A 288,358-nucleotide genomic window follows, 5' to 3' on the forward strand; every position below is an offset into this window, starting at 1 on the left:
CCTAAAATAAGACTCTCCCTTTATGGTGAATAACTATGAGTTTTGAAAAATGCATATAGTACAGTATCTAACAATGTGGTCATGATTTTCTGTCTGGATGATCTGACCAATGATGAAGGTAGGGTCCCTTACTGTTAATGTATTATTGTCAATTTCTCCCTTTATGTCTGTTAATATTTGCTTTAGATATTTAGTTGCTTTAACTATTTTTCATCTTTCAATCTTTGTACTGGCTTATTTAGGTGGTTGATTCTCAGTCCTTACTATATATTTGCCTTTCCAAGTTGGATTTTTCCCTTTCCTATGAATTCTTTCTTCTTTTCCATTTAGAGAATACCCTTTGTCATTTCTTTTAGGTTAGGTTAAGTATTGATGAACTCTTCTAGCTTTTGTTTGTCCTAGAAGTTCTTTATATTTCCTTTGATTCTAAATAGAATCTTGCTGGGTAGAGTATCCCAGGTTATAGGCTTTTTCCTTTCAGCACGTTGAATGTGTCATGCCACTCCCTTCTGGCCTGCAAAATTTCTGCGGAAAAATAAGCTGAGTTCCTTACAGGTATAACTTGTATATGACTATTTATTTATCTTTTGTTGCCTTTAGATCATTCTCTCTTTGTCTTTACATTTTGCCATTTTAATCGTGTTATGTCTTGGTGTGGGTTTGTTTGGGTCCAACTTGTTTGGTACCCTCTGTGCTTCCTGTACTTGAATATCTGTTTCTTTCTTCAGAGTTGGGAAGTTTTCAGCTATAATTTCAACAAATATATTTTCAATCCCCTTCTCTCACTTTTCTCCTTCTGGGACCCCTATAATGTGAGTGTTCTCATGGTTAATGTTATCCACAGACCTCTTAAACTGTTTTTATTAATTTCTTTCTTCTTTTTGCTGTCCTGTTGGGTGTTTTCCATTGTTCTGCCTTCCAGATCACTTATGCGTTCTGCTATATAACTTAGTCTGCTGTTCATTCCTTCAACTGTGTTTTTATTTTTTTTAACATCTTTATTGGAGTATGATTGCTTTACAATGGTGTGTTAGTTTCTGCTTTATAACAGAGTGAATCAGCTATACATATACATATATCCCCATATCTCCTGCCTCTTGTGTCTCCCTCCCTCCCACCCTCCCTATGCCACCCCTCTAGGTGATCACAAAGCACCGAGCTGATCTCCCTGTGCTATGCGACTGCTTCCCACTAGCCATCTGTTTTACGTTTGGTAGTGTATATATGTCCATGCCACTCTCTCCCTTTGTCCCAGCTGACCCTTCCCCCTCCGCATATCCTCAAGTCCGTTCTCTACGTCTGCCTCTTTATTCCTGTCCTGCCCCTAGGTTCTTCAGAACCATTTTTTTTTAGATTCCATATATATGTGTTAGCATATGGTATTTACTTTTCTCTTTCTGACTTGCTTCACCATATAACAGACTCTAGGTCCATCTACCTCACTACAAATCACTCAATTTTGTTTCTTTTTATGGCTGAGTAATATTCCATTGTATATATGTGCCACAACTGCTTTATCCATTCATCTGTTGATGGACACTTAGGTTGCTTCCATGTCCTGGCTATTGTAAATAGAGCTGCAGTGAACATTGTGGTACATGACTCTTTTTGAATTAAGGTATTCTCAGGGTATATGCCCAGTACTGGGATTGCTGGGTCGTAAGGTAGTTCTGTTTTTAGTTTTTTAAGGAACCTCCATGCTGTTCTCCATAGTGGATGTATCAGTTTACATTCCCACCAACAGTGCAAGAGGGTTCCCTTTTCTCCACACCCTCAACAGCATTCATTGTTTGTAGATTTTTTGATAATGGCCAATATGACTGGTGTGAGGTGATACCTCATTGTAGTTTTGATTTGCATTTCTCTAATGATTAGTGATGTTGAGTATCCTTTCATGTGTTTGTTGGCAATCTGTATATCTTCTTTGGAGAAATGTCTATTTAGGTCTTCTGCCCATTTCTGGATTGGGTTGTTTGTTTTTTTGATATTGACCTATATGAGTTGCTTGTAAATTTTGGAGATTAATCCTTTGTCAGTTGCTTCATTTGCAAATATTTTCTCCCATTTGGAGGGTTGTCCTTTCTTCTTGTTTATGGTTTTCTTTGCTGTGCAAAAGCTTTTAAGTTTTATTAGGTCCCATTTCTTTATTTTTGTTTATATTTCCATTTCTCTATGAGGTGGGTCAAAAAGGATCTTGCTGTGATTTATGTCATAGAGTGTTCTGCCTATGTTTTCTGCTAAGAGTTTTATAGTGTCTGGCCTTACATTTAGGTCTTTAATCCATTTTGAGTTTATTTTTGTGTATGGTGTTAGGGAGTGTTCTAATTTCATTCTTTTACATGTAGCTGTCCAGTTTTCCCAGCACCACTTATTGAAGAGGCTGTCTTTTCTCCATTGTATATTCTTGCCTCCTTTATCAAAAATAGGGTGAGCATATGTGTGTGGGTTTATCTCTGGGATTTCTATCCTGTTCCATTGATCTGTATTTCTATTTTTGTGCCAGTACCATACTGTCGTGATTACTGTAGCTTCGTAGTATATTCTGAAGTCTGGGAGTCTGATTACTCCAGCTGCGTTTCTCTTTGTCAAGATTGCTTTTCCTATTTGGGGTCTCGTATTTCATATAAATTGTGAAATTTTTTGTTTTAGTTCTATGAAAAATGCCATTGGTAGTTTGATAGAGATTGCATTGAATCTGTAAGTTGCTTTGGGTAGTATATTCATTTTCACAATGTTGATCTTCCAATCCAAGAACATGGTATATCTCTCCATCTGTTTGTATCATCTTTAATTTCTTTCATCAGTGTCTTATAATTTTCTGAATACTGGTCTTTTGTCTCCTTAGGTAGGTTTATTCCTAGATATTTTATTCTTTTTGTTGCAGTGGTAAATGGGAGTGTTTCCTTAGTTTCTCTTTCAGATTTTTCGCCATTAGTGTTTAGGAATGCAAGAGATTTCTGTGCATTAATTTTATATCCTGCTACTTTACCAAGTTCATTGATTAGCTCTAGTAGTTTTCTGGTAGCATCTTTAGGATTCCCTATGTATAGTATCGTGTCATCTGCAAACAGTGACAGCTTTACTTCTTCTTTTCTGATCTGAATTCATTTTATTTCTTTTTCTTCTCTGACTGCTGTGGCTAAAACTTCCATAACTATGTTGAATACTAGTGGTGAGAGTGGACAACCTTGTCTTGTTCCTGATCTTAGAGGAAATGGTTTCAGTTTTTCACCATTGAGAACGATGTTGGCTGTGGGTTTGTCATATATGGCCTTTATTTTGTTGTGGTAAATTCCTTCTATGCCTATTTTCTGGAGGGTTTTTATAAAAAAATGGGTTTTGAATTTTGTCGAAAGCTTTTTCCGCATCAATGAGATGATCATATGGTTTTTCTCCTTCAGTTTGTTAATAGGGTTTACCACACTGTTTGATTTACATATATTAAAGAATCCTTGCATTCCTGGGATAAGCCCAACTTGATCATGGTGTATGATCCTTTTAATGTGCTGTTGGATTCTGTTTGCTAGTATTTTGTTGAGGATTTTTGCATCTATGTTCATCAGTGATATTGGCCTGTAGTTTTCTTTCCTTGAAACATTTTGTCTTGTTTTGGTATCAGGGTGATGGTGGTCTTGTAGAATGAGTTTGCAGGTGTTTCACCCTCTGCTGCATTTTGGAAGAGTTTGAGAAGGATAGGTGTTAGGTTGTCTCTAAATGTTTGATAGAATTCACCTGTGAAGCCATCTGGTCCTGGGCTTTTGTTTTTGGAAGATTTTTAATCACAGTCTCAATTTCAGTGCTTGTGATTAGTCTGTTTATATTTTCTCTTTCTTCCTGGTTCAGTCTTGGCAGGTTGTGCTTTTCTAAGAGTTTGTCCATTTCTTCCAGCTTGTCCATTTTATTGGCATAGAGTTGCTTGTAGTAATCTCTCATGATCCTGTGTATTTCTGCAGTGTCAGTTGTTACTTCTCCTTTTTCATTTCTAATTCTATTGATATGCATCTTCTCCCTTTTTATCATGATGAGTCTGGCTAATGGTTTATCAATTTTGTTTATCTTTCAAAAAACCAGCTTTTAGTTTTATTGATCTTTGCTATCATTTCCTTCATTTCTTTTTCATTTATTTCTGATCTTATCTTTATGATTTCTTTCCCTCTGCTAACTTTGGGGGGTTTTTGTTCTTCTTTCTCTAATTGCTTTAGGTGTAAGGTTAGGTTGTTTATTTGAGATTTTTCTTGTTTCTTGAGGTAGGATGGTTTTGCTATAATCTTCCCTCTTAGAACTTCTTTTGCTGCATCCCATAGGTTTTGGGTCGTCGTGTTTTTGTTGCCATGTGTGTCTGGGTATTTTCTGATATCCTCTTTGATTTCTTCAATGATCTCTTGGTTATTAAGTAGTGTATTGTTTAGCCTTCATGTGTTTGTATTTTTTACAGATTTTTTCCTGTAATTGATATCTAGTCTCATAGCATTGTGGTTGGAAAAGATTCTTGATACGATTTCAAGTTTCTTAAATTTACTAAAGCTTGATTTGTGACCCAAGATATGATCTATCCTAGAGAATGTTCCATGAGCACGTGAGAAGAAAGTGTATTCTGTTGTTTTTGGATGGAATGTCCTATAAATATCAATTAAGTTCATCTTGTTTAATGTATCATTTGTAGCTTGTGTTTCCTTATTTATTTTCATTTTGGTTTATCTGTCCATTGGTGAAAGTGGGGTGTTGAAGTCCCCTACTGTGATTGTGTTACTGTCAATTTCCCCTTTTATGGCTGTTAGTATTTGCCTTATGTATTGAGGTGCTCCTATGTTGGGTGCATAAATATTTACAATTGTTCTATCTTCTTGTTGGATTGATCCCTTGATCATTAAGTGGTGTCCTTCTTTGTCTCTTTTAACAGTCTTTATTTTAAGGTCTATATTGTCTGATATGAAATTGCTACTCCAGCTTTCTTTTGGTTTCCATTTGCATGGAATATCTTTTTCCATCCCCTCACTTTCAGTCTGTATGTGTCCCTAGGTCTGAAGTGGGTCTCTTGTAGACAGCATATGTATCGGTCTTGTTTTTGTATCCATTCAGCCAGTCTATGTCTTTTGGTTGGAGCATTTAATCCATTTACATTTATGGTAATTATCGATATGTATGTTCCTATTACCATTTTCTTAATTGGTTTGGGTTTGTTTTTGTAGGTCTTTTCCCTCTCTTGTGTTTCATGCCTAGAGAAGTTCCTTTAGCGTTTCTTGTAAAGCTGGTTTGGTGTTTGAATTCTCTTAGCTTTTGCTTGTCTGTAAAGGTTTTATATTCTCCATCGAATCTGAATGAGATCCTTGCTGGATAGAGTAGTCTTGGTTGCAGGTTTCTCTCCTTCATCACTTTAAATATGTTTTGCCACTCCCTTCTGGCTTGCAGAGTTTCTGCTGAAAGATCAGCTGTTAACCTTATGGGGAGTCCCTTGTGTGTTATTTGTTGTTTTTCCCTTGCTGCTTTTTATAATTTTTCTTTGAATTTAATTTTTGATAGTTTGATTAATGTGTGTCTTGGCATGTTTGTCCTTGAATTTATCTTGTATGGGACTCTCTGCACTTCTTGGACTTGATTGACTATTTCCTTTCCCATATTAGGGAAGTTTTCATCTATAATGTCTTCAAATATTTTTTCCATCCCTTTCTTTTTCCCTTGTTCTGATACCCCTATAATTTGAATGTTGGTGTGTTTAATGTTGTCCCAGAGGTCTCTGAGACTGTCCTCAATTCTTTTCATTCTTTTTTTTTTATTCTGCTCTGCAGTATTTACGTCTACTATTTTATCTTCCAGGTCACTTATCCGTTCTTCTGCCTCAGTTATTCTGCTATTGATTCCTTCTAGAGAGTTTTTAATTTCATTTATTGTGTTGTTCATCCTTGTTTGTTTGCTCTTTAGTTCTTCTAGGTCCTCGTTAAACATTTGTTGTATTTTCTCCATTCTATTTCCAAGATTTTGGATCATCTTTATTATCATTACTCTGAATTCTTTTTCAGGTAAACTGCCTATTTCCTCTTTATTTGTTTGGTCTGGTGGGTTTTTTCCTTGCTCTTTCATCTGCGTGTGTCTCTGTCTTCCCATTTTGCTTAACTTACTGTGTTTGGGGTCTCCTTTTCACAGCCTGCAGCTTTGTAGTTCCTGTTGTTTTTGGTGTCTGACCTCAGTGGCTAAGGTTGTTTCAGCGGGTTGTGTAGACTTCCTGGTAGAGGGTAGTAGTGCCTGTGTTCTGGTGGATGAGGCTGGATCTTGTCTTTCTGGTGGGCAGGACCACATCCAGTTGTGTGTTTTGGGGTGTCTGTGACCTTATTATGATTTGAGGCAGCCTCTCTGATAATGGGTGGGTTTGTGTTCCTGTCTTTCTAGTTGTTTTAAAGTAAAGCATATTCTTTACTTTAAAAATATTTTTTGCCAATTTTTAGTATGCATGTTTGAAGAGATATACCTTTGTATATATGTCATCATAACTTCCTTTGCTTCTCAAATAATGGTTTATTTCTTTCTTTGAAAATATAATGTTTACTTTAAGGTCTTTATTAGTATGATATTTGGAACCTGTCACAGGAATTTTCTGTTGTCTGTTTTTCTCCTGTGTATAGAATATATTTTCTTTTCCTTTCCTTTCATAAGTTCAGTTGAAAGATGATTAATTGAAGCAACTCCGGATAATGTTTCCCCATCCCTGGGATTGTTTTGTTGTTTTTGTTATTTTCTGCTTCTTTATTTGTTTATTGACTTGGCAATACTATATCGGTGAAGTTTTGTCTACAGCATGAAGCATTCTGTGTTTTTCTGATTAGTGCACAGGCTTTGTTATACACACAGGCATTCTGAGAAGACAGTGGTTTTAGTGGAGTTCTCTTTGACTTTTTCTCTTCCTGATCTCTCTGTCAAGCTGTCTGCCTTCATGTGTATCACACCCAGCCCTTAGACTTCCTAATTGCAGGCAGATCTTTATGTAGTTTTCAAAATGCTACAGGCAAAAGTGGTCCAGAGTTTGATCTAAATAATTCAGACCCTTTTGCACGGGTAGTTTTGAGGCAAATCTATGAGGTTTGTTTGGATACCATGAGGGCTCTTACTAGCTATGTCTACCCCTGTTTCTCTGTGGTAAACAAGCTGGACTATTTTTCAGATTATTACTCTCAGATTGCTGTAAACTCATTTTATTTACCGACCACCAAAATCTATATTGGTTTTGAGAATGTGGTTAGGTTTGACATCCCCTTCACTCTGTTACAAATAAAGTCTTGTTCTTTAGGGAGAGCCTTAATATTCTGTTATTCAGGGTAACCTCTCACACTGGGCAAGAATAACAGAATCACTGATCTGGAGCTGGCACTAAAGGCAGGCCTGCTTCTCTCAGAGTGATGTTTCTGCTTTGTAAGTAGGGTGCTTATCAGTGGCAGTTCTTCTCTGTTTGCCTCACCTGATGTGGAACCTAAACTCAATGATCAATCTAGAGCAAAGTATATTAGAGATCCAGTATTCTTAGATGCTGTACCTGCAGTAGAGCCTCCACTCTATGATAGGAGGCTGAGTGGTGGAATAGTGTCCCTGAACTCTCACCACATGTTCCTCATATTTAGCCTCTGAAACAATAATCTGGTTTTGAGAATGGATGAGAAATGCTGGAGGGTTGCGACTTCACTAGTACACTGTAGCTCTTGATTGGGAGCTAGAGGTAGGGAGAACCCATTTTGTAGGCCATAGTCACCTTAAATACTAAAACTCCAGCGTCTGGCATCCATTCACCATATCTGTGTACCTATATTGTGGTACCTTGGGAACAAGACAGGGAAATGCAGGCACCTTATAATATATCTCAGAATGGAAATAGTGCAATAACATGTTCTAAACAATCTTGTTTCAGATAATGACCCAGAAAACCCAAGAGCTGAAGGAATATCATGGCATCCTCAGATGTCAGGTATATTTTACATCTTGTAGATCAGTCCTATTAAGTGAAATGGGCTTTTTACACCCTGGGGTCTGAGGCAGGAAAGGGATTTCTATTTTCTCCATTCCACCACCTACTGTGTATTCTCTTTTTCTTTACATCTAGGATCATGTATGCTTTCCCTGATTTTTCTGTTTCACTGGAGTTGAGATAGGTAACTCAGGTAGAGGGACTCACATCAGGTGATTCAAGTATGGGTTGGTGACGTGAAGTATATTTACTGCTTAATTAATGGGCCTGGGGAATGCAAACTTCTTGTTAATGCTTTATATACAACAGTGAGAAAAGGAATAGGATAAGGCATGCAAGGGTATTTCTTCCATAAGCAACAGAACCTAACAGTAAGAATTAATATTTATCAATTCTGAAAACTGCCATATCAAAGCGGCAGCATGTGAGTGGATACCACCAAAGAGGCAAGTATGAGGAAGGGCAGTGGAGTCAGTGCTATAGAGGTCCTGAGTACAAATTCCACTGATCACTCACAACCTGACAACACTAAGGGGTTGCTTCAAAAGTGAATTAGTGGGTGTTTAGGCAGGGCTGCCATCCCTATACATGCTGTGTGTACCACCCTACTGCAGCAGTGGCTATCATGTATAATTAAAAATAATTGATGCCTCTGCTAGTGGAGTAACACATGACATGTGCGACATATGTGATGACACTGTGGGTGCATTGGGAGTGCTTAGTTACTTGCAGGGGGATGATTTCCCTAGAGTGCAACTATGCCACTCTTATGCACCTTCCATACTTGTGCTAGACTACTTCAGAGAACTCTTTTAGGAGCCTTCTCAGAGGCAAGGACCTAAAAGCATCCCACTGAGTTCTTCTGAGACTCACATCCATTTTTCTAAAATTACTTTACTGAAACAGGAACAAGGCCTTCTGTGCTATTATATTGTACCATGCTGCCTGTAAAGTATTATTCATTTTGCAGAACCTATTCCTGACCCCAACCAACGAATCTGTTAAACTATTCTCATGTATTAGCTTCCTCCCCCATTTTAAGGCTTCTCCTTAACCTTCTGAGGCTCAAAATCTTTTCTCTCTTGAGTATAGAGATACGTTTTTTCCATTCTTTCTCTCTTTCTCTCTTCCTTCCTCCCTCCCTCTTTCTTTTTTTCTTTGTTTCTTTCTTCCTTCCTCCTTTCCTCCCTCTCTCTCTTCCTTCCTCTCTCTTTCTTTCTTTCTTTCTCTCTCCCTCTCTTTCTTTCTCTTTATCTCTTTCTTTCTCCCTTCCTTCCTTCCTTTCTTCCTTCCTTCCTACATGTGTCTAAAACATGATCATTCTTTTGAAAGACTGTTTGAATCCTATGTAAGTCACCAATTTATTAGGGTTTGTGCATCATACTGAGAAACATACTCTTTGATAGTATTTTTTTGTTGTCACTCTTAAAAAGTTCACATATTCTTAGTTTTTCTCTTACTTTCCTTTTGGTGTCCCTTCCTAATGCAATGAGGAGAGAGGAAATGAGAAGGGAGGAAAGGGAAAGAGAAGGAGATAGAGAATCATTAGATCAATACTCTGTTTCTTTTTCTTATTGTGCAGGGTACCTGTCACAGGTGAAGGACATCTGGGTTTTTTCTAGTGTTAAGCAATTATGAATAAGGCTACTCTTATTTGCAAACAGATGTGCATGTGAATACAAGATTCATTTTACTGTCAGTTTCTAATTCTGGAGGTAAAAAGCATAAAAATTGCCACTTCATCCTTGCAACAAGTAATCTGAACAGAGTGAAAAATAAACTCTTCTTGGATTTGCATGAGAGGGGAAGACACAGAGCAAACAACTACCCCCAAGATTGGTGAGACAAAAAAGCAAATAAAGGGGGTCTCAGCTTACAGAATCAGAGACTCAAGAGCAGACTGCTATAGGAAAACAACTGTAGTTGATGAGTTGCTACAAGCTCAGTGTAGACAACTCTTGAGAGTTAAAAACTCCAGGGGGACCCAGTCATACAGGACCCCACAATTTTGTTAGATTTACCTCTGGGAGATTTACAAGATTCCCACAGTAATTATCAGAGAAATATTTCCTTGGTCTTCTGGCACAGGGAAGGGAAAAGGAACCATTTTGAAATACACTAGAGCACTCCGCTCTTCTTTTCTTTAATTTTTATTTTATATTGGAGTATAGTTGGTTTACAATATTGTGTTAGTTTTAGGTGTACAGCAAAGTGATTCAGGTATATATATATATACACACACACACACATATATATCTGAATATGTATATATTCTTTTAAAGATTATTTTCCATTGTACATTATTACAAAATATTGAGTATAGTTTGCTGTGCTATAGAGTAGGTCCTTGTTGATTGTCTATTTTATATATAGTAGTGTGTATCTGTTAATCCCAAGCTCCTAATTTATCCCTTCCCCCCTTTCCCCTTTGGTCACCATAAGTTTGTTTTCTATGTCTGTGGGTATATTTCTCTTTTGTAAATAAGTTTATTTGTATCAGTTTTTTTTGGATTCCACATATAAGTGATATCATACGATATTTGTCCTTCTCTGTCTGACTTACTTCACTTAATATGATAATATCTAGGTCCATCCATGTTGCTGCAGTTGGTATTATTTTATTCTTTTTTATGGCTAAGTAGTATTCCATTGTATATAGGTACCACATCTTCTTTATCCATTCATTCATCAGTGGACATTTAGGTTGCTTCCATGTCTTAGTTATTATAAACAGTGCTGCAGTGAACATAGGGTTGCATATATCTTTTCGAATTAGAGTTTTTGTCTGTTCTGGATATATGCCCAGTGGTAGGATTGCTGGATCATATGGTAGCTCTATTTTTAGTTTCTAAAGGAACCTCCATACTGTTCTCCATAGTGACTGCACTTATTTACATTCCCACCAACAATATACGCTTTAGATTAGACAGCGTCATCATAACTTCTTTGCTTCTCAAACATGGCTTTTATTTCATTGGAAAATTCTATAATGGTTGCTTCAAAGACTTTGTATATTAGTATAACTTCTGGGCACTCTCATGGGCAGTTTCTGTCATCTGTTTTTGTCCTGTGTAAGGGTTATATTATCTTTGCACATTTCATAATTTCCTCTAAAACAGCACATTTGCTACTCTGGATACTGATACCATACAGTGATTGTATTGTTACTGTCTGCTTTTTTATTTGGTTTTTTAATGGGCTGGGGTATGTTAGTAAAGTCTATTTTGGCTGCTATGAGTTTTCTTATGTTGTTCCTCAGAGGGCACAGCCTTGTGCAGGCCCACAGTCACTCTGATATGGTAGTAATTTTCATGGGTACTCTTACTTTCTTTTCTTGATCTCTCTGTCAAGGTGTCTGTCTCTGTGTGTATCATACCCAGCTATTAGGTTTCCTAACTGAAGGCTGATTTTTCTATAGTTTTCAAAAATGCCATGGGAAAAAAAATTCCTCAGAGTTAAATAAAAATAATTTGAACCACTTTGAACAAGTAGTTGTTGAATTAAGTCTTTCAGATTTGTTGTGGTATTAGAAGAGCTCTTACTTGCTTTCTCTTTATCTGGTGCTCTCTGGTAGACAAGCTGGCCTTTGGTTTAGTTTGTTATTCTCATATAGCTACCAGCCTCATCTTTTACTTATCACCCAAGTCTGCATTATTTTCTTTTTCTTTTTTATAAATTTATTTATTTATGGCTACATTGGGTCTTCATTGCTGCATGCGGGCTTTCATTAGTTGCAGTGAGCGGGGACTACTCTTCGTTGCAGTGCAGGGGCTTCTCATTGCAGTGGCTTCTCTTGTTGCGGAGCATGGGCTCTAGGCATGTGGACTTCAGTAGTTGTGGTGTGCGGGCTCAGTAGTTGTGGCTCGCGGGCTCTAGAGTGCAGGCTTAGTAGCTGTGGAGCACAGGCCTAGTTGCTCCGCAGCATGTAGGATCTTCCTGGACCGGGGATTGAACCCATGTCCCCTGCATTGGCAGGTGGATTCTTAACCACTGAGCCACCAGGGAAGTCCCTGCATTATTTTCCTGAGTGCCATTAGGTTTGACTTTACCCACACTCTGTTACAAATGAATTCATATTTTTATGAGAGCTTTAATACCCTATGTTATTTAGACCAGCCTCTCACACTTGGCAAAAAATCTCTGATTCACTGCTCTGGAGCTTGGACTACAGGCAGTGAGGAGGAGGAGGAGAGAAGAAAGGATCATTCTGTCTCAGCCTGAAAACCTGCAAATCGAGCATGCAGCAGGTGAGAGGATACTAATGCAGGGAGAGGTGGAAGAGAGAAGGCATTGGAGTGGGTGTTTTATATACGTTTTGTATAAATCCTGGGGGCCACACATGGAAGCATCAGGTGACTATGAAAGTAACATGGCTGGGGAGCATTTGGGCAGAGTCAGCACACTTAACCATACTTTGTGCAGTGTCCCACTCCAAAGAGTGCCGTTCAGGTACACTAAAATATGATTGGCACTTTTTTGAGTGAGATAATTCACAACATGTACAATCACATGTGGTGGCCCTGTGGGGAAGTGGTGTGGTTGTCTCTACACAGCTGTATTCACTTTGGCCAAATCACCGTCCTCTCAGAAGACCCTTAAGTGCCTCCGGAAAGATGAGACCTAGGATCTGAGGGCTCTTGGGAAAACTTCCCATCCAGGTTCTTCAAAGATTCACATACCTTTATCCAAAAAGGACCTGAGACCCCGGAAAAAGACTTGGGTTGGGTCCATTGTTCTCCCTTTCTTTCACCCTTTCCCTCTTGTGCACTAATGCCACTTCTCTTCTAAGGAACCTAGAAGCTTCTTCTTCTTTAATATCCTCTACGATATCACTATATCAGGAGCAGTTCAGATGGTGACCAGAACTTTTCATTCAGTTAGTCTCTTTGCACACTTTAAGTATTTTTTTGTGTTTTATGTGCAACATTTGTTGAAGTGAGTGATGAGGGGTTTCACTTATCAGACCTTTAGAACTAAAGACACATCGCACAAACTTTTCTTTCTGTTCTTAAAGGGTCCTGTCTTAACCCAGCTCCTTCAAAGAGAGACTAGAAGAGAGAGACAAACAGAGAAAGGTAAAAGATGGCAAGCATCACAGTCCTGGAGACCAGTTCAGCACTGCAGCAATTATTGGGAAATACTTTGTATATTGTACATTCCTATGTTGAAAAATTAGTATATCCTGATCCCCCAGCCTTTGAATGACAACAGAGCATTGAGTTGACAGCTGATGTTTGTCAATATTGCTCTTTCCAAACAGCCACTTGTCTCGCTTCACCCCATATCATGTATATTAATAAACTTTTACAAATATGTTCAGTAGTGTAACTAACACCCAAACATTTCTGTCAGCCCCAGATTCCTTCATGTCTGTTTAGAGTCAATCCCTTTTCTCACCCTTGGACTCTGGAAACAACAGATCTGCATTCTGTCACTGTAGTTTTGTTTTTTCGTAATTTCAGATAAGTGACATCATGCAGAATATAGTCTTTATGTTAGGCTACTTTCACTTAGCATAATGCATTTGATATTCATGAAGTTGTTGTGTATGCTCCTTTTTATTGCTAAGTAATATTCCATGGTATGGACATACCATAGTGTTTTTATCCATTCAACTATTGAAGGATATTTGGGTTGTTTCCAATTATTTGGGGCAATTAAGAATAGAACTGCTATAAACATTTGAGTACAGCTTTTTGTGTGAACACAAGTTTTCATTTCTCTAGAGTAAATATCTAGGAGTGGGATCACTGAGCCATATGTGAATATTTAACTTACAGGAAGCTGCCGAACATTCAAAGTGGATGTACCACTTTGCACTACAGCCAGAAATGTGTGATATCTCTAGTTGATCCACATCCTACTTTTTAATTTTATTTATAAGGACCTATGTCTGGGCTCTCTATTCTGTTCCATTGATCTATTTTCTCACCAATACCACACTCTCTTGATTACTGTACCTTTATAGTAAGTGTTGAAATCAGTGTTAGTCTTACAACTTTGTACCTATTTTTAAAATTGGTGTAGCTATTCTGGTTCTTTTGTATTTCCTTATAAATTTTAGAATCAAATTGTTGATATTTATGCAAATTCCTCATGAGATTTTTGATTAGGATGAAATTAAATTTATGGATGCATGTGGAAAGATTTGACATCTTACCATACTGACTCTTCCAATCCATGAGCACAATATATGTCTCCATTTATTTGTGGCTACATATGTAAGTTTTATTCTAGCTTAAATGGTACCATTTAAAAATGTTTAACTCATAATTGTTCATTCCTAGTAATAGAAATATTATGTATGGTTTGCTGCCCATGTCTCAGGGGTGGATCACTAGCCTTCCCTGCCTGATTTCTGGTGTCTTATAATCTGTTGTTTCCTATATTTTGACAGTTTTTTTCATTGTTTCAGGTGGGAGGATAAATTAGTTCCCTGTAACATCATATTGGCAAAGCATACACAAATAAGTGGTGGCCCTAAAACTGGCAGGTGTTTTTCAGCATTAAGAGAGCTGCTTTCTTTTGAGCTTAGGTACTCTTCTCCACTTCAATACTGAGCTACCTCAGGAAACTTTAAGTGCCTCCTAAGGTGTAAAACCTACAGGCTAAGATCCCATGGGAGAAGCCTCCCTCGCATATAGGTTATTCAGTGATTTAAAATCCTTTGTCTGAAAGTGGCCTGACCAAATGGAAACAAGACTTGCTAGAAGAACAAAGCCTTCCTTTCTGTCTTATCCCTCCTTTTCCACTCTGTAGAACCCAATTTTCTTCCTTTCTCCCCAAACTCTTAACCTTTTCCACCTATCACTTTCCTTCACTTTTTCCAAAATGTTTTCTTTCTTACTCCCCAGATTCTCTCCTGCTTCTCAGTTTCCCCCACCACTGGACCAAAACTTTATTGAATCTCAGGGATTGAAGCCACGACTTTCTTCAGGGACCTAAAATATTCCCATTCTTTTGGATATACTTTTGGATCTTATATGACGTTACCAAATGACCCCAAATTTCCCAAAACTTTTACACTCTTTAGACTCTTGCCATTTTTTCCCTTCAAATGTATATGTGAAGGGAGAGAAAGGGCAAGGAGGAACCAGTGCTCAGACAGCCTTCTATGATGAAATATTGTTGGTTTTTATATCCCACTCTTGATGTCCCTTCTTAACCTAGTTGGGGAGAAAGAGCGAAAGACAGCGACAGTGCTATAAGCCTTGGGACTGGAGCAACGTATGGGGAGCAAGTTGTACATTTTACATTTCTATGTAGGGAAATGGGGACTTCCTGATTCTACTCTCCTTTAATCCGCACTAGGGGTTTACTTGACAACTTCTTTTTGAGGAAATTTGCTACCTAGCTTTAACAGGGGAATTTGGGTTAAAGAGGAAAGAGGAGGAAAAAATCCTCGACTTTGTCTACTAGCATTGTTAACACAGAACACCGTGTGTGTACTTAGAGTGGTTTTATTTTATATTGAGGTTGAGTGATTTTTTATTTATTACTTCTTATTTTAGTTTTGGTATTTTTTGGCAAGGTGCTTATGTTCTTCTTGGTGTTATATATTTGGAATTTTAAAAAATTGTGGTTAAATATATATAATGAATTTTAACCCTTTTAAAGTGTACAATTCATTGACATTAAGTCCATTCACATCGCCATGTAACCATCACCACTACCCATATCCAGAACTTTTTTGTCTTCCCAAACCAAAACTGTGTTCCTGTTAAACAATAACTCTCCATTAGCCCCTCGGCACTAGCCCTTGGTCATCTCTATTCTACTTTCTGCCTCTATGAATTTGCCTATTCTAGGTACCTCATATAACTGGAATAATACAGTATCTCTTTGTGATTGACTTATTTTGCTTGGCATAATGTCTTCAAGGCTTATCCATGTTACAGCATGTGGAATTTATCAACACTTCCTTTTTAAGGCTGAATAATATTTCAGTGTATTGTATACCGCATTTTGTATATCCATTCATCAGCCAATGGACCTTTGGGTTGTTTCCATCTTTTGGCTATTGTGAATAATAATGCTGCTATAAGGGACTTCCCTGGTGGCGCAGTGGTTAAGAATCCACCTGCCAATGCAGGGGACACGGGTTCGAGCCCTGGTCCGGGAAGATCCCACATGCCACAGAGCAACTAAACCTGTGCGCCACAACTACTGAGCCTGTGCTCTAGAGCCTGTGAGCCACAACTACTGAACCCGTGTGCCACAACTACTGAAGCTCACGTCCCTAGAGCCCGTGCTCCACAACAAGAGAAGCCACTGCAATGAGAAGCCCATGCACCGCAACAAAGCGTATAGCCCCCGCTCGCCACAACTAGAGAAAGCACGCACGCAGCAATTAAGAGCCAATACAGCCAAAAATAAATAAATAAATAAATTTTAAAAAATTATAAAAAAAATTAATAATGCTGCTATGAACATTGGTGTACAAATATCTGTTCCAGTCTCTGTTTTTTTTTTCCCAGTCTCTGTTTTTAATTGTTTTGGGTATATACCCAGAAGTGGAATTGCTGGATCATATGGTAATTTTATTTTTATTTTCTTGAAAAACTGCCATATTGTTTTCTATGGTGGCTGTACCATTTTACATCCCCACCAGCAATGGACAAAGGTTCTGATTTCCCCACGTCCTCACCAATAGTTGTAATCTTCTAGTTTGTTTTTGTTTCTTATAATAGCTATCCTAATGGTTGTGAAATGGTATCTCATTGTGGTTTTGATTTCATTTTCCTAATGATGAGTGATGTGGAGAATTGTTTCATGTCCTTATTGACTGGGAATTTTAAAATATATATATATTCTGTTTATTTTAGTTTTTACTTGTTGTATAGATGTGGATTTGAGATCTAGACTTGAGTCATTTTAGTCTATTGACAGCAATGTAGGTGCCTGAGTGCTGGGGGACTTGGGGACCTCCAGTTTAAATGTCTCTTACTTCATTCTCCCTGTCTCTCCATGACAAGTGATTTAGCCAATTGTGTATTTTACTAAATATACCTACCTCCCTCTATGCAGGCTCTTGTTTAACTCATCTCCCTAGCTCTTAAAATAAAACTGGTTCTGAGTGTGTGAATTTCTCTCACCTACTTGCTTCCACCTTCCCTCAGCTTCGGTTTTAAAAGCAAAAGACAGACTCTTGGAGGCCTGTGCCTCCAAATGAAAAGATTGGAGGATATTCTCTCAATAATGGGAACTCTAGGAAAAGTTGAAAAAATCCAGGACTCTGAAGGTAGAATCAGACACTCCCAGGAATGGTGGAGAAAGTGGAATTTCTGCCCTGTGAATCCTGGCACCATCTAAATAATCTCCCCTGGTCTCTTGAGTTTCCTGCATGTTTACCTTGCTGCTTCTAGGGTTTGGGAGTTAAGTTATAGAACTCTGAACAAAAGACTGGGAAGGTCAGGGCAGAGAAGGATGTGATGGGTGTGTTGGGCAAACCTTTAGCTTTGGTGGAAAGCAAACTATTTCTCACAACTTGAAAATCAATAGGAAAATGTTGATGAGGTTATCTCTTACCTGAGGAAAAGAAAAAAGGAGGTGGCTTGTTATCTCTCAGGCCTCAAACCCAGCGTGTTAAATATGTAGCAAGTAAGGGGATACTCACTCAGAAAGGATAAGAGAAGGACAGTGGGGTGGTCGCTCCCATGCTGGAAATTCAATGTTGAATGAAAATTACATGTATGTATTTGGGCAGGGCCATCAACTTCAGCTGAGTGTAGTGCCCTACTCTAGATGGTGTCATTCACATCCACTAAAGCATGATTATCACCTTTTTGAGTAGAGTAATGCACATCATATGCGTCCTATGTGGTGGCTTTGGGGGTGACTGTATATAGCTGCATACACAGAGCTGCTCTTCCTTGAGTCCAAGCACCTTTCTCCCGTTGCTGGGCTACCTCAATTGACTCTTATAAGCAGGTCTTGAAGAATAAGACCTAGGGACTGAGGGCTTCTGGGAAAAGTCACCCATGGAGTTTTTCCAGGGATTTGTAGATTTTTATACCCTTGTCCAAAGGAGGTGTGCCCACAGGGGTATCACATTTGTAGTGAGGATGTGGCTTTCCCTCTTTGTGAATTCAAAGCTTCTACTGTTTGCAGAACCTAGTACTTTTTTATAAATTTATTTATTTATTTATTTTTGGCTGTGTTGGGTCTTCGTTTCTGTGCGAGGGCTTTCTCTAGTTGCGGCGAGCGGGGGCCACTCTTCATCGCGGTGCGCGGGCCTCTCACTGTCGCGGCCTTCTCTTGTTGCAGAGCACAGGCTCCAGTCGCGCAGGCTCAGTAGCTGTGGCGCACGGGCTTAGTTGCTCCGCGGCATGTGGGATCTTCCTGGACCGGGGCACGAACCCGTGTCCCCTGCATTGGCAGGCAGATTCTCAACCACTGCGCCACCAGGGAAGCCCAGAACCTAGTACTTTTTATGCCCCTCCAAACCTCTGACCTGTTCTTTCCTAGCAGTATTCTTTATAGTTCCCAAGCCTTTCCCTTTTCCTTTGGGACTTTTCAAATTCCCTCCTGCTTTCACTTTATACCCAAAAGCTCTTTACTCTCTCAAGATCGAAGATGAGTTGTTCCTCAGGAGTTTGGATGCACTTTCTTACTTGAAAACATATGCATGTTTCCTTTCAAAGTATATGTAAATATTTATTTAAAATATATGGTTTTGTATATATATAGCAATTCTTTTTTTTAAATTGTAGTTGATTTACAATGTTTCAGGTGTACAGCAAAGTGATTCAGTTACACATATATATATTCTTTTTAAGATTCTCTTCCATTATAAGGTATTGAATATAGTCCCCTGTGCTTTACAGTAGGTCCTTGTTGTTAAATGTTCTAGGCAGCTTCATAACCCCTATGGTTATGGTGAATTCAAAAATAATTTATATATATATATATATATATATATATATATATAAATGTATGTATGTAGCCTTTTTGTCTACTTTATTTTCCTCAGCATAATTATTTTGAACTTCATCCATATTGTTATGTGAATCAATAATTCACTTATTTTTATAGCTGAATAGTATTTTATTGTGTAGATATACCACAGATTTTTTTTTTCCTTAATGCATTCACTTGTTGATTAGCATTTGTCTCCAGTTTGGAGTGATTTGGGCTTTAACTATTAGAAATACAGTAGCTATGGTCCTTGTATAAATATCCGTATGGAAATGTACTTTAATTCTCTTTGAAAGTCTGGATCATATAATATAGTAGTCATATATCTACAAATCTCTGTATGGAAATAAAAATATCCTTGTACAAGTATCCGTATGGAAATGTACTTTAATTCTCTTTGAAAGTCTGGATCATATAATATAGTAGTCATATATCTACAAATCTCTGTATGGAAATAAAAATATCCTTGTACAAGTATCCGTATGGAAATATACTTTAATTCTCTTTGAAAGTCTGGATCATATAATATAGTAGTCATATATCTACCTTTCCAAGAAGCTAACAAGCTGTTTTCCAGAGTGGTTGTGCTGTTTTTCATTCCCAGTACCAGTTTATAAGAGTTACTCTACATCCTTGCCAGTATTTCTTATTGCCTATCATTTTAATTTTAGCTATTCAAATAAATGTATTCTGGTGTTTCGTTGTGGTATTAATTTGCATTTCCCTGTTTACTAAAGATGTAGAGCACCTCTTCATGTGGTTAGTCCCCATCCCTCTATCTCTCTTGGTGAAGTGCCTATTTAAATCCTTTGTCCATTTTTAATTGTGTTTGACTTGTTAATGAGTATTGAGGGTTCTTTATAATTTCTGGGTACAAGTTCCTTATCAGATATGTGATTTGCAAATATTGTCTCCCATTCTCTACTATGTGGTCTTTTCATTCTTTAACAATATCTTTCAAAGAGCAGAACTTACTTTGGATGAGGTCCAGTTTTTCAGTTTGTTCTTTTATGGATCATGCTTTTGATCTAAGAGGTATTTCCCTAACCAGAATTGGCAGAATTGAAGAGGACCTTCATCAAAACTCAATTATGCTGGCATCCTGGTCCCAGACCTCCAACCTCCAGAACTATCAGCAATATATTTCTGTTTACAAGCTACCCAGTCTATGGTACTTTTATAGCAGCCTGAGTGGACTAAGACAAAAGGGATGAGTGAGAACTCTGTCACCTCTGTCTTTAGGTGTCCAGTGAGAGGGTCTGGGCTGAGATGAGAGTGGGAGTTGTGTAGGATGGTGGTGGTGGATAAAGGCAGATATGGGTATATCTGATTTTCTGTATTCTCCTGTTTCCCATTTCTATGTTTGCAATAGCTGCTTTTGACTAAATAGTCATGAATATCCTACCATTTACCACTTCCTTTTCTCTATCCTAAAACATTCCCCAGGAATGCATGTGGCAGGGAGATGATATTAGCTCTCTCATCACCAGAACTATCTCAGTAGTTGCCATGGGCTTAAAACCAGAATTTGCAAAAAAAACATTGCACTGAAAAATCATTGCAAATCCAAATCTTGCAAGTAAATTGGGAGATTTCAGGTTCAGACAAAGTGGCATAGCCCAAACCCTGCACATCTCAGCTAAATACAACTATAAAACTGGAAATAACACAAAAGGCAACTAAAGGAAAACTCAGAAAGTTGGAAAGAAGGAGGTGAACTGGTTAGGAACTTCAAGAGTGGAGATTATCTTATGCTCCCTCACCCAGCAGAAGAAGTCAATACAGGCATGGTGTTTCCCAATCCACTACCTAGCAACAGGAAGGGGTCTAGGTAGGCTCCTTATTCCTCTCCTTTGATCATTAAAATAAAAGCCTCAGAACTGCAGTGTCCTCATGCGATTTGTCTCATTCATTCTAAGATTCCTATTATCAGTGATGGGTATTAAGTAGAAGAGGCCAAGGAGTTGGAGTCATCTGGATCTATTTACTTCACCCCAGTTTTCCTTTTTCTTTCAATGAAAAGTATTACAGCCAGGTATGGATTTCCCCAAATCTCCCCACCTCTCTATCTGTAAGAACTTCCAATTCCGGTTGCTAATCTCTCAGAGTCCCATTTATTTTTGGAAATTCTTTACCCTGAACTTCATTCTGAATTTACGCAGTTGCATGTTGTCATGAGAGTTGAAAACACCTAGAGAGACAGAACGGAAAGGTGAAGAAAATGCACTTAGCAAACAGTTCTCACATGAAAGCCTCAGAAATTCTGTTTTGTAAACCATTTTTGTTTGTTTATACAGGCCATTTTTTTTTCCTCCAGCATCTGTGGAAGAAGTGGGCTTTTGATCTCACTGTCCTGGCACCTAAATTCCCACTCTTCTCTCCAAGGGCGTTCTTGATGCTCTTGACTGGCTTTTCTGTGGGTTGGAGTTTAGATAAAGAACACTTAAAAAAAGATCAGGAATTTTGCAGCGCAGGAGCCTGGGGAATGAGGTGTTTGACTTTTCTACTTAAAGGATTACTTTGGGGGGGGTGGGAAAATGGTTTTTAATGAACTAACACTAATATCATTAATACTTTGAAAATCAAAAGGATAATGCAGGTATGGATTATTATTCCTAAGTAAGAAGAGATAGAGGGAGATTTATTCTACCTTGCTCCTGAAACCTGGCTCATTAAAGATGCAGTAGGTGAGGGGACTCTCAGAGAAAGATGGAAGAGGAAGAGCAGTGATGTAGAGGTTGCAGAGGCACTTTAGATAAATGTTGGTGTCTATTCAAAGGCTTAAAGGTGTGAGAGGTGGCATGAAAGCTGTGTGAGATGTCTTTGAGCGGGGCTGCCACATTCAGCCACATTGTATGCAGTGCCCTACTCAAGATAGTGTGATTCACACAAACTAAACCGTGAAGTTTGCTTTTGAAGTAGAGTCATGTACAACATGTACATCAACATGTGGTAGTCCTGGGAGTGGAGGTGGAGCTTCAGACATAGAGCTGCCCTCCTGTGAGTAAGGTACCACCCTTCAGTGCTGAGCTATTACAGAGGACCCTCAGAAGAGCATCTCAAGAGGCCAGGCCCTGATGCTCCAGTGGGTAGGACTAGGTGCTTTCACCACTGCCCTGGTTGGAGAACTAAGACCCCACAAGCTGTGCATTGAGGCCAAAAAAAAAAAAAAAAAAGAGGCCAGACACAGCATATGAGGGTCCCTGGAAAAAGCTTCTCATACATATTCTTCAGAGATTTGCAGCCCACTGTTCTGAAAAGGCCTGACCAAACTGGAAAGAATTTTGGTGGAGATGTGGTCTGTTGATGGTTTTTATTGTGAAATGATGTTAGATTTTGTTAAATGTTTGTTCTCTATTGGAATGATCATGTGTTTTTTCCTTTCTTCTATTAAAATGATGTGTTACATTGATTCACATATGTTGAACAACTTTGCATACTTCGGATGAATCCCACTTGCTTGGTATATAATCCTTTTTCTATGTTGCTGTATTCAGTTTGCTAGTATTTTTGTTGAGGGTTTTTATATTCTATAATACCACCTAGGTGATATTGGCCTGTATGTATTTTTCTGGCTTTGGTATCAGGATAATACTGGCCATATAGAATGAGTTGGAAACTATTCCCTCCTTTTCTATATTTTGGAAAAGGACTGGTGTTTATTCTTGTATTAACATTTGGTAGAATTCAGCAGTGAAGCTATTTTGTCTTGGGGTTTCCTCTGTGGAAACCCTCTGATTACTAATTCAATCTCTTTACTTATAGGTATGTTCAGATTTTCTATTTCTTCTTGAGTTAGTTTCAGTAGTTTGTGTCTTCCTAGGAATTTTTGTTAATATATAATGTTTCATAGTATCTCCTTATAATCCTTATTTCTGTAAAGTTGATAGTAATGTCCATTCTTTCATTCCTGATTTTAGTCATTTGAATCTTATTTTATTGGTCAGTTTAGCTGAAGTTTTGTCAATTTTCTTGAACTATTCTAAGAACCAACTTGGTTTCATTGATATTGTCTATTGTTTTTCTATTCTATAATTCATTTATTTCTAATCTAATCTTTATTAGCTCCTTTCTTCTGCTTGCTTTGAGTTTAGTTTCTCTTCTGTTTCTAGTTTATTATATTGGAAAGTTAGGTTATTGATTTGAGATCTATGGGATCTCAAAATTTAAAGGGATAAATTTAAAGGCATTTGTAGAATGTCTCTAATGTGCAGATTTTTGGTATGAGGTGATACGTAGTTGAACAAGAACTGGACCTGCCTTCAAGAAACTTGTACTCATGTCAGAGAGGAAGAGGCATATAAATGAAAAAGTAAAATAAACAGAGGACAGTTGCCTCTCCCTTGGTAGAGGTGAAAGTTAGTATTCCAACAGTGTTCATGTTGACCAGATCTCAGGACTTGAGATCCTCCAGTTCCTTATCTCATGCAAAGCTCACTAGGTTACTAGCATTTAGTCTCTCAGATACTGCAGAATTAGGCTCTGTGTCACAGAATTGGGGGAGTTCCTTTCTCCTCGATGTATTTGGGTGAAAAAGACTTGTGCTCAGTGCTGTAAAGCTATGGCAAATTCTGAGTTGAGGACTTCATACCCTTTTTCTTAGGTTCTAATTATGCACAGTCCCGGGGTAGCTCTTTCCCCCAGAAAGCAGGTTAGTCACATATAAATAAATGGTACGTGCTTTCCCCAAACTCACTTTGTAGTTATGGTTCTGGAAGCTACATATAATATATAAACAATATTCTCAATGCACATATAATGGTACCAGGTAAGGAAACTGCCTTGTTATTAGAAGATCAATTTTATTTATAGTATTCAGGTCTCCTATGGAATTGCTCAAATTCTTTCCTTATACAGAAAACTTTCTATCTGAACACCAAATCCCTTTACCCTGTAACTCATTTATTCTACTCTTCTTCTCAGAGCCTAGAGCTTTGCCAGTGGTTAGAAACTCCTCTCTGATGTCACCATATATTTAGAGATTAAGATGGTACCACTGACGAAGCAAAAAGACAACCTACGGAATGGGAGAAAATATTTGCAAATGATGCAACCAACAAGGGCTTAATATCCAAAATATTTAAACAGCTCATACAACTCTGTATCAAAAAAACAACCCAGTCAAGGTATGGGCAGAAGACCTGAATAGACATTTTTCCAAATAAGACATACAGATGGCCAACAGGCACATGAAAAGATGCTCAGCATCACCAATTATTAGAGAAATGCAGATGAAAACCTCACACGTGTCAGAATGGCTATCATCAAAAAGTGTACAAATAACAAATGTTGACAAGGATATCGGGAAAAGGGAACCCTTGTGCACTGTTGGTAGGAATGTAAATTAGTGCAGCCACTATGGAAAACAGTATGAAGATTCCTCAAAAAACTAAAAATAGAACTGCCACACAATCCAGCAATTCCACTCTTGGGTATATATCTGGAAAAAATGAAAATGCTAATTTGAAGAGATACGTGCACCCCAGTGTTCATAGTAGCACTACTTACAACAGCCAAGATATGGAAGCAACCCAAGTGTCCATCGACAGATAAATGGATAAAGAAGAGGTGATATACATATACAATGGAATGTTACTCAGCCATAAAGAAGAATGAAATTCTACCATTTGCAGCAATGTGGATGGACCTAGAGAATATTATGCTTAGTAAAATAAGTCAGACAGAGAAAAACAAATACTGTATATCACTTATATGTAGAATCCAAAAAATAATACAAATGTATGTACAAAACAGAAATAGATTCACAGATACAGAAAACAAACTTGTGATTACCAAAGGGGAGAGAGAATGGGGAAGGGACAAATTAGGGGTATGGGATTAAGAGATACAAACTACTATATATAAAATACATAAGCAACAAGGATATATTGTACAGCACAGGGAATTATAGCCATTATCTTGTAATAACTTTTAATTAAATATAATCTGTAAAAATTCTGAATCACTATGCTGTACACTTGAAAGTAATATAATATTGTAAATCAACTATACGTCAATTAAAAGAAATAAAATCATTGGGCACAAAACATCTATAATTGACAAAAAACTTTAAACTATCACAAAATTTTATTTGTATATAATCAATTTTAAACATTGATTATTAGAACATAGTAAATGACTTGAATTATTAAGAGAAAGGAAAAGATGGTACCTGAACTTTTTATTCAGTTCATCTCATTACAATTATAATGTTAACTTTTAAAAATACTACATGTGAAGGGATGAAGTGACAAAAGGATTGTTTGAGTCTGAATAAATATTACAACCCTCTTAAATGTGAATAAATAATGCATTGGCTTTTTTCCCTAATTTTTCTACAGTTGTTCCTTCTTAATACAAGGCTAAGTGAGAGAGAAAGAGAAAAGAGAGAGGGTGACAAGAGCCACACTTTTGGACATGATCACAGGACTCGAGTAGTGCCTGAAAGGTAAATTGTAAATTTCACATTGTTCTGTTGGGAAATGGGGTAGAAACTGGTGTCACCTCCAATATATGCTTGTTCAAACCATTACACAGTTGAATTGACAATTGTGTTTGTGATTTTTTTGTGCCTAAATCTAATAACCCCATAGCTTACCCCACTCCAAACTGTGGAGGGAAATTTTAGTTTGAATTACAAAGTACACAAATTGTTCTTTGTCACCTAATATTGTAGGAAGGGTACCTCACGTGACTACTGTTACCACTAACTTACATGCTCCTTTTTGAACTCCCAGCATATTCTATGTGCTTGTCTGTGGTAGTGACCACTCTGAGTGAGTTTTTCCTCATTTTTGCATGTTTACATGCCATTGGAAAGAGTAATATGTATGTGTGTTTGGTTTGCGGTTGTAATTTTATGTGGGTGTGCTTATGTTGTGTGGATATTTTCATTGCGTTGGTTTTGATATTTAGTTTATGGGTTTTACTCTTTACATGTTCTTACATTATTGTTCTATATTTAAGTTAGGTTCTAATATGCTATTGGATTCAGTTTGCTAGTATTTTGTTGAGTATTTGATTAGAACTCTTGAGAATGAGGAGATTTTTACATTGGCTTCATTTACTCTTTTATGTGTATCCCTATGCATATCAGGGCCCTGGAAGGCAGAAATTGAGAAGCAGGTTATCTATTTTGTATACCTGTGTTAGGAAATGTAGTATGTCCTGTTGCTCCCTCCCTCCAGGGTGATCTCCCTTAAACCACACCAATGTGTTGCCTTGGCAACTGCTATTTGTTATTGCTTTTCCTTTCAGAAAAAGTTGTATAACTCTTTTTGCCTAGTACCTTTCATCAGCATAATTATTTAGAAATTCATCCAAGTTTTTGTGTGTATCAATGATTCAGATATGTTTATGCGTGAGTGGTATTGCAGTGCATGTATAGAACATATTTTGCTCATCTCCACACCTATGGATGAACATTTGGGTTGTTTCAAGTTTTGGGCTATTATGAGTAATGCTGTAATGAACATTGATGTACAATTTTTTGTGTGAACGTTTGTTTTGGAATGGCAAGGTCATATAGCAGATTTATGTTTATCTTTTTCAGAAATTGATAATCTGCTTTCCAAATTGGTTGTAGTGTTTTACGTTTTCAAATTTCTGGTGCCTTTATATCCTTAACAACATTTAGCATAGTTAATCTTTTTAATTTTAGCACTCCTAGCAGGAGTCAAGTGTTACCTCATTATAGTCTTATTTTGCGTTTCTTGAATAACTAATGATGCTGAGCATTTTTATGTGCTTATTTGTATATTTTTTTAGAGAACTTTACTTGTAAAAGTAAAACACTAGAATACAATTCAGAAATAATAAGGAATGTACCACTGACATATACAAGTGGGTTGAATCTCAAAGGCGTTTTGCTGATTAAAAGAAGCCAAAAAAAAAAAAAGCTTACATACTGCATGATTCCATTTATATGATGTTCTTTTTTTTTTTTTTTTTTTTTTTTTTCCGATACGCGGGCCTCTCACTGCTGTGGCCTCTCACTGCTGTGGCCTCTCCGGTTGCGGAGCACAGGCTCTGGACGCACAGGCCCAGCGGCCATGGCTCACGGGCCCAGCCGCTCCGCGGCACGTGGGATCCTCCCGGACCGGGGCACGAACCCGTGTCCCCTGCATCGGCAGGCGGACTCTCAACCACTGCGCCACCAGGGAAGCCCTATATGATGTTCTTGAAAAGATAAACATATATTAATGAAAAGTAGGTTAATCATTTCGTGGGTTTAGGAGTGGAAGTTGGTGTAACTATAAAACAATAACACAAGGAAAGTATCTTAGGTGATGCAGCTATTCTTTATCTTGATAGTGGTGATGTTTACTCAAATCTATACATATGTTAAAATCATAGGTCTATGTACATACAAAAAAATGCAATTTTACTGCACATTATTTTTTTATCTATATGCTCTTACTATATGCAGTTTTACTTTTTAAAATTAGTTTGTTTTTAACTTTTAAAGACTTTTTTTAGAGCAGTTTTTAGGTTCACAGAAAAATTGAGAGGAAGGTACAGAGATTTCCGATATAGCTCCTGGCCCCCCATTATCAGTATCACTCACCACTCACAATTGTACATTTCTTACAATTGATGAGCCTACATTGACATAATTGTCACACAAAGTCTACCTTAGTACATTATTTTTTTCTTGGTCTCAGCTTTTTTGTGTATGAGTACGCTTTCCTCACTTCTTTTATAATTACAATGCATAGTAAGTAATTCATAGTAAGAAAACTTTATCTATTGATCAACTGATGGTATTCGTAGAAAATTTAAATGTGTTATCCCTAGATTATAAATTTATCAACAATGGGAACTTCACCAAATGGCTACTTAATTCACTATTCCATAGACTTCTCTACCTGCTAGGTTCTGGTTTCTCGTGGGCTATAACTTTAGCTCTCCTATGGAACATTCTGGTCCCTCTTATTTTATGACATTTTTCTATTCATTCTTTTCACCTCAGCAGCCCAATACTAGCTCAACCCATATCTTTATGGGCAGGATGTTACTCTTGTTGTTTTTAGTTTGTGCCAGTCCACTTGATAAGGCCATTGGATGACTCATGTACTGATTGTCCTTGAGCCTTTCTTGGACAAAAAGCCACTGATAGTATGAGAGGTGGGGTCTTAACACATTTTTAATTGAAGCATAATTGACATATAATATTATATTAGATTCAGGTGTGCAACATAGTGGTTTGATATTTATATACATTATATTAGCACTATAAGCCTAGTTACGTACTGTCACCACTTGAATGTGGGCTGGGGTTAGCGACTCACTTCCAAAGAGTAGTGTAGGCAAGGTGAAAAGTGGTAACTTTACATTATGGAAATCTGGCAGACAGATCCTATCGTAACTAAGAATTTAAGGTTAATACTACCAGTGATAAGTTATGTGGATACACCTCCTGATAAAATGCAAGGAGGAAGGGCACTTCATCTCTGTGGTATTCCCTCAAATTGCGACCCCCAGTCTAATCAAAAGAAAGCATCAGAAAAACTCAAGTTGAGGGAAATTCTAGAAAATGCCTGGCCAGTACTCTTCAAAGATGTCAATGGCACAAAACACAAAAAGGGACTGGGAAATTTTACTCATCAGAGGAACAGAAAAGCGTGTTACTGGGAAAAGTGGTGAAATACAAATAATGCCTGTAGTTTTGTTAATATTACTGTGCTACTGTTAATTTCTGAGTTTTTACTAATGTACCGTGGTTACATAAGATGGGAAGCTTACGGGAAGCTGGGTGATGGGTGCATGAGAACTCACTGTACTTTATTTATATACAACTTTTCCATAAATCTAAAATTATTCCAAAATGAAGGTAAGAGAAACTAAGAAACAACTAAAAAGCGCACATCTAATTCTGCTTCTGCCTGGTATATAGAACAATGAAAGGTGTGGATTTCAACCTAACAACATGAGCAAGTCAGATGAACACCCAAATCATAATTTTTCTTGAACCACTTGGAGATCTTAGGTTCTAGATCTATTAAGCAGCTTGATTTTAAGGAAAGATAGCTCCTCCCAGGAGAAGTGGGATGCAGAGACTGGCTTACCAGTGACAGAGAAAGTGAAGTAATTGTACTTGCCTAGCAAGCACCCATGGCACGAGCAAGAACACCACTGGGAAGGGGGTAGGGACCTGGAGAGAGATCAGTGTGTGGTTTAGGTGTGATGGATGTCAGAGATCAAGGAGTAAAGCAGAAGCACTGAGAAAAATCCTCTGGAAACCTGACATTACCCTAAGCACAAAACAATGCTAGAAGAATTAAAACCCTGTCTTGCATTTAAGCTAACTACCACAAGGATAAATCCCAATCCCAAATTAATAACTGACAAGATTGACTCAACTGCCCTATCACATAAGAAAAGCCTGCAAGAAGAAGCGGTGTGTTCATTTCCAGGTGCAAATACTATTTACCTCGTTTTCTACTGTTCTACATGATGTTCAGCATCAACTGAAAGTTTTAAAATACACACTCAAAAGAAAGAGAAGGAAACCTACTATCAAGGGACAAACAAAACAATAAAACCAGATTCCAAGATCATCCAGATATCAGAACTATCAGACAGGGACTTTACCATAACTATGATTAATATATTTAAGTATCTAATAGAAAAAGTAGACATACTGCATGAGCAGATGGGGAATTTTAGCACAGAGGTAGAAACTACAAGAAAGAGTTAAATGGAAATGCTACAAATATAGAAAAACAACAAACTTCTTTCAGAGATGAAGATTTACTTTAATGTGCCCATAATTATTTCAGTGCCATGCAAAGGCAGAAGAAACCTGTGAAGGCTTGAATGAAAGCATTTCCATTTAACTCTTTCTTATAGTTTCTATCTCTGTGCTGAAATTCCCCATCTGCTCTTACAAGATGTCTGCTTTTTCCACTAGGTAGTAAATATATTAATCATATTTGGATGGGGCTGCCACACTGAGCCATTCAGTGTGCAGTTCCTTTCACAAGAAGGTGTCATTAATGTGGACTAAAATATGAACGGCACCTTTCTGAGAAGAGTAATGTACAACATGTAGGGCATAGGTGGTGGCCCTGGGGTGGGGTTGTAGCTAGGAGCACAGATGCCTTTTTTGGAGACCAGGCACCCACTCTTCAGTGTTGGGCTACCTCAAGAAACTTTTTGTGCCTTCTAAGAGAATATACATGGGAACTATGGGCTCCTGGGAAAACACTTCCACTTAAGTCCTTAAGAATTTATATATTCATACTTTTGCCAAATGAGGCTTGATTAAAATTGGAAAAACATTGTATTGAGAAAATAATACTCCTACTTTGCCAGCTGAGCGTTTTTCCCCTATATTGCCAAATTCCCCAACCTTTTATCACATATGAACTTCTCATTTGCCAAGCTTGTCTTTTAGAGCTCCCCAAATACTCTCCTGCCTCAGATTTCTCCACTGCTGAACCCCAAAGCCCATTTTCCTCTTAGAGACTGAAACATTTTCTTATATTTTCTAAGCTTTATTGAGGTATGATTGGCAAATAAAATATGTATATATTTAGGTTGGACAATGGGAGTTTTTTAAGGTGTACAATATGATGGTTTGAAATACATATACAATTGTGAAACGATTAGCACAATCAAGTTAATTAACACATCTCCATTACCTCACGTAGTTACCTTTTGTGTGTGTGTGATAAGAACACTTAATATCTACTCCCTTGGCAAATTTCAAGTATATGATACAGTGTTATTAACTATAACCACAATGCTGTACATTAGATCCCCAGGACTTACTCATCTTATAACTGAAACTTTGTACCCTTTGACTAACATCTCTTCATTTCCCCCATCCTCCAGCCCTTGACAACCACCATTCTATTTTCTGGTTCTATGAATCTGACAATTTAGGTTCCACATATAAGTGTGAAATCATAGAGTATTTTTCTTTCTGTGTCTCACTTATTTCACTCTTTGGGTGGCTACCTCAGTTGTTTCCAAGTTTATGAATTTCCTTTGTTATATTCCTATTAGTTGACTTTGAAAATACCCTTTAAACATTTGTTACCAATTATTATACATTTATTAGGGGTTAACCATAGTTTCTCAAGAAGCTTTTACTTTTTAAATGTTTTTTTAAAAAATATTTTAAAGTTATATTTGAAGGATAGGAGATATTGCCTAGGTTTTTCTCCCCATGTTCTTACGGTGGAACTTCTTAACTCTTAACCCTATGCTGACAAGAAAGAGAAAGAGAAAAAGAGAGACAGACAGACGGACAGAGACAGCAAGCAGCAGACTGTTGGAGACCATCTACGGCATCCGAGCAATATGTGCATCTGGGAAGTAGGTTATCAGTGTTGCATCCTCGTGTTGGGAAATAGGGGAAGATCTTTTACCCACTCATAGGTGATCTTCCTTTAATCACATCAGGGTTTTTCATGAGTAAAAACCGGCATATTTGTGCAGTTTTGTGACTGATCTCAAAACAGTCACATGCCACACTGTACCCCAATACTTGGAAGAATTTAGGTTTTTGATGATGATGGTAGAAATAATTCATTTTTCCTTCCTAACATGCTTGCTGGTGGACAACCTCTCTTCCTCACAGTGTCTACTTTCGTTCTTTCTGCACTCTGAGGGTTTTCTAAGGCACTGAATCTTAACTACCCATAATACATACTACATTGTGATGAGACTCATTGGAAGTTTTCCCTCATAATTTTGTTTGTGCCGTTTGAGGGAGATAAACAAAATTGATAAACCTTTAGCCTGGCCCGCCAAGAAGAAAAGAGAGAGGACCCCCAAAAAGCAAAATACGAAATAATAAAAAATGAGAGGAGAAATAACCACTGATACCACAGGGGTACAAAAAAAATTATAAGAGGATACTGTGAAGAGCAGTATTCCAACAAAATGGCCAACATTGAAGAAGTGGACATATTTGTAGAAACATACAACCTGACAAGACTGACTCAAGAAGAAACAGACAATTAGAACAGACCAATCAGTAGTAGTGAAATTGGATTTATAATTTTAAAACTCCCAGCAAACAAAAATCTACGAATGGACATGGACAAGGAACTCATACCTATCCTTCCTAAAGTATTCCAAAAAATTGAAGAGGATGAAACACTCCTAAATTCATTCTATGAGGCCACCATTTACCTGATGCCAAAACCAGACAGACATTGCAAAAAAAAAAAAAGAAACTTAAATGCCAATAACTTTGGTGAACATAGATGCAAAAATGCTCAACAAAATATTAGCAAACCGAATGCAGCAATATATAAAAAGGATCATATATCATGATCCTTTTAATTTATTCCAGGGACATGAGAATGATTTAACATTTGTAAATCAATCAACGTGATATACCATATTAACAAAAGGAAGAATAAAAATCACATGATCATCTCGATAGATGCAGAAAAAGCATTTGACAAAATGCAATTTCCATTCATGATAAAAGGTCCCCAGGGCAGGAGTATCCTTGCTTGATGACTTTCACAGGAGGGTGAGATGCCCACTTAAGTGGGGCTTGCCTATGTCCTAATTCAATTGGAATTAAGTCTGCTTGAAAGAGAAAGACACTCCAAGCAGCGTCCTGTTCCAGAATCACTTACCTGAACTCCACACCATAGAATAGCAATGCCAGCGCCTCTTAGGAACCAGGAGGCAGGGAACAGAGAGGATGCAGGGTTTTCTGGGATGGAGTGGTGGGGAATCCTGTTCCTGCTCAGCCCCTGAACAGAAAAGAGCACTGCCCACCCCGCCCCACACAAGTTTACCCCACCCCTGCAGTGATCAGCCTGGGAGTAGCCACAAACCTTCCGGTAAGGACCTGGCTTCACTCTCCCTTCTATTCTCCCTCCTCCATCCCTGCCTGAGTGAGTGCCCCTTCCACTGCGGCAGGATAACACAGGGGTTTTCAGGCCTGATAGGGAGCAGGGACCCTCAGTCGCCCACCACAGCCCTCTATGCCCCACAACTCCCAACCCCTCTCCTAGAAGTACCTGCCTCACTCCAGGCCCAGGGACTAATCTGTGAGTATGTGCAGGAACCAGGAGTATGTACAGAACCATTCTGGAGGTGTCGGATCCTCTCAAGGACACTCACAGAGAAAACGGCCCAAGGAAGTAACCATCAGAGGCTCAGGAGAGGTACGAGTCTACACTGTAGCTTCCCCAAGGCGTGCACACCAAACCTCTTAGTATCCAGAAGGAACTTCATGTTCGCTTAGGTGGCATGGGTCTGAGGGTGTCCTGCAGCCAAGGAGCCTCTCTTGTCCCTCTGATGCTGGATTTTCCAGACGGTCCTCAGAGGTCCATTCATTAAGAGGGCCTTTTGGGAATTCCCTAGAGGTCCAGTGGTTAGGACTCCGTGCTTTCACTGCCGGGGCCCGGGTTCAGTCCCTGGTCAGGGAACTAAGATCCTGCAAGCTGCGAAGCAGCAGTTGCCATTGTCACCTCCACCCCTGACGGGGCACGTCCAGGCTCCCCATTTGCCCCCCGTGCAGTGCACTCGTTTCCTTCTTCCCCAGCTCCTTGTCCTTCATTGTGGAGAGGACGGCTCTCCTCTGGGCACATCTTCCCTCTCGGCCCTCCTTCTCCAACCTCAGGCTCCTCATCCTTCCTCGGATTGGGCATCACGAAGCCAGAGCACTGATGGAACTTTGTGGATGGTGATGGGAAGTTGAAAGCCTTAAAAAGGCAAAGCCGGGATGCTGGGGTCATTTAACACATGTGGAATGAGTGCCCATTTCTCCAGGACAGGGGCTGTGCTACGTTCTGGGAGTACACACAAATTCACTCTCAGGGACGCTTCGCTGCCCTTAGGGGTAGTCAGAAAATAAGCCAGGAAAGGAAGAGCAAGATTATTTGTTAGGGTCATCAATACTATGCAAAAATAAAACTAGTTAAGATGAAATGAGGGACTGGCTGGGAATGGGTGGATCCCGAAAGACCTTCTTTTAAGAAGAATGCAAAAGGAAGATATGTGGGTAATTATAAGTTAAAATTGGCTGTTCAAAAAACTAAAACAATAATGTCTTTTTTGTTTGTTTTTTTGTTTTTTAAATTTATTTTTTATTGAAGTATAGTGAGTTACAATGTGTCAATTACTGCTGTACAGCAAAGTGACTCAGTTATGCACATATATATATTCTTTTTAATATTCTTTTCCATTATGGTTTATCACAGGATATTGAATATAGTTCCCTGTGCTATACAGTAGGACCTTGTTGTTTATCCATCCTATATATACCAGTTTGCATCTGCTAATCCCAAACTCCCAGTCCAACCCTCTCCCACCCCCCACCCCCTTGGCAACCACTAGTCAATTCTCTATGTCCCTGATTCTGTTTCTGTTTCATGGATAGGTTCAATTGTGTCATATAATAGATTCCACACATAAGTGATATTGTATGGTATTTGTCTTTCTGACTTACTTCACTTAGTATGATAATCTCTGGTTGCACCCATGTTGCTGCAAATGACATTATTTCATTCTTTTTTATGGCTGTGTAGTATTCCATTGTATATATGTACCATATCTTTATCCATTCATCTGTTGATGGGCATTTAGGTTGTTTCCATGTCTTGGCTATTGTGAATAGTGCTGCTATGAACATAGGGGTGCATGTATCTTTTTTAATTATACTTTTGTCTGGATATATGCCCAGGAATGGGATTGCTGGATCATATGGTAATTCAATTTTTATTTTACTGAGGAACCTCCATACTGTTTTCCACAGTGGCTGTACTAACTTACATTCCCACCAACACTGTAGGAGGATCCCCTTTTCTCCACACCCTCTCCAGCATTTGTTATTTGTAGACTTTTTGATGATGGCCATTCTGACCGGCGTGAGGTGGTACCACATTGTAGTTTTGATTTGCATTTCTCTAATAATTAGCCATGTTGAGCATCTTTTCATGTGCCTATTGGTCATCTGTATTTCTTCTTAATAATGTTTTAAAAGATCTATGGTATATATGGAAGTAAAGTATAGGATAAAAATGGAAGAAAAAAGAAGAAGGAATAAATGAAGATAAGCTCTTTTTAGGCACTTTCCTGTTATGGTAAAAGTATTAACTTAAGTTAGACTGTAATAAGTCACTGTTACGTATTTTAACCACTAGGGAAACCATAAAAGAGTGGTTTTTATGATGAACCACACAAGATCATGAAAATTTAAAGCAAATAGAGAGAAAATGGAATAATGAAAAAAATAGTTGATTAGTCCAAAAACAGACAAGATAGGAGGAATCAATTGACAAATATCAGGTGGGACAAACAGAAACCATAACAACTTGATAGGCTTAAACCTAATTATCCTAGAATCATATTAAGGAAATTAGAATAAAAGCTCCAATTGAAAGAAAAAAAATTTTAGACTAATTAAAATAAGAGAAGTCAACTGTATACTAAATACAAGGCACTTTACATACAATGATACACGTCGATTGAAAGAAATATGATAGAAAACAGCTCTATCTTCAATATTTTATTTTTACTGAGGTATTAATGTACAGTTTGATAAGTTTTGAAAAATGCATAAACTCAACTAATTCACCACCCAAATGAAGATATAAAACACTTACATCATCCCAGAAAGTTGCTTTGTCTGTATCCCTCAAAAAGGAAAACAATGCTCTGATTTCTCTAGTCAGGGATTACTTTTGCCTTTTGTTGATTTTACTAAAAAGTCTAACCATCTATTACATATTCAGAGATACATACAGTCAATCCTTATTATTGACAGATTCATATTTGTGAATTCCCCCACTCACTAAAATTTATTTGTAACTCCATAATCAATACTTGTTGCGCTTTCTCAGTCATTCGCAGACATGCACAAAGTGTTGAAAAATCTGAGTCACCTGACACCCACGTTCCTAGTTGAGGGCAAAGAAGGGGATTCTCTGCTTTCTTATTTCAGCTCTAATACTGTAAACAAGTTTTATTTGTAGTCTAGTGCCACATTTTTCACCTTTTTGTGTTTATAATGGCCTCCGAGTGTAGTGCTAAAGTGCTGTCTTGTGTTCTTGAGTGAAATAAGTCTGCGATGTACCTTAAGGAGAAAATATGTGTGTTAAATAACCTCCGTTCAGGCATGAGTTATAGTGCTGTTGGCTGTGAGCTCAATGTTAATTAATCAACACTATATATTAAATGAAATGTCTTTGTATAGAAACACATATAAAACAATGTTATTTATTGATCTGTTGATAAAAATGTTTTGATCAGAGGATCACATGAAACCCTGTATTTTCCCTAGGATCAATAGCTCAATATTTGCTAATTCAGTGTTCATGGTGAGTTTATAGAACATACTTACTACACATAACAAAAATTGACTATATGATAAATATTTTCTCTCAGTCTATGGCTAGACTGTTTATTACTTTAACTGCATTTTTTGATGAGAAGAATTTTTAAATTTTGATGAAACCCAATTCATCAGTTTTCTTTTACAGCTAGTCCCTTTTTGTATCTTTTATAAGGAAAATTTTGCTTCCTTCAGATTACAAAATTATATTTTGTTTTCTTCAAAAGCTGTATGGTTTCTAGATTTTATGTTTATGTCCATGATTCATATAAAAAGAATCGGGGACAATTCTTTGAATTCAGGGCTGTGGTTCATTTTACCATTCAGATATCCAGTTATTCCAGTACCGTCTGTTGAAAAGGCTTTCCATCCCACATTTAATTTCATTAGAACTTATCTCAACAATCAAAGATATACCTCAGTTTGGTTCTATATATGGAGTCCCTATTCTACTCCATTGATCTATTTGTCTATATTCATGCTAATAATACTGAAATGTCTTTGACAAAAATCAATCTCCATTCTTTAAAACCTCTTGAGAAATTAGAAATGGATGTATATTTCCTATTCCTTAAAAATGTAAGTATGTATACACAGTTGACCCTTGAACAACATGGGGACTAGAGGTGGCAACCTTCTGCACAGTCAAAAATCTGGGTGTAATTTATAGTAGGCCCTCTGTATCCATGGTTCCCCTCTATCTGTGGTTCAGCATCTGTGGATTAAACTAACTGCACATTGTGTAGTACTGTAGTATTTATTATTGAAAAACAGTACACAAATAAGTGGACCTGTGCAGATCAAACCTATGTTATTCAAGTGTCAACTGTGTACACACACACATTTAATAGGGAACAATTAGAGACAGACATTCCCATAAGGCAATGATGCCCATCATATCCAGTGTAATTTTAACATTGTTCTGGAAGTGTTAGTCAATGCAATTAGATAAGCAAGAAATAGAAGCATAAGACTTGGAAAAAAGAAGAAATATAACTATATTTATTATGAAATGACAAAGAGTACACCTGGAAAATCCTAGAAAATCAATAACAAGATAACTCAGTTATAAAATAGTTTTGCATGATGGGAATGTACAAAATTACCATGCAAAAATCAAAACCATTGTGTTCCCAAATTATAACTAACTAGAAGATATAATGGAAGAGAAAAATTCTATTTATGATGGCAACAATAAGATAAAATATCTAAGAATAAATTTAATAAGAAATTTTGAAACCATATATAATGAAAGCTATAAAACATTCTTTAAAGAAAAAAAATAGGGTTGAACAAATGTAAACACATCACATTCTTAGTTAGGATGTCTCGGTGTCATCACAATGTCAGTTCTACCTAAATTACTTTTAAAATATAATGTAATCCTAATGAAAATACTATTAAATTTCTTTAGGGCGCTAGACAAGTTGATATTACAGTGTATGTGAAAAAATAAATGTTCATACATAGCTATAAAACACTGAATGAAGGGACATGATGGGGTATAGCACGACTAGATATAAAAACATAATATGAAGCCTGTATAGTTAAAACGGTGTGTTACCAGCATATGAGTGGACAAACAGATCAAAGGAATAGAATGGCAAGTCCAGAAATAGACCCAAGTACACACAGAAATTTAGTATATAATGAACATAGTATCTTAAATCACTTCATCAAAAATAGATTTTAAATAAATGATGTTGGGAACATGAGTAGTCATTCGGAAAAAGAATACAGTTCCTTGTATTCCTCCCATTGAACACAAGAATAAATTCCAAATGAATAAGGAATATAAATAAGAAAAAAGCAATATGCAATGAATAGGATGAAACATAACAGACAAGAGCAATAATTACAGTAAATGTAAAAACAACTAAGCTATGTAACAGGAAGAGATTTTCAGACTAGATAAGACAGACTACTTGACAAGAAACACATTATAAATAAAAACACAGTTTGAATGTAAAGTATAGAAAATTTCATTATGTACATTTTTCGTAATGGATTCTTACTCATTTAGATACCCAGGTGAAAGATCCTTTTTTCCACAGAGCCTTCCTTGGGTTGCCTTAGTTGGCCTAATTATTATCCTCTGCTCCCATATTCTTTTCTATATTCCTTTTCTCTATTTTTCTGTCTCCCATACCAGATAATGAGCTCATCGGAAGCAGGATGTTTGCCTGATTTGTACCTTCACTATTTCGCTCTCTCTCACTGTCTTGACACATAGTAGGTACTTAGTGTATTTGTTGAAAGAATCTGTATATGCTGTCAGGATCAGGAAGAGAAGCCTATTTCTTATCTCTTCTTTGCCCTTTGTAGTATCTTTCTCCATGTTCTGTATGTGAGAGAAACATTTCACTGGCTGGCTGGAAAGAGATAATTGTGTTTGCTCTATTTCAATTACACTTCGTTGTTAGAAAATAGATGTAACATAAATGGAGTTGTCTCTCTTCTGCAAATGGGTGACATAACAGTGTTTACATCCCATTAAGCTTTATAAAATCTTGTCACATCATATAATGTGACAAGCAAGAATAGTTTACAGCTTAACCAATGGAATTGTTTGAATTGTCTTTTTCATGGGATTATAGCATTTTTCTTACAAGATCACGGGAGACAAGTGACCCTTTACTTCCGGGTCACTGAAATGTGTTCCCCACTGTGCAGATGTGTGGTTGAAGGACAGTATCTTTACATTTGCATGTAATTGTGAAATAAGATCTTCCATGTGCCTACCTTTCAAAACACAGTTTTCTGCAAAATGTAATATGCTTCTTTTCAAGAGAAATTTGCATCGGTTTTCTGTAATGATCCAGAATTTCTAGTTCTAGGCTCAGTACGGTTTACATAACTATATGTAGGTTTCTCTACAAGCTGCTAATGTGGAAAAATGGACCATGTTCTCAAGAACATATCCTGCCTTAACCAGAGGTTCAAAAAATCACTAAATTTTTACTTGTTAAGGAGTTAAAGAAGTAATTCAACACTTGTAAAAGTTATCCTGAGCATGAATGAATGCTAACAGATAAATTGTACCATATCACTTGGCCCAGAGGATAATAATCTATTTGTTAAAATATGAATACCCCAGTATAACACCATAACAGTCCACATAAGATACTAGATAATCTTTTAAAACAGAAAGACTGACATTAATATGAATAACATAGAATTTCTTCCATCATGACTGATATATTCTAGAGGACCTACGTGGAACAATCCCACCTCCCCACCTAGTTTTCATGCCTACTTAAATTTGACCCTCTCTCATTATTTCTAATATGTCACCAGGTGACCACAAAATCATAAACTATCTTTAATAAACAACTGTACCTCAGAAAAAGATACTAACATTCTGAAAACCATTCTCAATTACAATTCCCATTCCAAGTATAATATTTGAATGTGTTGTTACATCCAGAAGCCTTACCAAAAGAATAATATCTTCACTTAAAAGATTGCCAGGGGCTTCCCTGGTGGCGCAGTGGTTGAGAGTCCGCCTGCCGATGCAGGGGACACGGGTTCGTGCCCCGGTCCGGGAAGATCCCACATGCCACGGAGCGGCTGGGCCAGTGAGCCATGGCCGCTGAGCCTGCGCGTCCGGAGCCTGTGCTCCGCAATGGGAGAGGCCACAACAGTGAGAGACCCGCGTAACGCAAAAAAAAAAAAAAAAAAAAAAAAAAGATTGGCAGGTGGTGATGCAGGTACTTTTGGACATTCTAGTCCAATGCTCTCTTGCCCCTAAAGAAATTATGCCTGCATCTGCAAAGTGAGCAGAGTGGTCAGTGTGAAAATAATGAAAATAGATATAGCTGCAATTAAGACTTAGATGGTTAATTATACTGTATCTTTTTAAAGACAAAATATAGCTGCAAATAGAAGATTTTCCTCAGATGATGTGATATTGGCGGTATCATGGATAACAGACAATTTTGACCAAAATCACCTAAGTTCTCTGAAGCTTTCTGAAATGTAACAGAAGCCATAGTAATTTCATAGCTCTCCCCCTTTGTGAAGCACAAGATAGTGATTCTATCCCTATTTCATGTACCTAGGAATGCCTTGAAGAATTTGGTAAATGTAAATTCCGTGACCTTCCAGTGACCACAGAAAATTTTTATTTTTAACAAGCTCCCTGGGTATCCACATGTAGGTGGTCCTGGAACACACTTTGACAAAAATCATGACTCTCCAAGAGGTCAATTCAATCAAAATCACAACTGAGCCTAAACTACCCTGAAAATCTGGGAGCTTTTTGGATTTCCTGCTTCATACATCTCAGAACTTACCTTGAAATTAGCTATGAAAGAGGCACCCAGAGGAGCCATTGAGAGGGCTGTTGGAGTAATAATTAAGAGTCTGGTAGAGGCTCGCCCTTTTCAAACTAAGCCAAACAGTTACAAAATGTTTTCCATGGTCTACAGGGAAGGGTCCAGTGGCTACATACTTTTGGTAAATAGGCCTAAATATATTTTTGTCCCCACAAAGGGAAATCAATTGTTCCTCCACTGGACAGAATTCATTTGCATGTCTATGGACAAGAGCCATTTACATGGCTATCAATTATCTCCAAAGTATAGAATTGTAAAAAGCTTAAAGGCAAAGCTCATAGAATCAGAAAATCCAGATTTAGGCAACATCTAGATTTCCTAGATACAGAATTTTTTTTTGGTCCATTTCAAAGTTTTTCACAATCTTTCTTAACATTGCCACCCATTTGATATTCATAATCTCATAGGAAGATTATTCTTAGTCACAAAATAAGACTGGTTTCAGTAGATTTTTCCTGATTATTTATGTAGGTACAGCATTAGTGTTAATTTACCATATAGTCTTCCTTGAGTTTGCTTTGCAAATCTAGAGCCATACCATATTGAAAAAATTACTAAGGCCACAAAATTAACTTCTGTCTTGATATTTATATAATTAATCTCAGATTGGACTTTTAAAAGGCTCTGGGATTTCTGGGTCTCTATATTTTGCTGTTTCAAGTGTAGGGAACAAGTCTCAAAAACCCCCTTCACCAGATTGTACCTATACTTCCTATGGATTTGAGTGAATTTCTGTTTTTTCCAGGGTCCTCAGCATGTCTTAAGATTCCTGGTCTAACAGAAAGATTTTCTTTAAAACCTGTAAGTCTGGCACCCTTAAAGTCAGGTAGCAGGCCAGTTTTCCTAGGAAGGTTTTATAAGCATTGACTTCAGAGGTAAAGCCAACCTATTTCATTAAAAGTGGTTTGTCCTATGTGAATTAAAGAGCATTGTTCTCCTATATGACACGTCAGGTAGTGCCTTGGTTGTATAATCAATTTGTTAATAATATCCTGGTAAAAAGGAAGGCAGATTCTTATTGAACCAATATAAGTAGCAATATTGCAATGAGAAGTAAGGAGGTTTGGTAAGCTTTTGAATTCTGAAAGTGAGTGAAAATCAGATTCATTTTAAAATATTTCCTTTCACAGTACAAAAACAAAGTTTAGGAAATTATTGTGGATTAGAGATAGCTTAAGAAGAAAGAGAAAGAGCTACATTATATATTTAGAATATAAAGCATTATAACAGTATCAACAATATTTCAAGCAAATAACTGCAATAAAACTCTCTTCAGTCAACATAATCAATTCTTATTCTTCTGGATCTTGGATTACCATGAAGCTGTTTGCTTCTTTACTAAAAAGTGTACTGGATGTCCTGACTCAGTCTCCTGGTACAATACGAAAGTTGTCTAACTGATGTCAGTTTGAAAGTTGAGAGTTTTTCAAGTGTCAATAGTTTGAAGTATTTGGTACAGTCCTTTTTTTTTTATAAGCCTTTGAGACTGTCCTTTGTTGAAGATACAAACTCTGGCCTCTAATTTATAGAAGAGCCTTCATACAAGCATCAAAGTAAAGCAAAAATTATCTGTAGAAAGCAGACACTTAAAATTGCTGTGGTTAATGTGTTACTGACAGTTTTTCAAGTGTGAAAGTTCTTATGAAGTTCATAATAAGAATAATGCGACTGACAGGGAAATTTGCCCATTTTGGTGGCATATAAGACAAAGGTAATAAAGTCATTCAAGAAATTAGATAAGTTGTATCCAAGAAAAATGATTAAGCCTAATTTCAAAGAGGACAGTGACTGTTACAAGTACTTTATAAAAATGAATGGATGTACTATTTAGAGGGAAAAAATCTTAAGTTGTAACATCGAATAATTTTATACCAATTTCAATATGAAGAGATTCAGTAATTCTGGAGTAAGGCCTATGCATCTGCATTTTTATAAAACTCCATGGTTAAGTCTGATGTATATCTACAGCTGGAAACTACTGCCCTTGAAAATGCTAGATTCAAATTAAAGGGGTAAAATTGTAACCAATCAACATTTTAGATAATAACTAAAATTATGAGGGATAATCTAATACTGTTGCTATAGGATATCACGAGACAAAATACCACCAGGACTCTGATATACAGTACAGCAAAACTTGACAGAACTATTGCCTAAGAATTTTAATCACTGTTTCTCCTGAGAGTGCAACGTATTGTAGAAGGCAAAGGCACTGACAAATCTTCAGGGACTTCCTATAAAGCATAAAATTTCTAAAATATTTATAAAAGTACTGTTTTACTTATACAAATTTAACATAGGGAAGACTGAATTTATCTTCTGACTTGACAGCTCTTCTCAAGTAACACTTGAAAGAGTGACATATTAAGCAGACTAATTATTTCTAAGTATCTGATTATAAAGCAAAGGAACAAATCTTTCCCTCTGTGAAATTTCAAATACAGTTTTATGTATAAAGATATCCTGAAAGCTTATATTATTTGTTTTTCCATCTAGGATCAAAGTAATGGAAATTTAAAAAATTTAAGTTGTTAAGAGGAGATTTGGACACTAGATTAAGACAGGACCATGAATGCCTCAGAAATTGCCTGTGTTAAAGAACAAAAATTCAACTGAGTAAATTTGAAGACCTAAATGGGTTTATTAAATGGTTCATGAATCAGGCAGCATCCCATCATGCAATAGAAAGTAGCTCCACAGAGCTGTAGGAAAGTAAAGGCTTTAAAGGTGCAGAAGGGGGTGGAAAAAGTAAATTATTAGCAAAAAAATTATTAGCATTGTTTCAGGCAAGGTCACACTCCTCAAGGACCTATAGGGTAGAATATCTCATTAGTGCTGACCAGATAATTCCAGGTTGACTGGTTAAAAGTTACAGTCCTCAGGGGTGGTTGTAACTGCTCTTAGGTTCATAAGTGATTCCATTGTGGGCCTGTTATGATACCTGGTTGCATATTTAACCAAAGTGACAAAACATTTAAAAATGAATATAGAACCAGTAGGTAAGACACTAGTTAGTAAACCAAAGAAACAAACCCATCCAAATTGAGTGAACTTTGCTAAGATTTTAATAGCTTCTTTTCAGTGACAGTTAATATCAATATAAACAATGGTAAATATTCTTTCCAGGATTTGACATTCATTATGCTCTTTCATAACCTGGAACAAAGTGATACCTTACTTTAGGACATATCTCTGGGGTCCATGATGTCAAAATTAATTTTGCAATAATTCTAAGATGTTACTTATGTTAACGTTCGAAACATTCATCATTGCTATTTTCACTTGAATCAATAAATATTTTTTTAAATTCTCAGTTTTAAATGTCTAATGCAGTAAGCATTTACTTTTATAATCTATGGGAACAGAGGCTCTTTGGAATATACAGTAAGTCCCAGGAGTATAGTGGATCAAGAGACCCAAAAAGGCTGAGAATTTCTGCTTCAGGACAGAATGTCTTCTTTTTGAAAAGCACAATGAAATCTAGGAACAACTGTAAAATTAGAGAAAACAGTCCTCACTTTGGACATCATCTGCAAATTTGAGGCTTTTCCAGAATCAGCCTGAAGTTTTATAGTTCACTGAAAGGAAATCGCAGAACTCACCACAACTATTATACTCATCATTATGGTTTATTGCAGGGACAGGATACAGATTAAAATTAGGCAAGGGAAAAAGTGCATAGAGCAGAGTCCAGGAGAAGTACCAAGGGCAGAGCTTCCATTTTCCTTTCCCTATGAAGTCAGGACACATTACTCTCTTGGAATTGATTTGTGATAATATGCATGGAATATTGCCAACCAGGGAAACACACGTGAGCTTTGGTGTCCAGAGATTTTATTGGGGCATCATAATGTAGGCATGACTGATTGACTGATTGCCTATGTAGTTAATCTCAGCATCCAGGTAGACTGATACCATGTGACCCAGAGCCCCCCACTCTAAGTCACAGTGTTGATCTTTTTGGTGTGGCCAGCCTCCACCTTAAGACTATATGGATATGGCTAGCTCCCAAAGTTACATTGTTAGACTATCCAGTACAACGCAAGGCCCCCAGGCAAACAAAAACAGATGTTCCTAGGATTTTCCAAGACCCGAGAGATTACTTCCCAGATGCCAAGAACAAAGGCCAAGACCTTCTCTTTGGGCAAGTCCAAATTCTTTCCTACACACACAAATACATACACAATTGTATTTTTCTATAACCTTTACTCCAAAATATAGTGTCAACTATTCATATTAATTGTACTCTTGCACTAATGTACCAAAATACTATTTCACAGGGAAAATTGGGGGGTAATACTTGAGAACTGTATTATAGAAGCATGTTAGCCAATTACCAAAGTTCATGAGCACACACAGCACTGTTTTTTTATAGCCACACATATCTTTTACACAGATTCTTAAGTTACAGAAATCAGCACATTAACATGGTTCATGTTTTAAACCCTCTGTTACATATGAAAATAAGAGGCAAAAGCATGTAGGCTTAAATTATGCTTAATAATCAATGTTTCAATATTCTTGTTACTTAGAAATTATGTAGATATTCAACAGTATTCATATTTTTCCTCAATTTAATAACAGTCCAAGGTTTTAAGTTACCTAACCGTCACCTTGGCAATTATCCTCAAGCTGACATATTGACACACTACAAAATATAATTACTGTTGACATAAAGTCTGTCAGAATAATTATTCAATATAGTTGAGCACAGGTTGCAGTTTTAATAATGTTAATTATTGAGGAGTGATGTTACCTTACTTGATCAAAAGACAAATCTAAGTCGAGTAGGATAAAATATATGCCTGCAATATACTTAATGCTGGTAAGTCAGAAAAGACATAGATGTTTTATTTAAAGTTATTAAACTACTCTTGTTTACCAAAGATTTACTTTCATTATATGAAATTGGATTTCCTAAAAGGTTTCTGAGTTAGTTTCCGTAAGAATAATTATTTTTTAAGGATAGCATATTTTAATGCATTAGAAGTTCAATTTCTCTGTTTTCTGGGAATTTAAGGTATATTTGATTTCAGATGTGCTTATTTATCTGTATAAACAAATAAGAACAGATCTCTTTTTTTTTTTTTTTTCCGGTACGCGGGCCTCTCACTGTTGTGGCCTCTTCTGTTGCGGAGCACAGGCTCCGGACGTGCAGGCTCAGCGGCCATGTCTCACGGGCCCAGCTGCTCCGCGGCATGTGGGATCTTCCCAGACCGGGGCACGAACCCGCGTCCCCCGCATCGGCAGGCGGACTCTCAACCACTGCGCCACCAGGGAAGCCCAGATCTCTTTTAATTTAAGAGACCTTATAATCTAATTTTTTAGTTCTCTCTGGAGATAAGAAAACATTGCACAGTCAACACGAGACATAGTAGCCTTTCTGAATTATCATACAGAGACAGAAAGAACTTGCTACTAAAATTCTCTAATTTTATCTCAACATCAAGAAACACAAGAGACTTAGAAACACAATAAACTCACAGTCCAGATACCAAAGAGTCCAATTCCTTCCTAGTGGGTACAAAATTCTTAATTTATTTGACCTCAGAATAATAGAAAACACACAAAAGTTAACAAGCCAAATTCTTTGATGTCTTTCACCCACCAGAGACAACAACTTTATAATCCATTAATCCATTTACAGAGATCACCAAGTGGTCAGACCATAAAACCAAATTCCCAGCCATTGCTGCCATCAATGGGGAATAACTAATTATCCATAAAAGAAGCAAAAACAAAATGTTAAATCATCAGAGAGGTGGGAAAAAAGAGTAAAGAGAGAAGACAAATACCATATGATATCACTTATATGTGGAATCTAAAATATGACACAAATGAACCTATCTACGAAATAGAGACTCTCACAGACATAGAGAACAGACTCGTGGTTGCCAAGGGGGAGAGGGGTGGGGGAGGGAATGATGGGGAGTTTGGGATTAGCAGATGCAAACTGGTATATATACGATGGATAAACAACAAGGTCCTACTGTATAGCACAGGGAACTATATTCAATATCCTGTGATAAACCATAATGGAAAAGAACATGAAAAAGGTATACTTATTTCTCCAGAAACACCATCCACTGGGAGTATTGAAGGATGACCTTTGAAACTGTTAAAGGATATTGAAAAGTAAAAGGTAAAATCATGACTCTCACACAAATATAAAAATTTGCAAAGTTTTCAAATTTAATTCTTTAATTAATTAGCAAAGGATCTAGTAAGATGTTACAGCTGATTCAAAGGAGAAATCTAAGTACCACACTTATGGAATTTACAAATACAGTAGATGCAAAACTGGTTTTATCCACCGGATAGGGAGAGAAGTGATTCGTTTCTCCCCCAGAAGGAAGGAAGTCTTCAGACAGGAGTTAAAGTTGTCCTTCCGTATCCACTGGGGATTGGTTCTAGGACCCAAGTGGATACCAAAATCAGCAGATGCTCAAGTCCCTTATATAAAATGGGGGAGTACAGTTGGCCCTCCTTATCCACGGGCTTACCTAATGCAAATGGAATTTCGGTTGGACCGTGTTTGCATTTCTATCAGTTACCTACAATATACAGAGTTGTAAGTACTACAAAAGATAATGAGAGAGGCAAACCTCAGAAAATCAGAATTAGATAATGACTAGTTTTCCTGAATAAGCTTCTTTTGGTCCATTTCGGAGTCTTTCACATTTTCCTGATGAGATGCAGGTATAGTTCTACATCTTGAGGTTACGTTTCCCTGCAAAAAGAAGCTTGTTAGGCATGAATAAGCATATTTTGTATTTCTTATTAGGTAGATTCTCCAAAGAGCAATCTGGTGCTCAAGTCTGGACCTGTAGCTGTTACTTTCTTTCCGATGTGATAGAGTCACAAGTAGAACCAGAGCACCAGGGCAATTGTTTGCCTACTCATTCCCTTGTATTTATCTGAAACCAGCTGTGTAGAATAAACCCAATGATCAACTGCAGACTATTATAAATACCACTGAATTGTAACACTTGAGATGTAAAGAGAATAAATTTTATCTTACATGTATTTTACCACAATAGAAAAGGAGGAATAAGAAAAGCCAGTCAGAAAAATTGACCCCATTCATAGAAATGCAAACAAGATCTATACATGTATTGTTAACCTATATGAGGACATGTGTAAGTCATTTGTGATTTAAAGATTCTTTTTGTGGATTAATTTTTTAAAAAAAGAATTCTATAAGAGGAAAATAACTCCAGGAAGGAGTGCTTAACTTTGTAGAATGCTATTAAGGACTTTTTAGAAGGAAAATAGAAACGTTTTCATAGGTTTAGCAACATGGACGTCATTGGTAACTCTGACAATAGCATTTTTAGTGTAGAATCATAAACCAGACTGAAATGGATCGAAGGGAAATTGTGATTTTTTAAAAATTCCCTATATGCTTTATTAAAAAAAAATCAGTGTTTTCTAAAAGTAACACAAATAACTTTTGTTATTAGAAGTACATACATAAAATACATATAAGTAATTTAAAATATAATAACTATGTATTATAGATTTACTTTAAAATATAATGTGTGCATTGGGTTACTATGCAATAACAGACACTTTTAGGAAGTCAGTGAGTGTGAAAATTTTTACAACATATTAAATAAATATTATACTTTCAAAGTTTCTTGCACTTTACTAACTTTCAGTTTTCTTACCCCCGGCCTCACATTTTAATATATTTTGTTGACTGTTTCAACTAGTGAAAACTAATGTTGGTCTTTAAAAAAATTAAAGCTACGAATATAAAAATAATGCATTATCACTATAAAGTGTTTTTTTAAAATAAGTGAGAAATGTGGAAAAAGAAACAATCACCTGAAATCCCATCACCTAGAGAAAATCAATGTAGAATTCTTAGTATAATCTACAGTCTATGTGGCCAAGTCTCTGCAGGGAGTTGCATTACAGAATCAGTGTAGTTGCTAAAAGAAAATTTTAAAGAGCTCCACATTGATTTTCATCACCTTGAAAACCATTATAAAGTATTCACTCCATACACCATAACAACAGTTCTCAGAATTATCTTTCCTTTCCATAACAACTCTCTCATTCTTAGAAACTACTTCATAGTTTCTCATTCACCAAACCACAGACTGTCTCTCTGATAAACAGTCAGCACTTCTGTTCATGCTTGCTTCTTCTTTTCAGGTCTTAATGAAATCGATTAAATTAGGTCATCTGCGTTCTTTTCTAGTTTTTTCCCTCATTGATACTGCTTCACTAAAGTTTCATGTGTCAGTTTGGCAAATACCAACCCATACTTAGGGTGGTTGGGAAGGGAAAGAGCTGAGCTAGCAAATGCAATATGTGTTTGGGGAGAGAGCAAACACTCATGTTAATGCACTTTTCCCTACCAAATATTCAAGTTAGCCAACCTTTATTACACCTGTAAGGAAATGCATGTATTTTAATTGTGCTATCAATATTCTCTAATATTAATTCAAGCCTACCCCCATCTACTTTTTTCTACAGAGTGAGTGAATCAAGTTCCTCTTGGATACTTTTGAAAGTATTACCACTCTCTACTGGTTTAGGCTCTTCTTGCAAATCTGTGTTTGAATTGTGAGCTTCCAGGTGGGCAACCAAGCTACTGCTCTTCTCTCCCATATACACACCTCTACCTAGGTCTATGTCTCTAGCTAAGTGAAGAATATGCTGAATTTTAAAATTATTTTCTTTTTGAAAGCAGTTATCCACTAAATGGCTCTTACCTCTAAAACCAAAGGACATTCATTCCTCCCACCAGCCCCCGACAACCACTAATCTGCTCTCTGTCTCTGTGGACTTACCTATTATGGATATTTCATGTAAATGGAATCATGCAACACGTGACATTTTGTGTGTGACTTTCACTTAGCATGGTATTTTCAAGGGTTGATTTATGTTGTAGCATATATCAGTACAATTGACCCTTGAACAAACAGGTTTGAACTGTGCAGGTCCACTTTTATGTGGATTTTTTTCAGTACGTACATACTACAGTAGTGCACGATCCACAGTTGGTCTGATCTGTGGTTATGGAAATGTGGATATGGAAGACTGAAAAACATTTGGATTGCTTCTACTTTGGGGCTGTTGTGAATCGTGCTAGTATGAACATTATATGAACAACTGTTTTCAATTATTTGAGATATACAACTAGGATAGAATTGCTGGGTCATACTCTGTTTAACTTTTGAGGAACTGCCAAAATTGTATACCATAGCAGCTACACTGTATTATAATCCCATCAGCAGTATATGAGGGTTCCAATTTCTCTATATCCTTTCCATTAAATGTTATTTTCATTTTTTAAATTGTACCCCTCCTACGGGCTATGAAGTGATATTTCAGTGTGGTTTTGATTTGCATTTTTCTACTAATTACTGATGTTGAGCATCTTTTCATGTGCTTGTTGGCCACTTGTATGTTTTCTTTGGATAAATGTTTATTCAAGCCCTTTGCCCATTTTTATTGGGTTGTTTTCTTGTTGAGTTGTAGGAGATTTTTATATATGCTGGATACTAAATCCTGATCAGATATATGTGTTGTCTTTTTTACTCTTTTCCTGGTGTCCTTTGATGCACAAATTTTAAAATTTTGATGAAGTTCAATTTATCTAAATTTTTCTTAAGTTGCCTGTGCATTTGTTGTCATATTTAAGAAAGCACTACCAAAACCAAGATTTTCTTAGGTGTTTCTGGTGCTTCTCCAGGCTTATAGCATTCTCTCCAGCCCATTACTCACCATATGTTTACTTCTATAAGTTTTGTGATTTTAGTTCTTATATCTACATCTTTGATTCATTTTAAGTTAAATTCTGTAGTTAGTGTGCAGTAAAGTCCAATTTCATTGCTTTCCACGTGAATATCCACTTATAGCAAAACCATTTATTGAAGAGACTATTCTTTCCCCATTGAAAGATCTTGGAACCCTGGTCAAAAATCATTTGACTGTAGATATATGGGTGTATTTCTGAAATCTGAATTCTAATCCATTTGTTTACGTGTCTATTTTTGTGCCATTAATACACTGGTTTTTTTTCTTTTCTTTTTTTCTTTTTTAATTTTTTAACATCCTTATTGGAGTATAATTGCTTTACAATGGTGTGTTAGTTTCTGCTTTATAACAAAGTGAATCAGCTATAAATATACATATATCCCCATATCTCCTCCCTATCCCACCGCTCTAGGTGGTCACAAAGCACTGAGCTGATCTCCCTGTGAGATGCGGCTGCTTCCCACTAGCTATCTATTTTGTATTTGGTAGCATATATAAGTCCATGCCAGTCTCTCACTTCGTCCCAGCTTACCCTTCCCCCCATCCCGTGTCCTCAAGTCCATTCTGTACAACTGCGTCGTTATTTCTATCCTGCCTGTAGGTTCTTCATAACCTTTTTTTTGTTTTTTTAGATTTCATATATATGTGTTAGCATTCGATATTTGTTTTTCTCTTTCTGACTTACTTCACTCTGTATGACAGACTCTAGGTCCATACACCTCACTACAAATAACTCAATTTCATTTCTTTTAATGGCTGAGTAATATTCCATTGTATATATGTGCCACATCTTCTTTATACATTCATCTGTCAGTGGACACTTAGGTTTCTTCCATGTCCTGGCTGTTGTAAATAGAGCTGCAATGAACATTGTGGTACATGACTCTTTTTGAATTATGGTTTTCTCAGGGTATATGCCCAGTAGTGGGATTGCTGGGTTGTATGGTAGTTTTATTTTTAGATTTTTAAGGAACCTCCATACTGCTCTCCATAGTGGCTGTATCAGTTTACATTCCCATGAACAGTGCAAGAGGGTTCTCTTTTCTCCACACCCTCTCCAGCATTTATTGTTTGTAGATAATTGGATGATGGCCATTCTGACTGGTGTGAGGTGATACCTCATTGTAGTTTAGATTTGCATTTCTCTGATGATTAATGATGTTGAGCATTCTTTCATATGTTTGTTGGCAATCTGTATATCTTCTTTGGAGAAATGTCTGTTTAGGTCTGCCCATTTTTGGATTGGGTTGTTTGTTTTTTTGATATTGAGCTGCATGAGCTGCTTGTAAATTTTGGAGATTAATCCTTGGTCAGTTGCTTCCTTTGCAAATATTTTCTCCCATTTGGAGGGTTGTCCTTTTGTCTTGTTTATGGTTTCCTTTGCTGTGCAAAAGCTTTTAAGTTTCATTAGGTCCCATTTGTTTATTTTTGGTTTTATTTCCATTTCTCTCAGAAGTGGGTCAAAAAGGGTCTTGCTGTGATTTATGTCATAGAGTGCTCTGCCTACATTTTCCTCTAAGAGTTTGATAGTGTCTGGCCTTCCATTTAGGTCTTTAATCCATTTTGAGTTTATTTTTCTGTATGGTGTTAGGGAGTGTTCTAATTTCATTCTTTTACCTGTAGCTGTCCAGTTTTCCCAGCACCACTTATTGAAGAGGCTATCCTTTCTCCATTGTATATTCTTGCCTCCTTTATCAAAAATAAGGTGACCATACGTGTGTGGGTTTATCTCTGGGATTTCTATCCTGTACCATTGATCTATATTTATGTTTTTGTGCCAGTACCATACTGTCGTGATTACTGTAGCTTTGTAGTATAGTCTGATGTCAGGGAGTCTGATTCCTCCAGCTCTGTTTTTATTTCTCAAGATTGCTTTGGCTATTCAGTGTCTTTTGTGTTTCCATACAAATTGTGAAGTTTTTTGTTCTAGTTCTGTGAAGACTGCCATTGGTAGTTTGATAGGCATTGCATTGAATCTGTAGTTTGCTTTGGGTAGTATAGTGTTTTTCACAATGTTAACTCTTCCAATCCACGAACATAGTATATCTCTCCATCTATTTGTATCATCTTTAATTTCTTTCATCAGTGTCTTATAGTTTGCTGCATACAGGTCTTTTGTCTCCTTTGGTAGGTTTATTCCTAGGTATTTTATTCTTTTTGTTGCAATAGTAAATGGGAGTGTTTCCTTAATTTCTCTTTCAGATTTTTCATCATTAGTGTATAGGAATGCAAGAGATTTCTGTGCATTAATTTTGTATCCTGCAACTTTACCAGATTCATTGATTAGCTCTAGTAGTTTTCTGGTAGAGTCTTTAGGATTCTCTATGTGTAGTATCATGTCATCTGCAAACAGTGACAGCTTTACTTCTTCTTTTCTGATTTGGATTCCTTTTATTTATTTTTCCTCTCCGGTTTCTGTGGCTAAAACTTCCAAAAGAATGTTGAATAATAGTGGTGAGAGTGGGCAACCCTTGTCTTGTTCCTGATCTTAGTAGAAATGGTTTCAATTTTTCACCATTGAGGACGACGTTGGCTGTGTGTTTGTCATATATGGCCTTTATTATGTTGAGATAAGTTCCCTCTATGCCTACTTTCTGGAGGGTTTTTATCATAAATGGATGTTGAATTTTGTCAAAAGCTTTTTCTGCATCTATTGAGATGATCATATGGTTTTTCTCCATCAATTTGTTAATATGGTGTATCACATTGACTGATCTGTGTATATTGTGGAATCTTTGCATTCCTGGGATAAATCCCACTTGATCATGGTGTATGATCCTTTTAATGTGCCGTTGGATTCTGTTTGCTAGCATTTTGTTGAGGATTTTTGCATTTATGTTCATCAGTGATATTGGCCTGTAGTTTTCTTCCCTTGAGACATGTTTGTCTTGTTTTGGTATCAGGGTGATGGTGGTCTCGTAGAATGAGTTTGTGGGTGTTCCACCCTCTGCTGTATTTTGGAAGAGTTTGAGAAGGATAGGTGTTAGCTCGTCTGTAAATGTTTGATAGAATTCGCCTGTGAAGCCATCTGGTCCTGGGCTTTTGTTTTTGGAAGATTTTTAATCACAGTATCAATTTCAGTGCTTGTGATTGGTCTGTTTATATTTTCTGTTTCTTCCTGGTTCTGTCTCGGAAGGTTGTGCTTTTCTAAGAATTTGTCCAACCACCATTTAAAGTGGTTGTCCATTTTATTGGCATACAGTTGCTTGTAGTAATATCTCATGATTCTTTGTATTTCTGCAGTGTCAGTTGTGACTTCTCCTTTTTCATTTCTAATTCTGTTGATTTGCATCTTCTCCCTTTTTATCTTGATGAGTCTGGCTAATGGTTTATCAATTTTGTTTATCTTCTCAAAGAACCAACTTTTAGTTTTACTGATGTTTTCTGTTGTTTTCTTCATTTCTTTTTCATTTATTTCTGATCTGATCTTTATGATTTCTTTCCTTCTGCTAATTTTGGGGGGTTTTTTTCTTCTTTTACTAATTGCTTTAGGTATAAGGTTAGGTTGTTTATTTGAGATGTTTCTTGTTTCTTGAGGTAGGATTGTGTTCCTATAAACTTCCCTCTTAGAAGTGCTTTTGCTGCATCCCATAGGTTTTGGAGTGTCGTGTTTTCATTGTCATTTGTTTCTAGGTAATTTTTGATTTCTTCTTTGATTTCTTCAGTGATCCTTTGGTTATTAAGGTGTGTATTGTTTAGCCTCCATTTGTTTGTATTTTTTACAGATTTTTTCTGTAATTGATATCTAGTCTCATAGCATTGTTGTTGGAAAAGATACTTGATACGATTTCAATTTTCTTAAATTTACCAAGGCTTGATTTGTGACCCAGGATATCATCTGTCCTAGAGAATGTTCCATGAGCACTTGAGTAGAAAGTGTATTCTGTTGTTTTTGGATGGAATGTCTAATACACTGTTTTGATTACTGAAGCTTTGTAGCAAGTTTTGGAATTGGGAGTTTTGAGTTCCATCAGTTTTGTTCTTTAATTTCAAGACTGTCTATTCAATCCTCAGAATAAATCAAGCTTGCCAATAATTGGTCTCAGACTACTAGCTTCCACCTCGGGCAAAATATTACAGTTGGGCGAAGCCATAGACATACTAAAAGCCTAGGATGAAAAGCTGTAGAGAGGGTGTTGATTAGGTGAATTAAGGACTTTGAAAAACACCTATATGACTGTATGATATTATAATATTTATAATTTAGTCTGTTGATGTGGTAGATTTCATTGCTTGATTTCCTAGTGTTGAGCCAGCCTTGCATACCTTAAATAAATACCACTTGATAATGTTGTATAATTCTTTTTATACATTGTTGAATGGATTTTCTAATAAATTGTTGAGGATTTTATATCTGTGTGCCTGAAATTGTGAGAAGTTAGATAAAATTTAAAGAAAATGTTAAAAAATGGAGAGGTATATCATTCTCATTGGTGGCAAGGCTCATTATTTCAAATATCACAATTCTTTTCATACTAGCCTATAGATTTATAGCAGTTTCAATCAAAATTCCAAGCAGGTTTTTAGAGACATTGGAAAATTGATTCCAAAATTTTAATTGAATTGTGAGGGACCTAGAATAGCCTAAACAGTCTTGAGAAGGAACAAAAAAATTTGGAAGACTTCAGCAACTAGGAGTAGCTCTAACAAAAGATGTTAAAGGACCTCTATAATTAAACATTGTTGAGAAAAATTATATAGATCACTTAAGTAAAATGAACAGCATTCTATATTTATAGAAGGGAAGACTCAATATTGTAAAATATCATTTAATTGATAATCTATAGATTCAACGAGATCCCAATCAAAAGCCAAACATGTTTATTTTTGTGAAAATTGATGAGCTGACTTTAAAAATTTAATGGAAATTCAAAGGGCCAAATATAAGCAGTGCAATTTTGAAGCAGAAGAACCAAGTTGGAGGATTTAGTATTGTAGATATAAAGACCATTATTAAGTCATAATAGTTAAAATTGTATGATATTGCTAAAAGGATAGACAAACTGACAAATGCAAGAGAATAAAGACTTCAGAAGCAGACCTACCCATATATGTTCACTTGATTTGTGACTCAAGGCACACTGAATTGCAATGAGGAGAGTTGAACCTATGTACACCTCTTAACTTTGAATCTCATTCCTAGCTATATGCCCAATATGCCCATGAAATATTTTCGTAAAATCCCTATTCATAAATGTTAATCAATAGTAGAATGGATAATTCAATTGTGGTGTAGTCACACAATGGAATTCTATAATATTATATAACAATGAGAATGAACAATCTATAATGACGTGCAAAAACATGGATAAGTCTTACAGACATAAAGTTGGGTGAAATACCAGACACAAAATAACATATACTTTATGATTCCATTTATATCAAGACTGAAAACTGGTAAAAGTTCTCTACAGTATTGGAAATCAGAAGAGTGGTTATTCTTGGGGAAAATACTATGTGGGAATGAGCACAATAAATTCTTCTGGGATGTTGGTGATGTTCTATTTCTTGATCTGGGTGATAATTTCATGAGTTTGTTCAGTTTTGAAAATAATTTGAGCTGAACACTTGTGAGTACTTTTATATATGTATATTATATTCATATGAAAAGAAAAAAACAAAAACTTGATATATAAAGAAAATATGGGAGTAAGTTAGGCTCTACATTCTCTTAAAATGAGTTTCTACGACACTTCTAATTGATGCCACTTTTGTATGGAGGTAGCTAAAGAATGTTCATTGGCAGGACCATGATGGCATATACAAAATACTTTTGAGACAGCTGTAATATATGCACAAATTGGATAAAGATCCTGATATATTATTCCATAGAATGGTGTTTATCATACAGTGTAAATTTTAAGCCATAAACCTCTAATTATAAGTGGTGTAACTTCCTGGAAATTTTATATCGGATATATCACTTACTGTGCAAAAGATGATTTTTCTGAGTTGCACCTGCTCAATACCTAATATCTCATCCATTCTATCAGAAATATCATGCAAATTGTGAAAAAAAATATATGCAGTCTGTGTGTTTTTTCACTGTTCAATTCAGTGTTGATACACATTTAGGCATATTTAAAGTTTTTGCAGAGATGAAATATAACAATAGAGTAGAGATTACTATGCAGACACCTGCAGTGCTGCCATTATCTAGGGAAAATTAGATCCATTTATTTTGTAGTTCTGTTGGTTACTCACACTCTGCATTCTAATTCCTCTGCTCTGCTGCCCATTATATTGTGTTGGAAAACACTCTTGCTGAGAGAGTTCGGGCTCAAAACCTGATAGCACTGTGTAAGATGCACTCCACAATTCATTAAGTTAAGAATAAACTGTTGCATCAAATGCATGTTTTTCATTTATTATTTTCCTTATTCCACTGTATAATGTTTATTTGAGGAATTTCATCAAGCCCTACCTTTATGGCAGAAAAGTGGTACTGTGCTGATCCCCCACCACCAAAAAAAATGATGCCTGGAAGTTAAGAGGTATCGTTTCCTTGGTGATAATTATGTCTTTTCTAGTTTTAAGCTGCTATAATTCTAGGCTATTTCAACAGCAAAATCAATTGAGGATTATCCCCCATTCAACTGTGTTTGCTGAAATAGTAGAAAGGGATGTGGACACATATGGTTGGCAAATAAAGTTTAAATAAATATAAGCATGCATTTTATTGGAGAGCTTTCCATGCAAATGCTATTCAGTTGCATTTACTGAAATAATAGGGAGTGTTATGTGGACACATATTTAGGAAATAAAGTTTAAATAAATATAAGCAGGCTTTTTTACAGGAGAGCTTTCATGCAAATGCTAATGTATACTGTCAATCTCCAAGAGAAAAATAGACTTTGAAACTTCCCCAAATTATTTGTCCAGATAAATATTTCCTGAGAAACACATTTCTAGGAACATAGTTTGGAAGATTCTAACCTGGATGAAATCTTCTGTCCGTTCTCACGGTGATTATCTGTTATTTCTATAGGATCTATCAATACTTGATGCCACTTGCATTTGCCCTTCCTTTCCAACTTTACTAACAGTACTCTTGTTAAAGTCCAGATTACATTTTACTACGACTACTGCTATGGCTTTCTAATGCCGAGATTCATCAGATGTCCTCAGGGAGCAATGGTTGTGTAGAACACTACTTCTGAGTAGTGGAGTCCACGTATTGTTCCTGTGAGACTTCATATTCATTCTCCTGTATACCAAGTTCTCATCTCCAGGAAACCTGTCTCTTTCTTTTTTTTTCTTTTCTTTTTTTTTTGTGGTACGCAGGCCTCTCACTGTTGTGGTCTCTCCCGTTGCGGAGCACAGACTCCGGACGCGCAGGTTCAGCGGCCATGGCTCACGTGCCCAGCCGCTCCGCGGCATGTGGGATCTTCCCAGACCGGGGCACGAACCCGTGTCCCCTGCATCGGCAGGCGGACTCTCAACCACTGCGCCACCAGGGAAGCCCCTTGTCTCTTTCTTTATGCAACTATATTTCTAACACCTAGTAGAGTGCCCAGTACACATTATAGCTTTAGAAATTTCAGTTGAATGCTTCTTAGGGAATAATGGATGAATACAATTAGATTTGCCTTCATTATAGGATTTCTCAGAACTTTTTCTATGCCAGTATGCAGAGTAAATATCCAAAAAGGACATAGAATGTATATTTTTACCAAAATTTGGGGGCATAGAAAAGTTTTGTTTTGCTTTTACAGAAAATTCATCAGCATATTACAGTACATACTTCAGCTGACACTCCTCGATATTGTTTCTCTCCAGCTGTTGTCCAGGAATGAACTCTGTCCTTTCAAATTCTGCTAGTCTCAGTTCCAAAGCAAGATTTTAGGCTTTTCATTTGTTATGAAGAGAGGAACAAAATAGAGGAGGAAAAGTCAATCATACTTACGTATTAATACTCTTCAAAATCATAGCTGCTTGTCTTCATTCACATTCTGGAGAATGCACTATATACTCTGACGGAATAAACAAAAGATAAAATTAATTTTAAATGGTATTAGGCTGGGAAAAATCAGCCAACTGGATTTTGAGGGACAGCTCCTTGTCATAAAGAATATTAAGAGGAGGATGGAAGACAGTATTTGGGGCCTTTTCTAAAACTGAGATCAAGTTTGTCTTACAGAGTACTATGCAAAAGCAAGATATTTCTGTTTAATTGGATTTATAAAATTCTAATTGCTTTTCTTATGGGATGTGCAATATCCTTCTGAATAGGATTGTTGTCAGCATCAATAACTTCTTACCACATATTTGGAGAACTGCAGAAAGAAACTCTATATTAACTAATTCTGATGAGCAGTTGATATGCAGAGAAAGATTGCTAGAAGTTTTGAATCAGCTTGTACTCCCCACACACCCCACATTTTCTTAAACTAATCATTTATAATTCCAGAGATGAGGAAAATATTTATCATTCATCTCAGAAAGTCATGCTTAATCTAAATCACTTCATAATCCCTTCCACATGAGACCAGCACAATAAACAACCCTTGCATCCCTCTTTTGTGTTTCTAGCTTCCTATTTGGCTCTCTGATAGGATGCATGTTGATTAAAATACAGTTTCTGGAGCCAGGCCGATTGAATTTGAGCCCTGCTTACTGTTGAACTTGGGCAGGGTGTTTGACCTATTCGTGCATCAGTTTCCTTGTTGTAGGGTAGGGCTAGTAACAGTAGTTCCTCAGAATCGCTATTGGGTTTAAACAAGTTAATACTAATAAAACACATGATAGTGCCTGGCCCATGACAGGCATATATAAATGTTTGATATATGAAACAGAGACAGTTTTAAAAACAAGGAAAGAAAGGGGTGAACAAGAGTCAAGTATGTTTGGGGAAGCACATTGCTCACTTTATGAATAATATAGACTACTGTTTAAATCTTCTGGAGAGTTAGACAACACTGCTCTATTTTCACACCACATTGAAAATTCAAAGATAGAAGCACAAACCAGTTGACAGATAGTGAAGCAGAGAAAAGGCAGTGACTCTGGGTGCCCCTGGGACTTGGAGTCAAACCTAACCTGGTCTGTGCTCTGTCATCCAAAGAAGTAGCACCCCTTAATACATGTATAACTGAATCTCTTTGCTGTGCAGTAGAAATTAACACGACATTGTAAATCAACTATACTTCAGTAGAATAAATTTTAAACAAAAGAGAGCAAGAATCGGGACAAATTTGCAGACTATGTGCAAAGCATAGTTGTTTTTTTAAAGATTTTTTTTTTTGATGTGGACCATTTTTAAAGTCTTTATTGAATTTGTTACAATATTGCTTCTGTTTTGTGTTTTGGTTTTTTCGGCCCTGGGGCATGTGGGATCTTAGCTCCCTGAAAAGGGATCGAACCTGCACCCCCTGCATTGGAAGGTGAAGTCTCAACCACTGGACCACCAGGGAAGTACCCAAAGCATATTTTTGAAGTAGATACATTTCCTAAAATCTTCTTAGCGGCCTTCAATATAGGGCAATTGCTATGAGTAGGGACTAGGATGAATGAGAGCATCTTTACTCCTGACTGGTGAGCAGAAATGATTAGAGATGATAAACCTGAGGCATATGATATTCAAAGATGGACTCATTTTCTTGCTTTCAGGTCATATAGGAGTTGGAAAAATATCTCATAGTTGACTGACCGTTATGTTTCTTAACAAAGCCTGCATTGCACTGCTTCACTTAAACTTTGGGTATCAAATTGAGAGAAACTCACTTATGAGGTTGCAAAACTTGCCCACTGCAATTAGAAAACCTTCCTTCTTGAATGCTTTGGCGCTTCCCAGCCCCATTCATGTGTTCTCAGTTAAAATTTGTCAGATCCCAGTTAATACTGAATACCTCATCGGAGTCTTGATCTTTTTTCAGAGTAATCCTCACTGCTTTTTTTTTTATCAATTCCCTTATCATATAGGCATTACCTTTAGTTAAAGTAACAGATGAATTTCTGATCTCTCCATTTTGTTAATAATGCTTTGAGAATCAGAGGAAATGATATATCCAAGCTTGCCATTCATAGGTATAACAACCATGGTTTTTTTTCTCACCTTTTGAGTGTATTCAAATTCTGTTCTCTTGGCTTTTAATTACCTGAAAAAAGTCATCTGGGATTTAGAACAAAGCAGGCTTCTGTTCTTTTGAAATTAATTATAATTTTCAAAGACTGTAAGTTACTTTACACAAAGTTATTCCTTTCTTATTCTGGAGAAACAGGAGTAAGTGTTAAAAAAGAGGAAATTATCAATGGGTAGGTAAAGTAGTAATATATTACTTGATTAATAGCCTAAATGAGTTAACATTAATTAATATTAATGAATCCAAAAAGAAAGAAATACAATGGTTATAAAGACAAGTTTTGTTTGAGGCTTATGTTGAAAAGGACTTCACATGTAATTGGAGGAGCTGTGTTGAACTGGCTCATGAATCTGTAGTGAGATATGATTTGGTTAATTATTTTTCCTTTTGTTCTGCAGTGTTAATAATTTTTACAACTCTACAAGATCCCATATATATTTATTAATTTAACTCAGGGAAACCTGATAATAACCTGTAGATCCTTTTCTTTTAGAATCCATTACTTGTGTGTGGGAATTATGTAATTTTTAAATTGCCTGGTGCATAGATGATTAGTATACACTTAGTATCAAGTGATATGCTTAACATCAAAATGTCAAGTGAAGCTAGATTCAATGTTTGATGCCCATGAATGGGTTCCATAATGTTCGAGTTATCTACTGCTGCATAGCAAGCCATCTGTTTTTTTGTGAGTCTTCCTTCGTAAAGTATCAGCTCTCTGTGGGATTCACCTCTATATCAACAGTGCCTGTTAAAATGCCTAGTGCCACGTGACTCAATGAATAAGGCTGATACAGTCCACTCATTCATTTATGCACTCATTTGTCTACACATTCATCAAGAGAACTTGTCCAGTTAGTGGCAGTGTTAGGACTCAAACACATCTTCTCATTCTATATTTAGTGTTATTTCTATTACACATTACACGGTATCTTACAATGCTATAGGGTGTCACATTTCATAAAGCACTTAAATACACAATATTATCTCACTTAATTATCACAAATGCTCTGGTAAATTGGCAATATTGTTCTCATTTCACAGATGTGGTTCAGAGAGGTTAAATACTTTGCCCCAAATAACGAAGTTAATGAGTAGCATTACTGATAGAGCTCGATCTCGATCAGATTTCTCACACCACCTGTTGAGTTTTTCCCCCACTTAACCAGAGGGTGAATTAATTGATTAGCTCTTTTTATTGGTTTAAAAATGAATATCAATAACTTTAAGTAGGCACTGCTTATTTACAAAGACCTTCTAAGATGTTGATATGAACAATTTTAGAGTTGTGCATTTTTTTTCTCTCCCATTATATAAGCAGTGAAAAGAGGCATCTCTTTTGAAAGATGAACGTGTTGAAAACTATTCATTTTCAAATGACCTTCTTTTGGTATTGAATTTCACGTTGGCAGTGCTATATCATGCAAAAGTCACAGACCTCAGTGGTGGAGTATGTAATTAACATAGACTTCTTTAGGAATATTTATCAGTTAGTTTGTTGTTTGACCAACATTTTAGAGTTAGTGTGTGCGGATGTGTGTATGTGTGTCCCCTGAAATTTGTTAGAAATACTTCATCAAATAATATACAAAGTCAAAGGTTTGAGTCACACATACCTCTTTACTTTGCTCCTCATATATCTGCTAAAAAGACTTTTTTTTAAAACATCTTTATTGGAGTATAATTGCTTCACAGTGGTGTGTTAGTTTCTGCTTTATAACAAAGTGAATCAGCTATACATATACATATATCCCCATAGCTCCTCCCTCTTGCATCTCCCTCCCCCTCTCCTTCTCACCCCTCTAGGTGGTCACAAAACCCTGAGCTGATTTCCCTGTGCTATGTGGCTGCTTCCCACTAGCTGTCTATTTTACATTTGGTAGTGTATATATGTCCATGCCACTCTCTCACTTCATCCCAGCTTACCATTCCCCCTCCCCGTGTCCACAAGTCCATTCTCTACAACTGCGTCATTATTCCTGTCCTGTCCCTAAGTTCTTCATAACGATTTTCTTTCTTTAGATTCCATATATATGTGTTAGCATACGCTATTTGTTTTTCTCTTTCTGACTTACTTCACTCTGTATGACAGACTCTAGGTCCATACACCTCACTACAAATAACTCAGTTTCATTTATTTTAATGGCTGAGTAATATTCCATTGTATATATGTGCCACATCTTCTTTATCCATTTACCTGTCGATGGACACTTAGGTTGCTTCCATGTCCTGGCTATTGTAAATAGAGCTGCAATGAACATTGTGGTACATGACTCTTTTTGAATTACGGTTTTCTCAGGGTATATGCCCAGTAGTGGGATTCCTGGATCGTATGGTAGTTCTATTTTTAGATTTTTATGGAACCTCCATACTGCTCTCCATAGTGGCTGTATCAGTTTACATTCCCACTAACAGTGCAAGAGGGTTCCCTTTTCTCCACACCCTCTCCAGCATTTATTGTTTCTAGATTTTTGGATGATGGCCATTCTGACTGGTGTGAGGTGATACCTCATTGTAGTTTTGATTTGCATTTCTCTGATGATTAGTGATGTTGAGCATTCTTTCATGTGTTTGTTGGCAATCTGTATATCTTCTTTGGAGAAATGTCTATTTAGGTCTTCTGCCCATTTTTGGATTGGGTTGTTTGTTTTTTTCATACTGAGCTGCATGAGCTGCTTGTATATTTTGGAGATGAATCCTTTCTCAGTTGCTTCGTTTGCAAATATTTTCTCCCATTCAGCGGGTTGTCCATTGTCTTGTTTATGGTTTCCTTTGCTGTGCAAAAGCTTTTAAGTTTCATTAGGTCCCATTTGTTTATTTTTGGTTTTATTTCCATTTCTCTCGGAGGTGGGTCAAAAAGGGTCTTGCTGTGATTTATGTCATAGTGTGCTCTGCCTACTCTTTTCTCTAAGAGTTTGATAGTGTCTGGCCTTCCATTTAGGTCTTTAATCCATTTTGAGTTTATTTTTGTGTATGGTGTTAGAGAGTGTTCTAATTTCATTCTTTTACATGTAGCTGTCCAATTTTCCCAGCACCACTTATTGAAGAGGCTGTCTTTTCTCCATTGTATATTCTTGCCTCCTTTATCAAAAATAAGGTGACCATATGTGTGTGGGTTTTTCTCTGCGCTTTTTATCCTGTACCATTGATCTATATTTCTGTTTTTGTGCCAATACCATACTGCGTTGATTACTGTAGCTTTGTAGTATAGTCTGAAGTCAGGGAGCCTGATTCCTCCAGCTCTGTTTGTCTTTCTCAAGATTGCTTTGGCTATTCAGGGTCTTGTGTGTTTCCATACAAATTGTGAAATTTTTTGAAACACAGACTCTTTTGACATGAGAATGTTTAATCCCAGCTGGTTTGTTTGAATAGTGATTTAATGAGAACTAGCCCAGTGTGTAAGTTGGCTATATTTTGTGAATATGAAGTATGAAGTCCTCTACATGATCATATGCATACATCTTCAGGTCATGTGAGTGAGTGATGGTGGTAGAAATGCTGAAGGATGACCAGTGGCTTCTGCTTTTTAGATGGAGACTTTAGATAAACACAAATATGCATTTATGCAAATGAACTTGGTGGAACACCAATGTCATTAAAAAGACCCTAGCACTTGAGAAGACAAACTTCATTTTTCTATAATTGCTCCTGACCTGATTCTTTTTTTTCTTGGTTATAATAAGAGATATATTAGATATAGTATATTGGACACCAAGTTAGGCTCAACTTCCAAGGGCAGTTTTCCATTCTTAAGGTATAATTATCTATAGACAATTAGCTGCAGGTGGTGAAATAATAGACACAGTTCATTACACATGAAATTAGCCAACTGTTGGCTTTTGGGGCTAGTTTCTGGAGCAATTGACCACTTAAACCTTATTTAGGGAGTTCAAGCAGCCGATTGCACATAACAATTATTTGAGGATCTAATTTTTCCACATGCACTTAATTTGGAACTGACGATTGTATGTGATTAATAGAATGGCTGTGTAAGCTCATTTATTATAAAGGTGTCTTGTAAGCTTGCCTAGGACACTGAGGGTAGAATGCAAGAGGCTCAGAATAGATTCAGCCTATACAGGAGGTATCATGCAGCTGTCACAGATCCCTACAGGCAGGCAAGAAAGTTTAGGAAGTTAGATTCAGTCAATAAACATGTACCAAGTGCCTCCTCTGTACCAGGCACCATTCTTGGCACTGGGAATACAAAGATACAATCTTTGCTTTCAAGTAACTTGCAATCCACATTTGTATATAATATATCACGCATTATGTGGCAATAGGTGTAAAACCAAAGTGCTATAGACGTTCTGATGAAAATGATAAATTACCTTAAATCTATGTACTCTTATCTCTAGTCTTAGTCTAAGCCACCATAATTGCATGTCTGAATTTCTACATGGCCAGCCACTTCTTAGTTATTTGGTTCTCTGCTCATGTATTATCTCCTCAGACAAGCCCTTCTCATCACCTCCCTCAAAACGAGCTCACCCTTCTAACCCTCAGTCACTTGTTTATTTTTCTTTGTAGGTCTCATCGCTACCAACCTTATATTAGATTGGCCAAAAAGTTCGTTTGGGTTTTTGTAAGCTGTTATGGGAAAATCCGAACGAACTTTTTGGCCAACCCAATATTACGTATTTATTTTTTGGTTAACTGTATCTGAAGCAGAATACAAGTTTTCTGAGAGCAAGATCATTACATATACTGTTCATTGTTCTATGAGTTGCTAGAACAATGTGTTTCATAGACAAGCTTTTCAATATATTTTTTTAAAGCGTAGGACTTACAGACTGGGTCATCATGGAGGATTTCAGGAAGAAAATGTATTTTAACTTGGGTATTTCCAGATCGTTACCACTGATTAAGCACTGCTGTGTTCCAGGCAATGCAAATATTTGGCCTTGAAGAATGAGCTTTCATTTCATGGGACAGAGAAGATGAGTGAGGGATCTTCTAGCAAGTTGAGCTAAGAGAACTTTTTGTACAAGGAAGGGATGTGTTCAGAGCTGCATTTAGAACAATACAGGCAGTAGGACTCTGCAGCATGCCCTCACAGTGGCAAATATTAGAGTATAGAAAGTGTGCAATATAATGATTGCAACAGTCTGAAGTAACAAAGGTTTACTAAAGAGAATACAATATTCTAGCATTCAAATGCTATAACATATGTCTCCAATTGAATTTTTGGAGGGAGGCACATGGCATTGTAATCTTTAGACGAAACAGATTGCTTGACTGTGGGTTGAAGTATAGGATATACATTATGATTAATACCTCTCCCCCCCAACCCCCAATTAAAAAGCTTCCAGAGGGTCTCAAGCTCTCCTGTCAGTAATATTGACAAAGAAGGTAGAACCTCATAGTTGGAAACAGGAAGTTGCAAAAGTTATTCACGTCTACCTCTCTGCAGGTTCCAGCTTCTGGTGTTTTTGAAAGGTCAAGTCTCTGGCACTGGTCAGAGACTGGAGATTAGATGGCGCTAAATAGAGCTCTATCATGTGGCTCATTCCGTTTTCATTTGTGCCCACATAGGCAAACATTTTGAGGCCTTCTGACCTCAAGGGATCTCACTAGAAGCAACTTCCCCCCACTAGTTTGTCGCTTAGGGTGAGGACTGAAAATCCTACCTTTTGGGTAAACTGCTTCAGCCACATGCTGAAGTATAGTGGTTCTCTCTCTCTTTTTTTTTTTTTTTTTTTTTGCTGTACGCGGGCCTCTCACTGTTGTGGCCTCTCCTGTTGCGGAGCACAGGCTCCGGACGCACAGGCTCAGCGGCCATGGCTCACGGGCCCAGCCGCTCTGCAGCATGTGGGATCTTCCTGGACTGGGGCACGAACCCGCATCCCCTGCATCGGCAGGCGGACTCTCAACCACTGCACCACCAGGAAAGCCCTATGGTTCTCTTTTTTTCTATTTTTTTTTAAACATCTTTATTGGAGTATAATTGCTTTACAATGTTGTGTTACTTTCTGCTGTACAACAAAGGGAATCAGCTATACGTATAAAGATATCCCCTCCCTCTTGAACCTCCTTCCCACCCTCCCTATCCCATCCCTCTAGGTCGTCACAAAGCATCAAGTTGATATCCTTGTGCTATGCAGCAGCTTCCCACTGCCATCCATTTGACATCTGGTAGTGTATATATGCCAATGCTCCTCTCTCACTTCATCCCAGCTTCCACTCCACCCCCGTTCCCTCAAGTGCATTCTCTACGTGAGTGTCTTTATTCCTGCCCTGCCACTAGGCTCATAAGTACTGCTTTTTAAAATTCTCTATATATGCATTAGCATATGGTATTTGTTTTTCTCTTTCTGACTTACTTAACTCTGTATGACAGATTCTAGGTCCATCCACCGCACTACAAATAACTCAATTTCGTTTCTTTTTATGGCTGAGTAATATTCCATTGTATATATGTGCCACATCTTCTTTATCCATTCATCTGTTGATGGACATTTAGGTTGCTTCCGTGACCTGGCTATTGTAAATAGTGCTGCAGTGGACATTGTGGTACATGTCTCTTTTTGAGTAATGGTTTTCTCAGGGTATATGCCCAGTAGTGGGGTTGCTGGGTCGTATGGTAGTTCTATTTTTAGTTTTTTAAGGAACCTCCATGCTGTTTTCCATAGTAGCTATATCAATTTACATTCCCACCAGCAGTGCAGGAGGGTTCCCTTTTCTCCACACCCTCTCCAGCATTTATTGTTTGTAGATTTTTGATGATGGCCATTCTGACCGGTATGAGGTGATACCTCATTGTAGTTTTGATTTGCATTTCTCTAATGACTAGTGATGTTGAGCATCTTTTCAAGTATTTGTTGGACATCTGTATATCTTCTTTGGAGAAATATCTATTTAGGTCTTCTGCCCATTTTTGGATTTGGCTGTTTTTTTTTATATTGAGCTGCACGAGCTGCTTCTAAATTTTGGAGATGAATCCTTTGTCCATTGATTCGTTTGCAAATATTTTCTCCCATTCTGAGGGTTGTCTTTACGTCTTTTTTATTTTTTCCTTTGCTGTGTAAAAGCTTTTAAGTTTCTTTACTTCCCATTTGTTTATTTTTGTTTTTATTTCCCTTACTCTAGGAGGTGGGTCAAAAAGGATCTTGCTGTGATTTATGTCATAGAGTGTTCTGCCTATGTTTCCCTCTAAGAGTTTGATAGTGTCTGGCCTTACATTTAGGTCTTTAATCCATTTGGAGTTTATTTTTGTGTATGGTGTTAGAGAGTGTTCTAATTTCATTCTTTTACATGTAGCTGTCCAATTTTCCCAGCACCACTTATTGAAGAGGCTGTCTTTTCTCCATTGTATATTCTTGCCTCCTTTATCAAAGATAAGGTGACAATATATGTGTGGGTTTATCTCTGGGCTTTCTCTCCTGTTCCATTGAACTGTATTTCTGTTTTTGTGCCAGTACCATACTGTCTTCATTACCATAGCTTTTAGTATAGTCTGAAGTCAGGGAACCTAATTCCTCCAGCTCCGTTTTTCTTTCTCAAGATTGCTTTGGTTATTTGGGATCTTTTTTGTTTCCATACAAATTGTAAAATTTCTTGTTCTAGTTCTGTAAAAAATGCCATTGGTAATTTGATAGGGATTGCATTGAACCTGTAGATTGCTTTGGGTAATGTAGTCATTTTCATAATTTTGATTCTTCCTATCCAAGAGCATGGCATATCTCTCCATCTGTTTATGTTATCTTTGATTTCTTTCTTCAGTGTTTTATAGTTTTCTGAATACAGGTGTTTTGCCTCCTTAGGTAGGTTTATTCCTAGGTATTTTATTCTTTTTGTTGCAATGGTAAATGGGATTGTTTCCTTAATTTCTCTTTCTGATCTTTTGTTGTTAGTGTATAGGAATGAAAGAGATTTCTGTGCATTAATTTTGTATCCTGCAACTTTACCAAATTCATTGATTAATTCTAGTAGTTTTCTGGTGGCATCTTTAGGATTCTCTATGTATAGTATCATGTCATCCTCAAACAGTGACAGTTTTATTTCTTCCTTTCCTATTTGCATTCCTTTTATTTCTTTTTCTTCTCTGATTGCTCTGCCTAGCCCTTCCAATAGTATGTTGAGTAAGAGTAGTGAGTGTGGACATCTTTGTCTTGTTCCTGATTTTAGAGGAAATGCTTTCAGTTTTTCACCATTGAGAATGATGTTTGCTCTGGGTTTGTCATATATGACCTTTATTATGTTAAGGTAGTTTCCCTCTATGCCCAGTTTCTGGAGAGTTTTTATCATAAGTGGCTGTTGAATTTTGTCAAAAGCTTTTTCTGCATCTTTTGAGATGATCATATGGTTTTTATCCATCAATTTGTTAATGTGGTGTATCACATTGATAGATTTGCGTATATTGAAGAATCCTTGCTTTCCTGGGATAAACCCCACTTGATCATGGTGTATGATCCTTTCAATGTGCTGTTGGATTCTGTTTGCTAGTATTTTGTTGAGGATTTTTGCATCAATGTTCATCAGTGATGTTGGCTTGTAGTTTTCTTTCTTTGTGACATCTTTGTCTGGTTTTGGTATCAGGATGATGGTGGCCTCATGGAATGAGTTTGGGAGTGTTCCTCCCTCTGCTATATTTGGAAGAGTTTGAGGAGAATAGGTGTTAGCTCTTCTTTAAATGTTTGATAGAATTTGCCTGTGAGGCCATCTGGCCCTGGGCCTTTGTTTATTGGAAGATTTTTAGTCACAGTCTCAATTTCAGTGCTTGTGATTGGTCTGTTTTTATTTTCTGTTTCTTCCTGGTTCAGTCTTGGAAGGTTTTGCTTTTCTAAGAATTTGTCCATTTCTTCCAGGTTGTTCATTTTATTGGCATATAGTTGCTTGTAGTAATCTCTCATGATCCTTTGTATTTCTGCAGGGCCAGTTGTTACTTCTCCTTTTTCATTTCTAATTCTATTGATTTGAGTCTTCTCTCTTTTTTTCTTGATGAGACTGGCTAATGGTTTATCGATTTTGTTTATATTCTCAAAGAACCAGCTTTTAGTTTTATTGATCTTTGCTATTGTTTCCTTCATTTCTTTTTCATTTATTTCTCATGTGGTCTTTATGATTCCTTTCCTTCTGCTAACTTTGGGTTTTCTTTGTTCTTTTTCTAGTTGCTTTAGGTGTAAGGTTAGTTGGTTTATTTGAGATTTTTCTTGTTTCTTGAGGTGAGCTTGAATTGCTATGAACTTCTCTCTTAGAACTGCTTTTCCTGTGTCCCATACGTTTTAGATTGTTTTGTTTTCATTGTCATTTGTTTCTAGCTATTTTTAAATTTCTTCTTTGATCTCTTCAGTGATCTCTTGGTTATTTAGCAGCACGCTCTTTAGCTTCCATGTATTTGTGTTTTTCACTGTTTTTTCCTGTAATTGATTTCTAATCTCATAGAGTTGTGGTCAGAAAAGGTGCTTGATACGATTTCAATTTTCTTAAATTTTCCAGCGCTTTATTTGTGACCCAAGATGTGATCTTTTCTGGAGAACATTCCACGTGCACTTGAGAAGAAGGTGTATTCTTTCGCTTTCAGGTGGAATATCCTAAAAATATCAGTTAAGTCTGTCTGATCTATTGTGTCATTTAAAGTTTGTGTTTCTTATTTATTTTCTGTCTATTGGTGTAAATGGGGTGTTAAAGTCCCCCACTATTATTGTGTTACTGTCTATTTCTCCTTTTATGCTTGTTAGCATTTGCCTTATGTATTGAGGTGCTCCTATGTTGGGTGCATAAATATTTACAGTTGTTATGTTTTCTTCTTGGATTGATCCCTTGATCATTATGTAATGTCCTTCCTTATCTCTTGTAACAGTCTTTATTTTAAAGTCTGTTTTATCTGATATGAGTATTGCTACTCCAGCTTTCTTGTGATTTCCATTTGCATGGAATATCTTCTTCCATCCCCTCACTTTCAGTCTGTATTTGTCCCTAGGTCTGAAGTGGGTTTCTTGTAGATAGCATATATCAGGGTGTTGTTTTTGTATCCATTCAGCCAGTCTGTGTCTTTTGGCTGGAGCATTTAATCCATTTACATTCAAGGTGATTTTCAATATATATGTTCCTGTTACCATTTTCTTAATTGGTTTGGGTTTGTTTTTGTGGGTCTTTTTCTTCTCTTGTGTCTCCCGCTTAGAGAAGTTCCTTAAGCATTTGTTGTAAAGCTGGTTTGGTGATGCTGAATTCTCTTAGCTTTTGATTGTGTGTAAAGCTTTTGATTTCTCTGTTGATTCCGAATGAGATCCTTGCCAGGTAGAGTAATCTTGGTTGTAGGTTTTTCCCTTTCATCTCTTTAAATATGCCCTTCCACTTCCTTCTGGCTTGCAGAGTTTCTGCTGAAAGATCAGCTGTTAACCTTATGGGGATTCCCTTGTATGTTCTTTGATGCTTTTCCCTTGCTGCTTTTAATATTTTATCTTTGTATTTAGTTTTTATATTTTGATTAATATGTGTCTCAGCATGTTTCTCTTTTGGTTTATCCTGTATGGGACTCTCTGTGCTTCCTGGACTTGATTGACTATTTCCTTTCCCATGTTAGGGAAGTTTTCAACTATAATCTCTTCAAATATTTTCTCAGACCCTTTCTTTATCTCTTCTTCTTCTGGGACTCCTATAATTCAAATGTTGTTACATTTAATATTGTCCCAGACGTCTCTGAGACCTTCCTCAATTCTTTTCATTCTTTTTTCTTTATTCTGCTCCCCGGCAATTATTTCCACCATTTTATCTTCCAGCTCACTTATCTGTTCTTCTGACTCAGTTATTCTGCTATTGATTCCTTCTAGAGTATTTCTAATTTCAGTTGTTTTGTTGTTCGTCACTGTTTGTTAGCTCTTTAGTTCTTCTAGGTCCTTGTTAAATGTTTCTTTTATTTTCTCCATTCTGTTTCCGAGATTTTGGATCATCTTTACTATCATTACTCTGAGTTCTTTTTCAGGTATGTTGCCCATTTTGTCTTCATTTACTTGGTCTTGTAGGTTTATTACCTTGCTCCTTCGTCTGTAACATATATTTTTGTCGTTTCAGTTTTTTTTTTTTTGATGGGTAGGGCTGTATTCCTATCTTACTGGTTGTTTGGCCTGAGGCCTACAGCACTGCAGTTTGCAGGCAGTTGGGTAGAGCCAGGTCTTGGTGCCGAGGGGCGGACCTCCAGGAGGCTTCACTCCAGTTAATATTCCCTGGGGTCTGAGGTTCTCTGTTAGTCCAGTTGTTGCAGTCAGCAGTCCCACCACAGGAGCTTGGATCCTACCTCCGGCCTGGGAACCAAGATCTCGCAAGCCATGTGGTGGGGTGAAAAACAAGAAAAAAAAGAAAGAAAAAAAGGAGCAGTATAATAACAAGGAATAAAAAATAAAATAAAATTGAAAAGATAAAAAATACATTAGGAAAGATAAAAATATAATTGAAACAACATGACAAGGTAAAACAAAACCACAACAGAAAAAAAGGGGGGTGGGAACAAGCCAAAAAGAGCAGAAAAATAACAAAGTATAAAGAATAAAATAAAATTAGAAAAATAAAAGATTTATTAGAAAAAATAAAAATATAAACGAATCAACAACAGCAAGGTAAAACAGAACCCCAACCATAAAGAACAAAAAAGAAAAAAAAAAAGGCCATGGCTATTGGGGGTGGAGTTTAGGCGGGGGTGGAACTTATGCAGGGCGGGATTTAGGGTGAGGTGGGGCCTAGGTGGGGGGTTTTGAGCATGGGGCAGGGCCTAGGGTCTGGATCCACGCAGCTGGAAAAGGCCTTGTGGGCAGGGCCACCTTCAAGCATGGGGCGGTGTCTCTGCTTCGGACCTGTGTGGAATTGGAGACTCAGCACATCCAATGGGGGGCCTCCAGAGTGTGGATTTCCAGAGTTTGGAGGTTAGGCCCTGAGTGAGGGTGTGTGGGTGGGGTTTAGGCCCAGCATGTTGGAGGGGGTCTCAGAGGGGGTCTCCAAGTGTAGAGTTAGGGCCCTGGGTGGGGGTGTAGGGCCAGGGTTTAGGCTCTGCATGGCAGGAGGGAGGCTCCGAGGGCAGAGGATCAGTCCCAGGAGCCCAACAGGCTCCCTGGTGCCTAAGTGGACAGGGAAAGTGCTGGCCGTGTTCCCTTCTGTTCCTTCGTACCCCTCTCCCACCATCTCCCCCAGGGTCTCCCCTGTCCCCACTGGACCCCTAACCGTGGGTGGGTCCTGCTGGGTGTAGGAAGTCCTCCCTTCCCCAAGCCACCCCTCAGGGGTGCTGGTCCTGGAGGTCCGGCCTTTACTTCTGCTCCCCCTTCCCTCCCTCCCATTCCCTCAGGACCCACACGGGTGGAGGGGGCCTTGGTGGGCAGAGGATCAGGCCTCGTATCTCAGCAGGCTCCCGTGGGCCCAAGTGGGCAGGGGAAACCTGGCCACGCTCCCTTTTGATCCTCTGCCCTCCCAGTGGTCCCCCAATTTCCCCCTTTGGGCGTGGGATCCCTTCCCCTCCCCCAGCATGGGCACCAGTCCCATCCTGCCTCCACTTCTCCTCCCCCTTCACTCCCCTCACACCCCACGTCCTACCCAGTCTCTGGGGGTTCCTCCCGTCCCCTCAGGTGTCCATGGTCCCCCACCAGTGCCTGGTAGGTGCCCTAGTTGTGTGGAAGTGCGAGTTCCATATCCTCCTAGTCTGCCATCTTGACTCCACCGGCTCATGGTTGTCTTTTAACAGAAAGGACTTGTGTGACTGAGTTGAGAGTCAAACTGTCTGCTTTCTTTTATGGAATTTTATTGTTTCTAGAAAGAACAACTGACAGACAAACCATGGCTATTCAGACTCCAGTATTTGACAAGCATTTTGTCAAAAATGATATAAATGAGCTTATAACATCAAGGAAATTAACTGACAGCATTTGTTCCCAATAGTAAAATTCAAGCTTTCAAAGTCTTAAAGTATATAATTTTGGAAAATGTGTGTCTGTCGCTGTAAGCTTCCCAATACATGAAGTATTTTCTGATCAGACTGGTGGTAATATTAAGGAATGTGATTTTTGATACCATATAATGAAATATGTCAATATTTGGAGGATCTACATAACTCTATGAACATTTTCCAGATGACCCATGCAGGATGTTAGAAATCACATATGCAAAAAAGACCCACTCAACATTCAGGATAGATCAATGGATTTTAGTGTAATCATGAATGAAAATGTTATCCATATGGCTTCAGAGCTCACAATGCCACTAACCTTCGCTATATTAAGGGTTAAAAAGTAAGTCTCTCTCAACTGACAGCCTTACTTTCTTACTATTTCCAGTATGACAGGTATTCTAAAGCAATTTAATTTATGGAACTTATAAATTTTTATTTTGATGCCAAAGCCACAATTCAAAAATCCAATCAACAGCTGAGGGAAATGGCTTCAAAATGTGTTGAAAAAGGTGACCTCTCATTTTTTGTGAAGATTAATTCATGTGCACTCTTCCATGAGGATTATCTTGCTGCTGAGTGTAAACCTTTAAAAGACTCTCAATTTCAGGGCTTAATCTTGGGAATGTGACCAGAGAGCTCAGAGATGGCTGATGTGATGCACAACTACCTGAAAAGCAGGGCGTGTCTTGTCTTAGCCACATGGCCAAGAGTTAGGAGGACAAAGGTTTGACTCAGTCAGCCTCTCTTTATACTGAGATGACTTCAAACTTGCCAGGAATCAGTCCAAGCAATCCATCTCTTTATTTTTGAGCAAACAAAATGAGGGTACTATTCAATCAAGACAGAATTGTTTTAAAAGAGGTAGTTAATAAAATAAGTTTTTGGCTTCCTAAGAAATGGTATCAGATCATTTACTGTTTTCTTGGAATATGATGACAGACTGTTCCGTCTGTAGATACAGAAAGTTACAAAGCACTTTGCTTTGCTCATTTGCTTTACTAAAGTTGTGTAAGGTTTTCAGGGTAAGGATTATCATATAAGTTTTAGATGACTTATTCCCAATTCCTTCAAAAACAGGAGACAAAAATGTCTGTAAACTTCAGCAGTGGGATTTAAAATTTCACATAATGTAAAATTCACTGAGCCTGAGAATCCATGGGACAGTTTACCACAGGTGCTGGTCATGTAAATCTCCCCAAAACCCTTCAATTATTCCTTCTTCCTGTCTCAGTTCATGTATCATGGCTAGAGGCAGGGATTTTTAAGGCTTAAACCCTGCGAGGATATTGTAATTGCTAAAACTAGAGAATTCTCCTACATCAGCTGTCATTGGGTTATTGAATTCATTGTATTTACAAAAAAAAAAAACCATTTAGAGAGTTTGGCTTGTTTCTTTCTTATACTTTTTGGAAAATTTATTTTATTGAAGTATAGTTCATTTACAATGTTTTGTCAATTTCTGCTCTATAGCAAACTGATTCAGTTATACATATATGTATTCTTTTTCATATTCTTTTCCATTATGGTCTATCACAGGATACTGAATATAGTTCCATGTGCTATACAGTAGGACCTTGTTATCCATTCTATATACAGTATAATAGTTTCCATCTGCTAATCCCCAACTCCCAATCCATCCCTCCCCCATTCTCCCTCCCCCTCGGCAACCACAAGTCTGTTTTCAATGTCTATGAGTCTGTTTCTGTTTCATAAATAAGTTCATTTGTGTCATATTTTAGATTCCACATACTTCTTACACTTTTTTTACTGTAAAAATCCCTGCTGGCTGTTGGGGATTTTGAGTTGAAAATCCACTTTTGATGCCAGTAATTAACTGTAATATTAGACAAGTTGCCCGTAGACTTTACATATTTGAACGTTCACTGTTCTAAAGGGGTAAGGGTAACTTACTGTACCCAACCACCAAGTACCTGGTTGTCGCAATAAAAGAAGAAAATAGAGGTGAGAGTTATTTTACTCAATCTAAAATTGCGGGTAGCCTTCAAGTGTTTCAAGACCTAGTTCACCCAGCTGATGCCTGTGGTAGCATGAGTAAGTTACTTTAAATACCTCAGTTTGTTAATATGTAAAACAGTGATGAAAATAAGGTTTATCACATAGGTCTAAAGAAAAAAACTAGGTAAAACTATCTGTCAGTGATGAACACGTATAATAAATGTTCAACACAACTTAGCTGTAGCATCATAGGATTTATAGGATTATGGGATTTTAGTTCAATAATGGGCATTAAATATATCTAATTTTGTTCTTAAAAATAAGTACAACCTACAGCATCCTTTAAAAGGATGTTTGAATTTTTCTAGTTACAGACAATTGAATGTTTCTAGTTATATGCCTGAGTTCTTAGGAATGTCTTCCTTTTGGTTTACAATTCTTATAATTTTTAATTATTTGTTTGAATCCTGTTGACATATACAAACAAATATCTTTCACATAACAAGATAAAAGCTGTCAATCAACTATAAATTTTCTATTTTTCAGGACAATAATTACTAAGTTTCAACTATTCTTCATCTTGTATGATTTTAATATCTTTACTGTTCTGGTTTGGGCCATGTAGAGGATATGCATATATATACATATATATGTATGTGTGTGTGTGTGTGTGTGTGTGTGTGTATACACACACACACGTTTTTGAGATTCATCCCTATGTCAGAACCTATGCTTGGAACTTGGGAAAAGACTATGATATAGACATGGACTTGAACTTGATGGAGCACATCTATTGCAGCTCTCATTCTAGAAGCAGTCAATCAAAACAGATTTCACAAAACAAGAAAAATAAACAACAGGTTCATATCTGAGCACAAACTTTTAGTTTCAAAATGAACAAAGCATATAACCTTCATTACTTATAAAATTCTATAGATCTCACCCTAGTTATCAGAAAAGATGTTTTAAGATTTGCTGTTGGTTTTTAAACCAAAAAATTTAAATGTAATATAATTCTTTTTGACCCTTGAATAATCTATATGAAGCAAGCCCAATCAGAATAGTGAGCTTGAATTTGTTTCTGTTAGGCCAAATTCCACCGTCTAGTAATTAACACATCCATCACCTCACATATTTATGCTTTTTTTTTTAGTGAGAACCTTTAAGTTCTACCCTCTTAGTAAATTTCAGTTATACAATATAGTGTTATAACAAACTGTAGTCACCATGTTTTATATTAGATCCTCAGACCTTATTCATCTTTCAGCTGAAAGTTTGTACCGTTTTATCAACCCCCCTATTTCTCCCACCCCCTGCCCTGGCCCCTGGCAACCACTTTTCTACTCTTTGTTCCTAAGAGTTTGACTTCTTTTTTTAATTCCACGTATAAGTAATACTATGTGGTTTTGTCTTTCTCTGTCTGACTTATTTCACTTAGCATAATGTCCTCAAGTTCCATCCATGCTGTCGCAAATAGCAAGATTTCCTTTTTTTCTCAAGGTTGAATAATATTTTGTTGTATGTACATACATACACTGTAAACAAACACACACACACACACACACCTTCTTTATCCATTGATTTGTCTGTGGACACTTATGTTGTTTCCATAGCTTGGCTCTTGTGCATAATGCTGCAATGAACATGGTAGTGAGATATCTTTTTGAGATCCTATTTTTAATGCCTTTGGATATATACCCAGAAGTGCAATTGCTGGATTATATCGTAGCTCTATTTAATAATTTTTAGGAACTTCCATATTGTTTTTCAGTGGCTGCACCAATTTACATTCCCATCCACAATGCACAAGGGCTCCCTTTTCTCCACATCCCCACCAACACTTGTTATTTCTTGTGTTTTGGATGATAGCCATTTTAACAGGTGTGAGGTGATATCTCATTGTTTTGTTTTGCATTTCCCTGATGAGTAATGATGTTGAGCACCTTTTCATGTACCTGTTGGCCATTTGTATACCTTTTTTAAAAAAATGTCTATTCAGTTCCTCTGCCCATTTTTCAATCAGATGGTTGGCTTGTTTTGCTATTCGGTGGTGTGAGTTTTTAAAAACATATTTTTTAGATATTAACCCCTTATCAGATACATGACTTGCAAATATTTTCTCCCATTCTGTAGGATGCCTTTTCATTTTGTTGATGGTTTCCTTTGCTGTGCAGAACCTTTTAATTTGATGTAGTCCCACTTATTTATTTTTACTTTTGTTGCTTTTGCTTTTGTTGTCAAATCTAAATATCATCACCAAGATCAATGGGAGCGTATCCCCTATGTTTTCTTCTAGGACTTTTATGGTTTCAGGTCCTATGTTCAAGTCTTTAATCCATTTTGATTTGATTTTTGTGTATGGAGTAAGATAGAAATCTAGTTTCATTTTTTTCTTTTTCTTTTTTTTTTTTTGCATGTGGCTATCCAGTTTTCCCACCACCATTTATTGAAGAGACTATCTTTCCTCATTGTATATTCTTGACTCCTTTGTCATAAATTAGTTAACCATATGTGCATTAGTTTATTTCTGATCTCTATTCTGTTCCATTGATCTATGTGTCTGTTTTCATGCCAATACCATACTGTTTTGATTACTGTGGCTTTGTGGTATAGTTTGAAATCAGGAAGAATGATGACTTCAGCTTTGTTCTTTCTCAAGACAGCTTTAACTATTTAGGGTCTTTTGTGGTTCCATACAAATTTTAGGATTGCTTGTTCTATTTCTGTGAAAAATGCCATTGGAATTTTGATAGGAGTTGTTTTGAATCTGTAGATTGCCTTGGGTAGTATAGTCATTTTAACAGTATTGATTCTTCCAGTGTATGAATGTAGTATATCTTTCCATCTGTTTGTGTTGTCTTCAGTTTCTTTCATCACTGTCTTATTGTTTTCAACATACAGTTCTTTCACAGCCTTGGTTAAATTTATTCCTGTTTTTTTTTAATTCTTTTTGATGCTATTGTTGTTAGGCCAATTCGTTCACTATAGAGCACATTATGATCACAGCCAAGAGCAGTATACTCTGACTAGAAATAGCAGTGAGTTTAAGTCATTGAATTTCCCTTTGTCTTCATTTTTCTAATAAGTATGGGAGCTATAAAAGTCTTTCCAAAGTTTGGATTTCTAAGAAAACTTAATTGAATTGAGGCATATCACCAAACTTTCCTTCCCTTAAACGCAAAAAAGAAGAAGAAAAAGTATGTGTGAAATCCAGGAGAAAAAGACAAAACTAAATGGCACTAAATTATGTGAAAGGTTCAACTTGGCAAGTGGAAAATTGTGAAAGAGTAAAAAAAAGATTCTAAAAGTCGATATACTGCTCTTTCTTCAACATGCTGAGAACCAGTACCAGGGGAATACAGAAAACTTTATTCATTTATCATCAAATATTTATTGAGTGTCTACTATGTGTCAGGTATTGTTGTAGGCTAAAATAAAACAGTGAACCAAAGAAAATAAAGACCCCTGCCTTTATGGAATATGTGTGCTCGTAACTATTCTGAAAATTTTTAAATGGGTCCTAGTTACATGTATTCCTCCCTTACTTATAGGAACCTTTATATACTTGGAAAGCTTTGAGGAATTAAAATATTGTTAATTTCAACCCACTTTTGAAAATAAAAGATGTTTTATATAAAATGATTCATCTTATCATGAGTTTTAAATATATTTTTTTCAAAATTGTGGGGATGCAGATTTAGCTTATTAAAAATTTGGCAATCAACTTGTCAAATAAACTAATTATCAACGGCAGTCTTCATTATGAAACCAATCAGACTGTCAGAAAAAGTCTGACTTCATTTTTTTCCAATTTAAATAAGTGTATTAATATACTCTTCATGACTGCATCTGACTTCTGAATTCTAAATCTAAGATGGGTAAGGCACAAAGCGTTACCTTGAGTTTGTCACCTATCTGAAAGTACCATCACCATCCATATTTCTTAACAATGCTCTCTTTGTTTTGCTCTCACAAAACTCTACTGATACTCAATTCTTTGAAAATGCTTGGGATATGGAGGAAGAGAGTTCGTTAAGCAATTTTTTTTCTTTACCACCCCATTCTACAATGTATCTGGATTCAGAACTTTCCAAGATAACTCCAAATACCACATTTCAATACCATTCTTTGTTAAAGGAAGTTTCACTGTATTGCAAATTTCCCTTTTGCTTGGCATCTGGGAGGCTATCAGTATAATGTAAGGCACTATAGTAAGATTCCAGATTTTTGAGTTGGATGCCTTTCTTTTGTAAAGCGGGAGGACAATTTTGAAGTGGACATGTGAAAGCAGAACCAGCATGAGCCTGGACCAGAGGTGTGTTCAGGCAGGTTAGTTTTAGAAAGGGTACATAGGCGGTGGAAGATCTGAAAACTGGGGTCCTTAGGTGTAGCCATGCCTGTGGGCCTCTTGGAAATTATCTGTGTACTCCAAGGACATGTACCTTACATTAAAGCCCACTGATTTAGCAGGCATTCGCTGAGCATTACTGTATATAAATCTGTAAGTTAAACACTGGGTTGTGGGAGGTTAGAGAGGCTGCTAAGCTGTAGTCTCTGCCCTTGCCAAGGGAGGGAAATCAAGGCGAAGTCAGCGTTCAGCTTGGGCTAAAGATAAAAATAGCCTGCTGTCAGTTTCTAAAATACAGTACCAGTATCATGCTGTGCAGGGGTTCTGTTTATTTTTTTACATTTGTTTTGGCAATACGGATGACAGTAGTACATCACCATATAGGTCTGGTGTAGGCTGTGGATAAGGCAGCATTTCATATATTCACAATTATAAAATCTGAGAGTTTTCTCTTTCATTATAATATTCCACCCCCTAACTATTTTACCCAATAAACGGAATGCTTCCCCCAGAACAGTGAGAGGCTGAGTGCACAGCACACCTGTGCTGTGCACTTCCTACTTGCAGTCCCCTGTGCTCGGTCCCAGGTCTACCAAAGGATAGATGGCTTGGGCGCCCGCACAAGATAAATGGCACCCATGTGGCATGCACAAAAGTTGCTGTAGTCTTTCAGAGCTTTAAAGCCTAAGCCGTCAAGGAAGCCTCTCCAGGGAGGTGAAAATTAAACTGAGGAAACATTTAGGTAAGCGGAAGGAAGTTAGGAGAGGATTCCAGGGAGAAGACTCTCTCTATGCCTGTGAGATTCAGCACTCAGCAAATACACAAACTCAAAAATTAAAAGAATGACCTATAGATACACAGCAATAATTGGACCAGGAGAATTGGTGTAGGCTTGGATATCGACTCTACTAAATTGCTCATGGTGTAACAGCTTGTGAATAGTACTTGTTTTATAATGAACTTAAGGGACACACAGAATTTGCCAGATTCTCTATCTTTATTCCCTCAAGACACCAAGGCCATAGGTGGCCTTTTATTCCTTTGTCTCACTTGAAGGTATTGAACAGTATCCCGATCAAATATTTGATGAGTCACTGAAAATGTGAACCTATCTACAAAAACAACACTAATGCATACTAATAAAGGCAATGAAGAGAATCCCCAAGTCTCTTACATTCATCTTTGACATTTACTAGGTTGTGGGTATACCTGGAAGGGACTGACTTTTCAGCTGATAAAATATTAGTAACATGGAAACATATTCCACCTCAGTGCCCATGACAGCTATTTCCTGTTCTGAAATGTGAGCTACCCATAGTCAAGTAGAATTTACTGATAATATTTTCTATTATGTTAGTGTCTTTTAATTTCCAGGCAGTATCCTACATCCTTGTATATATACATACTTGTCTCTCACAGATAACAGTTTGGTAGACTAGCTAAGAGTCAGAGGTTACTGCACAGGCAAGAACACATACAGGTAGGATCTGACTATTTCACTGGTTTTGTAGCAAAGCAGATTTGTTGTTGTTGCTGTTGTTAAAGACCAATAGCCAGGTCCCAGGATGCTCAAGGATGGGAGAGGAAGCAAAATCATTTGATTGATAGTCCTGTCTCTGGAGATGAACTGTGTTCACTGCCTTGAGTGGCCTTTATTTGGTATATTGAATTTAGGTACTGTGAGCTGATAGGATGTGGTGTGAAACATATCTTTTTCTTTTTCTCCTCAAGTATTTTCCTAAGGATGAAGAAGTCTGAAGACTTGCAGCGTGATCAAATATGCATGCAAATGTATTTCCAATTGTTATGAATATAGGTAAAGAATTAGAGACAATTTATTTTCAAAATCATAAGAAACAATACTCTGTCTAGACCCTATCATTATGGTTGATGTTTAGAATTAAGTACTCTGTGATACCACAAGGAAAAGGATGCTTTGAGAAATTTTTCCTGGTGCTCTAGATCCCCAGTCTCTAACTAGTATTCAGATAAAGTGGACAGGGGTGAAGAGACCCATTTTTTATTCTACTACTAGTTTTATGCCTACTGCTGAAAATTCTGTAACAATCAAAAAGAACAAGTGGGATCCCTACCAAACTCTGACTTTAATTGAACACTTCAAATATGGAAAACTTCACAATCTATCCATTCAATGCACTCCATTTTCAGATAGCTATAATCACTAGAGAGCTCTTGGATTAAATTTACAGTCATATAGGGTATACTGCATCATGACCTTGGACTCCCTTGTTTTTTACTCTATGCTTCTGGGTTTGGAGCCCATATAGTGCTGTGAAAGACCCCCTGGGACCAGTCTCAACTCAGAGGTCACTACTGCATGTAATATAAGAGACATTGCCCAGGTAACACTTTGGATATATTTTGTGTCAAAGTGCATCCAAATTTATGAAGAAATATCAATTTGAAGCCTACGAAATAAAACTCATGGGATAGATCTGAATCTTTTACGTTTATCAAAAAAGAATTTAAGCTCAATAAGAAAAAAAGATGGTATTCCAGCTAAGTCAGGTAAAACATCTGGATTTGGGGCTTCCCTGGTGGCACAGTGGTTGACAGTCTGCCTGCCGATGAAGGGGACACGGGTTCGTGCCCCGGTCCGGGAAGATCCCACATGCCGCGGAGCGGCTGGGCCCGTGAGCCGTGGCCGCTGAGCCTGCGCGTCCGGAGCCTGTGCTCTGCAACGGGAGAGGCCACAACAGTGAGAGGCCTGCGTACAGCAAAAAAAAAAAAAAAAAAATCTGGATTTATGGGATGATGTTTTTCTTATTACTTCATTCCCAGCATGATACATATTAAAACTATTTTGCTCAATGTTCTGAAGCAGACTCTATATCAAAAGTACAGTGGTGAAGTTGTTTAGTATATTACTGCAATGTTATGAATCAGCACCAGTTGATGGAACTCTTAAAAGTAATGAAAGACAGCAAATGTAATGATCTGTGGTCTTTGTCAACGTTCATTGGTTGAGTCATGAAAGAGCTTTACAAATATTTACTCCACCATTATCTTCAATTCGAGATTTCCTTTAAAAAAGGGGGAGGGGTGCTCACTTCCGCAGCACATATGCTAAAATTGGAACGACACAGAGAAGATTAGCATGGCCCCTGCGCAAGGATGATGCGCAAATTCATGAAGCGTTCCATATTTTTATGTAAAATAGATAGCTAGTGGGAAGCAGCCACATAGCACAGGGAGATCAGCTCGGTGCTTTGTCTCCAACTAGAGGGGTGGGATAGGGAGGGTGGGAGGGAGACGCAAGAGGGATTAGACATGGGGATATATGTATACGCATAGCTGATTCACTTTGTTATACAGCAGAAACTAACACACCATTGTAAAGCAATTATACTCCAAAAAAGATGTTTAAAAAAAGGGGGGGGAATACTTGCCAAATATTCAGTAATCAAAGCCAAAATTGATGCTATGGTTTACATTTTCTCACCAGTACTACATTGCATCTCAATGAGATGGAACTGAAGCTCCAAGGAAAGGAAAAGCTTGTGACGCAGCTAGAGAGGTACACAATTTTATACGCAAATAGAAAGTTTTCAGAATTTATATAAATAATAATGACATTACACATTTTCCTATCCTGAATCAACACGAAGGTATTAATTGTAATAGACAGCGTTATATACATTGACTGCAAAAACTACAAGACAAATGTGAAGAACATTTTGTATATATTGGTACACTGAAAGTACTTTCAACTTATGAAATACTCCCTTTGAATTCCGTATTAATAATACTGAGTTGATACAAGAATTAGTGAATTTAATTCACTTGGACATATGTAATTTGAAATCGATGAGTTTTTGCTTCAAAGTGAAATCAATTTTTCTAAAAGAGATGAGCCAGTTTTGGCCATGTGGATAGAGATATTAAAGGAAAATGCCTTTTTGGTAACTTTCAATTATTGGAAGTATTTAAGTATGTTTGGGATAACTTGAACATATGAATCTAATTTTTCAACATTAAATTTTATGAAATGTAAATATAGATCAAGCATAGATCAAGCATTCCCGAGGAAACTGAGCATCTGATTTGAGATATGCTATCCGTATAAAATATACACCAGACTTTGAAGGCTTATACCAAAATAATGGAAAACATCTTATTACTGTTTTATATTGATTACATGTTGATATTTTAGATATATTGGGGTAAATGAAATGTATTATTAACTTGGTTTCACCTGGTTGGTTTTCTTAATTAATTTTTTTTTTTTTTGGCTGTATGCGGGCCTCTCACTGCTGTGGCCTCTCCCATTGTGGAGCACAGGCTCCAGACGCGCAGGCCCAGCGGCCACGGCTCACGGACCCAGCTGCTCCGCGGCACATGGGATCTTCCCAGACCGGGGCACGAACCCGCGTCCCCTGCATCGGCAGGCGGACTCTCAACCACTGCGCCACCAGGGAAGCCCCAAACTTTTTATTTTGAGATAATTGTAGATTTACATGCAGCAGTAAGAAATAATGCAGAGAGCCTATGTACTCGTTACCTGATTTTCCATGATGGTAATATCTCCTGTGCTTCACCTACTCAACATAGCCACTCTCTCTGAACTCCTGGCAATCACTGATCTTTTTCTGTCTCTATATTTTTGCCTTTTCTGAAATGGCATATAATTGGAATAATAAAATAGGTAGCCTTTTCAGACAGTCATCTTTCAGTTAGCAATATGGCTTTGAAATCCATCTCTGTCTTCCTTGCCCGACAGGTCATTTCTTTTTATCATTGAATAATATTTCATTGTATGGGTACACCACAGTTTGTACATCCATTCACTTATTAAAGGATGTCTTTTTTGCTTCCAATATGTGCAATCATGAATAAAAGTGCTATAAATATTCACATGCAGATAGCTATTCATGTAGGTATAAGTTTTCAAATCAGTTTAGTAAATACCTAGGAGCAAAATTGCTAGATTGCATATGGTAAACTATGATTAGCTTTTGAGAACCTGCAAAATTGTTTCCCAAATGGTTGTACTGTTTTGGATTCCCACCTGCAATGGATGAGAGATTCTGTTGTTCTACCTCCTTACCAGAAATTTTTATTGTCAGGGTTTTTTTTTTAATTTAGCCATTCTAATAAATGTTTAGTGGACTATAATTGTTGATTACTTTGCAACTTCATAAAGACATATGATCTTGAGCATCTTTTCATGTGCTTATTTGCAGTCTGTATATTTTCATTGGTAAGGTGTCTGTTTATGTCATTTTTCTTTTCTTAATTGGGTTGTTTTCTTGTTTTCGATTTTAAATATGTCTATTTTGGATACAAGTCCTTTACTAAATATGTGTTTTATAAATATTTTCTTCTGGTCTGTGGCTTAATTTTTACTTTTCTTAGAGCAGAAGTTTTGGGTCTTTTTTCTTTTAATGAAGCCCAACTATCAATTTTCTTTCATTGGTTGTGCTTTTGGTATTGTATCTTAAAAACTCCTCTGTTTTCTACTAGCAGTATTGTAGTTTTGCATTTCATCTTTGGGTCTGTGATCTAGTTTTAGTAAATATTTGTGAAATTGTAAAGTGTGTGTATAGGTTCTCTTTTTTTTGTATATATGGTCATGGAATTTCTAGAACCATTTGTTTATTTTTTCACTTTTAAGGTGTTTATTCCACACATAATTCTGAAGTAGAATACACTTTTAAAAGTCAAGATGATTGTTGATGACAGCCTTGTTTAAACACACTTAAATCACAGAATCCAGTGGATTCAGAAGGGAACATACAGGTAATCTGACAGTGAGGCCTCACTTTGGTTTTATTCGTGAGAAAACATGTAGGCGTTGAAAACTTCAAAACTATGCCTTCAAAAACTATGTAGTATGTAGAACTATTTGTTTAAAAGACTGTCATTTCCCCCACTGAGTTACCTTTGGTACTTTTTCAATAGGATTTTAATGATTTAAAAAAAAGCGTTTTGTCAGTGACCCAGTATGACTTCTCTAGGGTCTTAGCATCATCCTCTTCTACCCTATCCCTAGGGAGGTCAAAACCAGGGAACTTGATTGGAATGTACAGGCCTGATTCATGGCTGTGATCCATGTTTTGCTGGAACTTTTCTAACAAAAGAAAATGAGGTCAGTGAATTACAATTAACATTGAGCAGATTATTTTCCTTTTTTTTTTTTTTTTTTTATGGTTGCCAAGCAAGTGATTTTCTGGCCATAGAAAGGAATGGGAAGTTTAAGTCAATCAGCAGAATCAAGTGTTAAATATTTTTTGACCTGGTATACCCTGGAAAGCTAAACTAAATTTTAGCTGGATAAATGAAAAGGACATATCCTATTTCTACCTCTTCTATGTTCATTTCTTCTGTTTTCTATTCAGTGTAAAGCTTACAGCTGAAATTCCTTAGCACCATTAATGCTCTTATGTGTAATTGGTTAGTGCAGCAATATGTCATTTCAGTATAAATGAATAGGTTCAGTCACGGCAGACTGTTTATCATAAACATATTTAAAATGTATTTTGAATCTCATGGTTAATTTGGTTTCAGTGATATTGACTGCTTACATACCTGCATTCAGTCTGAAGCAATAGCATTTTCCCCTGATACCATTTTCATATTTAAAAATAAATATGATAGATTCTCACTGAGTTGAGTAAGGATCTGAATTTGAGCATTTCACTGACAAAGGAATATTCTCTGTTGCCTTTCTTTCTGTATCCCCTACCCTTTTGGATGACATGGGAAGGTGGATCCTCACGTACTGACTCCTTTTTCCTTCTGACTTTGTATCTGGAATGAAACAGCAAGTAGAATCACCATGTTTGTAGAGCCTGGAGAGTCCAACTAAGGTAGAAGGTTCTCTGAGATCTTTGTGACAGAGACAGTCCTGGAGACTGCCAGATGAGAGTAGAGGGAATAGCAGCAGAAGAGAAGATTTGCCTCTCCTCAGAGCTTGAAGACAAAGACCAGTGTTTGAGGGTTTTCTAAGGGACCTCAGTCTATGAATCCCTTCAAAGAACTAAACTTGTATGTTTACTAATTTGCTGCATATAGTATTTGAGTGTCCTTCCCAATCCCTGATGAACCCAGTGAAACTGATTGGGGTGGGATGTTTCTGCCCTAGAAGAATTGCTCCTGGTACATGAGGGGAATTTCAGCTAAACAAAAAGGTAGCCAGGTTTCAACATCAGACAGAGGAAATCCAGGAAGCATGAACTGAAGGGTGGTTCAAGGACATTGCCTGTGTCTGTGGTTGATTACTGTGGAAGAAAGCACATAAAAAGCCTCTTTATCTTCTCTTTGAATTCTCCTCTCCTGCCTTTACAGTGTTTAATCTTTCTTTCCTGACAATTGTGATAAACATTATATCAACTTATTGTCCATTATACATATTGAAAAGGCAATTCTTTTAAATAATATGGTCAGTTGAAGAAATTGCTCTTTCTTTTCAACTCCTAAAATTTGGTTTGTATCTCCAAGAAACCCGGAAGCATAAATTTTTCATCCCCACATCTCAGCAGGTTGCCTAATGGTTTCCTGTTCATTCAATGGTGACCCACAAAACCACTGCCTCCTGCCACTGGATTATTTGCCACTTCTCAAAAAGACTCTCTAGCAAAAACAAATACTGTATGTTAACACATATATATGGAATCTAAAAAGAAAAAAATGGTTCTGAAGAACCTAGGGGCAGGACAGGAATAAAGATGCAGGCGTAGAGAATGGACTTGAGGACATGGGGAGGGGAAAGGGTAAGCTGGGACAAAGTGAGAGAGTGGCATGGACATATATACACTACCAAACGTAAAATAGATGGCTAGTGGGAAGCAGCCTCATAGAACAGGGAGATCAACTCTGGTGCTTTGTGTTCACCTAAGGGGGTGGGATAGGGAGGGTGGGAGGGAGACACAAGAGGGAGGGGATATGGGGATATATGTATACGTATAGCTGATTCACTTTGTTATACAGCAGAAACTAGCACACCATTGTAAAGCAATTATACTCCAATAAAGATTTTTTTAAAAAAAGACCCTCTAGCCGATTTTTATGGGTTCTAGGAGAATAGAAAACTGTGATTTAGAAATGAGAAGGATAACTCCCTTATAGGGTCTCAGTAACAGGAGGGAAGAAAGTCAATATAACTTTCAATACAGAAGATCACCATTTAAATAGAATTAATGAAAAAGACAGAAGTTAGCTCTTAAAGAGGTACAATTAGAATATATCAAAAATTTCTTTTGAATATGATTTTGAATTTAAAATTGCAATTGACAAAATGGAAAAGAATATGATCAATGCTGAAGACTGAACTGAATTAGTAGACCAAAAAATCAAGTTGAAGAAAATCTAAAACAGATAAAAACAAAAACCATGAAGAGGAAAATAAGAAACCTTATAGATAGATCCAGGAAAATGAAAAGTTTCGGGAGAAGAAAATGGATCAATTGGAAGAAATATATGAATTAAACAAATGATAGAAGAAATTTAGCTTCACCGAAAGACTGGAGTCAGCAAACTGAAGGGACTCATGAGTGAAAAGGCTTAGTTGAACCAGCAAATTGAAAGGGCTCCTAGGGAGAAAAGGTATACACATAGAGATATCCTAGGGATATTTATGAATTCCAATAATGTAACAATATCTTTAAAACTTCCAAGGTAGTTTACAAAGGATTCAGAGTCTTACTGGTTTTCTCAACTGTAATACAAGAAGCAGGAAGTGACTAGGACATTCTTTACAAGCCGGTAGAAGATAAAGACTGTGATTCCAAAATCCTGTACCCATCCCAAACAGCAGTCATCTGGAGAGTAAAATTTAAAAAAATATATTTTTACATATGCGTGGATTCAGAGGGTATACCACCCATAAACCTCTACCTGAGGAAAAATGTTGAAGGCTGTCTTTTAATGAAATAACTGAATCAGAACAGAGGTAAAAACAGTGTAGTCAAAAGGAAGTCCTGTTAGAGTTACACCATATCTCCTAGAACATTATCAAGTAATGAGAACAATTCAGCAAGTCTGCTGGTCAACTACAAACAAAAACAGGCAAAACAGAAATAAGTGATCAAAAATCTTGCATTAATATCCAGTTTTTTCATAGTAATTAAATGGGTTGTAGTGAAAATTAACTACTTGTTGATTATATATTGGTGGAGGAAATGGGATAGAAGACTTGAGATAAATCCTTAAGAGGATATACAGAAGTCAAGTCTTGAGATTAAATAGGATTTATATTATTTAGATTCGTTGAGCATAAATAATAGGTCAAGCACCATGATGTATGCATTATAAATGCTATCTGTGAGGCAGATGTTTTTTTCACTTTATTGATGATAGAAGTAAAGCTCAGACATTTTAAGTTACTCTCACATGGTCATAAAATTTTTAAGTACAGAGCTGGAAATCATTCCTCTGTCTTAATACAAGTCCAGTTTTTTCTACTATAAAATATGTAGACTGTAAGTGGTATATGACGGTATTAATCAGGTTTCTCCAGAGAAACAGAACCAATGGTAGATAGATGGATAGCAAGGTAGATAGATAAATAGGTAGATAGGTAATTTAGTATGAGAGGTTGTCTCATGCCCATTATCTTCTGCCATCTGCAAGCTGGAAGCCCAGAAAAGCTAGTGGTGTATTTCCAAGTCCAAACCTGAAGGCCTGAGGAACAGGAGCCACTGATGTCCAAGGGCAAGAGGTGATGGCTGTCCAAGTTCAAGCAGAGAGCAAATTCAGTCTTCTTCCACCGTTTTATTCTGTCTAGGCCATCAATGAGTTGGATCATGCCCATCCACATTAGTGAGGGTGATCTACCAATTCATATGGTAATTCCTTCTGAGAACACCCTCACAGACACACTCAGAAATAATGTTTTACCAGCTATCTGGGTATCCCTTACCCCAGTCAAGTTAGCACATAAAATTAGCCATCATAATGATTATACCAAATCAAGTAAGTTCCCCATCCCTAGTCTAATTCACCAATATTTGCAGAGGTCCTGTGTTCATAAAATGAATTATAAAGAAATTTAATTATCTCATTCATAAACTTATTTAGAATTTACTAGAATTTACCCAGGGCTTCAAAAGAGAGAGTGGCTAGTGAAGGGATAAAAAAAAATTACAGGGTCATAGTATAAGCACTTAGGAGAAAATAATTTATTTGGAAAGTCTTTTAGGGCACTGTTGGCTTGTAAATATACGTAACCAGCAACTGATTTTTACTTTTATCCTGTTAGTTGCGGACAAATCAATAAACTGTCTTTGCCTCAGGTTTCTTATCTGTAAAACTTGAAGAAGGAGAAGGAGAAGAAGAAGAATAGTATTTACTTAATAGGCTACTGTGAGTGTGAACTGTGTTAATACAATACATATAACGTGCTTAGAAGAGTTTTAGGCATTTAGTAAGCAGTCACTATATATTTAGTATTAATTAGGCATGAATTCAGCTGTGATGTGACCCCAATATCCAGATATACTATGTTAGCTATTGGTTTAAGATGGTCCATGTAAATGAAATGTCTGTTCTGAAAAAAAAATCTAGCAAACTTGTTGAAAAATTTATCCTGGCCTTCCTTAGAATTCTTATGAATTCATGAATGTAAAAATAGACTTTAAGGATATATTTGATAGAGAAAATATTTCAAACTAAATATTAAGCAGACAAAAATATGTGTTCTTGTTACAAAGCTCTTTCTGTGTCTGTTTATCAATATAATTTTTGTATAAAACCTCTAAAACATGTACATATAATGATGATTAAAGTTGGGTTTTGAGGTCCTGTGGAAAATTGCCATAGCCAATAATTACATTTAATATATCTGATCCATATTTTATTTGTCATAGATTTTATCATATCTCAGTAAACTTGAAGTTTGAAGTATCCCTATGATATAAAATAGTAACCCAATTTAAATATCCAATTTGAAATATTACCATTCTGAAAATCATTATTCCCATTCATATTTTCTTTCTCATGAAACGCATACCAATACCAAGAGGCCATTTTGTGGAAACTAAGAAAGCAAATACAGATATTGTAATGTATGACAGAGACAGAACGATAAAATTGGGTTGGATCAGCTGGCTCACACAGATGTCGTGCTGGTCTTTGGGCAGGAAAAAGATTAGGAAATTATTCTGATGACATGTTGATGGTTTACATGATTAACAAATAAGAAATGGCCATATATACTTTGCTAGGAGGCATGTAAAGTTTTAATTAATGATATGTCTAAGCATGAGACATTCAGATTCTGTTATTCAGTTATTTCTGATGATATTAAAACTTAGATATAGTCATATATCTTATTTCTGACATGGCTTACACATATTCATATAACTGTAAAAATAAAGGAAGGATAAATTCATGAGTCCCAGTAATAATATAAAGTTTTCTTCTAGAAGTTGCAGAAACCACTATTGTGTAGCCTTTTACTGATGAAATGCTTGTCCTAGAAAAGTACACAACTAGCAGCTATAATATTCAGACATTCAATACACTTGGTCCATGGCTCAGTTGTAAAACATATTGGGTCAAATTCATGAAACTACAACAAGGACACACACTCTAGGTGGCTCCACGTTTTCTCATCCCGCTTAAGAAACAGAGCAGGAATGCCTCATATTACTAAGATCCTGATTTATATTTCATTAGTAGAAAATAGGGGAGAATATATTCAGAGAGCTAAGTATGACACTTTGGTGATCCACTTGGATTCTTCTTGGTATTTATTTACCCAAATATGATTGTAAAAGGACAGGTAAAGCATCCCAGGCCTGAGTAGGAGATGGTTACCTCAGGTCCCTCAGGAATGGGGGTCTGGGTTGGGTGCCAGGTAAGCCACTGAGGCCAGCATTGGTATGTAGACAAAAGAATGTTGCCTGCCATTTCAGTAAACAATGTTGCCAGCCATCAAGCCTTCAGCCTCTGCAGCCTGCCTGATGGTGTGCCCTGAGGGGAAGGCAGGATGGAGAAAAACAGGATAATGGCCCCAGATAGTTAAAGTGCATATCAAAGGAATCATTTCATTGAGCCCAGAGTCTTGCATCTTCCCATACATAGAAAAGTGCTAAACTCATTAACTTGAGATGCCTGTTTTTTGTGATTAGCGGTAATCTTTTGATGTTCGACTACGTTTTTTTTTTTCCCCCAGCAAAATCTCTTCTATAATCCTGGCTCCTCCCTTACCTCAGAGCTATGTGAGAGCCTGTCTCCCAGGCAGGCTCTAGCCCTTAGTAAGGTCTCCAAATAAAACATAACACAACTTTTAGGTAGTGTTTTTTTCTTCAGTCGACAGGTGGTAGTTGAGAATCAGGAGAATCTAAAATAGATTTTGGGAGAGACAATGAATCTCAGTTGTTCAGGGAATGAGGCTGCAGCTTGTCCATTAACTTTCCTCTTCTAGTTTCTTCTTAGTAAGAAAGGCCCACCAGAATCCTATAGGAGGAGCTCCCCAAATATATGTGGAAGGGGCGCGTTTGGGAAGTACGTGAGATGGACTGTGTTAGACATGGTGATGCCTCACTTATTATCTGCTTCAAGAAAGGACTAGTTACCCAGCTGTCAGCTCCTTCAGGATGTGTCTCAGCTACAGATGCTGCCTTACCTAATGTCATGCCCTTACTGGGGCAGGCCACATCTAGTGACTGAGCAAAGCTAGAATATTCAAGCCCAGCTAATTCAGCCCAAGGTGGTTCACTCATTGGAAATGCTCACCCCACAGCTGTGCTGCATATCACAAGGCTTTCTCCAAACTTCATCTCAGCCCCTGCTATCAGAAGACCCATTAGATTGTTAGATGTATTATCTCACTATATTAGTGGTGACCCTAGAGCAGAATTTCTCATCCAGGGTTGTGCAAAATTCTAATGTTCTGCAAGATGTCACTAGTGGTTATGAAATATCTTGAAGAAGGAGGAGGAGGCAGAGAAAGAGGAGGGAAGTTAATTTTGAAATTCTGGAGCCAAGCGTGCACTGATAGACAGTGACAAAATACTCCCATGAGCAATGACATTGGAAGTCTTTCAGCCCCTACGGCAATGAGCAATAGGATGATGTTCATTTGGTTGAGTCTATTCTCCGCATTTGACTTAGATCATTGATCATTGGCAAGCACTATATTTCATGGAATGACTGAAGAACAGAAATTGATGATGACATTCTTTTCCTTCAGAATACCTCCCCAATCCGCCCTTACACAACTGGCTCTCATTATCTACAATGTAGTCACATATTCATTCAACGATACTTCTGTGAAAACAAATTTAGTAATAGAGTACAATATCTACAGCAGCTTGGTTCTTTTTTTTGTCTTTAGCCTTACAGTATCCAGTCATAATGACATTTTCCAAAGTAATTTAGGTTAGTTCTTTTCTTCCCCACTCCCTTCTGTGTGGTTCTTTCTAATATCAATATATTTCTTTGCTCTGGTTTGTATTCCATTTTATTTCCCCACACATTCATATTAGTTTTAATTGTTCATTTACTTCAGAAAACTGTGAAACATTACTATGGCTTTAAGAGATACAACTATACAAAAATGTATGCTTAGAGAAATGTTCACATAAATGTTATTTGTTCCTCATCTCTGCTAACTCATTCCCATTCTCTCCTTCTTTGCACCTTCTCCCAATACTTAATTTCTTTAGTTTCTGATGTAACTTTTTTGTATTTATTTTGCACAGATAAGCAGATGAATGCATATTTATGTTGCCTTCTTTCTTACATGGAGAGTAGCCTACTGAAGACACTCTATTTGCACTTTGCTTTTTAAAATTAATATATGAAGGAAATCATTCTTTTCTTAAAATTAATTAATTAATTTGTTTATTTTTGGCTGCATTGGGTCTTCGTTGCTGCCCATGGGCTTTCTCTAGTTGCGGCAAGCGGGGGATGCTCTTCGTTGCGGTGTGCGAGCTTCTCGTTGCAGTGACTTCTTATGTGGCAGAGCACAGGCTCTAGGCATGCAGACTTAAGTAGTTGTGGCATGCAGGCTCAGTAGTTGTGGCACACGGGCTTAGTTGCTCCGCAGCATGTGGGATCTTCCCGGACCAGAGCTCGAACCCATGTCCCCTGTGTTGGCAGGTGGATTCTTAACCACTGCACCACCAGAGAACTTCCTGGGTATCATTCTTTATTTTTACAGCTGCATTAGGATTACATAGAGGTATCATAGTTTATTCAAATTCTCTACTAGGGAAAGGCATTTAGATGATTTCCTATATTTCCTAAACATTACAATTACAAACAATGCTGCAATCAATAAACTTGTAAATATGTCTTCTGTATTTTTGGAAGTGTATCTTCAGGGTAGTTTCCAACAAGTCACATTTCTGGGTCAGAAGATAAATTGCATGTTTAGTTTTCTTAAGTATTTCCAGATTTCTTTCTGGAAAGGTCTTGCCAGTCTGCATTCCTACCAACAGTGTTTTCCCACAGCCTCATCAAGATTTGTTGATACATTTGAAAGTTTTTACCAGTTTGATAAGTAAGAAATGAGATAGCAGTATTGTTTTAATTTGCATTTTTCTACTTTGGGGATTATGTGGGCAGTATCTATATTCCATGTATATGTGTGGCTGTAAATTATCTGTTCTTGTCTTTTCTCCAGATTTCTATTGGGCTTTATTCCTTTGCTGTCTTTTAACTTTTCAAATGGTGTTTATTGCATGTAATATATGTGTATATATGTATGTATATGGTCAAATTTTTAAATCTTTGGTTTTGAGTCACAGAAGTTTTTTTTCTAACACTCAGATTAAAGAAGAATGCACCCATGCCTTTTTTCTAGTATTCTTATTGTGGTGTTATTATTGTTACTATTATCATTTTTACTTTAGATACTTTATTCATCTAGAGTTTATTCTTGTTTATGGTGGGAGATTTAAAAGTAATTTTATCTTTTTCATATACTAAATTTTCATATATACTTGGATATAATTCTGAACTTTCCATTCTATTCCATTAGTCTATTTTTCTATTCATACACCAAGCTGCTTTAATTAGACACTATATTTTGCTTTAATGTCTGGTAGGGCTCATCCCCTCTTTATACTTTTTCTTTCTCAGTGTTTCCTTGCTAATCTTGCATGCTTGTTTCCCCATATGAAATTTAGTATCAATTTGGCTAACACTGTAGAGTAGTTTGTGGATATTTTTTATTGGGATTATATTGAGTTTATAAATGAATTTATGAGCATACTCATCTTGTAACATAGAATTACCTTATCCAGGAATAATAGGTGCCTTTTTATTTGTTCCATTTGAGTCTTTCTGGAGAGTTTAAAATTTTTCCTCATGTAAGTTTGCATATTATTTGTTAAATTTATCCCCAAGGATATTAATCGTCCATTTATTCCTGTGAATCGGGTTTCTTCTGTCATTATATCCTATTTAGTGTTCCTGTTTTTGAAGACTATTGATTTTTATGTTAATATTATATCTTACTATTTTACTGAATTTGTTTACTGTTGGAGTTAGTTTAATCATGGATTCTCTTAAAATTTCTAAGTACACATAGAAGTAGTTTTATTCTTCATCATGTACTATTATACACTATATATAATTGATTTTTTCCTGTCTAATTAAATTTACTAGTAATTCTAGTACAAATTGAAACAGTAGGTGATATAGCGGAAATCTGTGCCTTGTTTCTTATCTTAATGGAAATAATGCTAATGTTTCCTATTAAATAAGATACTGGTTTTAGAATATATTTATCTATATATCCTATATATCCTAAAGCCAGTATCTGATTTTATGTTGGCGGCTTGTAAAATGCCTTTTCAGGATCAATGGAAATAGTAATATGTCTTTTCATTATTAATGTAGTAATGCTTTTAATGGTTTGCCTAATGTTGAACCAACTTTGCATTATTGGAACAAATCCCGGTTGATTATGGTGTATTGTTTTCTTAATGTGGTATTGGATTCTGTTTGTTAATATTTTTGCTTTGGTATTCATGAGTGATGTTGTCTGTAGTCTTTCTTTTTTACTCTTTCTGCTTTAGACCATGTTATACTTAGTTCTAAAGAGACTTACAGAAGATTTTTTTTTCAATGCTCTTGAATAATTTCTAGAGCATTTGATTATCTGGTCTTTAAAGATTTGCTATAATTCTTCTCTGAACCTCCCTTGCCCTCGTGCTTTTTTGGGGGGAGGGGCACTTACTTAATAAATTCCTCTATTTATTCAATGGAAATTGGTCTGCTTGAGCTTTTTAAACAAATAAGATAACTTCTGGTAATCTGTATTTCCCAAAGAAATTACCCATTTCCTCTAGGTTTTTAAACATATTTTCAAAGATGTTTGCAACTTAGTCTCTTTTGAGTTTGAATTTTTTTCTCTATTTCAATTGTTATTTCTTTCCTGTCATATCATTTTGCAATTTTGTGCTTTCTTCATGTTTTATTGATCATCTTATCTAGTGATTTATGGGGTTTTTTTCAAAAAAGAAGCACAAGATTTTGATGTATTATTTAGATATAGTTTTTACCTCACAGGCTTTTTCTTTTATCTTTAGTAATTTTTTTTTTGTACTTACTATTGACTTACTTTTTTGTTCTTTATCTCATTTTATGGGTCAGGTATTCATTCATTTACATTTTTTTTCCAGAAAAGTTTTATAATTTTTTATTCTCCTTAGCTGCATCAGAGAGTGCCATTCTTTTTTTTTTTAACATCTTTATTGGAGTATAATTGCTTTACAATGGTGTGTTAGTTTCTGCTTTATAACAAAGTGAATCAGCTATATGTATACATATGTTCCCATACCTCTTCCCTCTTGCATCTCCCTCCCTCCCACCCTCCCTATCCCACCCCTCTAGGTGGTCACAAACCACCGAGCTGGTCTCCCTGTGCTATGCAGCTACTTCCCACTAGCTATCTATTTTACGTTTGGTAGTGTATATATGTCCATGCCACTCTCTCACTTTGTCACAGCTTACCCTTCCCCCTCCCCATATCCTCAAGTCCATTCTCTAGTACATTTTTCATTTTTATTGATAAAAAGTTTTAGTGTAGAGAACAACCTGCATGGCACCCAACCTTTGACTTTAAATTGGATTACACCATATACATGTAATATTTAGTCCTTTTCTAGTATGAGAGACTTTATTGTTTAGTAGCATAATTTAATCCATTTGTATTCAGTATTACTATTTTTGATAAAAATTCTGTAATTCAATTTTATGAATTTTATTTTTATGCCTCCTTATCACTAACTTCTTTTAAAGTCATCGACTGTTTCATTCTTCCTTTCTATGCTGCCTCTATGCTCTTATTATTTTTAGTATTATCAAATGCTTTGAAATTTAATTGAAGTATAGTCACTATAGAATATTATATGTTACAGATGTACAATATAGTAATTCAGTTTTTAAAGATTATACTCCATTTATAGTTATTATAAAATATTGGCTATATTCCCTGTGTTGTACAATATATACTTGTGGCTTATTTATTTTATACATAATAGTTTGTACCTCTTAATCCCCTACCCCTGTGTTGTGACCCCCCTTCCCTTTCCCCACTGGTAAGCACTAGTCTGTTCTTTATATCTGTGAGTCTGATTCTTTTTTTTGGTTATATTCATTAGCTTGTATTTTTTAGGTTCCCCATATAAGTGAGATCATGCAGTATTTGCCTTTCTCTGTCTGACTTATTTCACTTAGCATAATGCCCTCCATCAATGTTGCTGCAAATGACAAAATTTCATTTTTTATGTAGCTGAGTGGTATTCCATTGTGTGTACACACACAAACACACACACACAGACACACACTTAGGTTGTTTCCATATCTTGGCAATTTTAAATAATGCTGCTATTAACATTGGGGTGCATGTATCTTTTCAAATTTGTGTTTTAGTGTTTCTTCACATATATACCCAGGAGTGGAATTCCTGGATCATATGGTAGTTCTATTTTTAGTTTTTTGAGAAAACTTCATACTGTTTTCCACAGTGGCTGTATCAATTTACTTTCCCACCAACAGCGTACAAGGGCTCCCTTTTCTCCACATCCTCGCCAACATTTGTTATTTGTATTCTTTTTGATGATAGCCATTCTGACAGGTGTGAGGTGATATCTCATTGTGGTTTTGATTTGCATTTCCCTGATGATTAGCAATGTTTAGCATGTTTTCTTGTGCCTGTTGGCTATCTGCATTTCCTCTTTGGAAAAATATCTATTCAGGTCTTCTGCCCATTTTTTAATCGGGTTGTTTGCTTTTTGGGTGTTGAGTTATATGAGCTGTTTATGTATGTTGGATATTAATCCCTTATTGGTCATATCATTTGAAAATATTTTCTCCTATTCAGTATGTTGTCTTTTCATTTTGTCAGTGGTTTCCTTTGCTGTGCAAAAGTTTTGAATTTCATTAGGTCCCATTTATTTATTTTTGCTTTTATTTCCTTTTCCTTAAGAGCTGGATCCAAAAAAATATTGGATAAATTGGATAATATATTCTTACCACATTTTAATCATACTCACTTTTTTCAAAACAGCCTTGAACTTACATATTTTTTACTACAAAGTGAAAATACAGGTATGCATTATCTACTTCCTACAGAAATAAGTAACTTAGCATTTTAAATTTTTTCTGATGCTTCTTGTATTTCTTAATTATTTTCTTATATAATTTGGAGTTTTGGAACTATTAGATTATCTAAAATTATTTGTTTTACATTATTTACCTTCTCTTCGAAGAATAATTTTACATTTTGTATTTCAACCATACTAATATATTCAGATTCTAACTTTATTGCAGGTATAAATGGTTTCTATGTTGATTGCCAAGATAGTTTTACCACTCCCTTCCCATTTATAAGCTTTTAGTTTTAATTTGCTTCTATGTTGGTTAGATTACATCTCTTTTTTTTTAACTTAGGATTTTAAGTGATTGGTCATAATTTGTCAACATTTGATTATACTTTGGTTAAAATTATGAGCATTTGCTTTTCTGATGCCTAAATATATGAAAACTATAGTCATATACCCAGCTGTTGAATTACAAATTTCTGAAAATATTGTTCCATTTATTTCTGATAGTGTGTTGCTTTTATTTATTTATGTGTTTGTAGTTATTGTTATCATCTTTACTAGAATTATTACTGTGAAAGCCATCTTTTGGCATGGCTCTTGAAGACCCTACCTCCTGATACTGATCTCTTGTATAATCTCCTCACCTTGAATGTGGGCTCTACATAGTGGCTTTTTTCTAATAAAGAGATTACAGCAAAAGTAATGGGATGTCACTTCTATGATTACGTTACAAAAGACTGTGACTTCCATCTTGCTAGCAATTCTCATTCTGATGAGGTCAACTGCCCCATTGTCAGATCCTCAGTGGAGAAGCCCACCTGGCAAGGAATCAAAGGAGATTTCTGGATAGTAGCTCGTGAGGGATTGAGGCCTCAGTTCAACAGCCTGTGAGGAAATGAGCTGGGAAGTGAAACTTTCCTGAGTTGAGGTTTTAGATGAGAGCAGAGCCTAACTGCAGCTTGTGAGAAACATAGACCCAGAGGATCCAGCTAAACTGTTCCCAGTTTTTGGACCCACAGATTCTGTCAGATGATGAATGTGTGCATTTTTAAATTTGCTGCATTTTGAGTTAATTCGTAACATAGCAATAGATTGAAAAAAACAAAAACAAAAACAATTAGCACCTATTTGTACTCTTTGTCTGCATGCTCAGGAAGCTCCTTGCATTTGTTTTCCAAAACACTGCTTTAGTCTTTTGACACACTGGCTCCTCTATGTGGGAATTCTTATATACAATTTTTAATTTCTAGAAATTCGTGTATTATTTATTCCATTTCAGTTTTAATTTTTACCTCTCATTTATTCTTTAATTTTAAATTTTATCTTGTTGCTTATTCCTTCATTGTCATTTAGTTTAATAGTGCCCTTGCTCTCTTGAATGATACTGAGCTTGAAGAGGAGATATAGGTAAAAATACATATTCTTTTTCATGCACTAACTAATATACTTTTTATCTACTTTGTTATGGTCAACTCAATTTTATGCTATGGGACCTATGATATGTTACAAGACCTATGATAACAAGACATCATTTTGGTTTTGTTATGTTTTATGTTTGCTTATCTTAGGAAAATAAGAGAGATGTCTAGGTCTGTGATTGACCCAAATTAACACGAATAGAGTATTTTCTTTGACCCCTTAACTTTTCTCCTGGCTGTTGCTATTACTCTTTTCTCTTATCATAGAGTGCAAAGTTCTTATAAGATTGATTATATTAATAAAATGTTTTTCACGTTCAGCTGTATGTTTTGCCCTGCTGTACTTCATATAGAGCAGGTAACTGGGTTGGAGTCCTATCACCAGTGTCAGAGAAAACTACTGTGCCCTGCTTGTTTTGTAATGATGAACGAGGTGCTTTCAAAAGTCAATTTGTAGCCATTGAAACAATTCTTAGTAGTTAGGTCCCTTTATGTTCCTTACCCACTCTCACTTCCAATTCTTTCTCTTACAGTGTGTAACAATATGTGCTGAAGGTGGACTTTGAGTTGTTTGTTTTTTCTTTAGGTATCATATTCACTCCTTCTCACACATCCCATTAACCCATTAATATGGAAGCTTTTGGAAATACTCTTTATCTTAATACTGTTTATAATAAGGCAGATTGGTATACCCATTTTAAAGGCGTGAAAGTTATGCCTTAGAAAAGGTAAATAATTCAACTAAGTTAACCTGGATATTAAAAGGCAAAGCTGAGATTAGAATCCAGGTGTTCTCACTTCTAGTTTAGTGACTTTTTCCTTTGTATATCACTATTTAATTTTTTTCTCAAACAGTTCTCTCGAGCAGTTTGAAGGGAAGAATAGAATGACTCAGCAGATGCCAGTTGTCCTTGGAGATAATTCTTTGGGTAGTTGGGAAATTATATGAAATTATATTCTGATATTTCACACTCTTACATGATGATTAACCTCGGTCTACTAACAAAGGATTTAAATGAAACCACAGTTTAATTAGCATATATAACCAAATCATAATTCTCTAAATGACTCCTTTCTCTCTAAAATCATGTTTCCTAAGTGGATATCAGCTGTGGAAGTTGTTTGGTATTTATGTTTTCACCCACTTGTTTTAGAAAACTCATGGTTTACCAATTTTTATTGTATTTAGATAATACCCTAAAAAGTGATTAAAATATAATGTGATGCCCACACAGGATTTGATGACAAAACATTTTCTGGTGGACAAGAGTAGTCATTCAATTTAGCATAACCAGGGTCAGACATTTAGAAAACTCTGACAACAAAGTATTATAAACTGTAGCAGAGTCAAGGAAACACAAACGAATTATGAAGCACAAAAGCAAAACAGAAGAGTTCGCTTTATACTCCAGTAGTATGACTATCTTGAAAATGGGTTTCTGGATTAAAAATTTCTGTTTGCTGTGGTTGAATGCTTAATTATATATTTTACATATGTGGCTCATTTCCCGTATTCCTCACGCGGCCTAGGAGACCTCCAAGGGGAGGGCACTCAGGCCCTGTGAGCCGTGTTGTGACCTGTGGCACTAGGACCCCTTGGAGAGTGGTGAGGGTGTAGCAGGCGGTACCAGGACCCAGGGGAACCACTGTGGGCCTGTGGAGGCTTTTGGCCCTGCAGCAAGACGAGAGAGGCCTGAGAAATTTAGAAAAATAAATAAATGCATGCCAAGCTTTAAAATGTATCCATATTATAATTAGCACTTCTATAAAATACATTTATACTATGGATTTTAATATTCTTCCAACTTTTAACTGTAATGTACATTCATTTAATTTTTCTATAGGCATCTATTAATAACTGAGTATTAAAAACTGGGGCACTTTGGGGTATATACAGAAAATAATTGCTTCCAAGATCTGTTTGACCTCACAATAGCCTGTTTTCAATTATCCCTGTTTTCATGATAATAACATTCAGGCACATACCTCCTACCAACTCATTCTGAATCTTTGATAGGGTATCTGTATATCAATAACAATTCTTTTTAAAAAGTACGATTGCCGGTCCATAAAAATGTCCCCACCCAAAAAAACAAAGGAAACACTCAAGCAAAAATCATCTCTTTAGCAGCAGCCTTGCACATGAGATCATTTTTTTTCATTCAAACATTAACACTGAGTTTAGAAACAAGCATCGTGTTGTTAAAGAAAACTTTCAGAGTGTTGGAAATGAGTAGCAATACATGTGTTGTTGTTCTGGTTCAAGTAATAAGCAGCTATATTCTCTTGTGGATGTCATTCAGCCCTTCTGGTTTCAGTAACCAGACTGGAAAATGGTAAAATTATTGTAAGACTAGATAAAAGACGATTATAATTACCAAGTGTTGTATGATGATGGTAGCAGTAGTGATGTTGAGAAATGGTGGGAGCCTGGATTAATTTTCAAAGTAGAGGCAACAGGATTTGCTGTTAGTTTGGATTTGTGGTGTGACTTACCTTATTTGACACAACTATGTTCATCTGTTAAATGGGGATAAAATTAATGAGTTTCTCTCTCATGAGGAGATTGTTATGATTAAGGGAGCTAGTGTATATAAAATGCTTAGCATAATGCTTATGACATAGTGAGTGATAAGCTAAGATAATTATATTTTAAGAGACTTCAAAAAGGAAGCCTTTGGCCCCAAGGGTAACACTTCATCAAATCCAATTCAGTTCTCCAACCATCTAGAAAGCCAGATTTATTATGACTTTGCAGCTATGATGTGGGGAAAAGAAAATATCAGAAAATAGTTTTCAGTCTCCTTGCCTTTTGCTCTGCGGGTGAGGATTATTTCATACTAAAATACCAGGCATGCCTTTTTAAAATGGTGGCATTTTGAGGTCAAGGTCAATTCTTCGCCTTGGTATTACCGGTCTGGACTAAAGAGTGAAACTTCAAAGATCTGGCTCGTTTCCAAAGACATTTTTATTTTATATACTTAAGTGGCAGAATTCCACTAACAAGCTTTCCTCTCTGATTCTACTTAAAGGAAACTGAAGAGCTAATAGAAGTGGATGCATCAGTACTAGTCATAAAAATAAGGTACTTTCTATGCATGAAATGTACTTTTATATGCTTTCTTTTCTCCATCAGTGCTAATAAAGTATTGTAGTTATGTGTAAACAGCCACATTTTCACCACTACTTCAGCCTCATTCATTTAGTGATACTGGAAAGTTTCATTTTTTCTTGCATGTATGTTCTTGTTTAAAAGTCCCTAAAGGCCCATAAAGGCTTTATTTTCTCAATATAATATTTCATGGGCATACAAAATTTTAAAATTCAATCCTTGGAAGTGTTCTCTGATTTCACTGTACCATTATTATTGATGCCTTTATCAAAAACCTATTCTAAGCAACTGATTTGACTCATAATAAAATCCACCTTAGATTGTTCCACAAGAAATTAGCCTGAGTTTCTCAATCAGTGGACTCTAATCCCCGCCTAGTTTTCTGCTACCTTGTAATCACCACAGGCAACACCAGCCTAGATGGAAAGCAGAGCAACCCCTCTGTGCTCCAAACAATTGTCCAGGGTAAATATCAGCTCTGCCTGGGCTGGTTGTGTTTGAGTGTACATATGGGTATATGTAAGTGTCTTAGCAAGTGTCTTAGCAAGAAAGTAGAGTAATCAATGTTGACGTTGTGTCCTCTGACATTTTTTCCCATTATTTCATTATTCCATTATTTTAGTCTTTGGGGGTGCTGCGGGTGACTTTTGATACAGTGAATTTTTTGTTCCCTCTGAAGGTCTTTAGATGCTTACAACATACTGTGAGGTGCAACAAACATCAGTAGGAGGTAGGTCACCTGTTGGCAATTTCTTTGTCTGCCTGTCTTTCAGGAGTGTCATTGTCACCTTTCACACCTCAAGAACCTCTTTCCATCTGGGTTCTGGTAAGCTGGGCCCTAATGTCATCCTCACCCCCAAACACAGGTGGAAACACCACAACCTTGTTTGTGTGTTAGTGTTTAGGAGGAATCTGTCTTCAGTGCTCAGCCCTCACTCAGTCCTTATCCCCAATGTCTGGCTAATTGTGGGCCTGCTGCTGTGGTCCTCAACCCTGCAGGACTCCATTTTTCTCCCTTCTCACACACCTGCCTGTCCCCTTTCCTTCCCTTCTTCCCATCGTCAGAGAAATCATGAAGATATACACACATCCCCTGGAAAGAAGGACTTTTCCTAACTTGTTAATTTTATTTTAATCATCACCATTTATATATTCTGTTGTTGTAATATTTGGCCTTTACATGGTTGACAATTTTAGACCTCTGGAAATACAGTAGATAGTTCTGAGGTCTCTGGCCCGCACACGATAGTTACTGGCTCCACTTGATGTGGTTCAGTTTCCTGAGTCTCTTGGTCCTAAATTGGCTGATTTTGATTCACTTTCTCTTTCAGCTTGTGGCAATGGCCGAATAGTGTTGGCCCCCTTGAAATGGTGGCTTTCTTGAAGAAGTGGTAGTTGTTACAGAAGGGCTATTTTTACCTTCATGATTATCTTCTGCATCTGGTAGGAAAATAGAGCAATCTCAGAAGGGCATTGGCTTGACAGTTTCTTGTATAGTTAAACATACTCTTTCTATATGTCCCAGGTGTTCTACTCCTAAGTATTTTCCAAAGAAAAATTAAAACATATATAAACCAGAAACTTGCACATGGATGTTCATAGCTTTGGTTGTAATAATAAAAAACTGGAAATAACCCACATATTCCTAACCTGGGGAATAGTTAAACAGATTTTGATACATTTACAGATTTTGATACATTCATACATTGGAATCTACTAAGCCATAAAAATGAGCTAACTACTGGTAGTTAACTCATTCATCCATGTTCCTTGAAGGTACACGCATGGATCTGAATGGCATTAGCTAATTCAAAGTAATCAGACCCAAAATTAGACACTTTCGAGGAGACAAAACTTAGGGACAGAAGAGATCAGTAGCTTTCAGCACATGGAGGTGGGAGAAGATATTTGTTATCAATGGGAATGGGGACATTTTTTGAGGTAATGGAACTCTTTTATACCTTGAATGTTGCCATAGTTATATGACTATGTACATTTGTGAAATTTCACAGCAACGTACACCAAAAGTATGATTTTTATTGTATGTGAAGTATACATTAATAAAAAATGACATAATTTATAACCACACATAAGTCTGGGTTCTGAAAAAAACATACTATCATGTATATCTTGCTTGGGTCCAATTGTAAGGGATGCAGCAAAAACCTCCTTTTTCCTCTTTCTTCAGAATCTGGTTCCTCCTCAGCTACTCCTCTGTTTAATCCTTGCCTTTTCCCACCAATTTGGTTTCTTGCCAGTTATATACCTCCTGTGGGAGACATTTTATCAGTGACCTTAAATATTAATATTTCCTAGAACAATAATTCTGAGAAGACAGACCAAAACACTGGACTAAGATCCAAAAAATTTTAGTTCTATTTTTTTTTTTTTTTTTTGCGGTACGCGGGCGTCTCACTGCTGTGGCCTCTCCCATTGCGGAGCACAGGCTCCGGACGCGCAGGCTCAGCGGCCATGGCTCACGGGCCCAGCCGCTCCGCGGCATGTGGGATCTTCCCGGACTGGGGCACGAACCTCTCAACCACTGTGCCACCAGGGAAGCCCCTTAGTTCTATTTTTGACTATGTCACCAATTCATTCTGCAACCTTTTTGCCCAGTCACTTTTCTCAGAGTCCCCATTTCTCTCTCTATAAAATGAGGCAGCAGGACTAGATCTCTGAGGCCCCTTCAAGCTTCAGTGCTTCATGATTCTATCTAGCAATCAGGTTTAACATATTGAAAATTAAATGAGGAGCCTCATAATTTCTAAAGTCATGTTTTCACCCAGGATCCTATTTGCCAATTCATTATTATGGATTATTCATGCATATAAATTCCTTCAGGCATATTTTTTCCAGTTTGCATTAAGACTTTATTCAGAACTTTGATCTTTGTCAAAATAACCCCCTTTAGCAGAAAATCCATCCAAAGGCAGAGCCAATTAATTATGATAATTTTTTAACATCTTTATTGGAGTATAATTGCTTTACAGTGGTGTGTTAGTTTCTGCTTTATAACAAAGTGAATCAGTTATACATATACATATGTTCCCATATCTCTTCCCTCCTGCGTCTCCCTCCCTCCCACCCTCCCTATCCCACCCTCCCTATCCCACCCCTCTAGGTGGTCACAAACCACCGAGCTGATCTCCCTGTGCTATGTGGCTGCTTCCCACTAGCTATCTATTTTACGTTTGGTAGTGTATATATGTCCATGCCACTCTCTCACTTTGTCCCAGCTTACCCTTCCCCCTCCCCATATCCTCAAGTCCATTCTCTAGTAGGTCTGTGTCTTTATTCCCGTCTTACCCCTAGGTTCTTCATGACCTTTTTTTTTTTTTCCTTAGATTCCATATATATGTGTTAGCATACGGTATTTGTTTTTTTCTTTCTGACTTACTTCACTCTGTATGACAGACTCTAGGTCCATCCACCTCACTACAAATATCTCAATTTGATAACAGGAAGTTATGAAGTTCACCTGAAAGCGTGAAGCTCATTCTCATCCTAGTATTTTCTACTTTCAGTTTCAATTTTCAGTTTAGCAAATGTTTATTAAGCCCACTATGTGATTATACCTATTTATTGCAATTTAAAAATTTTTGTGCAGAGTGAAACATATTTCATTCATTAAACAGTTAACGAACTACTACAATGTGCAGTCAGGGACTTCCATTGTGGGAGGGGATGGACACATCAAAATCCACTACAACTAATTTTTTTTTGCAAATTGCAGGAATGTCCTCTGACGCAGATTCTGGTATATTCTATAATAACATTTTCTAAACTATTTCATGTCATAGCACCAATAGAAAGATGATATTTGTACAGCCCCTGGGATAAATAGACAAGGCAGCTCAGGGTACTTAATCAGCCTAGTAGATGCAGCTGCCTCAGGTCCCAATTAGTTAACCTGATGATATCTTCATACATCTGTAAACCATTTGTAACATGCGGCTCTGCCTTGGAAACCACCATCACTCACAGCCAGTAGGCCACTGTTATCTAAATAACATAACCTTCAGTTGTATGAAGATGGGAAAAGATAAATACTGGACTGTAGTTCTAGGCAATAGGCTGGGTTCTGAGGATTACAAAGATGAATACAGTGCAGCACCTACTTTCACCAAGGTTGAAGCCTGCTGAGAGTGAAGGTAAAGAAATTATCATTAGAGTACAGTATGGTAAGTGCCATAATACAGTGATACGTAAAAGAGATACGTGTAATTGGAGCATGCAGAGTATATTAGCTCAGGTCCACGGAGAAGCAGACACTGAGGCATGTTTAGATATGCCGGAGGTCTATTGGGGAAAATAATCAGGTGTAGATAGGAGAGCTTCAGATGATAAAGCAGGTGTGACCTATATGAAGAATGGGAAGGGGGAGAAGTGAAAACTGGGTGGAGTTTCATACTGCACTGCATTTCTGGGAGAGGTTTGGCCAGGTTGATGGGGAGGAATCCTCAAGCCAAAGTTACTTACTACAGGAGTCTCACCTTCCACAGGAATGTGCCAGAATTTATAACCAGACATACTCTCATCATTGGCTGGAAGCCTTAGGAGACCTCAGCTGAGCACAAAGATGCAACGCCAAGTAAGGTAAAACGGAAAAGTTTTCTCATTTTATTTTACCATAGAACTTGGTTTGGCTCCATAATTGGGAACACTGTTGTTTATTTCAGCACCGGATTGTAGTCATAGAGTGTGATGTTACCTATGAGATTTTCATATATTCTGTTTATCATGTTTGAGGAAGTTCACTTCTATTCCTAGTATGTTGGGTGGTGTTTCTTTTTTTATCATAAATGTTATTGGATTTTGTCTAGTGTTTTTTTTTCTTTCTGTACCAAGTGAAATGATCATTTGTGGGTTTTTTTCCTTGATTCTGTTAATGTGCTGTATAACTTTGATTTTATATGTTGAACCACCATTGCATTCCTGGTATAAATCCCAGCTGGTCATGCTGCATTTGAAAATGCTGCTGGATTTGGTTTGCTAGTGTTTTGTTTAGGATTTTTCATCTATATTCATAAGCGTTATTGGTCTGTAGTTTACTTTTTCTTGTGGTATCTTTTCCTGGGTTTGGTATCAGCGTATTGATGGCCTGGTAGAATTAATTAGGAAGAGTACCATCATCTTATATTGGTATTTACCCAGTGAAGCCCTGGGATTGATTTGTTGGGAGGTTTATGATTACTGACTCAAAATCTTTACGTGTTATTATTCTCTTCAGATTTTCTGCCTTTTTAAGTCACTTTTGGTAGTTTTTGTGTTTTTAGTAATTCATCTATATTATCTAGGTTAAATAATTTGTTGGTGTACAATTGTTTATAGTATTGTTTTATAATTCATTTTGTTTTAGAAAGGTCAGTAGTAATAACCCCACTTTCACTTTCAATTTTAGTAATTTGAGTCTTCTTTTATTGAGTCATTCTAGCTACAGATTTGTCAATTTTGGTTTTTTTGAAGAACCAACTTTTATTTTTATTAATTCTCTGTATTGTTTTTCATTTATCTCTGCTATAATCTTTATTATTTCCTCTCTTCTTCTAGTTTTGGGTTTAGTTTGCTCTTTTACTAGTTCCTTAAGTTGTAATGTAGGTTACTGATTTGATATCTTGCTTAATTTTAATGGAGGCTTTCACAGCTAGAAATTTCCCTCCGAGCTGTGCTTTCACTATATCCCACACATTTTGCTATGCTAGAGTGTTTTTGTTCTCTTCAAAGTATTTTCTACTTTCCCTTATGATCACTTCGTTGACCCATTGGATGTTTAAGACTGTGTTGTTTAATTCCCACGTATTTGTGAACTTTCCAGTTTCCCTATTTTCATTCCATTTGCCTGGAGAAGATACTTTGTATGATTTTAATCTTTTGAAATTTGTATAGACTTAATTAGTGGCCTAACATGTAATCTATCCTGGAAATGTACTATGTGAACTTGAAAAAGTGTATATTCTGCTTTTGTTGGATGAAGTCTTCTATAGATGTCTGTTAGGGCTGTTTGGTATATGGTATTGTTCAATCGAGTATTTCCTCACTGATAATGTCTAGATTTTCTATTTATTATTGAAAGAATTCTTCTTATTATAGAATATCTATTTCCACATTCAATTCTGCCAGTTTTTGCTGCAAACGTTTTGGGGACTCTGTTATTAAGTGTGTATGTGTTTGTAATTATTATATCTTCTTGGTGGATTGACATGTTTATAAATATATAATGTTCTTCCTTAACTTAAAAAATTTTTTTTAATTTATTTATTTATACAGCAGGTTCTTATTAGTTATCTATTTTATACACTAATATGTATATTAGTGTACATATGTCAATCTCCCAATTCATCCCACCACCCCCACCCCCACCCCCGCCACTTTCCCCCCTTGGTGTCCATACGTTTGTTCTCTACATCTGTGTCTCTATTTCTGCCCTGCAAACCGGTTCATCTGTACCATTTTTCTAGGTTCCACATATAGGCGTTAATATACAATATTTGTTTTTCTCTTTCTGACTTACTTCACTCTGTATGACAGTCTCTAGATCCATCCATGCTTCCTTAACTCATAACAATTTTTGACTTAAATTTTATTTAGTCTGATATTAGTGTAGCCACTCCAGCTTTCTGTAGGCTGTTATTCTCATGGAATGTCTTTTTTCATTCTTTAATTTTCAACATATTTGTGTCCTTGGATCTAAAATTAATCTCCCATAGACAGCATATAGTTGGATCATGTTTTCTAATCTGTTGTGCCAATCTCTCTTTTATTTTATTATTTTTTAAGTGAGATATAGTTGAGTTACAATGTTGTATTAGTTTCTGGTGTACATCAAAGTGATTGAGCTATATATATATAGATATAGATATTGATATTGATATTTATATATATATTTCAGATTCTTTTCCATTATAGGTTATTACAAGATATTGAATATAGTTCCCTGTGCTATACAGTACGACCTTGTTGGTTATCAATTTTATATATAGTAGTATGTATCTGTTAATCCCAAACTGCTAATTTATCCCTCCCCCTCTTTCCCCTTTGGTAACCATAAGTTTGTTTTCTATGTCTGGGAGTCTATTTCCGTTTCATAGATAAGTTCATTTGTATCGTTTGTTTTAGATTCCACATATAAGTGATATCACATGATATTTGTCTTTCTTTGTCTGACTTACTTCATTTAGTATGATAATCTCTAGGTCCATCCATGTTGCTGCAAATGACATTATTTCATTCTTTTTTATGGCTGAGTAATATCCCATTGTATACATAAACCACGTCTTCTTTATCCATTCATCTGTCAATGGACACTTAGGTTGCTTCCATGTCTGCGCTATTGTAAATAGTGCTGCAATGAACACTGGGGTGCATGCATCTTTTTGAATTAGAGTTTTCTCCAGATATATGCCCAAGAGTGGGATTGCTAGAGTATATGGTAGCTCTATTTTTAGTTTTTTAAGGAACCTGCATACTGTTCTTCATCGTGACTGCACCAATTTACATTCCCATCAGCAGTGTAGGAGGGTTTCCTTTCCTCCACATCCTCTCCAGTATTTATTATTTGTAGACTTTTTGATGATGGCCATTCTGACTGGCGTGAGGTGATACCTCGTTGTAGTTTTGATGTTCATTTCTCTAATAATTAGCAATGTTGAGCATCTTTTCATGTGCCTTTTGGCCATCTGTATGTCTTCTTTGAAGAAGTGTCTATCTAGGTCTTCTGCCCAGTTTTTGATTGGGTTGTTTGTTTTTTTGATATTGAGCTGTATGAGCTGTTTGTACTTTTGGAAATTAATCCCTTGTCAGTAGCATCATTTGAAAATACTTTCTCCCATTCTGTAGGTTATCTTTTTGTTTTATTTATGGTTTCCTTTGCTATGTGAAAGCTTATAAGTTTGATTAGGTTTGATTTGTTTATTTTTGCTTTTTTTTCTTTTGCCTTGGGAGACTGACCTAAGAAAACTGCTACAATTTATGTCAGGGAATGTTTTGCCTAAAACTCTCTTCTGGGAGCTTTATGATGTCATTTTATTTATTTATTTATTTATTCATTCATTCATTCATTCATTTATTCATTTATGGCTGTGTTGGGTCTTCATTTCTGTGCCAGAACTTTCTCTAGTTGCAGCGAGTGGGGGCCACTCTTCATCGTGGTGCGCGGGCCTCTCACTATTGCGGCCTCTCTTGTTGTGGAGCACAAGCTCCAGACACACAGGCTCAGTAGTTGTGGCTCACGGGCCTAGTTGCTCCGCGGCATGTGGGATCTTCCCAGACCAGGGCTCGAACCCGTGTCCCCTGCATTGGCAGGCAGATTCTCAACCACTGCGCCACCAGGGAAGCCCTGGTGTCATGTTTTATATTTAAGTCCTTAAGTCATTTTGAGTTTATTTTTGTGTATGGTGTGAGGGTGTGTTCTAAATTCATTGATTTATATGTGGCTGTCCAGCTTTCCCAACACCACTTGCTGAAGAGACTGTCTTTTCTCCTTGTATTGAATATATTCTTGCCTCCTTTGTTAAAGATTGACTATAGGTGTGGGGGTAATCTCTCTCTTTTAATTGGAGAGTTTAATCCATATTTATTTCAAGTAATTGCTGATAAGGAGGGACTTCTGCCATTTTGCTGTTTGTTTTTGATATTTTCTTGTGTACTGTTTTAATCTTACTTTTTTCTATATTTTTACTGTATTTTTGAGTTATTTTCTTCGTGGTTGCCCAGGAAATTACAAATAACATCTTAAATATATAACAGCCTAGAACGTGCTAATACCAACTTACCTTCAATAGTACACAGATGTCTGCTCCTGTATATCTCCATTCGCCACTCCACCTTTATCCTGTTATTGTCACAGATTACATATTTTTATACATTGTATACCCATCAACCTAGACTTATGATTTATGAAATTGTGTTTTAAATCAAATAGTAAAAAAGAATTTATAAAGAAAAATACTTTTTACTTTATATAAAAATATATTTGCCTATGTAGTTACCTTTTTAGTGTTCTTTATTTCTTTATGTAGAATTGAGTTACTGTCTAGGATCCTTTTATTTTAGGCTGAAGGACTGCCTTTAATATTTGTTGTAGGCAGATCTGATAAAGACAAACTCTCATTGTTTGTTTGTTTGTTTGGTTTTTACCTAGCAATGTCTTAATTTCTCCTTCATTTTTAAAAAATAATTAATTAATTTATTTTTGGCTGAGTTGGGTCCTTGCTGCTGCGCTTTCTCTAGTTGCAGCACAGGCTCGGTAGCTGCGGCACCCGGGCCCAGCTGCTCCACGGAATGTGGGATCCTCCCGGCCCAGGGCCCGAACCCGCGTCCCCTGCATTGGCAGGCAAACTCCCAACCACTGCACCACCAGGGAAGTCCCTCTCCTTCATTTTTAAAGGATAGTTTTGCCAGTTATAGAATTTGTAACATACTATGTTTTCTTTAAGTACATTAAATTGTAATCCCACTTCTTTCTGGCCTCCATGGTTTCTGATGAGAAATCAACTATTAATCTTATTGTGATTTCCTTGTATATGATGAATCACTCCTGCTGCTTTCATGATTGTCTTTATCATTAGTTTTTCACAAATTGATTATGACATGTCTAGGTATAGATCTCTTTCAGTTTATCCTACTTTGAGATTATTGAGCTTCTTGGATGTGTAGATTAATACTTTTCATCAAATTTGGGAAGTTTTCAGCATTTACTTCTCTAAATAGATTTTTCCCCCATACCTTTCTCTCCTCTCTTTCTGGGACTACCACTATGCATGTGTTGGTACCATTAATGATGTGCCTAAGGTTCTGAGGCCCTATTCATTTTGCTTCATTCTCTTTTCTTACTGTTGTTGACAGGATAGGCTCAGCTGTCCAATCTGCATGCTCACTGAAACTATCTTCTGCCTTCCACAATCTGATTTTGAGAACCTCTAGTTAATTTTTCATTTCAGTTATTTTACTCTTCAACTCCAAAATTTCTGTCTTTCTCTTTTTGATAATTTTTTCACTTTATTAATATTCTCAATTTAGTGAAACATCATTTCCCTACATTTTTTAGTTCTTTAGACATAGTTTCCTTCAGTTTATTTGATATATTTAAACATCTGATGTAAAGTCTTTCTTTAGAAAGTCCAATGGGCTTCCTCAGGCAGTTTCTATTGATATTTTTTCCCTGTGTATAGGTTGTACATTTTTTTATTTCTCTGCCTAATTTTTTAGATGGCCTTTTTGATTATGATGTGCATACTCTAAATAGCATATTCTTTTCCCTTCCCAGGATTTGTTGTTGCTACTGCTTATTCTATTTTTTGTTATTTGTTTGTTTAGTGACTTACCTGTACTAAATGCTGTAATGTCTGTATTATTTTTCAAGTGTGGTCACTGAAGACTCTGCTCTGTTAGCTCAGTGGTCAACTAATAATTGTACAGAGGTTTCTTTAAACACCTATAGCCAAAAAAAAATCTTCCATTCTTTGCCCAGGGACTATCTGTGTGTGTTGAAGCATGCCTTTATCACATAGCTAGGCAGTGGACACATAGTTTAGCCTTTACTTACTGATTCCATAGTGCTTCAAGTAAGCAGGAGATGAAATCATAGGGCCTTCTCAGGTCTTCCCTGAACATGTACACAGCACTGAGCACATGTGTGGCTTTCTAGATTGCCAGGAATATATTTAATGTTTCCAAGGTCCTCTGAACATCTCATTCCCCACCCTTTCCTCCCAAGGTATTTGGTTATTGTATTGATTGGCAGAAACTTTATCTATCACCGCAGGCAGAAGCAACCTAAGACATTAGCCTGTAAATGTATACAACAAATACCCCCGAGCCTATTGCAGCCTTAACACTAGGCCAGTTCCCAGTTAAGCGAAATAAAAACAAGTCTTTGGAGCAGATATTCCAAGAAGTCACCATACAGGTCAGAGCAAATAATTTCAGTTGACCCGTGAACAATGTGGGGGTTAGGGGTGCCAACCTTCAATGCAGTTGCAAATTCGGGTATAACTTATAGTTGGCATTCCATATCCATGGTCCTTCCATATCTACAGTTCTGCAGCCACAGATTCTACCAAGTGCGGATCATGTAGTACTGTTGTATTTACTATTGAAAAAAATCCACATATAAGTGGACCTGCACAGTTCATACCTGTGTGTTGTTAAAGGGGCAACTGTAATTATAATTATTATGAATGAGGTCTGTTCTGTTCCCTCCAGTACTGGACACCAATACCTAGGAAGCACTCTGTTATTTTCATGGCTACTGCAGATATAGGGAAGAGAAGATGAAACTGGAGTAAGTTAAAATGCCACAAACTTTACTGTTCTTACCAATAATTAGCATTTTCCCTCCGGCTTTATTGAGGAACTATTAACAAATGAAAATTATACATATTTACAGTATATAGTGTGATGTTTTATTATATAAATACATTGTGAAATAATTGCCAAAACCAAGAGAAGTAACAAATCTACCATCTCATAGTTACCTGTTTATTTGTGGTGAGAACACTTGATATCTACCCTCCTGGCAAATTTCAAGTATACAGTATATTATTATTAACTAGAGTCAGCATGCTATACATTAGATCTCCAAAACTTATTCATCTTATAACTGAAAGTTTGTACACTTTTGACCAACATCTCCTCTTTTGCCCAAGACCTCCCTCCTAGCTCCTAGAAGCCACCATTCTACTCTGCTTCTATGAGTTCAACTTTTTTATATTCCACATGTGAGGTAATACAGTATTTGTCTTTCTGTGGCTGTCTTATTCCACATAGCATGATATCTTCTAGGTTCATCCATGTTGCCACAAATGGCAGGATTTCTGTCTTTTCATTTTATTGTATTTTTATTTTTAAATATTTATTTATTTATTTATTTATTTGGCTGTACCGGGTCCTAGTTGTGGCATGTCGGACCTTTTAGCTGTGGCATGTCGGATCTTTTAGTTGCAGCGTGTGTGATCTAGTTCCCTGAGCAGAAATCGAACCCAGGCCGCCTGCATTAGGAGCGTGGAGTCTTAACCACTGGACCACCAGGGAAGTCCCAGGATTTCCTTCTTTTTAAAGGTTGAATAATATTCCATTGTGTGTGTGTATGTATATACCACATATAGCCATATATTCCATATCCTTGCTGTGAACATGGGAGTACAGATATCTCTTTGAGATCCTGATTTCATTTGCTTCGCATATATACCCAGAAGTGGGATTGCTAGTTCATACGGTAGTTCTACTTTTAATTTTTGGAGGGATACCTATACTGCTTTTCATAATGGCTGGAACAGTTTATATTTCCAACAAAGGTATATAAGGGTTCCCTTTTCTCCATCCTTGCTAATACTTGTTATGTCTTTCATTTAATAGCCATCCTAACAGATGTGAGGTGATACCCCATTGTAGTTTTGATTTACATTTCCCTAATGATTATTAGTGAAGTTGAGCACATTTTCAAGTACTTCTTGGCCATTTGTATGTCTTTTTTGGGGAAAATGTCTATTTAGTTCCTCTACCCATTTTTCAATCAGACTGTTTGTTTTGCTATCGAGTAGCACGGGTTTGTGTATGTATATGTGTGTGTATGCATGAACATACTTGGAGGGACTATGGCTCCAGAGTTCAGGCTGCTGGTGGTTCCAGTGCCTGGTGCTCAGGTCCTCTCACTGCAGCATTGCTATAGGTTTGCAAGGCACAGTCCCTTGTGGACTGGTTACAGAGCCAGAGTCCAGAGTGCAGGCATTCACGGAGCAACAGTGGCTCTGAGGTTGGGATACAGGTGATACTGCTGTGGCAGTGGCTCCAGTGTCAAGGCACGGACACTCACAGAGCAGCGATAGAGCCAGGTTGTATACACATATATATTATTAAAAATCTATTCAAATCTTCCATTTCTTACTTAGTCAGTTTTGGTAGTTTGCATCTTTATAGGAATTTGTCCATTTCATTTATATTCTCATTTTTGGTACAAAAATGTTCTTAGTATTCACTTATTACATAAAATATATATTTTCTGAATTGTAAAGGAAAACACTGGAATAAGTGTGGGATAGGGTGGAGATATATATGTGTGTGTGTGTGTGTGTGTGTGTGTATTTATATATACCCACACAGGGTGGATATATGTATGGATATATATGTATATATGTGTGTATATGTATGGATATATGTGTATATGTATATGTGTGTATATATGTATATATATACACACACACACACATATATATGTATGTATGTAAGTATTAGTATATGTATACATACACTTACTCCAGTGTTTTCCTTTATAATTTCTAAAATGTACCATACTACATTGTGCCTCTGTACTTTTGCTCTTGCTCTTCCATCCACCTGGAATCTCATTGGCCTGGATAATGTCTCTTTATCTCTGACAATGTAGTATAAGCATCCCACATTTAAGAAGCATCCTTATACACCTTTAGGCAGGTGTAATGATAACCATCTCTGCTCCCATATCATACTTATCCTTGCACATATATCTTTTCTTAATATAATCCATTACATATGAATAACTTTCTCAATTGACTATGACTTTGGAAAAAGGACTAATTTTTCTTTTAATTCCAGTGGCTAGAAAAGTGGTTAGCACATAGTTTGTTATCAGTAGCTACTAAACTGAACTGAACTTATTTAAATCAATGTGAAGGATACACAGATGCTAACAAATCCAGAAATCATAGAAATCATTTTTCATTGTGAATAATGTTTGCCTGATTATGTGCAAATAATAACAATGAAACCATCAACAGTAACAGTAGCCTCCTTTTATTGTGTTGCTAAAGTGGGCCAGGTGTGGAATATATGCTTTATGCATGTTCTCATTTCATTCACACAACAATTACGAGAAATGCCAACATTTTAATCTTTTTGGTTTGGAACCAAGGATGTCTAAATGTGAGATTTAAGCAGCATGCATTTTATACTTGCTAATATGACTTTCATTTGCTTTTTTCTCTTTTCTATTCATATTATGCTTTGGATAGACTCTCTAAGCATATGTCCTTCCAAATGCCTTCATAAATCTTCTATAGTTGCTGTCCTCTACAGCTTTAAGGAGGTAGGTAGATTTTTCCCTTTAATTAGTAGAAATTAAACTGGGAAAATTGTTTATATTTACATGTTTTAGACAGGCAAAATATTTTTTTTGAAGTTTAATCTCAGTTACTTTTTTTAAACATCTTTATTGGAGTATAATTGCTTTACAATGGTGTGTTAGTTTCTGCTTTATAACAAAGTGAATCAGTTATACATATACATATGTTCCCATATCTCTTCCCTCTTGCGTCTCCCTCCCTTCCACCCTCCCTATCCCACCCTTCTAGGTGGTCACAAACCACCGAGCTGATCTCCCTGTGCTATGCGGCTGCTTCCCACTAGCTATCAATTTTACGTTTGGTAGTGTATATATGTCCATGCCACTCTCTCACTTTGTCCCAGCTTACCCTTCCCCCTCCCCATATCCTCAAGTCCATTCTCTAGTAGGTCTGTGTGTTTATTCCTGTCTTACCACTAGGTTCTTCATGACATTTTTTTTCCTTAGATTCCATATATATGTGTTAACATACGGTATTTGTTTTTCTCTTTCTGACTTACTTCACTCTGTATGACAGACTCTAGGTCCATCCATCTCACTACAAATAACTCAATTTCGTTTCTTTTTATGGCTGAGTAATATTCCATTGTATATATGTGCCACATCTTCTTTATCCATTCATCTGTTGATGGACACTTAGGTTGCTTCCATGTCCTGGCTATTGTAAATAGAGCTGCAATGAATATTTTGGTACATGACTCTTTTTGAATTATGGTTTTCTCAGGGTATATGCCCAGTAGTGGGATTGCTGGTACAAAAACAGAAATATAGATCAATGGAACAGGATAGAAAGCCCAGAGATAAACCCACGCACATATGGTCAGGCAAAATATTTTATCAGAATTCTTTAGAGTTAACTGGTAGGAGATGCAATTTCCCTCATTTTAAAATAGAAAATATTTTTGCTATAAATATTAATGTGTTTTGGAAGGAAAAAACCTTACCCTTTCACTAATAAATAGAAGACTGTTCTAATCTCAGTTCTTCACTTCACTAATTTATTGTTATCTTAGGAATTGCTTCTCTTTTCTTGGCCTCAGTTTGCTCAGCTTGGTAATGAAGGCACTGAACTAAATTATCGAAGGTACCTTTGAGTTCTAGTATTTTGTGAGTAACTAACACACAATAGTCATATTTGGTGAATAAATAAATATGCGACTTTAGTTTATCACCAACTACCCCAATTTTTTATGTTCTAAAGATCTCATTAATCTACCTTCTCTTTTTTTTTTCTATTGCTGTTCCTGAAGTCAGACTTGAACAATTGCAGTGGTCTCTGAAATACTGTCTCTGCCTCCAATCTCATGGTCTTCCAAACATTTTTGCATGCATCATGCAAAATGTACCATGCATCATGCAAAATGTACCATATCATGAGAATGTACCATTCTCATGATAAAAATTCCTCAGAAGAAACCTATACGATTCAGGAAAACTTCCATACTATTCATGGACTAAGGCTTTTCATGATCTGACTTCAAACTATCTTTCTACACTCAGATCTCTTTCCATGCTTCTCATGTATTCCAAATTCCATTAGTGGAACACTGTTTATCATTCCATGAAAGTATCGTAAGTTTTATACCCTATAACTTTGTACATATTAATTTTAATTCCCATGATGCACTGTCCACACCTTCTCTCTCACTCTCTTCCCCCTTCCACCTTTTCTAAGCCCAAGGAGACACTGAATACCTCAACTTGTGTCAGCTGCCCACCTCCACAACAATCTATTATAGCCAGAAGCATGGTGACAAAATCAAATATATGGTTTCTAGAAGTTCAGCCTTATTAGTCAAGTAGGCAATTCCCAGAAGAGAACACCAAATAGGCATCCTTTGTACTCATGATTTCAAAATATGACTGATCATTATAATAATACAAAAAATTATTTTGAAAGTACTGTTCCAAGTTCTAAACTTTTGGGGGTTTTGCAATGTGATAAATAAATAATACCCTCTGCCCTGACCAAGTTCTGAGCCAATTAAGAGACAAGACAAAGAATCCACGGTTAGCGAACAAAATATCACCTTTATTGTTAATAAAGCTATTATTAGATAATTCAGCTTATATCTGAAAAAAATCATACTTCTTAATACTGAATTCCACAGGTCAGCAGAGTTGTCTACCCAATCATTGACAACAGTACTAAAAATTAGTACTATAATTGGAGATCTAGGAAACTGTGAGATCCCAGGAAATGTTTGAATGCTAAGGAAGACAATCCAGCAGAGAGGTATAGAGTATTGAAGATACAGGAGAAAGAGTAGATACCTGCAGGAGCAAAGTCCTTTAAAGGTAAAGAGAGATGGGATGCCAACAACTCTTAGAGGAATTGGGGCCTGAGGGGTAGGTGTGTGCATGTGGGCACGGGCACACACTTACGTCAGTCAGCATTCAACAGCAGAAACAGAACTTGTAGGATATGTAGGTAGATAGAACATACACATACACACACAATCAAGAAATTGAATTATGTGATTGTGGGCAATGGCCTAGACCCAGGTAGAATTTCTTCTCTCTCAGGGAAGCCTCAGCCATGCTTCTGAGGTCTTACAAATTATATATGTAGTCAGTCCCATGCAAGTCACCCAGAATAATCTTCCTTAAAGCCCTTCCCAGCATCACCTAGATTAGTGTTTGATTGAATAGCTGGGGACTGTAGCTTAGTCAAGCTGACTCATTAAAAAGATCATCATAGCACCTGCAAAATCATTCCTTTTAAATATACTGCCTTTGTAACCCTTAATTATTTGGGCAATCTTCAATCCCACTGTTCTTGTTATCTATTATATCATGAGAGTTGTGGCAATTGACATTTCAGCCCACAGATTGAGCAGTTAAAAAATCTCATTAAGGTTTCTGGAGAGTGCTCTGGCTAATCATGTGTACCTTATCATTTAGTTACGTTTATCTTTTTTTATTTTTAGCTTTATTGAGATATAATTGACATATAACATTGCATAGGTTTAAGGTGCAACATGATGATCTGATATACATATATACAAATCGTCCTCAACTTAGGTCCCAATAAGCCCATCTTAAGTTGAAAAATATCATTAAGTCAAAAAGGCATTTAATACACCTAACCTACCGAACATCATAGCATAGCCTAGTCTACCTTAAATGTGCTCAGAACACTTCCTGTAGTCAACAGTTTGGCAAAATCATCTAACATAAAGCCTATTTCAGAAAATGTTGAGTATCTCATGTTATTTTTAAATTTATTATTTATTTATTTATTTTTATTGGAGTATAGTTGCTTTACAATGTTGTGTTAGTTTCTGGTGTACAGCAAAGTGAATCAGCTATATGTATACATATGTCTGCTCCTTTTTGGATTTCCTTCCCATTTAGGTCACCACAGAGCACTGAGTAGAGTTCCTTGTGCTATACAGTAGGTTCTCATTAGTTATCTATTTTTACATAGTAGCATATATATGTCAATCCCAATATCCCAATTCATCCCATCCTGCCCTTTCCCCCCTTTGAATCCATATGTTTGTTCTCTATGCCTGCATCTCTATTTCTGCTTTGCAGATAGGTTCATCTGCACCATTTTTCTAGATTCCACATATATGCGTTAATATACGATATTTGTTTTTCTCATGTAATTTATTGAATAGTGTAATTAAAGTGAAAAACAGAATAGTTTTCTGGGTACGGAATGGTGGTAAGTGTATGGGTTGTTTATCCTCATAACTGCATGGCTGACTGGGAGCTGTGGCCCACTGCTGCTGCCCAGCAACAGGAGAGAGAATAGGTCTGTGTATCACTATCTGAGAAAAGGCCAAAATTCAAAATCTGAAGTACAGTTTCTACTATATGCATATAGCTCTTCCACCATCATAAAGTCAAAATATCATTAAGTCAAATTATCATATGTTAGGGACTGTCTGTATTGTGAAATGATTACCACAATAGAGTTAGTTAATGCATCTATTACCTCACATAGGTGTATGTGTGGTGAGAACTTTTAAGAGTTACTCTTCTAGCAACTTTCAAGTAGACAATATTGTATTGTTAACTATCGTCACCATGTTGTATATTAGATCCCCAGGACTTACTCATCGTATAACTGGAATTTTGTACCCTTTGACCACCTTCACCCGTTTTCCAAATCTGCCGCCCCTGGCAACAACCAATCTACTCTCTGTTTCTGTAAATGTTTTTCTTTTTTTTATGTTTAACATACTTGATATCTTACAGTATTTGTCTTTCTCTGTCTGACTTATTTCACTTAGCATAATGCCCTTAAGCTTCATCCATATTGTCACAAATGGCAGGATTTTCTTCATTTTTATGGCTGAATAATATTCCATTATATGTGTAAATATATACACACGTATACATGTACATACAGCATCTTCTTTATCCATTCATCCATTGTCAAACAGTTGTTTCCAGTTTTGGCTATTGTGAATAATGCTGCAATAAATATGGGAGTGTAGATGTCTTTTAGATAGTGATTTCATTTCCTTCAGATATATATACCTGGAAGTGGGACTTCTAGATCATATGGTAGTTCTGTTTTAATTTTTTAAGGAACTTCCATATGTTTTCCATAAAGGCTGTACCAATTAACATTTCCATCAACAGTACACAAGTGTTCCCTTTTCTGTACATCCTGACTGGCACTTGTCTTTTTGAAAATAGTCATTCTAACAAGTGTGAACTGATATCTCAATGTGGTTTTGATTTGCATTTCCCTGATGATTTGTGATGTTGAGCATTTTTTCATTTACCTGTTGACCATTTCTATATCTTCTCTGGGAAAATGTCTATTCAGATCCTTTCCCCATTTAAAAATCGGATTATTATCATTTTTTTTAAATTTTTGTTATTGAGTTGTATGAGTTCCTTTTATATTTTGGATATTAACCCCTTATCAGATAGATGGTTTGCAAATATTTTCTTCCATTCTGTAGGTTGCCTTTTCATTTTGTTGATTGTTTTCTTTTCAGAAGATTTTTAGTTTGATGTAGTCCCACTTGTTGATTTTTCCTTTTGTTACTGATGCTTTTGGTATCACATCCAAAAAAATTGTTGCCAAGACTAATGTCAAGGAGCATATTCCCCATGATTATTTTTCTAGATGTTTTATTTGTTCAAGTCTCACATTTGAGTCTAATCCATCTTGAGTTAATTTTTGTCAGTGGTGTAAGGTAGAGGTCAAGTTTCATTCTTTTGCATATGGATATCCAGTTTTCCCATCACCATTTAATAAGGAGATTATATTTTCCTCCATTTAATATACTTGGCATACTTGTAAAAGAATAGTTGGCCACATATGTATGGGTTTATTTCTGTGCTCTGACTTATATTCTATTGACTTATGTGTCTGTTTCTATTCCAGAGCCATACTTTTTGATTACTATAGCTTTGTAGTATAGTTTGAAATCAGGACGTTTGATGCCTCTGTCTTTGTTCTTGTTTATCAGGATTGCTTTGGTTATTCAGGGTCTTTTGTGGTTCCATATAAATTTTAGGTTTGATTTTTTTATTTCTATAAAAAATGCCATTGGGGGCTTCCCTGGTGGTGCAGTGGTTGGGAGTCCACCTGCCGATGCAGGGGGTGCGGGTTCGTGCCCTGGTCCGGGGGGATACTGCATGCCGCAGAGCGGCTGGGCCCGTGGGCCATGGCCGCTTGGCCTGCGCGTCCGGAGCCTGTGCTCCGCAGCAGGAGAGGCTGCAGCAGTGAGAGGTCTGCGTACTTCAAAAAAAAAAATGCCATTGGAATTTTGATAGGAATTGCATTGAATGTATGTCTGAAGAGTACAATAATCATATCCAACTTCCAAAATAGTTCATATCCATAAACCCATTTTTATTTCATTGGATTAACACACAAGCTAAGGGTAATCATTTTACCCCTGTGTTTTGAGGGTCAGAATGTTCAAATGAGTTGTTCAAAGCCACAGTATTTTGAATTCAAATTCACCTTTGATTCTCAATCCAATTGTCTTCCCCTATATAAGTTTTAGGCTATGTTTTGTGGAGCTTTAGAGATATCAGTAGCCACCATGGAGAAGCGATATAGGAAAGGATGAGAAGTTTTTCTGTTTTATTTTGCATATTTGGATTTTCCATCTGATCTGTGCAGATCCCTTTCAAGTTATGGAAACCGCACTCTTTTTTTCATATTTTTAAAATTTATTTTATTTATTTTTTTGGCTGCGTTGGGTCTTCATTGCTGCACAAGGGCTTTCTCTAGTTGTGGTGAGCAGGGGCTACTCTTTGTTGCAGTGCATGGGCTTCTCATTGCGGTGGTTTCTCTTGTTGTGGAGCACAGGCTCTAGGTGCATAGGCTCCAGTAGTTGCAGCATGCAGGCTCAGTAGTTGTGGCACATGGGCCCTAGAGCACACGGGCTTCAGTAGTTGCGGCACATGGGCTCAGTAGTTGAGGTGCATGGGCATAGTTGCTCCATGGCGTGTGGGATCTTCCCGGACCAGGGATCAAACCCATGTCCCCTGCATTGGCAGGTGGATTCTTAACCACTGCACCACCAGGGAAGTTCCTGGAAACTGCACTCTTATGAGAACTGCCTCATACACTATCCATAGAGTCATGATGGAGGCTGCTGTGTTAGTATCATATGGTTATATCCTTGGCCAGTTACGGTGCCAAAGGTGGGCATGACGTTTGGCCAGACACTGTTTCTGCTTTAGTTCTTTTTTTTTTCATTTTAAATTTAATTTTCTTTTTTTCTTTCTTTATTTTTTATTTTATTTTATTTTATTTTGCGGTATGCGGGCCTCTCACTGTTGTGGACTCTCCCATTGTGGAGCACAGGCTCCAGACACGCAGGCCCAGTGGCCATGGCTCACGGGCCCAGCCACTCCACGGCACGTGGGATCTTCCCAGACTGGGGCACGAACCCGTGTCCCCTGCATCGGCAGGCAGACTCTCAACCACTGCGCCACCAGGGAAGCCCTAATTTTATTTATTTTTTAATTGAAGTATAGTTGATGGAAACAACCTAAATGCCTAAGTTCTTTATGCAACTGACTATGATAGATAGTAACACATCAGAAGTATGTAACAGAATTAAGGTTCAGGATAAAATGGGCCTACAATGTTTCTAAAAGTTATCAAACTCATGAATACAATTGGAATGCTAAAATTAGGAGTCATAATACTGTATTTAATAATCATTGCTATTACTAGAACTATTGAAAATTATAGTGAAGGTAATATAGTGATTAGGAGAGGGCTCCTGTAGCCAGAATAGCTATGTTTAAATCCTAGTTCTAATAATGGCTACCTGTGTGACTGTGGGTGAGTTACTTACCTCTGTATCTCAGTTTTTTCATCTTAAAAATGTATATATCGATCCTAGATCCTCAGTATTGTGGGGATTAAATGAGATAACAAATGAAAAGTGATCAGTGATTGGCACTTAGTAAGCAGGCTGCTACTACTGCTATTGTTGTTCTTATTGTTCTTATTAATATGGTCATATAAGGCTGCCTGCAAGCAGATAAAAGACACCAGCTTAAGTAAGAGGGAAGAATATGTGTAGTCATAGAACAACTAAATTTAAAGTCCCAGGTGAATTGGTGATGGTCCATTTAAAACAAAGCACAAATCAATATTGGGGACATTTGGCATTTTAAGTGTGCCTGATATATGGGTGATACCCAAGGAATTTTCTAGCACAGTTAGCATCAAGACAAGGAAATAAGCGTCTGAGATTTTGTGTCTAGAATATGATAGGAACTTAAAGACTATGTTTTAAATGAATTAATGAATAAATGAGCAAAAGAATAAATGAAGAATACTCAAACATAAAAGTCATTTTGAGAAGTAATCGGAAAACTGGAGATGGTCCCCGACTTACGATGGTTCGACTTAAAACGATTTTTTGACTTTATGATGGTACGAAAGCAATGTGCATTCAGTAAAAGCCATAGTTCAGATTTTGATCTTTTCCCTTGGTAGTGATATGTGAGACAATACTTTCTTGTGATGCTAGGCAGCAGCAGTGAGCCACAGCTACTGCTTAGCCTCATGATCACAAGGGTAAACAACTTACTTACTACTTACACTACTTACACTTACTACTGTTCTGTACCCAGACAACCATTCTCTTTTTCAATTTCAGTACAGTATTCAATTACATGAGATATTCAACAATTTCTTATAAAATAGGCTTCGTGTTAGATGATTTTGCCAAACTGGAGGCTAATATAAGTGTTCTGAGCATGTTTAAGGTGGGCTAGGCTGAACTATGATGTTCGGTAGGTTAGATGTATTAAAAGCGTTTTTGACTTAAAATATTTTCAACTTATGATGGGTTTATTGGGACATAACCCCATCATAAGTTGAAAAGGATCCATGGTAAATCTGAAGTCAGTTACAGAGCATGAAGAATAGTACCCCTTCATTATGTGAAATCATGGTATTGCTTTGTAGGTTGCAACACATTAGGAGTAAGCCTACCCACCTGTGGACTTCAGTTTACTCTAAAGTACTAAAGTACAAACGAACCAATATCACTACTTTTAATAGATCTTTGATATCTTTCATTAGAGTTTTATAGTTTTCCTCATATAGATTTGAACATATTTTTAGGTTTATAGCTAAGTGTTTCATTTTTTGTTCCAATGTACATGGTGTTGTGTTTTTAATTATAAATTCCAATTACTCATTGCTTATATATAGAAAAGCAACTGACTTTTGTACATTGACCTTGTATCCTACACCCTGGAAGTAATTGCTTATTTTTTAAAGCAGACTTTATTTTTTAGAGTACTTTTAGGTTCACAGAAAAATTGAGGGAAAAGTACAGAGATTTCCCATATATGTTCTGCCAAGACTCATGCATAGACTCCCCCATTATAAACATCCCCAACAGAGTGCTATACAATGTAGGTTACAATTCATGAACCTATCTTGACACAACATTATCACCCAAAATCCATACATTACATTAGGGTTCACCCTTAGTTAATTCATTTTGAATTTATTTTTGTATATTGTGTAAGATAGTGGTCCAGTTTCATTCTTTTGCATGTATCTGTCCAGTTTTCCCAACACCATTTGTTGAAGAGACTGTCTTTTCTCCATTGTATATTCTTGTCTCCTTTGTCATAGATTAATGGACCATATATGTGTGGGTTTATTTTGGGGCTCTCTATTCTGTTCCACTGATCTATGTTTCTCTTTTCATGCCATTATCATACCATTTTGATTGCTATATCTTTGTAATATAGTTTAAAATCAGGGAGTGTGATACCTACAGCCTTGTTCTTCTTTCTCAAGATTGTTTTCACTATGGAGTCTTTTGTGGTTCCATATAACTTTTAGGATTCTTTCTTTGAGTTCCATGAAAAATGCCACTGGTATTTTGATAGGGATTGCATTTAATCTGTAGATTGCATTGAGAAGTATGGATGTTTTAATTATATTGATTCTTCCAGTCCATGAGTATGATTTCTGTTTATTTGTGTCATCTTCAATTTCTTTCATCCATCTCTTATAGTTTTCAGAGTACAGGTTTATCACGTCCTTGGTTAAATTTATTCCCAGGTATTGTATTCCTTTTGATGCAATTCTAAATGGGATTGTTTTCTTAAATTTTCTTTCTGATAGCTTGTTATTAGTGTATAGAAACACAAGTGATTTCTATATATTAATTTTGTATCCTGCAACTTTATTGAATTCATTTATTAGTTCTAATGTTTTTTTGGTGGAGTCTTCAGGATTTTCTATATATAGTATCATGTCACCTGAAAATATTGACTATTTTACATCTTCCTTTCCAATTTGGATGCCTTTTTCTCTTGCTCAAGTTGTGGCTAGGGCTTCCAATAATATGTTAAATAAAAGTGTCAAGAGTGGGCAACCTTGTCTTGTTCTTCATCTTAGAGGAAAAGGTTTTGGCTTTCTGTCATTGAGTATGATATTAGTTGTGAGTTTGTCATATATGGCTTTTATTATGTTGAGGTATGTTTCCTCTATACCCACTTTGTTGAGAGTTTTTACCATAGAGATTTATCTTTTGTTTATCTTTTCAAAGAACCAGATCTTAGTTTCATTGATCTCTTCTGTTGTTTTTCAGTCTCTATTTCATTTGTCGGCACTCTGATCTTTATTATTTCCTTCCTTCAACTAACTTGTTGTTTTGTTTGTTTTTCATTTTGTAGTTCCTTTAGGTGTAAAGTTAGATTGTTTATATGAGATTTTTCTTTTTCCTTGAGTTAGGTCTGTATTGCTATGAATTTCACTCTTAGAACTGCTTTTGCTGTGTGCCATAGGTTTTGGAACATCGCATTTCCAACTTCATCTGTCTCCAGGTATTTTTTGATTTCCCTTTGATTTCTTAGTTAATCCATTGGTTGTTTAGTAGTGTGTCCTTTAGTTTCCATGTGTTTATTTTTTTCCAGTTTTCCTCCTGTAATTGATTCCTAGTTTCATACCATTGTGTTTGGTAAAGATGCTTGATATGATTTCAGTCTTCCTAAATGTAGTAAGACCATTTTGTGGCTTAACATGTGATCTATCCTGGAGAATGTTATATGTGCACTTGAAAAAAATTTGTATTCTGCAGTTTTTTGAGACATGTTCTGTATAAATCTATTAAATTCATCTGTTCTCATGTTGTTTAAGGCCAATATTTCCTTACTGATGTTCCATCTGGATGGTCTATCCCTCCCAGATAAGAGTATTCTTGCTTGTGAGTTTTCCTCCTTTCAGCATTTTGCATATATTATGCCACTCCCTTCTGGCCTGTAAAGTTTCTGCTGAAAAATCTCCTGATAGTCTTGTGGAGGTTCCCTTATATGTAACTAATTGTTTTTCTCTCACTTATAAAATCATCTCTTTAACTTTTGACATTTTAATTACAATGTGGATCTCTTTAGTTTCATCTTGTTTGGGATGCTCTGTGCTTCCTGGATCTGGATATCTGTTTCTTTCCACAGGTAAGAGAAGTTTTCAGCCATGGTTTCTTTAAATGAAATTTCTGCCCCTTTCTTTCTTTGTTCTCCTTCTAGGATCCTTATAATGTGAATGACAGTATGCTCAATGTTGCCCAGAGATACCTTAAATTATCCTCTTTTAAAATTTTTCTTTCTTCTTTTTGCTGTTCTGGTTGGGTGATTTCTATTACCCTGTCTTCCTGGTTTCTAATCCATTCTTCTGTATCATCTAATCTGCTGTTGATCCACTCTAGTGTATTTTTCATTTCAGTTATTGTATTCTTCAATTCTGATTGATTCTTTCTTATATTTTCTAAGTCTTGTTTGTAGTTCTCACTGTATTCATCTATTCTTTTCCCAAGTCAGGTAAACATTTTTATGACAATTCAAATTCTTTTTTTCAGGTTGATTACTTATTTGCATATCATTTAAGGTCTTTTTCTGAGGTTTTATGTTGTTCTTTCGTTTGGAACATATTTCTCTGTTTCGTCATTTTTCTTGGCTCTCTGTGTTTATTTCTATGTATTAGGCAAAACTGCTACCTCTCAGTCTTGGTGGAGTGGCTTTGTGTAGGTGATGATCCTTCTTGTTCAACCCTGCCAGAGCTCTTGTTTACCATTTGAATCTTTGTGGTTATCTCTGCTGCCTAACTTATTCTTGATATGCTCCTGTTTTTGAGAGTATGCTGAGAGCTTTCAATATTCCAAGGGGAGGATCTCAGATAACACCTAGTTTCAGGCTGATTGGAAGCCAGACCCTTAGGCAGTAATTGTTAAAGGATGCAGATATATACAGTCCTTTGGGGGCACAATCGTAATTTCTGATGGCCTCCAGACCAGGAGATCTGGAAGTGTACCCTGGGTGACAGTTGCAAAAATTGAGGCTCCTGATGAATGTATAAGCTCCATTCTGGGGAGTCTTGTTGAGCTGGAGCAAGGCCAGTGGGGTGCACAAGGATGGTGTCTTCCTGTTTATGTTCCATAGGGGTGCCTCCTTAGCCTCTACATGTGTGGAAAACCTGAAGCTTATCCCTCAGGGTGAAGCTCCAAACTAATAGGCCTTTTTCACAGGAAGACTGAGATTGTGTTTCAGTCTGCTGTCTGTGCAGTGCCCTGGGGGTAGTGATCTGCCAAGAACCATCTTTCCAATTTTTACCGTTCTATGGAGCTCAGGAACACTACCCACATTGGCAACCAGGACCAGGAGTTCAAGGGGTATACTACTGTGTGGATTGCTTGTGCCCACTGGCTTTAGCTAAGCAGCTGGTAAGTGTAGGGTGCAGAGCTTGTGTTCTTGCTTCAGAAAGGCAACTGGAAAATGACTTGACTGTGCACACCTGCAAGCTTCAATCATGCAGCAGGAGAGTACCTTGTCTGTATGTGTGCATCAGCTTTAGGCCCAGAGTAGGAGAATGCCATTACTGCTTGCGCTTGCCAACCCTAGCCAAAGCGTAGGGGAGTGTCAAGTCAGCTTTAGACTAGGAGAGGGATAATGCAGTGATGGCTCACACTCACCAGTCCCAACCAGGGACTGGGAGAGTGTTGCAGCCTCCTGCACTTGCAGAACTTAGCTAGGGAGCAGGAGAATGCCTGCCCGCCCCAGCCAGGAAGTGGGCAGGCATTTCAACCACCAGAGATCTCCTGCTTCAGCAAGGCAGCATGACAGTGCTGTGATGACTTGCCTCTGTGCCAAGCTCACCCACAGTTTAGGTGGTGTCCACCAGTGTCTTCATCTCTGGGGAGCATTTCCACCATTCCTCGCGCTCCCAGTTGATACTTTTAGATTCACAAATGACTCTCCTTCACATATAGTATTTGCACTTTTCAAACTGCTATTATTTCACTGGGTCTCAAGGTGAGTGAAACTACATATGAGCCATTTAAGAGGGGAGTCAGTTTCCTATAGTACTTTGGGACCCTTGGACATCAGCCCAATTGGTTTTCTAAGCCAGAGGTTTTGGGGACTTGTTTTTCTGGTGTAGGTCCCAGAGGCTGGGAAGCCTGATATGGGGTGCCAACACCTTGCTCCTCTGGGAAAAGTGTCCATCTGATGAGATCCCTCCCTATTGTGTGCCACCATACCAGGGGTGGGGTTTTTGGTGAGAGTGTTTCTCTGCCTCTCCCACCCATTTTGATGTGATCCTTTTTATCCTACGTTGTGGAACAGGTGTTCATCTAGTTCTCAGGTTCTTTTCTGAGGAAATTGATCCATATGTAGCTATAGAGTTGTTGTGTCCATGGAAGGAGGTAAGTTCAGGCTCTTCCTATGCTGCCATCTTGAACTGTCCAAGTCTCCTATTTTCTTGCTGATCTTCTGCCTCTTTATTATCTGTTATTGAAATGGGGTATTGAAGTCTCCAATTATTAAGTTTTAAATTCCTCCCTTTGTTTCTGTCAACTTTTACCTCATATATTTTGGGGCTCCATCATTAGGTGTATCGACATTTAAAAATGTTTAGTTTTCCTGGTGGATTTATACTTCTATTATTATGAGATGTACTTCTTTTCTATAATAACAATTTTTATTTTAATTATATATTGTTTTATATTACTGTAGCTATTCCAGGTATCTTTTAGATATTGTTTGCATGGTATAACATGTTCATCTTTCAATTAATTTTTGTCTTTGAGTCTAGAGTGCGTTTCTTATAGAAAGCTTATAGTTGGATAAAGTTATTTTTTCTTACCCATCTTTCAACATCCGTCTTCTAATTGGAATGTTTAATCCATTGACATTTAATGTAACTGCTGATGATGTATGATTTATGTTAGCAAATTTGCGCTATATTTTCTATGTCTTATTTTTACTTTTCTATTATTCCTCCATTACTTGCTCCTTTGTGCTGATAAGTTTCTAGTAGATAGTTTTAATTGCCATGTTATTTTTTTTTACTATATATACACTAGTCTCCCTTTATCCATAGTTTTACTTTCCATGGTTTCAGTTACCTGTAGTCAACTGCCTCCCAAATATATTAAATGGAAAATTCCAGAAATAAACAATTCATAAATTTTAAATTATGTGTTATTCTAAGTATTGTGATAAAATCTCATGCCATACCACTCTGACCCACCTGGGATATGAATCATCCCTTTGTCCATCGTATCTCACCCATTAGTGACTTAGTAGCTGTCTCACTTATCAAATCAACTGTCACAGTACTGTGATGCCTCTATCCAAGTAACCCTTATTTTACTTAATAATGGCCACAAGGTGCAAGAGTAGTGATGCTGGCAATTTGGATATGCCAAAAAGAAGCCATAAAGTACTTCCTTTAAGTGAAAAGTTTAAAGTTATCAACTTAATTGGGAAAGAAAAAAATTGTATGCTGAGTTTGCTAACGATCTACAGTAAGAATAAATCTTCTATCCATGAAATTAGGAAAAAGAAATTCCTACTAATTTTTCTGCTGCACCTCAAACTGCAAATGATATAACCACAGGGTGTAATAAGTGCTTAGTTACAGTGGAAAAGGAATTATATTTGTACAATATGATATTTTAAGGGAGAGAGAGAGAGAAACCATATTCACATAACTTATTACAGTATATTATAATTATTCTATTTTATTATTAGTTATTGTTCATCTTACTGTGCCTAATTTATAAATTAAACTTTATCATATGTACACATGTATAGGAAAAAACGCAGTATATATAGGGGTTGGTGCTATCCATCATGGTTTCAGTCATCCACTGGGGGTCATGGAATATATCCCTTGGAGATAAGAGGGGACTGCTGTATTTTTAGTTATTTTCTTAGTGTCAGCCAATGGTATTACTATTAATATCTTAATTTACAAAGGTGTAGTTTAGTTTAATATGCAATTAACTTCAATAGTATACAAAAACTTTTCTACACTGTAGCTCCATTCTCTTTTCCTCTTTTGTGCTATTATTATTACACAAGTTACATATTATTCTCTATAAACATCAATATTGTATTACAATTATTGACTTATGAAATTGGTCTTATAATCAGGTTGGAAAATTAAGGAGTTAAATAAAAAATATATTTATACTGTCTTATATTTACCTATGTAGTTACTTTTATTAATGCTCTTTATTTCTTCGTATGTATTCACATTTTTATCTAGTATCCTTTTATTTCATCTTGAAAAACTCTCTTAGTATTTCTTCTATAGCATGTCTGCTAGTGACATGTTCTTTCAATTTTTGTTTGTATGGAGATGTCTTAATTGCTCCTACATTTTATGAAGGATAGTTTGCTGGATATAGATTCTTGGGTTATATTGATACTATTTCTTTCAGCACATTGAATATACCATCCTACTTCCCTCTGCCTCTTATGGTTTCTGATGAGAAATCAGTTGTTTACCTTATGGAGACTGTCTTTCATGCGATGAGCTGATTCTTTCTTGCTACTTTAGAGATTCACTCTTTTTCTTTGGCTTTCAATGTATATCTTGATGTGGATCTCTTTCAGCTGATTCTGCATGGATTTTGTTGTGATTTTGGATGTGTAGATTTATGTTTTTAAAATCAAATTTGGGAAGTGATATCTGTTATTTCTTCAAATATTCTTTATGTCCTTTTCTCATTCTTTTCTACTATTAGAATCGTTTTTATGCATATATTGGTCGCTAGATGCTGTTACACAAGTTTCTGAGGTTCTGATGATGTTTCTTCATCTTTTTTATTTTATTTCTCAGGCAGGAAAATCTCAGTTGGTTCATCCTCATGTTCACTAATTCTTTTTCACCTCAAACCTGATGTTGAATGCCTCTAGTGAATTTATCATTCCAGTTATTATATTATTGTTCACTAATTCTTTTTCACCTCAAACCTGATGTTGAATGCCTCTAGTGAATTTATCATTCCAGTTATTATATTATTTAACTTCAGAATTTATATTTGGTTCACTTAGTAATTTATATCTATTTATAGGTATTCTTTATTTGATGAGATATTATGCTTATACTTTCTTTTAGTTTTTAGACATGGTTTAATTTGCTTGGTGAATGGTTGGTGCCAGGTTTCTCACAAGAGTTATGGAAGGAGAGGAATCTAGAATGATCTGTGTGATAATGGATTAGAGTTGCAGACATCAGTAAGAACTTGTTCTTACTTTATGTAGATATAGTTAATGACATGCAGATATATTTATGGATATGTGTCTACATGGGAATTAGTATACACACATATATTTCTTTGCTCTTTCACCTGAGAGGGCCTAGAAGAAATGACACACACACATTCCCATACGAGTTAGCATATTTAGCACCCAGGTCTTCGTTTATAATACCATTTTCCAATAAAATGACCCAAGTATCCTTGTAGAAATGACTGATTCTTGGACAGGGTCAGGGAATAAACAAGATGAACCTAGAGCATCATGTAGTGTTGGAAAATAAGATAACACCCTCTCTGATGCCAAAAAAAAATCCCCACATGATGGGAATATGTCAAAGTGGAACAGCAACCAACTGAAAGAGCTGTCAGTGGCCAAAGCTGGAATAATTTGAGCAAGAAAATAAGGTTATAGGGAATTTTAAACCAAGGTATAATAAGAATATCCATGAGTCCATACTGAGATAAATAAATGATTAAGTAAACTAATAACAGAAGAGACAAATCTCCCACCTGGAAGAGTTCCAAATAATTTATGTAGATACTCTTCCCTTAAGGAGGAAGAATATAACTACCCACTCCTTAAGCGTGGGCTGAACATCTTGCCTTCCTTCTATAGAATACACTATGAAAAGGGAGAAAATAACTAAACTGACTAAATGCAATGTAGTATCCTAGATGAGATTCTGAATAGGAAAAACCACATTGAACAAAAGCTAAAAAAATATGTATTAAACATCAACTTCAATCAATAACATGGTAGCAATATCAGTTCATTAATTGTAACAAATATACCAATATAAGATCTTAAGAGGTGAAACTCAGTGTGGTGTTTATGATACCTCTAAGGATTATCTTCTCAATTTTTCTTTATATGTAAAACTGTTCTAAAAATTAAAGTTTATTTTAAAAATAGCATAGAGGGCAGTTATATATCCAGGATGTCAGCATGAGCCCAGTATATCTGCTCTCTCATGCATGAGTACTCTGGACAAAAGGCAACAAAAAAATCTTACTGAGAACTTTGAAAAGTAAACAAAAGCAAGCAGATTTTGGAGGAGAGTCAAAAGTTGGAAATGTGACTATAAGACTTAGTTTCTCATTTGTTTTATTGCCTTATGGCTTTGCCCTGGGGGCAGAACCCATTTGTGAAGCAAAACAATGCCAGTGATGGGTCAGGTGCTAAAACACCTTTAGAAACCTCAACTTTCTGGCCAAGGAGAAAAGAGAAAGGAATCCTTTGGGACTGGAAAATGACAGGAGCATCCCTGAGCAGAGTAGATATCATCTAATTCTGTGTATGAATCTGCACAAATCTCAAAATAATCCCTGAACTTTGAATGTCTGAGAAGAGAGATTTAAACCAGTATAGTAAAGGCTTAGAGAATCTAATAAACTATAAAATACCACACAATTCTCAGGCTAATCTCTGAGAGACAAATGTATGGGACAGACTTAAACTAGTACAGCAGAAGTTTTGAGAAAGACCCTGAGATATGAACAACAACTTAAAAGAAATGAGACAGAGCTCATAGTTTGAAGCTAACAGGGTTTATTGTCAGCTAAAATTAAAGCATCATATTACAGAAGATCATGATGGGAAACTGATTCTCCACAACAGAATATAGCATTCAAGATGAAACTCAAAACTGCTTACATACAAATATCCACAATAATGTGACTGATTCTCAAAGGAAAAATCAATCAATAGGACCATACCTAAGAAACTTAGATGTTGGAATTATAAGACAAAAATATATATAATTATGTGATGTGATAGAGGTGTTAGTTAATGCTGTGGTAATAATCACTTTGCAATATCTAAGTGTATCAAATGAACAAGTTGTACAGATTAAGCTTACACAACTTTATATGTCAATTATATCTCTATAAAGCTAGAAAAATAAAGATAAGAAAATAAAACCTTGAAAAAAAAGACTGTGCAGCAGCTATTATAATTATGCAATATGAGGTCAAGGAGAATATACCTGAAATGAATGGAAAGAGACATTCTCTGGAGAGACAGAGGAAAAAAAGAAATTTTAGAATGAGTAAAATTTCAGTGTTAGATTAGAACTGCAAAATATAATACTTGAAATAGAAATCCACCATATAGGCTCAATACAGGAATGGAGGTGACCGTCAAACTTTATAAAAGTGTCTGCCGGGGTTCTTGGTGGACTCAATAACAAAAAACAAACAACCTAATAAAAAAAATGGGCAGAAGACCTAAATAGACATATCTCCAGAGAAGACATACAGATGGCCAACAGGCACATGAAAAGATGCTCAGCGTCACTAATTAGTAGAGAAATGCAAATCAAAACTACAATGAGGTATGACCTCACACCAGTCAGAATGGCTATCATCAAAAAGTCTACAAATAATAAATGCAGGAGAGGGTGTGGAGAAAAAGGAACCCTTGTATACTGTTGGTGGGAATGTAAATTGGTGCAGCCACTGTGGAAAATAATATGGAGGATCCTTAAAAAAGTAAAGATAGAGCTACCATATGATCCAACAATCCCACTCCTGAGCATATATCTGGAAAAGATGAAAACTAATTCAAAAAGATACATGCACCCCAATGTTAATAGCAGCACTATTTACAACAGCCAAGACACGGGAACAACTCAAGTGCCCATCAACAGATAAATCAGATAAATGCATAAAGAAGATGTCTCTCTCACACACACACACGCACACACACACACACACACACACAATTTTACTCAACCATAGAAAAGAATAAAATATTGCCATTTGCAGCAACATGGATGGACCTAGAAATGATCATACTAAGTGAGGTAAGTCAGAGATAGACAAATATTATACATCACTTATATGTGGAATCTAAAAAATAATACAAAGGATTTATATACAAAATAGAAACAGACTCACAGACATAGAAAACAAACTTATGGTTACCAAAGGGGAAAGGTGGGGGAGGGATAAATTAGGAGTATGGGATTAATTGATACAAACTACTGGAGATAAAATAGATAAGCAACAAGGATTTACTGTATATCACAAGGAACTATATTCAGTATCTGGTAATAACCTATAATGGAAAATAATCTGAAAAAATAATGTTTTTATGTATATATAATTGAATCACTTTGCTGTACACCTGAAACTAAAACAAAAAAAGTGTAGTAAAACAATTATACTTCAATAAAAAAAAGTGTAGGATAGAACTAAAGTATTTCTTAGAGGAAAATATAAAGCATCAATTGCTAACGTTAGGAATGATAAAAGATGTAAGAAATAGCCTGAGTTCTGGCCACAGGAAATTAGGAAAAGAAGAGCATCCTAAAAGAAAAGTAAGTAAAATAAAGAAATAATAAAGGTAAAAATAGTAATCATTGTTATAGAAAAAGAGAAATATTTGAAAAAAAATCCATGATATCCAAAGTTGCTTTTTTAAAAAGATGATCTAAATTTATACAACTGTAGCTATAAGGTTGTATAAGAAGAAGAATGAGAGAGAGAGAAAAAGAGAGAAAGGAAGAGGAGAGGAAAGGGGAGCAGAGAGGAGACAAAGAAGGAGGAATGGCAGCAAGGAGGAAAAAGAGGATGGAGAGAGACGAGTGAAAAAGGAAGTAGAGGAGGAGAGGCAAAGAAAGGGAGAGAGAAAGGACACGAATAGCCAATATCAGGAATGAAAGTGGGGACGTCATATTTATTATACAGCATTAAAAAATAACCAAGTAATATTATTAGTAACTTTATGCCGATGAGTTTGACATCCTAGATGAAACTGACAAATTTCTTGACAGACACAAATACCAAAATTGAACGAATTAAAAAAGAGAAAACTTGAATAGCCACATATCACTAAAACACATTGAAGTCATTATTTCAAACATGTCCACAAAGAAAATTCCAGGTCCATATGGCTTCATTCATTAATTCTATTGAACATTTAAAAATTAAATAATACTTATCCTATACCAAATCTTTCAGAAATTAGAGAAGGAAAAAACATTCCCCAAGTAAATGTATCAGGCCAAGATTATCCTTACACCAAAGCCAGAAGAAATGACAAGTAAAATAAAATTTTCAACCCCCTCATGAACATAAATGCAAAAATCCTTGCTAAAGTATTAGCAAATTAAAGCCAGAAACACATTAAGAAGAGATCACAACTCAAGACCCATTGGGATTTAGCCCATGAATTTAAGATTGGTTTAATATGCAAAAATAAATTTTAATATATTTTTAATGGAAGAAAAGATGAAAACAATCTCAAAAGAAAAACGATTTGACAAAATTCAACAGCTATTCATCAGACTAGAAATAGAAGGGAAGTTCCTCCACCTCAACTCCCTACTAATAGGAAAAGACAAGGATGTCAGCCCTACCTAACCAACTCTACTCATCATCATATAGGAATTCAAACCAGCACAATAAGACAAGTGAGTGGAAAACATTTCAATTAAAGGGCACTATATTAAATATCCTAGGTTTTGTGGATCATATCATCTCTGTGAAACTGCTCAGCTCTACCATTATAGCATGATAGTAGACATAGACAATATTTATATGAATAAGCAGGACTATGTTTCAATAAAGCTTAATTTACACAGACAAGAAGTGGCCTGGATTTGGCCAATGGGCTGTCGTTTGCTCACCTCTGCATTAAGGCAATAAAAATAAATAGAAGGCATAAATATTTGAATAAAAGAATACTTGTTTTATTTGATGAAAACTTGATTATCAGTATAGAAAACCTTAAGATAACTACAAGAATGACACTAGAAGTAATAAGAAAATTCTTCTTATTACTGGTGTAACATAAAATGGTGTAACATAAAAGGTCAATATCTAGAAACCAACTGTATTTCAACATATTGGCAACGAACACCTACCAAATGAAATAAAAAATACAACTCCATTTATAATAGCATAAAGAAAAATAAAATATTTCAGAATAAATTTTATGAAAGATGCATAAGACCTGGAATTTGAAAGTTGTCACTTCTTCCTCCTTGAGACACTCCTCTCCTTTAACTTCTCTAGAGCATAATGGTTAGGAGAATAAGCTCTTTAGTCACAAGGTTTGAATCCAGGCTCTGCCACTTGCTAGTATGTAACCTTGGGTGAGTTAATTAACCTCTTTGTACTTCGTTTTCTTTATCTGTTAAATGGAGATAATAATAGTATCTATCTACCTCTTAAGGTTGTCAAGAAAGATTTAATGTGCTAATGCGTATAAGGAACCTTCTTGGCAAAGTAATATGCACTCAATAAATATTTGCCATGATAATAGTTATCACTCTACAGTATCTTAATATTGTGTATGTGCATGGGCATGTACACATGCATTTATTCTTCTCTATTTCTTCTTGGTCTCCTTCTCAGGACATGATCTATGCATGAATGGCATGTATTCCCTATGATTATTTTCTTTACCTTCTTCTCACTCTGTACTCTTTCTTAGGGTTATCTCATTTACTCAAATGGCTTTAATTGTTATTTAATTACTGATGACTCTCAAATCTAAATTCCTAGTACAAATACTTCTTCTAAGCTCCAGATACATGTATCTATTTGCTTATTGAATATCTCCAATATGTGAAAAACAGAAACCGCCACATCAATATGTGTAATACTGAACTCATCACCTCCTAATCCCAAATATGGTTTCTTCCAGTTCTCTCCATCTCTGGAAATGTAACCAAGACCTACCCAATGTCCCAAGCCAGAAATCTACAAATCTTCCTTAAATTCTCCAACATCTTTACATCTGCCAGTCAGTAATGCTGATATTAGGTACTGTTTTAGGCATAGAAAGATGTATAAAGATGGAGCCCTGCTCTCAGGAACCTCAAAGTCTGTTGATGGGTACAGATATATAATTTCAGTATAGCCCAGTAAGTGCTATCCGTAGTCTAGCACTTTCTATAATGGTCCCCCATTCTTTTTCCTCTTATTAAATGGAATATCCATTCACCCAGTTGCCCAGGATAAAAACCTGAGTCATCCTAAATTTAATTCCTCTATCTTCCTTACCCCCATATATAATTCATTACCAAATCCTATCAATTCTGTCACCAAAAACCTCATGCAGAAACCTTTCACTTCTCCCATCCCACTGCCATCATTCTCATTCAGTGGTTGTCACTTTGAGAAATTTTGCCCCCCTCCAGGGGACATTTTTCATTGTCACAACTGGGGGAGGATTTATTGTCACCTAGTGGTCTCTAGTAGAGGCCAGGGTTGCTGCTAAACACCCTGCAATGGACAGTACAACCTCCCACAGGGGAAAAAGAAATGATCTGGGCAAAATATCAATAGTGCTTAGGTTAGAAACCCTGTTCTAATGCAAGTCAGGATTATCTCTTATTTGTACTACTATGACTGCCTCCTAACCAGTTCTCCTCTATCCATTCTCCCTCTTCCACTCACACAGGCATCCATCAACCCATCCACCACATAGCAGACAGAATGATCCTAAACATAGTTCTGACATGTCATGCTCCTGCTTAAATTATCAGTGCTTTCCATTTACAGCCACAAACAGCGATCTTTACCATGCCTAGCACCATGTTTTGCAAATGTCAATAAAAATGCTCAACAGTGTCTGAGTGGATAAGCAGAGTGATTAACCTGAGTTCTTGTTGTTTGCTTGTCTTTTTTGCATGTTATTAGTAAAACAGAACAAACCAATGAATCTGCAGGGCTGACATATAATAAATGTTCAATCTATTCGTTGAAGTACTCTGTAATAGATACTAAAATATTGGAGGAAAGAGCAGAGAAACTTTGGAATACTGTAACAAGAGTTACTTTTCTTTATCGCAAAGGATTGTCTTTCTTTCTCCTTTTTTTTTTTTACTTAAAAAAAATTAAGATATAGTTGATGTGCAATGTTATATAAGTTACAGGTGTACAACATAGTGATTCAGAATATTTAAAGGTTATACTCCATTTATAGTTATTATAAAATATTGGCTATAGTCTCTATGCTGTACAATATATCCTTGTAGCTTATTTATTTTATATGTAATAGTTTGTACCTGTTAATCCCCTACCGCTATCTTGCCCTTCTCCTTTACCTCTCCCCACTGGTTTTTATTTTTCTATAGTTTATCCTACTGCTAATATTTCTATATTATCTTGTCCTTCTCACACTTTATTGGGATTATCCCAAATAATGTCATATATCTTTTTTTTAATATATTAGACTTTTTAGTAAGGTGTTGTACAATATGTACAACATTAAGAAAAGATATTTACCTCAGTGTTTCCAAACAGAAACCATTGATGAGTAACTGTGTCAGGAATATAGAGGAGATGAAAGTATGTTACTATGTGAGCTTTGTGGGCTGTAAAGTTTGGAAGGGGTTACCTTGCCCTTAGTTAATTTTTTTTAATTTGGAAAGCAACTTCCATTTACTGCCGCTTTTCTGAATGTTAAACTCTAAAATAATAACCTGGTTGAACACACAGTTGAGCTGGACAAAAACTTGTAATCTGATGTAGCCTTTTCTACTTTCCTTGGTCAGGTCAATTCACTTTTAGGTCCCAGTTTCGGTACTTGTAAAATGGCATTGTCACCATGGAAGATTCTAGCTTGAATTCTGTTATTATCTTTTTTTGACAAACTTTCACCATTTCTCTTTCTCCTAGGATATGGAGTTGTGATATATATCATACTGTCTGACATATAGTAGGCAAAGGTCTTCTGCAGAAACTGGTGGAGAAATATCAACAGTATTACTCTCTACTTAATGTAACAGGTGTACAAGCATATTATGTATGTTTGTGTATGTGTGTATATTTCTTGTACAGCCTTCCGTTTTGAGAAAGAAGTTCAAGGTAATGATTTTTTTGGCAGATCCACTGCCTTCTATCCATTGTTGTTCTTTTTGTTTTTGGCCACGCTGGGCAGCTTGTGGGATCCTAGTTCAAACCCGTGCCTTTGGCAGTGAGAGCGTGGAGTCCTAATGACTGGACCACCAGGAAATTCCCTATCCATTCTTCTTTTGTTTGCTTAGAAAGTTTAACTGTATAGGAACAGTATAGAAAGATTATATTAAATACTACATTGCCCCTGATTAAGATGGGGTCGGGAAGAGTCATTTGATACTCTTTGGCAGGCTGGGTTTTCTCCACTCAGATAGCAGCTTCTCTCCCCACCATGTCGTGGACTGGGGGTACAGAGAAGTTCTCCACATGGTTCCCCACTCTTCCTCATATGTACTCCATTATTTGCCTCTCATCTAGTTGTTCCCTTGTGTGAAACATTCTTTCACTTTAAATAATAAGATATTGCTTTGAAATGGAAGATAGGCATTTAGATTTCAATTGAAGTTGTCATTGATTACTGTATTCCTTTGAACACATCCTTGTTCTTCAGTAAATGATAATGAAAAGCTCACAGTTTAAGATATATGCTTGAGAGGGGATGGTGGAATATGTTACTTATAAAACTTCTCTTCATTCTTGAGTTAAGAATAAAGATATTTGGAAAAGTAGGAGTTTTGGTACTTAGTTTTATAGGTGGCACTATCCTAGAAGTTGTGTAACCCCTATTCCCAAGCAAAAGATAGGGGATATTCAAAATTGTAGTAAAGATAGCAAAATATTTTCTTAATCAGATTGCTTACTGAAACTTTATTTCTAATTCTAGATTTTATTTTTAAAATTACTAGATATCTTTATCAATCTACTACTTCATAAACATGACACATTTAGGAAGTAAATTATACAAAGTGTCATCTTCTTTGGATGCCAACACTGGTGGCATACTATCTTAACAGTAGGGTGTTTATCTTTTAATCTTGAAATCTATCAAAATATTATCACTCTCATTCTCATTTTGCAATTGCTTTAAAATGACAAACTTTTACGATAATGTCGTCTTCTCTAAAATATATTCTCTTATATCAATAAAGACACTACCATCCAAGTTCAAAATGTCAAAATTTTGCTTGTTTGACTAAGTAAAATTAACTTTTGTGTTTAGGGGAAAAAGAGTGATCAGCTCAAAGACCTTTTCAAAGATGCTTTTGAATCTTAAAAAAAAAAACTAACACGAATACCTTATCAGCACATATTTTGATTTTTACCCCATTGTAATTTTTCTATATTGCTTATAGACCTGATTATGTCAACTGAGGTTCAAGAAACTGAGCGAGAAATATAAAAAGGATGAGGAAAGTGTTGTTATGTTACTGGCAGAGCTCCATCTGATAAGTTCATAGTAAGTCCATAATTATTGATGGGAGAAAGAAGAAAGATGATCTATTGAATGACAACTGCTAGTGAAGCCACACATCTCTCATTTATAAAGTTCTATTAATTTATACCAAATACAGTCTATTATCTGATTTAAGGGTAATTGTTCCTTATTTTCCATATGAATGGAATAGCTGAATATTCTTGCACAGTTTCATAATTAACAATTACAATCCATTTTGTACTTTTTTTATGAGACAAAATTAAATATTTTACTTTCTTTCCCTCCCCTCTCTTTCCTATTCTCTTCCTTTCTGTTTTTCCTCCTCTCTTTCTCATCTCATCTACATCTCCTTTCTGTCTTTCTCTTTCTCCATGTCTCACACTCTTTCTCCTCCAGTGCTGCTGTATCCCTCAGATAGACAGATAGATAGATAGGCAGATATTGATAAAAATATACATATAGTTACACACTATACACACATTTACTTATACATACATAGATTTGTACATACAGTTGACCCTTGAACAATTCGGGGGTTAGGGGCACCAACCCCCTGTGCAGTCAAAAATCTGTGTATAACTTTTGACTCTCCTAAAACTTAACAACTAATAGCCTACTGTTGACTGGAAGCCTCACTGGTAACATAAACAGGCAATTAACACATAGCTTGCATGTTGTATGTATTACATGCTATATTCTTACAATAAAGTAAGCTAGAGAAAAGAAAATGTTATCAAGAAAATCATAAGGAAGAGAAAATACATTTACAGTTCTGTACTGCATTTATCGATACCGTAAGTTTACGTTGTCTGTTCACAAGATGAATCCATCTGTTAGTACATACCTTAGTATTGTCTTATGTGATACAAAATACTGTAAATGTTATACAGATTTCTAACAGTAGACATCAAAAATGAAAGATAAATTCATATGCATTTACAGGTATAGTTACCCATGCATTGGTAATGAAGAAGCAGCAATATGATTGCTTTATGGTAGCCTAGTGTGATCAACATGGTAACCTATACACTAATGAATGAATCCTTATAAAATTTTTATGGCATACCCTATTACAGTCATATTCATAATACAGTATTGTCAACATTGTTACATTTTTTAAAAACCACTTACCCGTGTTGATAGGCTGACACACAGTTTCGCTAATTATGAGAGGCATACTGTACAGTAATATAGTTCTTTGAAAGCAAAGCTATAAAATGGTAAGAAAACTAACACATTATTAATTATATTAAATATCAGTCACCTTATACCTAATGTAAGGATAGAGTATTCATTTCATTACAAGTCTTGCACATAATGTCCTACGTGATGAATACTTAAGCGATGATGATGACACAAAAATGTTTCATACAGTTCTTGCCGTACAGTTATTAGATTTTCATACAAAGACACTTGCATACACACACAACAGATAAGTTTATTAACTGTACAGCATGATGATTATTTACGATTCATTAAGTGGAAGTGGCTCATCATAAAGGTCTTCACCCTGTCATCTTCATGTTGAGTCTCAAGCGTGGCAGAGGTGGAGGAGGTGGAAGGGGAGGCAGGAGAGGCAGGCATGCTTGGTGTAATTTTAGGGAAATACATCGTAATTTCTGCCTGACTTTTTGCTGTTTCATCTCTCAAAAAATATTTCTATACGGTACCAATGCTTCTTCCACTGTTTAATTTCAGGGCCCATGTCATAGAAAGGTCCATGTCATAAAAAAGTCAAAAACAGTCTAGAATAATCGGAATCCTTCTGCCAGATTGTCTAATGTTAATTTGTTTTCTGGCACTGCCTTTTCTACATCTCCTTCCTCATCGTCTGGCCCTGGTTTGGAAGTATTCAGCTCCATCAAGTCATCTGCTGTTAATTCCTGTGGTGTGGTGTCTGTCAGCTCTTGAATTTCTCCAAGATTCGTATCTTGAAACCCTTTACCCCTGCCCCTCCACCTTTTTTGCCATAGCCACAAGATCTTTTATGATGTCCTTGATTGGCTCTGTTGTAAATCCTGTGAAGTCATGCACAACATCTGGACACAGTTTTCTCCAGCAAGAATTTATTGTTTCCAGTCTGATGGCTTTCATGGCTTTTTCTTTAACAACAATGGCATCTTCAGTGGTGCAGTCCTTCCAGACTTTCATGATGTTCTCTTTATTGGGATTCTCTTCCATAGTGCTCACAATCTTTCCGTAGAGTACTATGTATAATGACCCTTAAAGGTCCTTATGACCCCCTGATTTATAAGCTGAATTAATGGTATTATGTTTGGGGGCAAGTAGACCACTTCGACACCTTCGTTGTTGAACTCGTGGGGTTCTGGATGACCAGAGGCATTGTCCAATATCAAAAGAACTTTAAAATAGTGTCCCTTACTGGAAAGGTACTTCCTGACTTCAGGGACAAAACATCGATGGAATCAGTTCAGAAAAGGGATTCTCACCCAGACCTTCTTGTTGTACAGCCAAAAAACTGGCAGCTGGTGTTTATCTTTTCCCTTCAAGGCACAGGGGCTAGCAGCTTTATGTATAAGGGAAGTCCTGATCATAAACTTGACTGCATATGCACAGTACAATAGAGTTAACCTGTCCCTCCCTGCCTTAATTCTGGTGCTCACCTCTCTTCCTTACTAATAAGTGTCCTTCATAGCATTTTATCCCCAGAATAGTGCACTTTCATCTGCATTAAAAACTGTTCAGGCAGATATCCTTTCTCCTCAGTGATTCTCTTTATGGTGTCTTGGAACTCGTCTGCTGCCTCTCCATTGGCAGAAGCTGCTTCTCCTGTTATTTGGACATTTATTAAGCGAACCTCTTTCTAAAATTATCAAACCATCCTTTGCTGGCATTAAATTCTTTAACTTTACATCCTTCATCTTCCTTTTGCTTTAAGATGTCATGTAATGACTTTGCTTTTTCTGAAATCATAGGTGTTCCTTTCTCTTAGCAATCCTATACCCACATAAAAGCTGCATTTTCAAGGCAAGATAAAAAGATATTTCACAAAAAAAGTGGAAGGTTTTCATGCCTACTGGCATAGCTGCAGCAATGGTTTCACGAATTTCCTTTTCCTTTCTTTACAATGGTCCTTATGCTACATGCATTTATCTTGAAGTGGTGGGCAACCACAATGCAGACCTCAATCTGTGGTACCTATCAAGCCATTCAGCTTTTTCTTGTAACATCATGACTTTTCTCTGCTTCTTGGGAGCACTTCCAGCATCACTAGTGGCACTTTGTGGTTCCCGTGGTGTTATTCAAGGTTTACAGTGTTGCACTAAATACAATGAAAAATACGGGAGAACCATAAGCCATCACTTTTTACTGTGATTCGCAATTTACTGTAGAGAGGAACTGCGCAGGTGGAGATAATGAGCATCACACAGCATTTTAAATGGATACTTGCAACACTTGAGCTCACTGCAATAGCAACAGGAGTATCTACAAAATTATTACAGTTGTACAGTGTGTACCACAGTGAATTGTATGCAGTTATGATTTAATACTGCATCTTTGTTTGTTTACATTTCTCTTGACTGTGAATTGTGCTGTATATGATCTGTGTTTGTAAGTTTTGATAAATTTGAACTTTTAACAATACACTTGTATATATTTTATGGTAGTAAATAATAAAGACATATCTACATATAGTTTATGCACTCATAACATACCTAACTTTAAAAAAATTGTTTTGCTGTTTCTAGGCTATGTAGTTTATCTGTGAGTTTTTTCAAATTGTTGCAAATCTCCAAAACACTTTCCAGTATGCTTATTGAAAACAATTTGAGTATAAGTGGACCTGCACTGTTCAAACCCATGTTGTTCAAGGGTCAACTGTATATTGTGAATAGTTAGATAAGATAATGTGAAAAGGCCTTTAATGCCTTTCACATATATGAATTCTTTCCCCTCAACTAAATTTTAAGTATCTTACTGTCAGGGATTATGTCCTTGGTTAAAATTTTTTTTTTAAAGACTAAAAACTTTCATGATATCTGATGTCGACACAAACAAATATCACTTTAGTTTAAAAATCACTTTAAGTTAATTGAAATGACTCTATTTCTTCTTTTATCTCTTTGAGCATTACAAAGATACTTGTTTCAGTCTCTTTCACATACTACTCAGTGTTTGTTTCCTGGCATGAGAATTCTCCTGGTTTGTCTCCCCAGAATCTTATAGCACTTTCCCCCTTTGTATGCATTGCATTTTAAAAATTCTGAATTCTTCAGTGGGAGTTGTTTTCTGTTGGAGTCTTGCCTGCCCTAGTTAATGAAGGCAAATTATGAGGCAGTTTCATATTTGCCTCTTGGGGCCTCCATGGATTTCACTTGTTATGGACTAGTTTTAATGTTTAGTTTATAGTCTTGGAGTACTCATACCTCCTGGGTAATGAGTATCTGGATCCCATTGTCTATGTATAGGAAAGGTCTGTGATTCTGACTTCTAATAAATTACCCTTTCCCAATCATGGCTCAGGACAATCGGCAGCTTTCCTTCTTCAACCAAGGGCCAGCTGGCTGAACTTCTTTAGTCTGCATTTCACAGGGCAGCCCTACTTAGCTCAAGGCTTTATTCAGAGAGCTCAATGCCAGGACCCCACACCCAGGGCCAACAGTCTCTACAGCAGTCTGTGTTTTGGTGGTGGCAGGGAAGTCAAAATCTCAACCCTGTACTTAAAGGAATCATTGTAATCTGATGCAGTCTTTCCCACTTTTAGCTGGGTATCAATACTTTGGAATTAGCCACCTGGCTTCGATTTTTTTTTTTTTCCCAGTGCGCAAGTATTTTTTTCTTTCCTGTCCTACTGATGATTATTTGTATAATAATGAATTCTGCATTTCTCTGTCTTTTCAGGGTTATGATAGGGGTCATTTTCTGCATCAGCTCAGTCTGCTATATTGCTTGGAATTCAAGTCTATTAATTTAGCAAAGATTCTAGAGTACCCATGAGTAGGTAGGAAAGTCAACTTAAGGAATAAAAAGTCTAGCTGTGGGAATTTCTTCCTTATGTGATTTTGAAAGTCAAACTCAAGATGAGCCAGGCTCATATAGCAAAGATTATTATATATTTGCCTTATCAGAAAAAGGCATTTAAGTAATACATATTCTAATTTGCTTTTAGATCCTCAAAATAATGCTTTGATCCTTTAATTCAAAAACTTTCAGAGGATTTTTCCACACAAATAATATTCTACCCTTTCACAGGGAGAAAAATTATCTCATTCTCACTTCTTACTAATGTCCATAAAGCAGAATAACTATCCGTAAAATGAGTACAGAGTTGCACAATATCTAGTAATAGTTTCTGACACTTGAGCAACTAGGTGAGTTCAATTTCTTGCTTGCCATTGCTATCTGAATGTTTAGTTAGTGTAAGCAAAATATCCAAGTCATTGGAGAGAATGTGGAATAGTCATGATAGTACTATAAAGAAATACATTTTACTATCAAAAGTTTCTCATATCAGATATAACCAATGTATTTATCATTTATATTCTATATATAGAACTATAGTAAGAGATATATATCCTTTAGTAGGGTGTATATGGACATGTATACACACACACACTTGCCACGTGTCGATAGACAGACACCTGCATAGTAATCCTTTTCACATGAAGGTAACATCACTGAACATTTTGCTGTTTTTGCACATACATATAGACCTTCAGAGATACATGTGCAGAAAAACATACTGGAGCTCCTTTACATGTTCACACACATCAACCCAGGTAGATATAGATATATGTGTATACCTGTGTCATGCATTCGTATGTAACAAAAATAATGACCATACGGTCTGTCTTAGTCTACTGGTAACAATATACTATAGACTGTGTGGCTTAAACAGTCTGAAGGCTAGAAAGTTCAAGATCACAGTTGTAAAGGCTGGAAAGTTCAAACTCAAGGTTCTGGCAGGGTTCAGTTTCTTTTGAGGCTATCTTATCGGCTTGCACAAGGCTGCCTTTTCACAGTGACATCACGTGGCAGAGAGAGAAAACTGGTCTCTCTTCCTCTTCTTATAAAGGGACCAGTTTTATTGGATGAGGATTCTACCCTTATTACCACATTTAACCTCAATCACAACCTTAGAGGCCCTATCTCCAATGTAGTCACATGGGGGCTTACAGTTTCAACATATGAATGGGGGGGCACAATTCAGTCCACAGCACAATTAATAAAATTTAATTCTGTTTTTGCTACTAACATTATAATATGAAAATTTTAATATTTTTCTGTTTTATATTTGACCTATCTCTTTTCTACAATAATGAACTTTTTTTTAACATCTTTATTGGAGTATAATTGCCTTACAATGGTGTGTTAGTTTCTGCTTTATAAAAAAGTGAATCAGTTATACATATGTTCCCATATTTCTTCCCTCTTGCGTCTCCCTCCCTCCCTCCCACCCTCCCTATCCCACCCCTCTAGGTGGTCACAAACCACCTAGCTGATCTCCCTGTGCTATGCAGGCTCTTCGTGACCTTTTTTTAAATTTTTATCTTAGATTCCATATATATGTGTTAGCATACGGTATTTGTTTTTCTCTTTCTGACTTACTTCACTCTGTATGACAGACTCTAGGTCCATCCACCTCACTACAAATAACTCGATTTCGTTTCTTTTTATGGCTGAGTAACATTCCATTGTATACATGTGCCACATCTTCTTTATCCATTCATCTGTTGATGGACACTTAGGTTGCTTCCATGTCCTGGCTATTGTAAATAGAGCTGCAGTGAACATTCTGGTACATGACTCTTTTTGAATTATGATTTTCTCAGGGTAAAACCCAATCCAAAAATGGGCAGAAGACCTAAATAGACATTTCTCCAAAGAAGATATACAGATTGCCAACAAACACATGAAAGAATGATCAACATCACTAATCATTAGAGAAATGTAAATCAAAACTACAATGAGATATCATCTCACACCGGTCAGAATGGCCATCATCAAAAAATCTAGAAACAATAAATGCTGGAGAGGGTGTGGAGAAAAGGGAACCCTCTTGCACTGTTGGTGGGAATGTAAATTCATACAGCCACTATGGAGAACAGTATGGAGGTTCCTTAAAAAACTACAAATAGAACTACCATATGACCCAGCAATCCCACTACTGGGCATATACCCTGAACTCTTTGAAACTTGTAGAAGGACATAGATAATAGTGACATGAACACGCATGTTCCTCCCACCCAGCTTTGATAAATATTTGCATTTGGCTATAATTGCCTAAATTCTTTATTTTGTTTTTTGTGTTTTGTTTTATTATTTGGAAATAAAGTGTTACTTGTTCAGTTGGAGCCTTCTTGTGTAATTCTCTGTGGCTCATTAATCCTCCTTCCCCTCCAGAAAGAACCACAGCCTTTACCTTGGTGATCATTATTCTCTACATTTTCAATATATTTTTTCTACATAGCTACTTATATATTAATATGTAATACCTTTTTTATGTTTTAAAAATTTATTTAAATTCTATTATACATATTCATATCTCTTAATTTTTATTAACATTATGCTTTAGGGGTTTACTCAGTTTAATATATATTAAAGTACTTCATTAATTTTTAGCACTTTGTAGAATTTTGATGTAAGGTCATACCACAATTAGTTCATCCATTCTCATTTTGATTAATATTTAAGTGCCTTCTATTTTTTGAATTATAAACAATGCTGAAATTAATCTCATACATGTGTCATGTGCCAGAGATTATGCTGGATCAATCTCTTCGCTCTGGATCCTTGCTACCCTTTGTGTGTGTGTGTGTTTCTGTCTGTCTTTCTCTCTGTGTCTGTGTGTGTTTTAATTTTCTTTATGGAGAAATATACAAAAATACATGTATGTAAAGCAAACTATTTAACTGCAATAATCTGGTCACATGTGGAAAAAATACATAAATACAATTCCTGCAAAATGTAGCAGCTTTTCTCCCCCATTCAAATGCCTTCAAACCTTTGTTGAATATTGATTTACTACATATGTGTGGCTTTCTTTCTGGGTTCTCTCTACACTTCCATTGATGCATGTTTATATCCTCATTCCAATACCATGCTATCTTAATTATTGTATCTTTACAGTAAATCTACAAACCAGGAATGTAAGTTCTCCAACTTCATTCTTCCTTTTCAGGATTGTTTGGCTGTTCTTGGCCCTTTACTTTTACATATAAATTTTAAAATTAATTTGACAATTTCTTCAAGACATTCTGCTACTCTTTTGACTGTGCTTTCACCTGGGCAGAATTGCCATCTTAACAATACCGAGTCATCCATTATATGGTATGAAAAACAGTATGGAGGTTCATCCAAAAATTAAAAATAGAATTACCATGTGATCCAGCAGTCCCCACATCTGGGTACATCCTAAGGAAATGAAGACAGGATCTCAAATAGACATGTATACTCCTATGTTCATTGCAGCATCATTCACAATAGCCAAGATATGGAAGCAATCAGAATGTCCATATATAATGGAATGAGAAAGAAGGAAATCCTGCCATTTGTGACAATATAAATGAAACTTGAGAGCTAAGTAAAGAAAGTTAGAGAAAGAAAAATACTGTATGGTATCACTTATATGTGGAATCTAAACTAGTCAAACTCATAGAAACAGAGTAGAATGGTGGTCGCTAGTGGCTGGGGTTAAGGGGGAATTGGAGATATATGGGTCAAAGGGTATAAACTTTCAGTTATAAAATGAATAAGTTCTGGGGATCTCATGTATATCATGGTGACTGTAGTTAACATAACTGTATTATATACTTTTAAGTTGTTATGGGAGTAGATCTTAAATGTCCTCACCACACACACACAAAATGGTAACTAAAGGAGGTGATGGAAGTATTAACTAATCCCATTGTGGTAATCATTTCACAGTATATAAGTGTATCAAATCATCACATTGTACACCTTAAACTTACATGATGTTATATGTTAATTATATCTCAGTCTGGATAGGGAAAAATGAATATTTGAAATTTTGTGGTACAAAAGCATGAAAAGAAAGAACAAACTGATGTAGAAGAGTTAATTGTAAGGCAACTCAAATGAGAAACTTTGAGGGAACATATAGATTAGAATCGTTAAAGTTAGAAAAAATGTAATTACCTTTATACTCATAAAATAGATAGACAACTGGATAGCTACAAATTTTTGGCACTAATTTTGCCAGTGTATGAAATTTTAGACCTTGACATTACTTAACAAAACTCCCTGATTAGGAGTATATGTCCAAATATGGTCCCTTGCACTGTGATCTACTTGTGACAATACATATTTCTTCACCTCCAAACTACCTGCTTCACACGTGGAGCAGTGTTGACAAAGAAAAGAAGATCCTGGCTCATTGGGAACTGGTAATACATCCCACATCTGGTTTTGATGTAACTGTTCCCTTTCGACTTTATTCTGTTAGGAAAGAAAAATAAATAATGTGCCTTTTGTCAGCTTTAAATTAATCTAGGCTCAGGTCATGATTCCTATCTTTTCTCCATAGGTTTTGGTGAAATCTTATAAAAATGTCAAGAGAATTACTTTCAGTACTGTTCCCTAAAGCCTGTTGATTTCCCAATATCCATTCTAAAATCATGATTCATGATGTCCTGAGAAGACCTTATAGGTAACCTTTTCTCTGATAGATTTCCCGTCATCTCCTGAGCAGACAAGTCTGTCATTTTATTACAGTTTCTCCCTGTAGTAGTCATATTTAGACAAGTTAACTTCTGGCAGCGGATAAAATGTTGCTTGTGATTTTGCATTTTTCCCAAGTGGCATTACATCTAATGTTGAGAAACCTTCCTTCACTGGTTTGATGGCTTAGATGGTTGTTAAACCAGTGGGTGAGCAATACATTTTCCCCAAAGCTAGTAATAGAAAATGCACCCCAGTTTGTGGTGTGTGTGTGTGTGTGTATGTGTGTAAAGTTAAATGAGGATATCTCTCTGTCAGTCTTTCAATCTATCTATATATCTCTCCCAATCATTCTCACTCTGCCTAAAGGTTTATCAGTTTTATTGATCTCTAAAAATCAGCTTTTGGTTTCATTGATTTTCTCTACTGCTCTTCTATTTTAAATTTTATTGATTTTAGTTTAGATCATTATCGTTTCCTTTCATCTGCTTATTTTGGGTTCAATTTGCTCTTCTTTTTTATTTTTTAAGGTGAGAGTTCTGGCCCTTGATTTGAGGCCTTTCTTATTTTGTAATATCAGAATTTAGTGCTAGAAATTGCTCCCTAACTATTGCTTTAGTGGTATTGTTTAGTGCTTTATTGTTTAGTGATAACACAACTTATCAAATAAGTTGTGTTTTCATTTTCTTTCATTTCATTTTTAAACTTTAAAAAAATTAAAATATAGTTAATTACAATATTATGTTAGCTTCAGGTGTGCAGCAAAGTGATTCAGTTATATATGTATAATATTCAGTTATATATATGTAATATATTTGTTCTTTTTCAGATTCTTTTCTATTATAGGTTATTACAAGAGACTGAATATGGTTCCTTGTGCTATACAGTAGGTCCTTGTTTATCTCTTTTATACATAGTAGTGTATATATGTTAATCGCAAACCCCTAATTTATCTCCTCCCTCTCTGCCCCCACTATCCCCTCTGGTACCCATAAGTTTGTTTTCTATGTCTGTGAGTCTATTTCACAAGAGACTGTTTTGTAAATAAATTAATTTGTATCATTTTTTTAGATTCCACATGTAAATGATATTATATGATATTTGTCTTTCTCTGTTTGACTAACTTCACTTAATATGATAATCTCTAGGTCCATCCATTTTGCTTCGAATGGCATTATTTCATTCTTTTTTATGGCTGAGTAATATTTCATTATATATATATATGTATACACACACACACACACACACACACATAACATCTTCTTTATCCATTCATCTGTTGATGGGCACTTGAGTTGTTTCCATGTCTTGGCTATTGTAAATAGTGCTGCTATGAACATTGGGGTGCATGTATCTTTCTGAATTAGAGTTTTCATCTTTTCCAGATATATGCCCAGGAGTGGGATTGCTGGATGTTATGGTAGCCCTATTTTTAGTTTTTGAAGTAACTTCCAGACTGTTTTCCATAGTGGCTGCACCACTTTACATTCCCACCATACAGTGTAGGAGGGTTCCCTTTTCTCCACACCCTCTCCAGCATTGTTTGTAGCCTTTTAATATTATTTTATTTTTTTTGCGGTACGTGGGCCTCTCACTGTTGTGGCCTCTCCCGTTGCGGAGCACAGGCTCCGGATGCGCAGGCTCAGCAGCCATGGCTCATGGGCCCAGCCACTCCACGGCATGTGGGATCTTCCCGGACCGGGGCACGAACCTGCATCCCCTGCATCAGCAGGCAGACTCTCAACCACTGCGCCACCAGGGAAGCCCTGTTTGTAGCCTTTTTGATGAAAGCCATTCTGACCAGTGTGAGGTGATACCTCACTGAGGTTTTGATTTGCATTTCTCTACTAATTAGAGATGTTGAGCATCTTTTCATGTGCCTGTCAGCCAAATGTATGTCTTTTTTGGAGAAATGTCTATTTATGTCTTCTGCCCATTTTTTGATTGGGTTGTTTGGTTTTTTTTAAATTAAGCTGTATGAGTTCTTTGTATATTTTGGAAATTAATCCCTTGTTGGTAACATCATTTACAAATATATTTTCCCAGCTGTAGGTTGTCTTTTCATTTTGTTGATGGTTTCCTTTGCTCTGCAAAAGCTTTTAAGTTTAATTTGGTCCCATTTGTTTATTTTTGTTTTTATTTCCATTACTCTAGGAGACGGATCCAAAACAATATTGCTGCAATTTATGTCAAAGAGTGTTCTGCCTATGTTTTCCTCTAAGAGTTTTGTAGTATTCAGTCTTACATTTAGGTCTTTAAACCATCTTGAGTTTATTTTTGTGTATGGTGTTAGGGAGTGTTCTAATTTCATTCTTTTACATGTAGCTGTCCAGTTTTCCCAGCTCCACTTATTGAAGAGACTTTCTCTTCTTCATTGTATATTCTTGCCTCCTTTGTCATAGATTAATTGACCATAAGTGTGTGGGTTTATTTCTGGGATTCCTATCATTTTCCGTTGATCTATATGTCTGTTTTTGTGCTAGTACCATACTGTTTTGATTACTGTAGCTTTGTAGTATAGCCTGAAGTCTGGGAGCCTGATTCTACCAGCTCTTTTCTTCTTTCTCAAGATTGTTTTGGCTTTTTGGGGTCTTTTGTGTTTCCATTAAAATTTTAGGATTATTTGTTCTAGTTCTGTGAAAAATGTCATTGATGTTTTGATAGGGATTGCATTGAATCTGTAGATTTCCTTGGGTAGGATGGTCATTTTAACAGTATTAATTCTTACAATCCAAGAACATGATATATCTTTCCATCTGTTTGGGTCATCTTCAGTTTCTTTCATCAGTGTCTTATAGTTTTGGGGGTACAGTTTACTTCATTTCTAATTACATTCTATTTTCAGTTTTGATTTCCTCTTTGACCCACAGTTTATTTAGAAGTATGTCCTTTATTTTTCAATATTTGGTGATTTTTCCAGACATCTTTCTTTTATGAAAGATGGAAGGATTTAATTCCATTGTAAGGATACAAGATAAAATGAGTGTATACACTGTCTATGGACAGTTAGGTTGTTTCCATGTCTTAACTATGTGAATAATTCTGCATTGAACATGGGAGTGCAGATATGTCTTCAAGATAGTGATTTCAACACATATCTCCTAAGAATAAGGACATTCTCTGAAAAAAATCACAGTACCATCATCACACACAAGATACTTAATGTCAGTCTAATTATATCATACAATTGTCTGTATATTGGGGAGTCTAGATGAAGGTTATTGCAGGAGTTCATTGTAATCTTTAATTATTTCTTAGATTTAAAATGTTTAAAATTAAATTTTAGGATCACTTTAAACATTTCAAATTATGTACAGGTTTATCAAATAAAAAAAGTCCTTTGTCATACCACCCTCTCCTATCCTTCAGTTCTCCCAGCATAGTTCCTAGAAGTGACCACTGGTAACAGTTTGGAATGTATCTTTTAGACATTCAAACACAGTCAGAAATAGAACAATTTTTGCTTACAAAAAAAGATCATACTTTTTACACTGTTCTTTTATTTTTGGACTTGTTAACTTTGCTAGTGTTAGTAATTATATTCCCATGGATTTGCTATATATATATACACACACACACACATATATATATACAAATATATCATCTACAAATAAAGGCTGTGTTTTCATCCTCTTATTCATGCATTTTCTATTTATTTTATTGGCTTAATGCATCAGCTAGGGCGTCCATTACATTAGGAAATAGAATAATAATAATGAGCTTCTTTGTCCTATGTCTTAGTTTAATGGGATTGCTTCTAATGTCTTCATCTCCTTTGAGGTTGGATGACAGCAGTGCATTTCAGTCCATTCCATGTTCTTTCTCTTGATTCCTTTTTTAATACAAAATACAGCTGTTTGGCCTTTAAGCTAAGAATGTAAAGAAAACCTATATGATTAAGCAGTAGATATTTTAAAGAGCCTAATCTCTAAAACCCCTGAAATTGCCAGCTTTCCCAGGAATCCCAGTAGGGCAGGAAAACTTTTCCCTTCTTCCCTTCTAGGTTCTTTGGCTGGTCTAATAATAAAAAAATTAATTTTGTATGTACAGGAACTCATAAAAAATGAGACTCAAAGAAGTAACCAAAGCAGGCAGTTCCTATACCTTGTAGACAGATAAGAAACTTGTGAAGAATTAACAAGACAAAGTTTAGTCTTGGGGTAGTAAATTAGTAAGGAAGTAGCAAGGTATATTTATATAGCCTTCTTGGCCCTCAATTCCCTATTTTTGGTGATAAGGATGCCTTCTACCCTGCGGCTACAGGGAGGATACCTTTTACCTTTTACCTACTTTTAATGGGACAAAGGAGGGTCAGAGTGTCCTTTTTTTTTTTTTGCGCAGGCTCAGCGGCCATGGCTCACCCGCGCAGCCGCTCCGCGGCATGTGGGATCTTCCCAGACTGGGGCACGAACCTGTGTCCCCTGCATCGGCAGGCGGACTCTCAACCACTGCGCCACCAGGGAAGCCCAGAGTGTCCTTTTTGTATTGGCTGTTTCTTAAGTAACTTTAATTCAGAATAATCAATATACCAAGGTGGCATATTCTGCTCCCCATCAGCTCCTTTTCACTCTCTAAAAATCTGTAGGTATAGCCTTATCATCCTCGTAATTTAACCTCATTTTCTTCCTACACCAAGCTAACTGTATTACTGGTTTATTTTTCATTTAGCAATTTGTGTTAAAATTACCACAATTGCAAATGTTTCTTTTTAAATTTTATTTAAAATAAATACCTGATATTTCAGTTAGCATATAGCTTAAATACATTTTCAAGGGTAACTGTCTAACATACTTATCATTTAGAAAATTGTTTCTATTGGAAAATATCCTGATCTCCAAACAAGTAATATACAATTGAATATTTAGAACTCAACCCCCTTCTAAGTAGGGGAATGTGTGTTGTCAGCAGTGGAGAGATCTGATGTCTAAGAGAGATTGACCAAATCACTAACAAGGTCGAATTGCCATCATTTGCCATCTACCCAAATTGTAGAGGCAACTTCAAAATAACCAGGTTTTGAAAGGTGTGTTTGCCACAGAGGCACCCAACTATTTCTATAATGTTTTAAAAGGAAGCATAGACCCAGAAAAAAAAAAAGCAGTGCTTTCCCACCACTTTGCAATGCCTCATATACCTACTTATATAGGAGAAATATAGGAAGAACCAGAAGTGTGCTGTGGGGTGAAGTTTATTGGTTTCTGGGTTATGGTGACAAAGAATATAAAAATAACAATATTTTTTGAGAGCTAAATGAGATAAAGTAGAGATTCAAAATGAGATAAAGTAGAGATTCGATTTTGATCTTTAAAGTTTTCCCATTCTTAGTTTTCTGAAAGCTATGTTTATAATATTCTTAGAAAAGTTATTTTTTTAACAGTTTTTCATTAAAGCTTTCAACAGTCCTCCTTTCCAAAGTACAGCTAGACATTCCCTCCTCTGTGCTTCCATAACATTATGTTGATGTCTGATTAGAATAGGATCTAATCCATATTTCAGCAACTTTACTTTTAAGGAATAAAATTTAAGTACCATTTGTTAACCTTTAACTTATAGGCAATCTCTTAAGATTTCTTTGGGAACGATATTTAATAGGGTTTTAAAATAATCATTTGTCCAAGAGGAGACTATATCTTGGTGATATAAACATAAAGAATGATGATTTTATTTACTTCTTTATTCACATGTGATGTTTGTGGTTTACTCTGGACATCTGTCATTTAGAGTGCTGTTATTCTTATGACTTATAAGTGCACACCGTTGATTTTGACCTTACCTGTAAGTATTGTCTTCCCTTCTTGCATATATCAAACATGGGTATCCAATCTTTGCCTGAAACAGCATATGAATTGTAAAACTCCTATCATTCTTTCTTAGTTAACCTTTCTTTCCTATTCCACTATTTAGAGAATAATTAAGTAAAACAATATAATCCCTTCATTTTACAGATTGAGAAACAAAGCTCAGAATTACTGTGACTTGTTTAGGTGTACGCATCTAATTAGTGAGGGAATCAGATAAGAGCCAAGTGGTGTTTTTCTCACTCAACCATTCTTATGTCTAAGGCATTTCTATTCATCCTTGACTTCAACCTTCCATTCATCCTCATGGATCTAAACTATTATAAAGTCTTATTGATTATTAATGGAATAATCAATAATGGAATAACTTTTTAATCATCTTTTTTTCTCTCAATTACTACTACCATCATCCTAACTTATGTTCCCTATTTTCTTATATCTGAAGAAATGCAATAGTTCCTTCACTGATTACTTTGTCAACAATTTCTTATCTATTTATCCCCCTACCGCCCAACACACAGATATTTAAAGATCATTTTTCTGGAATATCATTCATTATTCTTCAGCTCTGCTTTAAGAAATCTATAATAGCTGCAAATAAAATTAAACTTCTTCATTTTAGCATGTAAGAGTGATTCCACTTTGCTAGGCTGGTTTTCCCTGGCCCACTCTGCTATTCCCCAACCTAAACCCCTTAATCTTAGAAACACCCTCTGCTAATTCCCTGATACCTGTCACATTTATTCTTCCTTTTGCCTCTTGCCACCCACTATCTCCGTAATTGGAAATAGTCTTTCCATCTTTGCCATTATCATCTCAAGTTCTACACATTTCCATGGAGTTTTTCCCCCTTCCCGATCAACCCATAAACTTTCTTTAAAACCCTTTTGATATTTCACTGTATCCAACTTAGTACATATCTAAATGCTATCCAATATTGATCATTTTTCAGTTAGCCCATGTCAGTCTTATCTACACTCAGTATAAAGATCAAAGCTTTTACTTCATATGTCTTTTGCATTTGCCTGAGGACTAGCGTGGCATTAAATAATAGTAAAGTTCAAGAAACACTGACTATTTTATACATAGTATCAATGGTATATATATGTCAATCCCAATCTCCCAATTCATCCCACCCACCCCCTTTCCCCCCTTGGTGTCCATACATTTGTTCTCTACGTCTGTGTCTCTATTTCTGTTTTGCAAATAAGATCATCTATACTGTTTTTCTAGATTCCACATATATGAGTTAATATACTATGTATAAAATAGATAACTAATGAGAACCTACTGTATTGCACAGGGAACTCTACTCAGTGCTCTGTGGTGACCTAAATGGGAAGGAAATCCAAAAAAGAGGGGATATACGTATACATATAGCTGATTCACTTTGCTGTACAGTAGAAACTGACACAACATTGTAAAGCAACTATACTCCAATAAAAATTAATTTAAAAAAAGAAACACTGATTGCCTCAGTCATACTCGTTTTTGATGCACAGGCATAATAAATGGTGTAGGCAATTTATGAAGGTTCTTTTTCCCACAGTATCGTATACTGATGGGGATAATTTTGGAAAGTATCTTAGAAAAATAGGTAGAAATACAAGGTCAGACATGTACTCCATGAATAAACCCCTATGAAAATATTTACTGATTATATTTTATGTCTAGTTTTCCAAATCAAAGTAGGAATAAGATATTGAGATTTAATGTTATCAACAAATTAATTTGAAAGTAATAACTTTATGAGATAAGTGAAATCATGTATTTAAATTACTCAGCACTCAGTCATTTAAATTACTAGAAGGTACTCAATAAATGATAGTCTCTTCTTTGTCCTCATGTGAAGTAAAAGAAAAGCAATATTAACAAATCTTATATTTTTTCCAGATCTGTGTACACTTAATGTATACTATGCAGTGTACTGATTTTCTCCTTGTGTTTAACGCTGGATATTCTATATCAAGTCACTCATCATTTTCTGATTTTTATCTTTTATGAGATGCTTATTAGGCTCCTTGGTTTCTGATATTTAGCCCATTTTGCACAATTTAAATTAATGTTGCTGCTCCTTTCAGGTACCAGAGTCCTTTTATGATAGTCAAGAACTTCATTTTTATTTTATTGTCCCGAACTTATACTAAAATTGCATTTATTGTATCTTTTGGTACTCTGGAATGTTTTGGAGACAAAGAATGTCTTTTTAGATTTCCACTGAGCCTTTCTACAAAGTTTTCTCATTTATGGTAATCCTTTTTTTGGATTGCTTGGAAAGGATTTACAGTGCATTGTTGAACAGAATAAATATAAGAGTCTTGTCCTGTGCAAGTCAACTGAATCCATACGAAGCTGACATTTTTGTGCAACTCATAAAAAAATCTGTTGACGTATATATATCATTTTAGAGGTAAAGTACTGGCCATGTTTTGTCAAATATCCTGAGGGTTTGAAACAGAAAAAAATCGTAAAATAGTTTCCACATTAAAATATATTCCTAAAACATATTTTCTTCCACTTTTGTCTCAAAGATGTTAAATACATATTCATTTAAGAAAATATGCTGTTGATCAATGTATAAAGACATTTTTCAAACTTGTTTCACTCAATAACCTCCCAGACCTCTGCAGCTGCATAAAAAATTTTTGAGGACCTATTAAGTCTCTGAAAATTTGATTTCCCCCAAAATACTGGTGCATCAAAATATAACCAAATCCTAAATGTATGAATCTGATTCAAAGTAATATTTGTTGCCGACATTGATTTTACATGCGTTGAAACTCTCTAAAACCCAAAATAGACCATTAAAAGTGCTTCGTTGACACTCTAAATTTGCCTCATTCTACTGTTACTAAGAATTAGAAGCAGCACAAGAAAATGCTGACAAGTTTTTTTTGCATATTTGGCTGTCTTCATTTCAAGTAAAATCTGCTGAAAGATCTCCCAAAGCCAAGTGTTAGCTATAAACTTTAAATGTGTGAGAAACCATCTTATAGTTAATAGAAAAATAAATTGGATGCAGCCCTGCATCAAAATTACACACCGCCATAAAAATTTCTCAAAATTCCAATTGGTGTTTTTATACTGATTTAATTTTAATCAAGTTTAATTGTAGAGGGCTTCCCTGGTGGCGCAGTGGTTAAGAATCCGCCTGCCAATGCAGGGGACATGGGTTCAAGCCCTGGTCCAGGAAGATCCCACATGCTGCGGAGCAACTAAGCACGTGTGCCACAACTACTGAGCCTGTGCTCTATAACCCTCAAGGCACAACTACTGAGCCCACGTGCCACAACTACTGAGGCCCACGCGCCTAGACCCCGTGCTCCACAACAAGAGATGCCACCTCAATGAGAAGCCCATGCACCACAATGAAGAGTAGCCCCCGCTTGCCACAACTAGAGATAGCCCATGTGCAGCAACAAAGACCCAACGCAGCCAAAAATAGATTAGTTAATTTTTTTAAAAGTTTAATTGTAGAAAGTAGTACAACTGACAGAGGACTCTGTTCCCATCTGGGGTTTCTGGATATTTTCCTCATTTCCTTTTCCTAGTAGCTCACTCATGTCTCCAAACTTTGAATGTACCAAAAAAAAAAAAAAAAAAGAAAAACAGTAATCCTAAAAGAAGTCAGTTTGTTAATTTCTTTTAACACCACTCTTTTTGATTTCTGTACAAAATTTATGTTAATCTAGTTTTTAATTTTTAAATTTTTTTGAACTTTATTATACAGCAGATTCTTATTAGTTATAATCTAGTTTTATAAATAACTTGTTTATTGAGATATCTTTTAAAATATTACTTAAAGATAGCCATAGGTCACAATTTTACTTTGTGGACAAAAATATAGGCCTCATCTTTCCTGAATAAGGGCAGGATATGTATGTAGGACCTCAGGAAGCTGAGATGATTGTTGCTTGTATAACTCATTGATTGATTTTACCATATTAATCAAATCAGGAACTTTAATTTTGGAAGATAGTAATCCATACAATATTCTCAGGAACTACTCAAATCATATCTGCAATGAACATTTCAATTTATTATGCTTCAAAACAGAAACAAAAGGATATTGATAAATGGGGTTAATAAAAGTCATCAAGTCCTCTCTTTCACACACGGAAATGCTCCATGAATGTACAAGTTACAGGTGATATTCAGTTAATGAAGGTCTTCTCTGTAGACGTATTATTGTTCTATTCAAGATGCTTTTGAAATATGCATATTCATTTTAAAGCATACTATATTTTTAAAATTTATTTATTTAATTGTTTTTTGGCTGTGTTGGGTCTTTGTTGCTGTGTGTGGGCTTTCTCTAGTTGCAGTGAGTGCAGACTACTCTTTGTTGCAGTGTGGGGGCTTCTCATTGCATTGGCTTCTCTTGTTGCAGAGCACAGGCTCTAGAACACAGGCTCAGTAGCTATGGTGTGCGGGCTGAGTTGCTCTGTAGCATGTAGGATCTTCCCGGACCAGGGCTTGAACCCGTGTCCCCTGCATTGGCAGGTGGATTCTTGACCACTGTGCCACCAGGGAAGCCCTAAAGCATACTATATTTTTAAAAGAGAAATATGAGAGTGACTCTTAGGAGCAGCCAGATAGTTGTGCATGATGATTGAGGCTTCCTAGAAAGTGAAGAAGTTGATAAGCAATAGCATAAAGAAAATGTGTCATCAGATATGAAAGAGTTAGCAGGAATAAAAACAGATGGAATTAAGACTTCCTTTTTTGAAGAATATAAACATTTGCAAGGAAACAACACCACCATTATAACAATGAGAGCAAGTAGGATGAACTGCAAAATGAAGGGTTTTTTTGTTTTGTTTTGTTTTGTTTTTGCAGTACGCGGGCCTCTCACTGTTGTGGCCTCTCCCGTTGCAGAGCACAGGCTCCGGACGCGCAGGCCCAGCGGCCATGGCTCACGGGACCAGACGCTCTGCGGCATGTGGGATCTTCCCGGACCGGGGCACGAACCCGTGTCCCCTGCATCGGCAGGCAGACTCTCAACCACTGTGCCACCAGGGAAGCCCAAAATGAAGGTTTTTTAACCAATTAGGAAGCTGAAGTTTCAAGGACATACAATAATCTAAAATCCAGAAAATGATGTGCCCCTCCTAGGAGTGAAAAACCTATAAATGCTTTAATAATTGGTGTAGCAGTGGTGGAAGGAATAGAAGGTTGCCACTGACACGGGTAGGAAGAAAACATTGATAAATTTTTTAGGCCAAGTGTAGACTTCATGACAGTTTTAAATGGAAAAAATATATATTGAAACATACAAATTATCAAAACTGATACAAGAAATAGAAATTTGGAATAGCCATATAGCCATTTAGCAGCTACTTCACTGTTGAATTCTGTCTAACACTTAAGAAAGAAATAGGGGTCTTCCCTTGTGACACAGTGGTTAAGAATCCGCCTGCCAATGCAGGGAACACGGGTTTAAGCCCTGGTCCCGGAAGATCCCACATGCCACAGAGCAAGGAAGCCCGTGCACTACAATTACTGAGCCTGTGCTCTAGAGCCCGTGAGCCACAACTACAGAAGCCCATGTTCCACAACTACTGAAGCCCGTGCGCCTAGAGCCCGTGCTCCGCATCAAGAGAAGCCACCACAATGAGAGGCCTGCGCACTGGAAGGAAGAGTAGCCCCTGCTCTCCGCAACTAGAGAAAGCTGGTGCACAGCAACGAAGACAAAACGCAGCCAAAAATAAAATAATAAATAAAATAAATACATAAACTTATTAAAAAAAGAAATAGGATCAATGTTTTGCAAAATCTTTCAAAAATAGAAAAAAAATCACGACCCCACTCATTTTATGAAGTTATTATTACTGTGAAACCCAAACCAAAAATATTATAAGAAGTATATATCAGAAACAAATGTTTTCATTAATATAGAGGAAAAACTCATTATATAATAAAATAATACCAAATCTAATCCAGCAAGAGATAAAATTGAATCACCAAGTACGGTTTACCCCAGGGATGCATGTGTGTATTAATATAGGAAAATCAATCAGTGGTGGTTCATGTAGTATTTACTAAAATGATTGGAATGTTAATTTAAAATCATATTTTTTTGTTTTGTTTTGTTTTTGGCCGGCCACGCTGTGTAGCATGTGGGATCTCAGTTCCCCACCAGGGATGAACCCTCGTCCCCTGCAGTGGGAGTGTGGAGTCCCAACCACTGGACCACTATGGAAGTCCCAATTTAGAATCATTGGTAGATAAAGAATAGCAGAAATATAATTGTTGATTCTATATATTTACCTATGTATCTAACTCTCTACATACAGTGTTTTTTATATCTAACTCTACATACAGATACAGTTTTTAAAAAATTGGAAGTGTTTATATCATTTTAAGCTAGCTCCTGTTTCATTAAATAATTCTCAGTAGTCTATGAAAGAATGAATGAATAGTGCCTCTTCAAATGAATGAGATAATGTACCTAATCAAACCCATATTGGGGACACTTGTCATCTCAAAATTATTTTAGAATAAAATAATGTTGTGATGAACCTCCCATACCTACTTTTTTTGTTAAATAAAACTTTCATTATCCCATGAAGTTAAATAAGTACAAGTAATTTTTAAGGTCAACTGAATATGTTTTTAAGTCTTTTGATAAATATTTTAATAAAAATCTGGCCTACTTGGAACTGTCCAAGTTTGAAATGCTTCTAACCGATCAAAACACCACCTAGCAAATCTCAAAACAAAATTGATAAAAGATATAGTCATACTCAAAAAGCAAATTAAAATCTCTATAAGGTAGAAATCAAATGTAAATACAAAGTGGTAAGGAGATGAGGCTAAGAAACTTGTGAGATCTGAGAGAGACAACAAACCAAGGCAGCTAGGAATTCAAATCCCAAGAGACAGCAAAGATGAATAGTGCAGAGAACAGGTGCTAGGAATAAAGTTTCAAACCAAAAATGTAGGCAGGAGTTAGCCACCCGTGAAAGGATACCAAGAAAAAGCTGCAAATTCAAACCAGGGCTAGGGTTTATCTGGGGATGCTGAAATAGGAAGCATTAGCCTTACAGCTAGGATCTTGGCTAAGCTGCCCACTGGCTTAGAGACTGCATCTGAGCTAAGAAATCAATGTATAATAGTGTTTTATTTTGTGCTTGTGTCTCAGGGATAAATTGGAGGCAATATCAAGTCCATTTGTCAAGGAAATCTGAGTACATAAAAAGTGAAAAAAAAGTTCCACTCAATAAGTTGGCAAACCATCTTACAAACACATGGGAAAAATCAACATTAGAAATACCAATAAAGTAAAAAAAAAAAGGAGAAACATTCACTCCAGAAGAAATGGAACTTATAAATAAATATGATTTTTAACTTAAATGTGAGTAGGCTGTTCAAGGAGATAAATGAAGAAATTTCATGCATGAAAAGAAGACACTTTGGGGTAAAAAGAGGCACTAATTGAAACAGGAAGAGGTAGATATGAAAATACATATATAAATCCTGGAAAAAATGGGTTTTCATCAAAAATTTGAAAAATCAGTATAAAAGATAAGACACAGAAAAGAGTTCAACTGAAAGGAAGAAAATATTGAGGTTTTTTTTTTTACCAACATTTAAAAAAAATTTGGATCAGTTTTAGATTTACAGAAAATTAACAACTTAGTACAGAGTTCCTTTACATAGTGCAAAGAGATCGTATGCTCAGTTTCCACTATTTTTTTAACATTTTTATTGGAGTATAATTGCTTTACATTGTTGTGTTTCTACTGTATAACAAAGTGAATCAGCTATATGTATACATATATCCCCACATTGCCTCCCTCTTGTGTCTCCCTCCAGCCCTCCCTATCCCACCCCTCTAGGTGGTCACAAAGCACCTAGCTGATGTCCCTGTGCTATGCGGCTGCTTCCCCCAGCTATCTATTTTACATTTGGTAGTATATATATGTCTATGTCACCCTCTTACTTCGTCCCAGCTTACCCTTCCCCCTCCCCGTGTCCTCAAGTCCATTCTCTATGTCTGCGTCTTTATTCCTGTCCTGCCCCTAGGTTCTTCAGGACCATTTTTTGTTTGTTTATTTTTTAGATTCCATATATATGTGTTAGCATACGGTATTTGTTTTTCTCTTTCTGACTTACTTCACACTGTATGACAGACTCTAGGTCCATCGAATTCAATACAAATAATTTCAGTTTCATTTGTTTTTATGGCTAAGTAATATTCCATTGTATATATGTGCCATATCTTCTTTATCCATTCATCTGTTGATGGACACTTAAGTTGTTTCCATGTCCTGGCTATTGTAAATAGAGCTGCAATGAACATTGTGGTACATGACTCTTTGAATTATGGGTTTCTCAGAGTATATGCCCAGCAGTGGGATTGCTGGGTCATACGGTAGTTCCATTTTTAGTTTTTTAAGGAGCCTCGATACTGTTCTCCATAGTGGCTCTATCAATTTACATTCCCAACAGTGCAAGAGGGTTCCCTTTTCTACACAACCTCTCCAGCATTTATTGTTTGTAGATTTTTGATGATAGCCATTCTGACCAGTATGAGGTGATACCTCATTATGATTTTGCTTTACATTTCTCTAATGACTAGTGATGTTGAGCATCCATTCACGTGAGGGCAATCTGTATATCTTCTTTGGAGAAATGTCTATTTAGGTCTTCTGCCCATTTTTGGATTGGGTTGTTTGTTGTTTTTGATATTGAGCTGCATGAACTCCTTATAAATTTTGGAGATTAATCCTTTGTCCATTGATTGGTTTGCAAATATTTTCTCCCATCCTGAGGGTTGTTTTTTCGTCTTGTTTATGGTTTCCTTTGCTGTGTAAAAGCCTTTAGGTTTCATTAGGTCCCATTTGTTTATTTTTGTTTTTATTTCCATTTCCCTTGGAGGAGAGTCAAAAAAGATATTGCTATGATTTATGTCATAGAGTGTTCTGTCTATGTTTTCCTCTAAGTCTTTTATACTTTCTGGCCGTACATTTAGGTCTTTAACCCATTTTGAGTTTATTTTTGTGTATTGTATTCGGGAGTGTTCTAATTTCATTCTTTTACATGTAGCTGTCCATTTCCCCTACCACCACTTATTGCAGAGGCTGTCTTTTCTCCATTGTATATTCTTGCTTCCTTTATCCAAGAAAAGGTAACCATACGTGTGTGGGTTTATCTAAGGGTTTTCTATCCTGTTCCATTGATCTATATTTCTGTTTTTGTGCCAGTACCATACTTTGTTGATGACTGTAGCTTTGTAGTATAGCCTGAAATCCGGGAGCCTGATTCCTCCAGCTCCATTTTTCTTGCTCAAGATTGCTTTGGCTAGGTTTTTCTTTCTCAAGATTGCTTTGGAGCCTTTTGTGTTACCATACAAATTGTGAAACTTTTTGTTCTAGTTCTCTGAAAAATGCCATTGCTAGTTTGAGAGGGATTGCACTGAATCTGTAGATTGCTTTGGGTAGAATAGTCATTTTCACAATGTTGATTCTTCCAATACAAGAAAATGGTATACCTCTCCATCTGTTTGTACCATCTTTAATTTCTTTCATCAGTGTCTTATAGTTTTCTGCATGCAGGTTTTTGTCTCCTTAGGTAGGTTTATTCCTAGGTATTTTTTTCCTGTTCGTTGCAGTGGTAAGTGGGAGTGTTTCCTTAATTTCTCTTTCAGATTTTTCATCATTAGTGTATAGGAATGCAAGAGATTTCTGTGCATTAATTTTGTATCCTGCTACTTTACCAAATTCGTTGATTAGCTATAGTAGTTCTCTGATAGCATCTTTAGGATTCTCTATGTATAGTATCATGTCATCTACAAACAGTAACAGCTTTACTCCCTCTTTTCCAATTTGGATTCCTTTTATTTCTTTTTCTTCTCTGATTGCTGTGGCTAAAATTTCCAAAACTATGTTGAATACTAATGGTGAGAGTGGGCACCTTTGTCTTGTTCCTGATCTTAGTGGAAAGGGTTTCGGGTTTTCACCATTGAGAATGATGTTGCCTGTGGGTTTGTCGTATATGGCCTTTATTATGTTGAGGTAAGTTCCTTCTATGCCTACTTTCTGGAGGGTTTTTATCATAAATGGGTGTTGAATTTTGTTGAAAGGTGTTCCTGCATCTATTGAGATGATCATATAGTTTTTCTCCTTCAATTTCTTAATGTGGTGGATCACATTGATTGGTTTGCGTATATTGAAGAATCCTTGCTTTCCTGGGATAAACCCCACTTGATCATGGTGTATGATCCTTTTAATGTGCTGTTGGATTCTGTTTGCTCGTATTTTGTTGAGGATTTTTGCATCTATGTTCATCAATGATATTGGCCTATAGTTTTCTTTCTTTGTGACATCTTTGTTTCGTTTTGGATCAGCGTAATGGTGGCCTCGTAGAATGAGTTTGGGAGTGTTCCTCCCTCTGCTATATTTTGGAAGAGTTTGAGAAGGATAGGTGTTAGCTCTTCTCTAAGTGTTTGATAGAATTCGCGTGTGAAGCCATCTGGTCCTGGGCTTTTGTTTGTTGGAAGATTTTTAATCACAGTCTCAATTTCTGTGCTTGTTATTGGTCTGTTTATATTTTCTATTTCTTGTTCAGTCTTGGAAGGTTGTGCTTTTCTAAGAATTTGTCCATTTCTTCCAGGTTGTCCATTTTATTGGCATACAGTTGCTTGTAGTAATCTCTCATGGTCCTTTGTATTTCTGCAGTTTCATTTCTTATTTCTCCCTTTTCATTTCTAATTACGTTGGTTTGAGTCTTCTCCCTCTTTTTCTTGATGAGTCTGGCTAATGGCTTATCTATTTTGTTTATCTTCTCAAAGAACCAGCTTTTAGTTCTATTGATCTTTGCTATCATTTCCTTCATTTCTTTTTCATTTATTTCTGATCTGGTCTTTATGGTTTATTTCTTCTGCTATCTTAGGATTTTCTTTGTTCTTCTTTCTCTGATTGCTTTAGGTGTAAGGTTAGGCTATTTCTTTGAGATGTTTCTTGTTTTTTGAGGTAGGATTGTATTGCTATAAACTTCTCTCTTAAACCTGCTTTTTCTGCATCCCATAGGTTTTGAGTCATCGAGTATTCATTGTCATTTGTTTTTTGATTTCCCTCTTTGATTTCTTCAGTGATCTCTTGGTTATTTAGCACTGTATTGTTTACCCTCCATATGTTTGTATTTTTTGAAGATTTTTTCCTGTAAATGATATCTAGTCTTATAGCATTGTACTCAGAGAAGATACTTGATGCAATTTCAATTTTCTTAAATATACCAAGGCTTGATTTGTGACCCAAGATGTGATCTATTCTGGAGAATGTTCCATGAGCACTTGAGAAAAATGTGTATTCTGTTGTTTTTGGATGGAATGTCCTATAAATATCAATTAATTCCATCTTGTTTAATGTATCATTTAAAGCTTGTGTTTCCATATTTATTTTCATTATGGATGATCTGTCCATGGGTGAAAGTGGGGTGTTTAAGTCCCCTACTATGATTGTGTTACTGTCGATTTCCCCTTTTATGGCTGTTAGTATTTGCCTTATGTATTGAGGTGCTCCTATGTTGGGTACATAAATATTTACAATTGTTATATCTTCTTCTTGGATTGATCCCTTGATCATTATGTAGTGTCCTTCTTTGTCTCTTGTAATAGTCTTTGTTTTAAAGTCTATATTGTCTGATATGAGAATTGCTACTCCAGCTTTCTTATGATTTCCGTTTGCATGGAATATCTTTTTCCATCCCCTCACTTTCAGTCTGTATGTGTCCCTAGGTCTGAAGTGGGTCTCTTGTAGACAGCATATGTATGGGTCTTGTTTTTGTATCCATTCAGCCAGTCTGTGTCTTTTGGTGGGAGCATTTACTCCATTTACATTTAAGTACTTATCGATATGTATGTTCCTACTACTATTTTCTTAATTGTTTTGGGTGTGTTATTGTAGGTCTTTTCCTTCTCTTGTGTTTCCTGCCTAGAGAAGTTCCTTTAGCATTTGTTGTAAAGCTGATTTTGTGGTGCTGAATTCTCTTAGCTTTTGTTTGTCTGCAAAGGTTTTAATTTCTCTGTCAAATCTGAATGAGATCCTTGCTGGGTAGAGTAATCTTGGGTGTAGGTTTTTCCCTTTCATCACTTTAAATATGTCCTGCCACTCTCTTCTGGCTTGCAGAGTTTTTGCTGAAAGATCAGCTGTTAACTTTATGGGGATTCCCTTGTATGTTATTTGTTGTTTTTCCATTACTGTTTTAATATTTTTTCTTTTTATTTAATTTTTGATAGTTTGATTAATATGTGTCTTGATGTGTTTCATCTTGGATTTACCCTGCATGGGACTCTCTGTGCTTCCTGAACTTGATTGCCTATTTCCTTTCCCATATTAGTGAAGTTGTCAACTATAATCTCTTCAAATATTTTCTCAGTCCCTTTATTTTTCTCTTCTTCTCCTGGGACCCCTATAATTCAAATGTTGGTGTGTTTAATGTTGTCCCAGACGTCTCTGAGACTGTCCTCAATTATTTTCATTTTTTTTTTCTTTATCCTGCTCTGCAGTAGGTATTTCCACTATTCTGTCTTCCAGGTCACTCATCCGTTCTTCTGCCTCAGGTATTCTGTTATTGATCCCTTCTAGAGAATTTTTAATTTCATTTATTGTATTGTTCATCATTGTTTGTTTGCTCTTTAGTTCTTCTGGGTCCTTCTTGTATTTTCTCCATTCTATTTCCATGATTTTGGCTCATCTTTACTGTCATTACTCTGAATTCTTTTTCAGGCAGACTGCCTATTTCCTCTGCATTTGTTTGGTCTGGTGGGTTTTTGCCTTGCTACTTCATCTGCTGTGTGTTTCTCTGTCTTTATTTCGCTTAACTGACTGTGTTTGGGGGTCTCCTTTTCGCAGGCTGCAGGTTCGTAGTTCCTGTTGTTTTTGGTGTCTGCTCCCAGTGCCTAAGGTTGTTTCAGTGGGTTGTGGAGGCTTCCTGGTGGAGGAGACTGGTGCTTGTGTTCTGGTGGATGACACTAGATCTTGTCTTTCTGGTGGGAAGGACCGTGTCCGGTTGTGTGTTTTCAGCTGTCTGTAACCTTATTATGATTTTAGGCAGGCTCTCTGCTAATGGGTGGGGTTGTGCTTCTGTCTTGCTAGTTGTTTGATAGAGTTTCCAGCACTGTAGCTTGCTGGTCATTGAGTGCAGCCTGGTCTTAGCATTGAGATGGAGATCTCTCAGAGAGCTTTCCCCGTTAGATATTGCATGGAGCCGGGAGGTCTCTGGTGGACCAATATCCTGAACTCAGCTCTCCCACCTCAGAGGCATAGGCCTGACACACAGCCGGAGCACCAAGACCCTGTCAGCCACATGCCAGAAGAAAAGGGAGAGAAGAAGAAAGAAGGAACAAAAAAATAAAATAAAGTTATTAAATTAAAAAATAAAAATATTATTTAAAATAAAATAAATTAATAAGTAATAAAAAAAGAAAGAAAGAAGAGAGCAACCAAAGCAAAAAACAAATCCACCAATGATAACAAGTGCTGAAAACTATTTAAATAAATAGAAAAAAAAAGGACAGACAGAACCCTAGGACAAATGGTAAAAGCAAAGCTATACAGACAAAATCACACAAAGAACCATACACATACAAACTCACAAAAAGAGAAAAGGGAAAAAATTATATATATATATATTAAAAGAAAAAAGGAGAGCAACCAAATCAATAAACAAATCTACCAGTGATAATAAGCTCTAAATACTAAACTATGATAAATATAAAACCAGAAACAAATTAGATGCAGAAAGCAAACCCCAAGTCTACAGTTGCTCCCTAAGTCCACTGCCTCAATTTTGGGATGATTCGTTGTCTATTCAGGTATTCCAGAGATTTAGGGTACATCCAGTTGATTGTGGAGATTTAATCTACTGCTCCTGAGGCTGCTGGGAGAAATTTCCCTTTCTCTTCTTTGTTCGCACAGCTTCGGGGGTTCAGCTTTGGATTTGGCCCCGCCTCTGCATTTAGGTCACCTGAGGGCATCTGTTCTTCACTCAGACAGGGCGGGGTTAAAGTAGCAGCTGATTAGGAGGCTCTGGCTCACTCAGGCCAGGGGGAGGGAGGGGTATGGAATGCGGGGCAAGCCTGCAGCGGCAGAGGCTGGTGTGACATTGCAGCAGCCTGAGGTACACCGTGTGTTCTCCCAGGGAAGTTGTCTGTGGATCCTGGGACCCTAGCAGTGGCGGGCTGCACAAGCTCCCAGGAGGGGAGGTGTGGATAGTGACCTGTCCTTGCACACAGGCTTCTTGGTGGCAGCAGCAGCAGCCTTCGCATCTCATACGTTATCTCTGGGGTCCGGGCTGATAGCCGCGGCTTGTGCCCATCTCTGGAGCTCCTTTAGGTGGTGCTCCAAATCTCCTCTCCTCATGCACCCTGAAACAATGGTCTCTTGCCTCTTCAGCAGATCCAGACTTTTTCCCAGACTCCCTCCCAGCTAGCTGTGGTGCACTAGCCCCTTTCAGGCTGTGTTTACTCAGCCAACCCCAGTCCTCTCCCTGGGATCTGACCTCCGAAGCTCTGGAGCCTCAGCTCCCAGCCCCCGCCCGCCCCGGCGGGTGAGCCGACAAGCCTCTCCAGCTAGTGAGTGCTGGTCGGCACTGATCCCCTCATGAGGGAATCTCTCCACTTTGCTCTCTGCACCCCTGTGGCTGTGCTCTCCTCCATGGCTCCAGAGTTTCCCCCCTGCCTCCCCCGTCTCCACCAGTGAAGCGGCTTCCTAGTGTGTGGAAACGTTTCCTCCTTCATGGCTCCCTCCCAGAGGTGCAGGTCGTGTCCCTATTCTTTTGTCTCTTTTTTTTCTTTTTTCTTTTGCCCTACCCAAGTACATGGGGAGTTTCTTGCCTTTTGGGAAGTCTGAGGTCTGTCAGCATTCAGTAGGTGTTCTGTAGGAGTTGTTCCATATGTAGATGTATTTCTGATGTATTTGTGGGGAGGAAGGTGATCTCCACGTCTTTCTCCTCCACCATCTTGAAGGTCTCTCTCCTCTATTTTTTGTTTTTTTGTTTGTTTTTGCGGTATGCGGGCCTCTCACCGCCGCGGCCTCTCCCGCCGCGGAGCACAGGCTCCGGACGCGCAGGCCCAGCGGCCACGGCTCACGGGCCCAGCCGCTCCGCGGCACGCGGGATCCTCCCGGCCCGGGGCACGAACCCGTGCCCCCTGCATCGGCAGGCGGACCCCCAACCACTGTGCCACCAGGGAAGCCCTCTCCTCTATTTTTAATAACTAATATTTTTGTAGTACTCTTATTACTATAAGTGAACCAACACTGATACATTGTTATTAACTAAAGTCCATTCTGTGTTCAAATTTCCATAGTTTTTACCTAATGTCCTTTTTCTATTCCAGGATCTCATCCGGGATACTACATATTAAATTAGTTATCATGTCTCCTTAGGTTTATTATGGCTGTGAAGTTTTCTCTGACTTCCCTTATTTTTGAATGACTTTGAAAATTTTGAAGCGTTCAGGTTAGATATTTTGTAGAATGCCCTTCAATTGGGATTTGAGTGATATTTTTCTTAGATTTTGAATGGAATAGTATTCTTTTGGGAGGAGGACCACAGAGGTAAAGTACCATTTTCATCACATATAGCAAGGGAACAAGATGGCATTACATCTAGTATTACAAGATGTTCCAGGATTATATTATATATTTCCTGATCCATTACTAGAATCAGCCATTTTTCCAAGGAGTCCTAGTTCCTTTTAATGGAGAATAGTATTAGAAACCAAGTTGTGGTTGTTAGATTTGCTCTTTGATACAGAAGTGTCATTGCTTCTAGGTACCCTTAGCTGACAGAAGGAAATACATATGTGCATAGTAATTATATATATATATATATATATGTATCTATAAATATTTTTACATCTATTGCATAAATATATCATTAATTTTTTCCAGTTTTATTGAGATATAGTTGACATATAACTTTTTATTAGTTTAGATGTACAACATAATGATTTGATATATGTATATATTGTGCAATGACTACCACATTAAATTTAGTTAACATCCATCACCACTTTTAGTTACCACTTTTTTTCCTTATAAGGACTTTAAAGATTTACTCTCTTAGCAACTTTCAAATATACAATACAATATTAACTAAAGTTACCATGATGTACCCTAAATCCCCAGAACTTATTTATAACCATAAATGTGTACCTTTTGACCACCTTCACCTAGTTTCCCCACACCCATCCCCACCTCTGACAACCACGAATCTGTTCTGTTTCTATGAGTTCAGTTTTTTAAGATTTCACTTATAAGTGAGATCATACAGTATTTGTCTTTATCAGTCTGACTTATTTCACTTAGCAAAATGTCCTTGAGGTCCATCCATGTTGTCACAAATGACAAGATTGCCTTCTTTTCATGGCTGAGTAATATTCCATTTTGTATGTGTGTGTATGTGTGTGTGTGTGTGTGTGCGCCTCCGTGCACATGTATACCCACATTTTCTTAATCCATTCGTCAATGGATACTTAGGTTGTTTCCGTCTCTTAGCTATTGTGAGTAATGCTACAATGAAAACAGAGGTGCAGGTATCTCTTTGAGATAATGATATCATCTACTTTGAATATAAACCCAGAAGTGGAATTGAGGAGCTCATTCATTTTTGCATTGAATAATATTTGATTCTTTGGATGTACCACAATTTATTTATCTGTTTACCTACTGAGGGATATTTTGGTTGTTACCAAGTTTTGACAATTATGAATAAAGCTAATATGATATGTATCCATGTTCAGGTTTGGTACTGGTCTAATTTAAATTAGTTGAGTATATATACTTAGAAGTATGATTGCTTGTAAGACTATTTGACTTTGTAAGGAAATACCAAACTGTTTTCCAAAGTGGTTGTACCATTTACCATTTCCACCAACAAGGAATGTGAGGTCTTATTACTCTGCTGCTTCACCAACATTTGGTATTTTCGGTTTTTTTAAAAAAAATTTAGCCATTCTTTTTGTTCCAGCTTTAGTGATATATAATTGACAAATAAAATTGTATATATTTAATATGTACAACTCAGGTTTTGATATACATATACACTGTGAAATAATCACCACTCTCAAGCTAATGAACTTACCAATGACCTCACATAGTTACCATTTTGTGTGTGGTGAGAACACTTAAGATTAACCTCTTAGCAAATTTCAATTATACAATTCAGTATTGTTAACTCTAGTCACATTGCTGTACTTTAGATCTACAGAATCTATTCATTTTTTATTATCAACGGTTTTTTTCCTTTGACCAACATCTCCCCATTGCCCCATCTCCACTTACCCCCAGCTACTGGCAACCACCATTCTATTCTCTGCTTCTGAGTTATACTCTTAGAGTCCACATACAAGTGAGATCATAAAGTATTTTTTGTGTGTCTGGCTTATTTCACTTAGCACATAATGTCTTCTAGGTTCATCCATGTTGTCACAAATGACAGAATTTTCTTCTTTATGGCTGTTTTCAGTTTTCTCTTATATATACAGCTCAGTCACACAATTTCTTTATTCATTGGTTAGTAGACACTTAGGTTGTTTCCATATCTTGGCTATAGTGAATAATATGTCTATGGACATGGGGGTGCAGATATCTCTGAAATATACTGATTTCTTTTCATTTGAATATATACCCAGATGTGAGATTGCTAGATCATATGGTATTTCTACTTCTAATGTTTTTGAGGAGCTTCCATACTGGTTTTTTTTTTACATCTTTATTGGAGTATAATTGCTTTACAGTGGTGTGCCAGTTCCATACTGTTTTTAATAGTGGCTGTACCAATTTATATTTCCACCAATAGTTTACAACTGTTTCAATTTCTCCAAATCATCAACAAAACTTGTTACCTCTTGTCTTTTTGATAATAGCCATTCCAGCAGGTGTGAGGTGATATCTTTTTGTGGTTTTGATTTGCATTCCTCTGGTGATTAGGGATGTTGAGCAACTTTTCATGTACCTATTGGCCAGTCATATGTATTCTTTGGAAAACAATTCTATTCAGGTTTTCTCCATTTTTTAATCAAGTTATTTGTTTTGGATACAAATCCTTTCACAGGTATGTGTTTTGCAAATCTTTTCTCCCAGTCTGTGATTTGTCTTTCTGTACTTTTAACAGTCTTTCACAGAGTACAAGTTTTTAATTTTAATAAATTCCAGCTTATCAATTTTCCTTTCTTTGTACTGTTTCTGTTGTATTTGAAAACACTTAACCAAACCCAAAGCCACTTAGATTTTATCTTTGTTTTCTAGTAGAAGCTTCATCTTTTTGAATCTTATATTTAGATCTATGATCTATTTTGAGGTAATTTTTGTGAAAGTTGTAAGTTCTGTATCTAGATTTATTTTTTTGCATGTGAATGCCCAGTTGGTCCATCACAATTTGTTGAAAAGACTATCCTTTTCCCACTGAATTGTCTTAGGTCTTTTGTCAGAGACCAGTTGACTATATTTGTATGGGTCTACTTCTGGGCTCTCTATTCTGTTCCTTTGGCCTTTGTGTCTACACTTTCACTAATATCTCAGTGCTCTGATTATTGTAGCTTTATAACAAGACTTGTAATCTGCTGATGAGAGTCATCCAACTTTATTCCTCTTAAATTGTTCTTAAGTAACGTGTTGGCATTGTAGGTCTTTTGCTTCTTGATATACACTTTAGAATCAGTTTGTAGTGTATTTATCTGGCCTTAGCTTTAGGGTAGTCCTGGACTTATATAATAATTTAGGAATTATTCCTTCTGGTTCTATTTTATGGAAGAGATTATAGAGAAATTGTAAGACTTCTTTATATATTTGGTAGAATTTAACAGTGAAACCATACAGGACTGGTGCTTTTTTTCTTGGATGTTTATTAATTATGAATTCATTAGTTTAATAAATATAAGCATATTCATATTATTTATGTCTCCTTGTGTGAGTTTTGGTAGTTTGTGTCCTTCAGGGTGTTGGTCAGTTTCACCAATGTTAACAAATTTGTGAGCAGAGAGTCATTTTTGTATTGAAGTATTACCCTTTTAATGACCATGCAATCAATAGTGCTGACCCAACTCTGTTTCTGATATTGGTAATTATGTCTTCTGTCTTTTTTCCTTGGTTGCTTGGCTTGAACTTTATCACCTTTATTGATCTTGTCAAAGAATTTGCTTTGGATTTCCATGGTATTCGCTATTAAACAATAGCGAAAACAACTGTTTTCAATTTCATTGATTTCTGCTATAATTATCATTATTTATTTTCTTCAGCTTGCTTTAGGCTTAAATTGTTCTTCTTTCTGTAATTTCTTAAGGTGGAATATTAGATTATTGATTTTAGATCCTTCATCCATTTGAATACATGAAACTAATGCTATTAATTTCCTTCTAACCACTGCTTTCACTGCATCCTACGCAGTTTGATAAGTTGTATTTTCATTTATTTTAAGGTACTTTTAAATTTCTCTTGAGACTTCTTTGACCTGTGTGTTATTTAGAAATGTGTTCTTTAATTTCCAAATATTTGGAGAATATTTTCTACAAATGGTGCAGGAACAATTGGACATGCACATGGAAAAAGTGAATGTAGGCACAGGCCTTATGCCCTTCACAAAAAATTAACTCAAAATGGATCACAGACCTAAATATAAGATGCAAACCTATAAAACTCATGAAAGATAACACAGGAGAAAATCTAGATGACCTTGGGTATGGTAATGACTTCACGTACAACACCAAATGTATGATCCAGAAAGAAAGAATCAATAAGCTAGACTTTATTAAAACTAAAAACTTCTGCTCTCTGAAAGACAGTGTCAAGAGAATGAAAAGACAAGCCATGGACTGGGTGAGCAGAGTTGCAAAAGACACATCTGATAAAGGATTGTTATCCAGAATATTCAAAGAAGTCTTAAAATCCAACAATAAGAAACAATCTGCTTTAAAAATGGGCCAAGGACCTTAAGAGACACCTCACCGAAGAAGATATTCAGATGGCAAATAAGCATGTGAAAAGATTTGCCACATCATTTTTCATCAGGGAAATACAAATTAAAACAATAAATACCACTATACACCTATTAGAATGGCTAAAATCCATAACACTGACAACAAATGCTGGTGAGGATGTGGAGCAACAGGAATTTTTATTCATTGCTGGTGGGAATGCAAGATGGTACAGCCACTTTGGAAGACAGTTTGGTGGTTTCTTACAAAACTAAAAATACTCTTAACATACAATCCAGCATTCATGCTCCTTGGTATTGAAAGAGTTGAAAATTATGTCTACACAAAACCTGCAGACAGATGTTTACAGCAGCTTTATTAACAGTTACCAAAACTTGGAAGCAATCAATATGTCTTCCAGATAAATAGTTATCCATCCAGAGAGGGGATTATTATTCAGTGCTAAAAAGAAATGAGCTATCAAGCCATGATATGACGTGGAGGAAGCTTAGATGCATATTACTAAGTGAAAGAAGCCAATCTTAAAATGCTACATACTGTATGATTCCAACTATATGACATTCTGGAAAACACAGAACTGTAGAGAAAGTAAGAAGATCAGTGGTTTCCAAGAGTTGGGAGAGGGTGTGAGTTGAATAGGTGGAACACAGAGGACTATTTGGGCATGAAAATATGCAGTATGATACCATAATGATGGATGAATGTCATTATACATTTGTCTAAATCCATAGAATATACAACATTAAGAGTTAACCCTTAATGTAAACTAACGACTTTGCGTGAATGATTTGTTAACGTAGGTACAACAGTTGTAACAAGTGTACCAGTCTGGTGGGGGATATTGAGAATAAGGGAGACTCTCTCTGTACCTTCCTCTCAATTTTGCTGTGAACCTAAAACTGGTCTAAAAAAGTCTTAATTTTAAAAAAGCATATTTATTTGTTAAAAGACAAAGTATCATGGTATTTAAGGGCATATTTTTTAATGAACAACAGATCTAATTTTAAGACTAGTCTCTGTCACTTATTAGCTTTGTGACTTTGGTCAATTTGCCTCTGTGACTCTATATCCTAGTGGTGATCTTTAAAATGTATTATATTATCAAACTCATGGGTGGTTATAAAAAATAAATATATAATGCATGTGAAACATAGTGATGAGCACACACTGAGTATTTAATTAATCTTATAGAATACTGTGATTTATTTCTTAGAATAATACATTTACAATAAATTTTTATGTTAGAACACAGGGCTGATGGTCCAAGTTTATATTCTACAATAAAATACAATTTTCAGTAATTCGGATACAACTAGAACCTAGGAGAACCAACTTATTGACCAGAAGCCACCAAAAACTGCCAAAAGATGGCACTTGCGCCAAACTCCAGAAAGGAAGCCTTTCTTAAAATCTGGCATTGGTTTCAAAATTAAGTACTGAGTAATCTTTCCATTAAATTAATTGTGAAGTGTATTTTAATAGAAGGACTTGCACATTGCCAGGATATTTGAATTTGGCTACAAAGAAAGATACTAACAATAATCTTCAAGTCTAAAAACCCTCATTAGCAATAAATAAGAAATCCCAAACTCACAAGTTCTTGCATATTATTACTTCCATATAAATACATATAATTTGGTAAAGAATCAGACTTAGGAAATAGTTTCCCAGATTTACATGCTTCCTATTTTATCCATCAAATAATAACAACATCTTGTCTTGCCTCAAGTACTTGGTGTTTGCTTAGTAAAGGCTAATAGATAATCATCCAAAATATTTGCTAAACTTGGCAGATGACTCATTAGAAGACAGTGAAGATCTACTCATTTTAATAATACCAAAGTGTGTCAGTTTTGATAAGTTAGAAACTATAAATGAGTCCTTTAGGAATGTTTCCTCAATATATAGTCAAGCTCTATGTATAGGTTTGATTTTATATAGGGCATGAAATGTTTGAGAAGGTGTGTGTCCTCTTTAAAATTTATATATTTTATGATTCCTTAATACTTTTAGATAAATCTCATATTTAACTTATGAATATATGTCAAGAACCGCTTTTAAAAATATATTTTGCATGCTAAAACTGGGAAATTTTTCTGCTTTATCCTTGATATATTAGCATTTTTATACTTTTAAGCATGTTTTATCTTTTAAAATCATGTGCTATAGTTGCTTCATGTTGGGGACTTTATTATAGTTTTCATATACACTCCCTGTTCATTCCAAATTTTAATGATTGTTCTGTATGTACATTGTCAGATATTATAGTAATTGTATAGTATTCTGTACCCCTTATAAACATCATGTAATGTTAGTTTTACAGGTAAAATTTAATGATCACCAACAATCCATAAGCTGATATCTCTTCAATAATTTTGGAGAATTTGTCTGAATTTCTCTAGTATATTTCTCAAGAAAGGCTCCACGGAAATCCCAAGATACAGGAAATCCAGGAAAATTTCAATGAATATTGGGGTCCCCTTAAAAGAATTTAGGAATAGACTTAAATAAGCCCCCGCTGCTCAAATATAGTACAATTTAATCAATAATAAGCAATAACTATGTTTTATAGAAACATATAAATATGCTTAAATCTATGAGTTTAAAATGACATTCAAAAAGTCCATCATTGATCACCTTCGGAAGATGCTAGGTATTCCAATTGAACTCATGTATCTCTTTCTATCCTTTGACTTTCAAACAACAAATACCATTATATTTAGAGTTTACTTCTTTTAAATAAAATGTAGTTGGGTCATTAAAAACATCTATTCTGCCAATCTTTGTCTTTTAATTGATATATTTAGACTATTTATTTTTATCATTCGTATATTTAGGGCTTAAGACTGCCATTTTTATTTGTTTTGTGTTTGGTACCTCAGTTTTGTATTCCTCTGTTTCACCTCTCACACTTTCTTATGGGTCACTTGAACATATTTTAGAATTTAATTTTGACTTATCTGTTGAGTTTTTTTAGTTTATTTCTTTGTATAGAATATCTAGTGGTTTCTGCAAATATTACTTTATAAATATGTAACTTATGGTCTGCTGATATGAGCATTTAACAAGTCTAGGTAAAGTGTAGACAACTTACCTCCATTTAATTCCCTTAATTCTCTATTTAGAACATTCTTTTCTTAAATATACTTCTCCACATACACTGAGAACTGCACTACACAGTGTTATAATATTTTATTCAATCTCTAACATAATTCAGTAAGCTCAAGAGGAGGAAAGTATATTGTATATACTCATATTATTGATATTTCCATTGTTCTTTCTTTCATCCTGATAATCCGGGATTCCTTCTATTTCATTTCCGTTTTTTGTGTGAAGAACTTCCTTTAGCCATTTATACACTGTTTCTCCTCTCCTGTGACATCAATGACATAGGTGCTAGCTCTCTTGTTACTGTCCCACAGGTATTTGAGGCTCTGTTCATTATTTCTTTTAGTCCATTTTCTCCTATTTTCACGTTTGGAAATTTTATTTATCTATCTTTAGATTCACTGATTATTTCCTCTGTCATCTCTACTGTTGAGCCCTCCCAGTAAGTTTTTTTTTTTTAATTTTGGTTATTGTATATTTCATGTTTCTAATTTTTCACTTGGTTCTGTTTTGTAACTTTGAGTTCTTTGATAAAATTTTGTTTTCATTTGTTGCAGAAGGATTCATAATTGATTTCTTAAACATTTTTATCACTGTGGAGTCAAAATTCTTTTCAGATAATTACAGTATCTGATTCATCTTGGTGTTGACATCTGTTGATTGCGTTTTTTCATTCAAGTTGTGATTTTCCTAGTTTATGGTATGATGAGAGATTTTTGTTTGTGTCCTGGACATTTTGGGTATGATGTTAGGAAACTCTGGATCCAATTTAAATCTTCTATTTCAGCAGGCAGTCACCAAGTTTAGGTTTAGCACATGGGTCCTGGCCTACTTTTGTGGGCTGTGGTTCAAATGACATTTAGTTTTTAGAGCCTTGCAGTGCTATTCTGGTGTGCTTCATTTTTATGCTACATGGATGGCCCTCTGGAAACTTGGGTGGTATTCCAAACTTTCAGTTCTGAAACTTTTTGACATGCTTATTCTAAAGCTTTATGTGTGAGTTGGTCAGGGGTCTGCCTAGTATATTCTTAGAGTTTTAAAGAATTCTTTTTTCCAGCTCTTCTCTGAGATCTCCCCCTTCTAGTTGAAAAGGTGAGAGATACTTGCCTTCCATTGCCTCATATTGAGGTGGGGAGTGACAAAATGCAGACCTCCTTACTCAGTTTTTGCTGTTAACACTGGCAATGGATAAAAGTGTTTCTCTGGGCTGACTGCTTCCAGTGACTGAGGGTCAAGGTCCAGATTCCCTACTCTTTCTCCACATATACCATGGTGGGAAATGTTAGGGTGATCTTAGGTTCTAAATATTGTTGTGATACGTTTTGATAATGTATATGTAAGGTTCATATGACCACATTTTAATACTTATACTTTAATAAACATGTATTCTACAAGGAAGTTAATTCGGAGCGTTCCCTGTTATGTAATTGGCCTGAGACACAGGCTGATTTAGCTATCCCTGTTCCTTTATAAAGCTGAATTCTTAATGGTTTGGAATTGTTAAAGCTTGCTTCTATTACACATCCAGTCTGAAATCCCTGTGGAAATATATATAATACATATATCCCTGAATTTATTTATTTATTTTTTTATCCCTGAATTTAAACAGTAGATGCTGAATAAACAATAATAGCAGTGATTTGAAAGAAAGAGAAAACTTGGGGTTAGTTCAGTTTCATCATTCTATGTGATGTGTGTTTTTTTAATTGAAGTATAGTTGATTTATAGTATTATGTTAGTTTTGGGTTTACAACATAGTGATTAGTTATTCTGGCAGATTATATTCCATAATAGATTATTACAAGGTAATGTGTATAATTCTTCATGCTATACAGTATATCCTTGATGGTTATCTATTTTATATATAGAAGTTTGTATCTTTTTTTTTTTTTTTTTTTTGCGGTATTCGGGCCTCACCGCTGCGGCCTCTCCTGCTGCGGAGCACAGGCTCCGGACGCACAGGCCCAGCGGCCACGGCTCACGGGCCCAGCCGCTCCGCGGCATGTGGGATCCTCCCGGACCGGGGCACGAACCCGTGTCCCCTGCATCGGCAGGCGGACTCCCAACCACTGCGCCACCAGGGAAGCCCAGAAGTTTGTATTTCTTAATCCCATACCCTAATCCCACACCCCTGCCTTCGCTCTCCCCTTTGGTAACCACAAATTTATTTTCTATATCTGTTGGTCCATTTCTGTCTTACATATATATTCATTTGTATTATTTTTCAGATTCCACATTTAAGTGATATCATACAGTATTTCTCTTTGTGTGATTTATTTGACTAAGCATAATATTCTCTAGGTCCATCTGTGTTGATGCACATGGCAGCAATTCATTCTTTTTTATGGCTAATATTCCATTGTGTATATACACCACATATTCTTGATCCAATCTTCTGTTGATGGGCACTTGGGTTGCTTCCATGTCTTGGCTATTGTAAATAGCGCTGCTATGAACATTGGGGCACATGTATCTTTTCGAATGAGTGTTTTGGGGTTTTTTGCAGATACATACCCAGGAATGGAATTGCTGGATCATGATACTTCTACTTTTAGTTATTTAAGGAACCGCCATGCTGTTCTCCATAATGGCTACACCAAATTACATTCCCACCAACAGTGTACAAGCGTTCCCTTTCCTCTACATCCTCTCCAAAATTTCAAAATTGTAGACTTTTTGGTGATAGCCATTCTGACAGGTGTGAGGTGATACCTCATTGTGGTTTAGATTTGCATTTCTCTACTAATTAGTGATGTTGAGCATCTTTTCATGTGCCTATTGGCCATCTGTATGTCTTTGTGAAAAAATGTCTATTCAGGTCTTCTGCCTATTTTTTGATTGGGTTTTTTTTTTGATATTGAGTTGTAGAGTTATTTGTATATTTTGGATATGAACCCCTTGTTGGTTGCATCATTTGCAAATATTTTCTCCCATTCCTTAGGCTTTTTCATTTTTCCAATGGTCTCCTTTGATATGCAAAAGATTTTAAGTTTAATTAAGCCCCATTTGTTTATTTTTGCTTTTATTTCTTTTACCTTAGGAGACTGATCCAAGAACACATCACTATGATTTATGTCAAAGAGTATTTTGCCTATGTTCTCTTCTAGGAGTTTTATGGTTTCAGGTCTTACATTTAGGTCTTTAAACAATTTTGAGTTTATTTTTGTATATAGTGTGAGGGAGTGTTCTAACTTCATTGATTTACATGTAGCTGTCCAGTTTTCCCAGCACCACTGTTGAAGAGACTGTCCTCCATTGTATATTCTCACCCCCTTTGTCATAGATTAATTGACCATAGGTGTCTGGGTTTAGTTCAGGGCTCTCTATTCTGCTCCATTGATCTATGTGTCTGTTTTGGTGCCAGTACCACACTGTCTTGATTACTGTAGCTTTGTAGTATAGTCTGAAGTCTGGGAGGGTGAAACCTCCAGTTTCGCTCTCTTTTCTCAAGATTGCTTTGACAATTCAGGTCTTTTGTAGTTCCATTTAAATTGTAGGATTATTTCTTCTGGTTCTGTGAAAAATGTCATGGGTATTTTGATAGGGATTGCATTAAAACTGTAGATTGATTTGAGTGCTATGGCCCTTTTTAACAATACTAATTCTTCCAATCCAAGAACATAGCATATCTTCCCATTGCTTTTAATCATCTTCAATTTCCTTCAGTGTTTTATAGTTTTCAGAGTATAGGTCTTTCCCCTCCTGGTTGAGTTTATTCCTAGGCATTTTATTTTTTTGATATGATTTTAAATGGGATTTTTTTTACTGTGTCTTTTTGGTATTTCATTCTTAGTGTATAGAAATGCAACAGATTTCTGTATGTTAATCTTGTATCTTGCAACATTGCTGAATTCATTTATTAGTTCTAATAGTTTTGGGGTAGTGACTTTAGGGTTCTCTGTACAGGGTATCATGTCATCTGCAAATAGTGACAGTTTTACCTCGTCCCTTCTAATTTTGATATATTTTATTTCTTTTTCTTTTCTGATTGCTGTGGCTAGGACTTCCAACACTATGTTAAATGGAAGTGGCAAGAGTGGGCATCTTTGTCTTGTTCCTGAATTTAGTGGGAAGGCTTTTGGCTTTTCACTGTTGAATATTGTGTTGGCTGTGGGTTTTAAGTTGTTTTTATATCTAGGTGTAAGTGAATGCATTTGTTTAGAATTCTGTGAAATTGTGTCTTGTGATTTTCTTACAATATTTCTCCCTTATCAATGTTATTTCTCCTTTGCCATTTATTATTTTTTTATTTGTGCTATTTCTCCCTTCTTGCTTGATAATGGTAGGTTGTAGTTTGTTCATGTTAGCTTTTTCTAGACATTTCTCTTGCTTAAAGTATATAATTGGGTCTTAATTTGTGGGCAAATTGGAAAAAATATGTTTATTTTTAGATATTAGTTAATCCTATTCATATTTATTGATATAACTGATATATTTGGTCTTAAATTTTCCAAATATTTATAATTAAGTATATTTTTACCATTTATTTTTATTTATATAGTGTGAATTATTTGCTCTCTGGTTAGTCAATTATTTATTCATTTATTTAGGAAGGTTTGTCAAGGAGGAATAAATTTTCCTCTAACCTTTCTAGTTCTTCTGGCTGGTCTAAGAACTAAATTGACATGAGACAGATTAACAGGAGAAAATCAAACAAAAGTTTAATAACATATATACGTGGGTGAGACCCAGGAAAACTGAGTAACTCAACAAAATGGCCAAAACCCTCACCTCAAATACTATCTTCAGCTAAAGATAAAAGAGGATGTATGGGATAGTGGTTTGGGACTTCAAAGGGGAGGAAGGCAAGTCACATAGAGGTGGAAAAGCAAATGTTTGTTTGGTAAACAAACAAATATTTGCTGAGCCATGAAGAGACAATGGAGCACAGACTGGACTCTGATGTCTAGACCCTGCCAAATTTCCCCCACCACATTTAGCCCATATTCTTTGCAGATATTTCTGGTGATAGCTCTATTCTGGAACAGACCCTTTAAATTATTTAGGCAGCTAAGGGGTAGGTGAAAAGAAAAACTTCCTGAACCTTCTTTTTCTTAAAAATACTTAGCCTAAATTAATCCTCATGCCAAAAAGACACATTTTCAGGTTACAAATATTTCTCCCCTGCAGTCACATCTTTGAAACTTCTCCAAGAAGTTTCATAGTCCAGAGGCTGAGTTTGTAGATTGTTCAGCTCATTGAACTAGACTCTAAGTCCTGAAAATAGATCTGTCCACTTAAATTTATTTTAGGATGTGGTGATGCAGGTGGGCTCTCAAAGTTAGGCCTATATTGTGTAAGCAAGCAGTCAGGTATTTAATAAGAGGCATTTCTATGGAAACAAGAGAAAACAAAGGTTAATATATGGAGCAAATTATAAACCAGTTTCTGAGCTTGGTGGGGAGCCAATCAAGATTTCTAGATGTCAGGATCAAAGCATCTTCTGCAGTTTGAAATGTCTTCGGTGATGTCATTGGGTGTTCAGGTAAACCTTCTGAGTGGCTTACATATCAACCGACGTGAAGATTGTCTAAACATGGGCTACTGTGGTGATTTCTCTTAAGTTTATATCAAGTTGTTCAGCTTCAGTTTACAGGGCTTCAGGAAAAGGGCAGCTTTAGTTCGCAATGATGCTGTTAAAAGAGGGAGAAAAATAAAAAATGTTTGGAGAGTTGTAGCCAAATATTTGAGGAAACTAGAAGATTTCAGGATCCAGTCCAGTTTACAGGTTAAAAAACCAAAACCTCAAACACAATTAACAGATCTAGAATCTAATATCCACAAGTGTGTATTATAATTTATATTAAAACAATTTTTTTTTCTAAAATCACCGTTAATTACCAAAGATAGCTTAGAAAAGCTAATTTGTTTGCAAAATAAGTATAGTTTAAAAAAACTTGGCCCATTTTTTTACATAAGTCCAGCAAGAATAGTGATTGACCACATAGGTTCCTTTAAATCTGCTTCATTGGAATTTTTAATATGGAATTTCCAGATTGAACTTTTAAATGCCTCTTGAGGCCAGGAAACCAAGTCAAGAATTTTCCATCAGACTCACCTGTAATGCCTATAGATATGGGTGACTTTCCTCTCAAGATCCCTAAAATATCCTGAGGTTCTTACACCTGCCAGGACGACCTTCTTAACCGGTAAGGTTGTTGGGAACACTGTAAGCAAGGTACCAGGATGTTTTTGCCAAGGGGCTTTATTGGCTTCATAAAGTCAATCTTAGCTCCTTGAAGCTGTCTGGTCATATTTGAGTCAATTCATATCTGTCTCAAATATGACATTCCAATCAAAGTCTTGGTAATGTAACCAGTGTTTCCAATTGTGTCCCGCTACAAAGAGAACAGATTCTTAATGAACTTACGTAAATAACTATATTGCCATGAAAGTAAGAATACTCAAGTTTCTGAATTCTGGAAGGATCATGTAGGGAGAAAAAGATAAATGTTTCAATTTTATCTTACAAAGGTGTAATTTGCCAAATTGCTGTAAGATAGCATAAGAGGAAAGTTTTCCTTATATCTTGAAAACAAAGATTAAAATACAAGTATTATTTCAGATAAAAAGTCATAAATATTATAATCATATCAGTTCATTCAGTCCTATGTAATTAATTCTTGTTGATCTTGATCTTTTGTTAGCAGTTTTATGAGGATAGTAGTTTTTCCATTAGAGTGAATTTGTGTATACCCAGCACGTAACACAGCCCCGCAGGCCTCTTACTGTTGTGGCCTCTCCCATTGCGGAGCACAGGCTCCGGATGCGCAGGCTCAGCGGCCATGGCTCACGGGCCCAGCCGCTCCGCGGCATGTAGGATCTTCCCAGACCGGGGCACGAACCCGTGTCCCCTGCATCGGCAGGCGGACTCTCAACCACTGCGCCACCAGGGAAGCCCAATCCATGTTTTTTAGATGTATGTTTTTCAGAACAAGGCAAAGTGCCTGTGATTATGTGTGAATCAGAAGGCTGAATTATGAGGAACTATGGTAGAACATACAGATTTTCAAAATACCAATGTTGAAATAGCATGATGTGTAAAACAAAGCTTTGGGGAGTATATCAAATGACAGATACTGCCTTTAATTAGCATTATGATTATACTTTATATCCTATTTAGCCCTTGAGTCTGGAGTCTGCATCCTTCATTCATAAGCATAAGCTAAATGGTCTATGAGACTATACAGATCTGGAAACAGAACTAAAGTTCAGTTCTATAAGCCTCCTCAACCATTAGTTGTAGATTCTCTCACCACTGGGATTTTCTCAATGGACATTCTGTTACCAGCGCTTCACTGAATCTCATCTGGCCTTGATGATGCCTTCTAAGCAGTAGAGTATAAAGAACAGGCATTGGCACAGGCAGACATTGACATTGTTTTCCTTTCGCTTACTGGTAGTGGTAAAGAACTTAAAATTTTGAGTATTTTCTTTTCTTTACTTATAAAATTGGTGTAATAATGCCTACTTCATAGCAATGTTGTAGCTATTAGGAGCTAAATGAATGACAATTTCTAAGGTCACCACCTCATTCTATGGACACCGTACTATGGCCTGCTCCATTGCTTCCTCCTGGATGGTACAGCCATCCTGTGCCCTAGCTCAGTACTCATTTCACCACTCTCAGCAAGCTATCTTTGCACCAAAATTGCATACTGTATTCGATACCTATTAGATTTCTTTCCAACTCAACAATTTATTTTTGTTTGAAACCTTTTCCTTCAATCTTTCCAAGGGGTGGGCTACAGGTAAATCCACCCTCATGATGTAACCATCTCCAAAAGTACCGACCTACTAATACCATCACCTTTGGGGGGTTAGGATTTCAACAAATTTGGTGGGGGGACACAAAAATTCAGAACATAGCATGTGGTATACTGCAGAATAGTAAATAAGTCTATCTAGTTTTTGTTTAGGGCATTAAAAGGAGACAGAGTGACGAGGGCAGAGACAAGATGATGGAGTAGAAGGACATGAGGTCACCTCTTCTCATGAAAACACCAAAATCAAAACTAACTGCTGAACAACCACTGACAAAAAAACACTGGGACCTACCAAAAATGATATCCTACAACCAAAGACAAAGAAGAAGCCACAAAGAGATGGTAGGAGGGGCACAATCATGATAATATCATGCCAGGTGGGCAACCGACAAACTGGAAAAGAATTATATTGCAGAGGTTCTCCTACATGAGTGAAACTTCTGAGCCCCACATCGGGCTCCCCAGCCTGGGGATCTGGCATCTGCAGGAGGAGCCCCCAGAGTATCTGGGTTTGAAGGCCAACAGGGTTTGATCACAGGAATTCCTAAGGACTGGGGGAAACAGAAACTCCACTCTTGGAGGGTACACACAGAGTCTTGTGTGCACCAGGACCCAGGGGAAAAAGCAGTGACCTCCTGAGCCTGGGTCAGACCTACCTGCTGGTATTGGAGGATCTCCTGTGGAGGTGAGGGCAGCTGTGGCTCACTATGGGGACAAAGACACTGGTGGCAGTAGTTCTGTGGGATACTCATTGGCATGAGCCCTCCTGGAGCCTGCCATTTTCTGACCAAGACCCAGCCCCACCCAACAGCCTGTAGGCTCCAGTGCTCGGAGTCCAGTACCACAGGGCCTTTAGAGACGAATTCTATCAAACATTTAGAGGAGAGTTAACACATATCCTTCTGAAAATATTCCAGAAACTCATTCTATGAGGCCGCCATCACCCTGATACCAAAACCACATAAAGATACCACAAAAAAAGGAAAATTACAGGCCAATATCACTGGTGAACATAGATGTAAAAATCCTGAACAAAATACTAGCAAACAGAATCCAACAGCACATTAAAAGGATCATACACCATGATCAAGTGTGATTTATCCCAGGGATGCAAGAATTTTTCAGTATCCGCAAATCAATCAGTGTGATGCACCACATCAATAAATTGAAGAATAAAAAGCGTATGATCATCTCAATAGATGCATAAAAAGCTTTTGACAAATTTAGCATCCATTTATGATTATAAACTCTCCAGAAAGTGGGCCTAGAGGGAACATACCTCAACATAATAAAGGCCATATGTGACAAACCTACAGCTAACATCATACTCAAAAGTGAAAAGCTGAAAGCATTTCCTCTAAGATCAGGAACAAGACAAGGATGATCCACTCTCGCCACTTTTATTCAACATAGTTTTAGAAGTCCTAGCCACAGCAATAGGTGAAGAAAAAGAAATAAAGGGAATCCAAATTGGAAAAGAAGAAGTAAAACTGTCACTGTTTGCAGATGACATACGATACATAGAAAGTCCTAAAGATGCTACCAGAAAACTACTACAGCTCATCAATGAATTCAGTAAAGTTGCAGGATACAAAATTAATACACAGAAATCTGTTGCATTTCTATACACTAACAATGAAAGATTAGAAAGAAATTAAGGAAACAATCACATTTACCTTTGCATCAAAAAGAATAAAATACATAGGAATAAACCTACCTAAGGAAGCAAAAAACCTGTACTCCGAAAACTGTAAGATGCTGATGAAAGAAATCAAAGATGACACAAACAGATGGAAAGATATACCATATTCTTGGATTGGAAGAATCAATATTGTAAAAATGACTATATTACCCAATGTGATCTACAGATTCAGTGCAATCCCTATCAAATTACCAATGGTATTTTTCACAGAACTAGAACAAAAAAATCTTAAAATTTGTATGGAGACACAAAAGACCCCGAATAGCCAAAGCAATCTTGAGAAAGAAAAATGGAGCTGGAGGAATCAGGCTCCCTGACTTCAGACTATACTATAAAGCTACAGTCATCAAAACATTATGGTCCTGACACAAAAACAGAAATACAGATCAATGGAACAGGATAGAAAGCCCAAAGATAAACCCATGCACCTATGGTCAATTAATCTACAACAAAGGTGGTAAGACTATACAATGGAGGAAAGACAGTCTCTTCAATAAATGGTGCTAGGAAAACTGGACAGCTACATGTAAAAGAATGAAATTAGAACATTCCTTAACATCGTAACCAAAAGTAAACTCAAAATGGCTGAAAGACCTAAATACAAGACCTAATACTATGAAGCTCTTAGAGGAAAACATAGGAAGAACACTCTGACTATAAATCACAACAATATCTTTTTTCAATCTGACTCCTAGAGTAATGGAAATAAAAACAAAAATAAACAAATGGGACCTAATCAAACTCAGAAGCTTTTGCACAGCAAAGCAAACCATGAACAAAACAAAAAGGCAACCCACACAATGGGAGAAAATTTTAGCAAATGATGCAACCGATAATGGATTAATTTCTAAAATTTACAAACAGCTCATAAAGCTCAATATCAAAAGACAAACAACCTAATCAAAAAATGGGCAGAAGACCTAAATAGACATTTCTCCAAAGACATACAGATGGCCAAGAGGCATATGAAAAGATGCTTAACATTGCTAATTATTCAAGAAATGCAAATCAAAACTATAATGAAGTACCACCTCACACCAATCTGAATGGCCATATCAAAAAAATCTACAAACAATAAATGCTGGAGAGGGTGTGGAGAAAAGGGAACCCTCCTACCCTGTTGGTGAGAATGTAAATTGGTATAGGTTCCTTAAAAAACTAAATATCAAGCTATCATGTAATCCAGCAATCCCACTCCTGGGCATATATCCAGAGAAAGTCATGGTTTGAAAGGATACATGCACCCCAATGTTCATTGCAGCACTATTTACAAGAGCCAGGACGCGGAAGCAACATAAATGTCCATCGACAGATGAGTGGGTAAGAAGATATGGTACATATATAGAATGGAATATTACTCAGCCATTAAAAAGAATGAAACAATGCCATTTGCAACAAGATGGATGGACCTGGAGATTATCATACTAAGTGAAGTAAGTCAGACAGAGAAAGACAAATATCATATGATATCTCTTATATGAGGAATCTAAAATAATGATACAAATGAACTTATTTACAAAACAGAAACAGACTCACAGACATAGAAAACAAACTTATGGTTACCAAAGGGGAAGGGCAGAGGGAAGGATAAATTGGGAGATTTGGATTGACATTATACACACTACTATATTTAAAATAGATAACCGATCAGTACATACTGTATAGCAGAGGGAACTCTACTCAGTATTCTGTAATAACCTAAATGGGAAAAGAATTTGAAAAAGATATATGTATAACTGAATCAGTTTGCTGTATACCTGAAACTAACCCAACATTGTAAGTCAACTATACTCCAATATAAAATAAACATATTTTAAAACATGGAGACAGAGCAGGTGGTCTAAAGGAGTTACCCAGAAACACACAAGAATGGATTAGAGAGAACACTGATTACATACGACCTAACATGCTGCATGGCAGACACAAAGTCAAAGACTAGGGGACAGGAACCTAGCTTATGGATGTTTCTGGAATATCAGTGTAGTTAGGAATTCTTAGAGGTATCCCCATTGCATTTTTCTATTCAAACAATTTTCTAGGAGAGACCATGAATCATCCCAGGGAGTCAGTCACCTGTGTTAGTATGTAACACAATAGATGGTTTTCCAAAATGCAGCAACAGTTAAGTACCTCTTCTTTCTCTTGTTGTGAAAGATGGGGACCCAGTTGATCAACATTGTATTCTTCCTAGTTTTCAAATATGCCTGGCCATATCTGGAAGACTGGTGAGACCAGCCCGCAGGGTCGATTTGCAGGATAGACTGAATCACCTTCTGGGAAAGAAAACTCACTTTGAAGAGGATGTCAGGTCAGACCCACAAGATTTTACTTCTTTAGTCCTTAGTCATCAAAGAGAGGGATGCTTCTGAGCATAGTTTAGTCGCTGTTTCTCATTCTCATTACTCAGATTTACACAGGTTTTATATGGTCAACTTCGTAGTGAGAGAGGAGGGCTGCAATTAAAAGCAGAAAATTTGTGTAATTTAAATCTTTGTAATGTGTTACAGTACAAGGTGTAACTGCTGTGGGATATTGTGAGTCAAGGTGGAGAGAAAAGGTTTTATCTGCAGGGTGGCTACCAAACATGAGACAGAGGAGGGAACAGAAATCACTTGTTCTCTGTTATTTTGATAGATGACATTATGAAGCCATAGAAAGCTAAATAATGCCCTGATGTTTTGAAGCAGTTTCCGAAACACGAAATACATGTTTCTTAAGTTTACACAATTAAACCATTACTATCTGTCATAGTATTTCAAATGACAATCTGTGAACTCTTGGCAGGCCAGAGATATATTATTGTGGGTCTGCAAATTTTCTCTAAGAAATTTTTATTTTGTGTTTTTCCATTTTCATAATCTATAAAATTATAATCACATTCTGGATCAACTAGATGAAATACTCTGGAACTAAGCCATGTCACACAATTTTATTAATTGTATGATATTTTAGTTGTGGATTCATGGAAAAAGGGAGGTATACTGAGTATTACAATAATGCATTTGAGCCAAGCATAAACCAAATTATGTCACACAGTCTAAAATTTCACAGAAGTTCGAATGGAGAAAAGTTGTAAGAAATTGAGTTGCCACAAGACACAAAGTAGTATAGCCATGTTGAATATGAAATTAATATTGTGAATTTGAATTTTATTGGCTATGTGAATATGGTTTTATTTAATTTGTAAATATGTCTCAGTTTTATAGGTGTGTAAGAGCTATGAAGATGAGAAGTTTATTCTTAGCTTTTATGATTGTGCTTATTTAACTAGCCATTAAAAATAAGTCATCACCTTGGGTCTGAGGAGATATTTTCCTTGCAGTGAGATTCAGATATCGTTCAAGTTTGGGGAAAACTGAAAACAAACACTGGTCTCTGAGAAATTCATAGTTTTAAGTATTTCAGAACCACCTAAGGCAGGGACAACGCCTTGGCATCACTAAACCCAGCGTAACACTAGCCAAACTTTATGGCACCTCATTCTGCAGTTATAAGGAAGAAAAATCTTTAAGAGATTTGACTGAACAATGCCAACTATTTTTTAATGAGATGGAAGTGATGAATTTCTATTAGAACAATTTTTAATGTTTTTATAATTCCTTCTTGAATCATTTTCACATATAACAATATATCAAATATCTGTGAGGCCGTGTACCATAAGCTGTCCAATTTAGGAGGTAGAGGCACTACTGTTTTGTATATGACAAAAATGAGGCTGAGAGACATTAAGTTGTCTAAGGTGATGTAGAAAGAGGTATGCCGACAGTTATAAGTTTTCTGATCCCAAGTCCACTGAACTTTCCACGCATGACACCAGCTCCTTCTGATCATATACTTCCTTCTTTCCAAAAATTCACTTAGCATATGCAAAAGGAACTTTGTCCAGGATTGTTTATGTGCAGCAGATTGGATAATCTCTCCTTCAATTAGACACCGCAGGACTTGGGCTCTGAGTCCTTCTAGTTTCTCAAATAGGTTCACATTTATCCACTGCCATTTTTCTTGCCTTTCATGAATAGTAGCACATATTTCTAATACTACAAGGGCATTTAAAATATACCCCTTCTGACTTGAAACAGGCAGAATTATGTGAGAGAACTTCAGTTATCAGAAAGAAAATGGCAATAAAGCAACATCCAGGATATTGAGAATTTAAGTTAAAATCATTTACCAAAACAAATCAGCCTTCGTAAAAATATAACAGCTCTGCCTTCTTTTGTATCTAGCGGCATTTGAGTAGCAAAATACTAGGCTTTTCAAAGATAGTAACAGGAGTTTGTAAAGAGGGTCCAGCAAGTTTTATAATATACTTGCCATTTTTCCTTGACTAACTCATTGATTGAAATAATGCATGTAGCAATGTCAACAGGTATGAGAAGTTTAATTGGAAATTGCCATAAAAGTTTTGCCTAAAATTTGAAAGTTATCAACTTTTAAAAAATACATGGTCACAAATGAATAAAATGGAAGGAAAAGCAAATACTTTCTTGAGGAGAAAAGGCTGAAAAGAATAAAGAACAAGAAAATGCTCTAGATTTTCAAACATTTACAGAAGTAACGTCTTACCAGAACTTCTTTCCTATTACTTTTAAAATATTTATTTATTTATTTATTTTGGCTGCATTGTGTCTGTGTTGCTGCGGGCAGGCTTTCTCTAGTTGCGGTGAGCGGGGGCTACTCTTCGTCGCTGTGAGCGGGCTTCTCATCACAGTGACCTCTCTTCTTATGGAGCACGACCTCTAGGTGTGTGGGCTTCAGTAGTTGTGGCATGAGGGCTCAGTAGTTCTGGCTCACAGGCTGTAGAGCTCAGGCTCAGTACTTGTGGTGCACAGGCTTAGTTGTTCCACGGCATGTGGGATCTCCCTGGACCAGAGCTTGAACCCGTGTCCCCTGCATTGGCAGGTGTATTCTTAACCACCGCACCACCAGGGAAGTCATCCTATTACTTTTTAATTACCATTATTGATCTTAGGCCTATTTTAGTTTGGTGCATGAAAATCCTAAAGGAAAAAAGCCCCCAAAATTTGGATTTTTAGCAGCTAAACATTCTTTAATGTCATTTACTTCTATTACTTGCATTTTAAAGAAGTGTATGTCATATCATAAAGGATGCACTGTTACATATAAAATATATGCAGCATGATATAGACAAAGATTCTCTGAGGAAAATAAAATGGAAATAAATAGAAAAAGAAAATGCTTTGAACATATTGAATTTTTTTTCAAACCTCTTTATTGGAGTATAACTGCTTTACAATGGTGTGTTAGTTTCTGCTTTATAACAAAGTGAATCAGCTATATATATACATACAACCCAATATCCCTGCTCTCTTGCGTCTCCCTCCAATCCTCCCTATCCCACTCATCTAGGAGGTCACAAAGCACTGAGCTGATCTCCCTGTTCTATGTGGCTGCTATCACTAGCTATCAATTTTACATTTGGTAATGTATGTATATTCATGCCACTCTCTCACTTCGTCCCAGCTTTACCCTTCCCCCTCCCCGTGTCCTCAAGTCCATTCTCTACGTCTGCATCTTTATTCCTTTCCTGCCCCTAGATTCTTCAGAACCTTTTTTTTCTTTAGATTACATATATATGCGTTAGCATATGGTATTTCTTTTTCTCTTTCTGACTTACTTCACTCTGTATGACAGACTCTAGGTCCATCCACCTCACTAAAAATAACTCAATTTCGTTTCCTTTTATGGCTGAGTAATACTCCATTGTATATATGTGCCACATCATCTTTATCCATTCATCTGTCAATGGACACTAAGGTTGCTTCCATGTCCTGGCTATTGTAAATAGAGCTGCAATGAACATTGTGTTACATGACTCTTTTTGACTTATGGCCTTCTCAGGGTATATGCCCAGTAGTGGGATTGTTGGGTCGTATGGTAGCTCTATTTTTTGCTTTTTAAGGAACCTCCATACTGTTCTCCATAGTGGCTGTATCAACTTACATTCCAACCAACAGTGCAAGAGTGTTCCGTTTTCTCCACACCCTCTCCAGCATTTATTGTTTCTAGATTTTTTGATGATGGCCATTGTGACTGCTGTGAGGTGACACCTCACTGTACTCTGGATTTGCATTTCTCTAATGATTAGGGATGTTGAGCATCCTTTCGTATGTTTGTTGGCAATCTGTTTATCTTCTTTGGAGAAATGTCGATTTACGTCTTCTGGACATTTTTGGATTGGGTTGTTTGTTTTTTTGATATTGAGCTGCATGAGCTGCTTGTAAATTTTGGAGATTAATCCTTTGTCAGTTGCTTCATTTCCAAATATTTTCCCATCATTCTGAGGGTTGTCTTTTGGTCCTGTTTATGTTTTCCTTTGCTGCACAAAAGCTTTTAAGTTTCATTAGGTCTCATTTGTTTATTTTTGTTCTTATTTCCATTCTCTAGGAGGTGGGTCAAAAAGGATCTTGCTGTGATTTATGTCATAGAGTGGTCTGCCTATGTTTCCCTCTAAGAGTTTGATAGTTTCTGGCCTTATATTTAGCTCTTTAATCCATTTTGAGTTTATTTTTCTGTATGGTGGTAGGGAGTGTTCTAATTTCATTCTTTTACATGTAGCTGTCCAGTTTTCCCAGCACCACTTGCTGAAAAGGCTGTCTTTTCTCCATTGTACGTTCTTGCCTCCTTTATCAAAAATAAGGTGACCATATGTGTGTGGGTTTATCTCTGGGCTGTCTATTCTGTTCCATTGATCTATATTTCTGTTTTTGTGCCAGTACCATACTGTCTTGATTACTGTAGCTTTGTAATATAGTCTGAAGTCTGGGAGTCTGATTCCCCCAGCTCCGTTTTTCTTTCTCAAGATTGCTTTGGTTATTCGGGGTCTTTTGTGTTTTGATACAAATTGTGAAAATTTTTGTTCTCATTCTGTGAAAAATGCCATTGGTAGTTTGATAGGGATTGCATTGACTCTGTAGATTGCTTTGGGTAGTATAGTCATGTTCACAATGATGGTCCTTCCAACCCAAGAACATGGTATATCTCTCCAAATGTTTGCATCATCTTTAATTTTTTTTTTAACATCTTTATCGGGGTATAATTGCTTTACAATGGTGTGTTAGTTTCTGCTTTATAACAAAGTGAATCAGTTATACATATACATATGTTCCCATATCTCTTCCCTCTTGTGTCTCCCTCCCTCCCACCCTCCCTATCCCACCCCTCCAGGCTGTCACAAAGCACCGAGCCAATATCCCTGTGCCATGCGGCTGCTTCCCACTAGCTATCTACCTTACTACGTTTGTTAGTGTGTATATGTCCATGACTCTCTCTCGCCCTGTCACAGCTCACCCTTCCCCCTCCCCATAACCTCAAGTCCGTTCTCTAGGAGGTCTGCGTCTTTATTCCTGCCTTACCCCTAGATTCTTCATGACATTTTTTTTTCTTAAATTCCATATATATGTGTTAGCATACGGTATTTGTCTTTTTCTTTCTGACTTACTTCACTCTGTATGACAGACTCTAGGTCTATCCACCTCATTACAAATAGCTCAATTTCGTTTCTTTTTATGGCTGAGTAATATTCCATTGTATATATGTGCCACATCTTCTTTATCCATTCATCCGATGATGGGCACTTCGGTTGATTCCATCTCCGGGCTATTGTAAACAGAGCTGCAATGAACATTTTGGTACATGACTCTTTTTGAATTTCGGTTTTCTCAGGGTATATGCCCAGTAGTGGGATTGCTGGGTCATATGGTAGTTCTATTTGTAGTTTTTTAAGGAACCTCCATACTGTTCTCCATAGTGGCTGAACCAATTCACATTCCCACCAGCAGTGCAAGAGAGTTCCCTTTTCTCCACACCCTCTCCAGCATTTATTGTTTCTAGATTTTTGATGATGGCCATTCTGACTGGTGTGAGATGATATCTCACTGTAGTTTTGACTTGCAATTCTCTAATGATTAATGATGTTGAACATTCTTTCATGTGTTTGTTGGCAGTCTGTATATCTTCTTTGGAGAAATGTCTATTTAGGTCTTCTGCCCATTTTTGGATTGGGTTGTTTGTTTTTTTGTTATTGAGCTGCATGAGCTGCTTGTAAATTTTGGAGATTAATCCTTTGTCGGTTGCTTCATTTGCAAATATTTTCTCCCATTCTGAGGGTTGTCTTTTGGTCTTGTTTATGGTTTCCTTTGCTGTGCAAAAGCTTTGAAGTTTCATTAGGTCCCATTTGTTTATTTTTGTTTTTATTTCCATTACTCTAGGAGGTGGGTCAGAAAGGATCTTGCTGTGATTTATGTCATAGAGTGTTCTGCCTATGTTTTCCTCTAAGAGTTTGATAGTTTCTGGCCTTACATTTAGGTCTTTAATCCATTTTGAGCTTATTTTTGTGTATGGTGTTAGGGAGTGATCTAATCTCATATTTTACATGTATCTGTCCAGTTTTCCCAGCACCACTTATTGAAGAGGCTGTCCTTTCTCCACTGTACATTCCTGCCACCTTTACCAAAGATAAGGTGTCCATATGTGCGTGGGTTTATCTCTGGGCTTTCTATCCTGTTCCATTGATCTATCTTTCTGTTTTTGTGCCACTACCATACCGTTTTGATAACTGTAGCTTTGTAGTATAGTCTGAAGTCAGGGAGCCTGATTACTCCAGTTCCTTTTTTCGTTCTCAAGATTGCTTTGGCTATTCGGGGTCTTTTGTGTTTCCATACAACTTGCAAAATTTTTTGTTCTAGTTCTGTGAAAAATGCCAGTGGTAGTTTGATAGAGATTGCATTGAATCTATAGATTGCTTTGGGTAGTAGAGTCATTTTCACAATGTTGATTCTTCCAATCCAAGAACATTGTATATCTCTCCATCTATTTGTATCATCTTTAATTTCTTTCATCAGTGTCTTATTTCTGCATAAAGGTCTTTTGTCTCCTTAGGTAGGTTTATTCCTAGATATTTTATTCTTTTTGTTGCAATGGTAAATGGGAGTGTTTTCTTGATTTCACTTTCAGATTTTTAATCATTAGTATATAGGAATGCCAGAGATTTCTGTGCATTAATTTTGTATCCTGCCACTTTACAAATTCATTGATTAGCTCTAGTAGTTTTCTGGTAGCATCTTTAGGATTCTCTATGTATAGGATCATGTCATCTGCAAACAGTGACAGCTTTACTTCTTCTTTTCCGATTTGGATTCCTTTTATTTCCTTTTCTTCTCTGAATGCTCTGCATAAAACTTCCAAAACTATGGTGAATAAGAGTGGTGAGAGTGGGCAACCTTGTCTTGTTCCTGATCTTCGTGGAAATGCTTTCAGTTTTTCACCATTGAGGATGATGTTTGCTGTGGGCTTGTCATATATGGCCTTTATTATGTTGAGGAAAGTTCCCTCTATGCCTACTTTCTGCAGGGTTTTTATCATAAATGGGTGTTGAATTTTGTCGAAAGCTTTCTCTGCATCTATTGAGATGATCATATGGTTTTTCTCCTTCAGTTTGTTAATATGGTTTATCACATTGATAGATTTGCGTATATTGAAGAATCCTTGCAGTCCTGGAATAAACCCCACTTGATCATGGTGTGTGATCCTTTTAATGTGCTGTTGGATTCTGTTTGCTAGTATTCTGTTGAGGATTTTTGCATCTCTGTTCATCAGTGATACTGGCCTGTAGTTTCCTTTCTTTGTGACATCCTTGTCTGGTTTTGGTATCAAGGTGATGGTGGCCTCGTAGAAGGAGTTTGGGAGTGTTCCTCCCTCTGCTATATTTTGGAAGAGTTTGAGAAGGATAGGTGTTAGCTCTTCTCTAAATGTTTGATAGAATTCGCCTGTGAAGCCATCTGGTCCTGGGCTTTTGTTTGTTGGAAGATTTTTAATCACAGTTTCAATTTCAGTGCTTGTGATTGGTCTGTTCATATTTTCTATTTCTTCCTGATTCAGTCTTGGCAGGTTGTGCATTTCTAAGAATTTGTCCATTTCTTCCAGATTGTCCATTTTATTGGCATAGAGTTGCTTGTAGTAATCTCTCATGATCTCTTTTATTTCTGCAGTGTCAGTTGTTACCTCTCCTTTTTCATTTCTAATTCTATTGATTTGAGTCTTCTCCCTTTTTTTCTTGATGAGTCTGGCTAGTGGTTTATCTATTTTGTTTATCTTCTCAAAGAACCAGCTTTTAATTTTATTGATCTTTGCTATTGTTTCCTTCATTTCTTTTTCATTTATTTCTGATCTGAGTTTTATGATTTCTTTCCTTCTGCTAGCTTTGGGGTTTTTTTGTTCTTCTTTCTCTAATTGCTTGAGGTGCAAGGTTAGGTTGTTTATTTGAGATGTTTCCTGCTTCTTAAGGTGGGCTTGTATTGCTATAAACCTCCCCCTTAGAACTGCTTTTGCTGCATCCCACAAGTTTTGGGTCGTTGTGTTTCCATTGTCATTTGTTTCTAGGTATTTTTTGATTTCCTCTTTGATTTCTTCAGTGATCACTTCATTATTAAGTAGTGTATTGTTTAGCCTCCATGTGTTTGTATTTTTTACAGATCTTTTCCTGTAATTGATATCTAGTCTCATGGCGTTGTGGTCAGAAAAGATACTTGATACAATTTCAATTTTCCTAAATTTACCAAGGCTTGATTTGTGACCCAAGATATGATCTATCCTGGAGAATATTCCATGAGCACTTGAGAAAAATGTGTATTCTGTTGTTTTTGGATGGAATGCCCTATGAATATCAATTAAGTCCATCTTGTTTAATGTATCATTTAAAGCTTGTGTTTCCTTATTTATTTTCATTTTGGATGATCTGTCCATGGGTGAAAGTGGGGTGTTTAAGTCCCCTACTATGAATGTGTTACTGTCCATGTCCCCTTTTATGGCTGTTAGTATTTCCCTTATGTGTTGAGGTGCTCCTATGTTGGGTGCATAAATATTTACAATTGTTATATCTTCTTCTTGGATCGATCCCTTGATCATTATGTAGTGTCCTTCTTTGTCTCTTCTAATAGTCCTTATTTTAAAGTCTATTTTGTCTGATATGAGAATTGCTACTCCAGCTTTCTTTTGGTTTCCACTTGCATGGAATATCTTTTTCCATCCCCTTACTTTCAGTCTGTATGTGTCTCTAGGTCTGAAGTGGGTCTCTTGTAGACAGCATATATAAGGGTCTTGTTTTTGTATCCATTCAGCTAATCTGTGTCTTTTGGTGGGAGCATTTAATCCATTTACATTTAAGGTAATTATCGATATGTATGTTCCTATTCCCATTTTCTAAATTGTTTTGGGTTCGTTATTATAGGTCTTTTCCTTCTCTTGTGTTTCTTGCCTAGAGAAGATCCTTTAGCATTTGTTGTAAAGCTGGTTTGGTGGTGCTGAACTCTCTCAGCTTTTGCTTGTCTGTAAAGGTTTTAATTTCTCCATCAAATCTGAATGAGATCCTTGCTGGGTAGAGTAGTCTTGGCTGCAGGTTTTTCTCCTTCATCACTTTCAGTATGTCCTGCCAGTCCCTTCTGGCTTGTAGGGTTTCTGCTGAGAGATCAGCTGTTAAGCTTATGGGGATTCTCTTATGTGTTATTTGTTGTTTTTCCCTTGCTGCTTTTAATATGCTTTCTTTGTGTTTAATTTTTGACAGTTTGATTAATATGTGTCTTGGCGTATTTCTCCTTGGATTTATCCTGTATGGGACTCTTTGTGCTTCCTGGACTTGATTAACTATTTCCTTTCCCATATTAGGGAAGTTTTCAACTCTAATCTCTTCAAATATTTTCTCAGTCCCTTTCTTTTTCTCTTCTTCTTCTGGAACCCCTATAATGCGAATGTTGGTGCGTTTAATGTTGTCCCAGAGGTCTCTGAGACTGTCCTCAGTTCTTTTCATTCTTTTTTCTTTATTCTGCTCTGCAGTAGTTATTTCCACTATTTTATCTTCCTTGGTCACTTATCCGTTCTTCTGCCTCAGTTATTCTGCTATTGATCCCATCTAGAGTACTTTTAATTTCATTTATTGTGTTGTTCATCATTGCTTGTTTCATCTTTAGTTCTTCTAGGTCCTTGTTAACTGATTCTTGCATTTTGTCCATTCTATCTCCAAGATTTCGGATCATCCTTACTATCATTATTCTGAATTCTTTTTTTCAGGTAGACTGGCTATTTCCCCTTCATTTGTTAGGTCTTGTGCATTTTTATCTTGCTCCTTTATCTGCTGTGCGTTTTTCTGTCTTCTAATTTTGCTTATCTTACTGTGTTTGGGGTCTCCTTTTTGCAGGCTGCAGGTTCGTAGTTCCCGCTGTTTTTGATGTCTGTCTCCAGTGGCTAAGGTTGGTTCAGTGGGTTGTGTAGGCTTCCTGGTGGAGGGGACTAGTGCCTGTGTTGTGGTGGATGAGGCTGGATATTGTCTCTCTAGTGGGCAGGTTCACGTCTGGTGGTGTGTTTTGGGGTGTCTGTGACCTTATTATGATTTTAGGCAGCCTCTCTGCTAATGGGTGGGGTTGTGTTCCTGTTTTGCTAGTTGTTTGGCATAGGTTGTCCAGCACTGTGGCTTGCTGGTCGTTGAGTGAAGCTGGGTGCTGGTGTTAAGATGGAGGTCTCTTGGAGATTTTCGCCGTTTGATATTATGTGGAGCTGGGAGGTCTCTTGTTGACCAGTGTCCGGAAGTTGGCTCTCCTACCTCAGAGGCAGAGCCCTGACTCCTGGCTGGAGCACCAAGAGCTTTTCATCCACACGGCTCAGAATAAAAGGGAGAAAAAGTAGAGGGAATTAGTAGAAGTATGAGGAAAGAAAGAAGGAAAGGAGGGAAGGAAGGAAGGAAGGAAGAAAGAAAGAAGCAAAGAAGGAAAGAAGGCAAGAAGGAAAGAAAGGAGGGAGGGAGGAAGGAAGGAAGGAGGGAAAGAAGGAAAAAAGACAGAAAGAAAGAAGATATAGTAAAAATAAAGTATAATAAAGTTATTGAATTAAAAAATTCTTATTTAGAAAAAAAAAAAGGGACGGATAGAACCTTAGGACAAATGTTGGAAGCAAAGCTATACAGACAAAATCTTACACAGAAGCATACACATACACCCTCACTAAAAGAGGTAAAGGGGGAAAAATCATAAATCTTGCTGTCAGAGACCACCTCCTCAATTTGGGATGATTCATTGTCTAAAGGAGGGAGGGAAGGAAGGAAGGGAGGGAGGGAGGAAGGAAGGAAGGAAAGAAAGAAAGAAAGAAAAGTATAATAATGTTATTAAAATGAAAATTGATTATTAAGAAAAAAATTTAAAAAAAAAACCATGGACGGATAGAACCCTAGGACAAATGGTGGAAGCAAGACTATACAGACAAGATCTCACACAGAAGCATACACATATACATTCACAAAAAGAGGAAAAGGGAAAAAAATCATAGATCTTGCTCCTGAAGTCCACTTCCTTAATTTGGGATGATTGGTTGTCTATTCAGGTATTCCACAGATGCAGGGTATATCAAGTTGATTGTGGAGCTTTAATCCGCTGCTTCTGAGGCTGCTGGGAGAGATTTCCCTTTCTCTTCTTTGTTCTCACAGCTCCCAGGGGCTCAGCTTTGGATTTGGCCCTGCCTCTGCGTGTAGGTCGCTGGAGGGCGTCTGTTTTTTGCTCAGACAGCATGGGGTTAAAAGAGCCGCTGATTCGGGGGCTCTGGCGCACTCAGGCCGGCAGGGAGGGAGGGGCACGGAGTGCGGGGCGGGCCTGCAGCGGCAAAGTCCGGCGTGACTTTGCACCAGCCTGAGGCCCGCCGTGCGTTCTCCCGGGGAAGTTGTCCCTGGATCCCGGGAACCTGGCAGTGGCGGGCTGCACAGGCTCCGCGGAAGAGGGGTGTGGAGAGTGACCTGTGCTCGCACACAGTCCCCTCGGTGGCGGCAGCAGCAGCTTTAGCGTCTCCCGCCCGTCTCTGGGGTCCGCGCTTTTAGCCGTGGCTCGCGCCCGTCTCCGGAGTTCCCTCAAGCAGCGTTCTTAAAGCCCTCTCCTCACGCACCAGGAAACAAAGAGGGAAGAAAAAGTCTCTTGCCTCTTCGGCAGGTGCAGACTTTTCCCCGGACTCCCTCCCGGCTAGCCGTGGTGCACTAACCCCTTCAGGCTATGTTCAAGCCGCCAACCCCAGTCCTCTCCCTGCGCTCCGTCCGAAACCGAAACCCGAGCCTCAGAGCCTCAGCTCCCAGCCCCACCCGCTCCGGCGGGTGAGCAGACAAGCCTCTCGGGCTGGTGAGTGCCGGTCGGCACCGATCCTCTGTGCGGGAATCTCCCCGCTTTGCCCTCCGCACCCGTTGCTGTGCATTCCTCCGCGGCTCCGAAGCTCCCCCCTCCGCCCCCCGCAGTCTCCGCCCGTGAAGGGGCTTCCTAGTGTGTGGAAACTTTTCCTCCTTCACAGCTCCCTCCCACTGGTGCAGGTGCCGTCCCTATTCTTTTGTCTCTGTTTTTTCTTTTTTTCTTTTGCCCTACTCAGGTATGTGGGGAGTTTCTTGCCTTTTGGGAGGTCTGAGGTCTTCTGCCAGCGTTCAGTAGGTGTTCTGTAGGAGTTGTTCCACGTGTAGATGTATTTCTGGTGTATCTGTGGGGAGGAAGGTGATCTCCGCGTCTTACTCTTCCGCCATCTTCAAGGTCCCCCCCCATCATCTTTAATTTTTTTCATTAGGGTCTTACAGTTTTCTGCATACAGGTCTTTTGTCTGCTTAGGTAGCTTTATTCCCAGGTTTATTTTTTTCTTTTTGTTGCAGTGGTAAATGGGAGTGTTTCCTTAATTTCTCTCTCAGATTTTTCATCATTGGTGTATAGGAATGCAAGAGATTTCTGTGCATTAATTTTGTATCCTACTAGTTTACCAAATTCATTGATTAGCTCTAGTAGTTTTCTGATAGCATCTTTAGGATTCTCTATGTGTAGTATCATGTCATCTGCAAACAGTGAAAGCTTTACTTCTTTTCCAATTTGGATCCTTTTCTTTCTTTTTCTTCTCTGATTGCTGAGGCTAAAACTTCTAGAACTATGTGAATAACAGTGGTGAGAGTGGACAAGCCTGTCTTGTTCCTGATCTTAGAGGAAATGCTTTCAGTTTTTCACCATTGAGAATGATGTTGGCTGTGGGTTTTTCATATATGGCCTTTATTAAGTTGAGGTAATTTCCCTCTATGCCTACTTTCTGGAGCGTTTTTATCATAAATGGGTGTTGAATTTTGTCAAAACGTTTTTCTGCATCTACTGAGATGATCATATGGTTTTTCTGCTTCAATTTGTTAATATGGTGTATTACATTGATTGATTTGCGTATATTGAAGAATCCTTGCATTCCTGGGATAAACCCCACTTGATCATGGTGTATGATCCTTTTAATGTGCTGTTGGATTCTGTTTGCTAGTATTTTGTTGAGGATTTTGGCATCTATGTTCATCAGTGATATTGACCTGTAATTTTCTTTCTTTGTGACATCTTTGTCTGGTTTTGGTATCAGGGTGATGGTGGCCTTGTAGAATGAGTTTGGGAGTGTTCCTCCCTCTGCTATATTTTGGAAGAGTTTGAGAAGAATAGGTGATAGCTCTTCTCTAAGTGTTTAATATAATTTGCCTGTGAAGCCATCTGGTCCTGGGCTTTTATTTGTTGGAAGAGTTTTAATCACAGTCTCAATATCTGCTTGTGATTGGTCTGTTTATGTTTTCTATTTCTTCCTGGTTTGGTCTTGGAAGGTTGTGCTTTTCTAAGAATTTGTCCATTTCTTCCAGGTTGTCCATTTTATTGGCATAGAGCTGCTTGTAGTAATCTCTCATGGTCCTTTGTATGTCTGCAGTGTCTGTTGTTACTTCTCCTTTTCATTCCTAATTCTATTGATCTCAGTCTTCTCCCTGTTTTTCTTGATGAGTCTGTTACTGGTTTATCAATTTTGTTTATCTTCTCAAAGAACCAGCTTTTAGTTTTCTTGATCTTTGCTATTGTTTCCTTCGTTTCTTTTTCATTTATTTCTGATCTGATCTTTATGATTTCTTTCCTTCTGCTAACTTTGGGGTTTTCTTTGTTCTTCTTTCTCTTATTGATTTAGGTGTAAGGTTAGGTTGTTCATTTGATATGTTTCTTGCTTCTTGACGTAAGATTGTATTGCTATAAACGTCCCTCTTAGAACTGCTTTTGCTGCATCCCATAGGTTTTGGGTTTTGTTTTCATTGTCATTTGTTTCTAGGTAATTTTTAATTTTCTCTTTGATTTCTTCAGTGATCTCTTGGTTATTTAGTAGTGTATTGTTTAGCCTCCATGTGTTTGTATTTTTTACAGATTTTTTCCTGTAATTGATACCTAGTCTCACAGCATTGTGGTCAGAAAAGATACGTGATACAATTTCAATTTTCTTAAATTTACAAAAGCTTGATTGTGACCCAAGGTATGACCTATCCTGGAGAATACTGAGTGTATTTTTAATACTCACCTATTTAAGTGCAGTCAATGCAAAAGAGAGTATTGTTAATTAATGTTTCGAAAGGGGAAATAAATAGCAAAGGCAGAGTTATCCTTTTTTTACCAAAATTAAACATTTTCAGAAATCTGACATCATTGACTGCAGTTATTTGTCATGGAGGGAAAGTAAAAAACCAGGTTGTTATTAATTTCAATCGTTTTTAGTGAATTCATAGATTTTAAGTGAGCCATAGAACTTGAAATGCATTACCTTGTAAATCAGTTTGTGGAACTTTGAATTGTTGAGTACAACCTCACTGTGTCACAAGCTAATTAGCTGCACTTTTCTCTTTTTGCATCTATTTTGGAGTTAGTAGACTCCCCCCACCACCACCATTTTCCCTTCCCTTCTAGTTTCAGTGTGGAAGGAAGCACTTGCACATTTTCCTAGAGGAATGAAATTGACACAACCTTTTGGAGGTCAATTTGGAAATTATTTATTTATTTATTTATTTTGGCCATGGCATGAGGAATCTTAGTTCCCTGACCAGGATGGAACCCATGCCCCCTGCAGTGGAAGTGCAGAGTCTTAACCACTGGACCACCAGGGAAGTCCCTGGAAATACGTTTTGAACATGGTAAAAATTTACACATGACCACGCATGTGCTACTTGCTCTGAACTCTTAAGCCATCTCAGGAGTGGCAGCCTCTGGGAACATACATTAAATTTACACATTCTAAGTAACTGAACATCCCCCAAGGTTTAAAAACTACTGTTTCAGGTGAGCTTAGGTCCTTTGTAGTTAAATGGTCAAACTTTCCAGGTTTATTCCACTTCCTCTTCCTGTTTCTGTGAGTGGTACCTGGACAAGGGAAAATTTATATAGCATTATGGAAGCACCAGAGGAGAACTTCTGGATCAAGAGTTACCTTCCTCTACTAACCTCTGGTTAAGATAGAGCTCACTGCTTCTGGTTTGAGGCATATGGTTTTTTCTGTTTTTTTCTTCATCTGCTGCTGCAGTGTCTGCAGTTAATATAACACGGGGTTTTCTCTTGATAGAGAAACGTACAAGGATTTCTAGGAAAATCAGCCAATTCTTGCTTACTAGGCTTCCCATCTTGGTTCTTGTTGATGCGGCTGATCCTGATACTCACTGGTATCCTCCATCTAGACTTCAGCTTTGGGATATCCACCCTGTAACCTCTGTAATGTACACTCATGATCATGACTCTTGATCCCAGAGAGAGTCATACACACTCAATTATTACATACCTTCTACTTGCTATGCAGGGTCTGTCTCATGGGATCCTCTGGACCTCTTTTACGTCTGGTGAAAACTGGGGGAAAATTGAGGAGGGGACATTTCCAGACCCTCATTTTACTAAGTACATGAAATCACCATTCCTCCTCTATTACAGCCACTCCAGCTTTGTATTGGGAAGGTGTGAAGCTATTTCTTCCATAGTTCCCGAGGGGAAAAGATTTTTAAAAAAAATCATACACTTATACTTTCAGCTTTTCCCTGTCTCTCTCTTAAAAATTATTATTATACTACTTTGTCCCCCTCTATGCACCTACCACTTCCACTTAAACACAAGGCCAGGGTTTAGGGGACGGGGGCATTAAACACTATTTATTTCAATGATACATAACATACACTATATTCAACAGAGTCCCTCCCTTTTTGGCTCTTGCCACGTTCCTCACAGCAAGTTTTTTTTTCCCCATTTTTGTACGATAGGAACTTATGTCATATTCTGTCTTCTTTACACTACAGTTTATAGTAAACCTCTATGCTTAGATCCAAGGTTTATTCTTCATATATAGAGGAAAGTTTTCAGATTTTGAAAATCTCTCTCTCTCTCTCAAAAACAAACATCATGGTTAAAAGAATATTATCTCCATTTGCATTAAACCACTAGCTGAGCTATAGTTTTTTTTTTCAAGGTAGTGTCTCATATCCACCAGAAGCAATGAATTCAATTAAGTGAGTAGGTAAGGAACCTCAACACTACAAGACTTAGAAAATGCAGAATTTGAGAAGTATTACTTTTTAAAATTATTAACAAATTTGCATTACTCAAACTTAAAAATCTATTCACATTCTTTGCCTCAGTGTACCCAAAAAAAGCACTATATACACGTGTAAAAACTAAATATACAAGGGTGTTCATTGCAGCATTGTTTGTGATAACTAAATATTCGAATAACCAAAATAGCCATGAACTGGTCACTAAGTATTATGTTATATCCATAGAATGTAATAATATAGAAAAATTTGAAAGAATGAAGTAGATATATATGTAGTTATAGGTAAAAATCTCCAAAGGTATTAACTTAAAAATCAATTTTCACAAAATATGCATAGTCTGCACCGAAATATTTTTCTCTGGGGGTGGTATTACCAGAGTTTTTCAGTTTCCCTGTTATATATTCTTATACTATTTGCATTTTTGGGTTTAATTCAAAAATACTTCTTATATAAAATGGGTATCAGAGTATATCTCAAACCAATAGTCAGTATGACTTTACTGAGGAAATGCTAGTGGCATTCTTATTAAATCCAGGAAGAAAATGGTAGTCATGTCATTACTACTTTATATATTTCAGAATGAATTAGACAAAATAATAAGAAATGGAACAGAGTTCAAAGGTAGAATTATTAGAAGGGTAGAAAAGAAATTATCAGTGTTTATAAATGATATGTTTGCCTGTAATAATAAATAGGATTAACAAACAAGCTATTGAAACTAAAAATATCAGTAAAGTGGTTAGTTCTAAAACAAAAATATAAATATCAATGGCCACCCTGTAAAAGAGCAACATGCAATTTCAAAACAGATAAGCCACTCAGAATATCAACAGCATATACAAACTACTGAAGAGAAGAATTAAGAAAAAATGTGAAAGTTTTAGAAAACGAAAATATTTTGAAGAAAAATATGAATATAGGAAGATAAAACTATAAAATATTCTATGGCTGCTCACCCTGCTGCCCTGCCACGGCTGTTTACCCTCACCATTGTACCCCACACAATCAGGACGTTACTTAAGAGTGCTCTTAAAAGAACGCATGGTGTGTGGCTGACAGGGTCTTGGTGCTCTGACTGGGTGTCAGGCCTGTGCCTCTGAGGTGGGAGAGACAAGTTCAGGACATTTGTCCACCAGAGATGTCCTGGCTCCATGTAATATCAAATGGTGAAAGCTCTCCCAGAGATCTCCATCTCAACACCAGCACCCAGCTTCACTCAACAAACAGCAAGCCACAGTGCTGGACACCCCATGCCAAACAACTAGCAAGACAGGAACACAATCCCACCCATTAGCAGAGAGCCTGCCTAAGATCATAATAAGGTCACAGACACCCCAAAACACAACACCAGACACGGTCCTTCCCACCAGAAAGACAAGATCCAGCCTCATCCACCAAAACACAGGCACCAGTCCCCTCCAGCAGGAAGCCTCCATAACCCACTGAACCAACCTTAGCCACTGGGGGCAGACACCAAAAACAACGGGAACTACGAACCTGCAGCCTGCAAAAAGGAGACCCCAAACACAGTAAGTTAAGCAAAACGAGAAGACAGAAAAACACACAGCAGATGAAGGAGCAAGGCAGAAATCCATCAGACCAAACAAATGAGGAGGAAATAGGCAGTCTACCTGATAAACAAGTCAGAGTAATGAGAGTAAAGATGATCCAAAATCTTGGAAATAGAATAAAGGCAAGAAACATTTAACAAGGATGTAGAAGAACTAAAGAGCAAACAAGCAATGATGAACAACACAATAAATGAAATTAAAAACTCTCTAGAAGGAATCAATAGCAAAATAATTGAGGCAGAAGAACAGATAAGTGACCTGGAAGATAAAATAGTGGAAATAACTACCACAGAGCAGAATAAAGAAAAAGAATGAAAAGGATTGAGCACAGTCTCAGAGACCTCTGGGACAACATTAAACACACCAACATTCGAATTATAGGGGTCCCAGAAGAAAAAGGGAAAATAAAGGGACTGAGAAACTTTTTGAAGAGATTATAGTTGAAAACTTCCCTAATATGGGAAAGGAAATAGGCAATCAAGTCCAGGAAGCACAGAGTCCCATACAGGATAAATTCAAGGATAATCATGCCAAGACACATTTTAATCAAACTATCAAAAATTAAATAATACAAAGAAAAAATATTAAAAGCAGCAAGGGAAAAACAGCAAAAAACATACAAGGGAATCCCCATAAGGTTAACAGCTGATCTCTCAGCAGAAACTCTGCAAGCCAGGAGGGAGTGGCAAGACATATTTAAAGTGATGAAAGGGAAAAACCTGCACCCAAGATGACTGTACCCAGCAAGGATCTCATTCAGATTCGACGGAGAAATTAAAGGCATTACAGACAAGTAAAAGCTAAGAGAATTCAGCACCACCACCTCAGCTTTATAACAAATGCTAAAGGAACTTCTCTAGGCAGGAAACACAAGAGAAGGAAAAGACCTACAATAACAAACCCAAAACAATTAAGAAAATGGTAATAGGAACATACATATCGATAACTACCTTAAATGTAACTGGATTAAATGCTCCAACCAAAAGACATAGACGGGCTAAATGGATCCAAAAACAATACCATTATATATGCTGTCTACAAGAGACCCACTTCAGACCTAGGGACACAAACAGACTGAAAGGGAGGGGATGGAAAAAGATATGCCGTGCAAATGGAAATCAAGAGAAAGCTGGAGTAGCAATTCTCATATCAGACAAAATAAACTTTAAAATAAAGACTATTACAAGAGACAAGGAAGGACACTACATAATGATCAAGGGATCAATCCAAGAAGAAGATATAACAATTGTAAATATATATGCACCCAACATAGGAGCACCTCAATACATAAGGCAAATGCTAACAGCCATAAAAGGGGAAATCGACAGTAACACAATCATGCTAGGGGACTTTAACAACCCACTTTCACCAATAGACAGATCATCCAAACAGAAAATAAATAAGGAAACACAAGCTTTAAATGTTACATTAAATAAGATGGAATTAATTGATATTCATAGGGCATTCCATCCAAAAACAACAGAATACACTTTCTACTCAAGTGCTCATGGAACATTCTCCAGGATAGATCATATCTTGGGTCACAAATCAAGCCTTGGTAAATTTAAGAAAATTGAAATTGTATCAAGTACCTTTTCTGACCACAACGCTATGAGAATAGGTATCAATTACAGGAAAATAATCTGTAAAAAATACACACACATGGAGGCTAAACAATACACTACTAAATAACCAAGAGATCACTGAAGAAATCAAAGAGGAAATCAAAAACTACCTAGAAACAAATGACAACGAAAACACGATGACCCAAAACCTGTGGGATGCAGCAAAAGCAGTTCTAAGAGGGAAGTTTATAGCAGTACAATCCTACCTCAAGAAACAAGAAACAACTCAGATAAACAAACTAACCTTACACCTACATCAGTTAGAGAAAGAAGTGCCAACATCCCCAAAGTTAGCAGAAGGAAAGAAATCATAAAAATCAGCTCAGAAACAAATGAAAAATAAATGAAGGAAACAACAGCAAAGATCAAAAAAACTAAAAGGTGGTTCTTTGAGAAGATAAACAAAATTGATCAACCATTAGCCAGACTCATAAAGAAAAAAAAGGAGAAGACGCAAATCAATAAAATTAGAAATAAAAAAGGAGAAGTAACCACTGATACTACAGAAATATAAAGGATCATGAGAGATTACTACAAGCAACTCTATGCCAATAAAATGGACAACCTGGAGGAAACAAATACTTAGAAAAGCACAACCTTCCAAGACTGAACCCAGAAGAAACAGAAAATATAAACAGGCCAATCACAAGCACAGAAATTGAGACTGTGATTAAAACTCTTCCAACAAACAAAAGCGCAGAACCAGATGGCTTCACGGGCGAATTCTAGCAAACATTTAGAGAAGAGCTAACACCTATCCTTCTCAAACTCTTCCAAAATATAGCAGAGGGAGGAACACTCCCAAACTCATTCTACACGGCCACCGTCACCCTGATACCAAAACCAGACAAAGATGTCACAAAGAAAGAAAACTACAGGTCAATATCACTGATGAACACAGATGCAAAAATCCTCAACAAAATACTAGCAAACAGAAACCAACAGCACATTAAAAGGATCATACACCATGGTCAAGTGGGTTTTATCCCAGGGATGCAAGGATTCTTCAATATATGCAAATCAATCAATGTGATACACCATATTAACAAATTGAAGGAGAAAAACCATATGATCATCTCAATAGATGCAGAAAAAGCTTTCGACAAAATTCAATGCCCAATTATGATAAAAAAACACTCCAGAAAGTAGGCATAGAGGGAACTTACCTCAACTTAATAAATGCCATATATGACAAACCCACAGCCAATATCATTCTCAATGGTGAAAAACTGAAAGAATTTCCTCTAACATAAGGAACAAGACAGGGTTGTCCACTCTCTCCATTATTATTCGACATAGTTTTGGAAGCACACAGCATTCAGGGAAAAAAAAAGAAATTTAAGTAATCCAAATCAGAAAAGAAGTAAAGCTGTCACTGTTTGCAGGTGACATGATACTATACCTTAGAGAATCCTAAAGATGCTACCAGAAAACTTCTAGAGCTAATCAATGAATTTGGTAAAGTAGTAGCATACAAAATTAATGCACACAAATCTCTTGCATTCCTATACACTAATGTTGAAAAATCTGAAAAATCTGAGAAATTAAGGAAACACTCCCATTTACCATTACAACAAAAAGGAGAAAATATATAGGGATAAACCTACCTATGCAGACAAAAGACCTGTATGCAGAAAACTATAAGACACTGATGAAAGCAATTAAGGATGATGCAAACAGATGGAGAGATATACCATGTTCTTGGATTGGAAGAATCAACATTGTGAAAATGACGATACTACCCAGAGCAATGTACAGGTTCAATGCAATCCCTATCAAAGTACCCATGGCGTTTTTCACAGAAGGAGAACAAAAAATTTCACAATTTCTGTGGAAACACAAAAGACCCCAAATAGCCAAAGCAGTCTTGAGGGAAAAAAACGGAGCTGGAGAAATCAGACTCCCTGACTTCAGACTATACTACAAAGCTACAGTAATCAAGACAGTATGGTACTGGCACAAAAACAGAAATACAGATCAATGGAACAGGAGAGAAAGCCCAGAGATAAACCCACACATATATTGTCACCTTATTTTTGATAAAGGAGGCAAGAATATAAAATGGAGAAAAGACAGCCCCTTCAAAAAGTGGTGCTGGGAAAACTGGACAGCTACATGTAAAAGAATGAAATTAGAACACTCCCTAACACCATACACAAAAATAAACTCAAATGGATTAAAGACCTAAATGTAAGGCTAGCCACTATAAAACTCTTAGAGGAAAACATAGGCAGAACTCTCTATCATATAAATCACAGCAAGATCCTTTTTGACCCACCTCCTAGAGAATGGAAATAAGGACAAAAATAAACAAATGGGAAATAATGAAATTTAAAAGCTTTTGCATAGCAAAGGAAACCATAAACAAGATGAAAAGCCAACCCTCAGAATTGGAGAAAATATTTGGAAATGAAGCAACTGACAAAGGACTAATCTCCAAAATTTACAAGCAGCTCATGCAGCTCAATAGCAAGAAATCAAACAACCCACTCCAAAGATGGGCAGAAGACCTAAATCGACATTTCTCCAAAGAAGATATACAGACTGCCAACAAACACATGAAAGGATGCTCAACATCCCTAATCATTAGAGAAATGCAAGTCAAAACTACAATGAGGTATCACCTCATTCCAGTCAGAATGGCCCTCATCCAAAAATCTACAAACAATAAATGCTGGAGAGGGTGTAGAGAAAAGGGAACCCTCTTGCACTGCTGGTGGGAATGTAAATTGATACAGCCACTATGGAGAACAGTATGGAGGTTCCTTAAAAACCTAAAAGTAGAACTGTCATACGACCCAACAATCCCACTACAGGGCATATACCCTGAGAAGGCCATAAGTCAAAAAGAGTCATGTAACACAATGTTCATTGCAGCTCTATTTTCAATAGCCAGGACATGGAAGCAACCTAAGTGTCCATCAACAGATGAATGGGTAAAGAAGATGTGGGAAATATATAATGGAATATTACTCAGCCATAAATACAAACGAAATTGAGTTATTTGTAGTGATGTGGATGGACCTAGAATCTGTCATACACAGTGAAGTAAGTTCGAAAGAGAAAAACAAATACCGTATGCTAACACATATATAGGAATCTAAAAATATGTGTGTGTGTGTATATATATATATATATATGGTCCTGAAGAATCTAGGGCCAGGACAGGAATAAAGATGCAGATGTAGAGAATGGACTTGAGGACAGAGGAGGTGGAAGGGTAAGCTGGCACGAACTGAGAGAGTGGCATGGACATATATACTCTACCAAACATAAACTAGATAGCTAGTGGGAAGCAGCCGCATAGAACAGGGAGATCAGCTCAGTGCTTTGTAACCACCTAGAGGTGTGGGATAGGGAGGGTGGGAGGGAGGGAGACACAAGAGGGAGGGGATATGGGGATATAGGTATACATATAGCTGATTAACTTTGTTATACAGCAGAAAGTAACACAACATTGTAAAGCAATTACACTCCAATAAAGATGTTAAAAAACACATTTTATGTTACTAGATGAGAATTTGTTAGCCTGAAAAGATGTCCGTTAATAAGTTGATGTACATTTGGTTTGTCTGCAAATTAATTTAAAGGTTAAATGTACTTCTGAACAGTATCAGATTGATGTATATGGATATATGAAAAATAACTCAGCCTCATGAGCAAGCCAGTAATTCTTCAATATGGTAAACAAAGTTCTTATGGATTTGGCCCTATCTCACTTAATTCACCTCCCTTCCCTCAGGCACAAAGATGTTCATTAAAAAATAATGAAATTAATTTATCCAAAGCTATGTAGTGCTTTGTACATATATCGGGAACATTAATAATAAAATTAAGTTTTGTGGATAGCTAGTTCTATGGTAATCCTTGCTTTACATGCATTATCTTATTTGATCTACACAGTGATCCTATAAAGGATAATATTGTCTTTATTTTTGAGATTAGGAAACAGACTAGCAAAGATGCTTAAATTGGCTCTACTAGTAAGCAGAGAACCTAGAATATAAATAGCATCAAATATGGCCTTCAATAGTCACATATTTCAGAAACTTGTATACAGACATATGATTGGCTGTTATCAACCTTTAACATAATCTTTTTTTTTCCTTTAAATACTGCCAACATTCTTCCTACTCTTTATTCACGATTATGGATATAGGAAACAAATTTATTTAATAATTAATAAATATTACGTTTAGTGGTATTACAGAGAACTACAGTCTATGGTGGATACCCAAACACTGAATAAACGTGGGTGAACATTAGTAGATAGTATTTGAATAAGGTAACAGTCATATCTCCCCGCAAGGTTAACAGCACTACCAGAATCACATGAAGAAATTGCTAACTTAAGCATTTGTTTTGCTTCCCAAATCTGTTATTTTTTGTAACACCACTCACAGAATTTGTATAAGGTATATGATGCATGTAAATGTATTGATATTTATTTTATTTGCAAGAATGACTCACTGTTAGCAGCAGATGGGGTCATGAACACACACCTATAACATGGCAACAGCTACAAGCAACATGGGCTGATTGGATGGTGACCACTTCTCTCTTGACTTCAACCTTCAGCTCCACGTGTCAGCAAAACCTTACAGGGCAAAGCTCAATGGAATTCTGGCACAGACATGGTAAATCAGGGCAAGTGCAACTAACTCCTGTAACAGGACTAGCTCGTGCTCACTGATTGCCAGTCTCCTGCCGGCTGTGGCCGACCTTTGATGCATCCTTTGCCTTCTACCCTCTTCCCAGCGCTGACTAGTTCCCATTCACTTGGTGAGACCTCCTGAGCTCTGAATGCTGCTTCCCTCCAGCTGTTCCTTCTCAGGCTTCCCCCACACACTTCCCTGCCTTACCTACTGCCTACCTGGCCTTGGTGCCCCTGCTTAACTCCAAGACCTGAGCACGGCCAGCTCCCATTTCCATTGATGCCCTGTGTAACACACTGATGATAACTCACCTTACCTATGGGCCTTAATGGAAAATACATATATAAATAATATCTTAGGAAAAGGAACCCTCCTACGCTGTTGGTGGGAATGTAAATTGGTGCAGCCACTATGGAAAACAGTATGAGGTTCCTCAAAAAATTAAAAATAAGAGTTACCATATAATCTAGCAATCTCACTCCTGGGCATATATTCAGAGAAAACTCTAATTTGAAAAGATACATGCACCCCAAAGTTCACAGCAACACTGTTTACAGTTGTCAAGACATGGAAGCAATCTAAATGTCCATCAACAGAGGAATGGACTAAGAAGATGTGGTACATATATACAATGGAATATTACTCAGCCATAAAAAAGAATGAAATAATACCATTTGCAGCAACATGGATGGACCTCGAGATTACTATACTAAGTGAATGAATTCAAAGAAAGACAAATATCATTTGATATCACTTATATGTGGAATCTAAAATATGATACAAATGAACTTATTTACAAAACAGAAACAGACTCACAGACATTGAAAACAAACTTATAGTTACCAAAGGGGAAAGGAGGGGGGATAAATTAGGGGTTTGGGATTAACAGATACAAACTACTATATACACAATAGATAAACAAGGACCTACTGTATAGCACAGGAAACTATATTCAATATCTTGTAATAAACCATAATAGAAAAGAAAAAAGCAATAGCTTAAATCTATATATTGAGATAAAATACTTCATATATGATCTCAATTTCATGACACCTCTGAGAGACGAAGATGATGGCAGACTTTATTTTCTCCATCTTAAGATGAGAAAATGGATGCATATGGAAAGTGCGATAAATTTCAATGGTCAGCTTTTCATAGGGCTGGACTGGTACCAGTGTTTCTTTTTTATTCTTTGAATAGATATTTGAATGCCTACTAGTGACAGGCACCTAATGCAGTTTTTATTTCATTGCTTTATATTCCCTAGGAAGGAATGTGCTTATATTAGTGGTGAAGAATAACATTCTACCACTATAATATTTGAACCAGATATTCGTAACAAGAGGTTATGGAGGTAGTCTGTGTTGGTTGAATGTTATTTAGAAAGCATTAATCATATATGAGCACTTTCATTAATTGTTTCTTAATGATTGATGCTAAGAGCTGATTCATCCACCTTTACAGCCCAGAGAAGAAGGCATGGGGCACTGTCAGAGACAGGCACGTGGAGCACTTTGCAGCTTTTTTTTTTTCCACAACTCACACACACACACTGTATTTTATTTTTACCAGAGATAAATCAACTGACACCAAGCATTGTAAATGGATGACCACAACAAAAGCAACAATGTTGCAATTAGCAAACACGAAACACACTCATACTATGTCATAATACTGACATTCAGTCCAGCAATCCTCCACTGTAACAGCTCCTTTACTTTGCAGTGAAAACTGATTTGTATATTTTTTGCCCCTGAGTCCTTGTGGGATTTTTTTTTATTCAAACAGAAAGTCACAAAAATCATAATCATCCTCATCAGTTCACTCAGTCCCATGTAATTAATTTTTTTCATCTTGATCTTTTGTTGGCACTTTTATGAATTCATCAGTTTTCCATTAGAGTTCTGAAAATGCTTATTCATTCAGTTCAGCAGTATATTCAGTTACCAGAAACCTGTACTTGTCAGAGTCTTTTCCATGAATTCCTTGAAGATGAAACCCTTTTATAGGAACATTTTTGCAAAAGCATCAGAGTACACCCAGAACTGTCTGTAAATGACAAAAGACTTAAAAATGACCACGGTTAAAGATTTGGTGAAAGTTCATAATAATGCAATTGACAAGGAAATTTAGTTATTTCTGGGATATACATTTTAAAGTAATAACTAGAATTATGACTTATAACATTATACCAGAACATATAAGATTTTTAGAAATTTCATGTAATGTCTGAAACATTTATCTTAACATATTTCCATACAAATAACCCAAAGAAAGTTTAGCATTAGTTGTTTTCTTGTTGTTTATTTTTTTATACTGCAGGTTCTTATTAGCCATCAATTTTATACACATCAGTGTATACATAACATAATCTTTATGAAAACATTTATATTGTGTGAAAATGCAAATAATGTTGAGTAAATATACCAAAAGTTAAATTTTACATAATTCTCACTATGTCCATACATTTATTGTAATAAATGCTAGTATTCACTAGTAACATGAATTACAGGAAAAAAAACATATCCGCAAATTAGCAATGTCATGTAAGAAAAAAATCTATAAAATCTAAAGTAGGATTTTTTAAAAAGTATAGGATGCCAGAATTTACACTTCCATCCATGAAGTGCTAATTGATATAGGCATTGCCCTTCTGTCATAAAAACTGGAAAACCAGAGAAAAATATATGAATAAGTGATTTTAAGACATTGCACAACTGGTAGTGCAGGACTGTGATTTCTGAGAAAGGGAAATCAAACAAGATGAGCCCTATGGTTCGCACACCCTGTCTCCTAAAGGCATGTTCAAGCTCGCAGTGCAGAAGAGGGAAACCAAGCAGAGTCCTGGGGCTTTGCTGAGTTGAGACAGCTGTCAGGGATTGAGGAATCCAAAGTGGCTAGAATTTGTAAGTAGAGTATTGGAGAGGAATGAGCTGCACAGAGAGAAACTTCACAACGCTAGAGAAACACCAGAGAAGAGTAGGCCGAATACTTGACTGTACAGTGTGGTTATTACCGTTACAGGAACTGCCCATCACATTACAGTGAGTCAGATTCTACCTCCTTGGAATTTGCCCTTGGACAAAAACATTTGTCCTCTCTGCTCCTCAGATAGGTTTTATTAGTAAAGTGAGGATAAAACTAACTTTATCTCTCTGAAAAGATTGGTAAAAGTGTGAGACTTTTTTTCCTTCTAGTATTTTATAAAATTTTTAAAGGTTACACTCCATTTACAGTTAATTACAAACTATTGGCTGTATTTTCCATGTTGTACAATACATCCCTGTAGCCTGTCTTACACCCAATAGTTTGTAGCTGTTAATCCCCTACCCCTAGCTTGCTCCTCCCCTCCCCGGACTGGTAACCACTAGTTTCTTCTCTATATCTGTGTCTACTTCTCTATATCTGGTGCTTTTTGTTATATTCACTAGTTTGTTGTATTTTTTAGATTCCACATATAAGAGATATCATACAGTATTTGTCTTTCTCTAACTTATTTGACCTAGCATAATACCCTCCAAGTCCATCCATGTTGCTGCAAATGGCAAAATTTCATGCTTTTTTTTTAAACATCTTTATTGGAGTATAATTGCTTTACAATGGTGTGTTAGTTTCTGCTGTATAACAAAGTTAATCAGCTATATGTATACATATATCCCCATATCTCCTCCCTCTTGTGTCTCCCTCCCTCCCTCCCTCCCTATCCCACCCCTCTAGGTGAACACAAAGCACTGAGCTGATCTCCCTGTTCTATGTGGCTGCTTCCCATTAGCCATCTATTTTACATTTGGTAGTGTATGTATGTCCATGCCACTCTCTCAGTTCATCCCAGCTTACCCTTCCCCCTCCCCTTGTCCTCAAGTCCATTCTCTACGTCTTTATTCCTGTCCTGCCCGTAGTTTCTTCTTCAGTTTTTTTTTTTTTAGATTCCATATATATGTGTTAGCTTACAGTATTTTTCTCTTTCTGACTTACTTCACTCTGTATGACAGACTCTAGGTCCATCCACCTCACTACAAATAATAACTCAATTTCGTTTCTTTTTATGGCTGAGTAATATTCCATTGTATATATGTGCCACATCTTCTTTACCCATTCATCTGTCGATGGACACTTAGGTTGCTTCCATGTCCTGGCTATTGAAAATAGAGCTGCAATGAACATTGTGTTACATGATTCTTTTCGATTTATGGTTTTCTCAGGGTATATGCCCAGTAGTGGGATTGCTGGGTCGTATGATACTTAGTTCTATTTTTAGTTTTTTAAGGAACCTCCATACTGTTCTCCATAGTGGCTGTATCAATTTACATTCCCACCAACAGTGCAAGAGGGTTCCCTTTTCTCCACACCCTCTCCAGCATTTATTGTTTCTAGATTTTTTGATGATGGCCATTCTGACTGCTGTGTGGTGATACCTCATTGTAGTTTTGATTTGCATTTCTCTAATGATTAGTGATGTTGAGCATTCTTTCATGTGTTTGTTGGCAATCTGTGTATCTTCTTTGGAGAAATATCTATTTAGGTATTCTGCCCATCTTTGGAGTGGGTTGTTTTTTTTTTTGATATTGAGCTGCATGAGCTGCTTGTATATTTTGGAGATTAATCCTTTGTCAGTATCTTTGTTTGCAAATATTTTTCTCCCATTCTGTGGGTTGTCTTTTCACCGTGTTTATGGTTTCCTTTGCTGTGCAAAAGCTTTGAAGTTTCATTAGGTCCCATTTGTTTATTTTTATTCTTATTTCCATTTCTCTAGGAGGTGGGTCAAAAAAGGATATTGCTGTTATTTATGCCATAGAGTGTTCTGTCTATGTTTTCCTCTAAGAGTTTTATACTGTCTGGCCTTACATTTAGGTCTTTAATCCATTTTGAGTTTATTTTTGTGTATGGTGTTAGGGAGTGTTCTAATTTCATTCTTTTACATGTAGCTGTCCAGTTTTATTTGTGGTCTTTTTGATGATATCCATTCTGACAGGTGTGAGGGGACATCGCACTGTAGTTTTGATTTGCATTTCCCCGATGATTAGTGATGTTAAGCATCTTTTCATGTGCCTGTTGGCCATCTGCATTTCCTCTTTGGAAAAATGTCTGTTCAGTTCTTCTGCCCAACTTTTAATCAGGTTGTTTGTTTGCTGTTGAGTTGTATGAGTTGTTCATATATGTTAGATATTAATCCCATATCAGTAATATCATTTGCAAATATTTTCTCCCATTCAGTAGGTTGCCTTTTTGTTTTGTTGATGGTTTCCTTTGCTGTGCAAAAGCTTTTAAGTTTAATTAGGTATCATTTGTTTATTTTTGCTTTATTTCCTTTACTTTAGGAAACAGATCCAAAAAAATATTGCTGCGATTTGTGTCAAAGAGTGTTCTGCCTATGTTTTCCTCTAGGGGTTTTATAGTATCTGGTCTTCCATTTAGGTCTTTATCCCATTTTCAATTTATTTTTGTGTATTGTGTTAGATAATGTTCTAATTGCATTCTTTTACATACAGCTGTCCAGTTTTCCCAGAACTACTTACTGAAGAGACTGTCTTCTCTCCATTGTATATTCTTGCCTGCTTTGTGGTAGATTAATTGACCATGAGTGCATGGGTTCATTTCTGGATGATCTATTCTGTCCCATTTTTCTTTTATTTTACTTCTTTCTTTCTTTCTATCTATCTATCTATTTATTTATTTATGGCTGGATTGGGTCTTCATTGCTGCATGAGGGCTTTCTCTAGTTGCAGCAAGTGGGGGCTGCTCTTCATTGCGGTGCGCGGGCTCCTCATTGCAGTGGTTTCTCTTGTTGCATACCATGGACTCTACGCATGTGAGCTTCAGTAGCTGTGGCACGCAGGCTCAGTAGTTGTGGCTTGCTGGCTCCAGAGCGCAGGGTCAGCAGTTGTGGCTCACGGGTTTAGTTGCTCTGCAGCATGTGAGATCTTCCTGGACCAGGGCTCGAACCCGTGTCCCCTGCATTGGCAGGTGGATTCTTAACCACTGCGCCACCAGGGAAGTCCCGATTCTGTCCCATTTTTCTATGTGTCTGTTTGTGCCAAAACCATGATTACTGTAGCTTTGTAGTGTAGTCTGAAGTCAGGGAGTGTAATTCCTCCAGCTCTGTTCTTCCTTCTTGAGATTGTTTTGTATACAGCCCTCTTCTTCTCTCGTTCTTGGAGAGAAGAAGAGGTTGCTGGATACACATCCTTGAAGTTTGAGAGTGCCCATATGTAGAGATTAGTACTTGCTTCTTTCCTGAAACTTCTGAAGGGGGAGGTTCACTGGAGTATCCCATGCCTTGGGGGGAACTGTGAAGAGCTATAGTAGGGCTGTTTTCAGGGATGAAGAAAATGGGGGCACCCCTCATTCCAGGCCCTTGAGCCCTCAGTGACCTCCAAAGACCCCAGTGGTTACTGTGGCTTCAGGCAACATGGAGGGTGGGAAACCTGGGGCACAGGAATCCTTGGCCCTTATCAGGGCCTCTGACATTAGACTGAACCAGAACAAGCCTGGAGATATTTCTCTCCTTGACTCCAAGTTAACAGAGCCATAGTTTAGTCGGTCCTGGGAGAAAGGAGGATATTTGAAAAGGATATATGATTGGAATTTCAAGTGGGACTGGATTCTGGCAGTTCCCCAAAAAGTTAAACATAGAGTTGCTGTATGACCCAGCATTCTACTCTGTATACCCAAGAGAAATAAAAATGTATGTCTATACAATATGTAAACATGAGTGTTCGTAGCAGCATTATTCGTTAATAGCCAAAAAGTGGAAAGAGCTTAACTGTCCAGCAGTTGGTGAATGGACCAATAAACTGTGTTCTATCTATATAATGGAATATAATTCAGCTTTAAAAAGGAATGAAGTACTGATACATGCTACAATATGGATGAACCTAGAAAACATCATGCTAAGTGAAAGAAGCACACATTGTATAATTCCATTTATATGAAATGGTCCTAATAGACAAATCCATAGAGACAGAAAATAATGAGTGGTTGCCTAGGACTGGGATTATGGAGGGAGGTAGATGGATGACTGATAAAGTGTATGAGGTTTCATTTCAGGATGATGAAAATGTTTTTAAGTTGACTGTAATGATTGTTACACAACTCTGTACATATACTAAAATCCATTGAATGGTACACTTTAAATGGGTGAATTGTATGGTATGTAAATTATATCTGAAAATGCTGTTAGAAAACATGGAACTGGACTGAGTCATAATAAATGACCAGCAAATTATGAAACAAAAGACTGGTAGAGGGTATTGAACACTGCTTTTCTCATCAGGTTCTCTGGTTGAAATGTAAACTCCAGGAAGGCAAGGACTTTGCTTTTTTCATTTCTGTGTTCACTGTGCCTAGAACCGTGCCTGACACATAACAGGAGAGTAGTAAATACTTATTGAATTAACTAATAAACTAGGATATTGAAAATAAAACACTTTAATGTCTAGCACTGGATTCAGTGAATATTCTGTAACTAGAAAAGGCAAATAGCATCAAAAGTTTCTTCAATTAACTTGAAAGGAAATAGACTCTGCCATAGAACGCATGAGTTTTCAGAGTTTGGGAATACCTCAGTACTCCCAAAGGAGTAAAGGAAAGCCATTTTGCCTTGCCATCTTCTGCCTTCATGGGCCAAGATCATCTGTAAAAGCTTCCAGAGGCCACATCAGAGAGAAGAAAAAAAGAGGGTTGCAGTTAGTTAAGGACAGATTTCTTCAAAGGTGCTTCTCTATAGGCATTTTCAAATGTAAAATATATGGAGTAATTGTATATTTTGTTGTTTTTTTAGTAAATATACCATAAAATTCTGTAAAGAGAACTTCTACCTTTTTTTTTTTTTTTTTTTTTTTGCGGTATGCGGGCCTCTCACTGTTGTGGCCTCTCCCGTTGCGGAGCACAGGCTCCAGATGCGCAGGCTCAGCGGCCATGGCTCACGGGCCCAGCCGCTCCGCGGCATGTGGGATCTTCCCAGACCCGGCACGAACCCGTGTCCCCTGCATCGGCAGGCGGACTCTCAACCACTGCGCCACCAGGGAAGCCCAGAACTTCTACCTTTTTTAAGACCTCACTTTTTTTTCTGTCACAATACTGTATGTAGTTATCACCAAAGCTGCTTATGGTTTATTTCAATCATATCTATTTTCTCTCTCTTTCTTCCTCTTCTCTCTCTCTCTCTTCCTCTTCTCTCTCTCTCTCTCTCTCACAGTGTAGGATGGGAGTGCAGGACGGGATTCTGCATAGCATGTAGACATTGCCACACACAGCAAGACTGAATGGTGCTGACCGATGGGTCTCTCCTGATATCTACTAATAATCAAGCACTGCCACTTGAGCACTGCCAATGTTCTTTTCCCGGCCAAAGCCTCACAGTTTTAGTTTTGTAAATACAGAAATCAGTTAGATCAAAATTAATGAGATTTTGCTGCATTTACAAGCAATACCAGTAGTAACAGCTGAATCAATCACAGAGCCTGTGTCAGCCATCAAGATGAACAAAATAAACAACGTGTCTTATCTCTCCAATTAGAATCTCTGAGGTGAAAGCTCATCAATTAGAACAGGTACATGGTATCTAGCTCTAGACATACTGCATTTTCACCTCTCTCTCTTTCCTCTTTGAGGCCTGGCCTTGCTGTTTCTTCCTCCTGTAAACCCTCAGGTTTTCCTTCCCACAGGAGAGTCAGGAAATATTCACCAACCACTGTCCTGCTCTAGCTCTCCAGCATTCAAAATCAAACACAAGAGTATTCAAAATTGGCAAACCAAAAACAAAATAAAACCAGTATTATATTTATATACAGTTATATAAAAATATAAATAACTAATTAATGTCTTCATCACTGATATTGGCATTTTCCTTTAATAAATTAACATCAGTACTTCATTGATCTACTGGGTTCGTTTGTCATAGTGTAAAATTACTATGTAAACAAGTTTTTGTTTGATGGCATTTGCTATGAGTTGCTATGGGTGGGTGGGCAAGCTTGCCTGTGATTTAGTTAGGAGGGTCATTTTGCTCTTCACTAAGCTATATCTTCCGCATCTACAAGTAGTAATAGTGATATTCTGGCCTCCAATCTGCTGGTCTTTCTCAATTTTCTCATACTCCAGGTAGGAAAGAGAAGGAGCTATTTATTGGTCTCACTCAGAGACACCAGTAATATGTTTATTATTTATCATTCCATAAAATGTATTCCCTGCAGAACCAGGTAATGTACTGTGACTGTATTTCCTCTTTTATACAACTTTCCATTTTTCCCGGAGGTAAGAATTTCTGTCTTCATTTTTTCTTACTTATGCATATGCTTTTTACTCTTTCTTTATGCAACGTAAAATCTCTAGATTCCTCTTCCATAAGATAAATTTCATCCAGCAAATTTTTATTCCTCTTATTTTCCTAGAGTCTTCCTTTTGGGGGCCTGAGAGTCTCCTCTTCTAATTTGGACTGGTTACTCTTTAGGCCTATTGCACATTTGTCGTTCTGGAAGCTTCTTTTGGGTCTGTCCAATATGAATTCACTGTTTCTTATTTTTTCCCCAAAACAAACTTTTTATTGAAGTGTAGTTGATTTACAATGTTATGTTAGTTTCAGGTGTATAGCAAAGTGATTCAGTTATACATATACATATATCTATTCTTTTTCAGATTCTTTTTCCCATACAGGTTATTACAAGATATTGAGTATAGTTCCCTGTGCTATACAGTAGGACCTTGTTGGTTATCTATTTTATGTATAGTAGTATGTATGTGTTACTCCCAAATTCCTAAATTATCCCTCCCTGCCTTTTCCTTTTGGTAACCATAAGTTTGTTTTTTGTTTTTTGTTTTTTTTTTTTTTTGTCTGTGAATTTGTCTCTTTTTTTTTTTTTTTTAACATCTTTATTGGGGTATAATTGCTTTACAATGGTGTGTTAGTTTCTGCTTTATAACAAAGTGAATCAGTCATACATAAACATATGTCTTCCCTGTTGCGTCTCCCTCCCTCCCACCCTCCCCATCCCACCCCTCCAGGCTGTCACAAAGCACCGAGCCAATATCCCTGTGCCATGCGGCTGCTTCCCACTAGCTATCTACCTTACTGCGTTTGTTACTGTGTATATGCCCATGACTCTCTCTCGCCCTGTCACAGCTCACCCTTCCCCCTCCCCATAACCTCAAGTCCGTTCTCTAAGAGGTCTGCGTCTTTATTCCTGCTTTACCCCTAGGTTCTTCATGACATTTTTTTCTTAAATTCCATATATATGTGTTAGCATACGGTATTTGTTTTTCTCTTTCTGACTTACTTCACTCTGTATGACAGACTCTAGGTCTATCCACCTCATTACAAATAGCTCAATTTCGTTTCTTTTTATGGCTGAGTAATATTCCATTGTATATATGTGCCACATCTTCTTTATCCATTCATCCGATGACGGGCACTTAGGTTGTTTCCATCTCCGGGCTATTGTAAATAGAGCTGCAATGAACATTTTGGTACATGACTCTTTTTGAATTTTGGTTTTCTCAGGGTATATGCCCAGTAGTGGGATTGCTGGGTCATATGGTAGTTCTATTTGTAGTTTTTTAAGGAACCTCCATACTGTTCTCCATAGTGGCTGAACCAATTCACATTCCCACCAGCAGTGCAAGAGTGCATAAGTTTGTTTTTTATGTCTATGAGTTTATTTCTGTTTTGTATATAAGTTCATTTGTATCATTTTTTTAGATTCTACATATAAGTGATATCACATATTTGTCTTTGACTTACTTCACTTAGTATGATAATCTCTAGATCCATCCATATTGCTGCAAATGGCATTATTTCATTCTTTTTATGACTAACATTCCATTGTATATCTGTACCACATCTTTACCCATTCATCTGTCAATGGACATTTAGGTTGCTTCCGTGTCTTTGCTATTGTAAACAGTGCTGCTATGAGCATTGGGGTGCATGTATTTTTTTTGAATTATGGTTTTCTCCCGATATATGCTGGTCATAGGGTAGTTTTAATTTTTTAAGGAAGCTCCGTACTGTTTTCCATAGTGGCTGCACCAATGTACATTCCCACCAACAGTGTAAGAGGGTTCCCTTTTCTCCAAACTCTCTTCAGCATTTGTTATTTGTAGATTTTTTGATGATGGCCATTCTGACCATTGTGAGGTGATACCTCACTGTAGTTTTCATTTACATTTCTCTATTAATTCGTGATGCTGAGCATCTTTTCATGTGCCTGTTGGCCATCTGTATGTCTTCTTTGCAGAAATTTCTATTTAGGTCTTCTGCCCATTTTTTGATTGGGTTGTATGGTTTTTGGATATTGAGTTGCATGTGCTGTTTGTATATTTTAGATATGAACCCCTTGTCAGTTGCATCATTTGCAAATATTTTCTCCCATTCTATAGGTTGTCTTTTCATTTTGTTTATGGTTTCCTTTGATGTGCAAAAGCTTTTAAGTTTAATTATCTCCCATTATTTGTTTATTTTTGCTTTTATTTCCATTATCTAGGAGATGATGAATCCAAAAAAATACTGCTGCGATTTATGTCAAAGAGTATTCTGCCTATGTTTTCCTCTAGGAGTTTTAACAGTATCTGGTCTCCCATTTAGGTCTTTAATCCATTTTGTTTATTTTTGTATATGGTATTAGAGAATGTTCTAAGTTCATTCTTTTACTTGTAGCTGTTCAGTTTTCCCAGCAACAGTCATTGAAGAGACTCTCTTTTCTCCACTGTATATTCTTGCCTCCTTTGTCATAGATTAGGTGACCATAGGTGCATGGGTTTATTTCTGGGCTTTCTCTCCTGTTCCATTGATCTATATTTCTGGTTTTGTGCCAATACCATACTGTTTTGTTTACTGTAGCTTTGTAGTATAGTCTGAAGTTGGGCTGCATGATTCCTCCAGCTCTGTTTTTCTTTCTCAAGATTGTTTTAGCTATTTGGGGACTTTTTTGTTCCCATACAAATTTTGAAATTCTTTGTTCTAGTTCTGTAAAAATGCCTTTGATATTTTGATATGGATTCACTGTTTCTTGAATCTCATTTCTCCCTCATTCTTGGTGTACCTTTTACTTTGGTGGAGTTCATTCTTTAAAATTTTTCTGAAAATAATACCTAGGAGATAAACTTTTCAGACTTCAAATATTGAAAAATTATATATTGTATCATAGCTTTTTCAACCAAGATAGAATGACGATAGAATTTTACACGATAAATTATTTTTTAACCATTTTCAAAGTATTTTTCTAGTCTGTTTTATCTTTCACTGTTCTTGTTGAGAAATCCAAAACCATTCAGACTCCTCACCCTCTAATGTTACCTCTTTTTTCACCTGAAATTGCAATAGATGTTGCTGCCTATCCAACATCATTCACCCAAAATTTGTTCAGGTATTTACCCCATCCCCAGTTTCATAAGAGTATCCTGGTTAGTTTAAGACAATCAGCAAATGGTATTCTCTGTCTGCCAATATAGGCCCAGAAATGGGCATGTGACATTAATAACCTCAGCAAACTGAAGGAAAGGACTTAGAGTATATTGGTAGAGAGGGTTCTCACTCTCCTTCTGAATGTGAACTATAAAATTTGTAGCCTTCATTGCTACTGTCAACTATCTTGTGAACATTAAGGAAACCAAATTTAGGGAGATTCGAAGGAAGAAGGAGGAGGCAGATGGAACTGGGGTCCTTCATGACTTCAATCAAACTTTTGATACTATTACTAGAACCCACTCTACTTCTATACAATCCTCAATCTTTTATTTAGTAAGATAGTTAGTTTGCTTATTATTTAAGCAGGTTTGAGTGAGAATTTTTCTCCTCTGGTTCAAAGCACACTGACTGCTAGAGGAAGCTTTTACAGTTTTCCCTTTTTCCTCAGTACCCTGAAATTTCTTGATGATGTCTCCTAGTTTCAGGCATTTTCCTTCCTTTTGCTTGACATTAATTGCCCCTTTCACTCTAGGAGCTCATATCCTTCAGTTATCAGAAATATGTTATTTTATCATTGTTAATTGCCTTCCTTTTTTTCCTCTGTTTTCTCATTCTGGACTGTCAACATAAAAGGGGCTATAGAGAATTCTTAAATTACTCATTGAAGATTCATGGATAAACTGCAGATAGATTTTTATCCCCTTGAAATTATATGCAAAATACTGTATTTATGTATGCTCTATTTTTCCTGAAAGATAATCTAAAGCTACTTTTTATTTTTATTGTCCCCAGAAAATCTAGTCCTTGAGTGTGACAGGACCATTAGCTTGCAAGAAAATGCAATTGTGAACTGCTGACTGGTTAAAGATGAAGAGGAGGGAACAAAAGATATGGAGAAGGTAATAGTTCCTGGTATAACTCCTGACACTATATGACATGAATGGCTGTTGGATTTGCTTTGTTCAATAAAGAAAAAGGAGGTTAAAAGGTTAACTAGCTATCTGACTGATTTGAAAGACCAAAGAAAAATATCTGATCTGTTATTCTAGTGAATGGACAGCTTTGTGGCTGTCAGTTGAATGTTATTCACTAAATGAATGAGATTTGAGATCTTACTTTAAAGAAAGAAATGAAAGAATCCTCAATAATGGAATTAAATTCACTTTGTGTGCCAAAGTCTCATCTAAGGTTTTATTATACTGTGAGATGTGTCTTCTGATAAGTAATATTCTATGTTTGTTTGGCTATGTATTTACTTGAGATTTTAATGGAAAAAAATGAAAATGAAACTTTTAATAGAAAATCCTTGCCATTAGTTTCCAAAACAGCTTCTTAAATTGCTCAGTTTCAAGAATATTTTTGGCAAAGCAATATATTATAGTAAGTACAATAATAGTTCTAAAACTCCTTAAAATCTTTCACTTTTTTACCATTTAAAATTGCTATTAAGTTAATGTTGGCATCATTTCAAATAAGCCATCTTTAAATAGCTTGCTTTATATATTTTTTCTTATAAATTTGTTTCATCAAAATGCCATGCTAATGGGCCTGCAGCTGGTTTCATATTGGAACAGCTCAAACAAGAACTCTCTAGTCATTCCCAGAACCACAGAATTATAATTTTTGTAGGAAGAGGTAACTTGCCCCATCAATTATACTCTTCCTATATCTTCAGTCTCTCCCCACTATCCTGGTACTCTTTCCTCAGCTTGGAAACATATTAGAAGAATTGAAGAAAATCCTTCTACATTCCACTTCCTCCTCCAGGCACTGCATATTCCCTTATTTGACTCCTAGTCAAGTTTTTGAAAACTATTCTTCTGAATGTCAATCATAAATAAGTGGGGAGAGAAAGATGGTGGAAGGCAGAGGATTGCAACCTGGGTTGATGCTTTAAGACCTGAAAGCAGGAACAGGTGAGAAGGTGGAATAACTAGATTAAGCATTAATATTTGTTAAGAGAATGAGGCTCTCAGGTTATATAGACCTGTCTTCAAATTCCTACTTTGTCACTTGACGGTCCGTGACACTGGAGAAGTGATTTAAGCTTTATAAGCCTCCATTTCCCTATGTGAAAATGAGGTAATAATAGTTCCTACGACACAGTGTTAGAAGCAGGATTCAGTATGATAATATGAGCTTAATAAATATTAGTTGCAATTACTACTATTATCAGAGACTGATAGTATTCACATGAAGCTAAGTAAAACCTGAAGCACAACATTCCAGGGCAAAACAGGTGTTGAGGGACAGTTAATTCAAACAAATGAGGAAAAGAAGCAGATAGGAAGCAGTGGGGCTGCAACTAGAGACTGAAGTCGGTTGACAGAGAGAAGGAAGAATCTAAAGATTCTCTATACCTGGGATGTAGAGACAGGATAAAGGAGTACATGTAAAACAGCTGCACACAGCACCATCATCTGCAGTCTCCTCCTGCAATGGGATCACTTCAGGGATTAACTAATATTTGCTGGTAAAATTTTCTTTTCTGTTTGAGAGTATTCTGAATGTGAAAGATGGATTCCCATGACTCCTCCTTCAGGCTATACACTTAATGCACTAAGTGATGAAATGGCCCTGGTGTTCTCCTGGGTCAAACATCACTTATATGATGTTCTCCGGTTTCCAATTCTAATTACCAGGAAAGTTAGGGTGTAGGACGCAGCATATAGGTCACAAGAAGTAGCAATAATGGTCATGAAGAACAGCAACAGTAAAAGGAGGAATGGAGAGAAATTATTGTTAGACACTGGATGGAGAATAGCAAGTTGTTCTTCATTGTATAGTACATAGGTTTCTCAGTGTTTTTTTTTTTCATTAGAAGGTATGGATCTAAGTAATCTTTGCTGTAATCTATTTGCCTACACATTTCTGTGATGAATGCAGGGTCTGGAGGGTTTAAACAGCATTACAAAAGCACAGGTGAATTATATCTTGTCCTTTGATATATTCAATATTGTAAAATTTTGAATTAGTTTTTTTGTGGTTATTGTTTCACAATGTTTGTGTGTGTGTGTGTGTGTGTGTGTGTGTGTGTGTGTGTGTTAAGTTATGCTCCAGGGTGTTGTTGAAAACAATGAAGCAACCTTAGCCTGTAATTAGTAAAGTTTAATAGCTAAGTGTGTTTAAGGAAAGACGGTATGAGGGCCCTACCCATACTGCTGTCATTACAGGGTTACTGTGGGCATAATCAAAGCTGTGACACTCAGAGAAGCAATAGTAGAGGCTTAACACTGTGTGTGTGGGAGTGAGGAGAATAGATCTCTCTAAAATAACACATTCCATGACTACACAAACAAGTAACAATAGTATTTCCCAGAGTGGGGGACCATACCTACAATTACAACATTATCTAAAATGTCCAGTTTCCAACAAAATTTACAAGGCATGCAAAGAAATAGTAAAGTATGACTCAGACACTGGGGGAAAAGGAGGCAACAAAAACTGTCTGTGAGAGTTACTAGATGTCAGATTAAACAGAAAAATGTCAATGCAGCCATTATACATATGCTCACTGAACTAAAACATGATTAAAGGAGTGAAGGAAGAAGGTATGATGAGATGGCAAATCAAATAGAGACTATCAATAAAGGGACAGAAATTTAAAAATAGAACCAATGGAAATTTTGGAGTTGAAAAGTATTACAATAATTGAAATAAAAATCCACTAGAGGGTCTCACCAGTAGATTTGAACTGGCAGAAGAGAGAATTATTAGACATGAATATAGATCAATAGAGATTATGGAAGCCAAAAAATAGGGAGAAAAAATGGAGGAAGAAAAATGAACAGGCACTAAGAGAAGTGTCAGACATCATTAAACATACCAGCACACACATAATGGGATTACCAAAAGAAGAGGAAAGAGAGCAAGAAGAAACACTACTGAAAAGGACTGATGGCTGAGCCTGTCCCAGATCTACTGAAAAACAGTAATCTACACATTTAGGAAGCTTAACAACTTCTAAGTAGTATAAACACAAACAGACCCACAAACAGACACATCATAGTAAAAGTGCTGAAAGTCAAAGACAAGGAAAATATCTTGAAAGAATCAGGAGATAAATGACATGTCACTTACAAGGGAACCCCAATAAGATTAACAGCTGAATTCTAAGCAGAAACAACATAGGCCAACAGGCAGTGGGATAAGTGCTCAAAGAAAAAACTCTGCCAACCAAGAATCCTATAACCAACAAAGTTACTAATCACAAATAAAAACAAAATAAAGGAAAAAAATGTTGAATATGTTGCTAGCAGACTTGCCTTACAAGTAATTATAAAGAAAATTCTTTAGTTTGAAAACAAATGACCCCAGATGACAATTGAAATCCATAGGAACAAACAAAGTGCACTGGTAAATATAACCACGTAATTATAAAAGACAATGTAAATGCATATTTTTCTCCTCTCTTATCTTAATTGATTTTAAAGCAATTGTATAAAATAATATGCATATAGCATATTGTTGGGCCTATTACATATAGAAATGCAATATATGTGTAATATGTTTACCAAAAACACTACAAAGAAGTGGATGGGAATAAAGCTGTAATGGGCTAAGGAAATGATGACAGATGGTAAAGTAATAAGTATAGCAATGTTATGTTGCTGAGCAACTGGAGCCCTCATACACTGTAGGTGGGAATGTAAAATGGTGCAAAAACTGAAAAATGGTCTAGCAACACCTGAAATGATTAAATGTAGAGTTACCGTATAACCCAGGAATTCTACTCCTAGGTATAGACCCAAGAGGAATGAAAACATGTCCATGCAAAAACTTATACACAAATGTTTATGACAGCATTATTTATAATGACCAAATTTAGAAACAACCCAAATGCTTATCAACAGACAAATGGATAAACAAAAATTGGTATATCCATACAATGGAATATTATTTGGCCATAAAAAGGACTGCAGTAATGATATATGCTACAACTCTGATGAACCCTGAAACATAATGCTAAGCGAAAGAAGCCAGTCACAAAAGACCACATATTATATGATTAAATTCATATGAAAATCCACAATAGGAATATATAGAGAGATAGAAAGTGTACTAGTGGTTGATTAGAACTAGGGAGTGATACACAGGGGTTTTTCAAAATGATTCCTGTTATGTCTATTGATAATAAAGCTACATCAACTAGAAAGGTAAGGTACTTCCTTAAAATCAATTAGATGGATTCTAAAGTTTTTATCCTCGTCCCCATTAACTATTTAGAAGGCCCTTAAAATCTAAGTCACTGCCTATGATGATTAATTTTATGTGTCAGTTTGACTGGGCTATTGTGCCCATATAGTTGGTTAACCATAATTCTGGATGTTTCTGGGAAGTGTTTTTTAGATGAGATTAACATTTACATCAGCAGACTCTTGCAGTCTTCCCTGTGTCTCTGTCTCTCTATACACACACACACACACACACACACACACACACATATATGCACATATGTATGTGTATACACACACACATATACATCCACACACATAGCCTGTTGTTTCTCTTTCTCTGGGGAACCCTGACTAATATACTGCCCCAGAATCAGAAATTAGCAGACCTGGGAACTGGTTGCCCACTTACCACGATTGATTTCTAATTTTGCTCTCCAAATCTTCCTCACTGATAAATAATCTTTGGATCTGGTTTCTTTAGAGGATATTAGTATATGTCCATGTTGTTACCAAATCACTGCTCTCACCAACTTTCCTCATTCCCAGTTTTGCCTCATTCCTTAAGGTTGGAATTTTGTTTGGTCTTTGCTGTTCCCCTGTTGTGATTTCAAGACTGAGCCTTAGACTGTGCCCCCAGCCCAGTACTCAGGGACTTTTCACTATGGTTTGAAATCTTGGATGTCAAAACTGCCAAACAATTACAAATTCCAGGGCCAACTACTATCTAATTTATCTGTTTGTCAGATTACAACATGCGTCTCCTAGGGCTGGCTGGATTTTTGGAGAGTTCCTTTACTGCTAGCTCAGTTTTCCAGGTTAGAACTTAGCTCGTACTCTGTAAGTCACCTCTATTCATGAGCAATCTGAACGTCCAACTTTCTGAATAAATTACTGATACCTGTATCAACGGAGCAGTCACTTCTAGAAGCTCCAAATTTTGTTCTCTTTGTAAGAAAAAAGATTTTGACCTCATACAGGACGAAGGTTTAAAGATAGGCCTGAAGTGAGTCAGTGGTAGGATCAGGAAAAAGCTGCAAATCCCTGACTGAATCTTGCATGATCCTACAAAATCAGTGAGTCTTCTCTAAAAAGCCTACCAGCAGCTAGTAAGTCTTCTGGAGAATTAAACAGCTTTTATTAAACAACATTTTGACTAAGAGTAAATATATGAGAAACACAGATCAAATTCCTTTTATAATGCCTCTCAGTTTCAAATCTAAAGGGTAAGTTCTTCTCTAGGTACCTTTTGCTTTGAGCTAAGGACAAAATGTTAGCATGACCTCAGATGTTTAGTAAGCCCTAAATATGAACTCATTTCAAAATAGCTCATAAGAAACTATTGAAACAAAGCTAAAACATTGAGCATGGCAACTGCCTTCCAAGTCATTGCAGTAGACCTCCACAGTACCTGCCTAGTTTAGTTTTAATTCTCACTATTTTGCCCATGTTTTTGATTTTTTGACAAACCCCAAACCCTTAACAAAGGAAGTGTCAGCATTCTTTCCAGTGGACTACTTTTATTTCCCCAATATATTCTCTCTTAACTCTAGGTCTTTATAGATTTCTTCTACTTGCTGCAATATCTGTCTCCACCCTGGCTAACTTCCAATTTCTAGCCATCCTACTTCTCAAACGTCTTTCCTGTATCTCCAGACTGGGTTAGGAGACCTGTTGTTGTGCTCCCATAACACCCTATGTTTATCATCAGCACTTACCACATTGAACTTTAATGCTTGTTTATTAGTCTGCTTTCTCCTTTAGACTCTGAGTGCCTTGAGTATAAGAACAGTGTCTATTTTATTCACCAATTCTATGCCTTGTTCACCTTGGTATCCCCAAGATCTGGTAAATATCTGTCTATATAGTGTGTCCTCACTACACTGAGCTTCTCTGTATCTGATTGCACCAGTAAACATTAACTAAATAGTAGCTAGATAGAGGATGGTTGGATGGAAGAACAGATCACTAGACGGACAGAAAGATTAACATAAAGGAAACAGAGTCTGGTTTGGACATTCAACACAGAGACAGTGGAATTGTGATCCAGGGTAGAATTCTGATCCAATCACTTAATACTTTCGATATGTCTCAGGTACAAATTCAAAGCAAGTGTGGGCCGCCTAGCAAATGTAAACAAGCAACAAGTCCATGAGCCATGGCTCCAGCCCTTGGTGTTAAGACATATTTTACACTGTCATCTTCCACAAGCCTCTGCTTAGTATTTGTGTTCTCTATGAAATTTCATTGGAAATCTTTTAAATCCTAGTGAAAGCTTGTACATGTCTTCAAGAAGAAGCACTTTTGACCTTTCGTCCATTTTCAAATGGACTATTCCTTCCCTGGCCCTCACATGGGATTATGTTTTCTTGGATTAGAATTAGAGGCAACATTATGTGCTGTTAGGTTGAATGCAAGGTAGGAAAGAAAGAGGAGTCAAGGATGATGCCAATTTGGCTGGGGGAAACCTGAGAAAAGGAGGTCCTTTTTACTGGTAGAGAATCGTGTGTGAGAAGAATCAAGAGTTTGATTATAGATATCCTAACTTGGGGATGTTTGTTAGCCATCCAAATGAAAATGTCAAGTAGTTGATTAGATACATGAATTAGGAGTCTGGGGGAGAGACTGGAGCTGAAGATACATATTGGGAGTCAAGAATATATACATGCTTCTAAGATAATGGGACTGGATGAGATTACTTAGGGAGTAAGTGCTGAGAAGAAAAGAACAAGTTCAAGGACTAATCCCCAAGACCCTTTCTGGATGCAGTGTGAGGGAGAAGAGATGCATCAAGAGAAAATGAGAAAAATTTAAGGTTTTATCAAATAGAGAACATCTCAGATATTATAACACATATCACACTTCATTCATTCAATAAATAGTTATCATGTGTTTACTATGTGCCTGCCATATACCAGGCACTGTTTTAGATGTTAGGGATGTAGCAGTGAAAAAAGAAACAACAGATTCAATTTTCTGCCTCTATGGAATTTTTATTCTAGTGGAGAAAGGAGATAATAAGATAAATAAGAAAAGTACAGTATATTAGGTCGTAATAATTGCTAGAAAAATTAAAATAAAGCAGGTCTTTGTACTGCTCTTCCCTTTGTTGGACACTCTTACCCCAGAAATCCATGTAACTGGTTCCCTCCAAGACTTCCAACTTTGCTATAATGTCACCTTCTCAGTAAGGGTCTTCCTGGCATTTCTGTTTAAAATGCCAAATAATCCCCCCCAATCCTCTGTGACTTGCCTTACCTACTTCTTTGCTATACTTTTCTCTACAGTGCTCATCACCATCTTATTATTTTTTTGTTGTGTAGTAACATAACCATTTATTCATTCATCATTTGCCACCTCCCCTCCTCCACTAGAGGGTCAGCTCCAGGATGGCAGGGATTTGTTTGTAACTCTTCTGTTTACTGTCCTACCCCAGAACCTAGGGCACTTTATGGCATGCACTAAACATTCAATAAGTATTTGCTAAATAAATAAATGAATTACTCAATGAATAACCATTATCATCACTGAGAACACATCTTATCTTACCAACTACTTGGAGTATTGCGCCAAAAGATGGAATGACTGACTGTATTCTTTTGAGACTCTGGTAAATTTAACTATGGAGACAGAAGACATTCTGTAAAGATCAATGAGTTGTTTATCCTTTGATAGCTTTTAAATTCTAAGGCAGAAAATAATATAATTCTTAATTAAATGCTTAGGTTAGGTTTATCATAGCTTACCTATAAATATTGTTCAAATAAATGACCAAAGTAGAGTTGTGAATTTTATGTATCATTGAATAAACCTTTATGGTGTGCTGGGCCTCCTTGTATAGTCAACTTTAGCTGTATGCTGATGCCTGTCTAATAAAACTTAGAGTGTGATTTTACCATTTGATACACATATGAAAGCTTATAGCTCTACTTTTACATTCAGGACATAATGATAGTTATTGCTCTGACTATTGAGTACCAAGTTTTTTTTTTTTAAGATTTTTTTTGATGTCGACTATTTTTAAAGTCTTTATTGAATTTGTTACAATATTGTTTCTGTTTTATGCTTTGGTCTTTTGGCCGTGGGGCATGTGGGATCTTAGCTCCCCAACCAGAGATCGTTGCCCAATGATCATTGCCCTGCATTGGAAGGCGAAATCTTAACCACCTAACTTGGTGGTTGGACCTACAGGAAAGTCCCTGGGTGCCAAGTTCTTGATCATGCATGCAACTCTCAATTATGACATCATTACAAAAGTAAAGAATAATCTTTTCCACCGTGTTTTGAGTTATAATGGTTTCTAGGTAAACATGGAGGTAAAAATAACTGACTACTTACTTCCTTATCAAATTTATGAGGAAAGAAATTTGTTGTTCATTTAAAACTTTCCATCATGTTAAGAAAAATCGTATTTGCTTTGCAAAGATGTTACAGGAGGCAAATATGTAAAAGGATAATTAGAATGCAGTGTGCCAAGTATCATGTTAAAGGTATGAAAAATACTATGAATGGAGAAAAAGAAACACTTAACATTGCTTGAGGTGTTTAGAGAAAATTTTATGAAATGAGTTATATTTAGCCAGGATGAGGCATTTTTCCAACTGGAGGAAGGATTTCAGTTGGAAAAATCCTGGAGGATTTCAGATCAACACAGTGTCACAGGGGTAAAGGAATTATGTAAGAGCTGTGGACAGTAAAAATTTCAGTGGGGGCAACAAATATTTTATGGAGCTAGAGGAAGGTTTCACTGGAAGTGAAACCAAGATAAGACAGTGAAGAACCAAGGCAAGAAAGTGAAGGTACTTGTAGTCCATGCTAACACATTTGGATTTTTCTTACAAGTATGTTTAAGGCAGCAAAACACTGTGTTTTAGAAAGAATACTCCAAATAGCTCTTGGAGATTAGGTGGGAATAGAAGATATTTACGTACAGGGAGAGCAGTTGGAAGGCGGCTACAATAGCACTGTTGAGATGTGATGTAGCAGTGGATATGGAGAGAAGGGGTCAGATTTGAAAGACACTTCTATGGTATGACCATTTTGTGATTTCAGTCCAAGTTAGATTTGAAAAAATAAATACATAGAATTTAAAATAGCACGCTGAAAAATAATATAAAAATATCTGTGAACCAGAAACATTACAAACACATATAATGCTATGTAGTCTTGAAACCCTGGCCCTGCTGAGCTAGCTATAGGTCTTCAAGCAGATCAAGGAAGCTGGGAGTTAAGTGCCTACAGGGGAACAGGAAGGAGAACATTGAATATGCTGCTAGAAATCTCAGTCAAGTTCACTGAATGAAATCAGGGTCCCTGGCAGAGTGAACTTCCTGTGAAAGGAGGCTGAAAAGGGCTGTAGCCAGTGCTTAATTCTTTGATTTTATATAAAGCTTGTACACATGTGGTTGGAGGAAACAAAGAAATCCTCAGGGTCTAAGAAAGGGGACACATATCTCATTGTTTTAGTGACAGTACCTGCCAATTCCCCATTCTCTCTCTGAGATGGAAGAGCCGTGACCCCTGGGTAGTCAGAGCCCAGGGGGAGGCAACCACAAAGCTGCTTAGATAAGGATGGTTAAACAGAGGGATGGGGTGGGCAAAAGAAAAGCTACTGAAAATGTGTCTGAAAATGAAAATTCCAAAGGACACAAAGAACACTCTAAGAAAGATGGTAACAGACTTAATTGTCAAATAAATTCAGTCAATAGGGTGCAAATAATAGAAGAATCTCAAAATTATCTCTAAGTATTTTTAGAATGTCCAAAGAGATAAAGGAAAGGGACAGCAACCATTAAAAATGTAAGAAATCATGAACCAACAACAAAAATAAATAAATTTAAAATGGAGTTATTAAAAATTCAGTCATTTTAATTTAAAAAAATAACACTTGGTCCAAAGGAGACATAGTTAAAAGGAGCAATAACAGAAAAGAAAAGTTCACTATATGGTCTCAATAGCAGATTTGAGATGGCAAAGAAAGAATCAAGTTCATTGCTACCAGATCTGTCTTACACAAAATGTGAAATGATGCTGGATGGTAACTTGAATCTATAGAAAGGAATGAAGAGCAGCAGAAATGAGAACTATGTGGGTAAATATGTGGAGTAGTTGCAGATGATCCTAGGATTCTGTCATAAGGACGATGGAAAGGGAATACAGAGGGAGGAGCAGGTTTAGGCAGATCAGAGAGACGAACTCAGCTTGGGTGTGCTGAATTTGACCACTGAGGTTCCTACAGGGCATCCCAGCAGAGATGTTTGGTAAACGATTGGAAATAGGGGCAGCCAAAGAAGCCACAAAAATACTGAACAGTGTCAGGAAATCCAGAGGCCAAAAAAAGAAGAGAAACTTAATCTTGAAAAAAATCATGACTATCCACACGGCATATGTTGCATGAAGATGCAGAAACACAGCCTGATTGGAAATGGTTTGGAATCTTCAGTCTGGAATGTCAAACAGAAATCTATAAGGATTGATTTTGATCGAAAAAAATATAGAGGTGTTTTCCACTAAAATCCACATATTAATCTAATATCAGAACCAGGGACATTCTGAAAGCAGGCCATTTTTGTAGATAAAAAAGGAAAGTACTACTTTGCACTGGAGACATTGGTCATGAAAATGTTTTATAGACTAAAAGTGTAGAAAGGATCAGCAAAAGTTTAGATCAATTCACTGATGTAAGATATAAAATAGCTGAATAAGGAGAGTCAAACTTGGTTCCTAACCTTATGAAGGCAACTTGCATTTCTTCACATACCAAATCTTTTTGCTGCTGTCAGAATAGTCAGATGGACAATTGAGCAGACCTAATACTGTGTGCCTTAAACTTTATGACTTCCTGAAGCTGGAGACTGACTGCAAGTGCTGAATACCAATGGATTCTGGCATTCACCCTAAACTCACAAGTCAAGTGTAAATTATTAAAATAAATATACAGAGGAAACGTGATCGGATTTTAGTGTTGTTAATCATCTGAGTTTGTGAGTATATTTTTGTGACATTCTGTAGTTACCCATTTTAATGATCATCAAATATTCTGAGGTGAATATTTTTGCACAGAAATATACACCATATTATTATTTCGCACTGACTGATTTGAGAACAAAACTAATCAAACACAAATTAAAATACAATAGTCAGAATTACAGAGTTGGAAGAAACCTTAGAGATAATCTGGTCCAGTTTCTTATGAGGCCTGGGAAAGTTCCTGCCTCAGTTCCCCACATGAGCATTTGACTCAATTGGAAATCCTTCAGTGACAGAGAGGGAAGACGGTCCCATCAGCTGAGCACCATTCCAGGTGCTTCACATACACTATGTCACATACTTTTCACAATACAACTCTAGCAGTTAGGCCATTTTACAGACAAGGAATCTGAAGCTCAAACATTTTAAGTAACTTGTCTTAAGTCACAAAGTTAGTAAGTGCTGGGACCTGGATATAATACGGGTTCTTTATCTGACTACAAATCCCATACTCAGTCCATTAATAATGGCATTCTAACTCCTTGCTTTATTCTAATTATTACCAAAAAAACTTTTAGTCGTATCTGAAAATAAACTCCTTTGATTTCCAAATCATTCTCCCACATGGACGCGCATACAGTTTGTAAAGACCATCATCATGTTATCTACAGGTCGTCTCTAAGCTGAATGTTCCCGGTTATCTCTACAGTTCCTCACCAAACAGTGCACAGACCTCTGAGATTGTGATACACTCTGCATGCACTCTACTTTGTCAAATGGCTAATTTCACACAATAAAGTAGGGCCTTAGCCTTGGTCCTCACAAGAGCGAGTTTGCTCATGAACTCCATCTGCTGTGTAGAACTTAAATAACATCATCCTTTAGGAACAAGACTCTTCTACTAAAGAATGACAAGATAGATAGGGTTACAGAAGCTTCACTTAAAAATTTACATCGATACATTTCAATATGGTGATGGCTATGGAAATGTCAGTTTACTTTGTGACAGTGCTAAGTCTTTTGGCTCAGAGCCAAAACATACATATATCCTACATCAGAGAGAATGGGCAAGCAAAGGATTTTAGAAGTGGCTTTTCACGTTTCAGAGGTCCATCGAACTGGGCCTCTCACTGTTGTGGCCTCTGCCGTTGCGGAGCACAGGCTCCGGACGCACAGCCTCAGCGGCCATGGCTCACGGGCCCAGCCACTCCGCGGCATGTGGGATCCTCCCGCACCGGGGCACGAACGCGTGTCCCCTGCATCGGCAGGCGGACTCTCAACCACTGCGCCACCAGGGAAGCCTGAACTGTCACATTCTTAATAAAAAGAGCAGCATTCAAAGCACAGAGCAGAACCTCTTTATCTTCCTTGTCACTGCACCACTTGTGTCTAATAGGATATTACGGCATATCCCAACAGAACCTGAACCATAAAAAATACAAATGGGAATTTTCTTGGCTAATTTGTAAGTGGAGGGGGCCTATAGGAGAGAGAATAAAGACATATAACAGTGGGTACTTAAACCTAAACTCTAAGAAATATTAGTGATTTATACATAAAGAAAATTGAACAAAATCGGAACATGTGAAACAGTTCATATTAATATGATAGGATTTCTTTTAATTTTAGGATTCCTTCAAGAAGAATTCATAAGTAAGTTAAGGTGATTTTTCCTGAAGGATGAAGCACAGAGAAATTGAACTCAATGTCACACACGGAGATACAGATTTGGCCCAAAGGCATAACAGTTTCCCTTACCATCAAGTGTTACTAAACTTGAATGCCCATCATTTCAGTGTATTTTCTATGGGCCCTTTGTTAACTGGTACAAATTCTACAGGACTGGTCTTTCAGCAGTATATTCACATGTACTCTTTGAAAAGATTGATTCTCTCTTTCTCTCTGTCTGACTCTCTCCCTATCTTTGTATGTGGTGTATACATATACACACACATATACACATACATACACACAAAACACTTGGCTGTTTTAAAAATATTTCATACCCAATCTCCCAGTTATCATTTCAAAACTCTTGCAAAATACTTAGTAGAGATTAAAGTCATCATAAGTATTTGTAAGTTAGAAAAGTACTCAGTAGCCATTGGCCTTCGCATTACCTAAGGTGTTCCTAAGGAGACTGGAGGTTTGTTGATTACTCTACATGGATTGTTACAATGTCCAGAAAAAGAATACTTTTGTAGAAATATGCAAGCTGACTCTAAAATTAATATGAAAATTTGAAGGACCTAGAATTGCTAAACAACATTTCAAAGGGAGGACCAAATTGGAGTGCTATTCTGCCTGAATGCAAGAATTACTGTTAAGCTCCCATCATCAAGATGGTATATTATTGGTGTAAGGATGGCTAAGTAGTTCAAATGAACAGAATAGAAAGTTTAGAAATAAACCCACATATACATGTTCAACTGATTTTCAACCAAGTTGCCAGTGGGAAATGGTAGCCTTTTCAATAAATGGTGCTGGAACAACTTGAGACCCGTATGAAAAACTGTAATTTGACCCTTACACATCACAATATACACAAAACTCAACTAGAAACGGATGATATACCAAAGCATAAAATCAAAAACTATAAAATTCTACCTTGAAGTAGATGATTATTTAATATGAAACAAAAGTAAAACATTTATACCTAAACAGTATACTGATATACAGAATATATTAAAAAATAGAATTCAATAATCAGGCAAGGAACCAAGTTAAAATAGTAATTATTTAAGCAGATATTTCATAAAAGAATATATATGAATGGCTTCTAAGCATATGAAAAGACGTTCATTTGTCATTAGAGAAATTCATTAAAAACCATGATGGGATACCATTACAAACCCACTAGAACTAGGCTAAAATTAAAAACACTAAAAATGGTAGTTATCACTGAAGATATAGGGTGATGAGAATTCTCATACCTTGTTGGTGGGGGCATAAAGTGGTATAACCACTTTTTTAAAGTCTGGCATTTTCTTAAAAGACTACACATACTTCATACTTGTACACATACAACCTCACTCCTAAGTATTTATCCAGGAGACTTGAAATGTATATCCATGCAGAGCCCGGTAAATCAATGTCATGTCAGCTTTACTCATAATAGGTAATAAATGGAAACAACTCAAGAACTATCAATAGGTGAATAGAAAAACTACTCATGATGTATGCAAACAACACAATACAGTAGTAAAGAAGTAAACTACTGATGTAACAATATGAATGAATCTCAAAAATGTCACGCTAAATGCATAAAGCCAGTCACAGAATTTGACATACAGTATGACTATTTATATAAAATTTGAAAAGGCAAAATTAATCTGTAGTGACAGAAAGCAGATCACTGGTTGCCTGGGCCATTGGTCAAGAGATGGAATTGACCACAAAGGCCCAGGAAGGAACTTTTTAGCTGAAAGAAGTATTCTATATCTTGATTGTGGTAGTGATTATGCAGGTGTATTTGACAAATTCCTTCACAGTGTACACTTAAAATGGGTGTACTGTATTTTATATAAATTACATATCAAGGAAATTGATATAGAAAAAATGTATTAGTACAATACTGTTTATTTAAAGCCTAAGATTTGAAATGGCTTTATTTACAGGCAATTTAAGATTAAAATGACTTCTACTGCCTATGATTGAGAAACTGACACTGATAAGGAAAAAAAGCCTTGTAAATGCCATTAATAAAGCTTTCCTTGTGCGTCTATTTTCCAAGTTGACATTTTCTCAATTTACCAGATTTACACACACACACACACACACTCATTCCGTGCTTGCACCAATATTTTCAAGGAAGTCTAAATAAATTAGTTGGGGAAATTAATGTATAATGTGAGACATACACCATTCCTAGTATGGAGGTTAATAAGAGGTGCTGTCAGCTAATAGTATTTACATGATAATCCTACTTCTAGTTCTCTTAAAGCAGAAATTTCACTCTTCTTAGTCAAAGCAGTGAGAAATAGTATTGATTTACTGTTTCCAGTTTGTATGAAGTAGAGGTGAGCCTCCACGGATCAAAGTGAGACATGTGAATGCAGAGTTGCTGGAAGTCTAATTAGAGTGGTTAAGCTCCCTTCTTTTCACTGGCTTCAAAATTATGCAACACTTTACAGCTTAGAATTCTATGAAGTCTGTCTCCTCAGAGACCTCACAACAGCCTTTGCAGGAATTCTCATTTTCCTACTTTATTCATAAAGAACCCAGCACTCAGAGAGGTGAAGTTTCCAAGGTCTCCCAGATATACATTGGCAGGTCCAGGACTAAAGGCCAGGGCTTCTGACTCCAAGTGTTTTCCCCTCTATAAACCCTACCTCCTTACACTGGCCAAGCTTACTTATTTCTGACAAAAAGGAAACCCAATGATAGGAACTCAATGGAAAATGCTTACATATATATCAATATCTATGTCCATATCTATATCATCTGTATTTGTAGCTATTCATTCCCAAAGTTAAGAGGGACAGAGTAGGCATAGGAACAAAACTGTATACAAGACCTAAGCAGAAAGATGAAATGCTGAAACATACACAGTTATTCAAATATAGCTGATTAAAACTGCAAATATCAGAGAATCTAAGTCAGGGAAGCATGTGGAAATAAGTCAAGCAAAATCGCAAGAAGGAGGGAATGAGCTTTTTTGTGGTACTAGGCATTAAATTGAAGTTTGGGCCAAATTAAGACGGTCGCTATGAAGTAGAGGGTCCTAGTTGTTGTAGTCAACATGGGAGTTGCACTTGTATTTGAGGCAGTACAGTATAGTATAGTGTGTAAAAGTCTCTATTTTGGAATTAGATAGACTGAGTTCAAACCAAATAGATTTCAGGTATAATTCTTTTTCAACCACTTCCCAGCTGTGAGACACTGGGCAGATTGCTTAACCTCTCTGAGCCTCATTTGTATAATAGGAAATGCAGTGGTGCCTCATATGGTTGTTTGGAGGATTAGATTAAATAATGATATATAGTTAATTTTTCATATAAATATCAGCTATGATTATTAATTATTAATAAATAATCATCATCCTATTAATATCCCACCCCCCATATATAATACTGCCTGTCATATATTAGGTGTTAAGCAATATTTGGTGAATTTAAATAATTCTTTTCTTTCTGTCAATATCAAAAGATTAGTTATCATTAGAAAAAGGACAGGTAGAGGATCTGCTATTCACAAAGTGCTATTTCTTCCAAATTCCCACTATTTGGTGCTTCTGGGAAAGGCATCTTTCATCTACTAATATCTAAGTATATGCCCACTCACGGCACAGTGTTTTCCCTCGCCAGAGAAGATCCAGGCACATCTTCTGAAACAGACACAGTGCATAGTGCCAGACAATCAACTTTTCTCCATTTCTATCATCTCAAAAGACCAACAACTGTGGGAATGCCATACTTAACCTTTTCAACATAATAGCATCTTAAATATTTTTATTTTTTTTTTAACATCTTTATTGGGGTATAATTACTTTACAATGGTGTGTTAGTTTCTGCTTTATAACAAAGTGAATCAGTTATACATATACATATGTTCCCATATCTCTTCCCTCTTGCGTCTCCCTCCCTCCCACCCTCCCTATCCCACCCCTCCAGGCTGTCACAGAGCACCGAGCCAATATCCCTGTGCCATGCGGCTGCTTCCCACTAGCTATCTACCTTACTACGTTTGTTAGTGTGTATATGTCCATGACTCTCTCTCGCCCCGTACAATATTCAAGACATACAAAAAATAGTGAAGAGTAAACAGCATGGAGGAACTGACCCAGTTACAGCAACAAGTCAATAGCATGAAAAGATAAATGGCAGGGAAGAACGTCCTAGATTAAAAGAGACGAGAGATCTAACAAGTAAATATCACATGTGGACCTTAAGTGCATCTTGACTTGAATAACTTAACTGTAAAAAGGAATTTTTGAGACAATTAGGGGAAGTATCTTTATAGTCTTTTGGTATACATGATACTAAGGAATTATTTTGGGTAAAAGTAGTGATGGCATTGTTATGTTTTTTAAAAGCTCATATTTTGTCAATATGTATACTGCAACATATAGAAATAAAGTGACATGTTGTTTGGGATTTTCTTTAAAATACATTTTAGAAAAGAACAAAGATAGATGAAGCAAATATGGCAAAATTTTGATAACTGTTGAATACACAAGATAAGTATACAGGAGTTCATTTTACTAGCGCCTCTACTTTTGTATACATTTGAAAATAACTCATGTATGAGCCCATTTGATGATATAAAGCCATGAACACAATAAATACCCATGAATCCAAAGTCCGTTTAGGAAACAAAAGCCAATTCAGTTAAATGCCCTGCACCAGTTACCTCCACCCCCTACAAAAATGACCACTATATGGATTTTGGTGTTTATTATTGTCTTTTTACTCTGTACTTTTACTACAGATTTATTTATTCCTAAGAAATACATCACATTGTTTTGTATGTTTTTAAACTCCATAAAAAACAGTATCCAATTGTATGTGTTCTGCAACTTGCCCTTTTTTTTGGTCCATATGACGTGTGTGTGATTCATCTCTATAGCTCCAAAATAAAGCCTTCCAAAAATATCTTCCATATTCTTTTCCTGAGCTGGCCAAAGTTTCTATCAGCATTGTAGGTCTTGTATATGCCACTTCTGGAGTTCCTGCTATGCTATCTTTATTGTTAAGAAGTCGTGGAACTTCACTGAGCTACAATTTTCTCTGAATAAGGAGATCTGTGTCCAGTAATTCTGTCTTTGATTAAAGGTTAACAGAATTTCATTTCCTCCCAAATCTAGTTGTCTTTCTAAAAAAGTTTCTGAAATACATTAGTTAAGTTTCAGCTGTTAGCAAACACATTTTTACTCCCTCAACAAATAAGTAAAATAGGGCATAATGATTGTCTATTAATATTGCTGTTGTTATTGTAAGAGTTGACATCTATTAGCCAAATCTAAAGATCTTGTAGTATCTGCATCACCTGGCTCTGAACTTAATAATGACAAAGGTGAATAGCCACAATGTGGAGAATTAGATCTATCCATGATTTACTTATCTTGGATGTTCATCGAGAAAGGCTCCAAAACATTCACTGTTGTGAGCTGTCTCATTCAAGGAGATTTCCCTTCCCACTCCTTTGAATGGCAACAATCACCATGTGTAGAGCTTTAAGAAAGGTGGGAGATCATTATAAAATAATGCCTTAAGTTTATTCCCAAATAGTCTTGGTCACAGAGTAGGTGCTCAATAAATACTTATAGTTTTCCCCCTGGTGGGAAATGCAGTAAGGACAGAGTCTCTTGAACACATTAATTGGTTATCATTGAAAGCATGTTCTCGAGGAGAAAAGATGAACAAGTGAAAGGCATCTGAATGCACCTCTATCTCTAGTAGCTTGTGCAGAACTGACTTCAGGATGGTAAGGGGAATACAAAAGGGAAAGCCCCTCATCTTTGCTTGTGCTCTGAGGCTCAGTGACAAACCTACACCAAAAGGTGTTTCTCTTTGATATACAGCAAAAGGTAACAAGAACTTCTTCCTCACCTGCCTAACAAATCCTCTTCTTAACTCCCACAGTGGCGTGAAGGGATCAATCCCTGCTTTCTTCCTCCCAAAGCCTGGACCTGATTGCATTTAGATTTTTTTTTTTCCTTTTTGGTAAGCCAGAAACCCACTACTATCCTTTGCCCTTGTTGCATTTTGTAATGGTGAAACTGTCTTTACCTCACTGACAGTAATTTAATTGTTGATGTCCTCTGCCTATTATTAATCATCGCTACTGTGGTCAGGAAGGACAAGCTTGTTAAGTACTGTTACTTTTGGCCCATAATTCCTAATCAGAGATTTATTCTTATTGTAGTTGGCCTTCCATCTTAAAAAGACAGTTTTCAAAGCTCACATGCTCTCCATTAAAAGTTCTCCCATTAGGCATAACCTAGAGGGACTTTTTAAAGTGTACTTAGATTTCATACAGCCAGTTTTCTCCAGAAGTGAGGTTCCATACAGTCTCTGTGGTTAAAACCTTTCTTCAAAAATATTTTATTATAATCTAATATGTTATGGTGTAAGAAGCCTTATGTTTATCCCACACCCCACCTTGGTGCATTTAAATGACTTATTTTATCTGTGCCCACACACAAGCACTCAGCTATAAACCGGTTTGGCCCTTTGTTGCTGGAATCTGTTCAGGTTCACTCTTTTCCTTTGCTCTCTTCTTGACTCTTCAATCTCCAAGGACTGTATTTTTAAAAATTTGCTCTTATGAACTATTTGATACATTTCTCTTGTTTAGCATTGGACACCTGCACCCAGATTCATATTTAGTAGTCTCTGACAAAACCCAAATTATCACAGCAGTTGGTAAAATGGGCTTCAACTTTTTCAGTCTCCTTGGTTAATGACCTTGTTTGATTGACTTTCTGGGATATGTCAAAGAGAGAAGATGCCTTAATCACAAGTCTTATCTTGGTCTTGTAGGATAGGATGGTCAGCTTCCCTTAGCAGCGAAGGGGGTTCAATACAGCAATGCTGTCCACTATTCACAATAGCCAAGATGTGGAGACCTACATGTCCATTGACAGATGAATGGATAAAGAAGATGTGGTATACATATATACAATGGAATACTACTCAGCCATTAAAAAGAATGAAATACTGTCCTTTGCAGCAACATGGGTGGACCTAGAGATTATCATACTAAGTGAAGTCAGTCAGAAAGACAAATGATATCACTTATATGTGGAATCTGAAATATGACACAAATGAACTTATCTATGAAACAGACCCACAGACACAGAGAACAGACTTGTGGTTACCAAGGGGGGGATGGGGGAGGGATGGATTGGGAGTTTGGGATTAGCAGATGCAAACTATTATCTATAGAATGGATAAACAACAGGGTCCTACTGTAGAGCACAGGGAACTATATTCAATATGCTGTGATAAACCATAATGGAAAAGCATATGAAAAAGAATGTGTATATATATGTATAACTGAATAACTTTGCTGTACAGCAGAAATTAACACAACATTGTAAATCAATTATACTTCTATAAAATAAATTTTTAAAAAATATAGCAATGCTGTCTTCCTTTTATCTTGTCAGTGAGCTGTATACACTACAGAACCTTTGGGACACTCATTCGGCATTTTAAAATCTCAAGATGGGCTTCCCTGGTGGCACAGTGGTTGAGAGTCCGCCTGCCAATGCAGGGGACACGGGTTTGTGCCCCGGTCTGGGAAGATTCCACATGCCGTGGAGCGGCTGGGCCCATGAGCCATGGCCGCTGAGCCTGCGTGTCCAGAGCCTGTGCTCCGTAACGGGAGAGGCCACAACAGTGAGAGGCCCGCGTACCGCAAAAATAAATAAATAAAAATAAAATAAAATAAAATAAAATCTCGAAGCAATGGTAACTACAATTCTATAAAACACTGTCTCTATTTATCTCTGCGTGTATCAGTACATTTGTTCACCAAATATTCATTGATAGTTCAGAATATTCCAGGCACTATGCTGAGTGATGTGGATGCAGATCTCTCAAGAAACTTATTTTTCCCCCAAGTTTTATTCTAGGGGATGTTAATAGGTGTTACGTGAAAATAAATTAACAAAAGTTTCCGTGGTTACATAGGTTTGGAAAAAGGCAGGTTAAACAGAGATAATTAATTTTCTTGGCTATAGAATATCTCAGAGTCCTTAATTCACTTGACATCTCATTCTTATTTATCACAAATGTCCAAAGAGGATGGGAGCAAAATAAAAAGCAAGTGTGTCCCAAAATTACTTGAGCAGGAAACCCTTTCTTTCCTGATTGTCTTAATGGGGTAGTGTTGCTCAGAATATGCTTTGGGAAATGGCAGCTCTGGCATTGAAGAAATCATAACATGGTTAGCTTGAGGCCATTATGTTTTGTTGCTTCTTTTCATCCTGGAAATACTTTTTTCCTTGAAATCTGATACTAATATAGCCACTGCATCCTTCATGGGGTTACAATTTGTGTGGCATATCTTTTTATATCCATTTATTTTCAACCTTCCTGTATCTTTCTATTTAAAGTGTGTCTCTTGTAGATAGCTCATAGTTGTGTTCTGCTATTGTATTGATTTTGACAATCTCTGCCTTTTAATTTGTGAGTTTATTCCATTAAAATTTAATATGGTCATTGATGCAATTGTATTGGGAATATCATGTTATTGTTTTCTATTTTCCCTTTGTTTTCAGTTTCTCTCTGATTCATCTTTGTATAACTAACTCTCTCTCTCTGCTTTGTTCATAGTAGGTATTCAATAAACATTTGTTGAATTGATAACTGAACAGTCCCTTCCTCTGTGAATGTACCAGATTCCTCCAGGCAGTGTGAAATTTTTCTCCCTTCTGTACTCATACAAAATTGACAAAATACCCAAACATTTCTCATAGACACTGGGGTTTACTGCCAAAATATTTCTAAGCCTGACAAGACTCCTGGGCTGCCTCTGATACTCAGACATGGTATGGATATTTCAGCACACGCAGAAGGAACACTGAGCCATTTTTCAGTGTTTCAACTGCTTGTAATGAGATACAGGTTGACACTGTAATTATTGTTAAAATTGGTTTAGAAGGAAAAGGTTATATGAGATATCGGAGTGGCTTCGGCTATCACTGTAAATTCTCAGCCTGTTATTCATCGAACAGAACATTCCCTTTGTCTACAAATCAGACTAGTCTTCGCCCTAAACACAGTATTTTTTTGATTCCCAAGGCTGCCACGAGTACTGAGGGAACTGCACAGTGGTGATGTTTTGAGTGTCACATTGTAGGGCAGTTATTTGCTTATGTGTCTTTCTTCTTCACTTGATTGTTTTCTCCATAAGGGGAGGGCCAATGTCATATTTAATTGTGTATCACTACCACATTCACAGAGCCTGGCAAATAGTAGATACTCAACTATTTGGATTAATGAATAATTAATGGACAGAAATTCAAGAAAATCTGCTGAAATATAAAACTTATAGACATATATATTTATTTCTAACATAGGAGAAATATAGCAGAGATGTTCACATTGAAAGACTTGAAGCCAGTACAGTACTTGGTATGGGATATTTGAGAGCACCCACACAAAAAAAACACTGAATCACTTTTCCACCTTCGTGAAATTTTGACCATATTTTTGTTCTGAAGCATAGAGGGATAGATTACATTTTTCAGTAAAGTCCCCAGTGCACCCAAGTCAAACATCTGTGGGTAATTTTGAAAATGTCTGATGGCTAATCTTAACATCTGATTCTTCAGGGTGGCCATAAATATGTGTGTGTTTGGGTGTGTCAGAGAAAGAGAGAGAGGGAGGGAGGGAGGGGAATGGGGAGAAGGAACAAACATGAAAGGCTTATGATGGAAAACCTTATATTTTTTCTTCATGACATCAGTGGCATTACTTATATGAGATTTAAAAAAAAAAACTGGCACTAGGAGGAGGTCCAAAAATGAAAAGAGGTATTTCCTAGTTTTGCCAATACAGTGGTTGGGTGTTCCTTAAACATTCATGTTCTGAAAAAAGGGAGCAATTCAAAATCAAACTTGACACAGAAACTCTGCCCCTCTCAAAAGCTAGGAGGGGATTTTTGTATTCTTAAGAAAACAACACTTCCTTGCCCTTGGATGAAATGATATGTGTCATTATTTGCATGAATGATAATTCCCATTCTCATGCTTCACTTATGACTATAAGGGGGTAAACATTTTTAAACTATAAAAGATAGGTATAATTCAACTCTTTTAAGACATGGTTTTGTATTCATTTCTTACCGTCACTTTAAAAAACTTAAAACCTAAACAAATGATATAAATGAACTTATATACAAAACAGAAATAGACTCACAGACATAGAAAACAAACTTACGGTTACCAAAGGGGTCAGTTGGGGGAGGGATAAATTAGGAGTTTGGGATTAACAGATACACACTACTATACATAAAATAGATAAGCAACAAGGGCCTACTGTATAGCACAGGGAACCATATTCAATATCTTGTAATAACCTATAAGGGAAAAGAATCTGAAAAAGAATAGATATATATGTGTATAACTGAATCACTTTGCTGTACACCTGAAACTAACACAACACTGTAAATCAACTATACTTCAATAAATTTTTCTAGAGGAGATACAAAAATAATAAAATTAAAAACTTAAAACCTAAAGGAAGTCCTATATCTTAAACTGCACATTGTCATTGTACATCTGTTTTCCCTCTTGGCATAAAAAAAATTGTATTGAGTACAAAATAGTCAGTTGAATTGGTAAAATTGAATAGTTTAAATTGAACTGCCTGTACATCTGGGCAAATTGAAAACATTATCAAGCTGTTGTCGGAATACATTTGGCAGAACTTGGAGGTGGGTTACAAAGATGATTCTGTAGGTCATTTTATTTCTTTACTCCAAATTTGTCCTGTGCGGCATGTGTACGAGTGCAGTTATTGAATTAACAATCATTCAGCCATTGGAGGATTTCTAATATTGACTGAAAAAATATGTTTCCATTGGAAAGAATGAAATACATTTTCTAAATTTTCATCAGAAGCTGCTAATAAATTGCTCTTTCTGCTTCATGTTTCATATAAATCAAAGATCCTCACTTATATCAAAGATGCAAAATACGCTACTGTGAATTGAGTTATGCCTAATACAACAAAGTTTGGTCATATGAATTTAATAGCAAAGTGAATTGTCTTGAAATTCTAGTTAGACTTGTTGCTACGAATGTTTAACCTGGAAAAGAGAGAGAATACAACTAGATCACCTGCTCAAGAAATTCACAATTCAATTGAGTCTAAACCATCCTCTCAAAAACGGATGATAAGCGTGATAATTTAATATTTATTTTAGATTTATGATATGTGTTAATTACTTCAGTAATCCTTCTAACTTAATGAATTCCAGTATGCTAATGATTTTTGAAAATAAGGCAGAAATATCAAAGAGAGACCTTAGATGGTGTCTGCATAGAATACCTGCAAAAAGTGTTTCTGTGGGTTGTTAGTCATAGCAACTCAGAAAAATAAATTTGTCTTATATATCTAGTGATTAACTGAAATTCTCTCTCATTTTTGTGTGCCTTCTGTATACTCTTAAAAATATTACTTATTTAAAACTTATTTTACACCCTTTTAAATATACTAAAATATGGAAGAAAATGCATCGATGTTATAATTTTGCTTTGCATCAACAAATTCAATTGGCTTGAAACACTGATCTCATTTGAACTTGAAACAATAATTAATATACTAGTGATAGTTTTAAGAGTGAAATGGAGATGAATAGGTGAAACAAAAGGGATTTTTTTGGGGTGGTGAAACTATTATATCTGATACAATGGTGGATGCATGACATTATGCATTTGTCAAAACACATAGAATGTAAAACAGGAAAAGACAACCCCAATATAAACCATGGACTTTTGTTAATAAAAGTGTATCGGGTATTATGTTTTCATTAATTGTTCAAAATGTACCACACTAATGCAACACGTTAATAATAGAGGAAAAGAGGGGATATATGGGAAATCCCTGTACTATCTGCTTAATTTTTTTGGGTAAATATCAAACTTTTCTAAAAACATAATAAATTGATTTTAAAAAGGAGTAAAGTGTGCATCTTATTTTTACTTAAAATTTTTTTTTCTATTTCTTTCTTTCTTTTATTTATTTATTTTGGCTGTGTTTGGTCTTCGTTGCTACACGCGGCTTTCTCTCGTTGCGGTGAACAGGGGCTACTCTTCGTTGCGGTGCGCGGGCTTCTCATCACAGCGGCTTCTCTTCTTGCAGAGCACGGGCTCTAGGTGTGCGGGCTTCAGTAGTTGTGGCTCGTGGGCTCTAGAGCACAGGCTCAGTAGTTGTGGTGCACGGGCTTACTTGCTCCGCAGCATGTGGGATCTTCCCGGACCAGGGATCAAACCCGTGTCCCCTGCATTGGCAGGCGGATTATTAACACTGCACCACCAGGGAAGCCCGTTATTTTTAAAGCAGTCTCACTTCTCTTTTGTGAATGAATTCTCTACTCATTGTTTCTTTCCATTTGATCTTCAAATCGTATTACACTTCGCCTTTACATGCATCAGGTTTTAGTGTTATTCTCCAGTTCTGATTTGTGTTACCATATAAGATTTTATATTTATACATTTATATATACATACACATTGATATTTATATATGTGTGTGTGTATGTGTACTCTGTATCCTAGACTATAAACGCCAGTGGAGAAGGAGCTACTGTGCTGTTTGCCTTGTGACTTATTCAGCACAATGTACACAATTACAATTAACGTTATCTTTTCCCAGTGGATTTTCCCTTTAGTATTCAGAAGCCACGCTTTCCCTTTAGTATTTCAGAACTCAGGAGAGCTGATGTATACCTTTGTGTTTGACTAGCCATAAATAAGGACTGAGCTAGTGACACTGGTCGCGATAGAGAGGATAGATGATGGACTGACTGAAGTGGAGCTGAGAGAGAAAGTGTCTAGCCATGTCTAAGGCTTGGTGCACATAGTGAAGTCCAGGGAACACTCAGAATATGAACGCAGCAGCAAAGGGGCCTTCAGTAGAATATGAAAGTCTCAGGAAGTGGCTGCATACTCACACTCAAATAGGAATTAAATGGTAAAGATGGTAAGTAAGTTAAATGGGTTTCTCAGACAAATATCACCATTTTACTTCTTGGTGTCTATATACAGGCTATCCAAAGTTTAACCTGATTGATGTCTTGCTTTCTGTTTAAGGTTTTGTATAACTTTCTGATTAAAGCATTTTTCGTCATAATTTCCTAAAAGTACTTAGAAATGGGAATATGTTTCCAAATAAGTATTATGAAATTACTTCGGAGAACTTATCCAAATTGTGTGTATAGTAGGGCTACAGACAATGATATAGATTCCATGATACTGATAGAATGTCCAGGAACTGGGAAAAAGACTTAGGGGTTACTTCCAGACATTCTTTATGGAAAAGAACAATCCACAGTAGTTTCCTCATCTAATAAGTAGAAAAATTTTAAGTATTTTACGGTAATATGTCTTCTACCATGGATCCAGGCAAAATGATTCAGCATCTTTAAAGGACAGCGAGATCTCTGTGGTCTATTCCATCTCTTCCATTCTGTGAGGTAAGGATGCACAGATGTTTTTGCTATAGTGGATTTAGCGCACCAGAGACTATTACAAATGTGATTATGGATAACTTATTGTTATAATTTTTCAAAACTGTATATTTGTATGTGAACATGTGTGTATCACAAAGTAAATTCCTGAGGGAAATATAATTATTTACATCTCCAACACATTATGTGCATCTGTGTAACTGATGATAACAAAAGCCCTGGGTGCGGGGCTATTGGTGAAGATCTGTGCTTGAGAGCAGGTGTCTTCAGGTGATTGCCTTCAGGAGTCTGCTGGGTCTCATTTGAAATCACTGCAAAATCTAGGAATTTCTCCTAAAGCCAAAGTTAACATTCACTGAGAGGTTGGTGGACAATTCCCTTCCAGATCGCCTACCTCTTTATACGTTCAGAACAGACTTAGAATGCAGGTTTCTACCAGAGGTAGCACGGAGTATACTCAACATGCCACTAAGCCTAACCCACACACTTTGCATAGTAACTCAAGGCCTCTAAAAATGTATTGAGTCTAACCCACCTGTTTTATAGTAGTTGAAAATAAAAATAATGGTGGCAATCTAACAACACATAATTAAGAGAAGGAAAAAAGAGGTTTAAATCCATAACTACCCAAACGATATTGGGATCACTTTAATTAAGGCTTTTTTTTTCTTTTCTTTTTTTTTTTTTTTGCAGTACGTGGGCCTCTCACTGTTGTGGCCTCTCCCGTCGTGGAGCACAGGCTCCGGACGCTCAGTCTCAGCGGCCATGGCTCACGGGTCCAGCCGCTCCGCGGCATGTGGGACCTTCCCGGACCGGCACACGAACCCGTGTCCCCTGCATCAGCAGGCGGACTCTCAACCACTGCGCCACCAGGGAAGCCCTAAGGCTTTTTTAATTGCCAAACTCTACCGCTACTTAAAGTCAAGCTACTGGAGGAAGTATCTATAAATCATGTGTCCCCTTCATTGCCTCCCATTACTCTTTAACTCACCCTAGTTTCTCTTTTGTCCCCACCACTACACCAATACTGATTTCTCGAAGCTTTACCAATGACTTCCTTGTTGCACAATCCAGTAGCTACTTTTTCAGATCTTCTGTGAGTTGACTGCTCAAGAGCACTGGCCAGTTCTTAACTCTCTGTTGGAGCTCTTATTTCTATCAGCTTCTGCTACTCTGGTTCTCCTCCAAGCCCCCTGGCTTCCCCTTTTTGGGTGTTCTTTGTTGGTTTTATCTGATTATTAATGTTAATGTTAGATTTATAATCTAACTGATAATGTTGGATTTCCTCAGCCCTTAGCCTTGAGCCCTTTCTTTAACCAAAACTTCAATTACTTGCCTATATGTTGAGGACCGACTAATATCTTCAGCCCGGGCCTCTCCTCTGACCTCCACAGATGTGATAATTTAATGAAAAATCTCCATTTTGTTACCTCACAAGCACCTTAGAGTGCCCCCCTTTACATCTCCTCTATAGCAGTCATCACAATGTTAGTATATATTTGTGTTATTGTTGGGCCAGTGTAAGTCTGGTCCATTACACTGACACCCCCTTGAGAGCAAGAAACATTTGTTTTGTTCAGCACTTTGCACATAGTAAATGTTGGGTAAGTATCCAAATATCAACTCACTGCACTTCGGGTATGTAGTCCTTTGCTGGCCCTCAAATATTTTTCCTCACCTTCAGGGAGTTTTACTTGCTGTTGTCTCTATCTGAAATGCTTTTTATTCCTACTTTCACATGGCCAGCTTCTGCTTATCATTCAGGTCTCAGCTCAGATGTTACTTCCTCACAAAGGCTTTTCCTGATGATCTGATCTAAAGTTGGCCAAAAGGTACATGAAAAGATGCTCACCATCGCTAGTTATTAGAGAAATGTAAATCAAAACTACAATGAGGTATCACCTCAGCAGTCAGAATGGCCATCATCAAAAAGTCTACAAACAATAAATGCCGGAGACAGTGTGTAGAAAAGGGAACCCTCCTACACTGTTGGTGGGAATGTAAATCGGTGCAGCCACTATGGAGAACAGTATGGAGGTTCCTTTAAATACTAAAATTAGAGTTGCCATATGATCTAGCAATCCTACTTCTGGGCATATATCCAGAGAAAGGTCTAATTTGAAAAGATACATGCACCGCAATGTTCATAGCAGCACTATTTACAATAGCCAAGACATGGAAGAAACCCAAATGTCCATTGACAGAGGAATGGATAAAGAAGATGTGGTACATATATACAATAGAATACTACTTAGCCATGAAAAAGAATGAAATAATACCATTTGCAGCAACAACGTTGGAACTAGAGATGATCGTGCTAAATGAAGTAAGTCAGAAAGACAAATGCCACATGATATCACTTATATGTGGAACCTAAAATATGACACAAATGAACTTATTTGTGAAACAAGTGGACTCACAGACATAGAAAACAAATCTATGGTTATGAAAGGGGAAAGGGGGTGGGGAAGGGATAAATTCAGGAGTTTGGGATTCACATATATATACCACTATGTATAAAATAGATAACCAACAAGGACCTACTATATAGCACAGGAAACTATATTCAATATCCTGTGATAAACAATAAAAGAAAATATGAAAAAGAATGTGTGTGTGTGTGTGTGTATATATATATATAACTGAATCACTTTGCTGTGAAACTAACACAACATTGTAAATTAACTATACTTCAATTATAAATAAATAAATAAAGTTGCCCCCCTGCTCTTACCCCAGTCATAGCACTTTACAACATTGTAGGATCTTCCAACGTGGGCTCCTTTGTTTATTTATCTCACCAGTAGAATGCCAGACTCTGAAGGAGTAAGAAGCTAATCTGCATTGTTCACCAGGGCAACCCTCTTGCCTCACACATAATACTAAGTCAGGAAACTTCTTCATGTTTTACAAGAATTAGTAAAAAGTTTAACCAAGTTTAAAAGTATCACATGAAAGAGAGTGAGAGATTATGTATTGTTGTGGGATATGGGAAGACTTTATGGAGGAAAAAACAGTTGAATTGTGGTTTGTAAGACAGGTAAGACTACATGAGGTTTTGCATTAGAATATGTGCCCTAAGGAGCATAAATAAAAGAACAGAACTGCAGCCTGATGAGATCTGTGTTTTAAGAAGATAAATCAAAAAGCTGTGTAAAGAATGATAGCTTAGAGACTAAAATTAGAAAGTTACGAGACTACTGCAACCTGCCAGGAAAGGAGTAGAGTCTGATTTTGAGAAGTGGCTTTGGGGAAAAAAAAAAAAAAAAAAAAGAAGTGGAGATCAAGACAACCCAAAAGGATTTATTTGCTAACTGCATGTATATGTAGAATGAAGGATGAGAAGGTTATAATCTGTTTTGATAATAACATTTATGGTGCTAAGGAGCTTAGTGGTTGGGAAAGGGGTGGTTCGGGGATGAATTAAGGTTTGGAGACAAGTTTTGATGATCGCTGGATATATGAATTAAAAAGTGCAGCTGGTAGTTCAGTGTTTGGGTCTGGGATTCAGGGAAATGAGCAGGGCTAGAAGTGAATATTTCAGAATCATCACCACATACATGGTACTTAACACACAGCAATGGATGAAATTTCTCAGGGATGAGAAGAGAAGAAAGGATATAGCTAATAACTGAATATTGGTGGAAGTTTATATAAAAAGGAACTAGAAAATAAAAAAAAAAAAACTGTGAGAATATACCAACAAAGAGCGAGCATAATTCAGCTGACACATATGACTTGTTTTTCATTGAAAGTCTCTTACTATTCTTAGAAAGATGATTATAAAAGACAGTGTCAAATGGTGCAGACAGCTTTAAATGATCAAATTATTCCTATTTAACTGTGAAAGCTGATTTTTTTTTTTTTTTTTGCAGTATGCAGGCCTCTCACTGTTGTGGCCTCTCCCATTGCGGAGCACAGGCTCCGGACGCGCAGGCCCAGCGGCCATGGCTCACGGGCCCAGCCGCTCCGCCGCATGTGGGATCTTCCCGGACCGGGGCATGAACCCGTGTCCCCTGCGTCGGCAGGCGGACTCTCAACCACTGCTCCGCCAGGGAAGCCCGAGCTGATGAATTTTTAATGTCAGATGTAAAGGTTGCTAATTCTGCCAAAAATGCAGTAGAACATTGGATCTTTCCATTGGAACTTCAATGACTTATCACTGTTGATGTTTTGTGTGCTAATCCCTATTTAATCCAGCCTTCCGAATGACAACTGGAAATCTCACCAATACACAGAATTTTAGAACACTTGCTAATAATGTGCAATATATATAAGTGAAAATGGTCAGAGCAGTGATTTTTGAATCTTTAGGGTGAGAAATTTTTGCCTATGTCCACTTTGCATCTGTCCTCAAATTCTAAAAGTGTATGTGCGTGCCCCTGAATTTTAACTTAGGAAAAATCAAGGATACTCAATACAATTATTTTAGAGGCTGACACTGCAGATAAATTGCCTATTTGGGTTATAGTGGTATTTAATCCTAGGGGAGCAGAGGACACAGATTCAAAATGCATTCTGTTATGATGATATATTTAGTTGTGAATTCTTCCATTTCAAATTCATAATTACAATGTCCCCATCCTTGAGGTTATTCTCAGCATTCAACCCTCTGATAAATTTGTCTACACAAAACGGCAGCTGGTCCACTGGCAATTGAACTGCTTTTGGTGACATAATTTCAAGATGTTTTTTAGAGTCTCTGAAAGAGAGCATCTGCCCATAGCTTGGGAAGCATTGTGCATGGGGCACTTTGCTTACATTTTCTCTAGGGACAAGGAGGCAGTGTGGGCTGACAGTTGGTCAGAATTGTCAGGTAAATAACTGTCTCATGGAAAATGTTCCTTTGCTGGTTTTAGTTCCCATGCTTAGTAGAATTACAAGCCTTGTTATTGAGGAAAAAAAAATAATGGTAATGAGGTGATCAGTGTAGATCAAGAAAGAAAAGTCAGGTTTTTCTAAAGTCTTTTTAAAATTCAGTCCCCAAATGAGACTATGATAGAAAAAGAAAAAAATAATAAAACAAATGGAAAAATCCAGGTGATCTGAAGGCAGAAGCTATTCTAAATGGAATTAATTCTCTTAGCACACTTTCAGGTTAGGTTTTATGAAATCTATTTGTTTCACACAAAAGAGAAACAATTTGCATCTGACCTTGTAGTAAAGAAAGACTCCGCTGATTTTAGGGCAGCAAGAATTGAAGGTGAACCATAGAATTATTACTCTAACCCATGCTATTTTGAACATCTTCTAAATGATTCAAGCCACAGTTTGTCTGACCCAAGGGAATAACTTGCTTTCAAAATCCCCTGGCAAATCCTGCCTTATTGGAAGTAGTTGAACAAGGGATGAATGGATACATTTTCTTCACAGTCCTTTATGGGACAAAAACAATTTTGTAGTGACCTTACCCTAAATCACCAAAGCACACGACTGTAAGAAATCAAAGTGACAAGCAAAACTAAAGGGAGATATTTGTGATGATGAAATCGTTCTGTATTTTGATTGTGGTAGTGGTTACACAAATCTATACATGTGATGAAATTGTGTAGGACTATACGTCAACATTGTACCATTGTTATTTTCCTAGTTAGGTCCAGTTTCCCCATGCAATCATTGGGGAAAACTGAATGAAGGATACACAGGAAATCTCTTTAGAATCTTGGCAACTTCCTGCAAAGCTATAATTATTTAAAACCAAAAAGCAAAAAATAATTATACAACAAAAGAAATAGAAAAATATCAAAAACTCTTCCCACCACATGCCTTATGTCTCATCCTTCTCATCTGCTAGATTTGAACTTATTACGTCACTTCCATAGAGAGCACTTGAGTAACTCCTCTACCTAAAGTCACCTCCTTCTATCTTGCATTACCAGCATTTTTCTTTATCTCCCTAAGTTTCTCCTTCATAGCACTTCTCAGCACATATGTAATTATATACTCACTGGTTTCATAATTTGATAAATGTCTATTCATTCAGCACTTAACAAATATATGTTGAGAACCTACTATGTACCAAGCCCTATTTTAGATATTGAGGATACAGCAGAAAAGTCAGAAATGATCCCTGGCAGACCAATAAGGGCCCTTCCCTCACAGAGCTCACATTCTAGTAGGTAAGGATAACAATACACAAGTAAATACATAAATAACTAAGAAAAATATCAAATAGCAACACATTTTGCAGAGAAATAGAGGATGGAAATATAATAGAGAATTATTGGATGGCTACTTAACATTGAGTTATTAAACTGTGCCAGTTAGGTACAGTGATGTAATGTTTGAATGGAGGCCTTAATTATGGAGAAGGAATCGGCCATGCAAAAATATGAGTGGTGTGGGGTAGAGACAAAGGGAGTACTTCCCAGGCAGAGAAAAAAGAAAGCACAATTTCCTTAGATTGGGAAAGACCTTGGTGTTTTCAGTGGTAAGAAGGAAGCCAGTGTATATGGAGTGGAGTGAGTGAGAAGGGATCATAGGAGATCAGGTCAGAGAGGCATGAAGGAGCCAGATCATCTAGGGCTTTAAATGCCAGGGTAAGAGGTGTACTGGAGATCCATTGGAGAGCTCTGAGCTTTCAGTTTTGTCAGTTTTTAGTCATCACTGATGCAAACCTAGACACTTTGGCACATAAAATATTGTCTGAGTTATGGTAAACACTGTTTTTGATGAAATATTAAATTAATTATGGACTGTGCCTCTTTAGAAATGTAGAATCTTCTCCCCCTTGGCTAACCATCTCATAAACCTTCTGGAAGCCTTCCTTTGTGTTCTAAAAGTGAGAGTGCAAGTTCTAGGGCTTCTTTGAACAGCTGTGGCGGCCACAGAGAACTTTCTTCACTTAGTGGCCATGGGTAGACTTTAGATGTGTCTGAAAAATTAAATCCAGGTGGCTGTAGAGGATACACTTCTGATGGTTTTGCTTAGATCAAGTCCTTTCTGGAATGAAGACCTTGATAACTATCCAACCTGGGAATGCCACCCACACCCAGCTCCTCTACTCTGTACCTTACAGCACACGCTTGAACTTCTGCAGGCTTCCCTTTCATCAGTACTTCCTTATTACACTCCCACTGTGTTCCAGGCAACTCCTTAGGAACTAGGGAGACAGTGAAGAGACATACAAATAAGGTATCGTTCTGATGCAGCTAGCGTTTGATTAGGGAGAGCCAAGCAATATAAAGTAAAATTAAAATGAACAGAAACATGCCCCCCCCCCAATTTTCTGCTAGCAATTATTCTTTCATGAAAATGAACCCAGTTGATGTGATGGCTACTAGAGGAGGAGAGGACTATTTTAAATGAGGGGGCTGTGCACTTCATGTATAGCCTCTCTGAGGGACTGAAGCTGGGAATACCTGAGATAAGGTATTTAGTCCCTCCCCCAACCCCAAAATCAGCTGTTCTGGTTGAAATGAAGGAATAAGTGCAATCAGAGCACAAGCCAGGGAACATTCATGTTTGTGTTTTAAGTTCTCATCTAAGTCTCCTTCATAATGTATGAAACAAGTATTGGGATGCCTCTTGATTAACAAGATTTTCAGACTGTTTCTACCATTGATGTGCAGAGATCAGAAGCCTGGCAGAGTCCCCTTGGTCAGGCTCCTCCAGCAATTTGCTGCAGGGCATCTTTAGTCATCTGTACCATCCTTTCAATGTGACCATTTGCTTGAGGGGACTGAGATACAATGATGACAACCTGGATAAAGCTCCTGTTCAAAAAATCCTTAAATACTCCTGAGGAGACTGCATAACAAATCTTAAAAGGTAGCACTGTTGAATAATGTATTTGCAAAGCAAGAAAAAGGCAAAAGAAAATTCTGGCATAAACATATAATTTTGGGATATTCTGAATATTCTCATTTGTACTTTTCTTGTTGGTTTTTTGTTTTGTTTTTACATCAGGGTTTGATTGCATTGGGCACAGCAGTTTCAGCGACCATCAACTAAGGCCTGCTTGGTCCCAAAACAAGAAACAATGTGTACTGCTAGAAAGAGCATGGCTACAGTGACAGACTTGAGTTAAGGCTTAGACCCTTACATGCTATATGACTGTGGGAAACTTATGAACCTCTTTGAACCTCTCTTTCCTCATCTGTAAAATGGTGATGATTATATCTACATCATGAAATTATTATAAAGATTAGATGTAATGGCCATACAAAACTGATTACCAAACTTGGCTCATAAAAGTCACTCCGTAAAAGATAGTCATTGTAAATAACATTATTAAAATCAATACTGGTTATTGACTAAGCCTCTTGATCACCTTCCATGGATGGCCCTTGATATTTGGCAATTGTTTGAGAATCTGTAAGAATATCACATAAGATCAAAGGCCGATAAACTACAGTAAAGGTGTATTTGCAAACACTGGAATCATGTAATTGAGATGATTGACTGTAGAGCCCTATATATTGATTCTTCTTAAAGATACTTATGATTCCTGTCCCCCTGCCCCCATGTCTCACTGTAAGACCAGTCCAGTTGGAATCACTCACTGGATACATTTCCTTATTTCTTGGATACTGTGCTGAATTATATATTCAAGTTATTGTGCATTGACATGAATTTAAGGTAAAAACACTTAGAGTAAAAATACATTCTTAGCATTGCAGATAATTGATTCAAGCTATTATTGGGCCAGAAAGAATGACATGGGCCTCCCCTTCTCAGATCCCAGTTCCTGGGAAAATGTTTTGGAGAATTTGCTGTCACTCCTCTAAGGGTAAATTATGGTACTTTTTAAATGCCTCAGTCACTGAGTTCTCACCATGGGCATCTTCAAAAGGAACTTACAGGCTTTATCTCTGAAATGAAAAGTTGGAGCAAATCATTACTACATAATTACAACGCACTGGCCTTTTACTGTGTACCAGGTCTACGCTAAGTGCTCGATTTTAGTTGTAATCTCATTAAGTCCTCATAGCAACCCTATGGGGTATGGACTATTATTATCCCATTTCGTAGAGGAGAAAACTGAGCATCAAGGATTTGAGATGACTTTGCTAAAGGTCACAGCTGGTTAATAGCTTATCAGGGGAGAACCAACTACTTGTCCACTCTAAGTTTAGAGCTCAGGAAAATGGTTAAGCACAAGATATTTAGTGGCTTGATTTTATTTGTATCAATTCTGCAGATTCTTGAAAGGACTGTGGAACGCATTTTGAAAGTGGCATTTCTCTAGGAAGTAAGTGGAGTGAGGACATGTCATTGGTGGATAATGGGGTCTGGGACCTGTTAAAAGTACCTGGTGAAGAAAAATGTGTTTCCTCAACTGCACCCTGGTTGAAAAGGGGTCAAGTTGAATTGTGAACCCTAAAACTTCTCCCAATTCCTCTGGAGACCTTGTATAAAATCTAGGGCTCTGTCTAAAGAAAAAAAGATAGAATGAGGATAATCAAAGCCAGAGAAACCACAACAGAGAGAAAAGTAGATATTAATAGATACACTGAGAAAGTAGGTGAATGAAAAGTGGATCTCCCCTATTTATATAAATCTAAAATTGCACTTGGTCAAAAGTTACTGATAAGGGCTTCATTATGGACTCCACATGAAGGTGATTCAGTAACATATCATCTGAGAAATTTGTCAAATATTTGATTAATATGCTATATGTTTTGGTAGCATGAGGATAATTAGGGAACCAAAAATACCTCCTGCCCTCATGGGACTCACACTCTAATGGGACAGACAGACAACCAAAAAGGCAGTTCCAATACAGAGGGGTATATACAGTATATAATGTAGGATGTACAGGGGATTATGGAAGCTCATAGGAAGGAAACCAAACTTTTGTAGATCCTGGAAGGATTATTGGAAAAAAGAGACATTTAAACTGGGGCCTGAAGGATCAGTAGAAGTCAGTCGGTCTAGCAGTGTGAATAATTAGGTGTGTACATGGGGGTAGGGAGTGATTGGCATCCTGATTTCTTGGCTCCTGTGGACATATCAGGACAAGTGAAAAATAAAACTCCTCCTTCCCCCAGCTCTGGAAGAACAGGGCCCATATCTGTTTATACACAAGTGAGCTCACTGCATCTCTATACATTTCTCCAGTCAAGCCTTTCAACAGGGATTATGATGAATGTTTTCAGAGCAGGAGAGGATGGAGGCTAGTTCTTTGAGTGAAGGAATAGTAAACAGCCTTAATCCAGGGAGATGGTTACTTTTCTTAGAAACATTGGATAGAACCAGAGATTAGGGTTTGTATAAATGCTAGGGGACTGATATCTCTCCCCAATACAGCACCCCTGAGAGGTGATGGAACCTCTGATTAAGTGGTATACGCATACATGGATGGAGTTCGGGTGGCATAGCACGTAGTCAGGAATGATCACTAGCCCCTTGGCCTTGACAGCTACGGTGAAGATCCCTTTACCTGTTCTTGTCATAGAAATATTGGTGCTTTCCATATGAAATGGGCCATATGAATTTAGATAATGAGCATTTGTAGGATGACCACAGTAGCTAAAATCAGGGTCCCTCTCATGGTTTTTCAGCACAAAGTAAACCTGGCATTATTTTAAACCCCACGGAAAGGGGCTCAAGTAATGACTGACAATGAATTTCCTAGTAGCCAGGACAGGTTTTGAAATCAGACTTAATTTGAATTAGAAAACTTAAAAAATGCATTTTTGCTCCAAAAAGTTGGTACAATTCATTTCATACCTCATATATATTACAAGACCCCAAAGCAAGGGAGAACATGGCATATATTGTGAACTGAAAGTAATTCACAATCTTATGGGGATAGTGTCATCTAAGCTAAAAGCTGACAGATTATTTGGTAGCAAACTAAGACAGAAAGGAGGTGGAAAGTTATCTGGGTAAGCACATCTCAGGCTTAAGAAACATCATGTGCAAAATTAGTAGGAGAGAGCGTATGGCATATTTGAGCAGCTTAAAGAAATGTGGTATGCCTGAAGTGCCAGTAGCATTTGGACCATCACGTCTGAAATACAGAAGAGAGAACTGAGTGGGAAATTTTGTATTTTTCAGTATATGCATGGTAATAGAAACCAGAAGAATATTTGGAAAGATGAAAAGGACCTGAGACAAAAGTGTTAATATTTAAAGATGGGCAAAGAAGGAGATAGAAAGAGACTACAAGAATAGGAAACAAACAATAGGAGAATGTAGAATCCTTCATGCCAAGAAACAAGTTTTTAAGAACAGATTGTTGTTAACTTAGCCAACTCCCGTTAAGGGTTCAAATAAGGCAAGGGATGAAGCCTTGTTAGGATTAGCAACTAGAATAATTTTGGTGGCCTTGGCAAGCACAATTTTCATGTTATAGTTAAGGCACAAGTCAAATTACAGTGGGCTTTAGAGTGGATAAGATGTGAGGACAGAGAAAGAAAATGTAGATCACTTTGCTTTCTAGTCAAAACTCTTGGAAAGTGAAGAAAAAATATAATAACTTAAGAATGATGTGGGTTTCAAAACTGCAGTATGGAGACAATATCTCCAGCATTTATAACAAAACTATAATTTTCTGTCTTAAAATATTAATTTCTTAACTAAAAGGCATCATATTGTATGGTGTGACTATTATATCTATGTGTTAATTAAAGATATGTAATAGGAATCTATTGTATGTATAATTTTACATTAGGTATTATCAGAGAGAATGCATTTATTCAACCTAGATTTATTGAACATGCACAGTATGCCAAATACTGTGCTGGTTGCTGGTGAATGTGGAGATGCAGAAGACAGTGTCCTCTCTCTCATAAAGTTCAAAGGCTATGGGGGATAAGGTTGTGTATTAGCGGTCCCAGTTTCTGTATAAGCCATACTATTTCCTGAATTTAGACATGGCTGGGCTTGAACTTCAGTCTAGTTGGAACAGAATTCCAGAACTCTACATACACAATGATAGCAGAGTGCTTGTCTCCATGCTGACTCTCTAGCCTATTTCAGTAAATTCATTTCTGAGCTCTGGGTTAGAGGAGGCTACAAGAAGAAACTGAAGAAGCTATGAACATGAAAACGCAAGAATAATGAGGACTCTGGAAAACATGGAGCAGCCTGTAACATGTCAGCAGCAGTGGTGATTGACGGCAGAAAAGCCAGAGAGGAAGAGGAAGTCATATGGTAGCTATCATATAGAAACAGAGGTCTCGTTTATAAGCACCCATAAACTACTTCATCGATCCTTTCAGATATAATCGAGGGAAGGATATTTGTAGAGGTCTGGAATTGAAATCAGTAGGTTAAAAAAAGGACAAACCAGCAAAATATAGCTTACTCTTGTTACTTTGACTTCATAAATATAACCCCCAAAACACTTGGGTCACACATGCAAACAACCATAACACACAGCAGAATTAAATATACATTAACAAGAGGTGCAAAGTAACTATGAGAATGAAAAAAAAATGCAGGATGTAATTCTAAATAGATGAACAGAGAAAGCTTTATGGAGGATGTGGCACTTGGATATAGTGGAAAGATAGGATTATTTCTTGTGATCTCATAGTCTAGTTATAAAAATATTGCACATAATTGGCACCAAGTAAATTGTTGTTACAGGAAGCCATTTTGAAGCAAATTGAGTCAACGGAGAAGAAGGATCTAAATGGGAGAAATGGCGTTAATTTGGGAATGCTTCTTGACAAGGGCTTCCTACACTGAAAGGATGTTCTGTCCTAGGAAGACACTAGGAGGAATTGCTTCACAGGACAGAAAGAAATGAATTGATTGTAACTGGAATGTGGGAAGCAGGTGGAAGGGCTGCAGCTCAGAAGGGCCACTGAATGCAATTTGAATTTAATTCAGAAAACTGCTATTTGACCTCAACATTTTAGAACTTAAAATACACTCATTTTTTTAACCTTATCCGGATTTCATTCATTTTTAAAGCATATCAAAATTGCAAACTCATTCCTATTTGCATTGTGTTCCCTGGATAAAGCCTTGATTCAGGGCACAGAATAAGAATCAGACCAAGTAATATTTAGAATATAAGATTTTATACTTTCAAAGAGACTTACAGTTTTTAATTTAGAAAATGTTCCTATGAGATATTGATTTTTTTAAACCTGCTGTAACATTTAAATTGGAGTTAAGCTATTTTTCCGCATTCAGGGATAAACCCTTTAAGAGAATTTATATACATTTGCAAATGTACATGGAAGATTAATACAGACCTGAATGTTTAAAATTTTTAAATAACCTTACGAAATATTAATTTATAAATTTGTTTGAAGGAAATTTTTTAAAGTTCAACTAGCTATTTATAGTAACTGATATTTAATTAAGATAAAGACCAATTCAAAAGTTTTATTTTTCTGAAAGCCAAAACATTTGAGACAAATTTCATTTGAGACCACTTTTCTTCAACTTTTGAAGTCCCTTATATATATATTCGAAATTCTAAACTCCAATCATTTTTTCCAAGCCCATTTTAATTTTGTTTTATTTAGTTTTGCTCTACTAAGGATTTTCCATTTTCATAGGATCATAAAACCATCTCTTCTAAGTAGAAGGTGGGACTATAATTTTTTTTTTTTTTTTTTTTTTTGCGGTATGCGGGCCTCTCCCGCTGCGGAGCACAGGCTCTGGACGCGCAGGCTCAGCGGCCATGGCTCACGGGCCCAGCCGCTCCGCGGCATGTGGGATCTTCCCAGACCGGGGCACGAACCCGTGTCCCCTGCATTGGCAGGCGGACTCTCAACCACTGCACCACCAGGGAAGCCCAGGGACTATAATCTTTTAATGCTTAACTCTAAGTGGAAGGACTAGTAATTGCATATCTAAAGAATAATTGGTTGATCATCACCAGCTGCTTGACCATTTTAAATTTACACATTTACATTAAGCTTTTCTCCTAACTCTGAAAGTTTTACTGAAAATTCATTTTCAAGCCATTTTTCCAAGGAGAAATATTTACTACTGACACTATCACTAGAGTATTTTAAATTGAGATGGTAAAACAGTATGAGTGGCATTACCTCTTTTAGAATGCTGCAACTAAACACAAAAGCATTCTCAGCTCTGTAATTGGTTTCAGATAGCAGTAAAAGATATGAGGACCACAAATATTGATGAAAAATACAGGTACCTTAAGTCATATGTACCTCAAATAAGAGTGGCAAAAAGCAAATTATCTTTTCACTGCCTTTTTGCTGTCAACCCAGCAAGTGCACACAGAAGTTGATGGCAGCAGAGGATACTGTTGCCAACATTTCATGAGAATTTTTCTTCTTGTAGGTCTGTATGAGTCTCTACCAGTTCCTTCACAAATATGGGTCAAGGAACCCTCACTGAATTTGAACTTCTGCTTAAATTAAAGCTCAAACTGAGGGACAATCTTTTCAAGTATTTACCAAAAGCCTTGCCCTGTTTCCTTCCTGTACGTTTTAAGCTTGATGTATTTCCCCTGCTCTTAATTTCAGCCATACCCACTTTGTCCAGTAAGTGCAGAAAAACCACCTTGCCTTATCAGGGACTTAAGGAAGATGCATTTGGAGATAATGTTTAAGAGGGATAATAAAAGGATTTCTCAAAAACCCCTTTTAATTTCCTGGTTTCTAACTTTTCCAGACTGAACCATAGGTAGAAGATGTCTCCTGAGATATTTAAAATGTACTAAGGCCCCTAATCCTTGTTTACTTCCTCCTAAATCTCCTAGGAGAGCAGAAGAAAAGGTGAGCATCTAGACAAACTCAGAAAGTTACTTTTACCAAAGAAACCAAAATGAAACAAAATAAACAAAACCTCTGGTCAATTAAGGGAGTCTTTTGATGGTATTAAACACATGGTATTTTCCCCTTTGGCCTAGTTTTGAGCATTGCAATTGGGACTGTAAGGTTTGCTTAGTTTTGTGTTGTCACTTCTATTTAATCCCTTCATGAATCTTTCACCAAAAATGAACTCATTTTAAGATGAAGTGGTGAATTAATGCAGTTATATAATCCAGCAAAGACGTCTAATTTGAGAGTGTGTCAATTAGAATGTGGCAGGGCCTCTGGCCTTTGCAATCAAAATACTAGTCTACTGTTGCAACAGGGCTTTTTTTTTTTTTATCCTCAGATGCCTTTCACTTAGAAAATTTTTCACTATTTTTCACTTCCCTAATATCAGGGGGTCAACAAGTTGTGCTCTGCAACTTTCATAGAGGAACATGAAAGGCAAAATGAGAGTTTAGTTCTGTAGCCTCAAGCATGGGGCCCCAGGCATCGTGGAGTGGGCTGCTCCCCCTTAGACCAGCAGGCAGCGGTGCTGAAATGCAGCTGTGGTCTTGATGCTAGTTGGAGCCTTTCCAGAGGTATGCCAGGTCATGGAGTTAATGCTACTCAGGTAAGCGTGAATTTACTGTGGAAGTGAAGTCATTGAATAGGTTGTTCCAAAATAAATGTTAGGTTGGAAAGAGTAGGCACACCAAAATTGTTATTTCCAAAAATCATTTAAAAAAAATGCACTGCATACCATGCCCTGGCCATACAAGCGCAGACCCCCGCCCAGTGGAGGGAGAACCCTCAACTGGACACAAGCCCCACCCTGCCTGGGCGGGAGCAAGGAAACTCGAGGAACTCCCTGAACCCTGAGATAGACAGAGGACTGGGATCCAAACGGGTTGGGTGAGTATAAACTACTGGGGCCTTCTTCCCTTCAATACAGTCTGGTATTTGTAAGAGTTGAGGACCTGGGCCCCATTCAACCAGCATATACGTATTCTCTGGAGACAGCAATTCATTTCACATCAACATCAACCTAAGGAAAGCACACAATCACTCACTACTGCTCTTGCCCTGGACTATTAAGGAAAATCTGCCCAGTTGTTTCATGTTAAATTGTGACTAAGGAACCACCAGACCTTATGAGTTGCAAGTAATCCTGTACGTTAAAAGAGAAATTATCAATATGAGGTGAAAAAAAATGTACTGCATAAACGTATTCCTGTCCTGGTTTCTAAGTGTGATATGTGGCCAGTTTTCTGATAGAAGTAACACCATGATGGTATATGTTGCAGATTTATGTTTGAGCTTTTCGCATTTTCAATCTAGGACCATGATTAAAAAGGTCAAGAAGGGGCCTCTTCTGTGGCCAGAGTGAGGGCAATGTGTAAGGGTTAGGGGTAGAGAAATATACTAGGAAGGGTGGGACAAGGCATACTGCTCTCAGCAAATGAATCATTCTCTCAGAGAAAGGGGACGTTGTGTGAGGAGAAAGATGAATCATCCTCAGGAAACCCTACCATCACATAGGTGAAAGGTCCCTGCTATCATCGCAGAGATTTTGGGAATGACAATTTATTGCTGCAATTGTATCTTTTCTTTCCTACCTTACTGACATTGGCAAGATTTTCCACAAAGGAGAAACTACTGAAAATGAGTTGCAAACTACAACTCTTAAGAGTGGCCAGAGATTACAGACATGGGAACAGGGATACAAATGACAGTTGACTTTTCAACATAAATAACGGACGACAGAGGACAATGGGTAAATATGTTTGAAGTACAGGCAGAAATAAACTTAACCTAGGCTGTCTTCAGCAAATATATCCTTCATAAGTAAGTCAAAGAAAAGACATTTGCAGATTCTTGTCTCAGATTTCTCATGAGAAAGACTGGAGGCAGGGCACAGGATGAGAAATCCTCCTTTGTCATCAGACCAAGAAAAAGGAGATAATAGTTATGGAGCTCCGTAGGAATCATCCTCCTCTATTGCCTGTATGGAATACAAGTCTTAATTCACTGGGGAAATGACAATAAGCCCTGTCACTCTCAGGTATACGTGAAGACCAATTTTATCTGGGAGAAAGAAACAGAAAAATCTCTCTATACCTAGAGGAAGGACAGGAACACACCCTTGTCTCAGAACAATAGAGACACCCTACTGCAGAGGAAGGAATAGGATCAATGAGAAGGTCTCACAATGAGACTAAAGGAGACAGATAACCTGCCGGCAACTGAGATTGAGCCAGAATATCAGAGAACATCCTCCACCCTCTAGCATCAGGTTAGTGAGCTTTGAGCAACAACAATCTTCTGCTGAGAGAGTGTTAAAAGGGACTTTCTTTGAGGCATACATGAAAGACCTTCAGCAGAAGGAGGAGCAGACATTAAGGAAATCCTCTGGAAACCCAGCTTGTACTCTAAATATGAAGTAACACTGGAAGAATTTGAAGACTATGGTGCACTGAAGGTCATCATAGCAACAATAAACCCCTACTCAGGTCAATGACTTAGTATACAGATAGTCTTCCACACTGAAGAGCAAGCAAAAGAGAGACATGCTCATTTCTGGGCATACATAATATAAATGTTATTTCCAACTGTCCTAAATAAAATGCACAGCATTTAACAAAAAATTATGAAACAAAGCAGCTAGTGAAAACATTATCAACTAAGCAATCAACAGAACCAGAACCAGATATGATTCAGTTGTTCGGTCTACCAAACTAGGAAATTAAAACAAAAAACAACTTTGATTAGCAAGTCCCTAACTGAAAAGGTAAACTATATGCATGATCATATGGAAAATTTCAATAGAAATATGGAAACTATAATAAATGATCAAGTGGAAATGGAGAATAAAAAACACAAAAAGGTAGATGAAAAACTCCTTTGTCAGTCTCATCAGGAGACTTAATGCAGCCAATTAAAGACTTGGTGAACTTGAAGACAGGTCAACAGAAATTACAAAAAAGTACACACAAAAAGGGAAAAAAGGGGAGGAGCTTCAAGATGGTGGAAGAGTAAGACGTGGAGATCACCTTCCTCCCAACAAATACATCAGAAATACATCTACATGTGGAAAAACTCCTACAGAACACCTACTGAACACTGGCAGAAGACCTCAGACCTCCCAAAAGGCAATACACTCCCCACGTAACTGGGTAGGGCAAAGGAAAAAAAAAAAACAGAGAAAAAAGAATAGGGGCGGGGCCTGCACCAGTGGGAGGGAGCTGTGAAGGAGGAAAGGTTTCCACACACTAGGAATCCCCTTCGCGGGCGGAGACTGCGGGTGGCGGAGGGGAGAAGCTTCGGAGCTGCGTTGGAGAGCACAGCAACAGGGGTGCGGGGGGCAAAGCGGAGAGATTCCCGCACAGAGGATCGGGGCCGACCAGCACTCACCAGCCCGAGAGCCTTGTCTGCTCACCCGCCCCCGGCTAGCCAGGAGGGAGTCCGGGAAAAGTCTGGACCTGCCAAAGGGACAAGAGACTTTTTCTTACCTCTTTATTTCCTGGTGCGCGAGGAGAGGGGATTAAGAGCGCTGCTTAAAGGAGCTCCAGAAACGGGGGCGAGCCGCGGCTAATAGCGTGGACCCCAGAGACAGGCATGAGACGGTAAGGCTGCTGCTGTCGTCAACAAGAAACCTGTGTGCGAGCACAGGTCACTCTCCACACCTCCCCTCCCGGGAGCCTGTGCAGCCCGCCACTGCCAGGGTCCCGGGATCCAGGGACAACTTCCCTAGGTGAACGCATGGCACGCCTCAGGCAGGTGTAACGTCATGCTGGCCTCTGCCGCCGCAGGCCACCCTACACTCTGTGCCCCTCCCTCCTCCTGGCCTGAGTGAGCCAGAGCCCCCGAATCAGCGGCTCCTTTAACCCCATCCTGTCTGAGCAAAGAACAGACCCCCTCAGGCGACCTTCAAGCAGAGGCGGGGCCAAATCCAAAGGTGAACCCCAGGAGCTGTGCGAACAAAGAAGAGAAAGGGAAATCACTCCCAGCAGCCTCAGGAGCAGCGGATTAAACCTCCATAATCAACGTGATGTACGTACCCTGCATCTGAGGAATACCTGAATACACAACGTATCATCCCAAAGTAAGGAGGTGGATTTTGGGAGCAACGATACATATATTTTTTTCACTTTTTCTCATTTTGTGAGTGTGTATGTGTATGCTTCTGTGTGTGATGTTGTCTGTATATCTTTGCTTTTACCATTTGTCCTACAGTTCTGTCTGTCCAATTTTTTTTAATATAGTTTTTAGCACTTGTTATAATTGGTAGATTTGTTTATTGGTTTGGTTGCTCTCTTCTTTCTTCCTTTTTTTATTACTTAAAAAATTTTTTTAATAATTATTTTTTATTTTAATAAGTTTACTTTATTACATGGTACTTTATTTTATTTTACTTTATCTTCTTCTTTCTTTCTTTTTCTTCTCCCTTTTATTCTGAGCCTTGTGGAAGACAGGCTCTTGGTGCTCCAACAAGGTGTCAGGGCTGTGCCTCTGAGGTGGGAGAGCCAAGTTCAGGACACGGGTCCACAAGAGACCTCCCAGATCCATGTAATGTCAAACGGTGAAAATCTCCCAGAGATCTCCATCTCCACACCAACACCCAGCTCCACTCAATGACCAGGAAGATACAGTGCTGGACACGCTATGCCAAACAACTAGCAAGACAGAAACACAACCCCATCCATTAGCAGAGAGGCTGCCTAAAATCATAATAAGGCCACAGACACCCCAAAACAAACCACCAGATGTAGACCAGCCCACCAGAAAGACAAGACCCAGCCGCATCCACCAGAACACAGGCACTAGTCCCCTCCACCAGGAAGCCTACACAGCCCACTGAACCAACTGTAGCCACTGGGAACAGACACCAAAAACAACAGGAACTATGAACCTGCAGCCTGCAAAAAAGGAGACACCAAACTCAGTAATTTAAGCAAAATGAGAACACAGAGAAACACAAAGCAGATGAACGACCAAGGCAAAAACCCACCACACCTAAAAAATGAATAGGAAATAGGCAGTCTACCTGAAAAAGAATTCAGAAAAATGATAGTAAAGATGATCCAAAATCCTGGAAATAGAATGGAGAAAATACAAGAAAAGTTAAACAAGGACGTAGAAGAACTAAAGAGCAAACAGTGATGAACAACACAATAAATGAAATTAAAAATACTCTAGATGGGATCAATAGCAGAATAACTGAGGCAGAAGAACGGATACGTGACCTGGAACATAAGACAGTAGAAATAACTACTGCAGAGCAGAATAAAGATAAAAGAATGAAAAGAATTGAGGGCAGTCTCAGAGACCTCTGGGACAACATTAAACACACCAACATTCGAATTATAGGGGTCCCAGATGAAGAAGAGAAAAAGAAAGGGACTGAGAAAATATTTGATGAGATTATAGTTGAAAACTACCCTAATATGGGAAAGGAAATAATCAAGTCCAGGAAGCTCAGAGAGTCCCATACTGGATAAATCCAAGGAAAAACACACCAAGACACATATTAATCAAACTATCAAAAATTAAATACAAGAAAAAATAACAAAGCAGAAAGGAAAAAACAATAAATAACACACAAGGGAATCCCCATACAGTTAACAGCTGATCTTTCAGCAGAAACTGCAAACCAGAAGGGAGTGGCAGCACATATTTAAAGTGATGAAGGAGAAAATCCTATAACCAAGATTACACTACTCAGCAAGGATCTCATTCAGATTTGAAGGAGAAATTAAAACCTTTACAGACAAGCAAAAGCTAAGAGAATTCAGCACAACCAAAAGAGCTTTCCAACAAATGCTAAAGGAACTTCTCTAGGCAGGAAACACAAAAGACGGAAAAGACCTACCATAACAAACACAAAACAATTTTTAAAATGGTAATGGGGGCTTCCCTGGTGGCACAGTAGTTGAGAGTCCGCCTGCCGATGCAGGGGATACAGCTTCGTGCCCCAGTCAGTGAAGACCCCACGTGCCGCGGAGCGGCTAGGCCATGAGCCATGGCCGCTGAGCCTGCATGTCCGTAGCCTGTGCTCCGCAACAGGAGAGGCCACAACAGTGAGAGGCCCACGTACCGCAAAAAAAAAAAAAAAAAAAAGTAATAGGAATGTACATATCGATAATTACCTTAAATGTAAATGGATTAAATGCTCCAACCAAAAGACATAGACTGGCTGAATGGATACAAAAACAAGACCCATATATATATATACTGTCTACAGGAGACCCACTTCAGACCTAGGGACACATACAGACTGAAAGGGAGGGGATGGAAAAACCTATTCCATGCAAATGGAAATCAAAAGAAAGCTGGAGTAGCAATTATCATATCAGACAAAATAGACTTTAAAATAAAAACTATTAGAAGAGACAAAGAAGGACACTACATAATGATCAAGGGATCGATCCAAGAAGAAGATATAACAATTGTAAATATTTACGCACCCAACATAGGAGCACCTCAATACATAAAGCAAATAGTAACACCCATAAAAGGGGAAATCGACAGTAACACATTCATAGTAGGGGACTTTAACACCCCACTTTCACCCATGGACAGATCATCCAAAATGAAAATAAATAAGGAAACACAAGCTTTAAATGATACATTAAACATGATGGACTTAATTGATATTTATAGGACACTGCATCCAAAAACAACAGAATACACATTCTTTTCAAGTGCTCATGGAACATTCTCCAGGATAGATCATATCTTGGGTCACAAATCAAGCCTTAGTAAATTTAAGAAAACTGAAATCGTATGAAGTACCTTTTCCGACTACAACGCTATGAGACTAGATATCAATGACAGGAAAAAATATGTAAAAATACAAACACATGGAGGCTAAACAACACACTAATTAGTATCCAAGAGATCACTGAAGAAATCAGAGATGAAATCAAAATATATCTAGAAAAAAATGACAATGAAAACACGACAACCCAAAACCTAAGGGATGCAGCAAAAGCAATTCTACGAGGGAAGTTTATAGCAATACAATCCTACCTTAAGAAACAAGAAACATCTCAAATAAAAAACCTAACCTTACACCTAAAGCAATTAGAGAAAGAAGAACAAAAAAACCCCGAAGTTACCAGAAGGAAAGAAATCATAAAGATCAGATTAGAAATAAAGGAAAAAGAAATGAAGGAAATGACAGCAAACATCAACAAAACTAAAAGCTGGTTATTTGAGAAGATAAACAGAATTGATAAACCATTAGCCAGACTCATCAAGAAAAAGAGGGAGAAGACTCAAATCAACAGAAGTGAAAAACAGTGAAGTAACAACTGACACTGCAGAAATACAAAGGATCATAAGAGATTACTACACACAACTCTATGCCAATAAAATGGACAACCTGGAAGAAATGGAAGAATTCTTAGAAATGCATGACCTTCTGAGAATGAACCAGGAAGAAATAGAAAATATGAACAGACCAATCACAAGCACTGAAATTGAAACTGTGATTTAAAATCTTCCAACAAACAAAAGCCCAGGTCCAGATGGCTTCACAGGTGAATTCTAGCAAACATTTACAGACGAGCTAACACCTATCCTTCTCAAACTCTTCCAAAGTAGTGCAGAAAGAGGAACACTCCCAAACTCATTCTACGAGGCCAACATCACCCTGATTCCAAAACCAGACAAAGATGTCACAGAGAAAGAAAACTACAGGCCAATATCACTGATGAACATAGATGCAAAAATCCTCAACAAAATACTAGCAAACAGAATCCAACAGCACATTAAAAGGATCATACACCATGATCAAGTGGGGTTTATTCCAGGAATGCAAGGATTTTTCAATATACGCAAATCAATCAATGTGATACACCATATTAACAAACTGAAGGAGAAAAACCATATAATCATCTCAATAGATGCAGAAAAAGCTTTCGACAAAATTCAACACCCATTTATGATAAAAACCCTGCAGAAAGTACGAACAGAAGGAACTTTCCTCAACATGATGAAGGCCATATATGACAAACCCACAGCCAACATCGTCCTCAATGGTGAAAAACTGGAACCATTTTCACTAAGATCAGGAACAAGGCAAGGTTACCCACTCTCATCACTATTATTCAACATAGATTTGGAAGTTTTAGCCACAGCAATCAGAGAAGAAAAAGAAATAAAAGGAATCCAAATCAGAAAAGAAGAAGTAAAGCTGTCACTGTTTGCAGATGACATGATGACATGATACTATACATAGAGAATCCTAAAGATGCTAGCAGAAAACTACTAGAGCTAATCAATGAATTCGGTAAAGTAGGAGGGTACAAAATTAATGCACAGAAATCTCTTGCATTCCTATACAGTAATGATGATAAACCTCAAAATGAAATTAAGAAAACAGTCCCATTTACCACTGCATCTAAAAGAATAAAATATCTAGGAATAAACCTACCTAATGAGACAAATAACCTGTGTGCAGAAAATTATATGACACTGATGAAAGAAATTAAAGATGATACAAATAGATGGAGAGATATACAATGTTCTTGGATTGGAAGAATCAATATTGTGATAATGTCCATACTATCCAAAGCAATCTACAGATTCAATGCAATCTCTATCAAACTACCAGTGGCATTTTTCACAGAACTAGAACAAGAAATTGCAGAATTTATATGGAAACACAAAAGACCCCGAATAGCCAAAGCAATCTTGAGAACAAAAAATGGAGCTGGAGGAATCAGGCTCCCTGTCTTCAGACTATGCTACAAAGCTACAGTAATCAAGATAGTATGATACTCGCAAAAACACAGAAATGTAGATCAATGGAACAGGATAGAAAGCCCAGAGATAAAGCCATGCACAAATGGTCACCTTATCTTTGATAAAGGAGACAAGAATATACAGTGGAGAAAAGCCAGCCTCTTCAGTAAGTGGTGCTGGGTAAACTGGACAGCTGCATGTAAAAGAAAGAAATTAGAACACTCCCTAATACCATACACAAAAATAAACTCAAAATGAATTAAAGACATAAATGTAAGGCCAGACACTATAAAACTCTCAGAGGAAAACATAGGCAGAGCACTCTGACATAAACCACAGCAAGATCCTTTCTGACCCACCTCCTTGAGAAATGGAAATAAAAACAAAAATAAACAAATGGGACCTAATGAAACTTAAAAGCTTTTGCACAGCAAAGGAAAACATAAACAAGACCAAAAGAGAACACTCAGAATGGGAGAAAGTGAAGCAACTGACAAAGGATTATTCTCCAAAATTTACAAGGAGCTCATGCAGCTCAATATCAAAAAAACAAACAACCCAATCCAAAAATGGGCAGATGACCTAAATAGACATTTTTCCAAAGAAGATATACAGATTGCCAACAAACACGTGAAAGAATGCTCAACATCACTAATCATTAGAGAAATGCAAATCAAAACTACAATGAGGTATCACCTCACACCAGTCAGAATGGCCATCATCAAAAATCTAGAAACAATAAATGCTGGAGAGAGTGTGGAGAAAAGGGAACCCTCTTGCACTGTTGGTGGGAATGTAAATTCATACCGCCACTATGGAGAACAGTATGGGGGTTCCTTAAAAAACTAAAAATAGAACTACCATACGACCCAGCAATCCCACTACTGGGCATATACCCTGAGAAAACCATAATTCAAAAAGAGTCATGTACCACACTGTTCAATGCAGCTCTATTTACAATAGCCAGGACATGGAAGCAAAGTGTCCATCGACAGTTGAATGGATAAAGAAGATGTGGCACATACATACAATGGAATATTACTCAGCCATAAAAGGAAACGTAATTGAGTTATTTGTAGTGAGGTGGATGGACCTAGAGTCTGTCATACAGAGTGAAGTTAAGTCCGAAAGAGAAAAACAAATACCATAAGCTAACACATATATATGGAATCAAAAAAAAAAAAAGGTCATGAAGAACCTAGGGGCAGGACAGGAATAAAATGCAGACGTACTAGAGAATGGAGTTGAGGACTTGGGTAGGGGCATGGGTAAGCTGGGACAAAGTGAGAGAGTGGCATGGTCATATATACACTACCAAATGTAAAATAGATAGCTAGTGGGAAGCAGCCGCATAGCACAGGGAGATCAGCTCAGTGCTTTGTGTCCACCTAGCGGGGCGGGATACGGAGGGTGGGATGGAGACACAAGAGGGAGGGGATATGGGGATATATGTATACATAGAGCTGATTCACTCTGTTATAAATTAGAAACTAACACGCCACTGTAAAACAATTATAGTCCAATAAAGATGGTAAAACAAAAAAAAAAAGGGAAAAAAGAGTGCTGTGGGGGGACGGAAAAAGTATCCAAAAGCTGTGGGACAATATTAAATACTCTGAAATATGTGTAATTGGAATTACAGAAGGAGAAAAGAAAAATGGTATGGGGTAGAATAATTACAGTTGACCCTTGAACAACATGATTTGAACTGTGCAGGTCCACTTATATGCAGATTTTTTCAATAGTACTATGGTACTATTGAAAACCAGTACTACTCGATCTATGGTCGGTTGAATCCTCGAATGCGGAACTGCGGATATGGAGTAACTGCAGATATGAGAGCTGACTGTAAAGTTACATATGGATTTTCAACTGCATGTGTAATATTGGATCTCCATATTGGATCTGTTTCTTTTACTTTAACCTTTGTTTTCTATTGCTTTTGCTACAAGGTAATCGCTAAAGGGATGTTGCCTGTAATTTAAAGTTTACATAATGGTCCATCTCCAGGAACCCTGCCTCCCCATGCCTGAGCTTTAAGCTAAAATACCTTTGTTTAGTTCACAGGAAATATCCTGACCATGCCTGTGAACGGCTGCAGGAAAAAAGACATTAACACATCCTCTCCAGGAGTCTGGCTGAAACCAGGAAATATCTGCAACAATTTATTACCTTTTTCACTTACCTCCTCACTTTCCCCTCTTTGTTCTATTAAAGAAACTAGCATCCAAACCCCAGCAATGTAGTTCTTTGGGACACTAGTCCACCATCTTCTTGGTCTGCTGGCTTTCTGAATAAAGTCGTTATTCCTCACCCCAACAACTTATCTCGCAATTAATTGCCCTTTTGTGCAGCAAGCAGTATGAGCTTGGACTCAAGATCATACTGCTTGGGTCAGTACCCCTAACCCCTGCATTGTTCAAGGGTCAATTTTACATAAAAGGGAAAATGTCTGAGAATTTTCCAAAATTAATGAAAGAAACCAATCCATGTATCCAAGAAATTGAGGGAACGCCAAGCAAGACAAATACCAAAACTAACCACACCAAGACACAACAAACTGCTGAAAAAAAAGAAGAAGAAAAAGAAATCTTTAAGACATTCATTTCACATAAAAGAAACATTAACAAATGTGAAATAACTGAATAATATAAACTTTCTCTGACCAAAGTAGAATTAACCTAGAAAGAAATTACAGAATGATACATGGCAAATACTAAAATATTTTAATATTAATAAATAACCCAGGGTCAAAGAAGAAATTACAAGAGAAAACAGAAAATATTTAGACTTGAATAAAATCAAAACAATGTATATCAAACTATGTGAATGCAGCTAAAGAACGTCTTAAATGGAATTTGAGGTGTAAATACTCGTATTAGAAAGTAAGAAATGTCTCAAATCAATGACCATAGCTTTCACATTAAAACAGTAGAAAATATATGAAACTTAAATTTAAAGAAAGCAAGCAGATGGATGTAATGAAGAGCAGAGATCAACAAATTGAAAATAAAAAAATAGAGTGAGGACCAATGAAATTAAAGCTGATTTTTTGAGAGACTCAATAAAATTGATAAATCTCTAGTCACATTAAGAAAAAAAAGACACAAATTATGCAATTTGGAAATTAAATTGGGAACAACACTACAGGCCATGCAGACAATGAACAGAATAAAATTCCTCAATTTTATGTCATCTATGAAAAATCTACAATGAACATTAAATTTAGCATTATAAATTGTAATTAAAAATTTAATTGTAAAAAATTAAGCCCTTTTCCCCTAAGATCGGGAACACAGCACAGAAGTTTGCTCTCACCATTTTTATGCAACATTATACTAGGCTTCTCTCCAGTGCAATAAGGCAAAACAAGAATTAAAAGAATTAAGGATTGGAAAAATAGTTGTAAAATTCCTGTTATTCATAGAAAATTTGTTATGTATAAAAATTTTATGGAGTCTAAAAAATTTTTCAATAATCAAAATTTAAAAATTAAAACACTTGTACAGAGCTCATTTAGCAAAGCAGTTGATATGAAGTCAACATAAAATTTCTATTTTATTTCTATTTTAGTTCTATGTACTTTAACAAACAATTGGAAAATAAAAATGAAATTACCATTTTTAATAACACCAAAAGATATCAAATATTTAAGAAATTGGCTAAAGAAGATGTGTAACAACAGTACACTGGAAACTACAAACATCGTTAAGAGATATTAAAGAATAGTGAAATAAATATGGAAAACTTACATGTAGTGAAAGTCTCAGTATTAACAGGATATCATTCTTCCAAAATTTGCCTGTGATGCAACCCTTGTCAAAATTTTGGGATGAATTTTTAAAAAATAATATCTGAGAATGCAAAAGAGCTAACAGGTCCAAAATGATGTTGAAAAATATAGAAGATTCAACCTACTAGATTTCAAGGCTTACTCTAAAGCTGCAGCAATTAAGACAGTGTGGTATTGGATTAACGATAAATAACAGATCAATGGAACATAATAGTTCAGAAATAGACTCACACACATATAGCCAAGTGACTTTATACCAAGATGTCAAGATAATTCAATGGGGGGAAGGTATGTTTGTTTTAAAATAATGGTACTGGGGAATTGTATGTTTACATGAGAAAAATATGCACCAGAACAGCAATCTCAATCCGTACACAAAAATAAATTTGACATGGATCATAGACCTGAATGTTAAACCCGGAAGTATAAATCTCCCAGAAGAAAATATTTGAGGATATTTTGTAACCTTAGGGTAGGCAAAGATACCTAAGAGAGGAGCACACACGAACACGCACACACCCCTCAAACAGAAAAGAAAAGGAGTATTACTGGACTTCATAAAAATTAAAAGTATATTTTCATCAAAAGATACCATTAGGAACACTAAGAGGCAAGTCCGAAGTACAAAAGAACTCTCAGCACCCCTGCACTAAGAGACATGACCAACCCTAACATGGCTTCCAGCAGCCTAAGGCTCCTTCCCTGGGTGACCCAAACCCCTCTCTCTGGGTTCCTTTTTTGTAAAAAACTCAGGGCTGTCAAAAGAATTTTCTGTCTGCTCCAGCCCAAGCCAGACAACAGGCCTCAACCCAGCCCCTCTTTCTTAGAGCATTTACCACAAAGAGCTTACAACTGTGAACCCTTCCTCTGTCCCTCTGAGATGTGGATGTATCTCCTGCAACTCAGTCTGTCTTTCTCAAGGTCTTAGAAACCATCCTTTGCAATGTAGTTACAGGGGTTCAAAAACTTGTCAAGTCATTGTACTGAACACTTATCCATTTTTATTAGTTGCAAGGTATACCCTAATTAAAATCAAGCTTAAACAGGCAATTAGGAGGCAATTCAAAAACTGAAATGAGTGACTAGGTATAATGACTTTTTCTTCTATACTGGATTTTTAAACAAATGTCCATGAGCTGCAATATAGAACACAATAAACATAGCCTTAGTAACCGGAATAATTTTTGAAAATATCTTCATCACTCAAAAATTCTAAATATAGCATAAAAATCTATTCATTTCATTGGCTATTTTCTTGATTAACATAGGATTGCATAAAAAGCTGAGAGACTTGGATAAGTCCTGAAGATTCTCAATTGTTGAAATGAGAGACTAAAATATACTTAATGAATGTTAAGTCAATGTAACAATCAAATTAGATAATAGTATTAGCTAACATACTGAGTGCTTATGATGAGCTGGGTGCTCTGCTAAGTGATTTACATGTGTCAAAGAGTTCATTCCTTTGAGGTAGCTACTATCTGCTTATTAATGAAGAAACTGCAGTATGGAGAGGTTATGTAACTTGCCCAAAGCTATAAAGCCAATGAAGTGTATAGCCAGGATGTAATGCCCGTTAGTTTGGTACCACCTCTACCACTGCATGGCACTGAAATATAATGTATCAAACATCAAATGATATGAATGTAAATCAGCGTTGTTTATTACATGTTTAATAAAATTTTATTTTCATGTTCATTCATTTTAATGCATGTACTGAGCAGCAGCTACCCTATGTCAGGTAAGGTGGTGGGACTTGGGGCAATCAAAGATGCTGCCACCTTCAGGAGATTTAAGTGTCTGAGTCAAGGGAGTGTTTGCAGCATTTGCAAAGCACCATAGGAGCACAGATGATCTAAGTTGTGTCTGACTTAACCTAGAAGTTGATACTTGCTCTGGGCCATAACAGATGAAAAATGGTGATCTAGGTAGAAAGAACGACATGTACAGAGGTGAAGACATGGGGAAAAGGGTGTTGGAAAGGATTTATATTTATTTTAAAAGGGACATGAGACAATATAGTAAGATAAGATGCTGAAAAGGTAGGTGGGGACTAGATCATGGACAGTCTTGACTACCTAATATATTTGGAGATTTGTCTTATACCCCAAAGATTTACAGAATTTCTTAAGAGTGTTTCTTCCCAAGGGGAAACTTATGCAGGATCCAATATATGAAATAGATCAAAGAATCAACTCTGGTTGAAGTGGAGACAAGGGCACCATTGCCCTTACAGTAGTACCATTTTATTAGACACTTGAGTATTTTCCCCTACCCAACCTCATCAAGTTTACTTGGCCTAGAATAAAATATTTCATCTTCCATGCCTAGGAAACTCACCCCTAATGAGCCAGAATAAGTGTCATATGTTCTATAGAATTATAGGCCTTTTAAGAAGTACTGTAGGCAATGGACAGTAATTTAAGAGTTTTAAATAGGTTGGGAGTGAGCATCGATGATCATATTTTTGGTTGAGAAAGAGACTGTAGCCAAGAAGGACCAAGAAAGTCAGTGATATAATATGATGGTGGCAGAAATGGAGAAGATAGGTAATAAACATTACTGAAGCCTGCAACCTGATTTGGTGAGAAAGAGAAAGGAAGGAGTAAGTTTCTTGGTTGATGTGGTACCATTATCAGAGAATATTATGCTCATACAATGCAGGGCTTATTTAGTAGAGATGAAAATCATGGGTTTTCAGAATTCATCACTGGTTATTAATTTGAAGGCAAGACTATAAAGATGTATCCAGAGTTGATATCAGAATTCACTATTAAAAAGCTCATAAATACCCTTTTGACATAACCCAGAGAGAGCAGATACTTTTGAAAAACAAACAAATGAAAAAACAGCAGTAAAAGGAGATTGGAATGAGGAATTCTAAAGCAAGATGGTTTGCATTAAATACTATGTAAGAGTGAGTCTGTTTGCCCAGGAATATACTTGCTGTGGTTCTAGCCCTAAAGGGAACAAAAGGCACCTTCCAATCTCTTCACTGAATTCATGGATGGAAGAGAAAGAGGAAAAGGAGGACGGGAGGATTTGGGTCAGGGGATGTTTATAGTTTCCTACTCAGATGACAACACCAAATGCTCCTATGTCCCTGGCAGTCAAACAAATTAATCAGTGTTTTTGTTTTTGTTTTTTTTTTATTCTTCACCTGGTTTCAGGATCCTTCTCAATTCAGCACAGCTACTATCAATTTTGGTTGGCACAGGAGATAAACCTATTTGCCATCTCTGATTTGGAAGATATATACCGAACAATCCAGATGGGAAAGTCAGTGAGCATTTAGATACATGAGTCTGATTTTCAGGAGGGTGAACCAAAGTAGAAATACGTATTTGCCAATATTCAATACAGAAATGGCAGTCAGGCTATGGGTGTGAATGAAATCACCCAGGGAGAGTCTGTCTTAGATGTCTAAAGACACTTCATTCTTTGAGGAGAGGGGACATGCCTTCTATGTCTTTATATTGTCCCTAGGCTGAGCACAGAGTTTAGCCTTGCAGGGTATTCACTTCTTTCTGCAATCTCCTAAACTTTTTCCAAATACGGACTGGAATCACCTTAACTGAAATACCAATGGTAGTGGTTCTCAAAGCTTGTTCTCTGTAGGAGCAGGGTCATCAACCCCTGGAAATTTGTTAGAAATGCAAATTCTTAGTCTCCACCCCAGACCTACTAAATCAAAAACTCTGGGGATGTAACAGCAATCTGTGGTTTAATAAGCCCTCCCAGTGATTCTGATGCACACCTAATTCTGAAAACAGATGCCTCTAGCTGACACAGAGAAACCTGTGAATTATATCTCTCAGGACCAATCTGTGGTCTACCTTGTCTCATTCTACTTAATTTTTACACACTTAAGTGTGCCATGATAAAGACATACCATTCATATCTACAGGTTAATAATTCTCTTGATTCCCAAACCCCATAATCCCTTATTTAACCCAAATGTAACAAAGAGCTTTTATTCTACAGGCTGACTCTAATTGTTAATGACTGATTGAAGATTTATGTTAGGAAAGATTCTGAGGGAACACATAGGTTCTGTGTAAAAGAGTGCTGTGACAAGTTAGTTAAGTCCACCATGTGTGCTGTTGGGCTAATGTCAGGTACTCTTTTCTCATCCCTCTAGAGTGTTACACTGAATCTGCCAATTTCCTGCAAGAAGACCAGCCTCCTCAATGCACTATAAATGAATAAATATGTGTATGCTCAACTCTTTAACTGGCATCTTCTTCCAATCCCTAATGATAAATTTGTTCACACCACAAAGCCTGCTTGGCCTGAAATACAGAAACACATGTGAAAAATAAATAGGGGGAATTTATAAACCGCCAGAATAATTTGCCATAAATATTAGAATGTAGAAGAAAGGTCTACATTAAATTATTATCCCTCTATGTGTTCAACCCTAAATCATCTTAGAGTTTATCCAGCATCATGGTGAAGCTTGGTTAGTTCCTGGCTTTATGTCAGCAAATTACCCTAAGGACATATTTTACTGAACATCAATTCTAGACAAGCACTGTGAATGTGGGAAAATATCAAAAGCATTTTAAAATATTTTATGACATCCATTTATTCAACAAATATTGAATGAGTACTAAGGACTAGGTATTGTGTTAAGGCTTAGTAATCAGAAATGGGTCATCCATAGTTCATGCTCCCAGCAACTTGAGAAGAAATAAGGAGACAGTGATGGCTCACTGTGCTAAGGCCTGTGAGAGTGGTAAGCCTGGGTAGCAAATGAAGGAGACACAGCATCCACTATATGTGAAGATAGGATGTGAAGGATAGAAACAGAAGGCTTTCGGGAAGAAGCAGAACAAGAGCTGAGTCCGGAAAAGCAAATATGAGTTATATGGAAGAGGGGGGCAAAGAGGGAAAGGGCAGGCTAGCAGAGAAACTGCTTGTGTGAAAAGATAGAGGTGATAAATAGCATGAGGTTTTATTAATTACATGTAGCTTCACGTGGCTAAAGACAAAGGTGTGTTGGGAGGGAAGGGGGAAGAGGGTATGATGAAATTTAGGCTGTAGAGATGTGTAGGGGCAAGAACCAACCAAGGCCAGGGGCAAGTTCATTTGAGGACTAACTAGCTTTGAGTTAATTTTGATTTCTGCTTTGCCATCATTTCTCTGTGCTACTGTTCAGAGCAATCCTGGAACAGTTTATTCCACATCAATTTCATCCATTTGGAAACTGGTCTGGTAAATATAGGTTCAAAGAAATTATTTTGTCCTGGAAAATTCTGAGTACCGAAGGTTGCTGGCATGCGTACATGGCCATTTCTTTCTGGGAAGTATTACTGTTGGGTATGGCTGTTGTTGACTTTCTTGTGGTGTACATGGGTGATTTGCCTGC

The 288,358-nt window shown here is 36.9% G+C and overlaps 1 long non-coding RNA gene and 1 other non-coding gene across 2 annotated transcripts; both read left to right on the top strand.

The window, feature by feature from the left end:
- Positions 1-82,607: 82,607 nt before the first annotated feature.
- Positions 82,608-82,714, top strand: LOC117310496 (U6 spliceosomal RNA). Its single transcript, XR_004524640.1, has one exon. It is a non-coding gene; the product is annotated as a U6 spliceosomal RNA (small nuclear RNA).
- A 21,230-nt stretch (positions 82,715-103,944) lies between these two features.
- On the top strand, positions 103,945-229,378 carry LOC141277596 (uncharacterized). The gene is made up of 3 exons (XR_012329226.1): positions 103,945-104,041; positions 107,101-107,194; positions 229,274-229,378. It is a non-coding gene; the product is annotated as an uncharacterized lncRNA (long non-coding RNA).
- Positions 229,379-288,358: the final 58,980 nt, after the last annotated feature.

This window comes from Tursiops truncatus, chromosome X (assembly GCF_011762595.2).
Source record: "Tursiops truncatus isolate mTurTru1 chromosome X, mTurTru1.mat.Y, whole genome shotgun sequence".
Taxonomy (NCBI): Eukaryota; Metazoa; Chordata; class Mammalia; order Artiodactyla; family Delphinidae; genus Tursiops; species Tursiops truncatus.